We start from the raw sequence: 273589 nt of genomic DNA on the forward strand, positions 1-273589 counted from the left end.
ACACTTAAATCTATAATCGATATTAACAAATTTCTCTTCTTCAGAAACGCTTTCCTTGCCATTGCCAGTCTTCATTTTATATCCTCTCTACTTCCACCATCATCAGTTAATTTGCTCCCCAAGTAGCAAAACTCCTTTACTGTTTTAAGTGTCTCATTTCCTAATTCCGGCGGCAACACCCAATTTAATTCGACTACATTCCATTATCCTCGTTTTGCTTTTGTTGATGTTCATCTTATATCCTCCTTTCAAGACACTATCCTTTCCTTTCAGCTGCTCTTCCAGGTCCTTTGCTGTCTCTGACAGAATTACAATGTCATCGGCGAACCTCAAAGTTTTTATTTCTTCTCCATGGATTTTAATTCCTAATATGAATTTTTCTTTTGTTTCCTTTACTGGTTGCTCAATTTACAGATTTAATAACATTGGGGATAGGTTACAACCCTGTCTCACTGCCTTCCCAACCACTGCTTCCCTTTCATGCCTCTCGACTCTTATAACTGCCATCTGGTTTCTGTACAAATTGTAAACAGCTTCTGCTCCATGTATTTTACCCCTCCCACCCTCAGAATTTGAAAGAGAATATTCCAGTCAACATTGTCAAAAGCTTTCTCTAAGTCTACAAATGCTAGAAACGTAGGTTTGTCTTCCCTTAATCTATTTTCTAAGATAAGTCGTAGGGTCAGTATTGCCTCACGTTTCCCAATTTTTCTATGGAATCCAAACTGATCTTCCCCGAGGTCGGCTTCTACCAGTTTTTCCATTCGTCTGTAAAGAATTCGTGTTAGTATTTGGCAGCCATGGCTTGTTAAACTAATAGTTCGGTAATTTTCACATCTGTCAACACCTGTTTTCTTTGGGATTGGAATTATTATATTTTTCTTGAAGTCTGGGGACGTTTAGCCTGTCACATACATCTTGCTCACTACATGGTAGAGTTTTGTTAGGCCTTGCTCTCCCAAGGCTGTCATTAGTTCTAATGGGAAGTTGTCTGCTACCGGGGCCTTGTTTCAACTTAGGTCTTTCAGTTCTCTGTCAAACTCTTCACGTACCATCATATCTCCCATTTCATCTTCATCTACATTCTCTTCTATTTCAATAATATTGTCCTCAAGAACAACGCCCTTGTATAAACCCTCTATATACTCCTTCCACCTTTCTGCTTTCCCTTCTTTGCTTAGTACTGTGCTCTCGATATTCATGCAAGTCGTTCTCTTTTCTCCATAGGTCTGTTTAATTTTCCTGTAGGCAGTATCGCAGGCCTAGTGATACGCGCCTCTACATCCTAACATTTGTCCTTGAGCCATCCCTGCTTAGCCATTTTGCACTTCCTGTCGACCTCATTTCTGAGACGTTTGTATTTCTTTTTGCCAGCGTCATTTACTGCATTTTTGTATTTTCTCCTTTCATCAATTAAATTAAACATATATTCAATATATTTCTTCTACTTCAGATGTATATTCTCAGAAATTTCTTCCGCAATTTATATAGTTCAGTAGACATCTCTTGGCCAGGAATGCCTTTCTTGACCATATCTAGTCTGCTTTTGATGTCCTTGCTATGTCCATCATTTTTTTTCTGCCCAAGTAACAGAATTCCTTAACTTCATCTACTTCATGACCAACAATCCTGATATTAAGTTTCTCAGTGTTATCATTTCTACTACTTCTCATTACCTTCATCTCTCTTCGATTTACTCTCAGTCCATACTCTGTATTTATTGGATTGTTCATTCCATTCAGCAGATTATGTAATTCTTCTTCACTTTCACTCAAGATTGCTTCCATTATTAACCACAATGTCAGAATTGGCTCCCATGTGCCTTTACCTTTCCCAAAGCCAAACTGATCGTCATCTAGCGCATCCTCAATTTTGCATTCTTCTGTGTTTTACTCTTGTAAGCAACTTCGAAGCATGATCTGTTAAGCTGATTATGCAATACTTCTCCAACTTGTCAGCTCTTGCCATCCTCTGAATTATGTGGATGATGCTTTTTCGAAAATCAGATGGTACGTAGCCAGACTAATACAATCTACACACCGATGTGAAGAGTCATTTTGTTGCCACTTCCTTTCCCCAAATGATTTTAGAAATTCTGATGGAATGTCATCTATCCCTTCTGCCTTATTTGATCTTAGGTCCTCCAATGCTCTTTTAAATTTCCATTCTATTACTGGATCTCTTCTAAATCACATCACACTAAACTTCTCCATCAGATAGAGACTTTCAATATGTTCTTTCCACCTATCCACTCTCTCCTCTGCAATTAACAGTGGATTTCCCGTTCCACTCTTAATGTTACCACCCTTGTTTTTAATGTCACCATAGGTTGTTTTGACTTTCCTGTATGCTGAGTCTGTCCTTCCAACAGTCATTTCTTTTTCGATGCCTTCACAATTTTCCTGCTGCCGTTTCGTCTTACCTTCCCAGCACTTCCTATTTATTACATTCCTAAGGGACTTGGACTCGTATTTCTGAATACCTTAGTTTCCTGGAACATTTTTGTATTTCCTCTTTCCACCGATCAGTTGAAGTATTTCTTCTTCTACCCTTGGTTTCTTCGCAGTTACCTTCATTGTACCTATGTTTTCCTTCCCAATTTCTGTGATGGCCCTTTTTTAGAGAAGTGCATTCCTCTTCAACTGTACTGCCTACTGCCGGCCGCTGCGACCGAGCGGTTTTAGGCGCTTCAGTCCGGAAGCGCGGGACTGCTACAGTCCCAGGTTGGAATGCTGCTTCGAGCATGGATGTGTGTGATAGTACTATGGTGTAGAGGACTTCTGACCTCAGATGTTAAGTCCCATAGTGCTCAGAGCCATTTGAACCATTTTGTACTGCCTACTGAGCTCTTCCTTATTGCTGTATCTATAGCCTTAGAAAACTTCAATCTTATCTCATCATTCCTTAGTACTTCCGTATCCACTTCTTCACGTATCGATTCTTCCTCACTAATGTCTTAAGCTTCAGTCTACTCTTCATCTCTACTATATTGTGATCTCAGTCTACATCTGGTCCTAGGTACGTCTTACAATCCAGTATCTGATTTCAGCATCTTTGTCTGACAGTGGTGTAATCTACCTGAAATCTCCCTGTATCACCTGGCCTTTTCCAAGTATATCTCTTCCTCTTGTGATTCTTGGACAGAGTATTCGCTATTACTAACTGAAGCTTGTTACAGAACTCAATTGGTCTTTCTCCTCTCTCATTCCTTTTTCCAAACCCACATTCTCCTGTTACCTTTTCTTCTACTCCATCCCCTACAACTGCATTCCAGTCCCCCATGACCATTAGATTTTCGTCCCCTTTACATACTGTGTTACCCTTTCAAAATCCTTTTTCTATCTCTTCGTCTTCATCTTCATCTTGCGACGTCGGCTTGTATGCCTGAACTATCGTCGTTGGTGCTGGTTTGCTGTCGATTCTGGTAAGAACAACATAGTCACTGAATTGTTCACAGTAACACACTCCCTGCCCTACCTTCCTATTCATAACGAGTCCTACTATCGTTATACCATTTTCTTTTGCTGTTGATATTACCCTATACTCATCTGACCAGAAAGCCTTGTATTCTTTCCATTTCACTTCACTGACGCCTACTATATCTAGATGAAGCCTTTGCATTTCCATTTCCATATTTTCTAGTTTCCCTACCACGTTCGAGCTTCTAACATTCGACGCCCCGTCTCGTAGACCGTTATCCTTTCGTTGATTATTCAATATTTTTCTTGTTTTAACTTCCCCCTTGGCAGTCCCCTCCTGGAGATCCAAATGGAGGACTATTCCACTATTCCTTAACCTTTTGCCAATGGAGAGATCATCATAACACTTCTATTACAGGCCACATATCCTGTGAATACAAGTTACATGTCTTTAATGAAGTGGTTTCCATTGACTTCTGCATCCTCATACGGTTGATCATTGCTGATTCTTCCACCTTTCGGGGCAGTTTCCCACCCGTAGGACAAGAGAGTGCCCTGGACCTCTGTCCTTCCTTCGCCCTCTTTGACAACGCCGTTGGCTGAATGAGGGTGACTTCTTATGCCGGAAGGCTTCGGCCACCAATTATGATTATTAATCAAGATTTAAGCAGCGGTGGGATTCGAACCTAGAACCGAAGATGTTTTCATAATGAATCAAAGACGCTACCCTCAGACCATGCGTGAAACATATTGAAGTTGCTCAATATGAGTAATAAGCTGTAGTTTTTCTTTAATGGTTTTCAGCAACGCCTACCACACCTAGCCAGATGAGGTCAAATTATAGGCAGGATCTAGTTTGTTAAGACAGTGTGTACGGATGTTTTCATATACTCCAACGAGGAGCAAAATATCACTTTTTAAATATACACTGATGAGACAAAACACTATGACCATTCCCCACTGTGACACTAGTTGTGGGAAGATTACATTCGCTTACATTGTATATGAAGAATACTTTCACATTACAGCTCATGTTAAGACCTTCAGGCTAAACTACACATACTTATCTCAATATTCAGCACAGTTAAGCTTCTACTTTCATGAGTATTTTCCACAACATTACTTATCAATCCAGGTCTCTGAGGGTGCTAATATCTATTGGGCTGTAAACACGACAGATTTTGTTTCATCGTATAAATATTTCAGAAAAGTTCTATACACGTGTTAACTTATCATTTAATTTTTATAGCTGATGGAAGATTGATTCATTGGTTCGTTCCTAGGTTCCATTGTCCTTATCAAACTACGTTTAACTATCTATTAGGACCGTGGCAATCGCCACCATTTCCGCTCCATAGCTGTAATCTGATATTACAGTGGTCATTACACATTTCTTATCTCACTGTAACAAGTGCATTTATATTGTAATATGTATAGGAACTAGTTACTCGTTTATCCTAGTTACTTATGAATAATTTACGAATAATTGTATGTAACATGTTCATCTTTCTCTTTTAACGACATGGCCCCTTCTGGGCCACTACTTTTCAGGATGGGTGACAGAAATGATGTGGGAGAGGCAGGTTTACGAAGGGCATACTGTCAGACCGTGGTAATATTGGCAGGTATCTATTCAAACAGCCTTTTACAATATTGCAGCCGTCCTCACGGCCGCACTGTGTGCTTGTAAGAGCAGCCGATCACAGGATGTGCTGGCACTCTGATCCGCCTATGACGTCCATTCTGCTGAGTGATGGGTGGCACTTACCGCGAGCAGGTCACATAGCAGGCGACGCCGAGCGTGCCTTCAACGGTGAAAAACGAACGTGGCTCGCCAAGGTCCTCCAGAGACCTGCTGGCAACACATCGTCATTCTTACTCGCACTGTTGTGCGCTTGAATACAGTAGCTCACACCAGAAATCCGTTGCCGTACGGCATTGCTCCAGTCTCCTCCCCCATGGATCGAACAGGCAACAAGACAATGGTTGATGACGTCTAGGTAACTAGGAGTCCGCGTGGGCGCACCTCCCCCAGCCGGATCGTAGATAGCTTACAGTTAGTCGATGTCCCTCAGAGGACGGAAGTACGCGCTGCTCTGGCTCCCTGCATCAGGGAAGTCTCCCAAGTCCTGCTACTGCTACCCCTCAGGTAGGCATGCCTTGCCGGAACTGTGAGAGTGAATCTTCAATACCAAGTGTCGGCAGTGAATTCTCTGAAACATTGTAAGCCTGTCATTCTGTCCACTTCAGGAAGCAGACAGAATGGCGGCACGACTGAACGCTTTGAACCGCAAAATTGGATTATTTATAGCCTTCTATGCCCCCATGAACCATGGACCTTGCCCTTGGTGGGGAGGCTTGCGTGACTCAGCGATAGAGATGGCCGTACCGTAGGTGCAACCACAACGGAGGGGTATCTGTTGAGAGGCCAGAGAAACATGTGGTTCCTGGAGAGGGGCAGCAGCCTTTTCAGTAGTTGCAGGGGCAACAGTCTGGATGATTGACTGATCTGGCCTTGTAACATTAACCAAAACGGCCTTGCTGTGCTGGTACTGCGAACGGCTGAAAGCAAGGGGAAACTATAGCCGTAATTTTTCCCGAGGACATGCAGCTCTACATGCAGCTCCACTGTATGATTAAATGATGATGGCGTCCTCTTGGGTAAAATATTCCGGAGGTGAAATAGTCCCCCATTCGGATCTCCGGGCGGGGACTACTCAGGAGGACGTCGTTATCAGGAGAAAGAAAACTGGCGTTCTACGGATCGGAGCGTGGAATGTCAGATCCCTTAATCGGGCAGGTAGGTTAGAAAATTTAAAAAGGGAAATGGATAGGTTAAAGTTAGATATAGTGGGAATTAGTGAAGTTCGGTGGCAGGAGGAACAAGACTTTTGGTCAGATGATTACAGGGTTATAAATACAAAATCAAATAGGGGTAATGCAGGAGTAGGTTTAATAATGAATAAAAAAATAGGAGTGTGGGTTAGCTACTACAAACAGCATAGTGAACGCATTATTGTGGCCAAGATAGACACAAAGCCCATGCCTACTACAGTAGTACAAGTTTATATGCCAACTACCTCTGCAGATGATGAAGAAATAGGTGAAATTATTGACGAGATAAAAGAAATTATTCAGGTAGTGAAGGGAGACGAAAATTTAATAGTCATGGGTGACTGGAATTCGTCAGTAGGAAAAGGAAGAGAAGGAAACATAGTAGGTGAATATGGATTGGGGGGAAGGAATGAAAGAGGAAGCCGCCTTGTAGAATTTTGCACAGAGCATAACTTAATCATAGCTAACACTTGGTTCAAGAATCATAAAAGAAGGTTGTATACCTGGAAGAATCCTGGAGATACTAAAAGGTATCAGATAGATTATATAATGGTAAGACAGAGATTTAGGAACCAGGTTTTAAATTGTAAGACATTTCCTGGGGCAGATGTGGATTCTGACCACAATCTATTGGTTATGAACTGCAGATTGAAACTGAAGAAACTGCAAAAGGTGAGAATTTAAGGAGATGGGACCTGGATAAACTGAAAGAACCAGAGGTTGTAGAGAGTTTCAGGGAGAGCATAAGGGAACAATTGACAGGAAGGGGGGAAAGAAATACAGTAGAAGAAGAATGGGTAGCTTTGAGGGATGAAGTAGTGAAGACAGCAGAGGATCAAGTAGGTAGAAAGTCGAGGGCTAATAGAAATCCTTGGGTAACAGAAGAAATATTGAATTTAATTGATGAAAGGAGAAAATATAAAAATGCAGTAAATGAAGCAGGCAAAAAGGAATACAAACGTCTCAAAAATGATATCGACAGGAAGTGCAAAATGGCTAAGCAGGGATGGCTAGAGGACAAATGTAAGGATGTAGAGGCTTGTCTCACTAGGGGTAAGATAGATACTGCCTACAGGAAAATTAAAGAGACCTTTGGAGAGAAGAGAACCACTTGTATGAATATCAAGAGCTCAGATGGCAACCCAGTTCTAAGCAAAGAAGGGAAGGCAGAAAGGTGGAAGGAGTATATAGAGGGTTTATACAAGGGCGATGTACTTGAGGACAATATTATGGAAATGGAAGAGGATGTAGATGAAGACGAAATGGGAGATAAGATACTGCGTGAAGAGTTTGACAGAGCACTGAAAGACCTGAGTCGAAACAAGGCCCCGGGAGTAGACAACATTCCATTTGAACTACTGATGGCTTCGGGAGAGCCAGTCATGACAAAACTCTACCATCTGGTGAGTACGATGTATGAGACAGGCGAAATACCCTCAGACTTCAAGAAGAATATAATAATTCAAATCCCAAAGAAAGCAGGTGTTGACAGATGTGAAAATTACCGAACAATCAGTTTAATAAGTCACAGCTGCAAAATACTAACGCGAATTCTTTGCAGACGAATGGAAAAACTGGTAGAAGCCGACCTCGGGGAAGATCAGTTTGAATTCCGTAGAAATGTTGGAACACGTGAGGCAATACTGACCTTACGACTTATCTTAGAAGAAAGATTAAGAAAAGGAAAACCTACGTTTCTAGCATTGGTAGACTTAGAGAAAGCTTTTGACAATGTTAACTGGAATACTCTCTTTCAAATTCTGAAGGTGGCAGGGGTAAAATACAGGGAGCGAAAGGCTATTTACTGTTTGTACAGAAACCAGATGGCAGTTATAAGAGTCGAGGGGCATGAAAGGGAAGCAGTGGTTGGGAAAGGAGTAAGACAGGGTTGTAGCCTCTCCCCGATGTTATTCAATCTGTATATTGAGCAAGCAGTAAAGGAAACAAAAGAAAAATTCGGAGTAGGTATTAAAATTCATGGAGAAGGAGTAAAAACTTTGAGGTTCGCCGATGACATTGCAATTCTGTCAGAGTCAGCAAAGGACTTGGAAGAGCAGTTGAACGGAATGGACAGTGTCTTGAAAGGAGGATATAAGATGAACATCAACAAAAGCAAAACGAGGATAATGGAATGTAGTCAAATTAAGTCGGGTGATGCTGAGGGAATTAGATTAGGAAATGAGACACTTAAAGTAGTAAAGGAGTTTTGCTATTTAGGGAGTAAAATAACCGATGATGGTCGAAGTAGAGAGGATATAAAATGTAGACTGGCAATGGCAAGGAAAGCGTTTCTGAAGAAGAGAAATGTGTTAACATCGAGTATAGATTTAAGTGTCAGGAAGTCGTTTCTGAAAGTATTTGTATGGAGTGTAGCCATGTATGGAAGTGAAACATGGACGATAACTAGTTTGGACAAGAAGAGAATAGAAGCTTTCGAAATGTGGTGCTACAGAAGAATGCTGAAGATAAGGTGGGTAGATCATGTAACTAATGAGAAGGTATTGAATTGGAATGGGGAGAAGAGAAGTTTGTGGCACAACTTGACTAGAAGAAGGGATCGGTTGGTAGGACATGTTTTGAGGCATCAAGGGATCACAAATTTAGCATTGGAGGGCAGTGTGGAGGGTAAAAATCGTAGAGGGAGACCAAGAGATGAATACACTAAGCAGATTCAGAAGGATGTAGGTTGCAGTAGATACTGGGAGATGAAGAAGCTTGCACAGGATAGAGTTGCATGGAGAGCTGCATCAAACCAGTCTCTGGACTGAAGACCACAACAACATGCTTCTGACATAGTTCTAATGGAGCAGAATGAGTGATTTTGATCCTATTACTTGCCTTGTCTGCTTGTCCCAGCTCGCTCTGTCCCGCGCTCGGATAGCTAAGTCAATTTCAATTTGCGAAGTGTGAGTTTCTCAGTAGCATGCAAGTGCCCGAGCTACAAAATATTAATTCACCCCTGGTCACATCGTGTTAGCTGGTTAGCTGATCCATGAGCTCAACCATTGACTGGTGTCTGAAATTCCTGTCTCCTCCAAGTGAAAATTAATTCACCCCTGGTCACATCGTGTTAGCTGTTTAGCTGATCCATGAGCTCATCCATTGACTGGTGTCTGAAATTCCTGTCTCCTCCAAGTGTTTTGGTGTAATGTCAATAATACCATCCTACAGCTTACTCAACTAGCACAGCAGTGGGGCTAGCTTCTACTACCTGGTGATGGTAGCAACAAAATTATAAAAATTCGCAATTCTTGCAAAAACTATTCAGGGGTGTAGGACGCCTCCCCCCTTCGAGAGATTCGTGTCGAAACTTCTAGATTACTCTAAACCCAGAAATAAACGCCACACCATGCCGATGGCAACACCCAGCCCCAACCATGACCTGTCCCATACCGAGTTCTCCCTTATCCACTTCTAACATGATCTAAGTGTGGTCTCTAGGGACATATTACAATAAAGTCCCATGCTTATACTACTTACGCTTGTACTACTTAATACAGAGGTTTTAATGTCATCAACTGTTCCCTCAGCCTATGTCGGCTAACCACTCGATTAGAAACTGATGAATCGCTGGATCTAAATGTTGTGCACGTCTGGGTTCATTACACAAATAAAATATAAAAATTCCCAGTAGGAACACGTCACAAGTGATAGCTAACAGGCTTATCAAAATAATCTAGTGCTGACGACTATCTTTAGAATTTTGAACACGTTGTAACATCTACTCCATTGAAATTTTTCCATGCCGTGACTAAAGAAATTTGTCTAATGGACGAATGAGGTCAGCGTTGTGGGTGGCATGTGGAATACCCACAGTGACCCTTTGGGCTAACAAAACATATTCCGCTTCAATGTCATGACAATTGTACCAACGACTGTACCCTGTTGGCAGAAGTTCTTCCAGACTATCTGACAAGCTGTACTACTAATGATAATATCACTTTCCTGCAACTCTATTTTCTCAGCCCCTCAAGTTTCGTTTTTTTCATAGGAATTTGCCAACACAATTTCTGGCGAGAAGTCCAAGTACACCCTCTGGAAGTAAGATTGCGTGGGCAAGATTCCCTTTCCACAACTCATACCATTTTTTCCCTAAAAACATACTTGCCTCAACGTTTGTATATAAATATTTACTAGTCTGACTGACAAGAGAGCAATATCCACTTGAGTTCACTTCTCCAGGGCCACTAACGACATAACTACATGAGCTTCCTTACTACCAGAATCAACAATATCCCCTACATCCTTATTCGTATCCATTTGCTCATTACCTCCCCCCCCCCCCCCTCATTTCACTGGATGTGGGTGAATAGTGTAACACTGTAAATTCGAACCAAACTCTGCTGTAGGTAAGTGAACCGTTATATACTAGTATGCCCTTGCTCCATCCGTTCTTACACTTACCCTAGCAATACGAAAAAAAATAATGCTAAATTACGTCTTGGGACTTTAACTATGTGCCTTAATTCTGCTAGGAACTGCTTCTCTGCCAGGTATAATCACAAGGTAAAGTTTCGTGTTGGATTCAACACCGGACTGAGCCTTGAGTTTATCGTATGCTATATTAGTCACCTCACTCCTTGCATTAGTCCCAGGCGATCTGCCAATGCATGGAGTAACCTGACAATGGCCAACTTGTTATCCAAGAAACTTAACTGCCCCTCTATCTTCCACACATCATTATTCAACACATATTTTTGTGTCACTGGTATAGCAAGGTAGTTCCATAGTTAGCTCCTGCACTAACCTCGTACTGTTTGACACACCCCACTCGTAACAGTCGGGCTGAATGTCTTTCTATGGCATCTTTTGTAGAACTCGCTATTTGTTGGATCTGCCCAAGTATATAATTTAATTTCCGAACATGCCCCTCATTCACTGTCCCAAACACCATTGTTAGGAATTTACCTCTCACATTAACCAATCACTTTTCCTCTGAACTACCGTTCGTGGTAGAAGCCACAAGTAGTGATAATTGTGCCCTTAAGCTGCATTTCATGGTACTCCTCTTGCACATCTGTAAAAGCGTTACTTCCCTCTGCCTCTTTATACAGTTCCGAAAAAACATCCATCTCCGAAATTCACTCATAATTTCTTAGCTCACTACCGTTGATTCTAGTGTCCACTGATGTCTCGTACACAAGACATCCGATTTCCTAGAGAGCAACCCACTTGATTCCAACGGTTGAAAGACAGTTAAGCGTTGTGCTTCACTCAAGATGGACTGTGGCCAACCCAGGATGTCCTCCGAAATCGCTATCTGAGAAAAGGAATCGTCCATCATTCCTCCCTCCTTTCGAAACGAGTAACTAACGACAAGTAGAAACAAGAAACAACAGCAAAAAAACCTGACAATAACCCTACAAAAATAAAATGTTTGGAAAAAGCGTATTTGTTCCATCAGCTGTAGAATGTTATATTTATTCTCTACCGATTTCTATTGGTATATTTATCTTGAAGGAGAAAACCATAAGCTACAAAAAATAACTATGGAATATACACTAGTATCATTGCAAATGAAGGAATTGAGAGGTCATTTTTAACCAAAATACTTACACACTGTGCCTCAAAGGAACAGCCATACATTTCCATCCTATATGACCGTACAAATTTATAAATGTTGACAGTTACATATCAATTATAATAATACTTTGTCTTAACACAGTCTATATGGACACTCTATGCCTTATCACAATTACATCTGTGCACATTTGGCGGTAAGTCCACTCATTGATGCATTATGTATGTTAAAGGTACAAATACCATGTGACCGTCAAAGAGATGAAGTTGAAACCCATACAAAGTATGAATACCTAAAAAATTACAAATGTTCTTTGCTCTATCCGAACACTACAGCAACAGGAATAGAGAAATAACATGATGTCTTTCCTCTTAACATCAAAGTAAATATATACTTTGTTATGATGTGGTATATCGAATTTAGAGTTACAGACGTTAAAAAGAAGATATTAATCTGCATTCAACATTGTGAAAGAAGTCAAAACAAAGGACTGTAACTGAGCAAGGCATTAAAAACTATTACTCCATGTGATATTTTCAGATGAGGTTATTACGACTGTAAATCAAAAAAGGCAATGAAACTATGGGATCGAATTTTCTTATTTTGAGAGAACTGAAGGCCCATCTGTTGTTAAAAACCATTCAGCAGCCAAGGCCACAGAAAATATTTTTTACTATACTTTAAGACAACCGGTTTCAGCAGACTATGTTCATCTTCATATCTGTAAGAAATTGCATATAATATGTCTCATAAATTAAGATGTAACAATTTCCACTTCCGGTTTTTGTAATAACAGTTTTAAACTTTTACATCAAAAGTTACATCTTAACTTATGAGACATATTCCATGTCTATGTACTGTCTTATAGACTTGAAGATGACATCTTAGTTTCTCTTAGGTTGTCTTAATTTAAAAAAAAAATTAATGCAATCTTGGCTGTAGAATGGCTTTTAAAACATGAGAAGCTTTAAGACCAGGCGTAGAAGCTAGTTGTTCAACCTATCCAACCTTAAAATTACGTTAGACATCCAAAACTTGGTAAGTACTAATTAACCCTAATGGAAACCGTTACCTGACAGTTAAAGCTTCTAGTATGAAGTCCCATGAAGTCTTCCTTGAAGAAGGCGACAACTTCACCTGCCAATAGCTACTTCGAAGGTCGATGGAGGTTAGAAATTTGATACCATAAAACCTTTGCAGTTGCTCCTTCAATGCTTCCGGTCGGGTACACACAGGAACAATAATTTTGTTGATGTTCCTAGCGTCTAGAACAAGCCTAACACTTCCGTCCTGTTTAAATATAGACAATAATGGGCTCGAATATGGAGAGTCAGAGGGCTCAATTATTTTCCAGTTTAACATTTTGCGGATTTCCTGTCGTACTGCTTCCTTGCGGGAATGCGGAACTGCATAGGTGGTTTTACAGCAGATGCTGTGGGGCTTAACCTTCATGTCGAATACATAGTTGGCTATGATTCCCGGTTTCTTAGAAAACACATTGGTAAATTGTGTCAACAGGTCGTATAGTTCCTTTCTTTGTCGGTCACCTAATCCTTCAGATTCATTAGCCTTCGTCAGTAATTCTTCATGTGTCGGTAATAAGTCAAAGTCTTCGTCTGAATCTACTGACTCGTCTAAATAATTGAAATATTGTTGCCGACATGTGAGCTTGCGGAGCTTTACTTTATGTTCTTGGCTGGACAACTTAACTTTGGTCCTCATAAGTCGAATCACTATACTCTTATCACTGCGTCTGAGAGTACATGTACCTTCATACAAATCTATGATAACACGATTCTTACGTAGAAACTCCATTCCTAGGAGGCAAGGTACTGACAGATTTTTAACAACTAGAAAAGTACATGATACGGTGCCTGATGCAAATCTCACTGGTACATGAATTTGTAGCGTCATCTTTTGAACTAGAGAGCCTACAGCTCCGGAGACGGTACACCCTTGTACTGGCAATGACAGAACTTTTGCTACAGAACACACTTTCTTATATACACATAAAGACAAAACATTGATATTGGCACCAGTATCTATTATAGCGACAAGTGGTACATCATGAATATGAATCATAGTGGATGCCTGAACCTGGTTTTCCCATAAATCCTCACCATTCAAAACGTCATTCTCCTTCAGCAAGTCATCTCGTAAGTCACAGTCATTGTCATATCGTATAAGGTTGATTTGCCCTCTAATGAAATCGCCCCCAACATGTTCCGCAGCTTCCCCAAGGAGGCAAGAAAAAGAAGCTGCTTTTAGTTTTCCGCATGTTCATTAGATTGAATTTCGCTCACAATTACTTTTGAAGTGCCGGGCGGTACGTTCGGTACGAAGTTTGCTTCCGTATTCCACCTAAGTTGCGAGCTATTTGCCGGAATTTCAGTCGAGATGGTGTGTGTTGGCGGGTTTGCTCGGGCATAATAGATGCGAGAATTTTGAGGTTCATGATTTTGACTTTGATAGTTGGTAAAAGGTGGAGGACTATTCCTAAAGTTTGGAGCATACTGTTGTTTGTATTGCTTGGAAGGATCTGGAGGATTTCTCCCTTGAGAACAGTGCTGGAATCTAGGCTGGTTACCATACTGCTGTTGACTGTTGTTGTTAATCCAACGTCCTTTTCCATTGAAATTATTATTACTTTGGCGATCGTTATTGTAGTGATAGCGATCATTGTAATTAACTGGTGAATTACCGTATTGCTGTTGTCTTGTCTGGTATATGGGGTGGTACCTGTTTTGATCCTGGAATTTATGTTTCTGCTTCCCTTTACGGCGATAGTAGTTGTTATTATCGCACGGAACGTCGTGTCCTTTACTGTTGTTGGGTTGGTATGACATACCTGAGTCTGCGCCTACACCGTGCGGCTGTGTAGTGTGCGGGGCAAGATTACAATTACTCCGCGCACTAGCACGCACGTCTTCTTGAATCATGTCAAGGTTGTCAAGTACTGACAGAAAAGCCTCCGTGTCGTCGTCACTGACATTTACTAACTTCTCCCTGATTGATACCGGTAGCTTTGACTTAAGGATCATAATTACGTCCTAGCCCGCATCTCGTGGTCGTGCGGTAGCGTTCTCGCTTCCCACGCTCGGGTTCCCGGGTTCGATTCCCGGCGGGGTCAGGGATTTTCTCTGCCTCGTGATGGCTGGGTGTTGTGTGCTGTCCTTAGGTTAGTTAGGTTTAAGTAGTTCTAAGTTCTAGGGGACTGATGGCCATAGATGTTAAGTCCCATAGTGCTCAGAGCCATTTGAACCATTTGAACCAATTACGTCCTTCGTGGAAATGGGCGTGTCCCAATATTGTATTTTTCGCAGGTATTTCTCGAAGTACCAACGGAGACCAGCACTTCTCGTATTAAACGTTTCAGAATTATATACCTCCTTTCTAAGGCGTTGTTGTATGCCTGAACTCCAGAATTTGTTCAGAAATTGCTTTTCGAAGTCAGCGTAATTATTACACCTGTCTATTACTTCTGTTCTCCAGACAGAACCCTCTCCTTGAATGTAACCTACTATAAAGCGCATACGTTGCTTGTCATCCCAGCTCTCAGCAAAACACCATTAAATGACTTCAGAAAAACCATTGGGTGGATATTGTGTTTCTCTGGCAGAAAAGGCTGGAATACGTGGTGCTTGAGAACGGTTTCTTCTTTCATGAGCTCGACAAGAGTTACTTGATCATTCTGGTTGCGTACTAACGGATTCTTACTGCTGTGTCCATGTACAAGTGGAGAGAATTCTACACGAGACATGGGATCATTATTGTATTCATGTTCTGAAGAAAGCAAGTGTGAATGCTCACTTCTATTGTCATTAGGAAAATCATTGACTTGTTGTTTCAACTGCTCGATTTCCTCAGTGAGGTGTCGTTTCCACTCGGGAAGATCTCGGCGAAAACTCTACGAATCTCCCCTAATTCAGTGAGAATCGTCTCTCCTGATGTACCTGGAGCAGCTAAAACTTCAACTGTGGCTGGCTTAACGGCTTCTTTTAAGTCGTGTTGAACCTTGTTTTCTATGTACTGTTCCTTAGTCTCGACCCATTCTACAAATTCTTTTTCTATCGTGGAACGTACGTTGGCTGCAGCATCTTTCACCCTCTTTTCAATGTTTATTTCGGATAGCGCCTGTGTCAGGTCATTGACCTGGCCTTCCAGAGTGACGACATTGTCTGCAAGCTTGTTTACTTTAGCTCCGACCTCAGCGGACTTTTTTGAAACTTCTGTTGTAACTGCCTGGCAACTTTCGATTTGTACTTCGATGTCTTTGTGCACGTTACCTACTGTGCTCTCACATGCATCTACCTTCTGCAGAATACCTTCTATCCTTTCATTAACTTTAGTACTTAATTCCGAGATATATTCCACCGTGACTGTCCTTATTCTTGCCTCTAAGTTGGCATCAATATCATCTAACCTATTTTTCATTGTACCAATCATGGTATTCAAGTCAAACCATTTTCGCTCTGTGTCCCGTTCCTTTTCCCTTTCTTTTTGTTCCCTTTCTTGTCTATCTCGTTGTTTTTGTAATTTATAAGCTTCCCTCTCCCGTTTCTCCTGTTCTCTTTCTTGAAAAAAAAAAATTTCATCATTTCAACCATCGAATTTTCTCCCGCTTGCTGTGACGATGATTGCTGTGACGATACGTCACGCACACCATCATCGTCTGCCGTTCTCTCCATTCGCGAATCGGGTCTGCCTGTTCCCGTTCGCGAACGTAGTGGGTATGACTTGACAACAGTGTCATCACCGTCATCAACACTGTTTGTCGGCTTTCCTTTGTCATCTGCCATGTTTATTTTCAAGTTTGTGACGTAACTGCTCAAAGAAATATTTCGCGGCACGCCGATCGTCAACTCTCAGATGCGCGCGCTGATAGTCAAACGTCACACCGCGGTAGGTGACAATTGCAGAGCTATACCGGGTAGAAGACAAGATGGCACCTAACTTTGAAAATAAGTGACAAACACCTACTAGACACTTAATCCAGCTATTATGGCATCCATCTTGTGTTCTTAACCGTAGCAACAATGAAGATGCTAATAATGCTAACAAATAAACTTTGCATGAAGAGATGATCAGAAACGAATTCTAACTACGTAAATAAGCAACTCTGCAAGGAAATAACAGCGATAGGATAAAATGAAGCAGTAAGGAAACAAATTCCGGAAATCAGTTTTTTTTATACAAGACGCGAGATTTTATGCGTAATTAAAACCGTACTTACATCAGTCGTTTTGCGCACTGCTGTTATTTTTCGAAATTTTTTTTAAATACTTCCTCGGTTTCGTTCAGTACTTCCTTTACGGCTTCCCGATGACCACCGGATGATGTCATGAAACAATAACAGAACATATTAAAATTTTTTATCAGGTCCCTGTTCGGGGGCCAGATCTAGTATGATAAAAAAATTATTATTATTATTATGTTAAATATATTTCAATTCTATCAATTTAAATCTGTATTTCATAGTAGAATGTCGTGTTTCCAGTCTGGCACAGCTTTGCCACAGGAGACACGAAAGCGGTCGAAGACGTCCGTCTTCTGGTCGGCTCCTGATCGCTGTCAGAAGGAGGCTAGTTTCTGATTACGCAAAGACTTCTATTATTTGGAAAAGAACAACCCGGATTTCTTTACGTAATCAGTATGAATTTTATAATTACCTAAGGGATCTTTAACAATGAATAGCAAAAAAAATTGCATTTGCAAATGAAATCATTAATAAATGGGGCAGCTATGAATTGTATAGAAGACAAGGAGCGGCCTTCTGTCTACGACCAGGATGCCGCAGTATTCTCTGCTGTAGTAAAGGCTGTTTGACATTTATAAAAATAATATGGCATGGAGGATAAAAAAGTATAAAGGAAAAGAACAGAATAAGAAGTCTGGTAAACACTAAATATATTCAAACAATTCTCACTAGCAAGTTAGGGCTTATTTATAAACAATATAACTTACATGAGTACTGCGATCAGATTTCAGCCTGTCCTGTGCTGTCTCCTTGGTTCACGTTTTTTTTTTTTTTTTTTTTTTTTACAAATTACAGTCACTACTTTTCTCCTTTCGTTGAAGATAATTCTTGCACTGTTCAACACCTCCGATAACAATAACTTGCTGATTTACAGTTTCGAACATGAATTACCTTAATTTTATTAATTAATAATGTTGTCTGCACGCTAGCAAGACCGCTCACTTTTTTAACTTAAAGTCGACCTCCTTTACGTTTTCACATAACAAGCAGAAGTATATTAAAATCTGAAGATCTACAAAAGTTTGCTACCGTCATCTTTTATTTAGATCGAAGCGGAACGTCAGTTCAGCTTCTGTTAAAATGTCTCTTTGACTGCGCAATCGATGTATTAGCGTCCGCGCTAGATGCGCATCTTTACAGTTATGTAAATTATACAAAACAAATGTCTTTCAAAGGGTACTCAAAGCTTTCATAGGACGGAAATACCAATAATATTACATCGCTTCCCGCGTGAGGAGTAATGAGTCTGAAAGATCGTTACGACTCACGCGCAGTCGTAATATTATTGGATTCACGTACTTAGTGAATGAAGTATTTAAGGATCTCACCTTATAGGGAGCAAAACAAACATAACATAAGGCACATAGAATTATATACGTTTCATACTAAGTCGTCAAAGCTACTCACAGTTGCTTGATCATTAACAAACTTGGTTGTGGCATGATGCCATCATAAGTGTTCAAGGATTTAACATAGGTTCTCAAGAATTACTCTCATTCAGTCAATTGAAACATTGAAAAACTAACATAGATACAAGTACAAATTAAATACACATACAGATAAAAATATACATAAACATTGACAATAAGAAAAAAAAACTCTTACAGTATTTGTGCATTTCCGCCAATTGTGAACAGAACATAAAACTTTTATCAGTCTTTCTCGTAGCGACATCACTCTTCACTTTGTAGTTGGTAGTATTTCCCATGAACTCGGATGATTTTCACAGGGGAATTCTTTCATTACCTGTCACTTTTCACTGCACTAAAACTGGGGATCACCTTTTCACATTCTGGTGGAAAAACACTGGGAATTTCACTATGTGAAAGGGGAAAGTGATATTTCTTGACTCGACGATCCATCGGGTCATGTCGGGAATCAGGAAAGTTGATGACTGGTTCAATGACGAATGGGTCAGCTTGGTGGCTGTCTTAATCTCATTCCAATTCATGTTTCAGCACATGAAAATACAGAAAAAAAATCTGTATTAGGACTTGCTCATTAACTAGCATCTTAATCTAAGGGAATATAGAGTAAGAGTTTAAGACAGTAAAAATTACTACATAGACTATGTACATATACATTGTATATTATTCATATTTTGTGTCTAGGTTTTATATTATTTCGTTAGCAAATATTAGCAAAACACGTTTCGTCTTGTACAGGTCTTTCTTAAGCAATATATTGCCGTAGCAATTTTCGTAGTTAAGGAAAAGTCATCATTAGTGTCCTTTTAATGTAAATATAGTAAAATCGTGCGTAGTTTATCAACGTTTTATTATTTTTATGTCCATTTTCATCTCAAATCTGGAGCACGCTTGCGCCCGTTACGGAGAGGAATGCTTATTGTTGAGTGCGGGCCGGCGAGCAGTCATTGAATGTTGCCAGAGTGCTTCACAGTCACGTGGTAACGAACTGGCGGTTTGACAGCGTTGGCAGTCCGCGTCCTGCACGAGGCAGATAGTTCTGTGGCTGCCAACCTTTTTTTTTTTTTTAACTTGTGCATTTTGTTGAATCGTGGGTACTGAAGCAGCTCGTCAAGGCGACATGGTCAACCTGGACGGTAAATTGACTGCACCAGCGACGAAGAACAGTCATCGATGAAAATGACTACTGTCACCTATTGCAGTGAGTACAATAGCTTGTCTATCCTTTGACTGATAGTCACTGTATCGTCGTTGCAACGTGAGAATACTTGTAATGCTACTTCACACGCGGAACATCACACGCGTCCACAAGTTTATTACAGTTTTGATTCACACAAGAGGTAACTAGTTTTCCGTGTCCATACATGTGTCAAATTACGATGTACACACGTGTCCATTATTTTGTCACTGAGTCACACGCAACAATCCATACGTGTCCATATAGGTGTCTCTATACCACAGAGTAGCACAGGTAATGCTAAAATTACTTATCATAAAAGGATCATTTACAAAACAAACATAGTTTTTTTTAATTACTGTCCAAGACCTAACGAAAAACGTGTTTGCTATTCTGAATGGTGCTTCTGAAGCACGTTAGATTTTACATGTATTTTAAATCTGATTCTTTTCCTTTTCTTATTGTTCTATAACAGCCCCTTTTTTTTCTCGGTTACATCAATAATCAGTAAAATATACCCACTTTGGCGTGCCGAACAGTTCACGTTCAAAACTTCATCTAACAGAAATCGGGAAAATTATTCCTATTTCCTAGGATGCTTTTGCTCACAGCAAATCAGATTTACATCACGTTTCGATAAGTAACTGCAGATACGCATTAACCAACGAGCCACGATCGTCAATACACACAACATACACACGTCAAGTCTTTTGAACCAATTTCCAAATTTCTTCCTCTACCGGGTAGGGTAGAAAGGTGAGAATGCTAAAGAAGAAAACTACAATAGGATAGTGGAAGGAAATGAAAGATACGAAGATAAATAATAGGTGAAATAATCAGTTTAGCAAATTCATTCTTCGGCTCCACCGTTTTTAATGTCATCCACGTGGCATAACTTGACTTCAGTATTAAAATGTCGCACAAATCCGCTTCCAAAGCATCTTCAAATATATTTCAAAATCACGGCATGCGGACATAGCAGAAGAATATAAGCAGACTATCTCAGTTCTCAACTAGGTGTCTTAATATCGAAGGTTTCTGTATAATACTCGTGACATAGTAATAGTCTCTCTAAGTTTCTCCAATACAGGACCTAATTCTTATTATAAATGCAAATTTCTTAACTGGTTGACTCATAGTAATAAATAAATTAAAGTTGCCCTCCAGTTGCGGTTACCATTATTAATTTCTTTGTACATTAACTATATGTTGCTGCTTATAGTCGGTGTAATCTACAGATTACAATGTATCAGTTTTGCATCGTACATGATTCTAGCGACTTAAAATATCAACCCTTTGAAAGCTTAACTTAGGTTAATACTTCACATATACGGACATTCTGGTCTGAATGAGGGATTTAAAGAAAACCTTCGTATAGGTGTTGCCACTTAACGATTTTTACATAAGATGAGAGATGGTTTGAAGTGTGTTCTCAGAAGAACACGCTCGTTCAGGCGATACGACAGAACTTTATTGACATGCTTGTCAAATGCCTTTTTTCTTAAATTGGCATGAGTTGTGAGAGAGATCAGGGCTTTGCCATAACTTAAAACTAAAGCAGCAGGTGGCACTTTGGCACATCCCTTACTTAATTCAACAACTGCAGTCTTCTCGTGCTCAATCAACTTAAAACTACCTTAAAACTAAAGCAAATCTTATTTTCCAAATCCGTAGAGTACCTTCTGGAGATTAGTTCTGAAGGTGTGAAACCGGTCGAAGTGTGCGGAAGATTATTTACAATCTCTTCAAATGGAGTAATGTAATCGACCCACCGTGTTTGCTGGTTCGGTACATAGGTGCGAATAAAACGATTAAATTCTTTGAAGACTCGTTCTGTCGGGTTACTTTGCGGTCTAAATCTTGAGATTAGAATCTGTCTAATACCATTATTGGCAAGAAACTGTCTCCACTCTTTTCCAACGAAGTTTGAAGCCTTATCAGACAACATGGTTTCCGGCTTACCAAAACGAGGAAAATAATCCTTTTCTATTCGTCTTATTAAAGATTTTGCACTGGAAGACTTCATCGCGTATAAACGCACGTGCTTAGTGAAGAGGTCTAGCAAAACAGCAAGGTACTTAGCACCTCCTCTTCCTCTAGGAAGTGGACCTGCATAGTCGAGACTGACTATTTGGTTAGGACGCTCAGTGTAGATAGGATTCAAAGGTATGACATTCGAAAGATTGAAGGGTTTTGCCTTCTGACAGATTAAACAAGTGCTTAGCAGTTTATGAATTCTCTTATGCAGATTGGCTACGTAGCAATAGGCAGAAATCTTTCTTTTACACTTCTCGGGGCCATAATGTCCCCAGGATAGGTGAGTGTACCATATGAGATATTCAACGTACTCCTCAGGAATACAAACACACCATTGCTCCGTCAACATAGATGTACGATGAAATAAAACACCATTGTGTGATTTATAAAATTTCGACAAAAGATGATTGGGGTTGTCTTGTAGAAGCTGTTTGACTCTCTTCCATTTTCGGTCACTTTCTTGCAGAGTACCCATCTGTCGGCAAAGACTTAGAAAATAACTACGATTCAAGAGATCTTTCATAAGGAGTATCTTGTGATTGGAAATATGTTCTACAAGTTCCGTAGGCTCCGGCATACCTTCCGGCAAGCGTGACAGTGCATCTGCATCGATGTTGTTCTCGCCTTTCACGTAAACAATTTCGAAATTGTACTCCTGTAGAAATAGGCACCAGCGAGTAAGCCTCGGATGATAGAGCTTACACGAAAGGAGAAAGCTAAGAGCTTGATGGTCGGAATACACTTTGATTGGATGGCCATAAATGTAATAATTAAAACGGCGGAACGCCCATGCAACTGCCAATCCTTCTAACTCTGTAACAGAGTACGATCTCTCGCACTCCGTCAGCACACGACTGGCGAAACTAACTATCCTAATCTCTTCTTTATCTCTAGTTTTCTTTAGCTGGAACAAACAAGCGCCCAAGCCTTGAAATGAGGCGTCACAAGAAATGCAGAATTCAGAGTTCATATCCGGATGACTGAGGATATTGCTATTCAGAAGAGCTTGTTTGATTTTGTCAAAGGCTTGCTGACATTCAGAGGTCCATACCCAATGAACGTTTTTCTTTAATAGATTGTGCAACACTGGACTGTTCATGGATTGATTTGGTATAAAGCGACGAAAGAAAGACGTTAACCCTAGAAACCCTTTAAATTGTCTTGTGGTGCAGGGCACAGGGAAGTTCCTTATTGCAGACAGTTTGTTAGGATCGGGAGAGATTCCCTCAGAAGAGATAATATGACCAAGGAATTTTACTTCCTTTTTTACAAACTTTGATTTCTGTAAATTGGCAGTAACGCAAAGTTAGCAAACCTCACGAAGATTTTCCGAATCAACTCAAGATGTTCCTCCCATGAAGTCGAGGCTACTAAGATATCATTGACATAGACAGTTATTTTGTCCAGTAACTCGTGACCTAAGACATGGTCAAGTGCGGCAATAAAGACACCTGAACTAATATTCAAGCCAAAGGGTACGACACGAAATTGATATGACCAACCCGCAAAGATAAAGGCCGTGTACTTCCTTGAAGAAGGCGACAACTTCACCTGCCAATAGCTACTTCGAAGGTCGATGGAGGTTAGAAATTTGATACCATAAAACCTTTGCAGTTGCTCCTCCAATGCTTCCGGTCGGGTACACACAGGAACAATAATTTTGTTGATGTTCCTAGCGTCTAGAACAAGCCTAACACTTCCGTCCTGCTTAAATATAGACAATAATGGGCTCGAATATTGAGAGTCAGAAGGCTCAATTATTTTCCAGTTTAACATTTTGCGGATTTCCTGTCGTACTGCTTCCTTGCGGGAATGCGGAACTGCATAGGTGGTTTTACAGTAGGTGCTGTGGGGCTTAACCTTCATGTCGAATACATAGTTGGCTATGATTCCCGGTTTCTGAGAAAACACATTGGTAAATTGTGTCAACAGGTCGTATAGTTCCTTTCTTTGTCGGTCACCTAATCCTTCAGATTCATTAGCCTTCGTCAGTAATTCTTCATGTGTCGGTAATAAGTCAAAGTCTTCGTCTGAATCTACTGACTCGTCTAAATAATTGAAATATTGTTGCCGACTTGTGAGCTTGCGGAGCTTTACTTTATGTTCTTGGCTGGACAGCTTAACTTTGGTCCTCATAAGTCGAATCACTATACTCTTATCACTGCGTCTGAGAGTACATGTACCTTCATACAAATCTATGATGACACGATTCTTACGTAGAAACTCCATTCCTAGGAGGCAAGGTACTGACAGATTTTTAACAACTAGAAAAGTACATGGTACGGTGCCTGATGCAAATCTCACTGGTACATGAATTTGTAGCGTCACCTTTTGAACTAGAGAGCCTACAGCTCCGGAGACGGTACACCCTTGTACTGGCAATGACAGAACTTTTGCTACAGAACACACTTTCTTATATACACATAAAGACAAAACATTGATATTGGCACCAGTATCTATTATAGCGACAAGTGGTACATTATGAATATGAATCATAGTGGATGCCTGAACCTGGTTTTCCCATAAATCCTCACCATTCAAAACGTCATTCTCCTTCAGCAAGTCATCTCGTAAGTCACAGTCATTGACATATCGTATAAGGTTGATTTGCCCTCTAATGAAATCGCCCCCAACATGTTCCGCAGCTTCCCCAAGGAGGCAAGAAAAAGAAGCTGCTTTTAGTTTTCCGCATGTTCATTAGATTGAATTTCGCTCACAATTACTTTTGAAGTACCGGGCGGTACGCTCGGTACGAAGTTTTCTTCCGTATTCCACCTAAGTTGCGAGCTATTTGCCGGAATTTCAGTCGAGATGGTGTGTGTTGGCGGGTTTGCTCGGGCATAATAGATGCGAGAATTTTGAGGTTCATGATTTTGACTTTGATAGTTGGTAAAAGGTGGAGGACTATTCCTAAAGTTTGGAGCATACTGTTGTTTGTATTGCTTGGAAGGATCTGGAGGATTTCTCCCTTGAGAACAGTGGTGGAATCTAGGCTGGTTACCATACTGCTGTTGACTGTTGTTGTTAATCCAACGTCCTTTTCCATTGAAATTATTATTACTTTGGCGATCGTTATTGTAGTGATAGCGATCATTGTAATTATCTGGTGAATTACCGTATTGCTGTTGTTTTGTCTGGTATATGGGGTGGTACCTGTTTTGATCCTGGAATTTATGTTTCTGCTTCCCGTTACGGCGATAGTAGTTGTTATTATCGCACGGAACGTCGTGTCCTTTACTGTTTTTGGGTTGGTATGACATACCTGAGTCTGCGCCTACACCGTGCGGCTGTGTAGTGTGCGGGGCAAGATTACAATTACTCCGCGCACTAGCACGCACGTCTTCTTGAATCATGTCAAGGTTGTCAAGTACTGACAGAAAAGCCTCCGTGTCGTCGTCACTGACATTTACTAACTTCTCCCTGATTGATACCGGTAGCTTTGACTTAAGGATCATAATTACGTCCTTCGTGGAAATGGGCGTGTCCCAATATTGTATTTTTCGCAGGTATTTCTCGAAGTACCTACGGAGACCAGCACTTCTCGTATTAAACGGTTCAGCATTATATACCTCCTTTCTAAGGCGTTGTTGTATGCCTGAACTCCAGAATTTGTTCAGAAATTGCTTTTCGAAGTCAGCGTAATTATTACATCTGTCAATTACTTCTGTTCTCCAGACAGAACCCTCTCCTTGAATGTAACCTACTATAAAGCGCATACGTTGCTTGTCATCCCAGCTCTCAGGAAAAACACCATTAAATTACTTCAGAAAAACCATTGGGTGGATGTTGCGTTTCTCTGGCAGAAAAGGCTGGAATACGCGGTGCTTGAGAACGCTTTCTTCTTTCATGAGCTCGACAAGAGTTACTTGATCATTCTGGTTGCGTACTAACGGATTCTTACTGCTGTGTCCATGTACAAGTGGAGAGAATTCTACACGAGACATGGGATCATTATTGTATTCATGTTCTGAAGAAAGCAAGTGTGAATGCTCACTTCTATTGTTATTAGGAAAATCATTGACTTGTTGTTTCAAGTGCTCGACTTCCTCAGTGAGGTGTCATTTCCACTCGGGAAGATCTCGGTGAAAAACTCTACGAATCTCCCCTAATTCAGTGAGAATCGTAACTCCTGATGTACCTGGAGCAGCTAAAACTTCAACTGTGGCTGACTTAACGGCTTCTTTTAAGTCGTGTTGAACCTTGTTTTCTATGTACTGTTCCTTAGTCTCGACCCATTCTACAAATTCTTTTCCTATCGTGGAACGTACGTTGGCTGCAGCATCTTTCACCCTCTTTTCAATGTTTATTTCGGATAGCGCCTGTGTCAGGTCATTGACCTGGCCTTGCAGAGTGACGACATTGTCTGCAAGCTTGTTTACTTTAGCTCCGACCTCAGCGGACTTTTTTGAAACTTCTGTTGTAACTGCCTGGCAACTTTCGATTTGTACTTCGATGTCTTTGTGCACGTTACCTACTGTGCTCTCACATGCATCTACCTTCTGCAGAATACCTTCTATCCTTTCATTAACTTTAGTACTTAATTCCGAGATATATTCCACCGTGACTGTCCTTATTCTTGCCTCTAAGTTGGCATCAATATTATCTAACCTATTTTTCATTGTACCAATCATGGTATTCAGGTCAAACCATTTTCGCTCTGTCTCTCGTTCCTTTTCCCTTTCTTTTTGTTCCCTTTCTTGTCTATCTCGTTGTTTTTGTAATTTATAAGCTTCCCTTTCCCGTTTCTCCTGTTCTCTTTCTTGAAAAAAAATTTTCATCATTTCAACCATCGAATTTTCTCCCGCTTGCTGTGACGATGATTGCTGTGACGATACGTCACGCACACCATCATCGTCTGCCGTTCTCTCCATTCGCGAATCGGGTCTGCCTGTTCCCGTTCGCGAACGTAGTGGGTATGACTTGACAACAGTGTCATCACCGTCATCCACACTGTTTGTCGGCTTTCCTTTGTCATCTGCCATGTTTATTTTCAAGTTTGTGACGTAACTGCTCAAAGAAATATTTCGCGGCACGCCGATCGTCAACTCTCAGTTGGGCGCGCTGATAGTCAAACGTCACACCGCGGTAGGTGACAATTGCAGAGCTATACCGGGTAGAAGACAAGGTGACACCTAACTTTGAAAATAAGTGACAAACACCTACTAGACACTTAATCCAGCTATTATGGCATCCATCTTGTGTTCTTAACCGTAGCAACAATGAAGATGCTAATAATGTTAACAGATAAACTTTGCATGAAGAGATGATCAGAAACGAATTCTAACTACGTAAATAAGCAACTCTGCAAGGAAATAACAGCGATAGATGCGCATCTTTACAGCTATGTAAATTATACAAAACAAATGTCTTTCAAAGGGTACTCAAAGCTTTCATAGGACGGAAATACCAATAATACTACAAGCTCCACAGAACGATTTCAGTTTAGCACAAGTCATACTTCCAGACATACGATGTAGCCATTATGGGTATTAATTTACATATAAGGCAGAGAAATTACTATATGCAATTTATACATTGTTCAATAATGCATTTCAGTAAAAAGGCCACAAATAAATGTAATTCCAAAGAATGTAAATCATAGACACTGCCATACAACATTTAATTAACAATGCTAACTGGTAGGTTTCATAAATCCCAAAAATCAGATGACATAAGCATGAAACGTAGACTTCTGGTGACAGATGGTACAAAACCTAGATCTCAAGTAATGGATAGTGTAATCCAAAGTACAGTATGATTTATACCTTACATCATATGCTTACTTTGGCTGTTTTCATCATATCTGGACTTTTGAAGATAGTTAATGTCTCATTACTTGGATGGCCGATAAGTCGTTGTTTACATCTTATCTGGACTTTGATACATAGTCAATATCTCATTTCCTTGATGGCCACATCTTGTGTAGTCACGGCCACAATATATATAACCGAATAGTAATAAATGACCTGGACCTTGACCTTGGCCTTAAATGACCAGTTGATAACTGTAGTACATAGGTAGTAAAGTTACTTGTATTTCCACTTTTACTGTCATTTATTTCAGCAGACATAACTGTCTACTTAAATTTTTATCATTATTCAACAAATTTTTGGGTAAAACTAGTGATGTCACATTAATCTGAGGTTTGTACAACCAAAGATAAAAACTTGTTCCTAAAATATCTCCTATTGATGGTCAGCTACACTACTAGGTAAACCAGTGTTACATCAAATCACAAAATATCCCACCAGGACTTATGACCGCTACGGTCGCAGCTTCGAATCCTGCCTCGGGCATGGATGTGTGTGATGTCCTTAGGTTAGTTAGGTTTAATTAGTTCTAAGTTCTAGGCGACTGATGACCTCAGAAGTCAAGTCGCATAGTGATCAGAGCCGTCTGAACCATTTGAACCACCAGGACTTACAAAAATATACAGTTATAAATGAATCATCAATTGTATATAAGGGTAGGAGCATAGTATTTATTTTGAAATGTGTACAAAACAGTAAATATATTGGAGGAAAAGGAAACACTGAGGATATCTCAGTAGCAAAAATCATATTACATTAAAGTGCTTCATGACTGATGAGTATTGTGAAGTATATCTAAAATAAATAAATCAGTCGTTATGAATGTTATACGACAATAATAAAAATTATCATTTCTAAAAATTGAAAGGAGAACCATTTTCAAACCCATTACCTTCAAAAGCGTGTGAGCAATAATTCAAAATATTATTACACATCTTAGTGCTATTGACACATACAGCAACTAACTGTAAGTACATAATGGCACGCTTATCCCAATATGTAATTTTATATCTTTAATGCAAGTAGATGACGTAAATTTAAAGAAAAACAGTTAATGGCGAGGGTTACTGATAGGTACCTGGAGAAGGAAAACATTTGAAAATGAGCTTTATGAATACCTGTACAGAGTAAATGAAAAATAATGTAGTATGCATGTGAAATAAGATTATGTACCGTCATACCCTGCATCTGGTAACAAACAGTGGCGTGTTTATGCTATCTCTTTCTATCCCTGTAGGTCTTCCTACAGGTCTCTATCATTTTATAGTTGCAACTGATATTTATACAACAGTGTCATCCGTGAAATCACACATGCAACTGCCGTCTTATCCAGTGGTCATTTAGATGTATTGTGGAAAATAATGGTCCTATCACACCCCCTTCGAATACACGAGAACTAACTTCAACGTTTGATGACTTCTCTCCGTTAAGGAACATCAAGCTTCCATGTACATGAGTGGTGAGCTATTTTTATGTTAGATCGTGATACTGCGACGTTCAGTGATATACAGGGGTGGACAAAAGAATGGAAACACCGCGAGAAATTCAAGCTGGAACATACAGTACATACAGATACCAACCAAATCTGCAAGTAGCACTGTTGTAATGTCCTCAGTAAAATGTATGTGTCAGTCTTGGTCAGGACACTGTTCACTGTTGCGAGAGGAAGAGGGGTTCAAGAGTTTTCGTAGGGCAGACTTAAATCATGTAGAAGGAAACCGGAAAAATATCATCTGGTAAGTCACAACATGGATGAAAGTGTATATTGAGTGACCGTGATAGATAGAAATTGAAGAGGATTGTGACGAAAAATAAGATATTCAGAAAACGTATATTACTCGTAACAATGTATATTAAGGTCAACTAAAAACCAAAAACGTGGAAGGAGCTCCATAACCAGGGCGAGCTTAAATTTCTAAAGCCGTTCATCAGTGATGGAGATGGCTCCAACAGGAAATCGTAGGTCCAAAGTCACAAAACCTGGACTATGGAGAAATGGAAAAATGCCATTTCGTGGGATGAGTCCTGTTTCACACGGTTTCCAACTTGCGGTCGAGTTTACGTTCCAATAACAACGCATGACGAGGTTTCGGTGACGATTTGGGCAGCCATATAGTGGTATTCAATGGTCTCCGTGGTTACTCTACAAGGTCACACTACTACTAAGGGTTATGTAGCCAGTTTGGCTGATCAGGTCGATGTATCATACAATGTTTATTCATCAAAAGTGATGACCTGTTCCAAAACGACTAGGCCCCTGTTCACACAACTCGCATAATCCAGGACGTATTTTGGAGTGATTATGAATTGTCGCATATCCCCTGGCCACCACAGTACCCAGATCTGAATATTATTAGACTATTATGGTCCGCTTGAGAGACAAAAGTCCCTGATCGCTATCTACCTCCATCACCATTACCTGATACTGCCACAGTTTTACAGGAAGAATGGTATAGGTTCCTCTTGAGAAACACAGAGCACCTGCATTTATCCATTCTGAGACGACTGGAAATGGTTCCTACACGTGTTCCTACACGTTATGGGGCAATTTAATGTGTTATATTTTTTGTGTTTCCATATTTTCGTCCACCCCTGTACGTGCCGTATCTTGAGTGCACCGGTATCTGTTGATTTTGCCGTGTGCTATCATTTTGATTGTTTTATTTTGTGTCACCACTCCATCCGCTAGATACTGATAATTGATCTGTGTTCTTCTAGAAGTGTTCCCAAGGCCTTCATCCAGGTCGATCACCATGGCACTAACGTTCGTTACACACCTTGGCTTCTGTTGGTGTTACATACACCGGTAAGGTGCAGAAGTTAAGACAATTGAGGTAGATGTACTGCTGTGGCCGTGGTTATCGTTCGGTGTTGCATCAGTGCTTCATATGATCGAACCTTGCCCTCGTTCGATCTATCTGTATGATATTTGCCAGACGGATATTTCAGAACTTTTTATCGCAGCCAAATTACGTACAAGGAGAACACTCCCAAATCTTGCGTGAAGTGTCGCTGCCTAGAGACCCACAGCGTTATCTCTCTCTCTGTATAAAGCCAACGTTTCGAGTGGCAACGGACGCGATACATTGCTGTACGTAGTTGGCCTTTCATTCCAACTCATTTTCTAGTGACCGCTTGACTACTTAGAACACTACGAAATGTAAGTGTTCCTTGTCCAGTCAGTACCTCCATTTTGTGATCAAACAGTAGAAATATGGAGGTGTATGATACACATAGAAATTTCACTGTACTAATATAAACCATTAATCCACATGTCAATCCACACTGATAAGCTGAAACATTTTGAGCAATCCCTAAAGCGAGATTTAAAGCCACTTACATTAGCAGAACATTCTTTTTACTAAAACAGATCACCCTGACATTTTCCAGTAAATGTATACGAAGTATATTGCATTTATCCACCAGCACTAAGTGTTACTGCGAACGTAGCCAACAGAAACAGTAGAATGCATATAACGAATAGCACGGAATGACTCACCTGACCAGTTTATAACTTTCCCCAACAGAGTGTACTTGGCAAGTGCAAACTATTGATAAGAATTACCACTCCATTGAAATCTCAAAGTACAACCAAGTGCTCACAAATGTACTGTAGATTCCTACAGACATTATTGTATGTCCCCACATAAAATATGTAATTCTCCATTCCCAAAATTAAAAATAACTAAAGAAACGAAACTGGGGTTAGACAAATAACGTAATATATCCACTTCCTTTCATGTAACTTAAGATGTTGAACACAATTCACGTAAGATTACAATGCACACACACCTCAGTATATTAGAGAATTTTGAAGTTTTCTTTCTAAATAGTTCATCACAAATACCCATTACAATTCTTCAGTCGCGAATGATTACTAAGAAAATAATAATATTTTCAGAAATAATGTCAAGATGGCTGAATAAATAGCGTGATAATTGTGAGGCAAGGTGTTGTGGTGTTGTAAGATCTATAAAACACCCGCACAGGTAGCAAAAGTATGCAACATGGAGTTATCACATTACCATGCCTTCAAGAAAGTTTACAACTGAATAATGGAAGAATAATATCTTGCGGCAAGTGCCTCACAAGTATTGGCAAGAGGAAACAATAACATTCTTTACCAAAACTGATAAACGTAAGAAAAAAAAGAAATTTTGATTGACAAACGAGGCAAAAAAATTTTAATCAGTATGAAACCGGATATATACTGACAGGCATAGCGAAATGTAAGTAGCATATTCTGTGTTCAGAGCACATCTACTTGTAGTCTTCTGTAGTGACATGTCTGAATAAAATCTCCTCGGTTTTCGAGCTGTGTCAGTTCGAAAGAAATTCTCACGTATTCGATGCCTACCTCCGCTATATTCGTCAGGCGTAAAAGCGACTTACTGCAGGGGCTGGCCAATTGCCTCTCTATTGTTATTTCCATTCCTCCAAAAGGGATCGGGTTGACAGTGGATAAAAACGCTCTTCAGCTAAATGTTAAATAAACCCTACGTAAAAGTTGGTTAAAATACATAGAAAGGTGACAATAACAGATTATTTTGTAAAAACGCATTGGTAAACTATATTTAGGATTTTTACATAAAAACAAGTGACAATAAACGAGGTTTTCGTAAAATACACATAGATGGAAAATATTGATTGTTGTCAAAACTAGTTTGGCGACTTTATATCACAGTTAAATTATAATCACTGGTGACTCTGAATGTTGCAGTGGTAAATGGTGATGCTAATTGATACATGGAATAAACTGTAATGATTGTGACTGTGTCTCCCTGCATAACTACATTTAGCGACTAGAAGTCAACAGGATGGATGAAGGGAAAGGGAAAGAATGGAAGGATGGTATGAGGTGGGGCATTGTTTTTAGGTTAAAAATCTGACAGGAGAGGATGCTTAAGGCATGAAAGTGCGTGGAAGCTGGAATATGGATGTAGCTGGCGCAACAAGGCCCTTGGATTGCTTATTAGTGGGTGCAAAACTGGATGCTGGGACTGGGTTCTGCAATTAAAGTATTGGAGTCGAGGGTGCTCTAGGAAGAAAATAAGGTGTGAAAAGTGGATAGGAATTGAGGAAGTTTAGCGGATATGGAAGGCGAGGCCCTGTGCATGTCTTTTCAAGATACCATGGGACATACAGAAATTAGGCGAGAGAGAGGTCCAGGTAAGGTTGTTGTAGGTTAGGAGGTGGCAGATGACGGAGTTATAGGTGAGGATAAATGGTAGAAAAATGTAGACTCCTGGTGTGGCTTGTCGGTAGCTTTAGTAGTTTTACTGAGTTTTAGTCTACATCTACATCTACATCTACATCCATACTCCGCAAGCCACCTGACGGTGTGTGGCGGAGGGTACCTTCAGTACCTCTATCGGTTCTCCCTTCTATTCCAGTCTCGTATTGTTCGTGGAAAGAAGGATTGTCGGCATGCCTTTGTGTGGGCTCTAATCTCTCTGATTTTATCCTCATGGTCTCTTCTCGAGATATACGTAGGAGGGAGCAATATACTGCTTGACTCTTCGGTGAAGGTATGTTCTCGAAACTTTGACAAAAGCCCGTACCGAGCTACTGAGCGTCTCTTCTGCAGAGTCTTCCACTGGAGTCTATCTATCATCTCCGTAACGCTTTCGCGATTACTAAATGATCCTGTAACGAAGCGCGCTGCTCTCCGTTGGATCTTCTCTATGTCTTGTATCAACCCTATCTGGTACGGATCCCACACTGCTGAGCAGTATTCAAGCAGTGGGCGAACAAGCGTACTGTAACCTACTTCCTTTGTTTTCGGATTGCATTTCCTTAGGATTCTTCCAATGAATCTCAGTCTGGCATCTGCTTTACCGACAATCAACATTATATGATCATTCCATTTTAAATCACTCCTAATGCGTACTCCCAGATAATTTATGGTATTAACTGCTTCCAGTTGCTGACCTGCTATTTTGTAGCTAAATGATAAAGGATCTATCTTTCTGTGTATTCGCAGCACATTACACTTGTCTACATTGAGATTCAGTTGCCATTCCCTGCAGCATGCGTCAATTCGCTGCAGATCCTCCTGCATTTCAGTACAATTTTCCATTGTTACAACCTCTCGATACACCACAGCATCATCTGCAAAAAGCCTCAGTGAACTTCCGATGTCATCCACCAGGTCATTTATGTATATTGTGAATAGCAACGGTCCTATGACACTCCCCTGCGGCACACCTGAAATTACTCTTACTTCGGAAGACTTCTCTCCATTGAGAATAACATGCTGCGTCCTGTTATCTAGGAACTCCTCAATCCAATCACACAATTGGTCTGATAGTCCATATGCTCTTACTTTGTTCAATAAACGACTGTGGGGAACTGTATCGAACGCCTTGCGGAAGTCAAGAAACACGGCATCTACCTGTGAACCCGTGTCTATGGCCCTCTGAGTCTCGTGGACGAATAGCGCGAGCTGGGTTTCACATGACCGTCTTTTTCGAAACCCATGCTGATTCCTACAGAGTAGATTTCTAGTCTCCAGAAAAGCCATTATACTCGAACACAATACGTGTTCCAAAATTCTACAACTGATCGACGTTAGAGATATAGGTCTATAGTTCTGCACATCTGTTCGACGTCCCTTCTTGAAAACGGGGATGACCTGTGCCCTTTTCCAATCCTTTGGAACGCTACGCTCTTCTAGAGACCTACGGTACACCGCTGCAAGAAGGGGGGCAAGTTCCTTCGCGTACTCTGTGTAAAATTGAACTGGTTTCCCATCAGGTCCAGAGGCCTTTCCTCTTTTGAGCGATTTTAATTGTTTCTCTATCCCTCTGTCGTCTATTTCGATATCTACCATTTTGTCATCTGTGCGACAATCTAGAGAAGGAACTACAGTGCAATCTTCCTCTGTGAAACAACTTTGGAAAAAGACATTTAGTATTTCGGCCTTTAGTCTGTCATCCTCTGTTTCAGTACCATTTTGGTCACAGAGTGTCGGGACATTTTGTTTTGATCCACCTACCGCTTTGACATAAGACCAAAATTTCTTAGGATTTTCTGCCAAGTCAGTACATAGAACTTTACTTTCTAATTCATTGAACGCCTCTCGCATAGCTCTCTTCACACTACATTTCGCTTCGCGTAATTTTTGTTTGTCTGCAAGGCTTTGGCTATGTTTATGTTTGCTGTGAAGTTCCCTTTGCTTCCGCAGCAGTTTTCTATCTCGGTTGTTGAACCACGGTGGCTCTTTTCCATCTCTTACGATCTTGCTTGGCACATACTCATCTAACGCATATTGTACGATGGTTTTGAACTTTGTCCACTGATCCTCAACACTATCAGTACTTGAGACAAAACTTTTGTGTTGAGCCAACAGGTACTCTGAAATCTGCTTTTTGTCACTTTTTCTAAACAGAAAAATCTTCCTACCCTTTTTAATATTCCTATTTACGGCTGAAATCATCGATGCCGTAACCGCTTTATGATCACTGATTCCCTGTTCTGCGTTAACTTTTTCAAATAGTTCGGGTCTGTTTGTCACCAGAAGGTCTAATATGTTATCGCCACGAGTCGGTTCTCTGTTTAACTGCTCAAGGTAGTTTTCAGATAAAGCACTTAAAAAAATTTCACTGGATTCTTTGTCCCTGCCACCCGTTATGAACGTCTGAGTCTCCCAGTCTATATCCGGCAAATTAAAATCTCCACCCAGAACTATAACATGGTGGGGAAATCTACTCGAAATATTTTCCAAATTATCCTTCAGGTGCTCAGCCACAACAGCTGCTGAGCCAGGGGACCTATAGAGACATCCAATTACCATGTCTGAGCCTGCTTTAACCGCGACCTTCACCCAAATCATTTCACATTTCGGATCTCCGTCAATTTCCTTCGATACTATTGCACTTCTTACCGCTATAAACACGCCTCCCCCTTCACTGTTCAGCCTGTCTCTGCGGTATACATTCCAATCTGAGTTTAGGATTTCGTTACTGTTTACGTCTGGTTTCAGCCAACTTTCTGTCCCTAGTACTATATGGGCGTTGTGATCGTTTATTAATGAGAGCAGTTCTGGGACCTTTCTATAGACGCTCCTGCAGTTTACTATTAGCACATTAATATTGTTATTCCCTGTTGCATTTTGCCTACTCTTATCTTGCCGCGTCTCAGGAGGCGTCTTGTCGGGCCTAGGTGATGTGCATTCCTTATTAGTTTCCAATCGAGAGATAGTCCTGAATATTTTACTGTGTTAATCAGAGAGACTGGTTGATTGTCGATGGAGAGATGGAAATCTGGACGACGGAAATGCTGAGAGGTGAGACCAAAGACGCAGGTTGGCTTTCCTGTGGATTATTTGAAGTTTCCATGTATTACAAAACTCGACCAGGAGATTCATGTGGCGTTGAACGAAGGCTTGAAAGAGTTGAAGGATGTCTTCAGTGGGTAAATAGGGAGTATCATCAGCATATTGAAGGAGGAATGTTCGGAGTGCGGTTTGGCAATGTCTACTATGTACAGGATGTAATGGGGAAGGGGGGGGGGGGGAAGAACAGAGACTTGAGGCACACCTGCTGTGGGGTGATGATATGGGACCAGGGGTGGTTGATTGTGACATGTACAGCACAGTGGTGAAGGAAGATGCTATAAGGCAGATAAAGTTGACGGTAGTGCTTAGATTTGTAGCTTGAAGAGCAATCCAGAATGCAATACCTGGTCAGTCTTTTTAGCTATCAAGAGAGACAAATATAGTGTATTTCCGTTTATTAAGTTAAGGAGAGATTATGTGGGTGGGATGAAGATGCTGTTCGTCGAAAGAATAGTTGTGACGAAAATCGCACTTGGTATTAAGGATGGGTGCGTGGGTTGCAGGTGCTGATGTGTTCTTCAAGTACGAATACTCTCAAAGATTTTGATGAAAACTGTCAGGAGGTTAATGATATGATGGGATCTGTGAGGATGTTTTATCAGGTTTCAGAAAGAGGAGGTCTTTGGACGTTTCTCGCCACACTGGGTAATAACATGTGTACAGGATAGTACTCTAAAGAATGGCATTAGTTTTTTGATATGCTCTAGAACGTTTCTTGAGGCAGGGTGGGTAATATTGTATCATGCCTGGGTGTAGTGTTTCGCTTTGTTGCGATCGTTTATACAACGTCGTCAGCTGTTAATGGCGTACTTAGTTCTGTTCACTGACTGAGAGAGGTGGGGTAGTTGTGTTGATACGTTCATACATATAAGGGTCCATCAGATAATTAAAGCTGGCATCATGTGGGGTGGTGAATATGTCTTCCAGGTAGGATGCAAAATGGTAAACTTTCGTGAGGTTTGTCTGGATATGGATGCAGGATGGATAGATGGGAGTGGAATTGTTTGTAGCTCCAGGCATGTCGCTGGAGCTGTTGGTGGCTTGTGAGTGTGTCCCAGTCATTATTACGAAGGATTTCTCTTTTTAAACAACAGGATTTTAGAGCAGGACAAGAGAATGTGGAGGGAGAGCAGACCGGTCCTGGTAGATAGTTTAGAGTGAGATATGATTGGAATTTGCATCCAAGATTGTGTGTTGTCGGAAGTTAGCCTCACTTTGTATGACATCAAGATTTTGAAGTCACGGTTTCCGTTCATGGTATGCATTGGGCCACATTATGCGTTCCAGAGTGTACAGTAGTAATCCAGGATGTGTTGAGGTCAATTATTAGATGTCGGGCGGGTTTGGTACATGGTATGAGATCTGGAGGACAGCTGGGTGATCACACCCAGTTGTATGTAGGACTTCTAATGTGGTGCTTCTCAAGAGGTTAGAAGAAATAATAGTGGCATCTGCGTCAGGATGGCTGTGGACAGGGATATGGTTATTGTGGCCATTGAGGATGTTTTATGGCCGGTGTGCGAGAGTGAAATTAAGGTAGTCTGTGATTATGTACTTGGTAAAAGTTTGGTCTACATGGTTTAGCAAATTGTACAGGATGTAGATGGTAGCAAGGGTTAATGTGATTTTGGGAGAAAGATGATAAGGATGGGGTGCTCAGTTGGATCATTTAGGAGTGGGTGCGGGGTAGAAGTAATATTTCGGAGATGAGAGATGGCTGCTCGATCATGGACAATAGGACTGTGATTATCAGCGCAATGTAGGCAGTAAAGAGATATGCATATGGAATGGTGAGCTTGGAGAAAAGCAGCGTTGAGGAGGAGGACATGGACTTAGTGTAGTTGGATATTTAGTGTAGTGCAGTGGATGGATATTTTGTTATAGGATGTTGTACATCTGTTGTGTCATTTTTAGTAAAACAAGGAGGTGCTTGAACAGCAGGTTTAGACTAGCACTTCGAGGCAATAAAAAATGAAATAGGCTTGATTTTTGGAGTATGTAACGTAGATATTGAGATAGGAGATGGTGCATGTGGGTGTCGTAGGATATCATGTCTTTCAAAATTCTGCATGCTGTGCAGAATTAATGTTACGAAACGGATTACACCCTCAACGGTGGGTGAAGGATGGAGGAAATTGTTCGTGTGGATTGGTGCATCAACTGTGCATATTGGAACAGTGGGTTCAGTCTTTATGGCGGAGGATCTGGATTTGCATTAGTGGGAACAGACCGGGTGAGGTAGGTCGCAGGTGGTGCAGGTGAGTGGGGAGTTTACGTTTAGGCGTTGTCTGTAAAGGTGATTTTACAAGCAGTGAGGAAAGTGTCTGTCTTCCTGGAATTTTGCGTCAGGTGTCAGTGTACTGGCGTCATCGCTGATGTTTCCACGTTTATGTAGGGGATAGAGATGCTGCTACAAGAAGTGAGGATCATTATCACATTCAATGCGCTAGCGTTGCGCACATGGTTTTCTGATTTAGGAGTTTAGTTCATCTTCGATCTCTTCGTTTGTGTAAGTTAACCATCTGGATCACTGCTGTGAACATTGTGGTTGCATGGTAGACTGGTGTTGTGTAGGCGGATGATTTCTAAGAGTCTTAATAGTATTATTTCCTCAGAAACAGGATATAATTATGAAGAGGTATGAATCGAAATGAGGATCGTTAGTTTTAATGATCATGGTGTCTCTCCTAGGGATTTGTAAAAGTTTTCGTATGAAAACAAAAGTTTCAATTTTTTTCGAAAATCCTTAAATTTATTTTGAAATGCTTGCAACAGATCGAGAAGTATGGCTGCGTATGCCATTCCGTCTTTAGTATTGTGTTTCAGTTTACCATGATTTTACAAAAGCAGATTTTTATGGAACTTTTTTCCTGAAAGGTGCTCACTTTTTGAGCCGCATTGGTACTTGCTTCAAGCCGCATGCGGCCCGCAAGCCACTGGTCGTAAACTCCTGATTCTAAAGACTCACTGCCTCTCAGCTATTTGCTAGTTACTGCGTCACGTCGTTCAGTGGTCTTCTTTAAAAGACGTACTCGCCGTGATACTCCCTAAAGTTCATAAATACACCACATGGAGTTGTTAATCAAACAGAAATTTCGCCGGCCGGAGTGGCCGTGCGGTTCTAGGCGCTGCAGTCTGGAACCGAGTGACCGCTACGGTCGCAGGTTTGAATCCTGCCTCGGGCATGGATGTGTGTGATGTCCTTAGGTTAGTTAGGTTTAATTAGTTCTGAGTTCTAGGCGACTGATGACCTGAGAAGTCGCATAGTGCTCAGAGCCATTTGAACCAAACAAAAATTTCACGTGCAAATAACTTCCCAACTAATTCACTGAGAAACTTCACTGGGTGTTTTAATACTGCAGTCGCTTCAGAATCACGGTAAAGGAACTGGAATTTGTTTGGCGATGTTCCACATGTTCTCCTCAGTAAGAAGTCTATTGAGCGGCTCCTCGACTCAAATGCAGCTCACATCCTCTCACTATTTGCTGAAAATGCTTAATTCTTATTAGCTGATGATATGAACGACCAATCAGAAAACATTCTGATCTCAAATATCGGCGGTAATCCCTAACACATACAATATGATTACGAAAGTAAACATGAAAGAGCTTCTAAATTTACGAAACGAAATATCAACAAAAGCCAAACGAGGTCCGAACTATTACTAGAAATTAAACATTAATTCCTTAAACTCCAAATCTTCATTGTGACTGCTTTTATACAAATGCACACTCGACGTGTGTCACATGCCTCACGGTTGCACGATACTTACCCACACATACTTCTATACTGTTTTTAATAAAGTAAAACATGCAGACATCACGTATGTCCTCCAACAATGAGAAGTTATTGTAATTTTTAGGAAACTTTTATATCTCCTCAAGTACTGTATATAATAGTCTGCCATTTTAATTTACAGCTTTTGTAGCAACACCAGACTGTACAAGAGGTGTGAAATAAATTGGATAAAAATAAAAATATTTCCTTTACGTTGACTGGAAGCGTATACATACGTTTCGACCGTATGAGATGCTGGTTCGGTGCTCAAGTGCACAGCGTCTGCTTTACGTATGCTAGACCAAAAAGTTTACCGATAATCGAGATAATAACAAAATATTAAACTCTGTGACAGTACAATATAAAAATTCTAATATCTTTAATTAATGGCGATAGATCGTAATCATTTTACAACTTCTTACCAAAATCATTTTTTCTACAAAATTCCCATTTGTTCTTCTCAAAAATGAAACTAGTTTTAGCAAACAGATTGCCTTTAAATTCTTAAAAACTTTATCCTACTACAAGCATCCCACTGTACTGACATGTACCAATTACATCACTATTTTACATAAAGGTACTAATGGTGGGTACTTATATTCTTCATAATCAGTACTGGCTACAAAGACAATTCGATAGTTAGTTATTACTATTCAATTACTATGCAGAAAACAATTTCATTAGCAAGTATTTTATATCCAGCAATGACGTTACTCGACAAATGTTTGATTCAGTTTTAATGTTATACATCTGCAGTATCGTCAGCTGTGATGCCACAGCCACACACTTTGCTGATAGCGGCATTCGAGTGACACCATGCCTGGCCACACTCTTTGCACTGTCAGCAATGCTGGATGCCTATTTTTTACATGAGAGGTCACTGCATGCTTTCCACTTTCTGTCATCTTGGCATCTCATTTCACTCTCCTGGGGTGACAATCCATGGGTCATTTAAGGCCACAAACACATCCATGAATCTTGAGAGAGAGATATGTAAATGTGGGGGGTGTTCCAGAATATATCAGTGGCAAAGATAATGTAATATAACATGCTGCTGTATATTCAGTTCTAACTTCTGAGAGCAGATGCAATGATGTTCTGAGAAACAAGAATTGTCAATTCACAATGTGTAAAGAAATGGTAAATAGAAGAAGCTAAAAATATTTGGTATTTTGTTTTTATTGAAAACTAAAGAAGCTATCTTAAATATTTCAATATTGTTACATTAATTGTGGATGAATGCACGTTATATGAAGCACAAGGAGCAATTTGACTTGCGACTGTTAAATCTCCACCCTGTTGTAACGATTGCGATTCCACCAACCCATGCAGTATTATCTGCTGTTAATTGTGCTACCTTTTCTAACAATTTGCATACTGCTTTCAACTGTAACACACCCTCTGTTTCTGGTTCTGCCATAGCTTTGTCCTTGACAACACTCATTTTCGCAACTAATATTCATAAGACACGAAAAAAATACGTTAACTTAATTAATTATTAATCTAATCATGAGTCATCTCGACTCCCGACATTGCCTAGCCGTACATCAAAAACAGTTACATGTAATAACATTTTACTGTAACTCATTCTGTAAATGGTGCTGAGTGCCTCTCAAGGTTACACGGTGCACATCTAACGGGTAGTAACTAATCGTGACTTCCATTACCTCTAACATTAGACATATCCACTGGTTCTCTACTAACAATAAAATCTACTTTACAAAATGCTTCACTGTCAAACATTTTCTCCATGACTAAAAAAACACCGTTAAAATTTTTTGCACTCACAATACCATACGCTGTAGGTTCAGACATTTCTCTAAGAAAGCAATGTCAGTGATCTGCCACCATAGCAGAGTGAAATGAGATGCCAGAACGACAGTAGATTTGTTCAGCTGACTTTTTTTATTCTGGCCTTCGTCCACAGAACATCAGGAACAGCTCGGTGGAGGTGTCCAGTTGCCTCTCATGCAAAACAATAGACGTCTGGCATTTGTGACAGTGAGAAGAGCAAGGTCAAGCATAGAATCACTCGAATGCTGCTGTCAGTAATGTCTCCATCTCGGATTGTAATGAAAGCATGGCAGTGCAGCTGAAGATACTGTGGAGGCGGGCCCACCCTCCAGCGAATGGGCGACTCTTTGCTCCAGCAGCTGCTGCTCTCAAGGCAGGCTGCTAAAACCCTTGGTTGAACGATGGACCAGTTATCGCATTCTGTGATGTCGCTCCTAGTGTCAAAGGCCCGTGGTGTAGGCTAAAATACTGAGAAGAAAATATTTTAGTAGACAAATCGCTGAGTACTTATTTGCTCCACACTATATTTACTTAGGGTTTAAGGCACATACTCTGACACTTATGTGGTGGTAAGTGGAAAAAGTTTCCATGCTTTTGGTAACATGTATCAGCATCGGTGGTTGCTGTACTGCACTCAGCTGGATCTGCTTTGAAATGCCTGTCGACCATGCTTAGTTTTGCTATGCATAACCCTCTTGGCTGTCTACAGCTGGCTTTGTTGGAACTCACCCCCATTTTGGCATACATTCTGACCAAATACAGTCGATGCACTACAATAGTTAATTAAACACATATGTACTTAACTCCACAAAATATTACTCTCCTTATGTGCCCTGTCTGTGATTTACATTTTATTGGAAACAGTTTCCATTAACTATTATATATTTTAAACATTATCTACACTAGCTACACAACAGAGGCAAGAACGAAAGACAACAGTGGAAAATTCTGAATGAAGAAATAGGTCGACAATATGAAAATAAGACCGAATAACCATTAAGGGGCCTGATGCTTATCAAACACGGGATGATGCGAAGAGTGTCAGTCCCTGAGGTGTGTTAGTTCCTAATATAGCCATATTCACTACACGCCACTACACCCTCTTTCTTTCTGCAGTAGCATATAGGGTTGTCTCATTGCTCCTCAGAAGTATAACGATTTCTTCCTGGAAAAGAAAATCTTATAAAATCCTATTCCACTGCAATGACAGCCTCATTAAGTCCAAAGTCATTTCCTTAGTGCTTTTTCAAAAAAATTCGCATCTACTAATATTTCCGTACTCAAAACTGGCATTATAAGCAAAATCTAGGACACCTGTGGATCCTGAATCTTCATAGGTATCGTAACTTCTTGCACTGTTGCTTTCTTACTTTCTACTACGGCTACAGCGATGTTTATTCCAGGAACTGGCATGGTAAACATTTTTTTTCTATAAGGAATAGCAGTAAATTAAAACTGAAGAAACTGCAAAAAGGTGGGAATTTAAGAGGATGGGATCTGGGTAAACTGACTAAACCAGAGGTTGTACAGGGTTTCAGGGAGAGCATAAGGGAACAATTGACAGGAATGGGGGAAAGAAATACAGTAGAAGAAGAATGGGTAGCTTTAAGGGATGAAATAGTGAAAGCAGCAGAGTATCAAATAGGTAAAAAGACGAGGACGAATAGAAACCCTTAGGTAACAGAAGAAATATTGAATTTAATTGATGAAAGGAGAAAATACAAAAATGCAGTAAATGAAGCAGGCAAAAGGGCATACAAACGTCTCAAAAATGAGATCGACAGGAAGTGCAAAATGGCTAAGCAGGCATGGCTAGAAGACAAATGTCAGGATGTAGACGCTTATCTCACTAGGAGTAAAATAGATACTGCCTACAGGAAAATTAAAGAGATCTTTGGAGAAAAGAGAACCACTTGTATGAATATCAAGAGCTCAGATGGAAACCCGGTTCTAAGAAAACAAGGGAAAGCAGAAAGGTGGAAGGGGTATATAGAGGGACTATACAAGGTCGATGTACTTGAGGGCAATGTTATAGAAAGGGAAGAGAATGTAGATGAAGATGAAATGGGAGATACGATACTGCGTGAAGAGTTTGACAGAGCACTGAAAGACCTGAGTCGAAACAAGGCCCCAGGAGTAGACAGCAATCCATTAGACCTACTAACGGCCTTGGGAGAGCCAGTCATAACAAAACTCTACCATCTAGTGAGCAAAATGTATGAGACAGGCGAAATACTCTCAGACTTCAAGAAGAATATAATAATTCTAATCCCAAAGAAAGGAGGCGTTGACAGACATGAAAATTACCGAACTATCAGTTTAATAAGTCACGGCTGCAAAATACTAACGCGAATTCTTTACAGACGAATTGAAAAACTTGTAGAAACCGACTTCGGGGAAGATCAGTTTGGATTCTGTAGGAATATGGGAACACGTGAGGCAATACTGACTGTACGACTTATCTTAGAAGCTAAAGTAAGAAAAGGCAAACCTACGTTTCTAGAATTTGTAGACTTGGAGAAAGCTTTTGACAATGTTGATTGGAATACTCTCTTTCAAATTCTAAAGCTGGCAGGGGTAAAATACAGGGAGCGAATGGCTATTTAAAATTTGTACAGAAACCAGATGGCAGTTATAAGAGTCGAGGTACATGAAAGGGAAGCAGTGGTTGGGAAGGGAGTGAGAGAGGGTTGTAGCCTCTCCCCAATGCTATTCAATTTGTATATTGAGCAAGCAGTAAAGGAAACAAAAGAAAAGTTCGGAGTAGGTGTTAAAATTTATAGAGAAGAAATAAAAATTTTGAGGTTCGCCGATGACATTGTAATTCTGTCAGAGACAGCAAAGGACTTGGAAGAGCAGTTGAACGGAATGGACAGTGTCTTGAAGGGAGGTTATAAGATGAACATCAACAAAAGGAAAACGAGGATAATGGAATGTAGTCAAATTAAGTCGAGTGATGCTGAGGGAATTAGATTAGGAAATGAGACACTTAAAGTAGTAAAGGAGTTTTGCTATTTGGGGAGAAAAATAACTGATAATGGTCGAAGTAGAGAGGATATCAAATGTAGACTGCCAATGGCAAGGAAAGCGTTTCTGAAGAAGAGAAATTTGTTAACATCGAGTATAGATTTAAGAGTCAGGAAGTCGTTTCGTTTCTGAAAGTATTTGTATGGAGTGTAGCCTTGTATGGAAGTGTAACATGGACGATAAATAGTTTGGACAAGAAGAGAATAGAAGCTTTCGAAATGTGGTTCTACAGAAGAATGCTGAAGATTAGATGGGTAGATCACATAACTAATGAGGAGGTATTGAATAGAATTGGGGAGAAGAGGAATTTGTGGCATAACTTGACAAGAAGAAGGGACCAGTTGGTAGGACATGTTCTGAGGCATCAAGGGATCACAAATTTAGCATTGGAGGGCAGCTTGGAGGGTAAAAATCGTACAGGGAGACCAAGAGATGAATACACTAAGCAGATTCAGAAGCATGTAGGTTGTAGTAAGTACTGGGAGATGAAGAAGCTTGCATGGGATAGAGTAGCATGGAGAGCTGCATCAAACCAGTCTCAGGACTGAAGACCACGACAGCAACAACAAGAAATAGCATTCAAGAAAATTTGTAACACCATATATAATCCAAACTACTATCAAGTAAGAACCTTTTCATCAAAAATAGTAGCTACACTTGTAGGCTGTCCTCCTATCTCTTGTCTAGTTTCAGGATCAAGTCAATCTAGCAAGTCTTCCGCTATTTAAAGCCCGTCGAATCCAACCCATTTTTGGGAAGTAGCACACATATTTATGGTACATTCTTCCTTCTTCACTGCCAGCATTAGTTAATCATCTGTTAGTGACAAGTCGAAACATCTCTCCAAACACGCTCTCTCTCTCTCTCTCTCTCTCTAATACTGTCAGATTCAGTCACTGTTTCTTCTAAGTTGACAAAATTTTCAAAATAACTCCCAGCCTCTTTGACTTCCATGGCTGCTTTGCTAGTATTAGAAAAACATTTTTTACATTCTATGTAAAGCCTCCTCTGCCTGTCTATCTTACTCTTCCCCATTAACAGTGCTTTCTCCGCAATTCCATACGGGATTCTCATTAGCACTGCACTGTTAATTTAAACTATAAACTTGCTCTAAAACTTCATTATATAACTTTTGTTCATTCTCATCTTGGTTCCTAAAATTAGTGTTATTATTTTTTCCTCTCACTAAATTATACGACGTTTCTGTGAAAGTACATACCCTGATCTAATCCTTCTCTTCTTTTACATTTCTTATTACAGTATCAGATTATAATTGTTTGCTCGTTGTCCATTCACAAATGATTTTGACACTGGACTTAACCTGTATGTGTGCAGGATGCAAATGCTAACTGACTTACAGATCGATAATAATTTTTTTCTTCTTCTACCCTGTCTTTAACACTGATGATTTGTTCTACACGCTGTCTAGAAGGTTATTCTTCCATTCAACTGATTGCTGTTGTCGGTAATCGGCATTCCTTAATTCTCTCTATCTCCAGATAAAGAATGAACTTATTGACATCATACTTGGGTATAGAAATTATTTGGTTTCACCAATACAAAGACAACCTATATCCCATTTCCATAAAAATCTAGTAAGTCTCTATTTTATTCCTCGATTAGGACCAAAGTTGTTACACAGTTTTGCACAAACCTCTTTATAGAATCCTCTTCTGTGTGTCATTTTGCACCTGAACAAAAATTATTGAGCTCGTCCACTTGCTTCTTCTTCCCTAAAAGAAAAGCCTGTTTTAAACTTCTTATATAATCATATTTATTTGTTGTTAAATGTTTTGATATGCAAGTGTGTGCCATGAAGTGTTACGCTAGAAAACGAGTTTTCTGTTTGTTGTTTCATGATTTGGGCAATATATTCTCGGAAATCACTCATAATTGCTTTGGGTGCAAACTTTGACTGGTTTCAAATGTAAAAAAATGTCTATGCATAAAAAATTCGGTGTCAGATGATCCTGCAACACCTCTATGTATCACATGCCCATTACCATTAGTTAAATTTTGCTTTAATATTTTTGGTCTACAATCATCCTCATGCAGGTTCTTGGATACATTTGTACTACACTGTATTATGTTAGTTTCCAAGTTCTTGATTCTGGGAGACACTTGTAAACCAGTCTGTTCACAGTTATCCTCCAATACCATAATTTCACAATCCAAAATATTATACACATTCTCACATGGTTTTTCAAAGTTATTTACTCGTTTCTGTGCTTTAGTCAGTACTTAACTATACAAACACACTTTTATTTCACTTCATCGACTTTCTGCATACGATCTGTTAAGAAACTTTTCACTATTACAGCTGCATCACTTCATTCCTGCTTTATTTGAAAAACTTGTCCTATCAAGCTATCATTAAGAAATAACATAACATTCTTCAATGATTCCCTTAAGCTAGAAGCTGTTTTTCACTTCCTGCAGTAATTTAACTTTAAATCGTTAATTTAGCCTCAAATTATGCACATAATTTATTAAACACTTGGTTGAATTCAGAAACCATCCATTCATTTTAATACTAATATCAAAAGCATTACATTCATTTTTCTATCAATATCAGAACTCAGTCCAATCATTGTGCCATTAATACCAGAACCCAATCTATTCTCTAGGCTTGCAGTCCAGAACCGCGCGACTGCTACAGTCGCAGGTTCGAATCCTGCCTCGGGCATGGATGTGTTGATGTCCTTAGGTTAGTTAGGTTTAAGTAGTTCTAAGTTCTAGGGGACTGATGACCACAGCTGTTAAGTCCCATAGTGCTCAGAGCCATTTAAACCATTTGAACCCAATCTATTCATTTTAGTATTAATGCCTCAAATGTACTTAACACTCATAAATATTATTGAAATACTATCTTTGTTGTCATGTAACTCTCAAACTGACTAATTTTTTGTTTCTGTCACAATAGAGGATACAAATTTTTCAACATTCTCAAATATCGCCTCTCTTTTTATCTCTAGAACAGGATTTCATGTAAACTTAACATCAACTTCGAACTTTGGCTCCCTCTCTATCTATCTAACTTGAAATGGTGTAAATTTATCATTAACTTCGAATACCAGCTCCCCTTTTATTTACTTCATAAGCAATAATACAAACACATCAGCTTCCACCATGTCTTGTTCATTTATTGATCCATTACTAGACGACTTCGAATTTAGATAGCAAATATTATTTGATTATGACAAATCAGACTTAAATCCATCGCCTATACTATCATTTACAAGTATTGTCTCTTCCATATCTACCCCCACATTCTCTTCAGATATTACAGAATTACTGTTTCCCTCCATGTTTACATTTCTTTACACACTCACATACCCTACGAAATAAAACACTACTTAGCTCCTTCTTTCCGGCGACAGCACGGAGAGATGATACTGCGAATCCGGCCGCCTAGCTCTCACAGTTCTCAAAGTGTTGTTACAGTTTAAAGGTCCACGCGCCTTCCACTGCTGCCAACTGCACTTGGCTTCCAACCTCCTCACAACTCGCCACTGCATGCTGATGGCTCTAAGACTTATTTCATTTTACTGCAAAGAATTATAACTCGATTAGTCTGCTACATCACAAAGCCTTTTAGGAAATCCAGAAATACGGAATCAGTTTGAGATCCAATGTCGACAGCACTCATTATTTCATGTGGGTTAAGACCTAATTGTGCTACACAATAACGATAATTTCTGAGTTCATGATATTTATCGATAGATTATCTCCTTCAAGGTAATTCATAATGTTCAAGCACAGTATATGTTCCAAAAACCAACCGAAAATAGAAGTCATTGATATAGGTTCGTAATTCGGCGGATAACTGCTATTTCTCTTTTTTTGAGTATTGGTGTGACCTGAGAAACTTCCCAGTCTTTAGGCACGGATCTTTTGTCGAAAGAGCGACTGGAGATGGTTGCCAAGTATATAGCAATTGTGTCAGCATACTCTGAAATGAATGAAACCTTCCGGACAACAAAGCCGTACGATCATTTCATTTCCTATTACGTCCGCCCGATACATTTTTTTTTATCTCATTTTGTTCTACATTGTTCGTTGAATATGTTCGTGGCGGACGTCTGATGAGACCCGTTCAGGTTGTTCGTTGATCCGTTCACTCAGATTTTTTTATTACAGAGGGTAGCTAAACCCTCTGGCCGAACACGCTGAGCTACCGTGCCGGCATAGCTGAGTGGTCAGCGTGAAGGACTGCCGTCCTATGGGCCCGGGTTCGATTCCCGGCTGAGTAGGGGATTTTCTCCGCTCAGGGACTGGGTGTTGTGCTGTCTTCATCATCATTTCATCCCCATCTGGCGCGCAGGTCGCCCAGTGTTGCGTTGAATGTAATAAGACCTGCACCAAGGCGGCCGGTCCTGCCCCGCAAGGGGCCTCCCGGTCAATGACGCCAAACGCTCACATCCTTTTCCCATTACAATATGAACCCAATAGAGTTGACTGGAGCCGAGTTGCGGGATTGGGCCCGAGAAATAAGAAGACTGAAGCTGCCAGACATACTGAAACTAAAGCACGCAGCTTTTTCACATGTCGCTGCCGAACGCTGGCGATGTTTAGAACGGCTCGTCATAAAAGAAGAGAAAATGCTGCGCCTGGTAGGCTTCGTGGATTCTGTTGTTGATAGGCTCGTTATCAACGTAGCAGGTGACACTTCCAGAACTGAAACGGATTTCACGGATTCGGGCAAGGAAGGATTACCAGACGACTCACTGTAATTAATACCTTCAGTGGCATCAGTATTCAACAGTACGATGAAATCGCTGCAGTATGCTTTTGGATTACACACAGCACACTCAGAAAAATTACCCTATTTTTAAGTTCGAAATTTTCGTCACTCTTATCTGTAGTTAGAATACTATGTCAGGTGTGAACGAGTGCATGTTATGCTTTGTGTCTGGTCACCTAAGAAGCGCGGTAGTGCTGGAATTTCTCCGAATATTATTTCATTGCAGGTTAGTTGACCGCTGGCTGGCCAGTGTGGACCAAGTTTAATGCGCCAGTAAAGCTCCTGTTCCACATTATCGCTCAGTCTATGTGCGTGTTACACAGAATAAAACGTATCCTTATGACCGTACTGGATTTTACTCGTCACAGCTGGGCTTCCGCTCCATGTAAAACCAAATCCAATGAGATTCAAGCAAACGCAGAAGAATACATGGCGTAATGTTCATACCAGGTTTATTCTTATGATGAACAGAAAACAGCGTTTCGTGTTCGGTGGAGGTACGTCATTGTTTGTGGATCGGTGATTTGCACGAGGTGACTGACACCGTGCATTCCGCGATCACTTACTGTTGTAGTTCTGTAGAAAATGTTGTCAGTGCCCGTTCGAATTCCCGTTCCGGTTAGCTTGATATTCTGGATCATACCGGTTGTTATTACGACGCGGTCGCTGATAAAATGGTTTTCAGTTTTGTGGACTTCCATTATAGATCTGTTGTGCTTGTCCGGCTTGCAGCGTCACTGTTGCCTCGTGAACCGCCGTTGCGGCTTGTATTGTTGCCGTGTCCGGTTTGGTTTATGGAAGGCGGTGCAGCATTGTCGGCAGTACTTTTCGCATCTTTCTATATCAGGTCGGTCGTATCCAGTACCTACAGGAAATCCTCCAAATCATTGTCGGGTACGGTAATTAATTTTTCTCATCTGTTCACAGGCAACTTTGCCTTCAGTTAGAGACGCACGTCTTTGTGTGCTACGGGCTCCTCCCAGTAGCGAATATGCTAACGTACTTTTCAAACTACTTGCGTAATCCACCGTGTTCAGGATTGTACATCTCGAAGCTGAATACTTGTTTGTGCAAGCGCTGTTGTATTCCTACGTACCAATATTTGGCTAGGAATGTTCTTTCTAATTAGTTGTAGATCGTGCAATTTTCCACTACCTCTGTCATCCATGTGCCGTCGTTTCCTTAATGTGTCATCCCACAAACTGAAAGCTGTGTACCTTGTTCCACGATAGTAGCAACGCATTTCTAAATGGATAAACACTGCCGGGTGGACGTGCTTTTTCTTCGGAGTGAATGCCTAAAACTGGTGGTGTTTTAACATACTCTCATCCAACAAAATTCCGTTTGAGATTGGAGGTGCCCCCAGCGATTCATTCGGATGCTTTACTTCGGGGCTGCCATGGTTAAACTCACTGTAATATGGTCCGGGACAAGGCGCAACTCTTTCGTATACATCGTGCTTGCGTGTAACCAGTGACGGGGCATCGCGCTGTGGCTGCGGAATTGTTTCGACAATGCAATGCACTTCTTTGACCCATATCGTAACCTCATTGCGCCATTCTGAAAGTACGTTTTCTAAAACATGTTTTATGCCATCTATTCCTGCACGGATGGTTTACCCTGCAGTGCCGAGTTCAGCAACTCTTCCTCCTCCTGCGGTTTGTACCACGTCCTTCCATTCGAAATTTATTTTGTTATTCAAATTCGTTATCAGCCATTTTGTAAATTTGTTAGCTATTCCCTTTCCGTGTTTGTCTAATCGCTCTTGCAAAACTCTTTCGGGTTCTATGGTTAAATTTTCGACTCTTTGGGTTAACTGCAACGCCGTGGCCTCAGTAGTTTCTTTGCAGTCTGCAGGGATTGCACATCTTTGGATAATGGGGCAACAGCTTCCGAAATGCCGTTGTACGTCTCTCTCAGACTCGAAATTTCTGTGGCCATTGTAGACAAACTATTGTTTATCCTATTGGGTAATTACTCGTCCTTCTGAACAAGAATATTATTTACTTGAGCGACAACCTCTTTATCACGCTCATTAAGCCGATCAGTTAATTGCTGACACTGTGCGCCTATCAAAACAGAAATTTTATTTTACAGATAAGCAAAAGGATCTACTGCCTGAGGGATCTGATAAGCGCTCTCATCAAATTGTAATTGCACATTCGAATCCTTTAGCGAAATGGGTGTGCGAACATTCGCCATTGTCGGATCGGCGTTGCTGCCGTCAACGACATTTGTCTCAGCACTATCATTAGTCACTGAATCCGTATTTTCCTATTTTCCTTTGTCATGATACCCAAAGGAATTACATTTTGAAATGACTTAATTTTGCAGTATATAATAAATGACCTACATAATTTAAATAGAGTAAAACTATTGCAGGATGACCACAAGATGGGCGCTCAATTTCAAAACAGCACACAAGCATTATTTTCCGTCTTGTGTGACCATAGCACGAAGGCGGCCATATTGCTACAACTTTGTAAAACAGGTAAAACTAAATTCCATGAATCAGCGAAACTACGCTTTGTTGTGTGTCAGCTTTCTCGTGCATCTCCCGATGCAGCAATTATTTTGTTACAGCTGGCGTTTCGTTTAGTGGTGGCAAGCATCAGTTTGCCTTTCCACTCCAGTAATGATGTCGATTCATGAAACAGAAAAATACAAACATTAGCTACAAACAAGCAAATTTTGTGCGTGCTCCACGTTGGGCGCCAAATATAGTGTTCTTTTTACTGATTTAATGGAAATTGTATTATCTTTTGAAAATACTAGTATGAACTAGAAATGGTTGAACAAGAAACGTCCTAACTTAATGTAATGCTTCGCTGGAGGCTCTACTTCTGCAGAATAAAAGATGAAAAAGGTAAATTTTCGTGATTGTCTTGCTGCTTTATTTAATTTTGACGGTTTCTACAGTCCAGCAGTATCATTGCATCACACCAACGAACTTTGTTCCATGGCTACGTTGTTAGGTGGCTAAGTCCAATCTGAAGCATTACGCCATTCACGTGTAAACGTAGCCAGGATAGCGAAAATAAAAGATCCAAAAAATTATCTCAGGTACGTGTGGGTTTGAAATGATGGAGTAAGCTATCAATGAAGTCTATCAGTGTTGTTCGTCCATGGCCATCAAGAAATGTTCCCGTAACGTCTCTCCAATGAGGCCTGAAACATTAGTTTAAGAAATACATGACAAGAATCCAGTTTTAGAAGAATGGGCTAGGAAGCGGCTTCGAATGGGTGACAAGGCTACTCAGCATAATACCACCGTAATTATAGTTTAAAATACAAGGAAATGAGTGACACTTACGAGATACATGAGATACAACTGCTACGACGGTTAGAAAGAGACAGTGAATAACATTCACTTTTCACTTCACTCTTGTTCCGTAGAGTGCAAAAATTAGTTACACATCATTGCTTTTCAAAGATGAATCGTTAACATACAGTTAAATCTTTCGCTTACAAGAACTTTCATATCATTTTACACATTTATGGAAACAGAGAAAAATAAATTATTTATCATACTCAAAGAATATCCACTAAGTTGGCGCTATTTTCGTTCGTTGTCTTTACATGAGTAATACTTCATCAGCTATCTTGCACTGAGCTGATAATCAGTTTGTTACTTGTTTTAAATCTGTCTTATTCGAGTTCAGCATTAACATAATACATTAACTAACAAATATCAGCCATAAATCCACAATCTTTTCGTCGCATCTGTTAATACATTGTGGTTAAACATGTGGATGCGTATCGACTTTCGATTTCCTGGCCACGTACCTTGCCTAAAGGAGACCTGGACGTTATCAACCAAACTGATATCGACTACCTTATCAACGAACTAATCGCCAACGGAATTCGGTCTTTGGTAATTAAGATGTGATAATATTGCATTTACAAACACCTAAAAATAACACGGAGGGTTCTCGGAGCGGCGCCAATAAGAAACTAACGAACAAATAACATTGTTTTTTTAGTATATTTCTGACACAGGCTGACAACATGCTAATTTTTCCATTACATCACATAGGTGTTAAGACAGAAAACCAACCCAGTGTATCCATCATTTCTGAATAAAAGAAAACGTTCGCACATGGAAATCAGATAGGCAACAATAAGGCTTGGATGGTACTATTGGCTGATTACTTGTCTTATATAGTCATTTACTGTTTCAGATAATTTTGACGAGAATGTGAATGTGTAACGAAGTGTTTGTGAAAACATGAAGGCCATGGGAGATGGCGGGGGTTAAAAAAATGGCCCCAGCACGAAGCCTCATCGTCTGACTTAGTATCACGGAGGCCACAGAGCTTCATGTTGCTATCCAAACGAAAGATCATCTCTGTTGTGCACACTACCATACTCAGCTGTGGAAAGGAAATTCTACCCAAGACAATAATATATGGTCCTATCAGCGGGAAAGTTCTCTCCCGTTCCAGGTAGCCATATGTGACACACATTTTTTCCGTTCACTAAGTTCGAACAGAAAGCCCAACTAGACTAAACCATATTCTAGTCAGTTCTCAGTCTCGTCTACAACAGCGACAGGTGTTTTTTGTATCAATAGTTCTCGGCACGTGTTGACCGTTCTTCACTATGTGTAAAAAATACAGTAATATTGGGCGAAATAGAGCAAAGTTTACGTATTGTAGACATATCACGCAAAATCAGTCGTTAAATACTTTGACCCCGAAATACATTTCGAACTGTCATGGCTTTCTCTTCAAACTCCATTGTAAGTTGACAACGGAATATCCAACTTGGAAATGAAAATATTTAAGTAGAACTCCCATTCTGTCAAACAGTTTTATTGTTAAGAAGACAAAGAAATAATATCGTTAAATCTTTTTCGGTAGAAACATTTTAAATCATCACGCTTCAATTCAAGTTGCAAGGTTTCTGAAGATACCACGGCCGCCTACGCAGCCGACTTTCATTTCCAAGTTGGATATTCCGTTGTCAACTTACGATGGAGTTTGATGAGAAGGCCATGACAGTTCGATATGTAGCAGGAAGATAGACAACATTTTATGTTCATTTATGGACAGTTGCGCAGAATGGCAGTAGTTTATAGATTAGCAAATAGACTGCTACGCTAAAACCATGGAGATGTCATTCTGATACACTTATTACGTAGATCCTGTTGTCCACAACCAGTTAGAGAGTGGTCATTCTTTATATTATATTGCAGTTCACTGGTAGCCATCTCGCGAACGATACAAAAAGTAATCGACAACGGAGATTGCCAGCACCTAGTTATGATCACTTTACAGTTACAACGCACAAACGGATTCTTTCCGCGTGTGGTGGTCTATGCTACATAATGACCAGGCAAATCACAAAGCGATGTAGGTATTGACGTAACTAAGCAGTCCTACTGACGTAGATAACTCCCGATCTCAAGCACACGTGGCATCTCTGCGGTTATGTCTGGTCGTTGATAACTACTTTGCCCTATGTGTATTTTGGATGTGGTAATTTTCTTCTATTGTTAAAAACTGGTTCAGTTGGTTACTGTGTTTTAGGATTTGAAGGTCTGTTTTTATGCCATTAGTAGGGTGGTTGTTTTCGATGAGGTGGTCTGCAAATGTGGTACCTGCACTGCCATTTTCCAGTGTTCTTAAATGTTCTGAGTATCCTGTCTTGAAATTTTTACTTGTCTGTCTGATGCTTATTGAGCCACAATCTTGGCAGGTTATCTCGTTTATACCTGTTCTGTTGAATTTATCTAGAGCAGTCTTGAATGTTTTGAATCTCCCCTGCAGTGTTGTTTGTTTCATATGCGAAATGTATACATAGTTTTCTCATAATATTTCTATTTTATGAGTTATTTTGTTGTCAAATGTCAGGGTGCACCATGTTTTCTTGTTTATGGTTTCTTTGCCTTCTGTGTCTTGTGTGTTCTCTGTTGTGGCTGTTGTTGGTGTGTTATGTTGTGATAATGTTCTGTGTGTTATGTGTCATTTGTGTTTTTATGGTCTAGTTTGTCAACAATGCTTATTTTGTAACCATTTTCTGCAGTAGTCTGTCTGATTATATTTATCTTGTGTGTAGCGATAGAAAACAAGCAAACAAACACACACACCCAAACACACACACACACACACACACACACACACACACAAACACACACACACGCACAAACACACACACAAACACAGAAGTAAAACAAATGAAACAGATTCGAAGTTTGCAGATGTCGAACCACGCAAAACAGCAAAAAACGATAGCACATCACAAAAACGGTTTAACAAAATAGGCTTATCTAACAATGTTATTCCTAAACATGCCAAGGTTAATGCAAAAAACATATAATTTGCTTCACAATATTCAAAAAGAAACACAAACTTTGCATTATTTAGGAAGGAAATACAAGAACTGAATTCGAAGAAACGACTGCTCACCATCGAACTATATAAAATACACTTCCAACTAGCTAATCACATTAAACAATCTGCAATACTTAATTACAATCGATCTGATGAAATTTCACATACAAACGAAAATAGAAAGGAAGCTTGAGAAGTCAGATGAGGAACTAAACAAAGTTTTGAACACGAACCCACATAATAGAAACAACAAACATCGCACACAAAACATACAGACTGTGAAAGAGTTGCTAATTAAACTAAATAAAGTTCTTAATGTGAGGACAAGGATTTACTCCAGATGGGACCAGAACTCAATCCACATATATATGTCTCCCAAAGAACATTAAAAAAACCATTACAGAAAGTGAATATATAATAGAGCATGAAGAAAGGAAAGATACAGGCAGTTTCAATGCAGAGCAAACCAGATACTTAATAGCAATAGGAATCAGGCAGATTAGCAGAATAGAAATATCATCAGTGATAAGAAGGTAACCACAGAGGACAAAACAGTCAAAGGCATACATAAATAGTGAAATCACACAATGTAATGGTCACAAGGACAAGGGAAAAACCTTGAAATCAAGGTCAAACTTGCAGCTGCAGCTTTGCCAGAGTGCATGCTGCCCTACAGCAGGGTTAAATAATGATTGCATCCTCTTGGGTAATACGCTGAAGAGCCAGAGAAACTGGTACATCTCCCCAATATCGTGTAGGCCCTCCAAGAAGACGCAGAAGTTCCGCAACACGACGTGGAACGGATTCGACTAATAACTGAAGTAGTGCAAGAGGGAACTGACACCGTGAGTCCTTTAGGGCTGTCCTTAAATCCGTAAGAGTACGAGGGGGTGGAAATCTCTTCTGAACAGCATGTTGTAAGGCACCCCAGATATGCACAGGATGTTCATGTATGAGGATTTTAGTGGCCAGCGGAAGTGTTTAAACCCAGAAGAGTGTTCCTGTAGCCACTCTGTACCAATCCTGGACGTGTGGGATATCGCATTGTGCTGCTGGAATTGCCCAAGTCCGTCGGAATGCACAATGGACATGAATGGATTCAAGCTGATCAGACCGGATGCTTATGCACGTGTCACTTATCAGTGTTGTATCTAGACGTATCAGAGGTCTCATATCTCTCGAGCTGCATGCGCGCAACACCATTACAGAGCCTCCGCCAGCTTGAACAGCCCGCTGCTCACATGCAGGGTCCATGGATTCATTACGTTGTTTCCATACGCATACAAGCCCATCCGCTCGCGACAATTTTAAACAAGACTCGTCCTACAAGGCAACATGATTCCAGGCATCAAGAGTCAAATATCAGTATGATGGTCCCAGGCGAAGAATAAAGTTTTCTGTCGTGCAGTCATTAAGGGTACATGAGTGGGCCTTCGGCTACGAAAGCCCATATCGATGATGTGTCCTCGAATGGTTCGCACGTAGACACTTGTTGATGGCTCATCATTGAAATCTGCAGGGATCTGAAGGGTTTTATTTCTGAAACTTCCTGGCAGATTAAAACTGTGTGCCCGACCGAGACTCGAACTCGGGACCTTTGCCTTTCGCGGGCAAGTGCTCTACCAACTGAGCTACCGAAGCACGACTCACGCCCGGTACTCACAGCTTTACTTCTGCCAGTACCTCGTCTCCTACCTTCCAAACTTTACAGAAGCTCTCCTGCAAACCTTGCAGAACTAGCACTCCTGAAAGAAAGGATATTGCGGAGACATGGCTTAGCCACAGCCTGGGGGATGTTTCCAGAATGAGATTTTCACTCTGCAGCGGAGTGTGCGCTGATATGAAACTTCCTGGCAGATTAAAACTGTGTGCCCGACCGAGACTCGAACTCGGGACCTTTGCCTTTCGCGGGCAAGTGCTCTACCAACTGAGCTACCGAAGCACGACTCACGCCCGGTACTCACAGCTTTACTTCTGCCAGTACCTCGTCTCCTACCTTCCAAACTTTACAGAAGCTCTCCTGCAAACCTTGCAGAACTAGCACTCCTGAAAGAAAGGATATTGCGGAGACATGGCTTAGCCACAGCCTGGGGGATGTTTCCAGAATGAGATTTTCACTCTGCAGCGGAGTGTGCGCTGATATGAAACTTCCTGGCAGATTAAAACTGTGTGCCCGACCGAGACTCGAACTCGGGACCTTTGCCTTTCGCGGGCAAGTGCTCTACCAACTGAGCTACCGAAGCACGACTCACGCCCGGTACTCACAGCTGTGGCTGTGGCTAAGCCATGTCTCCGCAATATCCTTTCTTTCAGGAGTGCTAGTTCTGCAAGGTTTGCAGGAGAGCTTCTGTAAAGTTTGGAAGGTAGGAGACGAGGTACTGGCAGAAGTAAAGCTGTGAGTACCGGGCGTGAGTCGTGCTTCGGTAGCTCAGTTGGTAGAGCCCTTGCCCGCGAAAGGCAAAGGTCCCGAGTTCGAGTCTCGGTCGGGCACACAGTTTTAATCTGCCAGGAAGTTTCATATCAGCGCACACTCCGCTGCAGAGTGAAAATCTCATTCTGGTTTTATTTCTGTCATGTTGAACGATTCTCTTGAGTTGTCATTGGTCCCGTTCTTGTAGGATCATTTTCCGGCCGCTGCGATGTTGGAGATTTGGTGCTTTACCGGAGTCCTGATATTCATTCTACACACATGAAATGGTCGTACGGGAAAATCCCCACTTCATCGATACCTTGGAGATGCTGTGTCCCATCGCACGTGCGCCGACTGTAACATCACGTTCAAACTCACTTAAATCTTGATAAACTGCCATTGTGGCAGCAGTAGCCGATCTAACAACTGCGCCAGACACTTGTTATACAGGCATTGCCTACCGTAGCGCCGTATTCTGCCCATATACACATCTCTGTATTTGAATAGGAATACCTACACCAGTTTCTTTGGCGTTTCCGTGTACATTCCAGAGATAAAATAGTCCCCCATTCACATTCCCGGTTGGGGACTGCTTAGGACGATGTCGACACCAGGAGAAACAAAACTGTCATTCTACAGATCAGAGCATGTAATGTGGGATCTCTTCATCGGACAGATATTGTAAAAAGTGAAATCGATGGGATAATATTGTATATTGTGGGAATTATTTGAGCTCGACAGTCAGAGGAACAGGATTTTTGTCATATGAATACAAGATTACAAATACAAAATCAAATCGAGATAATGGAAGAGGAGGTTTAATAGTGAATAAGAAAGTAGCAATGCAGGTAAGCTACAGTGAACAACATAGCCATATACACACTACACCAGTACCCATCACAACAGTACAAGATTATATGCCAACTATCTCCGACGATGATAAACAGAGTGATGAAATTTATGATGAGATAAAATAATTTTATTCAGATGGTTAAGGGAGACAAGAATTTTATTGTGAGTGGGGACTGGAATTCGAAAGTACCAACTGGAAGAGCAGGAAAAATTGTAGATGACTACACACTGGGGAAAGGAATTGAGGACAAAGCTGCCTGGGAGAAATTTGCACAGAGCCTAATGTAATCGTCTCTAACATTTGGTTTAAGAATCGTATAAGAATTTTGTACGTAATGGAACAGACCTGTAGACACCGAAAGATTTCAGATTCATTGTACAATAGTGAGACAGAGATTTAGGAACTACATTTTTAAATTGTAAGACTTATCCAGGAGCAGTTGTGTATCCTGACCGCAATTTATTGGTTGTGAACTGAGGATTAAAACTAAAGACATCGCAGAAAGATAGGAAATTAAGGAGAAGGGAACCAGATGAGGTGGAAGGACCAGAGGTTCTTGAGGGTTTCAGAGGCAGCGTTAGGAGACTAGAACTGACATGTGATTACATTTTCACGCAATTTGGGTGCATAGATAATGAGAAATCAGTACCCAAAACAACCACCTCTGGCCGTAATAACGGCCTTGATATTCCTGGGCATTGAGTCAAACAGAGCTTGGATGGCGTGTACAGGTACAGCTGCCATGCGGCTTCAGCACGATACCACAGTTAATGAAGAGTAGTGACTGGCGTATTGTGACGAGCCAGTTGCTTGGCCAACATTGACCAGATATTTTCAATTGGTGAGAGATCTGGAGATTGTGCTGGCCAGGGCAGCAGTCGAACAAATTCTTTATCCTGAAAGGCCGGTACAGGACCTGCAAAATGCGGTCGTGCATTATCATGCTGAAATGTAGGGTTTCGCAGGGATCGAATGAAGGGTAGAGCCACGGGTCGTAACACATTTGAAATGTAACGTCCATTGTTCAAAGTGCCGTCAATGCGAACAAGAGGTGACCGAAACGTTTAACCAATGGCACCCCATACCATTACGCCGGGTGATACGCCAGTATGGCGATGACGAATACACGCTTCCAATGTGCGCTCACCGCGATGTCGCCAAACACGGATGCGACCATCATGATGCTGTAAACCGAACCTGGATTCATCCGAAAAAATGACGTTTTGCCATTCGTGCACCCAGGTTCGTCGTTGAGTACACCATCGCAACCGCTCCTGTCTGTGATGCAGCGTCAAGGGTAACCGCAGCCATGGTCTCCGAGCTGCAAACGTCGTCGAACTGTTCGTGCAGATAGTTGTTGTTTTGCAAACGTCCCCATCTGTTGACTCAGGGATCGAGACGTGGCTGCACGATCCGTTACAGCCATGCGGATAAGATGCCTGTCATCTCGACTGGTAGTGATACGAGGCCGTTGGGATCCAGCACGGCGTTCCGTATTACCCTCCTGAATCCACCGATTCCATATTCTTCTGCTAACAGTCATTGGATCTCGACCAACGTGGGCAGCAATGTCGCGATACCACAAACCGCAATCGGGATAGGCTACAATCCGACCTTAATCAAAGTCGGAAACGTGATGGTACGCATTTCTCCTCCTTACACGACGCATCACAACATCGTTTCACCAGGCAATGCCGGTCAAATACTGTTTGTGTATGAGACATCGGTTGGAAACTTTCCTAATGTCATCACATTGTACGTGTTGCCACCGGTGCCAACCTTGTGTGAATGCTCTGAAAAGCTAATCATTTGCATATCACAGCATCTTCTTCGTGTCGGTTAAATTTCGCGTCTGCAGCACGTCTTCTTCGTGGTGTAGCAATTTTAATGTCCAGTAGTGTAGTAAAGGTAGCTGAGGATCAAATAGGTGAGAAGACAAGCCGTAGTAGATAACCTTGCATAACAGAGGAGATATTGCATTTAACTGATGAAAGAAAAAAGTATAAAAATGCAGTAAATGGAGAAAATGGGAGAGAATTCAAAAGTCTAAAAATGACACTGACAGGAGGTGCAAGATGACAAAACAGGAATGGCTGGAGGATAAATGCGAAGATTTAGAAGCATACTTCATGAGATTTCAAGATTGCTGGCATGTCGCGAAAACAGTCAAACGCCGACGTCACATGGCAACCCACCACTGTCGGGTTGCCTGTCAGCTCAGCCCCTGCAACTACATAACGCACCCACTCCGTCACTTGCAGCGCGACCTGCAGAGGGCATCCGCGTTTACCGGACCACAGCACTGAGGGCGTGTAAATCAGCAAGAGAGGTCGCTCATACCACGAACCTTGGCTATATGAGCCAATGTCACGGGCAGCCAATCAGGAAGTAGTGTACCTCTGCCGTGCGGGTCCTTAGGACCGCGTCCGTAACGATAACGGCAGTTACGACACAGCCAGCCAAGACAGAAAGTCTGCTCCTGATCCAGCGCCACCGACTGCACACCTCCGTTGCTGCCAAGGAACCTCGGAAACAGCTCGAGGGCCTGTGTATTCTGCCAGACTCTGTTGGAAAGAGTGTAGAAACTGTGAACTCAGACAGACCATAACTATCGTGTTAATCTGTTCCAATATGTTTCGCTCAAGGAGAGCGAGGGCTTAAACATTTAGTAGTCAAATAGTAGAGCACGAATTCTGTGATATTCTTCCTTTTATCGTTCAAGTACTTGCGTTTGGTTGTGAATTTATTTCCCTGTTAGGTTGTAGTTAAAAATTTGGTTACTAGTTTCCTCTGACGGTCAACTAAGACCATTTTTGTTGAATTCATTGTGTTTCTAAATATAGAAGATGAAGTATATGCTCTCATGTCTCTTGTAGAAGTTTTCAAAGTCGGGATACTTCAGCTGTAGACGAGGATTTAAACGAACTTTCTATGCAACAGTTGCAGGTAGTGCCTGTGTCCATACACTTTCGCCATGGCAACTGGCGCGGGACCTGTGGACATGATCCACCCAGTATCATTCTGCTGCAAAATATGCAACACACCAACGAACTACTGGAGTACTAACTCGTTGCTCTCGTCCAGTCGATACCTGAGGTTTCTGGACAGTCAGCGCAACTTAACGCCTCCATCAACAACGACTCGCCGCTGTCATCGCCTTTCTGGGAATTCGATCGTAGGGTAGAACCTTGGTCGCCCTACACTGCACGGGTGGGACAGAATTTTCTGATGCATAGCATCACCGGGGAGACACAACAACGTACTTTCCTCCCGCCCAACTCCGTTCCATCAATTTATCAACTGATACAGCAGCTTTACCCTGAGGTAGAGCCCCATACCCCCCCCCCCCCCCCTCTTACGCCCCGTTACGTTCCAGGCCCCTTGACTACTTCGATTCCCAGGTACACGTACCAACGTACCGGCAGCATGCCACAAACTTTTGGTCGTCATAAACTGAGTCATATTGACGCCGCGACCTTGCAAGATCCGCCATTGGTATTTGCCTCCCGCCTATCTGGTGGTACACCGTCTACTTCTCACCTCTCCTGGAAGTCAGACACGATGCCGTCGGGGTCGCATCGATCTAGACAGATTGCTGCAGCCAGTACCTTGTCAGCCACCAGTGCCAACAGTGTCTCTACCGAGGGAAATGCACCACCTGTGGAAAGTCGGGCCACAAAGAGGAAGTTTGAGCGTCTTAAGGATGATGCACATAGACTGAATGCAGGTTGAGTCACCCACAATTAGCAATGGACAGACGATGCTGCCGCGCCCATTGCGGTCTCTTCGGTACTGTCCAGTATTACACCTACCAAATAGCTGATGTCTATTTCTGTCTTTATTATTGAAGTACAGGTGGACCTGCAGATAGACGCCAGTTCCTCCACAACAGTTATGGACTGGCCTATATACCGAAACCTGGGATCAGCCCCATTGCCAAAATTTTGGCACTCCTCCTGGGGTTGGACTTCTTTCATGCCTCGGACTTACATATCTGCAACCCAGACTCCTCCATTAGTGTTGTGGATTATGTACAAAGGGTTTTCTGAGAACCCTTCTCTAGGGTAAACAGTTTCGAAGCCCTTTTGCCCTCGGCGGTTCCAAAGTTCTACACGACCTGTTCCATACCATTTGCTCTGTGAGACAGGCTCCGCCAGGAATTGCAATGGCTTCAGGGCGAGGAAATACTTACACTGGTTTCCAACAGCAGATAAGTTATACACATAGTGGTTGTGGAGAAGCTGAGTGGTTCTGTCCAGGTCTATGGTGATTTTAGTGCAACAGTCAATTCCCAAGCAGTGATAGACTCATACCGTATATTGGATGACATCCTATACTTGGTGGTGGTAACGTGTTTCCCAAGATTGATCTACAGGAGGCCTACCTACAGCCTCCACTGGACACAGCTTCTCAGGAAGTGCTTGTACTCAACATGCCTTTGCGGTTATTTCAGTATAATCAGCTGCCATTTGGCATCATGAACGCACCCACCATTTTTTACACCTACCTTGAACAGCTAATCCATGATGTGAGAGGTACTACCAATTACCTGGATGACATCCTGGTCTCTGGCACATCTCTTGACGATCTGGCATCCAACGTGGATGATTTTCTTCCCTCTTTGATAAAGTTCAGTTGCAGTGTAATGAGGACAAATGTATCTTTCTTGTTCGACAAGTGTAATATTTGGGATATCAGCTTAGTGCTTCTGAAATTCGCCCTACTCGTCAGTACATAGAGGATATTCAATCGTTGCCCACAGATAAATCTCAATATAAGTCACTGCTAGGAAAACTCAGTTATTACAGGCGGTTTATACTACATGCTGCAGCACTTGCCGATGCCCTACATCAGCTGCTCCACGGAAACGTGCTGTAGATCTGGTCACCACCGTGTGACAGAGCGTTTTGCACACCACAGCATGCACTCCTGCAACCCACCACCTGCCTGACCCCATACAACCCAGCCCAACCTCTCATCTTGGTGAATGATGCATCGGATTGTGTTGTGGGGGCAGTCCTTTCATACCATGGACCGTTCTACTGTTTTTGTTTTGGAGAGCTTGAATTCTGTGCAGTGAAACTACAGCCAGATTGGTAAGGAGGCTGTAGCGATTGTCTTTGGAACTAAGACGTTTCAGATCTACATTGATAGTCGACAGGTCACGCTTCTCATTGACTATAAGCCACTGATTACACTGCTCCAATCCACTGACCCAGTCCCAACCAAGACATCATGATACGTACAATGCAGGACCCTATTTCTATCGAGCTACACTTATGAGATACGGTTCCACTCAATGGCACATGACGCTAATGCAGACTTACTCTACAGGTTTCCCATTGGATAAGACCCAACATTTGCATGGATCTAGAGGTGTGTTTCCACATTTCCACACTGATGTGGCTGCAGAGGCGGCAGTCACCCAACCTCCACTGGGTGTCAGACTTGTCAGACAAGAAACAGCCAGAGTTCCAATCCTCTGAGAAGTTCTCCACTACATCAACCTGCTCTGGCATTCAGACCATAAGATGCTGCCACATCCAGACTTCCAGGCGTTCTGTCTGCGGTGCAAGGTGTCATTCTCTTCCAGGGCTACACATGTGCGTCCTTAACCTTCTTCCTTCTCCACGAAGGCCACTGGGTGGGCGGGGGGGGGGGGGGGGGGTCGCAGCAGCAACACATCTAATGGAGGGGCAAGGATGCTGTAGTCATCAACACAGTCGCTGCCTGCCACACATGCCAGAGCATGCAAGCTGCCCCAGCTTTGATACTACTCCTAGCCCACTACGATCACACCCTGGTCCTACAGCCATCTCGATTATGCGAGTCCCTTCCTCGGAGCATCCTGGCTCGCCATCGTTGATACTGGTATACGGTTTCCCTTTCTAATTAAGATGACCTCCTCCTCTGCCACAGAGACAAGTTCTCACACCCACGTTTGCCTTAGAATTTCTCCCTGAAATCATTGTCATAGACAATGGACCACAGTATACCTCCACAGAGTTCTCTTTCTTTTCTGCCATGTATCTCCACTCTTATGGCTTCATTCCATCCAGCATTCAGTGGCGTAACTGAATGGTTTACCCGCACATTTAAGACCCAAATGGCAAAACTATGCCTTCACCACTCCTTCAATGATGCACTCGTTCAGTTTTTGGTATCATGTAGGGCCACTCAGCAGGAGAGGACCTCCCCAGTGAAACACTTACATGAACATATTGCTCCACTCTTTCCGTCCTTCACAACCAAGAACAGCAGAGCCACCCAGAGAGCACTGCTCCTCCTTGCAGGACCCAGTGTGGATCAAGCACTTTGCTTGCGGTCAACGCTGCCGGCTCCCTGCTAAAGTGTCCAGCATCATTGGCCATGCAGTGCATGTTACACTCCAAGATGGCTCCTGTGGTTACATACACATCAGTCAGGTCCGACCATGGTGTAGCTCCCTTCCACTGCCTGAAAACTCATCTCAAAGTTCTGTTCCAAACACTCAGCATGACGACAGATTCCCTGGACATGCCGACCTCGATGCTTCTCTTGAGTGGGATGGAGGCAACCAATGTTAGAGCCTGACACCCTGATGGAAGTCAATCCTACTGTGCCTGCACCTCCCCCACCAACCCATGATGTCACAAGTGATCTCGTCAAGGGCTTCAACACCTATCTTCGCCTCGCCTCTGTCATGCTGGGAGGGGGAAGAGGAACGTTGTGTCACAAAAGCCGCCAAGTGCCGACGCCACACGGCAACACACCACCGTCGGGTTGGTTGCCAACTCAAAGCCTGTGACTACACGATGTGCCGACTCCGTCATTTGCATCGCGACCTGTAGATGGCCTTCGCATACGCCGGATCATAGTACAGAGGGCGTGTAAATCAGCAAGAGAGGTCGCTCGTACTCGAACCGTTTTCTGCATCTGCCAATGTCAACTGCAGCGAATCAGGAAGAAGTGGACCTCCGCTGTGTGGGTATTTAGGACCGTGTCCGCGATGGTCACGGCAGTCACAACGCAGCCAGCCAAGACAGGAAGGCTGCTCCGGATCCAGCACCGCCGACCGCACACCGCCGTCGCCGCCAGGGGATCTCGGAACCAGCTCGATGGCCTGTTGATATTTTGTCATACTCAGTTGGAAAGACTGTAGAAACTGTAAATTAGTACAGACCGTAATTATAGTGTTAATCTGTTCCAATGTGCTCCGCTCAAGGAGAACAAGGACTTAAACATTTGATAGTCAAATAGTAGAGCATGAACTCTGGATGTGAAAGCCTTTCTTTTGTTGTTCTCAGCGGCCAGTAAACCTTTGGCCGCCGAATTGGAAAAAATTCTGTGTCCCACACTATGCAATCGAGCTGCGACTCAGAGAGAGACACAGGGGTGCTTCACACAGGGAGCATCCCAGTGTGCCCCTGAGAGGCAGTTTCTTTTGTTTTTTGGTGGAAAGGGGGGGGGGAGGGGAGGAGTCAGGATTCTGTATTTATGATAATATGCAGTAAAATCACCAGTGAGTTTTACATTTTCACGTACACCAGATCCTTTACACCAAGCATAAACAGCGCCATCTTGATCAGCCTTACGATGTTCACGGATCCTCGCTACAAAAGGCATCGTCGAATAATAATAAGGCATAACAGTGTCCTTACTAAAAGCTTCACCAACACTGAAAGTACGGTATGCAATGATATCAAGTGTAATAAGACTTTCAAGCCCACCAACACACTCAGAATCCAGTAAGACACTCACTTACATCTTAAATATAATACAACAAAAAGCCTGAGGTATTTTTTAAACGAAAATTTTCGCAGCAGGTCACGCAAAGAATATAATATGATTATTAAAGTACTGATTGTAGTGTAATTCAGCGACGACTGAGAGAAACGTCCAAAGACGGCGAACCTGATCCAAAGATTCTATATAAATGTCACTAATGATCGCTATTAAAAGATGACAGTTACGCATTCACATAGCATTTCAGATTGCCATCTGTTGATTCTGATGAGGCACGATACATCAAGCCAGTAAAGCAACTGCCTACCCCAATGTTCTAAGATAATTGGCCGATCAAATTGAGAAAAATTCTCACGTAAGGAGCCGAGAGAGATAAACAGCAACTCGACCTCAGAGAGGTTCTGTTTAGCGTCACAGCATGAATAACGAAAGAACACTAGAAGCTTTTTTTCGTTATACCTTCGAAAAATTCGTCACCAAAATTTTCATTAGAGCCTCTGTAAAAAAATTTTAGAAAAACCTTAGAAAACAGACCAAACTGCGATTATTAACATGGAGTTTATCGGGTTGAATATTACTGAACAAATTAAACATGAACTGTTGCAACAATACTCTCTACTTACATCGAAAGGAGAGTACATGAAACATATGAGTTAACTTGTAAATTGTAGATTGCAGCAATCAGTTGTCCTTTTTAAATTTTATTATGCAGATCTGGATTTCGGCTAGAAGCTAGCCATTCTCAGTGCTAAGAATACAAGAAATACATAGTCAGATTTTGTCATAATGTGTTACAAATAATGGCTTAACTCATATGGTTTGTATGTTACATACCACTATTAATTCGCTCAAAGCATGTAAGTCCCTGTTGATCGGGCTTCACCCACAGTTCACTGAATGCTACTGTTTGCGGAAGGCAGACTATATGGAAACACATCGGTTGGCTGTATGGTGCCATCTACATGAACTACGTATACAAAATTCAAGGGAAGTAAACCACTTCTAATCTGCATGAGAATTACATAAAATGAAACATAAGTAAAATTCTTTCCATTATAGTCCCACTTATTTCATATTTTCCGGCAGATAATAAAATTTCCATGTTCACTCTTTGTGAGTTCGTTATTATTGTTAAAACATCTGAATTAAGTCAGATGGGTAAACTTTTTAAATTCTTTAAAATTTTTAAGGCACAAGAAGACACGTGCTGTATACTCCTGTTAGTTTATATGGCTTAAATATTTTTATCTTTATATTATATCTCCCTTTATTTAAACATAATAAGTATATTGTTCATCATATTTACTAAATAGTTCATAAATGGCGCAAAATGTCAGGGGGAACGAGATAACACCTGCCGTGTTGCCAATATGGAGCAACCACTTGCATAATGCTGTACGAGTATGATGATTATAATTCCAAACCAACAGAACTTTGTCCATGATACGTTAGCGCAGATGCATATACAGTATTATTAGCAGCAATTCAGTATATTGGTTGTTTTGCATTTACAAGGAAAATCCGTTGTAAGGGATAATGAGGTTATTGCCCTCTATATCTATTGCGGAATAGCCAAATTGCACCAACCATGCATCTGACTGACATTTAGCGCCATATATGAACTATTTAGTAAATATGATGAACAATATACTTTTTATGTTTTAATAAAGTGAGATATAATATAAATATAACAATATTTAAGCCATATAAACTAATAGGTGTATAGAGCACGTGTCTTATTGTGTTTTATAAATTTTTGAAAATTTAAAAACTTTTACCCATCTCACGTAGTGTACATGTTTTAATAATAATAACGGACTCACAAGAAGTTAGCATTAAGATTTCATTATTTGCCGATAAATATGAAATAAGCCGGTCTACAATGTAAAGAATTTTACTTGCGTTTCATTTTATGTAATTCTCATGCAATTTTCTTCCCCCCCTCCCCCCATGAACCATGGACCTGGCCGGTGGTGGGGAGGCTTGCGTGCCTCAGAGATACAGATAGCCGTACCGTACGTGCAAACACAAAGGAGGGGTATCTCTTGAGAGGCCAGACAGAAGTGTGGTCCCTGAAGAAGAGCAGCAGCCTTTTAAGTAGTTGCAGGGGCAACAGTCTGGATGATTGACAGATCTGACCTTGTAATACTAACCAAAACGTCCTTGCTGTGCTGGTAATGCGAACGGCTGAAAGCAAGGGGAAACTACAGCTGTAATTTTTCCCGAGGGCATGCAGCTCTACTGTATGGTTACATGATGATGGGGTCCTCTTGGGTAAAATATTCCGGAGGTAAAAGAGTCCCCCATTCGGATCTCCGGGCGTGGACTACTCAGGAGGCCGTCGTTATCAGGAGAAAGAAATCTGGCGTTCTACGAATCGGAGCGTGGAATGTCAGATCCCTTAATTGGGCAGATAGGTTAGAAAATTTAAAAATGGCGATGGATAGTTTAAGTTAGAAATAGTGGGGATTAGTGAAGTTGTGAGGCAGGAGGAACAAGAATTCTGGTCAGGTGACTACAGGGTTATAAATACAAAATCAAATAGGGGTAATGCAGTATTTGGTTTAATAATGAATAAAAAAAATTGGAGTGCGGGTAAGCATAGTGAACGCATTATTGTGGCCAAGATAGACACGAAGCCCACGCTTACCACAGTAGTAAAAGTTTATATGCCAACTAGCTCTGCATATGACGAAGAGATTGGTGAAATGTATGATAAGGTAAAAGAAATTATTCGGATAGTGAAGGGAGACGAAAATTTAATAGTCATTGGTGACTGGAATTCGATAGTAAAAAAGGAAGTGAAGGAAACGTAGTAGGTGAATATGGAATGGGGGTAAGGAATGAAAGAAGAAGCCGCCTGGTAGAATTTTGCACGGAGCATTAACTTAATCATAGCTAACACTTGGTTCAAGAATCATGAAAGAAGGTTGTATACGAGGAAGAGACCTGGAGATACTGGAAGGTTTCAAATAGATTATATAGTCTTAAGACAGAGATTTAGGAACCAGGTTTTAAATTATAAGACATTTCCAGGGGCAGATGTAGACTCTGACCACAATCTATTGGTTATGAACTGTAGATTAAAACTGAAGAAACCGCAAAAAGGTGGGAATTTAAGGAGATGGGACCTGAAAAAACTGACAGAACCAGAGGTTGTGGAGAGTTTCAGGGAGAGTATTAAGGAACGATTGACAAGAATGGGGGAAAGAAATACAGTAGATGAAGAATGGGTAGCTTTGAGAGATGAAATAATGAAGGCAGCAGAGGATCAAGTAGGTAAAAAGACGAGGGCTAGTAGAAATCCTTGAGTAACTCAACAAATACTGAATTTAATTGATCAAAGGGGAAAATATAAAAATGCAGTAAGTGAAGCAGGCAAAAAGAAATACAAACGTCCAAAGAATGAAATCGATAGGAAGGGCAAAATGACTAAGGAGAGATGGCTACAGGACAAATGTAAGGATGTAGAAGCATATATCACTAGGTGTAAGATAGATATTGCCTACAGGAAAATTAAAGAGAATTTTGGAGAAAAAAGATCCACTTGTATGAATATCAAGAGCTCAGATGGAAACCCAGTTCTAAGCAAAAAAGGGAAAGCAAAAAGGTGGACGGAGTATATAGAGAGTCTATACAAGGGCGATGTATTTGAGGACAATATTATTGAAATGGAAGAGCATATAGTTGAAGATGAAATGGGAGATACGATACTGCGTGAAGAGTTTGACAGAGCACTGAAAGATGTAAGTCGAAACAAGGCTCCGGGAATAGACAACATTCCACTAGAACTACTGATAGCCTTGGGAGAGCCAGCCCTGACAAAACTCTACCATCTGATGAACAAGATATATAAGACAGGCGAAATACCCTCAGACTTCAAGAAGAATATAATAATTCCAATCGCAAAGAAAGCAGGTGTTGACAGATGTGAAAATTACCGAACTATCAGTTTAAAATACTAACACGAATTCTTTACTGGCGAATGGAAAAACTGGTAGAAACCGACCTCGGGGAAGGTCAGTCTGGATGCTGTAGAAAAAACTCGAGGCAATACTGACCCTACGACTTATCTTCAAAGACTGATTAAGGAAAAGAGAACTTACGTTTCTAGCATTTGTAGACTTAGAGAAACCTTTTGACAATGTTGACGGGAATACTCTCTTTCAAATTCTGAAGGTGGCGGGGGTAAAATACAGGGAGCGAAAGGCTATTTACAATTTGTACAGAAACCAGATGGCAGTTATAAGAGTCGAGGGGCATGAAAGGGAAGCACAGGTTGGGAAGGGAGTGAGACAGGGTTTTAACCTATCCCCGATGTTACTCAATCTGTATGTTGAGCAAGCAGTAAAGGAAACAAAAGAAAAATTCGGAGTAGGAATTAAAATCCATGGAGAAGTAATAAATACTTTGAGGTTTGCCGATGACATTTTAATTCAGTCAGAGACAGCAAAAGACCTGGAAGAGCAGTTGAACGGAATCGACAGTGTCTTAAAAGGAGATTATAAAATGAACATCAACAAAAGCAAAACGAGGCTAATGGAATATAGGGGAATTAAATCAGGTGATGCTGTGCGAATTAGGTTAGGAAATGAGACAAAGTAGGAAATCAATTTTGCTATTTGGGGAGCAAAATAACTGATGATGGTCGAAGCAGAGAGGATATAAAATGTAGACTGGCAAAGAAATCATTTCTGAAGAACTGGAATTTGTTAACATCGAGTATAGGTTTAAATGACAGGAAGTCGTTTCTGAAAGTATGTGTGTGGAGTGTAGCCATGTATGGAAGAGAAACATTGACGATAAATAGTTGAGACAAGAAGAGAATAGAAGCTTTCGAAATGCAGTGCTGCAGAAGAATGCCGAAGATTAGGTGGGTAGACCACATAACTAATGAGGAGGTATTTAACAGAATTGGGGAGAAGAGAAATTTGTGGCACAACTTGACTAGAAGATGGGATCGGTTGGTAAGACATGTTCTGAGGCATCAAGGGATCACCAATTTAGAATTGGAGGGACACGTGGAGGGTAAAAATCGTAGAGGGAGACTAAGAAATGTATGCACTAAGCAGATTCAGAAGGATGTAGGTTGCAGTAGGTACTGGGAGATGAAGGAGCTAGCACAGGATAGAGTAGCATGAGGAGCTGCATCAAACCAGTCTCTGGACTGAAGACCACAACAACAACAAGCAAATTTGAAGTGGTTTACTTTCCTTGTAGGTGGCACCATGTAACCAACCGATGTGTTCCCCATACAGCCTTCCTTCCGCAAACAGTAGTATTCAATGAACTGTGGGTGAAGTCCGATCAACAGGGACTTACATGCTTTGAGTGAAAATAATAGTGGAATGTAATATACGAACCATATGAGTTAAGCCATTATTTGTAACGATTTATGACATAGTCTGATTATTTATTTCTTGTATTCTTAGCATTGAGAATGGCTAGCTTCTAGCCGAAATCTAGATCTGCATAATAAAATTTAAAAAGGACGACTGATTGCTGCAATCTACAATTTACAAGTCAATGTAACAGTCGCTGAGTGCAACGGCATTCCGAATGGAACGTAACCTAATATATGTTCACGCTAAACAGCTAGACGACATAACAGCAGCTTATTATGGCGAGAATAACTGAAGTAAGCTTTTCGCTTATTTGTAATATAGCTTGCATAGACTTGCGTCATATCAGTAATTTTGGCTCTTTTGTAAAGTCTCTAGGCACGTTTGGTGTTAAAGACACAAAGACTTTCACACATAAAATGAGACGGAAATTTGCATTCATTACAGCAGTAACATTCTTATCGATATACAATTATTTTATGATTTATACTTTACGTGACTTCCTGGGGGTTTCAGAAATATATCTCGTGAATGACATATGTATTGTTATAGTTCATGGTTATAAGGAACTAATGGTGTACGGTATTTTTACACTATTGATTTAAAAACATTCCTCTTGTAATAACGCAAGCCCATTGCTAGTGCGCTCAGTAACGCTCGTCTCTCAACAATTGCAACACTGGAACACATCACTTAATCTTCAGTTTATACTAGAGTTTCATTCAAAAACAAGTTCATGCAGCCAGTGACGAAAAACACGACCGCAAACACAATACACAAATCACAACGTCTGTGCAGAACCGTGTAAATCAGGTGCATTATTCATTCAAGCTCTCACTGTATACTGAAACACTGAAAAATATGACAGTTTACCTTAACTTAATATTATGGGGACGTTAAGTATCTCATGTGGTAGCATAGCATCAAGAACAAAATATTGTTAAGTGCCAAATAATGCTATAATGCTGTCCTTGGGCACTAAGCAAACAAATCACGTTAAATGCTTGATACTTATGTAGGGAGGTTATAACTAATGTGGAGATACTGAGAGGTTACTACCGTTGTATTTTCCGGTCGCAACTCTCTCACCTGTTGAATCTAGCAGTCAGGCGTACTAGATGTGTGGCCTGCCAAGCAAGTGCTTTTAATATTTGTGCATCGGAAATGTTAATATGACTTATCGTAGCCGCTGTTACTGTACCTTGATAGCAAAGCCATATCGTCCAACTATTTTGCTATAATCTTTTCTTTTTAACTATCTCAGCAGAATGGAATTAAATGCTGACTAATAAACTTTAAATATGGCCCCGTCTGTAACCATTTCCGCCGGACTCACTCCACCTCGGCAAGGCCACATTCCCATTCTATTGCATTCATTTTAATCAGAGGTTGGCTATTCCAGTAATACGGAGCCTATGGCAAAAATGTCTGATCAAAATGGCTACCCTGTACTGAATGATCATGACCAACATTTTGTTTCATTTCTCCTCTTTTATTTTCTGAGATTCTACCACCGCAGTGATACAAAATTTCCTCCAATACATTTAAACATAAAAGAAAACAACGAATTCACTGCCCAGTGAGCATGATATTATGCACACATTTCAATATCCTATGGTCTCTTAACGTTTTTCCTTATTACTATAGTGCACTTGCTTTATTGGTACAGATATCCACTACCACTACTCTCTCTTTCTCTCTCTCTCTCTCTCTCTCTCTCTCTCTCTCTCTCTCTCTCTCTCTTAAGCTCATTCATTAATAACCTAGAGAATTTACTAACGGTCTGGCTATCACAAGAAAATTCTTGCTTTTTGGTACAGTACTTGTAACTAAGTCACCACAATCAAATTACACAGATTATACCTGTAAGATAAAACAGTACAACCGAATTTCGCCAGTACGCATCGCATCTTCCCCACGACGTAATTTCAACCCAGCTTAACAAGTCACAGACCTTAGGATTAAATTTGACACGTAACCTTTCCTACAGATCTACCACATACTCTGGAGCATTTATGCTCGTCTCCCACTCCAATGTGTTGCTAACTCACCTTTTTCTCTCCCAGGGTATCAAAATTTCTAACTTGCTTCACAAGAATGTAATTAATAACGGTGATTTTGGTATCACGATTACTTAATTATCTCACACACGGATCCTCAACTGAAAGTTTGCACAAGCACTTCTGTTTTCTGTTGTCTCTTGGTCAGATTGAAACAGAGTCAATACTCATCATGTGGAAGTGCTTATACCTAATTCAAATTCTGCGCCCGCAATTCTTAGCATAAATTTACACACGCGAGTACCTCAGCTTAAAATTATCACACGTGGATTCATTGTGACCGTTGGTCACTTCCAAAGAATCCCAAGTTCCCCATGAGTTTTACCTGCCTACCTTTAAATGAATTTCCCACCAAAAAGTTTTGTTTCCGTCGATATTCCGAAAAGGGAAATCATTATTTCTAGCTACTCTTAAATATTCCACATGCATACCATCCCTACATTCTTTAGTTTTACGGAGCACACTGAAAATAGGTGTTTCAACTGCAGGAACCAGCGACAGAGTGTCGAAACATGCCCGTTCACCAGGCCACCCCACGCTTCTTCAGAAGTGGGGGAGGATACTGTTACCGTATTGGTCAGCCACACTCCAGGCCCTCTAGTGCTCTGGAATACTTCCTTTCCTTCTTTCTACGCAGCTTTACTGTATGGTTGATGATGATGGCGTCCTCTTGGGTAAGATAAGGAAACAAAAGAAAAATTCAGAGTAGGTATTAATCCACGGAGAAGAAATAAAAACTTTGAGGTTCGCCGATGACATTATAATTCTGTCAGAGACAGCAAAAGACTTGGAAGAGCAGTTGAATGGAATGGATAGTGTCTTGAAGGGAGGATATAAGATGAACATCAACAAAAGCAAAACGAGGATAATGGAATGTAGTCGAATTAAGTCGGGTGATGCTGAGGGAATTAGATTAGGAAATTAGACACTTAAAGTAGTAAAGGAGTTTTGCTATTTGGGGAGCAAAATAACTGATGATGGTCGTAGTAGAGAGGATATAAAATGTAGACTGGTAACGGGAAGGAAAGCGTTTCTGAAGAAGAGAAATTTGTTAACATTGCGTATAGATTTAAGTGTCAGGAAGTCGTTTCTGAAAGTATTTGTATGGAGTGTAGCCATGTATGGAAGTGAAACATGGACGATAAATAGTTTAGACAAGAAGAGAATAGAAGCTTTCGAAATGTGGTGCTACAGCAGTGTGCTGAAGATTAGATGGGTAGATCACGTAACTAATGAGGAGGTGTTGAATAGGATTGGGGAGAAGAGAAGTTTGTGGCACAACTTGACTAGAAGAATCGATCGGCTGGTAGGACATGTTCTGAGGCATCAAGGGATCACCAATTTAGTATTCGAGGGCAGCGTGGAGGGTAAAAATCGTAGAGGGAGACCAAGAGATGAATACACCTAGCAGATTCAGAAGGATGTAGGTTGCACTAGGTACTGGGAGATGAAGAAGCTTGCGCAGGATAGAGTAGCATGGAGAGCTGCATCAAACCAGTCTCAAGACTGAAGACCACAACAACAAACCAAAGGTGACCAGAGAACTGTCTCAAAGATAATTACAGATTCTACATCCACTATCTGTAGTCAGCAGACAACAAACCATTCAGTCATTTCTCAAACATCGCAAAACTGTATATGGGGATCTATTTTTGAAGGAAGTGCACATACTAATAATTAAAAATAGGAATTTCCCCTCTTTTCTACATCAGTATCCAGTTACAGTGCATTGAATAAAATTCTGTTACCATTAAACCGCTGTTCTGACAAGACCAACGAAGTATGTTGTTCTACAACAGGTATTCCCGTACCCAACGAGGAAAAATTTTTGTATGTCGGGTAGTACTGTACTCTTTCAATACCTATTCAGGTCCAGTGGGGGCTCCAGTTACCGTATGGCATCGAAACTTGGTAGATGTTTTAATGTATTAATTTGAAACTGATTTACATTGGAAAACAAATTGGTTCCATTTGTGGCCACCAGGTGCAAATCTGGCGCTGTGCACTGTTTGCATGAAGATATGACATCCGTACTGTACTTTGACAAACCGTAATGCCAGTGAACAGTATTGCTATAGAGAAGAGAGACCGTGAGATCTTGGTGAAAGGGTTGTATGTAAACGGCAGCAATTACAGTGCTGCATTGAGGGAGCACTGCCAACTGAAACGTCTGAGAAGACGCCCGATGTCATTAAAAGCTCTAATGGGTTAGCGTGGTGTGGCACCTAGAAGAGGAAGTGGTTCTGCCCCGGAACACGGTGGCCTTTGCATCTGGAGTGGTGACTACTTAGATCATGCAAATATTTTATCCTTTGGACTGCTGTTACAATACTATGTTGAGCGTGTACCAGTGAGCGAACACTTTTGTGAGTCTATTCTGACGTTCGCCGAATGTAATCTTAAGCCATGGCATGTGAAGTTTATGGCTTTTATATCAAATTTATGTATGAAGAGAACCGCTAGGCTTCAGTTAATCTCATTTACCACTTTGTGATGTAACAAGGACCACTCCCTCTGAAGAAGATATTTTTAGAAATACCGAAAACTAGGTCAAGGGCTAAATAAACCTATGATTTGCAAGTGGTTGGCTGATCTTTTTCAGCCTCTTCAAACTCGTACAGTTGCTGATTCGCAGCCATTTTTAAAAATTTCAAGTAAGGAATATTTTGTAGTCTGTTTTACCTTAGTACCCATACAAGATCCAGACGGTGCAACAACTGAAACCTCTATCTCTTCATCTTCATCTTGCGATGTCGGCACTTGTACCTGAACCGTCGTTGTCGGTGTTGGTCTGCGGTCGATCCCGATAAGAACAGCCCTGTCACTCAGCTGTTCATAGTTCCTTACACTCTGCCCTACCTTTCTATTCATAACGAATCCGACTGCCGTTATACCATTTTCTTCTTCCCTTGATATTACCGTATACTCAACCGACTACAAATCCTTGTATTCTCTCCATTTCACTTCACTGAGCCCTACTGTATCTAGATTGAGCCTTTGCAGTTCCATTTTCCGATTTTCTAGCATCCCTACCTCGTTCAAGCTTCTGACACTCCTTGCCGCGACTCCTAGAACGTTATCCTGTCGTTGGCTATTCACTCTTTTTTATCATGGTCACCTCCCCCTTGGCAGTCCTCCCCCGGAGATCCGAGTGGAGGACTATTCCGGAATTTTTAGCCAATGGAGAGTTCATCACGACACTTTCAATTACAGGCCACATGTCCTGTGGATACACGTTATGTGTCGTTCATGTGGTTTTCATTGCCTTCTGCATCCTCTTGCCGTTGATCATTGCTGATTCTTCCGCCTTTAGGGTTAGTTTCCCACCGCACGGAGAAGAGAGTGATCTGGACCTCTGTCCGCTCTTCCGTCCTCTTTGACAAAGCCTTGGCAGAATGATGGTGACGTCTTACGCCGGATCTTCGGCCGCAGATACTGATTATTAATCAAAATTTAATCTGTGACCGGTTTCGAACCAGGGAGCGAGGACGTTTTGATTACTTATCAAAGACGCTACCCTCCCCCCCCCCCTTTTTTCGTTGCATTTGTTCGGTGCGGATGTCCCATGACATCCGTTCAACTACAGTGTTGAGCCGCTGACTCAGTTTTTTTTATTACAGAGGGCAGATAACCCTCTGACCGAACAAGCTGAGCTACCGTGCCGGCACCCCTAGAACGGGAATATGTCCAGAGAAAGAAAACAATCTTTTTCTGGGGAAGGTGAGGATGTTCGTATTCGCCATACTTCGGATACTCTCTGATCTTGGATGAAATTTCCTAACATGGGTCCTCAGTTTCTTTGCCCAGCAATTGGCCGCAGGTTTTTCTGCACCATGCTGAAACATTTCAAAAGATACGATGTATATTTATAATCCGAAACATTTCTTCTACTATAAATTACAGTTTTTCTGTGTGTAGCGGTCTGTTAGCTGGTACAGTACTTAAGGTGTAAAAATTACACACTTTAAGAGACATACAATCATACAAATTGCTGGTAGGAGGTGAAATGTCATACTGGCTACATATTACCACAGCAATGCACGTAAGTCGCCTATGAACGGGTGGAGGAACAGCTTAACTTAAATAATTTTGTTACTGTGATGTTTGACTGTAACACAAAAGTTTCCTTTGAAGAGGAAATTACAGTTACGCTGAAGTGCCGAATGTGTAAGGAATGATTCTTTATTCTATGAGAAACTGCCTCTTCGTAGAATTTCATCAATATGTAGATTGTCCCAAAGTACTTAAATCATTATTGTGTTTTTAATTTATAATTTCTATTTAGCTAACCTGAGCAACATGTTCCCTTGTAAGGATTGACGACTGTACTTTTCTCGGTAATCAGTGTCGCTAATCATCGGACTCAAGGGTTTCAAGCACCATCGAGGTGGGGCACTGGAGAGTATCCATACGGTACTGATAATAAAGCTTGTAATGATACCACTGAATGACACACAGCTTCTCGCAGAAGTTTTCCTCCATACCTCTCCGATAATATCAGTGAGAAACACTTGTGCGTTACAACAGAGGTAATCCCAAAAGAAATCTGCTGATTAATGGTGATAAGAGAAAACTGACTAATGTATTTGCGGTTTTGTGATGATGTTACGAAACCACACTGTAACTACATTATATATATGTAAACCTGCAGTAGCTCACAGAAAGACGCTGGACACTGAGGATCATGAGGTTACTGATTGCGTTCACGGCTGTGCTCGTCGTTGCTTCGGCACAGACAGCCACTAACCAGTTCCCAGATGGCTTCATGTTTGGAGCTGCGACAGCCGCATATCAGATCGAAGGAGCCTGGAATGAAGATGGTGAGTTTAGAAGCATTAGCTGTATTCCGCAGGAAAGTAATAAGGAACAAAAGAAAACTCGGTACTAGAAAAAGCTCCGTTATTATTTCCTTCATAAACGGGTCCTCATTCTCAACGTAATTCTTGAGAGCAAAGACCATTTTTAATATATCCGTACAATGTCAAATTGTTTATACAAGATGGCCTTCATTGTATAATGTGTTATATCAAATTACGGGCAGTTTCGGCCAGTGGCCACATCCAGATCCCCATTAGAAAATTATTTGTGGGAGAGAGGACAAGTTTTGGTGTCCCCGTAGAACTAAATAGCTTTTAAGTATCATCGACGCAACTGCTCTTGAAAATTGCCACAGGCATAAATTGGCTAGTAATGTGATGTGGCATTGATGCGATGGAGATCATCTTGTATAAACAATTTGACAAAGTTACAGTGTTTATTTAGAATGGTTTTAACATTCAACCGTTCCCTTACGTTCAGTATTTACAACAGCGTGAGTCTTCAATACGTTCCATGTTGTTGCTTGTACAAAACAAACCCATTTACAAATTTCTATGGAAATACTTATATTACGTATTGCAATGTTCTGGCATGTCTGTACAGGAAAGGGAGAGAGTATTCAGGACTACTTCTTCCACAACTATCCTGAATACACCAGTGGAGACACCGGAGACGTCGCCTGCGATTCTTACCACAAGTACCAGGAGGACGTGCAGATGCTGAAGGCTCTCAACGTAAGTACATTTTTCAAAGCGAAGAGGACTTTCCCTGTTTTTTCTCGTGACTGCGACACTATGTTTCTCCTCATTTTATCTTCCATTCATTCGACATAACAAAACGCTAGTGACGTACTTATTAATTTTATGTGTGTATGAAGTGTTCTGCATCTACAGAAAACGGGGCGTAGGTTCGTTTACAGGTATAAGTTGCTTTGGATATACACTTAAAAGTGAACTAAATGTTGCACCTGAATTACGTGCTTCTGTGAAAAAATTTCTTATCAGTTACTAACGAATGACATGTTATTACGCATATAGTACTATGTAAATTGTGTGTGTAGTTCTTAATTTTCAGTGTTCACTATCGCATCCATCCGTCTATTGAATAACTGCAAGGTAGTCTTGTTGTGTGTTATAAAAGTTTCCCTCTCACGTTCATGTCTATCACTGCACATTTCTAAATTTATTTATAAGTAACTTGTTGCTCTTGAGAATGACAAACAATTTTTGACCTTCATTTCATCGAATTTTATGTTATATATCGCAAAGACAAGGAAGATTTACATTAAAGAATCTCAGCCTTTTTTAGTTTACTAGATAAAGCATAAAATATTGTCCACAAATAACGATCTCTTGAGACATATTTCGCTCTTCTGTGTACCTGTCTTGTACTGTATTGGTTAATTAGGTGGTTACCATTTCAATGTGTCTTATTTGTTGAGCTCAGTAAATTAATGATCACGTATCAGCTATCTATCAACAATATTTAGCCGCAACTTTTAATACACTGTGATTGAACAGGCGGACGTATACCGATTTTCGATTTCCTGGGCACGAGTGTTGCCTACCGGGGACGTGGACGTTATCAACCAGGCTGGAATCGATTATTACAACAACCTCATCAACGAGCTACTCGCCAATGGAATACAGCCCCTGGTAAGTAAGAAGTGACAGAATTCACGCAGGTAGTAAACTCTCTTGCATTTAAAAGCACCTAATATTAATAAAATATAGCACCTCTGTAACCGATTCCAATACGGAACTACAGCTATGGCAAAATTACCAGAGTACTTCTGACACAGGCAGACAATATGTGAATTTTTTCCCTGATATATAAATATTAAGGCTGAAACATCTTATCATTTCGGGCTACCTAACTAGGCACAGACCACATGAAACACATCAATTTTAAAAAGAACTGACGAACGATAATTTTGATTGTAACACTTTCGGCACTTCGGATCATGCGTTATGAACATTTCACATAAATATGAATGGGATTTTGATATAAATTAACAGCGATTGTTCCCAGACCTGCTCTGAGAAACGAGTTAGTTCTACATGTCTTTCAGTAAGGAGGTCATAGTGTGCAGGGAGAGCTGGAAGGACATTACAAGAGATTCAGCCATACAGCTACATGTTTCCTTCCCCGTGAGCGCAATATCCCATTCGGTTCAGTAGAAAGTAATTGAGGTTGGCGAACGACGGAATCCTTAAACTAGAATGGAAGGAGCGAGATTGAACTTCATCCTTCTGAATTTGAATCCAATATGTTAACTACTTTGCCGCTTTCAACAGCGATAATAAAAGCAATGTTAATAGTAAAACAAATCTTAGCAGCTGTATAGTGGTGTCAGAGGCCTATAGAAATTTCACGGTAGTAGTATATACAACAATAGCGTCTAACAAGCAATAATAATGAACACCTAAAATTGCTTTGCTTATGTAAGTAATAGGCCAATTGTGTAAAAATAAATAGGTGAACCTAGATTTACAACTAACATTTTTCAATAAATGTGGTATTTATTTTAATCTAGTACAATTTACGAAGATTGTGTATGGATATCTTCAGAATTAAAGAAAGTGTTCCCATGTGGAAAGTAGCTGGCGTAAGTCTCGGCCTAGGTTAACACTGTTATAACCGACTGCATGAGTGGCACTGGGCAGTTACATTTCAGGGAGCGTTGTGACTGAGGGGTGAGAGAGAATGGCAGGCTGTTTCCACGGCATGATGAGGTGGCGATCATGTCCCTGTCCCGCAGGAGTGGATTAGTATTTGGTCAGCTGGTAGCCATCGTTTGATGAACTGGCTGAAACACGTGCTGGCACCTTGCTTAGCTGATGTCTGTACTCAGCGCTGGGCCTGAAACAATACCAGTGGTGCGTACTGGGATCTTGCGTAGGAAGCCCGTCTTCGAAGAACGACTGCACCCAGGCGGCCAAGGCGAATGGCAAGAGGTCCTTCCAACAAACCATCAGAAGGCTGCAGCTGTTTCCGGGCTGCAACCCGCTACCTCCTAGCACGAGTCCAACTGCTACTGGTGTGGACCAGCAAACCAATTGTGCTGTGGCATCAAGTCAAGAGGGTGCATTTACTACAGGAAGCAGGGTCGCGAACACACAGCTGCTGCTAGTGGCTCCATCTCTTCTCTTCATCTGCCATAGCCCCTGCGTCCTGCTGGTAGTGCAGCAAAGCAAGTGCATCGGCTACAGAATCAACAGTTATTTATTATAGATGGCTGTGCATTTGTGGTGCCTATGTGACAGACAGTCCTAGTCATGTACTCAGCAATACCCCTGAAATTCACATAATGGAGACATCAACTTGCTTCTGCATTTATTACCACTGGCATGTTACATCTACCAGGGCTAATTCATGGCGCAACAATGTCACAAGTTTGGTGTGTTAACCCAAACATCGGCATGCCAAACTCATTAGCCATTAGTGGGTAGTGCAATGTTACACTCAACTTCTCACAAATTTTACTCTTAATCTGGTAGTGGTGCTACGTACCCGCCCTTCCTCCCTGGAGAAGATACCCTATCGTACGTCTTATATACAACATAAGTTCCTCTTAAAAACATCTGGCAGTGCAATTTTCAGTATTCAATGACTAGATTTGATTTCGAACCCTACATGTTCAAAAAATGGCTCTGAGCACTATGCGGCTTAACTTCTGAGGTCATCAGTCGCCTAGAACTTAGAACTAATTAAACCTAACTAACCTAAGGACATCACACACATCCATGCCCGAGGCAGGATTCGAACCTGCGACCGTAGCGGTCGCTCGGTTCCAGGCTGTAGCGCCTAGAACCACACGGCCACTCCGGCCGGCCCTACATGTTGAATGTCTCTTGATGCTCTTTTGTTTTCTACCCTTACCCCATGTAACAGATCATTAACTCCTAAGAACCTTTCATAACTTTGTGCTTTTATGCTTCTGTAAAGTTGGCCAACGGAAAGTTGCTCAGGATCTAATAGGGATTCAGTTAAGATAATGGTTGGAATAAGAACAAAGTATTCTCATCGTAAATTTGATCAGTCCTTCAGCTTTATTTCTAATCAGTTGGTGGACTTCTTCTACCGACTCTATTCTGGAAGTGTTACCTCATCAACGTTATCTTGTAAGTATTACTGTGTGAGTGGAGTTTGCCCAGCAACTTGATAATGGGCATGGACTGATGTCGGCATCCAGCTAGTATCCAGTAGCAGCTAGACCAGGTCAAGCCATGGTCCATAAGCACACTTCGTTACCCCGAATGATGAGTAAATATTTGCTTAAAATAAAGTATTTTCAATGTTTGTTGGCCCACTCGTACACTTGCCACATTCTGTCAAAACATAAGCTCTTGACAATTTGCAAACATTCCCTTTTATTCCATGGCCTTATATCTTCTTATATTCTATCAGATACCATTTTTTTTAATTCACTATATTCCCTGTCTAGGCATCCAGCCTACTGCGATCTGTAATACAACTGGATCAGTCAGCTGGAAGCCTTCCTCCTCAGATAAATGAAGGCTAGGCAAAGCAGAGTTAGAGTCAGTATGGCTCTAGATAACTCAAGGTCACAGTTAGTCATTGTTGCCCTTCCTGACGTTGTTCAACATGCTGCGTTAATTTCTGCACAGGGACTACCTCCACTTGAGTGGTTATTAATTGTTTCAGGTAGTGGATGAGGTCTTAGGGTTCAGCAAGGTTAGGTTCTGCCTGGGGAGTATCTCCAGTAGCTCGTCCATCCTGTCCAGTGCGAGCTGTGATATGTGCAAGTGAATATAAATTGTCATTGTGGCTCGTATGTGGGAAGTTAGCGATCTTATGTCACATGCTGTCCCATTAATCAACTACCCACTAAATTTTATTTCCCACTGTCTTCCTCCTGCGGGCATTCCTTGTTCATAGCAAGTCTCTGCTTTTACTAATACACTACCATATGCTGAATTAATCCAATTCAGACCTCGTTTTTGGAAATAAAGCGTCTCTTGGACCACGCCGACCCCTGTTCTTCGCATCAGTAACTGTGCTGTACATTTTTTGTGCATATGAATCACATGAGCTGAGCATACTGTAACTTTTCACTCACAGACATGGTTGCAACTTTTCCTTTGTCATTACTGCGTGACTGTCTCTCTCTACTCAGACATCAGCACCACACCACCTGTGTTCACCTGCGCCAACTACCCTATGACATCCTATTTCATCGTATACGAGTATTTGGTGTAGGATGTGCGTAACTGCTCAACTCTGGGATCATAAACAATGTGTACAATAATACCTGCACTATCTTCACTTCCACCTGGTCTATCTTCACTTCCACCAATGCCATATGATAATCAAAAGGGAGATTTTGCCCTCTAAGCTCCACGTCAGTCCCAGCTTTCTCACCCCAGACAGATACCGTTCTTGTCACAACAAGATAAGACTCAACTGTCCATGTAACATATGATGAACAGCTTCTGAAAAGCTCGTCATCTCAACTCTCACGTCCCACATGCGGCTAGCGTTTATGGTCTTGTCATGGTGACTGTGCCTCCACGACTTCTACCTATATGTGCCCAACCTCTAGTTCACATACCTCATCACCTGCCATGTCAGCTTCCAGAGCACATGCATGTTGTTCATCACTCTACTCTCTAAGCTCGCTAACTGCATGATATGCCAACTTACCCAACGCCTTCACTGCCTTCATTGTCCTGTTCAGTTCCTTTATGTCACCAGCATCTGCTGTTCCACATACAGGCTTCAAAATCCTTTTCCTGATGTCTGCTAAAGCATTGTTCTGCCGTCCTAATGAATGTGCAACCATCTCCACTGCTTTCAATCTTTTCTCGCAACTGCTGATACGCTTTATGCAATTTCTCACTCTCTCCTGACATTTCCCCAAGTACTCACTGTTCTTTGTTAACTGTCACAAACCAAAAAACACCCCCTCCAGTCTCCTTATTTCGTTCTGGAATTCCCATACATTAAATATTAAACTCAGTGTCCATTGACGACTAGTAATCACGAGATCATCACACATGGAAAACAGAACTCTTCCCCCCAGGAGTGGATTCCGCAGTGCCTCAGAGTACCCCAGGCGAAGACTTACAGCAATACCATGAGCAGCATCTTCCCCATACTTGTTGTCAGTGTATATCAACATGCGGTCAGGGACTGTCCTTCCACCTTAAAACAGACTGCAGTCACCAGTCACCATCTGTTATCAAAGTAAAACAAAAGAAGCATATTCTAAAACAGGACTGCTCCCGGTACCCCAAACACAATATCTTAAGCAATTATTAAGACACACAATAAAACTACGTCTCCCGCTTGCTTGATCTCAGTGTATATTGCACTCCCTGCACTCGTTCATTTACACTTTAACGTGTGCTCCTCCACTACCTCATGTTTGCTTCTCCTCTGTTTCCACCCTTACTATCCTTGAGATCGCCTCCAGACTCGTGATCATAGACATCCAATACTCTATTGTCGGCCTCAACAACAACGGTAGCCTAAATCTGACTGAATATGTGGTTACTATTAGCTGATAAGAAGCTTGGTGTCTCGTCCCGAATATTTTAGTCTCGTCTTTTGATATATAAGCACTAGAGAGTATCACCCACCTCGCACTTTTTGTTGTGGTAAGCCTCATATGCATTTGACAGCTGCCCCAGTCTCTCAAATGCCTTGGTGTCCCACTCAGTACGCGCTTCTATGTACATGTGTTAAAACAATGAGGTGAGAAAGAGGAAGGCTGATAAAAATCAACACTAATAAAACTCACCTCACTCTGTAGCCAATCGACATAAACAAACTTGCGCACCACGTTGCGGCGGCGCCCCAGTTACCAGCACATAATAAAAATACCAACAGACCTCCCGCTCGCTGCAGTATAACCACGCGAGGGCCCGGCATTCAGGAATACAAGTAGCAAAAGCTGTCGACAAGAATACTACAGTCCAAGAACAAATAAGTTAAGCCAACATGACTCCAGCTTCTTATAACGTTACTCGCCAAACGGCGCCTTTAGGAGCTAATGCTAACAAGCCAGCAAATTATTCATCAGCTACGCGTTTAGAAACTCCTTAACATGTTTAAGTAGTTTAAAACAAGAAAAATTTACAGCACTACTCGTCAACGAATCTCAAGGACAAAAACTAACTCGAAACAGATAAAACGAAGAGAACAACTTAAGATCCAGTTACTTTAAATGTAAGGCCTTACCAAAACAGATCCGTTAACGCAATCATTATCTTGAAGGATGCATAAGCCTTACCTCTATAACTTACGGTAATTAGTATAACCTTTTAGCCACCAAGAGATATACCAAGGTCTTCAGCTTGTACAATAGGGTCTAAAACTATTCAAACACATATTAACAACAGCCTCCAAAATAAAATAAAATAGATATTTAAGAAAAACACAAATCTCTAAAAAAATAATAAATGAGATGCAAAAAATTTTAAAGATGTATCTAAGTCTAATTAATCTTCCAATTTTACGCCACAACTTGACCCATAATAACCTCATAATTCCTAAAATCACACAAGTTAAATACACATCAATTCTCTCTGAATAAATAGAATTGTACCTCCTCCATCAAATTAAACTACAACAAATCTCAGAGAGACATGCGAGGCAGGAACTGAGCAGACAGGTAAATAATACAGTCTGTTGCACAAGAAGTGCTGTACAGTCCCAACACTTAAAATATCAGTCAACGAACGGACGGGCAAATCCGTAGTCACTGCAATCCAATCCAATCGCAGACTCACAATACCAACAACGACGACGATTTCTCCAAGTCAAATACTGTCTTCCTCAACGCGCAGGTCTGATTTTCCAATGATCTGGCCGCCATCAGGCAGCGTCGTACTCCAGGACTCGAGTCTTAACCAACTCCCCGGCGGGCACGCTGGGCCTTTTTTTTTCCCCTTCACGTCGCCACGGCACCCGTAAGTCCAGGGTCACTGTACTACAATCGCACCACCTATCGAGATGCATGTAAACCAGACAAATTATTGAGCGAATGATTCGATTCGAGCTATCACTGCTCATTAATAGCTGGCGTGGTTTCAACCCATTCAGAAATCCATCCAACAAATGCTGACACATCGTAATAGCATCTTTTCAGCCTGGCGGCATCCTCTGCAGGGTAAAAATGCTGCCTTTGGTCAGTCATTCAGAACCATCTACAACTTATGATATCCGCTTCTAAAAATCCATGATAGAAACATACGTTCACTAGCTCAAGTTGCCAAAGGTCTCTGTGGTGTTGTGTATGAGGTATGCATTTATTACAGTCTTCCTATTAAGATGGTGGTAACCTGAGAGTAATCTATATTTCTTGGAATCTTCTGTAGACGTTTGGGCGCAAGGATAATTCCTGCTCTGCATGGACTATTACTTGTTTGTATTATCCAATCAGACAACTGCTGGTTAATAAACTCCTCCAAAACTGGTTACAAATACTGGAGTATTGGATATGGTTTCCTGAAGAATGGTGCTTCGTTCCCTGTCAAAGCTGTGTATGAGTAACTGGTGTCATAGGCAACGGACCCCACGGAATGAATATATCCTCATATTCCACCAAGACCTCCTCCCTTTAGGTGTTTCACCTTCTTACATAATACAGACATAGTGGTGTCGTATGGCTGCTTATGGCATACCCCTCTGTGGAGCTATCCTCCTTTCAGATAAGCCCAATCTAATTATCAAGATCCTTTATAAACTTTACATCTTCAGCCCAAAACTGTCAATACTGATGGGTACTACTTTCCTGTCATCTCTCTCTTACATGTCTATAATACATTTTCTCCTTTTATAAAAAATATTTCTGAATTTAATACATAGTTAATTTTTAATGGTTATATTATGTATAACGTATCGAATGGTATGTCTGGCTTCAGCCCCGCCCAAATCGACGTCCCAGTGCCCTTTAGGATACAAACCTGCGATCAAGCCTTAATGTATTTGTACGCGGTTTGATCGGACTGGCCACTATGATTGACCCAATTCGCTACAGATCAACGTTGGGTATGGCTTCCACTAGTTCTAATGTCTACCTAATCCGCCACACGTCGCCTATTTTCAATATTGTCATGATGTTCATGAAAAAAGTCCAACCCCAGGATATTGCTGTAAGCCTCGCTTACATAAGACACTACTTCCACACACTGCTTAAACTTAAATGCCCCCACTAGAAAATCTATTTCCACCGACCCCAAAGGCTAGCATTATAACCCACCCTAAGCATTCTAGGGTGGTTAATTCCATCGTCTCTAACCTCCTAGATCCCTACTAACTACTGGCACATGCGCCCCTGTGTCTGTTAAAATATGATGTTTCCCACAACATCTAATATGTATTCTGTCTCTGTATACTTACGTTTTACATCTAATTTTAATGGGAACCTTCTTTATTCCTCCCTGACCACCCCTACTTTTTTTAAAAAGTCATCAGTCTTCTGACTGGTTTGGTGTGGCCAGCCAAAAATTCCCTCCTGAGATAATCCTACGCCTCCAATTATTTGGTGGATGAATTCCAATCTCTTTCTTCCTCTACAGATTTTACCCTCTGCAGCTCCTTGTAGTACCATGGAAGTCATTCGCTGATATCTTAACAGATGTCCTATATTCCTGTCCCTTATCTTTGTCAGTGTTTTTCACATACTCTTTTTCTCTCCGATTCTGTGCATAACTTCCTCATTCCTTACCTTATTAGTGTACCTAATTTTCTACATTCGTCTGTAGCACCACATCTCAAATGCTTCGATGCTCTTCTGTTCCGATTTTCTCACAGTCCATGTTTCACTACTATACAATTCTGTGCGCCATACACACATTCTCATAAATTTCAATTAATGCCCATGTTTGATAATAGTAGACTTCGCTTGGCCAGGAATGCCCCTTTGGCCAGTGCTAGTCTGCTTTCGATGTCCTCCTTGCTCCGTCCATCATTGGTTATTTTGCTGCCTAGGTAGCAGAATTCCTTAACTTCATCTACTTCGTCACCATCATCTTGACGTTAAGTTTCTCGCTGTTCTCATTTCTGCTGATTCCCACTGCTTTCGTCTTTCTTCGATTTACTCTCAGTCCGTGTTCTGCAAACATTAGGCTGTTCATCCCATTCAGTATATCATGCGATTCTTCTTCATTTTCACTCAAGATAGCAATGTTATCTTCGAATCGTATCATTAATATCCTTTCACCTTGAATTTTAATCCAACTCTTGAAACTTTCATTTATTTTCACCATTGCTTCTTCGAAGTACAGATTGAACAGTAGGGGTGAAAGACTACATCCTTCTCTTACACCTATTTAATACGAGCATTTCGTTCTTGGTCGTCCACAATTATTATTTCCTCTTGGCTCTGAGCACTATGGGACTTAACATCTGAGGTCATCAGTCCCCTAGAACTTAGAACTACTTAAACGTAACTAACCTAAGGACATCACACACATCTATGCCCGAGGCAGGATTCGAACCTGCGACCGTAGCGGTAGCACGGGTCCAGACTGAAGCGTCTAGAACCGCTCGGCCACCACGGCCGGCCTCTCTCCCTGTGTCTTACCCCAACTTCTCTCAGAATTTCGAACATCTTGCACCATTTTACGTTGTCGAACGCTTTTTCCAGGTCGACAAATCCTATGAACGTGTCTTGATTTTTCTTTAGTCTTGGTTACATTATCAAACGAAACGTCAGGAATGCCTGCCTGGTGCCTTTACCTCTCCTATAACGAAACTGATCGTCATCTAACACATCCTCAATTTTCTTTTCGCCGGGCGGAGTGGCCGAGCGGTTCTAGGCGCTACAGTCTGGAACCGCGTGTGTGATGTACTTATGTTACTTACGTTTAAGCGGTTCTAGGTTTCTAGGGGTCTGATGACCTCAGAAGTTAAGTCCCGTAGTGCTCAGAGCCATTTGAACCATTTTGAATTTTCTTTTCCTTCTTCTCTATATTCTTCTTCTCGGCAACTTGGATGCATGAGCTGTTAAGCAGATTGTGCGGAAATTCTCGCACGAGTTAGCTGTTACAGTATTCGGAACAGTGTGGACGATATTTTTTCGAACGTCAGATGGTATGTCGCCGGATTCATACATTGTAGACACTAACGCGAATAGTCGTTTTGTTGCCACTTTCCCCAGTGATTTTAGATAGTCTTCTGAAATGTTATCCATCGCTTCTCCCCGGCTACTGGCAGATAATGGCATGTTCCACAGCACGTTCCCACAAATCTTACTCCTAATTTGGTAGCAGCCCTACAGTATCGTGTGGATGGCACTATTGACTTGTTGGATGTCACGTATCGTCATTCACTATTTCAAATAAGAAATTTAACGAGATCGTGATTGCTTAATGAATGACTTGTGTTGTTAAAGGGATTGAGGGAGAAGGGTGAGTGAAACATGGGTCCAACACGAAATCTAATCAGGTCCCCTACCACCAAGGTGGCAACCGAGCTTAACGCTCCTATCCAAATGACGAATCCTCTGTGTAGTGCCCCATAACCGTATTAAACTATGGAAAAGAGACTGAACTCAAGTCAATAGTACATACTCCATTCGACAAGAAACTGTACATCACAGTTCCTTTCCCGTTGCAGTTTTCCCTAGTGACATTGATTTTTCCCACGGACTACATCCGAACAGTCACACCAATTCGACTGCACTGCATATTAGTTCATTCTCTATCTCTGACGGCACGTTTTGAATGCTCTTCACAATTTGAAACATACGCAAAAAATTTCAGTAAAAATAGTAGAAATAGGGGAAATGTTACGTATTTCAGACACATCACTTAAAGTTAGTCATTGAATACTTGGACGCTGAAATAAATTGTATACTGTCATGACCTTCTTGTCAATATACATTATAGGTCCTGGTTGCGACAGTAAACAGACGAAATACAAAGATCTAATCCCAGTCAAGCAAACGATTTTATTGCTACGAAAATAAAAAAAATTGTAACGTTAAATCGTTTTCTGACAGAAACATTTCACACTGTCATGCTTGCGTTCAAATTGTGGACGTCCTTAGGCATAAGGAACGTAGCAGACTGTCTTGGATATTGTAAAGGAAGACACACAACATTTTATCATAATTTTTGTCAGTTACACTGTGTGGAACTTATAATTCAGCAGACATTTTTTTTTCTATCGAGGAGACCTACACAGCTATAAATAAAAACATGCAAATTTAATTCCGATTCACTTACTTTGTACACCTTTTTTTTCCACAACCGATTCGAAGGCCGTCATATTTTATTTTAACTTCCAGTGCACTTCTATCCTTTTCGCCAACAACGCAATAAAAATCAATCGCACAGGTTGCCAGCGCCCATTTAATATCAGCTCATAGGTACAATGCACAAGCTAGTACCTTGCACGTGGGGTGCTTCATGCTACATGCTCACCATTTCTAATGTGGTGTAATTGTAGGCCACATATTGGTAAGATTGGCAGTCACAATGAGGTTGATAGCTTCCGTATGTTTTACATAATTCGTAATGGATTTGACGGTTGGATACTTCGCGGGAGAAAGGTCAGAATTTGCTGTTCATACTTCATTGGTTACATTTCCTTTTGTTCCCCTCAAGGATTTGTTTGGTAAGACCCCGGCCGATATCTATCTCTATTCTAGTGCTAAATGGGCAAATGCTCCCCTCTCGCACTGTTGTTCGGACATTGCTTTTCTATTTGCATTAGTCCCAGCAGTTTAGTGCTTGAAAGTCTCGAGGAAACCTATTTTTCCACCGCATTAAACAACGAAGTCAGCGTACAAATTTTTATTGACATAGGTTCATAGTGTTAAAGTACGGATAGCTGTAATTTACATGTCAAGCCAAAATTGGCGCAGTGAAGTGAAAAACTGTCATTCCTGTAGTGAGAGTGGCTTGTACAAACATGCTCATCATACAAATATGTATTGCTGCACTGCTATAATCCTTCCATAATTATTGCTACTTGTTCCCACCTGCATAAAAGTATACACGCTGTATCGGTAGTTAGGTTCCGAGAAATTCCAAATAAGGTAAGGTTCGCGTTTTCTAAATTTGTACAGCCCCGTTTCTTATCGAAGACAGTACTATAGATGTTACAATAATATTAGGTTGGAATCATCATACATTACCAAAACACTGGTTACAAAAAAAGTTACAGACATCATTAAGCAACTACCATCCTGAACCTCTGCTTCAGAATCCCGTAACAACTACAGGTATAATTAAATGAATATGATTACTTGAGCAAAGTTTTGTAAGGTTTCACACTGTATTGTGCCCTCTGCAGGTAACAATGTACCACTGGGACCTGCCTCAAGCACTGCAGTACATCGGAGGCTGGTCCAACGAGTTGATGGCCGACTACTTCGTTGAATACGCCAGAGTACTCTTCGAAAACTACGGTGACAGGGTAATCAAAATTTTAATATACTTACAGGCTTCACTCACACCTAATTTACCTGATAGCATATTGACAGGGTATGGTTTCACAGGTGAAATGGTGGATCACATTCAACGAGCCAGCCGTCTTCGTGAATGGTTACGCGACGGAGGGTTTCGCCCCCTCTCAACCTGCATCGGGCATTGGCGACTACCTAGCGACACATACCATCGTCAAAGCCCACGCACGGGTCTGGCACCTGTATGATGAGCAGTTCAGAGCCTCGCAGAACGGTCAGTACCTCATGAATATATGGAGGGCCCTCCTGATGCTCTTAAAATTTACGATAGACAAATACACTGATGAACCAAAACATGATGTCCAAAGCCAAGTTCGATACTGAATGCCACCAAGTGACTTTGCGACAAATGTATAAAGTGAGATGATTGATAAATTATTATAACGGCGATATTGGTCGCAAAGGGAGAAATCCACTGAGATAAGTGTAGTTCATGAAGGACATACTGTTATGAAATCCACTGAGATAAGTGATGTTCATGAAGGACATACTGTTATGAGCGAGCAGCTGAAGCAAGCGTCGCGGAAACAGCTAGAATGGTTGGCTATTTGTGTTCTGTTGTCGTGAGCATCTATGGAAAGTGGTAGATAGATGTTAAAACCACGAGTGAGCGAAAAGGAGTTTGGTATCCATGCATCATCATGGAACGTGGATGTCAAAGAGTTCCTCGCTTTGTCGATCATGAATCATGACAGGCGGCTGTCTGTGCCAGAGCTGACGACAGAATACAACGCTAGTGGAGGCACAATTGTTTCGTAGCGTACCAATGAGCGCACATTGATAAAAATTGGGTTCGTAACAGAGCACCACTATGTGTCCCCATATTGACACAACAAAATGGCTCTGAGCACTATGGGATTGAACATGTCAGGTCATCAGTCCACGATATGAAAGTCACGCTGAGCAGTTCCGCTTGCTCTCGAGCAGGGGAAGTTATTCTCCAACACAAAGGCTATATGTAACTGAATTGTTAGTCAGAGTATTGTGCTTTATAGTTGTAGCCACTTGTTCTGGTAACACAAAGAAAGAAATGAACAGCACGAAGATATTATAACTGAACTAGTGGATGGGCATATGGCAACAAGCGGAAAGCTTACTTTCGAAGTAAAATGTAACTATAATGGCGAGGAATATTATCCCTCCGTGAAGAACTTCAAGTCAGTCAAGTGTATTCCCCACTTAGAACAAAATGCATCTACTTGAGATTTTTTTGTAGTCCTCCTAATGTACTCTCCCATTCCTCCATTCGCGAACTTTACTGATTTCTTTCGAACACAGATTGTTTCATCCTCTGCAAAGGAATGATGACATACCAAGTATACTTGTGAAGACAAGAGTACCATATTTTAGTGCGTTCAGACACATACAGATGAAATAATCGTTTGTGAAACCACTGCTTCAAGAGACAGTTACAAGACACATTTCTTTCTATCAGTATTATCTAACAGTTTGACTGGACAATCTTAAGGCATATAATTCGTGTCAGGTGAAATAATTTCATGGTTGAACGACAGACAGGGGCAAGTAAATATCTTATATGATATAACGATACCCATAATACAATTTGTAAAAGCCGAATATTTTGGAAAATTTGGAAATTCGTGGTAAGGTCTTACGGGACCAAACTGCTGAGGTCATCGGTTCCTAAGCCTACACACTACTTAATTTAACTGCAACTAAATTACGCTGTGGACAACACACACACCCATGCCCGAGGGAGGACTCGAACCTACCACGGGGGGAGCCGCACGGAGCGTAACAAGGCGCCCTAGACCGCGAGACTACCCGCGCGACGGAATATTTTCAAATTACGAATAACGTTCCAAGTGTATCATTAAGTATCTAGTTAACTCGAAATGGAAGGCTGTTCTCAACAAGTATCGAATAAGTTTGAATCTGACTAGAATGTTGTATACTCTACAGTAGCACAGTGTCATGCGCAAAGTCCTCCACTTACTAAATAGGAGAGCTGGACAGTTTCTTCTTTTGTCCATGAAAAATGTTTCATTATCAGAGAAATGAAAGGCAGTGTAAAAGTTTCATCAAATACCCTATAGTAGGTTTCAGAGACTGCATTGTTGCCTAACTGCAGTAGAGCTTATTGCTTACAGTTGCAGTCACAGAATTCTAGAAAAAGTGAATTCTCGTTATATTTTCCTTGTTACAAATGAAAATGAACATTTTTAAAGCCCCTTAATTTTTAATTAAATTTTTTATCAGGTTCTTTAGAATTACCCAGTGACAGGCGTAAGTACCGAAGGCAGAATGATGTGCTCTTCTGACTTATGAATCGAATGTTTGTAAATAGACTCTCCTGAATTTGCGAATCAAAAATCAGAACCTTGATTATATTAGTTAGGATTAAATCTATACAAAGTTTGCAGAAATTTTGGTAACTGCATGAAGAAATACTCAAGACCACATTATTTCCATGTCAGAAATGTAGATAAAAAACTATTCCGATACCCCGGCACTTTGAATAAATTTAAACCATTGTTTCCAGTCTATCAATATTATTTTGTTCAACATTTCAACGAATAAACTGATGTGTGTATGTAAGTGGTTATTTTCATATGTTTTGCAGGTAGTGTGGGTATTACTCTTAATATGGATTGGCCGGCAGCACTGACTAACTCGACAGAGGATGAAGAGGCTGGTGAGAGAGCACGGCAATTTCAGGTGAGTGTCATAATACTGCCGTCAACCAGCTGGACCTTCTATAACTATCCAGTATATTGCTATTTATTTAGAGTGTTCAACGAACAATAATCACGGTACCCACAAGGCCTAGATACAGCACACTGAACACTGTGAGGGAGACTAATGTGTCACTCTCCTTTTCAGATGGGCATCTTTGCACACCCTATCTACACTCAGGATGGGGATTACCCAGCTGTAGTGCGCCAGTTAGTGGATGCCAACAGCGAGGCTGAGGGGCGGCCCCGATCAAGGCTGCCAACTTTCACACAGGAAGAGATCGAATACATTAGGGGTAAGTATATAAATACACTTGAGTATATAAAAACAGAACAACAGGGGTTCAACAACTTAGGACATAACTTCATCCAGTACAAGACAGGACCTGGTTGCGATACAAATTGTCCATCTTAAGTCAGTAGTTCTAATGATATTTTGTGAGTGAGTCATGTCGTCACCCGAAAATGAAGGGCAGTGGATGTTGAGTTCCATCCCAATAGACCTTTTCTGCACTAGTAGGCAAGTCTTGATACCGATGTATTGATGCAGAAGCAGAGAACAATGAAAACTAACTCACGAGGAAAACTTCTGAATAAAAATAAACTACATCAATTCGTTTCAGTGTTATACTATGAGCAACAAAGTGTCTTCGATTAAATATGTAGCGTCAAGTAAAATTATGAGACAAACATTTAATACATCTGACTATTATGATCCTGTAATCGTTCAACAACAAGGATGATACCATAGTTTTTTGTGCCTACAACACTACTGATTGTAAAGACTATACATTCCCAACTTTACCATTCTCCTCGGGACGTTAAGCACATTTCATACGCAGATCTTTCTGAATTCTCTCGCTTGTCAAAACAATATTATTTGCATCCAACCTCTCTGCGTAGAGTCAACTGTTGTACTTATAATGAGCTTCTGTACGGATAGTGTACTCTTATAGCATGTGCATTTTTCAATTGTCTGTAGGTAAGAAAATAACAATTCCCGAGCGAACATTACCTTCAAGAGGAGAATATAAGGATACAATACCTGAAGCAGATGCTAATCTTGAGACTGTATGTAACTGTTAATGTTCTGCTCATTCTAACTGCAAATAAAGTAGTTTCGAAAAAACTGATAATCGTTGAAGCTCTGTCATCATATGACTAATACACACATACCCTTCATTTTTGTTGCTGTCAGTCTCACAGGTACTAACAAACTTAAATTTCAGTTATCCTCTCATATTTCGGTATTTACAGTTCATTGGAAAGCATATTCTTTCCCACTATAAATGTAAGTCAGAACCTAACGTTTCGATGTACTCTTCCTGTGCTACATATGTATATCTTCCAATGGTACTGTTTCACACGATTTCGCATGACTTTTGTAGTATTTCTTCAACTCAACATGAATTGATTCAGATTTGTTGCCCTGTGGATGCAGGAAAGCTATCGCCGCACGAGACTCCACTTTATTTCTGGTTGCGACATTTTCTCATGTCATCTGTAGCGGCTTGCTGCCCTATTGTGAGAAGGGGATATAAATGAGTACCTGGATTGTGCAAACCAATACAGAATTAATATCATAACTTGTTTTTTCTAAGCCGGTAACTGAAGTTTGAGAATAACCCAATATGGGTAGCAAACATTTTATGTTATACAATTTGACCACAGATGATGTATCCTCCCACTCTCCATCGCCCGTTGGGAAATCGAAGCAACTTCCTCCCACTGGGCGACCTGGTACATATTTGCTCACTTGTGGCCCCTCAGACCGCTCTTACTTGCCGTTCTGCTTTGGTCACTATGCTGCAACTCACTAGCAATCTATCGCTCAGTTATACGTACCATTCAGTCTTTTTTTTTTTTTTTGGGTCATCGGTCTTCTGACTGGTTTTATGTAGGCTGCCACGAATTCCTCTCCTTCACTAACTTCTTCATCTCAGAGAAGCATTGCACCCTACATCATCATTTATTTGTTGGATGTTTTCCAATCTCTGTCTCCTCCTACAGTTTTTACCCTCTGCGTCTCCCTCTATTGCCATGGGCGTTATTCCCTGATGTCGTAAAACGTGTGCTATCATCCAATCACTTCTTGTTGTCAGTGATTTCCATATATTTCTTTCTTTGCTGACTCTGCGTAGAACCTCATTACATATCTTATCAGTGCCTCTGCTTTTCAACATTCTTCTGCAGCACATCTCTAACATTCGATTATCTTCTGTTCTGGTTTTACCACTGTCAGTGATTCACTAGCATATGATGTTGTGCTTCCAACGATCAGTTTCAGATATTTCTTGCTCAAACTGAGGCCTGGGTTTGATGCCACTAGACTTCCCTCTGCCAGAAATGCCATCTTTGGCTGTCCTAGTCCGATTTTTACGTTCTTGTTTCATCCATCGTGGATTATTTTGCTTCAAATTTAGAAGAATTCCTTAATATCACTTACTTCGCGATTACCAGTTCTGATGTTAAAAATTCTCGCTACTCTCATTTCTCCTATTCCTCATTAGTTTTATCTTTTTCTGGTATACTCTCAGTCCTTATTCTGTAATCGCTAGACTGTTCACTCCATTCAACAGATCCTGAGATTGTTCTTCGCTTTCACTGGTGACATAAATGTCATCAGGGTACCTATCATATATATCATTTCAGCCTGCATCTTATTCCCACTTTGGAAACTTACTTTTGCCTCCATTATTCCTCCTTCGATGTATCGATTGAAAGTTAGAATCGAAAGACTACATCCCTGTCATATATCCTTCCTAATACGAGTACTTCGTTTTTGATCCTCCAGTCTTATTGTTCGTCCTTGGTTCATGAACCTAATGTATTACCCGTCTTTTCCTATAGCTCACTCCTATTTCTCACAGAATTCCGATCAATTTGCAACATTTTATACTGTCGAACGCTTTTTCTAGGCTGTCTAATCCTATGAGTGTGTTTTGATTTTTCGTCAATTTTGCTTCTGTGCTTCAGACATTTTGTCTGGTGTCTTTACCTTCCACACCATGCCCAATATATTCATAAGGCGAACTCCTTGTAACATCGCAAACACAGATTTGGAGTTAACTTGTGATCGGATGTAGTCAATGGTAGGTTAACAAGTCCATATCAGAGTCCTCTCCGATTAATAGCACCAGTGTGTAGCATTTCTGAGAGACGTACTCACTTGGTTCTTGTAAGATATAACACCTAACCTTTGTGCAACATCCGTTACGGGACGCATCATTATCACGGCAGCACTCTGTACAAAATGCTTGAACAGCTCTGTATAAGGAGCTACACAGAGCTGTTCCGTATGGCCGGTTACCCTCGGTATATGATGTGGCAATCACATTCGCGCGTGAAAGGCGACTATAAAATTCAATGAATATTGTGATGTGGCTGATTTGCCTTGTATTCTCTTACACTAGAAGTATTATCGGTGGGAAATCAACACAACCGTTTATGGAAATATTGTAAAAATTACTTGTTTCACTCAAGTAGTACCGGCTGAAAATTGAACAGTTTTTATATTGGTGAGAGAATATTTTGCGCACAAAGCAACGACCATTGCACCGTACTTCCGAGATAATCAGCTGCATTACGTGGAATGGATTTCTGAAGTTTCGACCTGGACTCCTTTAGAATGAACTATACTGTCCGTCGCGCTGCACATATGTTTGTTAAAAACAGCGCAAATACTTTCCACGTTTCATCACGAAGAACGATATAAAAGTCCATATTCAGCGTATTAGTGCCTCTGAAAGATATTCTGGAAGATTAGACGGTGCACTAGTGTTCTTCTAGATACATACGCTGCTATGTACACTACTGGCCATTAAAATTGCTACACCAAAAAGAAATGCAGATGATAAACGGGTATTCATTGGACAAATATATTATACTAGAACTGACATGTGATTACATTTTCACGCGATTTTGGTGCATAGATCCTGAGAAATCAGTACCCAGAACAACCACCTCTTGCCGTAATAACGGCCTTGATACGCCTGGGCATTGAGTCAAACAGAGCTTGGATGGCGTGTACAGGTACAGCTGCCCATGCAGCTTCAACAAGATACCATAGTTCATCAAAGTAGTGACTGGCGTATTGTGACGAGACAGTTGCTCGGCCACCATTGACCAGACGTTTTCAATTGGTGAGAGATCTGGAGAATGTGCTGACCAGGGCAGCAGTCGAACATTTTCTGTATCCAGAAAGGCACGTACAGGACGTGCAACATGCGGTCGTGCATTATCCTGCTGAAATGTATGTTTTTCGCAGGTATCGAATGAAGGGTAGAGCCACGGGTCGTAACACATCTGAAATGTAACGTCCACCGTTCAAACTGCCGTCAATGCGAACAAGAGGTGACTGAAACGTGTAACCAATGGCACCCCATACCATCTCGCCGGGTGATACGCCAGTAAAGCGATGACGAATACACTCATCCAATGTGCGACCATCAGAACAGAACCTGGATTCATCGGAAAAAATGACGTTTTGCCACTCGTGCATCCAGGTTCGTCGTTGAGTACACCATCGCTGGCGCCCCTGTGTGTGATGCAGCGTGAAGGGGAACCGCAGCCATGGTCTCCGAGCTGGTAGTCCATGCTGCTGCAAACGTCGTCGAACTGTTCGTGCAGATAGTTGTTCTCTTGCAAACGTCCCCATCTGTTGACTCAGGGATCTAGACGTGGCTGCCCGATCCGTTACAGCCATGCGGATAAGATGCCTGTCATCTCAACTGCTAGTGATACGAGGCCGTTGGGATCCAGCACGGCGTTCCGAATACCCCTCCTGAACCCACCGATTCCATATGCTGCTAACAATCATTGGATCTCGACCAAGGCGAGCAACAATGTCGCGATACGAGAAAACCGCAATCGCGATAGGCTACAATCCGACGTTTATCAAAGTCGGAAACGTGATGGTACGCATTTCTCCTCCTTACACGAGGCATCACAACAACGTTTCACCAGGCAACGCCGGTCAACTGCTGTTTTTGTATGAGAAATCGGTTGGAAACGTTGCTCATATCAGCACGTTGTTGGTGTCGCCACCGGCGCCAACCTTGTGTGAATGCTCTGAAAATCTAATCATTTGCTTATCACAGCGTCTTTTTCCTGTCGGTTAAATTTCGCGTCTGTAGCACATCAACTTTGTGGTGTAGCAATTTTAATGGCCAGTAGTGTATGTATGTACATCAATACCTGTCAATTTTTTTGGAATTTCTGGTTCTGAAACTAATAACGGTGGCTGCACAGAAACTGAAGTGATGCAATTCCAAAAAGTTCCTGGCAACGCTGAACCGTTACAACTCTATTCTGTACTTCACATTATTCAGTCTTGTAGCAACATACAACTATTGATCGTTGCAATAGGAGTGAGCTGTAGCACTTTATACTTGTCGTTTACTAACCATTTCTTCTGACATACGAAGTGAGCTTTATGTGCCACAAAGTGTAGTGACAGTTAATTTGCTCCGTTTGAATTTAGTGATCAATTTTTTAAATTGGTGGTTTCTAGAATTTTTTTCTACACCCTTTACAATCGTCCGAAATATAAATATTACGTACTTACAATAATATTGCTTTTTATTCATTGGTTATGGATGGAGGGATATAGATGTTAATATAATATTTATTGGTTGAACAAAAACTAAATTTTATATGATTATAGTGGTTAAAAATATCATAATTTGTTTGTGACATTTTGAAATCGTGAACCAGCCTAGTACCTTTTCCCTAATCACGTTCTATAGCGTATAGTCATCTACCAAACACGCTCTTAGAGTCAGTGTCAGGGATTGACTGAAAACCTTTACTCGGCTGTCGTTCCTTGAGAATATATTTGTCTTCTTAAAGCACTTTCACGTGAATCATTGCTCGTACATAATTTCCACATCGTTGCCATTGTTTAGTGACACAAAGCATCACTTCAGAGACAGACAGACAAAGCTTTATAAATTTGTTCGTGAAATTAGAGCAGTTGTATCGTTTTATCAGATGGCTGAAATAGCAGAATAAACTTTGTTACAGGATCGGCAGACTTCTTTGGGATGAACCACTACACAACGAACTACGTGACGTCTGGCGTGACAGGCGAATCACCTTCCAAAACAAGGGACTCTGCTGTAATTACATCTTCTTACCAGGTGAGCTCAAACTGCTACTTGTACAGAGCTACAAGGGGCCGCAGTGCGTTAGTGAAAAGAATTCTGGTGGCACCAACCTTTTTATAAATTGGTGATTACAAAGATAATAAATTTGTTACTGTGTATTTCCTATAGCTCACGTTCCCATCCACTTTTAGAAATACATTCTACTTCTTCCTTTCGGCTGTTTGTACATACTACTGGTAACAACTTCTGAAATGCGGTCGGAGGCTCTTGAATTGAAATATTGCATAACACCTTACAAATGCATTGGTTATAAAATGGAACACATCAGATCTTTATCCCTGTAGCTCGTGACCATGATAAAGTATTGTAGCTACGTTCTTTTTAATCAAGACTATTTTTCGCCAAGCAGTTTTCCAAATTTTGCTAATAGTCTTTCGTAACGGGATACCATTCGAATTTTGTTTCCAAGTATATAACACCACACAGCTCACATCATGTGATACAAGATCAGACTCAGCGTTTTGACCCAGCTTTAAATTATTTATTTTCACATTTTTACTTCCCTTTCAACTCACTGTGATAGGTAAGAAAATGAAATGCAGCCTGCAGTCATAAATGTGTTAGGGAAAACAACACTACTTTTATAATTATTATCATCTTACTGCCAACTTACAAACATGTTTACTTGTATATGTTGTCCTCTTATATTAAGTATACTTCGACAACATTAACAATATATTCATCCACTGACTTGATAATGGAAACGTATATTTACTGACAACTGATTAGATCTCTTCATTCATGTAAATTCTGATACACACATCAAAAAATTTTTGCATCTCCTTAGTTGCAAGAGTTCCGGAACCTGTACAAAAAATTTGAGTAGAGATCAACATAATCATCATATCTGCCCTTTTTATTGCTCATAAAAACCACGCATTGCATGTTGTATCCCCATGCAGTTAGACCTTCAGAGGTGGTGGTCCAGATTGCTGTACACACAGGTAACTCTGATACCCAGTAGCAGGTCCTCTGGCATTGATGGATGACTTTATTCGTCGTGGCATACTATCCACGAGTTCATCAAGGCACTGTTGATCCAGATTGTCTCACTCTTCAACGGCGATTCGTCGTAGATCCCTCAGAGTGGTTGGTGGGTCATGTCTATAAACTGCCCTTTGCAATCTATGCAGGCATGTTCGATAGGGTTCACGTCTGGAGAACTTGCTGGCCGCTCTAGTCGATCGATGTCGTTATTCTGAAGGAAGTCATTCACAAGATGTGCACGATGGGGGCGCGGATTGTTGTCCATGATGACGAATGCCTCACCAATATGCTGCCGATATGGTTGCACTATCAGTTGGAGGATGGCATTCACGTATCATACAGCCGTTACGGCGCCTTAGACGACCCCCAGCGGCGTACGTCGAACCCACATAATGCCACCCCAAAACAACAGGGAACCTCCACCTTGTTGCACTCGCTGCACTGTGTGCCTAAGGCGCTCAGCCTGTCCGGGTTGCCTCCAAACACGTCTCCGACGATTGTCTGGCTGAAGGCATATGCGACACTCATCGTTGAAGGAAACGTGATACCAATCCTGAGCGGTCCATTCGGCAGGTTGTTGGGTCCGTCTGTGTCGCGCTGTGTGGTGCGTGGTTGGACCTCGCCATGTACGTCGGGAGTGAAGTTGCGCATCATGCAGCCTTTTGCGCACAGTTTGAGTCCTAACATGACGACTTGTGTCTGCACTAAAAGCATTGTTCAACACAGTGGCATTGCTGTCAGTGTTCCCCTGAGTCATAATCTGTAGGTAGCAGTAATACACTGCAGTAGTAGCCCTAGGGTGGGCTGAGTGCGGCATGTCATCGACAGTTCCTCCATTTCTGGACAACATCGCTTTGGTTCACTCCGAGACGACTGCACACTTCCCTTGTCGAGAGCCCTTCCTGGCGTAAAGTAACAATGCGGACACGATAGAACCGCGATATTGACCTTTTAGCCATGGTTGAACTACAGACAACACGAGCCATGTACCTCCTTCCTGGTAGAATGTCTGGAACTGATCGGCTGTCGGACCCCCTCCATCTAATAGGTACTGCTCATACATGGTTGCTTACATATTTGGGCGGGTTTAGTGACATCCCTGAACAGTAAAAGGGCGTATGTCTGTGATACAATATCCACAGTCAACGTCTATCTTCAGGAGTTCTGGGAACCGGGGTGATGCAAAACTTTTTTTGATGTGTGTCTGAACGTACATTGTCAATGGATATTGATTTCTGTACCCCTGTTGCTGTATAAATCAAAATTTACCTCATGTGCATTTAACCACAATATCTTTTTGGATGCTGATATTTCAGGTTAGAATGTAATGGGCAGTTGAATGAAACCGAGACAGTTGTGTTGTTGTGGTCTTCAGTCCTGAGACTGGTTTGATGCAGCTATCCATGCTACTCTATCCTGTGCAAGCTGCTTCATCTCCCAGTACCTACTGCAACCTACATCCTTTCGAATCTGCTTAGTGTGTTCAACTCTCTCATCATACGATTTTTACCCTCCACGCTGCCCTCCAATACTAAATTGGTGATCCCTTGATGCCTCAGAACATGTCCTACCAACCGATCCCTTCTTCTAGTCAAGTTGTGCCACAAACTTCTCTTCTCCCCAATCCTATTCAATACCTCCTCATTAGTTATGTGATCTACCCATCTAATCTTCTGTGGCACCACATTTCGAAAGCTTCTATTCTCTTCTTGTCCAAACTATTTGTCGTCCAACCGAGACAGATGGAAAACAAATAAGTAAACTCTTGGCTATTTCAAAAGTAATCGCTATAACTGTCAGTGCATTTATCGCATTCTGAGGCAAGATGGTCAATGCCTCCATGGAAAAGTCGTGGTTGTACTGAGGAGAGCACCTCTTCGTCAGAAGCCAATCGACAGCAGTGAAAATCTTCTCCAGGACTCCAAACATTTGGAAATCTCATGGGGAGATGGGGACTGTAGGGGGGATGTGTAACGACTAAGGACTAACGCTGCCCAGGTCTCATTTTGTTAGTATATGAGTAACTCTTTTAGTTTGAGAAATCCCCCCTGAGTACAAGCATAGTATACAGTGTAATAGAGAATCGGAGGAATGAAAAGAGAAAGATGTAATTAGTACGCCCGCATCTCGTGGTCGTGCGGTAGTGTTCTCGCTTCCCACGCCCGGGTTCCCGGGTTCGATTCCCGGGGGGGTCAGGGATTCTCTCTGCCTCGTGATGGCTGGGTGTTGTGTGCTGTCCTTAGGTTAGTTAGGTTTAAGTAGTTCTAAGTTCTAGGGGACTTATGACCACAGCAGTTGAGTCCCATAGTGCTCAGAGCCATTTGAACCATTTGTAATTAGTACAGTGTACTAACTGGCCAACTAGCATAGGAATGAAACTTCCTAAAAAGTAAATATTATAGCTGCACATCCATTTTTAAGAAAATAACAGAAATAACATCTGTAATTCATATCTTAACTTTCAGCGAAATCCTTCGGGACTGCGGAATCAACTGAACTGGGTTGCCAATCAGTATCCTGGATACCCAATCATCATTTCAGAGAACGGTTACTCGAATTCTGGAGGACTGAACGATACTGATCGCATCGAATATTTTACTGTAAGTAGAAATTTGCACACAGATATTGAAAACAATTTTTATCTTTCTAAAGGCATACCATTACCAAGAATGAGCTCTCTTATTTCTAGGCATACCTCGGAGCTGTCCTGGAGGCGATACAGACTGACGGTGTTCCGGTTATCGGATACACAGCGTGGAGTCTCATGGACAACCTGGAATGGAACTCGGGGTTCACGTGAGTAACTGTCATTTTTTCACGCGTTAAATGAAATAATTTGGGTAAAAAGTGGATATATTCACTTATCAATAAGCCACTGAGCCATTCATAGAGTTTAATACAACATAATGTCAAGCTGACTATTCTGCCATATTAACAAAATTGTTTCACACATTACCGGGACTTGATGGAGAATTTAAAACGCAGGGAGGAGAGAAGGAGGTCTGGTCTGGAATCTGCTCAACATGATCGTATAAACTGCCATGTGTCAGTGGATTCATTAATCAACAAATTTCATACGCATTTGCAGGTGTAAAAATCGATTTTAGTATGCCTAATAGCTAAAAAAAACTCGTTATGTGTATTAGGACGATTGAGCAATATCATATACATACTGGTGTGCATTACTTCTGGATGATGATAACTGTTTCATGGTGTGTCACTACTAAGTGACATATTTCGATAAACCTTTGACCATACATACAACAACAGTGAAGTAACCGCGATATATAATGGTCCCCTGGACATAGCAAAAGGCGGGACATCTTTGTTAAGAGGGCGAAAGATCACCATGGACAGCACAGAATGTCCTGCAGCGTCCTCTCATGCTGTTTACAGGGCTGGTAAGGAGTTCTTGGGATATTATGTTCCATTCCTCCTCCAGCGCTGATGACAACTGCTGAGTGGTCGTTTGTGCATGTGGACATTCTGCAAGAAATCTCCTCAACGCATCCCAAGCGTGCTCGATCGGATTCAAGTTGGGGGGAAGCGGGCAAGCTTGTCCACTCGCCGACTTTCCTCTCATTCTAAGAGGTCCTCCACCTGCTCCCATCGATGAAGCAGTCACTGTCATCCACAAAAATGAAGCTAGGGCCCAATGCATTGCTGAAAAGTCGCTCATCAGGAAGGAGTAAAGCGTCACCATAATGTTGACACGTTAGTGTACCGTGTTAGAAGATTTGGAGGTCAGTAACTCATAAAACGTTATGCCTCCCCACACCTTAACGCGTGGACGAAGATAACGATCATGTTCAGCAATGTTCCTGGGTGCATTATGTGTTCCCAACTCTCACACGTGACGATACGTCCAGAAACACCGCTCAGACTGAATTCGCTCTCATTCGAAAGGATCAAGCGTCGTAAGTACCTTATGGTTCAGTCTCACAGTCTCAGGTTCCCTCGGACGAACGAAAAAGAAGCTGACATCGAAATAACTGTCCAAGGAATAGAAAAGCAACTGAAATCACTCAACAGAGGAAGTCCACTGGACCTGACGGGATACCAATTCGATGCTACACAGAGTACGCAAAAGAACTTGCCCCCCCCCCCTCCCCTTCTAACAGCCGTGCACCGCAAGTCTCTAGAGGAACGGAAGGTTCCAAATGATTGGAGAAAAGCACAGGTAGTCCCTGTCTTCAAGAAGGGTCGTCGAGCAGATGCGCAAAACTATAGACCTATATCTCTGACATTGATCTGTTGTAGAATTTTAGAACATGTTTTTTGCTCGCGTATCATGTCATTTCTGGAAACCCAGAATCTACTCTGTAGGAATCAACATGGACTCCATAAACAGCGATAGTATGAGACCCAACTCGTTTTATTTGTTCATGAGACCCAGAAAATATTAGATACAGGCTCCCAGGTAGATGCCATTGACTTGCGGAAGGCGTTCGATATAGTCCCGCACTGTCGCCTGATCAACAAAGTAAGAGCCTACGGTATATCAAACCAGCTGTGTAGCTGGATTGAACAGTTTTTAGCAAACAGAACACAGCATGTTGTTCTCAATGGAGAGACGTCTACAGACGTTAAAGTAACCTCTGGCGTGCCACAGGGGAGTGTAATGGGATCATTGCTATTCACAATATATATAAATAACCTAGTAGATAGTATTGGAAGTTCCATGCGGCTTTTCGCGGATGATGCTGTAGTATACAAAGAAGTTGCAGCATTAGAAATTTGCAGCGAAATTCTGGAAGATCTGCAGCGGATAGGCACTTGATGCAGGGAGTGGCAACTGACCCTTAACATAAAATGTTGATGTATTGCGAATACACAGAAAGAAGGATCCTTTATTGTATGATTATATGATTGCGGAACAAACAATGGTAGCAGTTACTTCTGTAACATATCTGGAAGTATGCGTACGGAACGATTTGAAGTGGAATGATCATATAAAATTAATTGTTGGTAAGGCGGGTGCCAGGTTGAGATTCATTGGAAGAGTCCTTAGAAAATGTAGTCCATCAACAAAGGAGGTGGCTTACAAAACACTCGTTCGACCTATACTTGAGTATTGCTCATCAGTGTAGGATCCGTACCAGGTCGGGCTGATAGAGGAGATAGAGAAGATCGAAAGAAGAGCGGCGCGTTTCGTCACAGGGTTATTTGGTAAGCGTGATAGCGTTACGGAGATGTTTAGCAAACTCAAGTGGCAGACTCTACAAGAGAGACGCTCTGCATCGCGGTGTAGCATGCTGTCCAGGTTTCGAGAGGGTGCGTTTCTGGATGAGATATCGAATATATTGCTTCCCCCTACTTGTACCTCCCGAGGAGATGACGAATGTAGAATTAGAGGGATTCGAGCTCGCATGGAGGCTTTCCGGCAGTCATTCTTCCCGCGAACCATACGCAACTGGAACAGGAATGGGAGGCAATGACAGTGGCACGTAAAGTGCCCTCCGCCACACACCGTTGGGTGGATTGCGGAGTATAAATGTAGATGTAGATGTATGTGACACCTGATGTCTAGGCAAAGGATACGCAACTCTTGTAACCCAGGTGCTGGCGATTTGTAGACGTGGAGTTGGCACCCGTCAAGGTCCCAGATGTGTTCCATCCGGTTCATATCAGGCTGATTTAGTGGCCGAGACATCAGCTTGAGTGAGCCATTATGCGTCTCAAACCTCTGTAGCACGATTTTGGCTTTCTAACGCGGACAGTTAGCCATCTGAAAGATGCCGTCGCCATCAGCTAAAGATGCAGGTAGTTCTCAATAATATTCATGTAGTCCACAACTGTCATGGTGCCTTCAGTTACTGCCACAAGTGTCATTTGACACCAGGTAATTGCCCTCCGTACTATAATACTGCCCAAACCGTCCTGCACCCATGGCGTAGTGAATTTTTTGGAGCAGAAGCTCGCCTGGATGACAGACTGCCAAGACACGAATCATTGTCCATTTATAGCAAGAAAATGCTTCATCTGACCACCCGACACTTTCCCATTGATTCAGGGTCCAATCTCAATTATCCGGTACCCATTGCAACTTCTTCTTTTTTTTCCCTCCACATACTTTCATTACCAAATGTACTACTCTTTTCATTCCTTCGGATTACAACATTCCATAGCGCTATTAAAGATCGAAACGGCGCTGTTGTTACTACTCTTGGTTCGCATCCCTTAGAAGAGCAGTTATGGTCTCCATCTAGCCATGAATATTTAGGTTACGAGTAGCTTCCCTGAGCTGTTTAAGCCAAGCGCCGGGATGATTCCTTTCTGGAGGCCACGTACACTGGCCTTCCTATCCTACCACAGACGGAGCTTCTTTTCCTTTTGTAATGACTCCGTCATCAACAAACATTAAATCCTTATTATCCTTCTTCTCTTTCCATGTGTGTAATACACCTTCAGTCCGTACAGTATCTACACTTTAAGGGACGTTAAATATCCATTGAGTAACACTGCGGTTGAAGTATCTGATGATTCTCATTTATTAGTACTGCCACTGTTTAGGTTATTGTTCTACCAAAAACCGTGATCTTCAGAACTAGATTCCGCGCAAAGGACGACAACAGCAGATTTCTTATGACGAAGATTGCATCACTGCTGTCAGGATGCTCTGGTTCAAATGGCTCTGCGCACTATGGGACTTAACATCTGCGGTCGTCAGTCCCCTACAACTTAGAACTACTGAAACCTAACTAACTTAAGGACATCACACACATTTATGCCCGAGGCAGGATTCTAACCTGCGACCGTAGCGGTCGCGCGGTTCCAGACTGAAGTGCCTAGAACCGCTCGGTCACAAAGGCCGGCTCAGGATGCTCTATTTTATCATTGTCCATCTATAGTAGGAGACATGCCCTCACCGATCTCAGATAGTGTTCACCTCTCCTGCTGTCTCTTTATCAGCTGTGGTATCCTAATCCTACGATCTAAGCGAGTCCTTTATTCCGTTCTTACTTTTCACTTAAAACTAAAAATGGCTGCGAAACTTATAATCCCCTTCAGGTTGAACCCTTCTTAGATGCTCTTTTGGTACAAGACACTGCATCATAATGGAGGGAGCGTATCATACATATTGGATACGACTTGCAAATGTCTAGAATTATAATGCATTATCGTGTGCGTGTTGTGAAGAAGGGCTCGACCAGATCATGTGGGCACCCACGATAGATACTGCAGCTTCACTTTGGCCCCAGGGCTTACACATTCAAGGAACAGGAAATACAAATTCTAATGCAGTAGTGGCTCAGCACATGCACATTCAGGGAATCGGAAATACAGCCTCAGATTCATGTATCACTACTACATCTGTAACCTACATACATTGACTGGTATTGTCGTAATAATTACAATTCTCCAATGAAAATTGATTGCTGCTGCCTAATTCCCCAGCGAACAAGAAGCAGCCGTGAGGGTTTGTCATCCCAGAAGACAAGATAAGATACACATTCATAAAAGTTTGGCGGACCACTTCTTATACTTCCATTATGTTGAGCTCCAACCTGCTGTGACAGTGAGCTGGTAATATTGACACTAAATTCTGCCTAGTCAGGGTGTTTCAGGACGATTGTCCAGTATTCAGTACTATACCAGAACGTTCACATGAAAAAAAAGGAACCTGAAACTTCACGTGGACGTAAGCCCTACTGCGAATAGTTTTCGGAGTAGTACACGTTTTATGTACACTGTTATTTGTTTTCTGTATTATTCAATACAATATTTTGTTTAGAAATGTAGACATTTGCAACAGCTAGTCAACATTACAACATGCGTTTTACAAAGTGTCAATCCAAAAATATATATTTTTAACACATTCACCACTAAGCATTATCGTACATATCACAATAGAGATGGGTACAGTTCACAATAAATGTTCGAATATCCCACAGACAATTTCAAGGCATTTGCGCACTCTTGGGAGAATATGTTATGTTGCTTGCCTGAGTGCCTCTGCAGGCAGCAGTGGGCATGATGCGAGCAAGCAGTTCTTCTACCGTATGCAACTGTCGTTTATATGCCTTAGACTTCGTCCAGCTCCATAAACAAACATCTAAAGGCGTAAGGTCTGGCGATCTTTGTGGTGAGTTAACTATGTTACCACGACCAACACAGCAATTGGGGTAAATTTCACGAATTTTCATATGTACAAGGTATTTTACAGGATTAAATCTGTGATACATGAGTACGCTTTGTCATTCAGTTGCTTGAAGGCACATTCTATAACAGAATCATGAATAATCAGACATTTTCTATCGGTATTGTGGATGACACGTTTGTGCTGTGCCCACATGGAGCAGAAAAACTTCAAGACTTCTTGGAACATCTAAGCTCTATCCAACGTAACATAATATTTAATACAGAACTTGATAAAGAGGGCAAGCCACTTTTTCTCGCCTTGTCATTTAAGAGGAAACCTGACAGGTCCATAGGTCACAGTGTACATCGGAAACCTAAACACACTAATCCCTATGTCCACCCCTTGAACCATTCTCATCCGTCACAAAGAAATTCAGTGCTGAGGATCTATGGATCTCAAACACTAAGATACAGATAGCCTCGCTATAGCATTACAACGCCGACGACTGGTGTTCCGAAGGAATGGATACGCAGAGCATCGAAATGAACGGATGATGTACTCAAAATCAAGAACGTCTGGGAAAGAAGTTGAGACTGAGACCGAGGAAGAGAAGCCAAACGTCACTTATGTGCCTTACGCTGGTCCAATATCCGGAATGATCGGTAGACTTCTAAGGGGACATGGCATCCAGTGTATTGTATTTTGCTTCCTTCAACTAAGATAAAAAGTAGTCTTTCTAATATTAAAAGCAATCTTGGTCTTCAAAAGCTGGGAGTTCCATGTAAAATGTGTCATGTCTTACGTTGGACAGAGTATCAGAGCAGCCGATGAGACATGAAATATCAGCGACACAACTCACGAAAACAAATAATCGAATCAACTGTCGCCAAGCACTGCCTTCAATATAATCATGAAATGCAACATGTGAGGACCAGTGTTGTGGCGCAAACGCCAAGTTTTTGGGACAGCATAGTTAAAGATTCTTCGGAATGAAATTGTCAGGAAACCTAATAAACAGCAATGAAGGTTTCAATTTAAATAATGTATGAATCCGCCACTCAATTTATTAAAGTCGCGCTTACTGTCGCATCCATCAGAGTTGAAAAACGCTGAGGGAATTGCATTTCATTGAATAGAAGTGCACACACTATTACAGAAAAGAGAGAGAGCAACAAAGAGTGTAGTGGACATCGGGAAACGAACTCAGCTGTAAATGGTGGCGTGAAGCCAACAATATTTCACAATCCGGTTGGAGTCTAGGTAGCGAGTATACGTAGCAGCAAACCTTGCAGCACGGTTAGGTCGGCCGGCGAAATATTGTGCAGAAAAAAGAAACTATAGCACAGATAGCCTAACTATACTAGCACAGTCGTACTGCCTGCGGATAAGGGTAACGCCACAGTTCTTCTGACAAGAGAAGCCTACAACGAGAAGATATATTGTCAGATAAATGATTCTACGTACCGTAGAATTGAAAAGGACCCAACAAGCCGAATATCAAGGAAAACTACTACCCTTTTGAACGACTGTTCTCTACCTGAAGAAGTTATCAAGAGATTGAGACCACACAATGCAGTACCACCAAGACTCTACGGTCTTCCGAAGATACACAAGGATGGTGCCCCACTACGATTAATAGTGAGTAATATTGGTGCTGCGACCTATTCTACAGCAAAATATCTGGCCTCGTTACTAAAGCCGTATGTGGGTAAGTGTTGCCACCATATACGTAATTCCGAGGATTTTGTCAGTCGCTTGAAGGAAGTTAAGCTTAGCAGCTCGGATTTATTAGTCAGCTTTGATGTGGTCTCACTTTTTACCAAAGTGCCTTTAATGGAATCATTACATCTTATTGGTAACTTATTCAGTGCGGAAATGACGGCCTTGTTTGAACATATACTCTCCTCAACGTACTTTTTATTCAATGACGAATTCTTTGAACAAACAGACGGCGTCGCCATGGGAAGCCCTTTGTCGCCTGTGGTAGCTAATCTCTTTATGGAGGACTTTGAGGAGAAAGCACTTGAGTCTGCTGTTTTAAAGCCTACGGTCTTCTGGCGGTACGTAGATGATACTTTTGCTGTATGGCCTCATGGCAGACAGGAACTGGAGAAATTCCTTCATCACTTAAACTCATTACATGAGAACATCAAATTTACGATGGAGATTGAAAAAGAGGGCACTTTACCATTTCTAGACGTGCTAGTACGCCGTAAAAATGATGGGTCATTAGGACATTCTGTGTACAGGAAAGCGACTCACACAGATCTGTATCTCCAGGCGTCAAGCTGCCATCACCCAGCACAAACAGCCGGTGTTCTCAGTACCTTAATACATCGAGCGCATATAATATCGGATGATGAAAACCTCCACGCAGAATTAGAATACTTGGAGAAGGTTTTCAAAGAGAATGGCTACACTTCTCGCCAAATATGGAAGGCCATGCGCAACTATCATAACAAGAAGCAACGCACTGAGGACGCAGATGATGACTTTAAATCAACTGCGTTCCTTCCATACGCCGGGAATGTGTCGTCGAAAATAGGCCGATTACTGAAGAAAAATAAAATCAAGGTTATCTTTCGTCCACCAGCAAAGAACCGGGCCCTGGTTGGATCCGTTAAAGACGATTTACAACTGAAGAAGGCAGGCGTCTACAAAATTCCCTGTGAATGTGGCGCTGCATATATTGGCCAGACGACAAGAACTGTCCATGAACGATGTATAGAACATGAAAGATACACCCGTCTGCGGCAACCGTCACAATCGGCAGTAGCAGAGCACTGTATTTCCTTGGGACATTCAATGGAATACAATGTAACAAAATTTTATCCCCGGTTTCCGGTTTTTGGGATTCCGTAATCAAGGAATCAGTGGAAATACGTCTTGCCAGTAATCTTATAAATCGTGACAACGGCTTTCAGCTGGATAAAAATTGGAATCCTGTTATTAAAATTATACAATCACAGCGGAATCGACAGTGTCATTCGATACTCAATGACTAGATGAACCTTTATTTCCACCACCGAGGGCAGCACGTACAACTCGGCTATGCTGCGCATGTCAACACCTGACGCATGCGCTGTAGGATGCCAGTACATTTCACATGCGCGAGATTCGGCATAAATACCGCGACTGCACCTGGGCTCTTCAGTAGTTGTGTACTCACCTGATGATGGCCGGACGTCTCTGGGCCGAAATATCGTGGCAGAATGTCGACGGGATCCGGCTGCATACTCGGAAATTATTAGAAGAAAAAAAAAAACTATAGCTCGTCTAAACAACCGGAAGCTTGCTATTAATCAGCAAAATGGTTAATGTAAAATCACCAACGTTACGTTAATGGCTCAGCATGTCACTGCAAAGGACGCTGAATGATTTATGCTGACTTATACCGCTGAAGCCTCCTGTTTCTGTGAAGGGTTTGGAGAAAGTGGAGTTAATGACATGTTGCCAGAACATGACGTGCATGATAATGAGGCATCCAAATCAAAATACGTGTTGATGAATATGAACGAGTTATTGATAAGTTAAAAAAACATTTTTAGATCGAAGGTGGCACGATTGTCACGTGTGTGATTCCCCATTCGATGGCAATCAGTGGAACGGACATTCGTGTTGCGTAATGGAATAAATGTAATGTTTCTTGACACCAATGACTGGAACAAACCGTGTTGTTGAGTAATGAAGGAACTGTTATTTTTCTCGTAACAAAATTAATGTCTAGAAATTTTAGTCTGTTTTTTTTCTCTCTTCCTTTGCAACATGTTACATAAAGAAATATTTGGTTGTTGATACTTTGGCGCAATGTGAACATGTTGTTCTTGCTGACTTCTCTGTAATCAGCATGCAGACTGAAATAGCTGAAGAACTGCATTGCCCAGAACAGGAAGTCTATCTGAGGAAAGTGGCTATCAGAAAAGCAAATCTTGATTATCATCAAGCTGATATGTTAGATTTAGTCCTATTTTCCAGATAAAATTCAGGCTATGAAAACCTATTAATAGTAATGTATAGCAAACATGCATGAATCGCTGTTCTAAGGACAGGCTGCAGATGAGCTTAGAAAGACGTGCGGGAGATGTAATAGGAACCTGAAACATTTACAAATAGTCTTAGGTAAGGAATTTTACAATACTCATTTCAAGGAGCTAATTCAAAACGTAAGATTAATCTCTTGGCACTCATTGCTTTCAGCTTGAAAGCTACAGTCGAGGAGCAGTTCAGTAGAATTCATAAGGGTAAAATGTTTAAACATTAAACTGCTCAGGGCATTTGTCAGTTGGTTTGATATGGTGCAAGAGCTAGTAAATTTGTATAATCACAAAAACATCCATCAGTTAATGTGGGACTTATGATGTGAAATATGATATATAATAGATTCTTTTGTCTGGTGTGTATAGCAATATTAAGATGATAGATCCACAAAAAGCTGAATGATATGTCACCAGCTTTGTCGCAATTAGCAAATATAATATAATTTCCGGGAAAGGCTTCATACCACACCGCCTTGATGTCATATTCAGAAATCGAGCTATTCAAGTATCCATCCCATAATGGCAGAAGACGAATTGCTTTTAACGTCCCGTCAACATCGAGGTCATTAGGGACGGAGCACAAGCTCGGATTATATCAAGAAAGGGTAAGGAAATTGGCCGTGCTCTTTGAAAGGAACTATTCTGACATTTGCTGGAGCTGTTTAGGGAAATCACAGAAAACCTAAATCTGAACGGCCAGACGCGGGTTTCAACCGTAGTCCTGCCGAATGCGGATCCAGTGAGCTAACCACTGTGCCGTCTCAAAAATGTTCAAATGTGTGTGAAATCTTGTGGGACTTAACTGCTAAGGTCATCAGTCCCTAAGCTTACGCGCTACTTAACCTAAATTATCCTAAGGACGAACACACACACCCATGCCCGAGGGAGGACTCGAACCTATGCCGGGACCAGGCGCACAGTCCATGACTGCAGCGCCTAAGACCGCTCGGATAATCCCGCGCGGCTGTGCCATCTCACTCGACTATCCCATAATGTATGTGCTGGAAGATTACAGACCACAATCCCTAACAGGAAGTTTCTTCAGCAAGGACATACAGAAAACGACATACGGTTTCCTAAAATGGATGAGTTTGGATAGAACTTACAAATTCTGGATTACCTTATAACAGAGTACATGTGTATACAGGCATCTCATTGCAGGGTGGAAATCTCTAACAAGAGGCACTTCTTATCATGTGTTGTCTGAAGCTTTGCCATGAAAACAAACAGTTCATTGTTGACTTCAAAGGATGCCAGTTGTTTAACACTGATATGGCGTACGCCCGATCTCTTATTCTAGCAGCCAGCAGGAGTATTCTTGTCTGGAGATGTGTGCATAAAGTTTTCTCAGGTGTGTGTGTGTGTGTGTGTTTGTGTGAGAGAGAGAGAGAGAGAGAGAGAGAGAGAGAGAGAGAGAGAGGGACAGGGATAGGGGGAGAAAGAGAGAGACAGGGAGGGAGAGGGAGAGAGACAGAAATTAGGATCTTTGTGGTATGGTCCTATGGACCAGACTGCTGAGGTCATCGGTCCCTAGGCTTACACACTAATTAAACTGACTTAAACTAACTTTCGCTAAGGACAACACACGCACACACACCCATGCCCGAGCGAGGACTCGAACCTCCGCTGGGGGGAGCAACGTGAACCTTGACAAGGGGCCTCACACCCCTCGGCTACCCAGATCGGCGGAGAGAGACAGAGAGAGAGAGATCTGAATTTGTTGGATGATGGCACCTTACACATTACAGGTGAAGCTTATATTTATATACTAATGCTGTGTGTGCACAAGGAGAATGATGATTATCTTAACTGTAACGTCAGAGGGGCGTGAGGTGTTACAAAGCACAATTACGCTATTTTATTCATTTTGATTTCATTAATTTACCTATCAACGCCACCTTGCATTTTTTTTTAATTTCGCGAAAATGTGACATCATTTAGAGGTTATGTGGCTTTTGACGTCATGATTATGACATCATTCATAAGATAACCTGGCTTGCGTTTTCACGCCTAGGTCGCTGACCTCCTGTGAAAGTGATGTCATAAAAGTAAATAAAGCGTTTCAGGTTCCCAACAGCCATTCTACTATCACAGCATATACAACATACACTCCTGGAAATGGAAAAAAGAACACATTGACACCGGTGTGTCAGACCCACCATACTTACTCCGGACACTGCGAGAGGGCTGTACAAGCAATGATCACACGCACGGCACAGCGGACACACCAGGAACCGCGGTGTTGGCCGTCGAATGGCGCTAGCTGCGCAGCATTTGTGCACCGCCGCCGTCAGTGTCAGCCAGTTTGCCGTGGCATACGGAGCTCCATCGCAGTCTTTAACACTGGTAGCATGCCGCGACAGCGTGGACGTGAACCGTATGTGCAGTTGACGGACTTTGAGCGAGGGCGTATAGTGGGCATGCGGGAGGCCGGGTGGACGTACCGCCGAATTGCTCAACACGTGGGGCGTGAGGTCTCCACAGTACATCGATGTTGTCGCCAGTGGTCGGCGGAAGGTGCACGCGCCCGTCGACCTGGGACCGGACCGCAGCGACGCACGGATGCACGCCAAGACCGTAGCATCCTACGCAGTGCCGTAGGGGACCGCACCGCCACTTCCCAGCAAATTAGGGACACTGTTGCTCCTGGGGTATCGGCGAGGACCATTCGCAACCGTCTCCATGAAGCTGGGCTACGGTCCCGCACACCGTTAGGCCGTCTTCCGCTCACGCCACAACATCGTGCAGCCCGCCTCCAGTGGTGTCGTGACAGGCGTGAATGGAGGGACGAATGGAGACGTGTCGTCTTCAGCGATGAGAGTCGCTTCTGCCTTGGTGCCAATGATGGTCGTATGCGTGTTTGGCGCCTTGCAGGTGAGCGCCACAATCAGGACTGCATACGACCGAGGCACACAGGGCCAACACCCGGCATCATGGTGTGGGGAGCGATCTCCTACACTGGCCGTACACCACTGGTGATCGTCGAGGGGACACTGAATAGTGCACGGTACATCCAAACCGTCATCGAACCCATCGTTCTACCATTCCTAGACCGGCAAGGGAACTTGCTGTTCCAACAGAACAATGCACGTCCGCATGTATCCCGTGCCACCCAACGTGCTCTAGAAGGTGTAAGTCAACTACCCTGGCCAGCAAGATCTCCGGATCTGTCCCCCATTGAGCATGTTTGGGACTGGATGAAGCGTCGTCTCACGCGGTCTGCACGTCCAGCACGAACGCTGGTCCAACTGAGGCGCCAGGTGGAAATGGCATGGCAAGCCGTTCCACAGGACTACATCCAGCATCTCTACGATTGTCTCCATGGGAGAATAGCAGCCTGCATTGCTGCGAAAGGTGGATATACACTGTACTAGTGCCGACATTGTGCATGCTCTGTTGCCTGTGTCTATGTGCCTGTGGTTCTGTCAGTGTGATCATGTGATGTATCTGACCCCAGGAATGTGTCAATAAAGTTTCCCCTTCCTGGGATGATGAATTCACGGTGTTCTTATTTCAATTTCCAGGAGTGTATAAAACTTCTCTTTTTCTTAGCTATGGAAGAAATAACACTTATCAACTAACTAATCAATTTAATGTAAGACACGTGAATTGTATATACTGACTTCCACTATACTCAGAACTCCACCAGTATACATGAAACCAATAGCACAGACACTTTGTAATAGATGTCAAACGAGTAACAGTACTACAATAATGTACCAGTGATATTAATGGTACACAATGCCACATATCAAGAAGGCAGAATCTTTGATGATATGGTTGAAGGCTCTATACCACTATGGATTGTTTTAGGGATTGAATAAATAAATTATTTAAGCTATACTGTACTCAGATATGCCGTTATCATAAGGTGTTTTGTGATATTAAACACCGATAGTGCAGTAAAATATTGGGCATGGCCTTTAAATTTAAGGTTACTGTTTCCACACCTCCTTAATGTGACCCATCTTATCATATACAAGGTTATTACAAATGATTTAAGCGATTTCACAGCTCTACAATAACTTTATTATTTGAGATATTTTCACAATGCTTTGCACACACATACAAAAACTCAAAAAGTTTTTTTAGGCATTCACAAATGTTCGATATGTGCCCCTTTAGTGATTCGGCAGACATCAAGCCGATAATCAAGTTCCTCCCACACTCGGCGCAGCATGTCCCCATCAATGAGTTCGAAAGCATCGTTGATGCGAGCTCGCAGTTCTGGCACGTTTCTTGGTAGAGGAGGTTTAAACACTGAATCTTTCACATAACCCCACAGAAAGAAATCGCATGGGGTTAAGTCGGGAGAGCGTGGAGGCCATGACATGAATTGCTGATCATGATCTCCACCACGACCGATCCATCGGTTTTCCGATCTCCTGTTTAAGAAATGCCGAACATCATGATGGAAGTGCGGTGGAGCACCATCCTGTTCAAGTAGGCGCTGTCGGTCTCCAGTTGTGGCATGAGCCAATTTTCCAGCATGTCCAGATACACGTGTCCTGTAGCGTTTATATCGCAGAAGAAAAAGCGGCCGTAAACTTTAAACCGTGAGATTGCACAAAACACGTTAACTTTTGGTGAATTGCGAATTTGCTGCACGAATGCGTGAGGATTCTCTACCGCCCAGATTCGCACATTGTGTCTGTTCACTTCACCATTAAGAAAAAATGTTGCTTCATCACTGAAAACAAGTTTCGCACTGAACGCATCCTCTTCCATGAGCTGTTGCAACCGCGCCGAAAATTCAAAGCGTTTGACTTTGTCATCGGGTGTCAGGGCTTGTAGCAATTGTAAACGGTAAGGCTTCTGCTTTAGCCTTTTCCGTAAGATTTTCCAAACCGTCGGCTGTGGTACGTTTAGCTGCCTACTTGCTTTATTCGTCGACTTCCGTGGGCTACGCGTGAAACTTGCCCGCACGCGTTCAACCGTTTCTTCGCTCACTGCAGGCCGACCCGTTGATTTCCCCTTACAGAGGCATCCAGAAGCTTTAAACTGCGCATACCATCGCCGAATGGAGTTAGCAGTTGGTGGATCTTTGTTGAACATCGTCCTGAAGTGTCGTTGCACTGTTATGACTGATTGATGTGAGAGCATTTCAAGCACGACATGCGCTTTCTCGGCTCCTGTCGCCATTTTGTCTCACTGCGCTCTCGAGCGCTCTGGCGGCAGAAACCTGAAGTGCGACTTCAGCCGAACAAAACTTTATGAGTTTTTCTACGTATCTGTAGTGTGTCGTGACCATATGTCAATGAATGGAGCTACAGTGAATTTATGAAGTCGCTTCAATCATTTGTAATAACCCTGTATTTTATTTTCTCAATATAAACATTTTGTGGTCATTAGAAAGAGTCTCGATCATTATAAATAAACCTGCATATGTTCACGATAGTATGAGATTCAGTGATGAACTATACAGGGTGGTCCATTGAACGTGACTGGGCCAAATATCTCACGAAATAAGCGTCATACGAAAAAACTACTACGTCTAAAATTGTGAGCCATATGTTTGTGACTCTTACAGCGCCATCTGTCACAAAGCTAAAAAAGTGGTCCACCTGAAACATTCATATTTCTTTACGTAATACACGAATATGTAATAAAAAATTAGGGTTCCCATTTTAAAAAAAAAATGCAGTTGATATCCGTTTGACCTATGGTAGCGCCATCTAGCGGGCCAACCATAGCGCCATTTGGTTTCCCCCTTCAAGTTAGACTAGTTTCGTTCTTTGTAGTATTTTCGTTTGATGCTTCTTTCGTGAGATATTTGGTCTGGTCGCTATCAATGGACCACCCTGTATATGTTGGTACAAAATACTTTAATAAGCTGCCTGCTAAAGGACAATAAGAAATCTGAAACCCAACATGTCACTGAAATTAACTGAAAACACTGGTTATTAGCCATTAACCTTTTAATATGTAAAATACGGAAACGCAGATCTGAGAGTGGCACTGAGTGGAATAATGTTCGTAGTTACTGTAAGTCATTCAGTACAACACAGTCAATTATGATACTTGCTTCTCTCTGTTAATGTACTCACTGTCTCGTCCGACGTTAGTGATGGTCCCTTTTTCATGTATGTATCACTGCACCACGACATTTGTCTGAATTGACATGCTCATATTTCTGTACACAGGGTTAAGTTTGGTCTGTACGAGGTGGATTTCAATAGTCCAAACAGGACCAGGACGCCCAAGGAATCGGCCGGCTTCATGGCGGAACTCTTCAGTAGTAAGCAGCTGCCAGACCAGTACAACTAGTACGAGCTTCTGCGCTCCCCGCAGGAGAACTGCACATCATTATGTGAATGAAGTGATTAAATGGATCACTTGACAAATTCACTACAATTACATGAGGCAATAAATGTATCGTATGCAACTACTGTATGTAGATGTCTCCACGCACTTCCTATGTTAATAAATTTCTAAAAAGAAAGTCTGCACTTCGACCAATGTCTTTTTTTCTGGTACAAAAAGAGTATCAAAAGCAAATGCAAGCGGCACTGATGGCTTCATGGCATAAGTATTCAGCAGTAAGCAGCTGCCAAACCATCACAAAAGGCGACGAGAAGCTGTCGGCGTTGAGTGGCTGTAGGAGGATACAAGATGACCTACACAAAATTTCTAGTTTCTTTGATGAACTGCAGCTAGCTCCATATCTAAAAAAGTATAACTTAATGCAAATGAGTAGGAAGGTAGCCTCCCTTCGAGCATAAAACAGAAAAATTGGAAGATTAGATGAAACCAGTCAGAAAATGAACGACCTATTGAGAATCCCCACACGCATTTTATTCTCCAAGTGTTTCCTTTAGTTTTTCGCAAAAGTAGAAATACATTGAATAATTTAGAACCATTTCGCCTTTTTACGGCTATAACAAGTGGATAGGGAGAATAGGGACATTTCTTTTTCAAAATTTTACCAATTAATATTATGTAATATAAACTCGAAAAGGTTGAGCTTCAATATGGAAACACTGCGGGAAATACATGCTTGAACATAAATGATGATGTTAGCCAAGCTTGCAGGTTGCACTGTTTTATTCGCTCACCAACGACACTTCCGCAGTATCGTCAATGCGTTGCAAGTATCGACAAATTTACCCTAATCCTCAGGCACACATTCCTGTAAGGTTTCAGTCTTGTTGGCTCGATCTTTAGCCATTCAAGCATTTCTCCCCCTTCCTCTCTTTCTCCTTCCTCTTTGGAGGAGGTAGTACCAGCACAAAAGGCGACGAGAAGGTGTCGGTGTTGAGTGACTGTAGGAGGATACAAGATGACTTACACAAAATCTCTAGTTGCTTTGATGAACTGCAGCCAGCTCCAAATCTAGAAAAATATAACTTAATGCAAATGAGTAGGAAGAATGAACCTTTTGTTTCACGTATCGATACCACTCCACAGGTGTCAAAGTTGGCAGCGGAATTCCCCGTTGCTGTCAGACGCTGATGGCAGACATGGGGTATCCAGCGGACCCAGTGGTGCACACCGGCTGAGCCACGCAAGGGGGGAGGGGGGGGGGCTTACATTTACTTTACCGGAATAATCGAATAGCAGTTTGGAACAGAAATTCACCTAGTTACGAAGATGTCGTACGGAACAACTGCCTGGTGCAAGTATTTCTCGTTGATACTGCATGTGCCGGCCACGGTGGCCACGCGGTTCTAGGCGCTGCAGTCCGGAACCGCGCGACTGCTACGGTCGCAGGTTCGAATCCTGCCTCGGGCATGGATGTTTGTGATGTCCTTAGGTTAGTTAGGTTTCAGTAGTTCTAAGTTCTAGGGGACTGATGACCTCAGATGTTAAGTCCCATAGGGCTCAGAGCCATTTGAACCATTTTTGATAATGCATGTCCGACAAAAGAACTGAAAACGAATATAAAATACTTTGCAAGCAACAAAGTAACTTACGAAACGATGAAAATGTTAAGGAAATAAATAGTCGATTGACCCTAGCATAGTTTTTGTAAGACTTCTATATTGTTCCAAATAGTTACCAAGATTACCAACTTTAACTTAACTCAGTGCTACAGTTCTAAAGAAATAAAACGTTCTTCCCTTCCAAATAATGGACAGACGTGTGAGCAATAATCGGCCAAGACGCTGGAGTGTTTCATTTCTCTTACAAGAAGTTAAGCTCCAGCTAATCATCTTGCTGTTCTGTAACCAACATGATTGCAGCACTTTTTAGAAATTGTGGACCTAGCAACTTTAACCTTACACTGCCTCAGAAATGTTACATCTGCGGCGATACACGATGGTCCATTGATAGTGACCGGGCCAAATATCTCACGAAATAAGCAGCAAACGAAAAAACCACAAAGAACGAAACTCGTCTAGCTTGAAGGGGAAAACTAGATGGCGCTTGGTTGGTCCGCTACATGGTGCTGCCATAGGTCAAACGGATATCAACTGCGTTTTTTATAATAGGAGCCCCCATTTTTATTACATATTCGTGTAGTTCGTAAACAAATATGAATGTTTTACATGGATCACTTTTTTCGCTTTTTGATAGATGGTGCTGTAATACTCACAAACATATAAGTACGTCGTATCACGTAACATTCCGCCAATGCGGACGGTATTTGCTTCGTGATACATTACCCGTGTTAAAATTACCGTTTACCAATTGCGAAAGAGCTCTATATCGTGTTGATGTATGGCTATTGTGATCAAAATGCCCAACGGGCGTGTGCAATGTATGCTGCCCGGTATCGTGGACGACATCATCCAAGTGTCCGCACCGTTCGCCGGATAGTTACGTTCTTTAAGGAATCAGGAAGTGTTCACCCACATGTGAAACGTCACCCACGACCTGCAACAAATGATGATGCCCAAGTAGGTGTTTTAGCTGCTGTCGCGTCTAATCCGCACATCAGTAGGAGACAAATTGCGCGAGAATCGGGAACCTCAAAAACGTCGGTGTTGAGAATGCTACATCAACATCGATTGCACCCGTACCATATTTCTATGCACCAGGAATTGCATGGCGACGACTTTGAACGTCATGTACCGTTCTGCCACTGGGCACAGGAGAAACTACGGGACGATGACAGATTTTTTGCACGCGTTCTATTTAGCGACGAAGCGTCATTCACCAACAGCGGTAACGTAAACCGGCATAATATGCATTATTGGGCAACGGAAAATCCACGATGGCTGCGACAAGTGGAACATCAGCGACCTTGCCGGGTAAATTTACGGTGCGGCATTATGGGAGGAAGGATAATTGTCCTCCATTTTATCGATGGCAATCTAATTGGTGGAATGTATGCTGGTTTCCTACGTAATGTTCTACCGATGTTACTACAAGATGTTTCACTGCATGACAGAATGGCGATGTATTTCCAACATCATGGATGTCCGGCACATAGCTCGCGTGTGGTTGAAGCGGTACTGAATAGCATATTTCATGACAGGTGGATTGGTCGTCGAAGCACCATACCATGGCCCGCACGTTCACCGGATCTAACGTTCCCGCATTTCTTTCTGTGGAGAAAGTTGAAGGATATTTGCTATCGTGATACACAGACAACGCCTGGCAACATGCGTCAGCGCATTGTCAATGCATGTGCGAACATTACGGAAGGCGAACTACTCGCTGTTGAGAGGAATGTCGTTACACGTATTGCCAAATGCATTGAGGTTGACGGACATCATTTTGAGCATTTATTGCATTAATGTGGTATTTACAGGTAATCACGCTGTAACAGCATGCATTTTGGGAAATGATAAGTTCACAAAGATACACGTATCACATTGGAACAACTGAAATAAAATGTTCAAACGTACCTAAGTACTGTATTTTAATTTAAAAAAACCTACCTGTTACGAACTGTTCGTCTAAAACTGTGGTCCATACGTTTGTGACTATTACAGCGCCATTTATCACAAAGCGGAAAAAGTGGTCCAACTAAAACATTCTTATTTCTTTACGTACTACACGAATATGTAATAAAAAAGGGGATCCTATTTTAAAAAACGCAGTTGATACCCGTTTGAGCTATGGCAGCACCATCTAGCGGGCCAACCATAGCGCCATCTGGTTTCCCCCTTCAAGCTAGACAAGTTTCGTTCTTTGTAGTTTTCTCGTTTGACGCTTATTTCGTGAGATATTTGGCCATGTCACGATCAATGGACCACCCTGTATAAGAGAAACAACTCATTACTGCAACTGAACAGATCAGTACGCGCCGTCTGACAATGTTCCAAGCTGCCCGTTACCCAACACATTCGCTCGTCAGTAGCTTCCTCCAGCGGCTCTCCTCCAGTAAAATTCGGTGTACTTCCCCTACTGAAGTAATGGAAGGCTACCTTCAGAAACAGGTAAGCATAAATTGATTACATTGGGTATTAATATTTTCGGCAAAGCTAACGTATACTTTACTACACTAAAGTGCCATAGAGTCTGGTATGGCCATGCTTATTCAAACACAGAGATATGTAAACAGATAGAATACCGTGCTGCGTTCGGCAACGCCGATATAAGGAAACAAGTGTCTGGCGCACATGTTAGATCGGTTACTGATGCTATTATGTCAGGTTATTAAGATTTAAGTAAGTTTGAATGTGGTGTTATAGTCAGCGCACGATGAGGCACGGCATCTCCAAGGTAGCGATGAAGTGGGGATTTTCCTGTACGACCATTTCACGAGTTTAGCGTTAATATCAGGAATCCGGTAGAACATCAAATCTCTTACATCGCCGCAGCCAGAAAAAGATTCTGCAATAACAGGAACAACAACGACTGAAGAGAATCGTTCAGCGTGACAGAAGTGCAACCCTTCCCCAATTTGGTGCAGATTTCAATGCTGGGCCATCAACAAGCGTCAGCGCGCGAACCGTTCAACAAAATATCATCGATATGGGCATTCGGAGCCGTAGGTCCACTGGTGCACCATCGATGACTGCACGATACAAAGCCTTAGGCCTCGCCTGGGACCGTGAATACCGACATTGTGCTGCTAATGACTGGAAATATGTTGCTATGTTGCCTTGTTGGACGAGTCTCGTATCGAGCGGACGGACGTGTAGTGAACCCATCGAAGCTGCATGTCATAAGGTGACTGTTCAAACTCGTGGAGGCTCTTTAATAGTGTGGGGCGTGTGTAGTTGGAGTGATAAGGGATCCTCTATAGTCTAGATACTACTCTCTAAATATGACTCTAACAGGTAACACGTACGTAGTAAGCATCCTGCCTGATCACCTGCATCAATTCGTGTCTATTGTGCATTCCGACGGACTTGGGCGATTCCAACAGGACACTGCGACACCCCACACGAGTAGAATCGTTACAGAGTGACTACAGGGACATGCTTCTATGTTTAAGTACTTCCGATGGCCGCCAAACTCCCCAGACACGAACATTATTGAGCACATTTGGGATGCCTAGCAATGCGCTGTTCAGAAGAGATCTCCATTCCCTCGTAATATTACGGATTTATGGAAAGCCCTGGAGGATTCTTGGTGTCAGTTTCCTTCAATACTACTTCAGACATTAGTCGAGTCCTTGCCACATGCTGTGGGACATCTGCGTGCTCGCTGGGGCCCTACACGATATTGGGGAGGTACACCAGTTTATTTGGCTCTTCAGTGTATAAAGATATGAACACTAGTTTGACATCTAACATACCTTACAATTACATAATATATACATTATGGGCCATGTTTTCTCTACATTTTGTGGAATGTTTTTAGACATCTCATAATAGTTATGAAAATATAATTGCAAATAATGTAGGGAACGCAAATATCGTATTTTTACGTCAAGATCTATAACGCGTCGAGTTAAAGGAGTGACGGGAAAACACCTTGCAATGCTTCTCGATATTTTGCCAAAGAAATGTCTTTCTCACTTGTTGGAAGAGCTCCCACACTAACTATTATGTACGAGACTGCTAGACGTATCCTCATATGGCGAGAGGTAGGAACACTTAACTCACCCAGGAAAACTGTTTGATAAGATCGTTTTGGTGGTCCGAGTTCTTATGTTGTGGGAGGCACAACGTTGTGTGGGCACACTGACCTCCAAACCTTCGAACACGGTAAACTCGCCGGTCAACTAGTCCTTCCCCATGTGCTTCTTTTAAGGAGTGCATTCGGTCTTGCTTTCATTTTTATTTATGACAATGTGTGACCGCATCGAACAGTGCAGGGTGGGGAACTCGTGAATCGAGAGGCTGTTCGCCGAATGGACTGGTCTGTCCGTTGCACTCACATGAATCCCATCGAGCGCGTGTGGGATGTGTTCGGGGCTGGAGGAGCAGTGGTACATCCTAACAATAGAACTCTGTATCAACCTTGTGTTCAGAATGGGGGAGCTTTGCATATCATGTACTGCTCTCTGTGATGATCATAGATAATATTAAGGGCCATTTCCCGCCTTTTGCAAATGTCCAGTGGAACTTCATATCTCGGTGACTTCATGGTAATTATTGTGCTTGAATAAAAATCAAATTCGTGTTCCTCCCACTGCGTATTTATTTCAGTTACTTAATGCACAATACAGCAGTTCCCTCCATTGATGCTCCAAGTTTCATATGTATGTGCTATTTGGCAGTGATCCATCATGCGAAACTTTCTTTGGTCCTTACGTTTTACGCTCTAGTCTGCCAAAGCATTCAGAATAATACAAAAGGAACAAAGGTGGTTCATATACAACATTTCGCAACTGAAAATATCTGGAATCTTACAGTCGATTTACTCTTCCGTGAGACTGACTCCGCCTTCTCAGCGCTGTTTTCACCTCTGTTCGCACGAGTAGGTCGTGGACAGATACGTCCTCCACCTCGTACGAAATTTTGCTATTCATTTTTCTCCATACATTGTCGTGAATTAATGCAGCCCCACTACGCAGCAGGCATCGAGAGCACCAAAGCGGCCACTCCGGTATCTGGAGACTTCATCGGCACGTCATCAGAGGCATGAGTGTGTCATTTGATAGCTGCACAATGACTTACTGTCACAGTTGTGGGAGTATTGTCTTTAATAGAAGTGGCGCTAGCGTTCGTGCTACACCAATGTTTTTATACAGCTCAGACAATTCACTGGAGGCGCAGATACTATATGTAATAAATTTGTGCAGCGAGTGTCAGCAGAAATTTTCCCAGACGACTGTTTTCCCCATTGTAAGTGTTTAACAAACGCCATCTCTATGTGGTTTACAATGAAAGAAAGAATTTCGGTGAGTATAAAAACATATAGGATTCTAGGCGTAAAATAAAAAAAATATCCAAAGATTCCCTTAAAACATACGTATGAAACATACTTACGCAAAAACCTGTGAAAAATGAGCATTGCTTCATAGTGCATGAACAAACACTATCGACGATTTGTAAAAATACTCATATGTTTAGGGAAACTGTGGTGATAGTTGCAAAACAATAAAAGAACTGGTACTCTATAGTGTAATCTCTGTTTTATCTCCGGCAAGAAAACGAATTCATTCCTGTCTTTTGCCATGAACGACAAGTGATGCACTTGCTAGCAACACATTTCTTACTGAATGTTGTTGGCATTTATTCGTAAAGTTTCAGTAACCGGAAAGCAAGGAACTACTACAAAAATGTGTAGATGCTTATTCCAAGAAATGAAATCTGAAGCAGAGCAATGCATAGTCACACACAGCATGTTCCGAAGCTACCTCAGCACGATAAGATTCTGATTTGAGTTTGAAACGTATTTCGTTGATTAACTAGAGAATACTGCATAGAACTTATACTGGTGGTGGTGGTGTGTTGGGGCTTATAGGCGCTCAACATCGAGGTCATCAGCGTCCTGACACACATTAAAAGGAGCAAATGTGGACAGACCTAAGAAAACTAAAGCGCACACTCAAAGAAAGCAGGAAAAGAAGGAAAATGCTACATAAGAAAGTAAAACCTAAGGAATGGGGAAACATAGCAACAAAAATGTCACAGGAAATTGTTATTGGCTGGCCACTTACATAAAATATGGGCGAGCTTGTCACACAGTGAGCAAATTAAAATCCTCTCCCTAAAATCTTTGTAAAAACATTTGACAGGGCACAGAACTTTAAAACTTTAACCACATTCGTCCGAGTGTTGCCTAAAAGAGATGGCAGGTCCGCTGGCAAGTCAGCCGCCACCCGCTGGTCAGAAAATAAAACGCAATCCAATAAAACGTGGCGCACAGTGACCTGGACGCCACAAGCACCACACATTGGAGGGTCCTCTCGCCGGAGAAGGAAGCCATGCGTCATAGGGCTGTGGCCTATTCGAAGCCGAGTGAGGAGAACTTCGTCCCATCGATGGGGCTGAAAGGAAGTACACCACACACGCGTTGTGGGCTTGACTATACGGAGCTTATTGTCAGTCACTTCCAGCCACTCATCCTCCCACTGTCGCATGAAGCGTGAGCTCAACAGCGAGGTGAGTGCGTGCAAGGGGATAGCACACTGAGATACTTGTGGATCGAGACACGCCTCCTTGGCTGCGAGATCCGCCCTTTCATTCCCAGCAATGCCGAAATGCCCCGGAACCCAGCAAAAAGCTTCAACCTTCCCCAGTCGCTGTATTCGGAGGAGGGCATCCTGGATGGTCTGGACTATTTTGTCTGCCGGATACAAACGTTGCAATGAGTGAAGGGCACTGAGTGAATCGGAACAGACAAGACATTTAGGAGAGTAAGAATGTCTCATGTGCTCCAGTGCCCGCAAGATCGCAGACAATTCTGCATCAAAGACAGTAAAAGTCTGAGGCAGTCGGACCTTGAGGACACGATATGGAAAAACAACTGAGCAACCAACAGAATCCCCTTGTTTCGACCCATCCGTAAAAACAGCTACATAGTCGTGGTCCTCAGATAAAATGGCAGAAAATGCTGCATTAAAAACGGTGGCAGGAGTGCAATCTCTCTTGTACTGCAATAAATCTAATATCACTCTGGGCCTTATACTAACGAATGATCCAATGAGATACTTTATCGTGTACTTATTTTGCTCTCCTAATTTGAAAATGTTTGGGACATTATATGACGTCATCTTGACCATAGCTCAAAAATTCGCTTGCTATTACCCTATTAGAAAAAGAAGAAATCAAATAAGATTAGAAATTCACTAGAAAGTCGTAATCGATTTAGAAGGACTAACAGTGCAACTCCAACGGTAATGTCTTTTATTTGTCACAAAGACGTTCGTAGTTTGGAATATGAAGTCGATTTAAAACCTTAAGTTAAGGGAACATGAGATTTCTCTTGACAGTTGGCTATTATTATCCGTTTCAAATAAAATTTTTATACATTATGTGATCAAAATTATCCAGACACCTGGTAGAAAATGACTTACAAGTTCGTGGCGCCCTCCGTCGGTAATGCTGGAAAATATGGTGTGGATCCACCCTTAGCCTTGATGACAGCTTCCACTCCCGCAGGCATACGTTCAGTCAGGTGCTGGAAGGTTTCTTGGGGAATGGCAGCCCATTCTTCACGCAGTGCTGCACTGAGGAGTGGTATCGATGTCGGTCAATGAGGCGTGGTACGAAGTCGGCGTTCCAAAACATCCCAAGGGTGTTCTACAGAATTCAACGGCGTTCCAAAACATCCCAAGGGTGTTCTACAGAATTCAAGTGGGGACTCTGTGCAGGCCAGTCCATTACAGGGATGTTACTGTCATGTAACCACTCCGCCACAAACCCGTTCATTATAAGCAGGTGCTCCATCGACTGGAAAGATGCAATCGCCATCCCCGAATTGCTCTTCAATAGTCGGAAGCAAGAAGGTGTTAGAACAGTACTGTAGGCTTGTGCTGTGATAGTGCCATGTGAAACAACAATGGGTGCAAACCCCTTCCATGAAAAACACGACCACACCATAATACCACCGCCTCCGAATTTTATTGTTGGCACTACAAACACTCGATGGCAGATGACGTTCACTGGGCATTCGCCATACCCACAAACTGAAATCGGATCGTCACATTGTGTACCGTGATTCGTCACTCCACACAACGTTTTTCCACTGTTCAATCGTTCATTGTCTACCCCCCCCCCCCCCATATACCAAGCGAGGCGTCGTTTGACATTTACCGAGATGATGTGTGGCTTATGAGCAGCCGCTCGACCACGAAATCCAAGTTTTCTCATCTCCCACCTAACTGTCATAGTACTTGCAGTGGATCCTGATGCAGTCTGGACTTCCTATGTGACGGTCTGGATAGATGTGTGCCTATCACACATTACGACCCTCTTCAACTGTCAGTGGTCACTGTCAGTCAACAGACGAGGGCGGCCTGTACGCTTTTGTGCTGTACGCGACCCTTCACGTTTCCACTTCACTATTACATCGGAAACAGTTAACCTAGGAGTGTGGAAATCTCGCGTACAGACGTATGACACAAGTGACACCCAATCACCTGACCACATTCGAAGTCCGTGAGTTCCACGGAGCGCCCCATTCTGCTCTCTCAAAATGTTTAATGACTACTGAGGTCGCTGATATGGAGTACCTGGCGGTAGATGGCAGCACAGTGCACCTAATATGAGAAACGTATGTTTTTGGGGGTGTCAGGATACTTTTGGTCACGTAGTGCGGGTCGTATTTGATCTGCTTAAACCTATCTCAAAAGCAACCGTTTGAACTCTCAATCGAAATATAAATAACGCTATATGAAGTTAGCCAACAGTATACAGCACGACATTCACGGATCAAAATAAAGTCTGTAAGTGAGCACTGAGGCCATGTCTGTCTGTGGCAATGAAGTGCTGGTGCTGATTTTCCATTGCTGTCCTGCGACCTGCTACAAAACATCTACTACTTTACTCCGCAAGGCCAACTGATGATGTGTGGTTCAAGCTGTCACGTGTTCCACGATCACTTCCTCGATTTCCTACCCCAGTCGTGAATGGTTCTCGCGAACCATGACTGATGGTAAGTGCACATGCGAACTCCAGTCTCTACTGTTTTACTTTCATTGCCCTTTAACTTGATACACGTAGGAGCGAGAAATACATTGGCTGATTCTCCTCGGAGCGTACGCTTCCTAATCTGTCAGAATAAAGCATGCCGTGAAGCACAACACCTCTCTTGCAACATATAACACAGGAGTCAGATGAGCATCTCAGTCACTTATTGGCACTTGCTAAGTGAACCTGTAGCGGACCGATTTGCTCGTCTCGAACTTATAAGTGCTCTACATTGGTCAAACGAGGGTTTTGTAAAATACCTCCTTTGTATGTGGATCTTCCAGTGAATCTGTCTGACATCTACTTTGCCCACGATTTGTTTTATGTGGTTGTTACTTTTAAAATCTCTCTGTAATAATACATTCAGATATTTAATGACCTTCTTGTATGTCATTACAGTTACCAAGTGCTGCGGCTTCTCTGTATGAAATAACTTCATCCGCAAAAACTCTCATGGACATTCCGTAGGTATCCACTTGACCATTTGTAGATATTCGGTACAGTAATGGGACTACTGTACTTCTTTTTGGTGCTCTCGCAGTTATTTCGGCGGCTGACAATTTCTCTCCGTTTAATTACATCACGCTTGCATTTTCTTGAACGATGCACTACGTTGACAATTTTTCCTCAGCCATGATGACGTTTGAGGGTATATATAGTGAATCTTGCGTGCACCGTTAATTATTGATTTTGGGGAGTATTATGCAAATTTCATTGTGTCCGCCATATGGGCAAGATATTTAGGATGAGACTCTCTTTTACTAAAAGTAAGCTAACAAGTTTCGTACAGGTTAGCGCCATCGCTCTAACGCCCATTACAGGCTTTGGTTACAGTGGGAATTACGTACTCCGATAAAAAACAGAATTAGACTTAACTGAGGAAAAAGTTCACTTATGCTTCTTCTTATCGCTCGATGCTACGTGGGTCTTTGATATTATCAAACCCTGCCCTCACACACTTGAGTTCTTCATAAGAGCCCGACGGATATCTCTGCTCACTTTATCACGGTCAAATTATCTAGAAGAATGTACACACTGTCTCGATGGCCAACTTGTTATTTCTCTTTATGTAAAAGCAACGTATCCAGTGTCAGTGGAAGAGGTAAGTAACAGTCCATGGTAGGATGTTCACTCAAGTTCTACGCTTTCCTTTGGAGTATAGAGGCCGCAATTTTTCTTTACATATCAGTTCCCTAGACTTTCACTGCTACCTGAAAGACTATGGAATGTCAATGCACCTTCTCTAATCAACGCCTCTAGTTTGCACTGATAACCCAGACCTTTAGGACCACTGTCCAACGCGAGATTCATTGGTGTTTGGCGGTGTTGCAGGCTCTTGACTCGGTATGGATATTATATAACCGGAGCAGAGAGGAATAGAGAACCATTCAAGCGACGAACAGGTCAAAGTCGGGAAATATGATGACGAGAGAATTTGATGGAAAATTATTATGACCTAGCACCTGGAAACGCACACCTAGGAAGTGGCGAAGCTGGTTAGCACTCTGCGTGCTACATCTGGAACATCTACTGAAGGTGGTAGGAGGGCGTTAGGCGTCAAGGTGTTGCGCGTCCACGCCAGAAACGTGGAGAACGGAGGCTTTTCTTCTCCATAAAGGTGAACAGACGGCGACCTGTGAAAGATCTGCCGATAGAGTACAGTGCTGTTTCTGGTACCGCCCGCCGCGGAATTTGAATCGGCGCCAGACGTCATGGACGTCGAAGGGCCCTAGAGGTCTGTGCTCCATCGCGCCTTAAGCTGTGGCGGCGCGCGCCTCCTGGGCCTGCTTTTAGTGTGAGGGCGCCACAGTGGAACACGTGGTTCCAGCGGCCAATAGCGGCGCCCCCGATAGAGTACTTAAGCGTGTGCCTCTCGCTCATGCAACATCCAAGGGTTGGATTCCCTCACTTCTTCATCGAAGAGTTTCACTGCCTGGGCTACTCTCAGGGTGCACCTTCGACGTGGAAGATCCCCACCGTTTTCTTGCCTTGCCGTCTGTTCGCCATCACTGCTGCTCGCTGCCGCCGCCGCCTGGTCGCCGCCTGCCGGTCCTCGCCGTCGCCGCCTGCCGGTCCTCGCCGTCGCCGCCTGCCGGTGCTCGCCGCCGCCTGGTCGCCGCCTGCCGGTCCTCGCCGCCGTTTGGTCGCCGCCTGCCAGTGCTCGCCGCCGTTTGGTCGCCGCCTGCCGGTCCTCGCCGTCGCCGTCGCCGCCTGCCGGTCCTCGCCGTCGCCGTCGCCGCCTGCCGGTCCTCGCCGCCGTTTGGTCGCCGCCTGCCGGTCCTCGCCGCCGCCTGGTCGCCGCCTGCCGGTCCTCGCCGCTGCCTGGTCGCCGCCTGCCGGTCCTCGCCGCCGCCTGGTCGCCGCCTGCCGGTCCTCGCCGCCGCCTGGTCGCCGCCTGCCGGTCCTCGCCGCCGCCTGGTCGCCGCCTGCCGGTCCTCGCCGCCGCCTGGTCGCCGCCTGCCGGTCCTCGCCGCCGCCTGGTCGCCGCCTGCCGGTCCTCGCCGCCGCCTGGTCGCCGCCTGCCGGTCCTCGCCGCCGCCTGGTCGCCGCCTGCCGGTCCTCGCCGCCGCCTGGTCGCCACCTGCCGGTCCTCGCCGCCGCCTGGTCGCCGCCTGCCGGTCCTCGCCGCCGCCTGGTCGCCGCCTGCCGGTCCTCGCCGCCGCCTGGTCGCCGCCTGCCGGTCCTCGCCGCCGCCTGGTCGCCGCCTGCCGGTCCTCGCCGCCGCCTGGTCGCCGCCTGCCGGTCCTCGCCGCCGCCTGGTCGCCGCCTGCCGGTCCTCGCCGCCGCCTGGTCGCCGCCTGCCGGTCCTCGCCGCCGCCTGGTCGCCGCCTGCCGGTCCTCGCCGCCGCCTGGTCGCCACCTGCCGGTCCTCGCCGCCGCCTGGTCGCCGCCTGCCGGTCCTCGCCGCCGCCTGGTCGCCGCCTGCCGGTCCTCGCCGCCGCCTGGTCGCCGCCTGCCGGTCCTCGCCGCCGCCTGGTCGCCGCCTGCCGGTCCTTGCCGTCGCCGTCGCCGCCTGCCGGTGCTCGCCGCCGCCTGCCGGTGCTCGCCGCCGCCTGCCGGTGCTCGCCGCCGCCTGCCGCTGCCGCCTGCTGTCCGTCCGTCTGTTCGCCGCCGTTCGTCTGCAATGAGTACTCCCACCTCTACCGTCATCTACACCTCCCCCTCCCCCTCTCCCACAGTCACTTCCTGGAGTGCCGCCCCTGGCCTCCCTCCTTTCACCTCCCCTTCCCTTCCCCCACTTACCCATCCCCCTATCTCCTCCCCTGCTGTATACCCGCACCTCTACACCCTTCCTCCAGCCTCTACACCCTCAACAGCTCCCACTCCTACCCCCACCCTCACGTATGCCTCTGTTGCCGCCTCTACTGCCGCCCCTCAGGTGGTTGGCTTCCCGTCTCTAGCCGACCCCGTCGCTTCGTCTTCTGCGTCTCCCGCACGCATCATGTCGTGCCGAGCCACCATCGCCACCACTGAACCAGCTGCTTCTCCCAGTGCCTCCACTACGCCACTGGGATCTGCCACCCGCCACCTCCCTCTCCTCCCCATCCCTCTCCCCTCCTCCCAGCCTCCTGTCTCCAAAAAACCCCAAAAGCGCGTCCTTCCCGACTCTGCTCCCGCCACTTCCCACAAAAAATCAACACCACCTCCCCCTCCCCCTGCCGTCACCATGGACACCACCCCTCCTCCTGCCAACCATCCCTTGGCCCCCACCCTCCACACCTTTGTCCTGTCAACTCCCGATCCTAAGTTCCTCGACGCTCGTACCCTCAGCAAGGAAATACGAAAGTACTTGCCTGGTGCTCCCATCTCCCAACTCATTCCCCGCAGGGACTCAGTCCTTATCAAGTCCCCGTCCCCATCCTTTCACACAGACCTCCTGCAAAAACTCCCACGAGTTATGTTTGGCCCCCACGCCTCTCTGACACCCTTCCTTTCCGCTTCCACTCCTCGTCAGCCCCAGCCTCCCCATCGCCCCCCCACCTACACCGCTGTGATCACCAAGCTCAGCCCGGTGATCACAGAGGATGAGGTGTTGGTCGAACTGAACTCCCACCCGGACTTGGAAATCCGCTCGGCCCGCCGTATCCACAATGCCTCTGGCCCTGCCTACCTCATGCGGGTATTCTCTGAGTCCGCCCCGTCCATAGACCATCTCCTCACCCAGGGTGCCCTGATATACCACCGTCACCACCCTGTTGAATCCTCCAAATCCCCTCCCCAATCCTACCATTGCCAGCGGTGCCTGATGTACAATGACCACCTGACTCCCAACTGCAGAAACCCCCCCACCTGTCCCCATTGCAAGGCCTCCCACTTTCTTAAGAACTGCCCCAACCTCGATGCTCCTCCTTCCTGTAATAACTGCAATGGCCCCCATCCGACTTACTCCCACAAGTGTAAAGCTAAACCCCCTCCAGCCACCCCTGAACTTACAGTCCCAGTTCGTCCCGTCGATCCCCCTGTCCATCCCAACAATTCCCTCCGTCCACCCCCCACGGCCGAGGACGTCATCCGGTTCATTACCGTTGTCCTCCAAAACATTCACCCTTTTCAGCGCCCCCACACCTTCCACCAAATATCCCTTGCTGCTCGCTCCATTTTCCACCTGAACACCTTCGCCACTTACTCCCACAACCAAGCCCACTTCACCTTCACCCGCCTCGACACCCTAGTTTAAGTCTCTTCCCTTCCCTCTCTTCCCCCACTCCTTCCCGTCATGGCCTCGCATCCTCTTCCAGAACATTCGCTCCTTCGCTCCAACAAATACCTCCTCATGCACACCCTCTCCCACCACCAGGTCGACACCTTCCTCTTGAACGAAACCTTTCTCCAGCCTCACCATTCTATCCGCACCTCCCCCTATATCCTCCACCGCACTGACGCTCCTGGTCCTCGTGCGCAGGGTGGAGTTGCGATTGGCCACCTTAAGCATATCCCCGTCCGGCCACAACCTCTCCTCAATGACCCCACTGAACACCTTATCCTTAGCGTCTTCTTCCCCTCCCTCACCATTACCTGTGCCACGATCTATGTCCGCTCCACTGCTCCTCTTCCTTATGACTTCCTCTCACACATTGACCGCACCTTCTCCACCTATGTGATTGCCGCCGACCTCAACATCCATAGCCGCACTCCTGCTGCCCTTCGGCAGTGGCATCAGTTCCTCTCCACGATCCAAGGTGACCTTGTTCCCCTTCCCCAGCACACCCGACCCGAAAGTAACACCACCCCCGATGTTGTCATTGCCTCCGCCAACCTCCTTGGGCGTATCACTGTCGCCGTCCTTGACCCCACAGGTAGCGATCACCTTCCTGTCCTTCTCACCATAACGTCTGCTCACCGCCCCCCTCCGGCTCCGCACCCTGCACCCCCTCCCAAGGTCGTCCATGACTATCGCCATGCCAACTGGGATGCCTACCGGGATTTCATCTCCACCCAGGTCGAAAGCCACCCTCTTACCTATCCAACCTTATTACAGCAACGAAACGCCGAGACTGGCGCCAGACCTGCACACGACTCAACGCCACTCTCCCTATCAACTCCTCCAAGTACTGGTCCGCCTTCCATCGTCTTACTGGTTCCCTTTCTGCTCCCAGCTACCCCCTTCTCCATAACGATCGCCCCCTTCCTGACAACCTCAGTAAGGCCAACCACTTCGCTTCCCACCTTTCCGAGGTCTTCTACATCCCCGATGATCCCCACTTTGATTATTCTCTTTTTCCCACCGTCATGGAACGTGCCAATACCTCGGTCGCTCCACTTGCTCCTAGTCTCCAGTACTTGGGGCAGTTGCCCCCCTCCAACATAAACACTCCCATCACGGCACAAGACATTAAACTTATTCTCCGGTCCAAACGCAACACAGCCCTTGGTCACGACTGTGTCACCTACCGTCACTTTCGAGAAAGCCCCTATTCCTTCCTGACTGTCCTCGTCCATCTCTATAATGTCGTCCTCTCTACTGGCTTCTACCCTGACCTGTGGAAGACCTCCCGCATCCTATTATTCCTCAAACCCAACAAACCCCCTTCTGCCGCCTTTTCCTATCGTCCCATCTGCCTCACCTCCGTCTTCAGTAAGGTCTTTGAATCCATCCTCTCCCGCCGTATCCATCAGCACCTTTCTCAACACCACCTCCTCCCCCTTACCCAGTGTGGCTTCCGACCCTCCTTCTCTGCTGACGACCAACTCCTCAACCTTGTTCACCTTCTGTCCCTCCAGCTCAACTCCCGCCGCTCCGCCATTTTTGTTTCCCTTGACCTCCAAAATGCCTATGACCGTGTATGGCATCCTGGTCTCCTCTTTAAACACCAAACCTACGCCCTGCCTATCAATTTTGTCCGTCTGGTCGCTTCCTTCCTCTCGCACCGTCCTTCCTATGTCACCCTCCACAACACCAATTCCCGTATCTTTTATCCCACGGCTGGCGTCCCCCAGGGTTCAGTCCTCTCCCCTCTCCTTTATATCTTGTATACAGCTGATATGCCCAAGCCACCCCCACCAGTCCACCTTCTCCAGTATGCTGATGACACCGCCTTCCTTGCTCTCTATCCTACCCTTCAACGGTCTCAACGTACCCTCCAAACCCACCTTAACCAGTTCACCACTTGGTGTAACCAGTGGTTCCTCCGTCTCAACCCCTCCAAAACCCAGGCAATCATCATAGGCCGCACCACTTGCTCCTTTCGCCTCCATGATTTCTACCTCACCCTTTATGGTCGTCCTAACCAACTCACCCCCACCCTGAAATACCTTGGCCTCACCCTTGACCGACACCTCACCTGGACCCCTCATCTCCTGACCATCCAGCAGAAAGCCCATTCCCGCCTCCGCCTTCCGAAACTCCTGTCTGGCCGGACCTGGGGATTGCATCCTTCTACCATCCTCCACACCTACAAATCCCTCATCCGTCCTATCCTCTGTTATGCCAGCGTTGCCTGGATTTCCGCCCCCACCCGCTTTTACACGGCCCTCCAAATCCTTGAACGCCATGCGCTCCGCCTTGCCTTCCGTATCCGCCTTCCTTCCCCCACACGGCTCCTGTATGAACTGATCCCCTTCCCCCACCTCCTCCTGTTCCTCCAACATCTCCGCATCCTGTACATTGTTCGCAGACTTGATCCCCCCCACCCTCTGGTTTCCTCCTTCCTCTCCACCCCCCGCCCGTTGCCGCGCCTCTATCGCTGTATCCCTCCCTCTCTCCACCTCCACACCCCCCATCTCCTTCATCAGGGCAATTTCCAACGCCTCCCCCTCCCGGATGACGAACTTCGCCGTGACATCTACCCTTCCTTCCAACTATAACCTGGCCTTGTTCCCCCCCCCCCTCCCCAGGACCCCCTTTCCTCTTTCCTTCTTCTCCCCGAGCGGATTTCCCTCCGTCCCCCCTCCCCTGAGACCCTGCACCCCATACCTGCCTCTCTCCTTCCCACCCTACCTGGCCCTCTCCCGTGCGCCCCCTGCTCACCTCCCCCATCTCTTCCACCCCCTCCCTTCTTCAGATCTCCCTCATCTCCTAGCGCCTGGCAGATCCAATGTATTACTCATCATCAGTGTGCCACATCAGTGTTGTGTTTAGTGCTGTTACTCGTGTGCGTCAAGAGATGTGGTTTTAATTGTGTCCTGCCTTGAGGTTCGCCGTCAGTGTTACGTTATGTGCTATGCCATCAATCGCTACTTTTATGCTCCAGTCATACTGTGCCTTGTGTTCTTTTAACCGTCACCGTGTGTGGATTTTTATATGTGCTACTTTTAAACAGTTTTTTGTTATCTCCATTTTACAGTCACCCCGTTTTGTTTTGTTTTGTCTTCCATGCTGTTCCCCCTTTTTTTATATCTATGTTCACCTTATTCTCTCCTATGCTGTTTTTTAATGCCTTCTATTGTTTTGTACTGTCTTTCGGCTGAAGAGCAGCGCCTATGCTGCTGCCAGCCCGCCCCGATGGGGAATTGAAACACAATAAAGGAAAAAAAAAAAAAGCTCATGCAATCAACTCTGATCCTCCCTCCCCCTCCTTTCCTCTGTCCTTTCCCTGGGCTCCCTCTTCCTCCCCCCCTTCCGTCCTGTTTCCTCCCCACTAAACATCTCCCTACCTCTCTTCTCCCCCCCCCAGTCCTTTTGTATTCCCCTCCTCTGCCTACCCCCCTCCCTGCCGCGTCTGTCCCCAACCCCTCTTGTGGGTCCTCATCCTCCATCAGCTCCTTTCCCGGTTCCCCCCCCTGCGCTTTTACTCTCCTTTCCCCCCTTTTTGTTTTCCCCTCTTCTGTCCAGTTTCCCCCCACCTGCTCTCGACTGTGGTGTCACATTTGCCAACTTTTTCGTGCAGTGTTCCAGTGACTATTCAGTGTTGTTTGTCTTTCTCGTGTTGCGAACAGAAACCATGCCGTCGCTGGGTGTGAATTTTATGTCTTTTGCGAACAGAATCCAGACTGTCGCCGTGTTTTTTTTAATTGTCTATTGTTTTCCCTGTCTGCTCCGTATGTATTTTTATTAGCATCATCATCCCTCTGTTGTTTGTTTTAAGTTCCACGATTTCTTTTCACCTTGTTACTCTCTAAGGCCCCGATTTTATCGCCTGTTTTTTATTATTATTTGTTCTCCTGATCTTTGTCATACAATCTGCAGGCTGAAGAGCGGTGTACTAAGCTGCTGCCAGCCCGCCCCCTTCGGGGCGCATTAAAATTCAATAAAGGAAAAAAAAAAGCTCAGGCGGCCTCCTTACTCTCTCCCAAGGTGGCTTCCACCAGCTCCCCCTCCCTGATGATGTGCTCCTCCCCTCCATCTACCCCTCCTATCAACTTTGATCCTGCCCCCCCCCCACTTCTGGTGTCCTTTCCCGTAGGCACCCTCCCTCCCTTCTCCTTCTCTTCCCTCCCCTTCTCTTTCCTTTTCCCCCATCCCCTCCCTCCACCCCTCTTCCCTCGGGCTTCCCCTCCCCCTTCCTCTCTCCCCCCTCTCTCCCCTGCCCGTGGCGTCTCTGCTCTCCCCTCTCGCTCTCCCACTCCCCCTCCTCCTCCTCCTCCTCCTCCTCTCTTGGCAGGTCCCTGGACTCGCACACGCCTAGTGAACATTCGCGCGCCGGAGATCATCACACTTGGTATAGTGTCTGTGCCGTCGTGTTTGTGCATCAGTGTTTTTCGCCGTCCACGCTCCTTCGTTCACATGTGTCGTCTAACTTGTCAGTGTTTGTGCACAGTGCCGACAGTTTTCTTGTTTGTTTCGTTGAGTGTGAACGGCTTCATGTTTTTTAATTATTGTATCTACTGTTTTTTAAACCGCCAGTCTGTTACTTTTCTGTCTCCCTTTCTCTTTTATTGTACTGCTTATGGCTGAAGAGCGGAGTAAACTTTTCCGCTGCCAGCCCACCTTGTATGGGGTGTTCAAATTACAATAAAGAAAAAAAAAAAAAGCTCAGGCAGCTCCCGTCCCCCACGCGGATCCTCTATGATCTCATTCCTTTCCTCCATCTGCTCCTATTCCTCGAACATATCCGCATCCTCTACACCTCCCGTCGTCTTGAACCCCCTCAACCCCTGGTTGCTCCTCTCCCCTCCCATCCCCGCCCCCTGCCACGTCTGCACCGTTGTGTCCCCCCTACCCTCCATCTCTACACCCTACATCTCCTTTCCCAAGGTGGCTTCCATCAACTCCCCCTCCTAGACGATGCCCTCTCTCCCTCCATTTATCCTTCCTATCAACTCTGATCCTCACTCCCCCTCCTTTCCTCTGTCCTTTCCCTGGGCTCCCTCTTCCCCCCTTCCGTCCTGTTTTCTCCCCACTAAACCTCTCCCTACCTCCCTTCTCCCCCCAATTCCTTTTGTATTCCCCTCCTCTGCCTACCCCACTCCCTGTCGTGTCTGCCCCCCACCCCTCTTATGGGTCTTCATCCTCCATCAGCTCCTTTCCCGGTTCCCCCCTTCGCTCTTACTCTCCTTTCCTCCCTTTTTTGTTTTCCCATCATCTGTCCAGTTTCCCCCCACCTGCTCTCGACTGTGGTATGTCACATTTGCCAACTTTTTAGTGCAGTGTTCCAGTGACTATTCAGTATTGTTCGTCTTTCTCGTGTTGCGAACAGAAACCATGCTGTCGCTAGGTGTGAATTTTATGTCTTTTGCGAACAGAATCCAGACTGTCGCCGTGTTTTTTTAATTGTCTGTTTATTGTTTTACCTGTCTGCTTCGTATGTATTTTATTAGCATCATCATCCCTCTGTTGTTTGTTTTATGTTCCACGATTTCTTTTCGCCATGTTCCTCTTTAAGTCTCCGATTTTATCGCCTGTTTTTTATTATTTATTCTCTTGATCTTTCTCACAAAGTCTGTAGGCTGAACTGATCCTCAACCCCCCTCCCTCCTTTCCTCCGTCCTTTCCCTGGGCTTCCTCTTCGTCCCCCCTTCCATCCTGTGTTTTCTCCCCGCCTATCATCTCCTTTCTCCCCCCCCCCCACCGAGTCCCTTTGTACTCTCCTCCTCTGGCTTCCCCAATCCCTGGCCCGTCTGCTAAGCACCCCCCACCCCTCTTCTGGATCCTCCTCTTCCATTGGCTCCTTTCCCCCCTCCCCCTTCACTTTTCCTCTCCTTCCCCCCCCCCTTTTTTTCGTCATATGACCAGTTTCCCCCCACCTGCTGTTGGGTGTGGTATGTCGTATTTGTGCCAACTTTTAGCGCAGTGTTTAAGTGAGTGTTCGGTGTTGTGCGTCCTTCCACAGTGTTGCGAACAGAAATCATGCTGTCGCTGGGCGTGCTTTTTATATGTCTTGCGAACAGAACCCAGACTGTCGCCGTGTTTTTTTAATTGTCTGCCTATTGTTTTTCTGCTTCCTGTGTGTTTTATTAGCTTCATCGACCCTGTGTTTTATGTTTTATGCTCCAGAATTTTCTGCCATTTTTACCTTTAAGTCACCGATTTTATCGCCAACTGTTATTATTTTTTATTATCTTCATCTTTTTAAAACAAATTCTGTAGGCTGAAGAGCGGCGTAATAAGCTGCTGCCAGCCCGCCCCATTTAGGGGGAATCGAAACCCAATAAAGGAAAAAAAAAGCTCAGGCAGCTCCCGTCCCCCACGCGGATCCTCTATGGTCTCATTCCTTTCCCCCATCTGCTACTATTCCTCAAACATATCCGCATCCTCTACACCTCCCGCCGTCTTGAACCCCCTCACCCCCTGGTTGCTCCTCTCCTCTCCCATCCTCGCCCCCTGCCACGGCTTCACCGTTGTGTGCCCCCTACCCTCCATCTCAACACCCTATATCTCCTTTCCCAAGGTGGCTTCCATCAACTCCCCCTCCCGGATGATGCCCTCTCTCCCTCCATTTATCCTTCCTATCAACTCTGATCCTCACACCCCTCCTTTCCTCCGTCCTTTCCCTGGGCTCCCTCTTCCTCCCCCATTCCAGCCTGTGTTTTCTCCCTGCCTACCCTCTCCCTATGTCCTTTCTCCCCCCCCCCCGAGTCCTTTTGTACTCCCCTCCTCTGCCTTCCCCACTCCCTGGCACGTCTGCTCAGAACCCCCCGTCTTATGTATCCTCATCTTCCATTGGCTCCTTTCCCCCTCCCCCTTCACCTTTCCTCTCTTTCTCCTCCCCCCCCCCCCGTTTTTTCCCGTCATCTGACCAGTTTCCCCCCACCTGCTCTCGGGTGTGGTATGTCATATTTGTGCCAATTTTTTAGTGCAGTGTTTAAGTGAGCGTTCAGTGTTGTGCGTCTTTCCACAGTGTTGCGTACAGAAATCATGCTGTCGCTGGGATGCTTTTTATATCTCTTGCGAACAGAACCCAGACTGTCTCCGTGTTTTTTAATTGTCTGTCTATTATTTTTCTGCTTCCTGTGTATTTTATTAGCATCATCCACCCTGTGTTTTATGTTTTAAGCTCCAGAATTTTCTGCCATTTTACCTTTAAGTCACCGATTTTATCGCCAACTGTTATTATTTTTTTATTATCTTCATCTTTTTAAAACAAATTCTGTAGGCTGAAGAGCGGGGTAATCAGCTGCTGCCAGCCCGCCCCCTTTAGGGGGAATCGAAACTCAATAAAGGAAAAAAAAAACAGCTCAGGCAGCCAGTCTAATCTCGCGTACGTCTGCGCACACGTCGCCTCGCGTTAAACAGCTTACTTACTTTCTTGTTCTGTGTACGAGTGGACGTGTTCGTTAGGTTTTCTTGTGACTCCGATGTTCGATCTTGTTGTTGTTCGTTCTGTCCTTCGTTGGTCATGTCCGTCCTCTCCTGCTGTTTTGTTGTTCGCGGGCCTCTCTGCGGGTCCCGCTGCGGCTTCCGTCATTTCAACACCGCGACGTCCCGGTCGCAATTACAACACTGTTCAGTGCTGTCGCACGCCTAAGTGTTTTAGAGCGCTCCGCTGAGCGCTCTTAGTTGGATATGAAGCTCCACAACAGACAACCCCAATGTAATCCCAGGTTGACCCAACGACTTCACCGATTATGAGTGCAGTGAACACGTGACCATTCAGAAATGATCATGGATCAACAGAAACGTGTTTCTGTTCTACCATGTCGTCGGTCGCGTCCACATACGTTGTCATCCAGCCGGACGGATGTTCGAAAGATACACAAAGCCAAAGACACAGGCCGTGGCGGGAGTATTATTATACGGGGAACATTTACCTACGGGACATATATCACTATTCGAAGCGACCATGGCAGCTTCGGTCTACGTGAACAATACTGCAGAATATCTGCACCTTACCTTGCTAAACGCTTCCACCTGGATAACTGTCTGTGTCAGCACGTAAAAATGGCGCTACAGTGGTTTTATGAGCACAACTGTGAACGCTTGTTAATGTCTCCTGCACTAATCTGAACCGATCAGAGAGACTACCCGGCGTCTGAGCTCACAGACTACCGCCCCATAATCTGCGAGACCTGCGCATAACCACAAACGACGGGAAACTTCCCAAGGAGTTGGTGGATCCGTGCCACACTGAATCGCTGCAGCGTTATGTTCCAAAGATGGACCAACACGTTATTCCGCAGGTCATAAGTTTTTGCTCATCAGTGTATGTCGCACTTAAGTAGACCAGGTATGATTATTGACTACGAGAATCAGACCAATAGCTGTAATCGATAAAATTTGTGAAATTATTGACATTGCTGTTCCTTTTCTAAACAATACAAACAGACCAAAAGCTGTAAAATTGAAGATTTTTAAGGGCGCAACCATTTAGCCCCGATGTCACCTCACACTTTTGCTAATTCCTCATGTTTAAAACTATGGTGTAGGTAGGTTAATCCACTCTGAACACATCCCAGTTTTGATTTAGAACTCTGATAATACAAAGCACCTGAAAGATTAAGTTATGGTTGAGAGAAACATTAAAGTCACTGGAATGTAATATGAAGCCTTGTGGTGCATTTAAAGATATCATACTAGTGACATAAGAAGCTATAGCGTCGTAGCAGCACAACAGAGCTGGAAGAGGCCACGCAAAGCGAAAGTGTTCGACATGAAAATGAAGACGGCAAATAGTATGAGAGTACTGGAGAAATATTGATATAGTTAACGGTTTTAGTCAGAATACTGAGGGCATAACAAAGAAGTGGCTATTGAATAAAGAAAGTATCACACCACTTTCGTTGTTACAAGGTGGTGAACAGAGTGAAGTAGTGTGGTTAAGGTGTATAGTAACAGTGATACCGAATACACAGCTTGGAAATAATGAGTGGAAACTAAAAATAAAAAATCATAGGTCAATTATTACTTTTAATCACGTAACATACGAAATAACTCCAAGGAAATGTCCATGCACTGAAACTGAGCTCACAGCCATTTTAAAGATAGACCAGGGCAGATGTGTAGCAGTGTAATACTTGCAGGTCAAGTCTCGGGAATTTTTGTGACCAGAATTAAAATTTACCTGTAGCGGATTCTTTCAATAACACTTTGTAACTGTCAGATGACAGCATTAGAGCAGAAGATATAAAGACCTGCAGCTCAGATAATCATTTAAATATTAGCACTCACAAGTCAGCAAACAATTTATTAAAGCAACTTGATGCAATATCTTCCTTCCCATTCCTGTACAAGTAAAACATCTACTTTTTACATGATGCCCTACGGCCAAATGAGGAACGTGGGGGGATACGATTCCGACAGTACCTAATTTTTTTATGTAACAACTTGTAGCCGTGATTCTACAGTCAAATTGTCTATGCATTGGTTACAATTAATAAATTACACAGAAATATAAAATAAAAGGCAAATAGTTAATTTAACGACAAGAGTCCTATTCTAATGCATGCAATTGATATAGACGACAGAGAATTATGCTGAATAAAGTTTATTCACGAAAGGACTTCTGGGATTGACGGGAAGTGGTCCTACGATATTCAGTTAAAATGCTGACGGAAAATACCCTTATCAGATGCAGTAAAATTCCGTTGAGAGCGATACAAGAATAGTAGCAAATTCCCCAAGTAAATAGTCATCAAAGGCTCGCTAAAACTAAGTGCATTTCGTGCTCACAATTCATGAAATATTCACCAGCTGAAAATAATTCAGAGTGCAACATGATGATTCACAAACTGACACACGCTATAAAAAAAAGTACCTCTCTCTCTCTCTCTCTCTCTCTCTGTCTCTATCATTAGTACCATAAACGGCAAAAGTGACTACCCTGGAGCAAGCACATTCGGACCTCTCCCACTACAAAATCCCTTCAAAAATTAAAGTATGGTAGCGGCCTTTCACTGCCCACAATCAATCAGCTATACAGCCGAATCATACGCGTAACCCACATATAGTGATGCAGTCGCCCTCTTGAGTTCTTCACTCGAAAATTCCCAGTTTCCAGTTGACTCCCGTAGGCTCCGACACGGTCCAGCTCTCATTGGCTGAAGGCCATTCACACCAAAAGTATACCGTTTTCTAATTATAGAGGTGATTTGACTCACTTGTCCACTTTTCCGCACTAAAATAATGTATTATAACAGTAATTAAATAAAAGAAATGTTACGAACACTCGTTTATATTCAGATCATTTACAATAAATAAAGGTAATAGCTGCTTCGGAAACAAATAAGCCGGAATTCTTGCGCAACGGTGCTCACATTGCATGACAACAAGTTTTTGTTAGTTGTAGTTTAAACAGTTATTGAAGCCCTCTTGTCAGAAGTGTCTTTTGGCATTCTTCTACAACGGTGGTGTCAGCTAGCATATGTGATTAACCACTTTCAAGTTAGCACAGTTTTTGTCATAGCACTTGCAATCAACCTTTAAAATAAGTCACTGGGGAAACAGTTACAATCTGGAACCGCGCGACCGCAACGGTCGCAGGTTCGAATCCTGCCTCGGGCATGGATGTGTGTGATGTCCTTAGGTTAGTTAGGTTTAAGTAGTTCTAAGTTCTAGGGGAATGATGACCACAGCAGTTAAGTCCCATAGTGCTCAGAGCCATTTGAACCATTTTAAAAACCGTAAACTATTAATTAAATAAAAACACAAATATGACAAAATACGAGGTATTCATGTTGTATTCATTTGCTGTGGAGAATACGATGTTCTGACAATCATTTGCCTTATGAAAGATGTACAATCAATAAATAAAATAGATGCTGATACGTAGATTTCAGGGATGATAGTTATAATGCAGTGCTGTCATCTGAGATACCGTTTGTTGAAATCGCATGAAGTGATAATTCAGAGGGTCACTGTGAAAATGTTTATTCACTGGGGGGTTATCAACTTCTCTAGCTTTAAAGAGATTGAGATATTATTGTGTCACCGGATGCAACTCATTTTTTTGTGATCGCAAATGTATTCAGATTTGCATTAATATTTGCTGACAGTTATTGTCGAGTCTCAAAGAGCTTTAAAGGTATCTGACAATCCACTGTTTTCTAGAGCATATTCAGCACAAAGGTAATGCGAGCATGAGCCATCCAAATTCCCAGCTCTGGGACTTACCCGTTTCCGGCGACGCGCACATTGTTGCTGCATCTGAGCTCGCATGCGGTGGAAACGGGTAGTTAGCTAACATGGCCAATGCACATCCAAAGCCCTTGGCTCGCTAGCTTTGAGCAGTGCAACAAATTCATGAGTGTAGGGTAATATCAACAGCAGCATAAAGTGGTGTAATGGAGTAGGATTCGTTATGAATAGGAAGGTAGGGCACAGTGTGTACTACTGTGAAAAGTTCAATGATAGGGTAGTTCTTATCAGAATCGACAGCAAACCGACACTAACAACGATAATTCACGTATACATGCCGACGTCTCAAGCTGAAGATGAGGAGAAAAAGAAAGTATATGAGGATACTGAAAGGGAATACAGTACACAAAGGGAGATGAAGATCTAATAGTCGTGGGGGACTGGAAAGAAGTTGTAGGGGAAGGAGTAGCAGAAAAGGTTACCGGAGAATAAGGGATTGGAAAAAGGAACGTGAGGGGGGAAAGATTAATAGCGAATACACTGTTCATGAATCAAAAGAGGAGGACGTATACTGGGAAAGGGCCTGGAGATATGGGTAGATTTCAGTTTGATTACATCTTCGACAGAGACTCCGTAATCAGATACTGAATTGTAAGGCATACCCATGATTAGATATCGACTCAGATCCTAATGTAGTAATGATGAAAAGTAGGCTGAAGTTTAAGAGATTAGTCAGGAGGAATCATTACGCAAAGAAGTGGGATGCAGAAGTACTAAGGAATGACGAGATACCCCAGAAGTTCTGTAAGGCTATAGATACAGCAATAAGGAATGGCTCAATAGACAGTACAGTTGAAGAGGACTGGACTTCTCCAAAGAGGGCAGTCACAGAAGGTGTAAAGAAAAACAGGTACAAAGAAGATAACAGCGAAGAATCCATAGATAGCGGAAGAAATGTCAGTTGATCGATGAAAGAGGGAAGTATAAAAATTTCCGGGAAATTCAGGAATACAGAAGTAAAAGTCGTTAAGGAATGAAATAAATAGGAAGTGCAGGGAAGCTAAGACGAAATGGCTGCATGAAAAATGTGTAGAAACCGAAAAAGGGATGACTGTTGGAAGGACTGACTCAGCATATAGGAAATTCAAAATAAACTTCGCTGGCATTAAAAACAAGAATGGTAACCTTAAGAGAGCAACGGGAATTCCTCTGTTAAATGCAGAAGAGAGAGGAGATACGTGGAAAAAGTACAATTAAAGCCTCTATGAGGGAGAAGATTTGTCTGATGTTATTGAAGAATAAACAGGAGTCAGTTTAGAAGAGATTGTGGATCCAGTATTAGAATCAGAGTTTAGGAGTGCTGTGGAGGACTTAAGATCCAATAAGGCAGAAGGGATAGATAACATTCCACCAGAATTTCTAAAAGCACTGGGAAAGTGGCAGCAAAACGACTATTCTCGTTGGTGTTTAGAGTGTATGAGCCAGTCGACATACTATCTTACTTTCGGAAAAAACGTCATCCACACAGTTTCTATGATTGCAAGATCTGACAAGTGCGAGAATTATCACACAGTCAGCTTAACAGCTCATGCATCTAAGTTGCAGATAAGATTAATATACGGACGAATGGAAATGAAAATGGAGGATGTGTTTGATGACGATCAGTTTGGCTTTCGGAAAAGTAAAGGCTGCAGAGAGGCAATTCTGACGTTGCAGTTGTTAATGGAAGCAAGACTACAGAAAAATCAAGAATAGTTGCTAGTATTTGTCGACCTGGAAAAGGGGTTCGACAGTATAAAATGGTGCAAGATGTTCGAAATCCCGAGAAAAACAGGTGTAAGCTATAGGGAAAAATGTACAATACGTACAAGAGCCAAGAGGGAATAATAGGTGTTGACGACCAAGAACTAGGTGCTCGGATTAAAAAGGGCGAAAGACAGGGAAGTAGTCTCTCGCCTCTACTGTTCAATCTGAAAATCGAAGAAGCGATGATGGAAATAAAAGAAAGGTCCAGAAGTGGAATTAGGATTCAAGGTTAAAGGGTATCAATGAAACGATTCACTGATGACATTGCTATCCTGAGTGAAAGGTTTACTGAATGAACAGTCTAGTGAGTACAGAATATGGACTGAGAGTAAACCGAAGAAAGACGAAAGTAAGGAGTAGAAGCAGAAATGAAAACAACGAAAAACTTAAGATCAAGATTGATGGTCACGAAGTAGATATAATTAAAGAGTTCTGCTACCTAGGCAGTAAAATAACCAATGACGGACGGGGCAAGGGGGACACCAAAAGCAGACTAGCACTGGAAAAAGGGCATTACTGGCCAAGAGAAGTCTACTAGTATCAAATATAGGCCTTAATTTGAGGAAAGAATTTCTGAGAATGTACGGTGTCTGGTAGTGAAACATGGACTGTTGGAAAACCGGAACAGAAGAGAATCGAAACATTTGAGATTTTATGCTACAGATGAATGTCGAAAATTGGATAGACTGATAAGGTAAGGAATGATAAGGTTCTGCGCGGAATCAGAGAGGAAAGAAATATGTGGAAAACACTGACACGAAGAAGGGTTGATAGGACATCTGTGAAGACATGAGTTAATCACTTCCATGGTACGAGATGGAGCTGCAGAGGGCAAAAACTATGGAGGGAGACGGAGACTGGAATACATCCAGCAGATAATTGAGGGCGTAGGTTGCAAGTGCTGCTCTGAGATGTAGAGATTGGTATAGGAGAGAAATTTCTGTGGGTGGGGCATGAAACCACTCAGAAGATAGATGAGTAAAAAAAATCTAGCCTTATAACTTCTAGTTTTGACTCAGTCAACATTTCTGTATGTAATTCAGCTTTCTTCACGCCAGCGTTTACTGTTTCTGTTACATTTGTCTCGACTGAACATATCTCGGTTTTTACTGAAGCTATCTCCGTGGCCAATACCCTTGTTTTGGAGTTCAAATTTGTCAGAATTTCCCTCAACCACGCCGAGGAATCATTTGCAATAATATCTCCCTTCTCTGGTTTCGGACGTTTTAACGCACTACTATCGTCCCCATCAAGTTACGTATCACCACAATTCGATTTTGGACTACATGGACCGCTAATATATGTGAACGATTCATGCTGGGTGTTGTTTAATCGTCGGAATCTCAATTACTGCCAATAATCTTGTGGATTCACACTTATCAGGGTTATCAGCGGCATTACTTATCTTATCAGCCATGCTGGCTGCTTCTGCGGTACTGCTGCTGCCCGAAATGTCGTTGCTGATGAACTTGGAGTCGCCGCCGGTGGCTCGCTTCGCCTTGGTCACCACTGCAGCTATGCCGGCGTCAAGCTCTCCGCTGCTGCTGGTCGCTGCAGACTCGAGCTCAACAGTCCCTTGGGTAGCCTTCTTCTTATTTGTTGAAGTTCTGCGGCGAGCTTCCCCACACCTAGCTTTTGCTACCGATTCTCACGAACGCAACTGCTGCAAAATCTTATGAACACAGTCCCCACTGTAACTACCTATCATAGAATAGATTTGAAAATGGATCGCAGAGTATTGTAACGTGTTACAATTGCATCTCAGATTCTGAAGGGTCTAGATTCTATACCGGATGAGCCTTCCTAAGAGAGAGTCTCCGTTCTTCAAAGCTAATTATGTAAGTGTAGGCCAAATATGGCTCAAATTCAAAGATACAGTATCGACAGTAATAGATAGATTCATACCGCATAAGTTAAAAACAGACGGGATTGATCCACCACGGTACACAAAACACGTCAGATCACTGTTGCAGAAGCAACGAAAACAAGCATGACAAATTCAGAAACACGTAAAATCCCCAAGGCTGGCTAAGTTTCACGGAAGCTCGTGCGGACGTCAATGCGAGATGTATTTAATAGTTTCCACAATGAAACATTTTCTCAAAATATGGTAGAAAACCAAAAAAGATCCTGGTCGTATGTAAAGTACACCAGTGGTAAAAAACAGTCAATACCGTGATGGAAATGTTACCGATGATGGTGCACTAAAGCGCAGTTACTAAATACAGTTTTCCGTAGTTCCTTCACGAAATAGGACGAAGTAAATATTCCAGTATTCGAAACCAGAACAGCTGTTAGCATGAATGACATAAAAGTAGATATCTTAGGTGTTGCGGAACATCACAAATCATTTAAGGTAGGCAAGTCTTCCGGTCCAGATGGTACACCAGTCAGGTTCCTTTCAGAATATGCTGACACAATAGCGCCTTTCTTAGCAATCATATACAACCGTTCACTTGACGAAAGGTCTGTTCCTAAAGACTGGAAAGTAGGACAGGTCACACCAATATTCAATAAAGGTAATAGGAGTAACCCATTGAATTACAGACCCATATAACTGACCTCAATTTGCAGTAGGATTTTGCATCATATACTGTACTCGCACATTATGAATCACCTTGAAGAAAATGACTTATTGATACATAACCAACACGGATTCAGGAAATATCGTTCCTGTGCAACAAAGCTAGCTCTTTATTCCCATGTAGTACTGAGTGCTGTCGACAAAGGATCTCATATCGATTCCATATTCCTAGATTTCCAGAAGGCTTTTGATACCGTTGCTCACAAGCGACTTTTAATCAAATTGCGTGCATATAGAGTATCGTCTCAGTTATGTGACTGGATTCGTGATTTCCTCTCAGAGAGGTCACAGTTCGTAGTGATAGACGGTAAATCATCGAGTAGAACAGAAGTGATATCTGGCATTACGCAAGGTAGTGTCATAGGCCCTCTGCTGTTCCTGATTTACATAAATGGTCTAGGTGATAATCTGAGCAGCCCCTTAGATTATCTGCAGATCACGCTGTAATTTACATTCTAGTAAAATCATCAGACGATCAATTGCAATTCTCTAGAGAGAATTTCTGTATGGTGCGAAAAGTGGCAATTGGCACTAAACAAAGAAAAGTGCGGGGTCATCCACATGGGTACTAACAGAAATCCGATAAATTTTGGGTATACGATAAATCGCACAAATCTAAGGGCTGTCAATTCGACTAAATACCTATGAATTATAATTATGAGCAACTTAAATTGGAAAGACCACACAGATAATATTGCAGGGAAGGCGAAACAAAGACTGCGCTTTGTTGGCAGAGCACTTGAAGATGCGACAAACCCACTAAAGGGACAGCCTACATTACACTTGTCCGTCACCTGCTGGAATATTGCTGCGTGGTGTGGGATCCTTACCTGGTAGGGTTGACGGAGGACATCGAAAAAATGCAAAGAAGGGCAGCTCGTTTCGTGTTATCGCGCAATAGGGGATGAGACTGACATGATACGGGAGTCGGGGTGGCAGTCACTGAAACACAGACGGTTTTCTTGGCGGCGAAATTTATTTACGAAATTTCAATCACCAATTCTCCTACGAAGTCGAAAATATTTTTTGACACCCTCCTACGTAGGGAGAAATGATCATCATAATAAAATAAGAGAAATCAGAGCTCGAACGGAAAAATTTAGGTGTTCCTTTCTCTCACACGCCATTCGAGAGTGGAATGGTAGAGAATTAGTATGAAAATGTTTCGAAGAACGATCTGTCAGGCTCTTACGTGTGAATTTTAGAGTAACCATGTAGCTGTAGACGTAGGAAACAATTGTGACCGTGCGTAACAGTTACTGTTGAGTTTAGTTGCTCTTTTAAGCGGCAGTCCACACGAAAAAACCAGTTGCCTCTTTACCTCTTGTTACTCATACTTTAGGTACTTAGGTTACGCACTGCTCTGCTTAAAAAGAATGACGTAGTCATATGGTCGAGAATCACATGTTTGCTTTCGTACCCCGCATTTAATTCGCTGCAAGTGATAACTTGTAGCTGTGATCCTGCAATCAAATAGTTTATGCATTGGGTACAATTGCGTATTAATATATTACGCGGAAATATAAAATAAAATATACATAAAAAATTTAATAACAAGGGTCTTATTCTAGTGTCTGCAATTTATTTAAACTACAGAAAATTATGTTCAATACTGTTTTTTCTAGAAAGGACATCTCAAATAAACGGGAAGTGGTCCTACGATATTTAGGTAAAATGCATACAGAAAATGCCCTTATCAAATGCAGTAAAGTTATGTTGAGACCAATGCAAGGCTGGTAAAAAAGTCCTGAAACCAAACAGTCATCAAATACTCGTTAAAAGTAAGTCCATTTCGTGATCAAAATTAACGAAATATCCGTCAGCTCAAAACGGTTGAGAGTTCAACATGATGATTCACAAACTGACTCATGCTATAAAAAAAAAAAAACAGTAAATTTTACTCTCTCTATTCTCAGTTTCGTAAATCAGGTGACAAAAGTTACTACTCTGGAGCAAATTCGGACCTATCGAAATATATAACCCCCTTAAAAATTAAAGTATGGTATGGGCCGTTCACCGCCCACAATAAGTCACCAATATGACCAAATCACACACATGATAGCAAGCAGATTTGCCTTCTACAAGAACTCGACATAAAGTAATGCAGTCGTTCTCTTGAGCTCTTCACTCGAAACCTCCCTGTCTCCACTTGACTCCCGAAGTGTTCCACCACTGTGCAACTATCATTAGGTGAAGGCCATTCTCATCAAAAGTAAAAAATAAAAATGGAAATTTGTCGTAAGTTCTTATGGGATCAAACTACTAAGGTCATCGGTCCCTAGGCTTACACACTACTGAATCTAACTTAAACTAACTCAGGCTAAGAACAACACACATCCCCTTGCCCGAGGGAGGACTCGAACCTCCGGCGGGGGTATCTGTGCGAACCTTGGCGGATGCGGATTTGGAGGGGCATGTGATCAGCACACCGCTCTCCCACCGTCGGTCAGTTTCAGAGACCGAAGCAGATGCAGAATAGTGTTCAATGAATTTAGACAGACTGGGAAGCACTAAGAAAGACATATCAGGTCAAATAAGTAGTGAGCAGCTAGTTGCTAAAAACGATAGATTCCGAGAAGAGAGTGTATTAAAGGAATGTGTTAAAGTGGCATTTATGGAGTCTCAAACAATGTAGCGAAAGGAGAATAACTCTTTATATACGCAACAGATAGGAAATACATTTTGTGAGACTTGTTGAAGGAACACCAACTTTCAAAGAAACCTGTACTCTGTCTGGAGGTATGTGCAAATGGTGATGATTGTGGCACTAGGATTGAGGCTACTGCAATTTCAAATGATGCTTTGAAATAGTCTTAAGTTGTGCGCAACAATATCCTTCCAAAAATGAAACTGAAAGGTTCATTCCTGGAGAAGTGTGCAAGTAACTGACCAGGCCAATATAATTGTTGAACGTGAAGGGATAGTATTGAAATGAATATTTTTGATAGTAAAGTTCTTAATGCAGATCTATTGGACATTGACTATTTCAAGAAGATTAAGAGAAAAAATAGATTTGATTCATGGGAGTGTGGATTTTGGGATCACCAATCGAAAATTTATTCTATCTTTTTGAGAAGAATGGAGAAGGAAAGTGTAATCGGTGTGATTGGGATTTGTGGAAGTAGACCTCGAAAGCCTACGAGAGAATATGAATAGCTCATCGGTTTATAACAAAATAATTTTTCATGGACAAGATGCAGGGCTGAAAGCTGTTGAATGGACAGGAGGAGGATTATTAGTAGAAGATAATTGGAAATATAGAGAGTTTAAAGCAGAAAAAGCGAAAATGGTGAGAGATGGCTGCAATGAACATGAAGAACTACTAATCCCCAGGATGAATGTAATAGTTTGAAAATCGATTTATAGCAGATGCTGAAGAAATATGGAAGGAGAATAACGGATTCAGTGAAATGATACAAAGAAAATACATTTTTTAACTACAAATGTTCCGCCATGTAAAAAACATTACAAGCTGTGAAGGTGACTACAGCAAGTGGGACACATGTAAATATTTTAACTAAAAAATGGTGTGTAAGGATCCGAGTGACATTACTGGAGAAGTAGTTTGTTTTCTTATTCAAGATTATTAAGGATGTGTAAAATTATATAAATCACAATCAAACATGCACAGAAAGCAGTAGACTCAAGAAACAGAAAATGTATATAGAAATGTTTGTCACAGTATAAAAGCTTCAATGAGGACTCACTATCTTTCCGGTAAGCTAAAACAGAAACGTTAAAAGTTCTTAAGAATATTTAGAGATCCACTAGAATGCTCAATATTCCTCATTCTAATGTTATGGGAGTGGAAGTATGCCGCAAAAGAAAACGTCGAGGAAGACACCTAATCTTGTAAGTAATTCCAATTAGAGAATAATACGAAGCGATATAGCTTTTGGAGTCAATGAAGAACGACGAGGTGTAGATAAAATTCTTCGAGAATGGAGAGCCACGATATCAATACTTATACACCTCTCCTGAATATAAAAAGTCTCATTTTCAGCCCCGTCGCCCGAATGTAGGATATTTATTATTATCATTAAAAGTAATAATACCTTAGTTAGATGTATACTTGTTGAGAACAACTATTGCTAGATTTTTTCTTTTCTACATATAAGAAATTTGTAAAGTACAGATACTGGTTTAATTGGTTCAAATGGTCCTAACACTATGGGACTTGACATGTGATGTCATCAGTCCCCTAGACTTAGAACTACATAAACCTAATTAACCTAAGGACATCACACACATCCATGCCCGAGGCAGGATTAGAACCTGCGACCGTAGCAGAAGCGCAGTTCCGGACTATAGCGCCTAGAACCGCTCGGCCACAGGGGCCGACACTGGTTTGAAAATTTAGGATACTTTTATTGGCAGAACACTTAGAAGACGGAACGGATCTACTAAATTAACTGCGTACCAGATAGAATGAAAGGAGTACATCGAGAAAGTTCAAAGAAGGGTAGCACGTTTTATAGACAAAAAGGGGAGATAGTGTCACAGACATGATGCAGGATATGGCTTGGACATCTCTAAAACAAAGGCGTTTCTCGTTGAGGCGAGATCTTCTCCGAATACGAAACTATTTTCTTAACGCCGACCTACATAAGGCGAAACGATCATCATACTAAAATTAGGGAAATCAAAGCTCGCACGAAAAGATATAGGTGTTCGTTTTTCCCGCGCATTGATCGACGCTTGAATATCAGAGAATGTGAATGTAGTTTGATGCACCCCCTGCCAGGCACTTAAGTATGATTTGCAGAGTATCCATGTAGATGTAAATCTAAATAACAATTTGCAGTATTAGATATCTTTCTAATTGGTTTTTTGTTCGATTTACATGCAGTGGATGCTCGATTTAACTACATGCCCATATATATAAAATGGTATTGAGACAAATATGGCAAATCAAGAGCTATAGACAAAGATCGTCTGGAAAGTACTGGTCAATCAACAAGTAATACGCCTCAACACATAATATCAGTTTCAAGATGAAGATATAAACACTAATATAAGAGGAGAAAATTTTTAAGCATTGTTCATTTAGCTAGTCAACAAGAGTCACTGTATATTTGTATATTCATAGTTATAAAGGTATTATTGTGAAGTGGACCAGTTGTTTTTGTTAGAATGAGTCAGAATTCTCTTCCTAATTAATATTATTCAAAGGTCATGCTCTTTATTATGTTATGAAAATGAAGAGAATAAACACATTCTTTCAATATTTTAAGGGGAAGGGAAAGTAAGGTGACCAAATCATTGGAAACCTGATGTCACCTCCCAGTTTCATCAACTGTCGAATAATCACCACTGTTGTACAGATAAGTAAATTCGCTCTGATCTCTATCCCATTTTCATGTAGAATCTTGGTAAGAAGAAGCACCTGTAAGACAAGAATATCATTTAGAAGAACAATGAGCTCATTGGGACATCACATGAAGCCATGAGGTGCAGTGGGTGGATATCAGAGTTCTGATATAAGGAGCTAAAACGCAGACATTACAGTACCGTCAGTAGCGGGAAACCAGAGCTATAAGAGACCATGGACTTCGAAATTGTTGGGCGTGAAAATGAAGACTGCAAACGAGTGTCGTAGAAGTTTTGAAATGGTTAACAGCTTTTGACAAAATGCTGAAGGCATAAGAATTGAGTCGCTACTGAATAAATAACGTATCGAACTACTTCTATTTTTGCACTGGGGGAACGGAATGAACTAATGTAGTGAAATCAATGGCAATAGTGTGTAATAACATCTGGTGCCCAATACAACAACTTGAAAATAATAAGTGACAATTCGAAGGAACCAGTTACTTTGTGGGCCGGCCGCGGTGGTCTAGCGGTTCTGGCGCTGCAGTCCGGAACCGCGGGACTGCTACGGTCGCAGGTTCGAATCCTGCCTCGGGCATGGGTGTGTGTGATGTCCTTAGGTTAGTTAGGTTTAAGTAGTTCTAAGTTCTAGGGGACTTATGACCTAAGATGTTGAGTCCCATAGTGCTCAGAGCCATTTGAAACATTTTTTTAGTTACTTTGTGGAATCACTTAGATACGAAATAGCTTTAAGTATATGATCATGCACTAAAGCTAATCTGACCATCACCTTATAGATAAACCAATGTACATTGTAAGCATTAGTAGCTGAGTAAATCTACTAAGATTAAGACCCATGAATTTCAGTAGGCTGAATCGAATATTTATGGGTAGCAGATCCTTTCAATAACATGGCATAAGAGACAGATGACATTAACAAACAATTTAAAAGTCCGTTGTGCAAACATACATTTAAAAATTAAAACTTAAATATTAACAAACAGACAAATAAAGCAAAATCAAGTTACACCTGGCTTCTCATACGAGGACAAACAAAATCCATACAATGTACTTGGTTTAATATGCCAGGATTGTAATACACAGAAAACGCATTAACAGACTGTAAGCAAATGGCACATTATAACCTGACAAGTAATTTCATCAAGGGAAAAATTCGATGGTAGACTGACACGTAACATGAAGAATTTTGAAGTTGGGCTTTTTCCTGTAAGCGTTATGAACTTGTACTGCATATCGACATAATTCGAGCCTATTAACTCTATGGGCAGATGCAAGTGGATACAAGAATAGTGAGGAAAGTGAAATAATAATAACTAATGTCAGTATACAAATCGCATAAGAGATTTTTACTGTCATGATTATGGTCAAGGATGTAAAATTTGTCTTGATTGACCAGAAAATTGTTGAAACCCATGTCCGAAACAAATACACATGCTACAAGAAGACCACTTACATTTTCAAGGGAAATGCTGGACTGAGATGAGTCAGACATAAAGTGTTTCAAAGGAATACCTAAAAACTTCGGGCTATGAAGGGGGTAGCCACACGGTGTAGCCGCACGGTCTTGGGCGCCTTGCCACGGTTCACGCGGCTCCCCCCCCCCCCCCGTGCTGTGTCACCTGTGCAACTATGCTGTTATCAGTCTCTCACATCCACAGCCAATATTCTTGACGCCCAGGCAGCACAGACGCCCACCAGGATCGCCAGGGCAGCAGTGGCATTTCGTACAGTTATCACAGTACAGGTAGGAGGGTTTGTGAAGCTAGACATGTCAACACGAAGTTTTTCGAACCGGTTACGAGCACAGCTGTAGGCAGTCTTCCACTCACGCAACAGCATCGACGTGCAGGGCTCGTCTGGTGCCGTCAGAGGATCACTTGGAAGACGGTACGGCGCGCAGAGGTCTTCAGTGATTAAAGCAGACTCTGCCTGCACGCAAGTGATGATAGCTTGCGCGTGTGATGTAGACCTGGTCAGCACTGTCTCGCAAACTGCGTTCGTCCAAGACACATTAGGCCAACCAGAGCCCTTATGAAGGGGGGGGGGGGGGTGATAACCTACGACTCTCGTCCACCTTTGGTGTTTCTGGAGAGGAAGCTAACCAGCACTCGGTGTGTGCAGAATGCTGTTGCCTCGTTTTTTTTTTTTTTTTTTTGCCGTTCTTGCAACAGAAACGTGATGTGTTGTTTCAGAACGATAATGCTCGCCGATACACTGCCCGTGAAGCTCAACATGCTCTGCAAGACGTTTAGCAACTTCACTAGCCAACATTATCACCAGGCTGCTCTCCAATAGAACACCTGTGTGATATGATTGGACGAGAAATGACTAGTGCTACTCGTCAAGCAACATTACTTACATAACCACATGAACACCTGGACAGGTCGAGCAGGCGTGGCATAACATATACACGGGCAGTATTCACCATGAGTAGGATCGACTGGATGCCGGAGTCAGCGGCCCCATTGCAGCCTGTGGATGCTGAACCACATACTAATATGAGTGTTTCAGCAAGAGTCGATACCACAGAATTGCTTGTGCTACTTATCTGTAAATGTATTTATTTTATTTACTTTCTCTGCACCGTTGCAACAATAAATCTTGAGTGAGTTGCAAAACTAAAATGTGCACTATTTTTTTCTGGCAGTATATTTCTGGGGAACAAAAGAAAAAGCAAACAACTCAAAAGTGTAATGACTTCATAATCTAAAAATGTGGAAATATACGAAAAATATGGAAATATAAGCCGGTCGTTGTGGCCGAGCGGTTCTAGGCGCTCCAGTCTGGAACCGTGCTGCTGCTACGGACGCAAGTTCGAATCCTGCCTCGGGCATGGATGTGTGTGATGTCCTTAGGTTCGTTAGGTTTAACTAGTTCTAAGTCTAGAGGACTGATGACCTCAGATGTTAAGTTTTTTTTTATTGGAAATATACGAATTTAATGCACAATCTATAGCATCCTCCTCACTTTTTATAACGTTGTGTACTGCATACAGTGGTTTCTTGCAATTTGAGTAGATGTTTCGAATAATTCCAATAGACAACTTAGATTTCACTGCTGTGTCTACAAAGAAATACTGACGTGGTTTGCATCGCTGTCCTATTTAACGCAGAACGTCTCTGTAGAGTCTTTATCGAAACGATACTCAGTGGCAATTTGTGGACGACTGTGTACATTGTGAATAACTTTAAAGTAGTTATCTACCAACTTCTTATAGTGCAACAGAGTTCTGTGTAGTAAATACGCTCGTACTTGTCACATGCCTAAAGTCTCCCTCTACGATTTTTACCCTCCATGCTGCCCTCCAATACTAAATTGGTGATCCCTTGATGCCTCAGAACATGTCCTACCAACTGATCCCTTCTTCTAGTCAAGTTGTGCCGCAAACTCCTCTTCTCCCCAATCCTATTCAATACCTCGGCATTAGTTATGTGATCTACCCATCTAATCTTCAACATTCTTCTGTAGCACCACATTTCGAAAGCTTCTATTCTCTTCTTGTCCAAACTATTTATCGTCCATGTTTCACTTCCATACATGGCTACACTGAATACAAATATTCTCAGAAACGACTTCCTGACACTTAAATCAATACTCGATGTTAACAAATTTCTCTTCTTCAGAAACGCTTGCCTAGCCATTGCCAGTCTACATTTTATATCCTCTTTATTTCGACAGTCATCAGTTATTTTGCTCCCCAAATAGCAAAACTCCTTTACTACTTTAAGTGTCTCATTTCCTAATCTAATTCCCTCAGCATCACCCGATTAGATTCGACTACATTCCATTATCCTCGTTTTGCTTTTGTTGATGTTCATCTTATATCCTCCTTTCAAGACACTATCCATTCCATTCAACTGCTCTTCCAACTCCTTTGCTGTCTCTGACAGAATTAAAATGTCATAGGCGAACCTCAAAGTTTTTATTTCTTCTCCATGGATTTTAATACCTACTCCGAATTTTTCTTTCGTTTCCTTCACTGCTTGCTCAATATACAGATTGAATAACATCGGGGATAGGCTACAGCCCTGTCTCACTCCCTTCCCAACCACTGCTTCCTTTTCGTGCCCCTCGACTTTTATAACTGCCATCTGGTTTCTGTACAAATTGTAAATAGCCTTTCGCTCCCTGTATTTTACCCCTGCCACCTTCAGAATTTGAAAGAGAGTACTCCAGTCAAAATTGTCAAAAGCTTTCTCTAAGAATACAAATGCTAGTAACGTAGGTTTGCCTTTCCTTAATCTAGCTTCTAAGATAAGTCGTAGGGTCAGTATTGCCTCGCATGTTCCACTATTTCTACGGAATCCAAACTGATCTTCCCCGAGGTCGGCTTCTACTAGTTTTGTCTGTAAAGAATGCGCTTTAGTATTTTGCAGCTGTGACTTATTAAACTGATAGTTCGGTAATTTTCACATCTGTCAGCACCTGCTTTCTTTGCAATTGGAATTATTATATTCTCCCTGAAGTCTGAGGGTATTTCGCCTGTCTTACTTCTCTCTCACCAGATGGTAGAGTTTTGTTAGGCCTGGCTCTCCCAAGGCTGTCAGTAGTGTTAATGCAATGTTGTCTACTCCTGGGGCCTTGTTTCGACTCAGGTCTTTCAGTGCTCTGTCAAACTCTTTACGCAGTATCATATCTCCCATTTCATCTTCATCTACATCCTCTTCCATTTCCATAATATTGTCCTCAAGTACATTTGGATTTGGTGTATCACATACATTTTTCCAGAAAGTGTTTGGCTCTCTAAAATTGTAGCCTCAACTGAAAGCTTCCTTCCTCGGAACAACGTTTGCTACAAATACCAAACATGATGAAAGATATATACCTGATCAGTATGAGACACCTGCTTTTTCCAATATAAAGACAAGAAGGAAAACGTTTTGAAACTTAAAAAGACTTTTTAGGAGTTGCTAGCGCAGCACGTACCACAGGCGTCGATAGGTCGACAACCTATTCCAGAGAAGGCGCACAGTTCCGTGATTGCTGCACCAAGAAGTCACAGGAGTGGGGCCGCAAGAGAAGTGATTTGCCCCGGCGCCACAGCTGAGCGGGAAAGTTCCAAGTCAGTTCGATTGCTGAGAAGACTGCCCTTCACCTGTGTAATTGCGCTCCGTCGTCTGCTTCTACAGAGTCCGCATCGTCCCGTTTTCAGCGAATATTCTGTTGGGACAAGAACTGTTTACTGCCCAGCCTTAGCTCCTGGATTAGTAGTTGAGCTTTAGGACTTGCTGCCTGAGCCGATAAAGTTGAGCACTCGTCAATAAATGTGCGTGTTCTTGTCAGAAATCATTACCAGAATTTCAGCATTCTCCTCGTTCTCCTCTCATAAAGACGAGTAAAATTTAATTCTGTGGTTATATCAAAGGTACGATACAAAACTTATCCCACTCAGTTTCTCATTCGCCCTACTGTAAGGATCTGGAGCGACGAACTGCATTAAAAAATAACAGTCATGCAAACCACATCATTACTTATTTATACTATCGAGAAATATTTCTTCAATTCATAATGATTCTACACGCTTCCTCTTGTCTCAACAGTGACAGTAGACATGGCAGTGTCCCAGTAAGTCATAAGGTAATGCGTTTCTGTTATCTTACAGATTGTCAACTAAAACATGTTTGTTTCTTTTCGTGGCGCCATACACTCCGTAATATTTACTTTAATATTTCTTTAAATTCCGCCATGGAATTCTATAACCCAGTGTATACTCTTCGTATCAAAAAACCAGTAAGTACCAGCACTGTTTCGTAATCTAGTGTTTCCGTCAGGCATCGTAAACGTTTTTGGATGTATTCAGTGCTTCTTGAAGCTCTTCTTAGACATACATCATGTCATTATCGTATGAATTATTACCCGCTGCTTTCGAAGCCAACAAGGAAATTACTAACTTTAGAGATTCATTAGGATTATCCCAGCGAACCATGTCGATATGTGCTGGTGATTCGGTGGAGATTGTCTTGCAGCCGCTAACTTGAAGTGCATTTACACAGCATATCTTCATCTCAAACAACTGATCCACCAGTTTTGTTTATTGGACGCTTAACGATTTGAGTGTAGTTATAATTCCGGTTTGAATTTAATGATTTAAGAAAGGTGGCGTCGCCTATGGGCATTCCAAGCCTTGAGAATGTTGCTACACTACTGAAGATCTTAGCTACTTTTAGGAGATATAATTTCAAACAATAGTTTACATAATCCTCTCATTTTCGGGCACATTGCAGTGCGAATTTTGAAATCATCACCTTCAGCACCTATTGGTGTATCACCAATCATCCACACTCTTGCTATTCGTTAAACTCTAATGCCATATACAGTAACACACTTTCTGTCTAATGATATACTAAAAGATGATGTTGCCAGTCTAACCTCTGTTTTCGGCATTACTTTCCTCCTGGATCTACTTCATCATCATGTTTCAGGTTGTATTCATCATCTTCTTCTGATTTTATAAATTCTTTAAACCCATTTTCTTTGACAGGTTAAGTAGTATTCTTCTGTGGGCACAACTCTCCCAACCTCTCTAGCAGTTGAGAAATATGTTTAGATGCTCTTTCCAATATCGAGTCAGCTTCAGCTTGTCCGTTTTGCATCATGGCCAATTTCCTGCGAATGTTTCGTCTAGACTTCATCATCTGACTTTCAAGACTCACCCTTCGTTCAGTCGAATTAAAAGACATGTTGACCGCCTCATATCTCAGTTACAACTGAACCAATTACAAGTAAATGTCTCAATGTACACCACTGCTCACGTGTAACACACGATCTCGGATAAAAATATATTTATCGAAATTAATACGGTATCATCCCTTATTTAAATCATCATTTTTGCTTATAACCAAAAAATTATATGCATTCATACTCCACGCTAGTTTACATATTTCGAAAAATTCATCAAAAGCCATATCTGGGCTAAGATTAAAGCTGAAGACATGCTTCAAATTACGTTCGTCTTGCTTGAAGAGAACAGTTAAAAAAATGGCTCTGAGCACTATGGGACTTAACATCTATGATCATCAGTCCCCTAGAACTTAGAACTACTTAAACCTAACTAACCTAAGGACATCACACAACACCCAGTCATCACGAGGCAGAGAAAATACCTAACCCCGCCGGGAATCGAACCCGGGAACCCGGGCGTGGGAAGCGAGAACGCTACCGCACGACCACGAGCTGCGGACAGAGAATAGTTAGATTAGCATTGGTTCTAAGTAACTACTTTCGAATTTTCAATACGTTTTCTTTCTTAAGACACCCCATAGAGAAGTATGCTTTCATATGATCATGCTTATAACAAGAAAATATCATTGAAAATAAAAATCGGAAGCGCAAGCTCTTCGTCAGGCGATATGACAAACTCATTACTTGATAATGTGAGCAGTTAATATCATTCAAGCTTTGAAACACTTGTGCTATAAATTTATGCTTACATTGCAGAAGCTATTTGGAGTACGCGTACACATGCTCAAATTTGAGAACATTTTCATGAGGTAGAAGATTAATAATCACATTCGTTTTCCCAAGGTTGAAAGGACCAGTTGTAATGCAACTAATTGTATCTGGAAACAGTTCGCCATATTTGTGATCCTGTGGTTGCAACGGACTCTTGTCAATAATACACTGAGATTTCTTCTGCGATGCAGAAACTATATATATATATATATCACAGTATTCCATACATTCCCAATGAGTAGGTCGTGATTTGTCATTCGAGCAATACACAACCAGAAGAAGAAGAAGAAGAGTCAAGATGGATCACTTCTGGGTCGCGTCACTAATAATTTGCCCAAGGCACTCCATATAGCTGGATACTCATACTGTAGGCTGTAGGCTGAAAACCGAGATGATGTTGGTATAAACCCATTAGGTGCGGTGTGCATGGTACATGGCAGCGCTAATGCAATGCAGTCAAATCGTTTGTCAGACATGATATAGACCGCATTCTGGCAGGAAAAGCTTGGTGTAGAAAGAAAGCAAAAGATGCTAGGCTCTGTGAGATATTAGCTGGTTTAGCAGACACTGGTGCGATGAAAATGAAGTAAAAGTGTGTTTGAGCATGAACAAAAGTAAGAGAAGATGGCGAAGAAGAAGATTAAGAATATTGTGGAAAATACGATGAAGAGCATAATTAAAACATTACAAAATAGTGTGAAGTGTCTGACAGTCTGTAATGGCATTACAGACGCTCGTAAAATAGCTTCAAAAACAAAATAGCTCTGAGAGAGTATATAATACTCATTACCTAAACAGGCGGAGTATTACCTCTCATTGTCATATTTGCTGCATTATCATAACTTCAAGGAATAGCTTTTGGAGCGGCAGGCATTACTAAGGCAGTTAATCACGCAAAGGCGGCTCTCAAACAATTGGGAGAGAAACAAAGACATTAACATGCAATGGAAGCGTTAGCACTCTTTCATGGGAAGGGCTTGTACTTAGGCACATATAGAAAAGAATTACTTTATCTGCATTTAATGAAAAAAATTTTCCTTAAACAGCATTCCGACAAAGGCAATCACTAATACAGATTTAGAACATAATGCTAAAATATTCGGAAATATCACATCTTAGTTTGTCTGTGATATATTCTTTATCCGAAACGCCTAAGAGACCTGAGAGCGAGATAGTTAACCTCCAAATGGAAAGTGAACCATGTTCACACTGAGTGTGTTACAAGAAGAAGGCTAATGTTGTTCCCTACTTTGATAACCTTCGCAAATGGTTAGGTATTTCAAAAATTACACAATAAATTATAACTACAACACGTTACCATAGCCTAACGTCAAAGGGGTGGTCATAAAGAAAGAGCAGGAAAAATATCAGTGTCAAACCGAATATCTGTTGCAATAACACTCTCGAACGATGTGGAGTAATGTATGTGTTGGTTTTAAGGTTGTTAATAATATAGGCTCAGGATCTGAGAGAAATTTAATTGAGAAATAAACCTGAAAGGAGGTAGATAATCAAGTAAATATTCAGAATGTTAATATCCTAACACCGTCTGTAATGTAGTATTTCTAGGGCTTCAGTCGGCAATGTTAATTCTGCACATCTTTTACATTAGTTCTGGCATGCATTACCGACTGGACAGGATATGGTGGAATTACTATATACGCTCATTTACTTGCCAGTCACGGCAAGGTACGTTTCAGAGATGAGTATGTTAATTTCAGGTCAAGGAGGAAATTTTGTGGATTGCGAAGTAACTGTTTGATTACGCTTAAGAAAACGCAATGGGTATCGTATTCAAACAACGTGTTGTGTCCGACTTGATAAAAATGGATGTGAAGAAGTGGAAAATGTCTTACAATCGACAGATACTGTCACCATTATGATACACAGTGCTGCAAGCAGGACCATCATTCTCTGCGAACTCCCATCTGACATGCTGGGCGAGGGAGAGGACAAAGAAGAAGAAGATGATGACGATGAGTTACCTACTGAATGTGAGAGAATGACGGCATTACTCGATCCGAATGTCATAAGAACAAGTCGTTTGGTCACACGTTTTCGCTACCAACGATTCCATATCGATTGTACTACAAAATGAAAATACTTAGCTGCTACCATGTGAAAGTCGTATGTGTATTAAAGGAAAACTTGTCAACGAGTCAGGACTGCAGAAAACTAGTGACATCGACTTAAGTATACATTGCACACTTCAATTGTTTTATGAAATACAGTATCTTCTGAATAACCAAATTATTGATCATGTGCTCAATTCGGGAATTGCAATGCTAAAGAATGGATAAGCATCTTTCAGCCACATAACACAATCGCATGCAGATTACTGGTTGCGAACGACAAATGACCTATTGGAATTCATGGCTTTCCAGCAAACTAAAGGAATTTGTTGCTAATAGTGGTCATTTTGGTTTCCGTGCCCCACTCAATGTGATACTTGGGTTCGCAGAGGATTACAAGAAGATAATTTTGAACGCTTGCTATGAACATGTACTCATTCGCATCAGAGATAGCATTACATCTTTTATCTCAGAAATGCTGACACCAACTCGAAAATCGTGAATGAACAAATTTGGTGGAGAATGCCAGAAACATGAGTTGAAACTTCTTTGTGTGTGTCCACTAAAATAACTGAGTAGGTGAAACTTCTTAGTCTTTTCTTATTTTTGTCATTTCAACACTGACCTACGGAATTTTCCCTGACGAATACAACTCAGATTTACCATATTCATTTATTACCCACAATATACTAGCCCAACACAATTTCACTTCTATCCAGTGACAACATGACTTAAAATAATTAACACAAAAAGAATAGCCCTGAATTGTAAGAAATCCTAACAATAATCCATACTTTTTCATAAGTTACTTACAGAAAATCTTCATAACACGAGCTACAGCAATTACAGCAAGTAGTAACAACAACCAGCTAAAGAAAAAGATTCTAACTACTGTAGGCTCTAGTTACTAGAATGCTTATGGTTAGCAAAAGAAAGATTTTGTTGAAGAGCTAACAATGTATTTAGAAGATTTTACCTAATTCATGTGATATTCAGTTCCAAAAATTCTGTAATTGTCAATAATTCCACCCATCCAACGACAGAATCTCTTGCCAAGGGTGGAGAGCCCTGTCAGTGATATTAAAATAGACTACAGCGCTGCCAAAATACGAACAGGCTACTTACATAGCCCCCAGCTCCCCGTAAAAAAATTTACAAAGTGTTTTGGGAAGTGGCCAAAACTAAGTTGTTCAAAACTTTTTATATTAACAACATTAAATGGATCAGATGCAGTTAAAGGTTAAGTAACATGGTGTTGGTCAATTAAGTAAAAATTCTCCTCACAATGCCTAAAGACATATCTAATAATTTAACAGAATAGTATGCCAGTTTATGCACAAATGCTGAGCAGCATATGAAAATGCACAAGTAAGTAGTGGACAACCACGCAGTCTTGAAGAAGTAGTTTTGTCCTCCCCACGTAAAGACAGTGCTACTCTTGACATAAAGATTTCAGTTGATATCGTAAGAAGCCAGAACAGAGCAGACCCATAGCAGTAGTATTGGAAGTCTTGAAGAACATTGGTAGAATTGATGGGTCACCACAGAGCAGACCCACAGTAGTCCTTCTAGAGATTATGACAGCAGTGGGGTACTAAAGGTACAGACCGACTGTAGTTCTTGTAGAGATGGCCAGATCTGTTGGGACTGTGTGGGTGCACAATCACAATTGACGAGTCTCGAGGATAATGTAGCAAGTCCATGAGCCACTACCGTGTAGTCAGTATTGATTCATATTACAAGTCCATAAACCAACACGTGTGCACTACCTAATTTTTTCTGCAGTATCCTTACAACCGGCATTGCTGTTAACCAGTCCCTAGCTGAATTATCAACACATGTGCAAGCACTAATACAGTCATATAATCTCTGAGACTTGATAGATGTAGTATGACCAACAGACAAATGTGTGCAGTAAAATGTATCCCTACTATCTACCTAACTTGAACAACTGATATCTATACAATTACAAATTAATAGCATACGAATACAAGTACAAATGTAAAGAAAACATCATCACAGTAAAGAACATGAAAATTCAAACAACATTTGTAGTAATACAGGCTCTACAAAAAAGAATAAAAATAAGCATATACACGATTATTGCACGAATTGTGACGTACGTAAATGAGTTAAAAACGAGAAATCAGTTGAAGCATAACAGAACATCTTCCAAACATTGTACAGAAACAGAGATTAGCTCTGAGGATAACAGTACTCCTCAGCATCGTTTTTTTTTTTTTGGTTTGTGGTTTTAGGGCGCAAAACTTCTATGGTCATTAGCGCCCAAGACTCAGCATCGTGAATGAAGCTCAGTATTAGAAGGAAAAAAATTCTACCAAATTTATCTTAACATGTAAACACAAAGAGATAGGAAGAACACAGAGACACAAGGATACACCGCTATAGTCGCAGGTTCGAATTTTGTGTGAGACTGCTCATTGCTGTGATTCCTTTTGTTTTTTTTTCCAGAATCATGTACGATGCATTCTTCAACTGCTAAGGATTCCGCACAACAGGCTATCGATTTGTTCCGAAGGAACTGGGTGGTCCTTGAAGTAGCATGGTCACTTCTGGTCATTCCACTTTGCATTAGAACCTACTAGGAGTTTGATGTAGCTTCTGCAGTGTAGCTGATTAAACATATCATCGTACCATGGGCTAACTAGTGTACCACTGGCAGATTCACTGAGTAGTATATGCATAGTTATTCCACCTGTCTACGTAAATAGGCTGGAGAGAGTGAAATAGATTAAAGATTTATTGCTGAAATATGATATACATAATACTGAGAACAAAAGTTCTCCCTCGCTTCCTGTGTTCCAGTCTAAAATATGTGTCGACAAATGCAATGTAGTGTCTGGAGAATTAAGTGTGAAACTATTGGAACAATGGTGGCCTGCTTTTCACTTGCAAGATTTCCCATATGTCGCCAGTGAGAGGAATGGACATTGTTGTTGAATTCATGAAAGAAATGTACAGCAACAAATTTTATACCTTGATACTGAACAGCGAAAGAAATTAATATTTTATCAATGAAAGAAATTTAATGATTTTTACAAGTAAATTTTATCTACAAAATTTTTGGTTCGTGTTTTGATTTTTCACCCTCTGTAAGAATATACACTCCTGGAAATTGAAATAAGAACACCGTGAATTCATTGTCCCAGGAAGGGGAAACTTTATTGACACATTCCTGGGGTCAGATACATCACATGATCACACTGACAGAACCACAGGCACATAGACACAGGCAACAGAGCATGCACAATGTCGGCACTAGTACAGTGTATATCCACCTTTCGCAGCAATGCAGGCTGCTATTCTCCCATGGAGACGATCGTAGAGATGCTGGATGTAGTCCTGTGGAACGGCTTGCCATGCCATTTCCACCTGGCGCCTCAGTTGGACCAGCGTTCGTGCTGGACGTGCAGAGCGCGTGAGACGACGCTTCATCCAGTCCCAAACATGCTCAATGGGGGACAGATCCGGAGATCTTGCTGGCCAAGGTAGTTGACTTACACCTTCTAGAGCACGTTGGGTGGCACGGGATACATGCGGACGTGCATTGTCCTGTTGGAACAGCAAGTTTCCTTGCCGGTCTAGGAATGGTAGAACGATGGGTTCGATGACGGTTTGGATGTACCGTGCACTATTCAGTGTCCCCTCGACGATCACCAGTGGTGTACGGCCAGTGTAGGAGATCGCTCCCCACACCATGATGCCGGGTGTTGGCCCTGTGTGCCTCGGTCGTATGCAGTCCTGATTGTGGCGCTCACCTGCACGGCGCCAAACACGCATACGACCATCATTGGCACCAAGGCAGAAGCGACTCTCATCGCTGAAGACGACACGTCTCCATTCGTCCCTCCATTCACGCCTGTCGCGACACCACTGGAGGCGGGCTGCACGATGTTGGGGCGTGAGCGGAAGACGGCCTAACGGTGTGCGGGACCGTAGCCCAGCTTCATGGAGACGGTTGCGAATAGTCCTCGCCGATACCCCAGGAGCAACAGTGTCCCTAATTTGCTGGGAAGTGGCGGTGCGGTCCCCTACGGCACTGCGTAGGATCCTACGGTCTTGGCGTGCATCCGTGCGTCGCTGCGGTCCGGTCCCAGGTCGACGGGCACGTGCACCTTCCGCCGACCACTGGCGACAACATCGATGTACTGTGGAGACCTCACGCCCCACGTGTTGAGCAATTCGGCGGTACGTCCACCCGGCCTCCCGCATGCCCACTATACGCCCTCGCTCAAAGTCCGTCAACTGCACATACGGTTCACGTCCACGCTGTCGCGGCATGCTACCAGTGTTAAAGACTGCGATGGAGCTCCGTATGCCACGGCAAACTGGCTGACACTGAGGGCGGCGGTGCACAAATGCTGCGCAGCTAGCGCCATTCGACGGCCAACACCGCGGTTTCTGGTGTGTCCGCTGTGCCGTGCGTGTGATCATTGCTTGTACAGCCCTCTCGCAGTGTCCGGAGCAAGTATGGTGGGTCTGACACACCGGTGTCAATGTGTTCTTTTTTCCATTTCCAGGAGTGTATATAAAGAAACAACTCATTTTTGATACATTATACTCGCGAGAGAACTTGTTCCTTTTAATGACTGACGTAGTAATCAGAATGAAAACTGAACAGCTGAAGAACTGCATCCCTCAGCACATAAAGTTGATCTGAGGAGAGCAGTATATTAGTGTTTAACGTCCCGTCGACAACGAGGTCATTAGAGACGAAGCGCAAGCTCGGGTGAGGGAAGGATGGGGAAGGAAATCGGCCGTGCCCTTTTCATAGGAACCATCCCGGCATTTGCCTGAAGCGATTTAGGGAAATCACGGAAAACCTAAATCAGGATGGCCTGAGACGGGATTGAACCGTCGTCCTCACGAATGCGAGGCCAGTGACACAATAGGAATAGGAACTGATGAACATCGAACAATTGGTTGACCTGATTGCATATTCCAAATACAATTCAAATTGTAAATTTTTATTATCGGTAATTGATTTTTGCTTCAAATGTGGAAGGGTCGCGGCTCTAAAGACAAAAACTGGAACTGAAGTTGTAGATGCCTACAGAAAGATTTCAAATCATTTACAAAGAGACTTAAGTAAAGAAATTTACACTAGCCATTTGTATTGTGATTGGGGGGGGGGGGGGAAGAGATAGTTTCTTTTTAATTTTCGCTAACACATTTGGACTATTTCCGCGATATTGGATTTATAAAACTGTGCTATGATTAGCTGGAGATAAAGAAAGGGTTGGAGAGGTTCAGGGCTGTGCGGTGTGGACTCCCACTGATAATACCACTCTACAATAGGCTGTAGATGAGGGAAAAGGGAGGGAAAGAAGGGACCACTAATCTTTGATTTTTTTTTAATTTCCGGTCATATTTTTTGACTTCCTATCAGAATAATTAGCCTGTTTTTTAATTCCTGCCAGTTTTTGAATTTGTAATTCCTGCCAATTTTCTTAATTTCCCACTGACCGCCATCTTGTAACAGTACAAAAAAAGTCAATGGACAATTCAAGGAAGCATCAATTCTGCTGCGACTACTGCCATTTGAACAGTAATAAAGAAACAGGTGATTTTCCCCTTTCCAAACATCACATCCCTCGGCAGTGACGGTATTTCTCCGTGATAGATTTGAGGAGTAGGTACCACTTTAAAGTGACTCCATAGCACAAATCAAAGAGGTTATTTCCAGTACCTTGGGACGTTACATAAACAGAAAAATGTCGTTTGGTTTGAATGATTCACCAGATACACGCCAGCATTTGTTAGACATAGGGCTGAAGAGATGTGAACTACATCAATGTTTTATGTATTTGGCCAACAGAATCGTTTTAAAAGAGATATGAAAGAGAATAGTCAGCGGCTCTAGGAAGTGTTACAAGTTACATTTGTGACATTTGCCGCTGAGTACCTAAAAGGGTAGTTTTGCGTTGGAAGAAATAAGTTATTTAAGTGGTGTAATTAGTAAGGCTGATATGTGAACTGATAAAGATCGATATAGCTGGTGTGAGATTTTACAGTACCAAGGACAAGCAAAGGATCAATGTCTTTCCTGGGCCTCACAAATTTTTACAGAAAAATCGTGATAGGGTTCATGAATACAGCACAACCACTTGCTCATTTATTAAGAAAAGGTGTTAGATTTGTGTAATCTGAAGAGTGGCACAAAGCATTCGATGATTTAATGAAGTATTGATGTCGAGTCTGTTGTTGGTATTCCCGGATGTTCAGAAGGAATTTATTTTATTGTGCGGTGAATCGAACCTGGGTTCATTTTGACCTAGGAGGTCAATAAAGAAGGAAACTCTATTGCTTTTGTTTACAGTGAGTTGAACGGAGCTGGTGTAGGAATATCGTGGATCCGGTTTTACCTATATGGGCAGGTTTCCACTATTTGCTGACCATCCTTCTTTGAAGTGGTTTCTACGTTTGAAGCACCCATCCATTTAGTCAAGAATGTCATTAAAACTCAGTGAATCCACAAACCACGGAAGAAAGAAGAAAACTGAGACGCGTGAAGTATAAATATAGCGGTGGTACAAGCACTGTGCCGGGAGCCTACTGAGTGGCAAGCAGCGCAGAGCACTGACAGAGAATTAAAGCGGTACAGTTAGCAGCATCCATTCACTTTGTGTGTCGGGCTAGACTAGATTACGAACATGAGTGGTTGTACCAGCAAAGTTAAGGGGAGCGGTGCTGAGAGAAATGCATGATTACGTTTTGTCCGGCAATAGGGGTGTGTGGAGCGACAAATCAGAGGGTGGCAGAGGAGCACTGTCTCATAGGAAGGGAAGGTGATGGCGATCAGTACATCAGGATTTGTGTACAGTGTGCGCCAATGTTCAGATCTTAGTTGGAAACAAGGCTGATGGGATAATTTTAGTTTATTGGGGTGGATGCATTAGACACTTTAACCTAACTGAAGCAGCGAATCTATAGTAGACGAACTTTCTCGTTATATCGAGATGGTGCCGATGCTGGACCAGCAGTCTGTGACTGACTTGTTGGGATAGGCAAACAGATGGACGTCAAAGTTTGGGGTGCGGCTCCTGCTGTCCTGTTCAGCTCACTTAAGTCATTTGGATACGCCATTCCAAACATTCTTGAGTAGCCATTCTCCAATATCTACCATCCCTTTTTCTTCCTCCACAACCCACTCCAACTATCTTGTATCTGCTCCTTCAAACGCAAGTATGCTATTGGCAGCTTCTTGTGCTCACTTGACAACTTCCTCAGTATTAGATTACTTCTTGTAACGGGTGGAAACCCGAAAGTGCCTGTTACAACCTCCTTATTTCGTTCTGTAGTTGGGAATATCAGAAAGATTTGAATAAAATGCAGAAATAATTACCACTGGTACCATAGTTAGTAGCAAAGCCTAAGAGTCAGAACCTGCCTTCCTACTACTATGGAGCAACTATGGAAGTAAAACCAAGGTACCAGTGCTGCAGAGAAAAACACCCCTCCAATGGGGTTAGGAGCAGTGGGGAAGTTAGTGCAGATAAAAAGAGGATTTTATGTAACTGATAGGAGATAACTGGGATCCGCATGTGACAATGACCAAGTAAGAGCTATACCAATGCCAGACCAGGGTGGTCACTGTACGTCATATTTGCGAAATCCAGATGGGAAGAAATGCTTGGACCATGCATTTCTCCAGCGGTAAGGCAGAGAGTCACTCTTACCAAATTGAGGTGATGGAACTGAAGAGGGTATGTATTATAAATAGGTTTACGTAATATAATATTGGTGGCAAGTTGTCTTGAACCAGGGAAGCACATGGAAGCAATGTGCTTGGAATTAACAGGCAGTGAGTTATTAACTAATGGAACCATCTGTAATATTATGTGTTGTGTTGTTGTTGTCTTCAGTCCAGAGACTGGTTTGATGCAGCTCTCCATGCTACTCTATCCGGTGCAAGCTTCTTCATCTTCCGGTACCTACTGCAACCTACATCCTTCAGAAGCTGCTTAATTTCACCTCTTGGTCTCCCTCTACGATTTTTACCCTCCACGCTCCCGTCCAATACCAAATTGGGTATCCCTGGATGCCTTAGAACATGTTCTACCAACCGATCCCTTCTTCTAATCAAGTTGTGCCACAAATTTCTATTCTCTCCAGTTCTATTCAATACCACCTCATTAGTTATGTGGTCTACCCATGTAATCTTCAGCATTCTTCTGTAGCACCACATTTCGAAAGCTTCTATTCTCTTCTTGTCCGAACTATCTATCGTCCGTGTTTCACTTCCATACATGGATACACTCCATACAAATACTTTCAGAAACCACTTCCTGTCACTTAAATCTATACTCGATGTTAACAAATTTCTCTTCTTCAGAAACGCTTTCCTTGCCATTGCCAGTCTACATTTTATATCCTCTCTACTTCCATCATCATCAGTTATTTTGCTCCCCAAATAGCAAAACGCATTTACTACTTTAATGCTCATTTCCTAATCTAATTCCCTCAACATCACCCGACTTAATTCGACTACATTCCACTATCCTCGTTTTGTGAGGAACGTTTAAATTACCATCTATGACGACAGGAATGATTATTTTAAATGTAATACAACTGCAGCTTTGTTGTTCGGAGGAACCCCCGAAGATATTGCCGAAACAAAACCTTATCTTCTTGAACGATACGTGGGAGCCAAGTCTAGTCCACTCTCTAAGCCGGATGATAAAATGGTTCAAATGGCTCTGAGCACTATGGGACTCAACATCTTAGGTCATAAGTCCCCTAGAACTTAGAACTACTTAAACCTAACTAACCTAAGGACATCACACACACCCATGCCCGAGGCAGGATTCGAACCTGCGACCGTAGCAGTCCCGCGGTTCCGGACTGCAGCGCCAGAACCGCACGGCCACCGCGGCCGGCGAAGTCGGATGATAGCTGCGCATGAGGCACAGCTCATGCAGAACTTTGAGCAGTTTTGGGATGTTAGGCAACAGTAACCATGCACCTCGGTGACGCAGTTCCTTGAGGCATAGTGACTCTGATTCTCTTTTGCGTAGTTCTTGTTACCTGAGGAGACGATATGTTCAGAAACCCAATCAGTCCGTAATCTGGCTCCAGTGGAATTGATCCCCAACACAAGGCATGGAGAATGAATTTGCTGGGGCTTGAGGAGGATTAGAAGTGTGGATGATAACATGTAGGGACAAGGATGTGCCCAGCATGCAGATAGGGCTGGTGATAAATGTGGCGAAGGATTTTCAAGGGAGCTGCACCATTAAATTTAATGTAGAAATGTATAGTGCTCGAGATTTCCAGGCTGCTACAAATTTGGGAGTACTTAACTTACGTTGTAAACCGACACTGGATGAAGTCTCAAAGAGGGGGGAGGGGAAGTGGGGAGGGGAAGGGGGAGGGGAAGGGGGGGGTGGAAGGTCCTGAGCAAAACCCGAAGCACTTGGTCTTCCCAAAGGAGGCAGACAGTGTAGTGTCACTAGCTAGTTTTAAGTGAAACTCTACCGCTGGACGTAAGAACGGTGTGGTCACATACAGGTCATAACAAAATCTACGCAAAAGTATTTCTAGTCGGTCTAGCCATTTTTGTTGAAATTTGCACTGTACAGCAGCAATGGTCAGGCCAAGAACAATGTTACGAGCTACATGACCGAGGGCTGGGTAATACTGTTACAAATGCTCGCCAGAGCCATATAAAGAACAGTGAGATTTGAGACAGATACATTCAGAATCCAGCAGCACCACCATGATGCCAGAACTATGTTGAAGACAAGACAGCTAGATGCCACCAGCTGCGGCCATCCATTGGAGACCAGAACAGGCCAGCCGCCTCCTGCACTGAGTGCACACTGTGGTACTTTGTTCCAAAGCATGCCAACCTGCCATCTGTGCCTGCCGCCGACAGACTCCTGTCAGGGGGCAGCGGGTTGTATTCGATGCACGGCAGTCTTGACTCATCTCTGCGGTGGACAGAATCTGGGCCTGAGTAGCCTAAGTGCAGGCGTTCTATAGTGAACGCAGTCGCAACCCAAGGGGAGTGCCTCTGAGGCTTTGGCCTACTGACGGACCACTCTATTGCCGCCCGCCTGACGTCAGCATTATAGGGCACTGACACATGTATCACTTTGCTAGGGTGGATTCAAGCCGTCTACTGGCCATCACTGGTCTGCCACACCAGAGTGGGGCGTGTCTGCTTCGTACTGTCAGTGATGAAATGTATAAGCTAAGTGTAATGAAAGATTCTCTCCGCCACCAGATTGTCACTGCGCCCCACCGACGTCACTCCCCTTCTAACGGATTGGCTCCTGAAATCGTTCTCACCCGTACGTAGTGCTGTCAGGGCACAACGAGGTGGTGCCAGTGGTCGGCACCCTCAGCAATGGAATTTTATTGATTTACACTATTCTTCCAAAAAATTTATGTAATTACTGTATCTGTGATTGGGAATTAGCATTTAACGAAGGAATGAGTCACTTGTTTCCTTGTAATTGTTGACTATTACCTTTTCTTCAGGACTAGCGTTTCCAAACATCAGACTGACGCTACACTAGAGTAATTCTTGAGAACATTTCTCCTCGAAAAAATCAGCAGTCTAGGTAAAATAAAAAAATGGATCGATAAAAGTATTGGCCACAATGAAACATTTATTAGCAATGGTAACTGGTTTCAGTCAGAACGTGACCATTTTCAGAACGTTTATACCGGATGGTAGCCTGTGGCGACGAACGGGGTAGATGTCGTGGCTCCACGAATGTCAGCTGCAGTTCGTGCAACGACACCCGCTTCGTTGCCCACCACCCCTACCCTCACGGTATAAATGGTCAGATGATGGTCATAGTCTGACCGAAACCGGTTACCATCAAAAGTGAATATTTGATTGTGGTCAGGTCTGTAGTAATCCATTTTTGAAATACACCAGAGTATCCAAACGCAGTTGATAAGAAAACTTCTATTGATATCATTGTGTCACACGCAACTCCTTAAGATCCCCCCCCCCCCCCAACATATGTGATAGTATCAGCGAGAAGCACTTGTACTTCACAACAGCGCTACGGCAATTTTCTGATTAACTGATGATAACAGAAAAAATGGTTTAGTTATTGCTGATTATGAAAACATCTCACTAAACTGCAAGGTAACTACATTATATATACGTAGTCCTTGCAGTGACACGAAGTCACTGAACGACGGCAATGATGAAGTTCCTCATTGCCTTTACGGCTGTTTTCGTCGGTACTTCTGCACAGAATGCCACTAACCGATTCCCAGATAACTTCATGTTTGGAGCTGCGACAGCCGCATATCAGATCGAAGGAGCTTGGAATGAAGACGGTGAGTTTAGAAGCATTATTGTCATTTCGTAGCAAAGTAACAAAGAATAAAAAAAGCTGTGTGTTAGAAGACGTTACATTACGTTTAGTGCTTACTCGTACAATGATATATTTCTATGATCTTCATTGAGACTGGGTCCTCAGCTGCAATGATTTAGTTTAGTCTGCAATTGTCGGTTCTCCTTTTTGGTTGTACGATTTTACAATTTCGGCGTTAGACTATTATCAACTAGTTTCCAAAAATTTCATAGCTGTGACCTTATGCAATACAAATCACTCAACCTGTGTATATTTAAAGAGCGTCCAGTGTTATAGTGTCTATGAGAGAAGGTGTTGTTCAAATTGTTCAAATGCCTCTGAGCACTATGCGACTTAACTTCTGAGGTCATCAGTCCCCTAGAACTTAGAACTACTTAAACCTAACTAACCTAAGGACATCACACACATCCATGCCCGAGGCAGGATTCGAACCTGCGACCGTAGCGGTCCCGCAGTTCCAGACTGTAGCGCCTAGAACCTCTCGGCCACCACGGCCGGTAGCTGGTGTTGTAATTGTAATAACACAGAAAACGCTTAAATGTACATACATTTTAATTCCCATCCCACTCAACATACACGTTAAGACCACGTGTTTACGGAACAGTTATTGAGAAGATCCTGTGCTGAAGTATACACAGAAATACTAAATGTAAACAGATGATGCACACAGGGCTATTCCTCCTTCATGTGTACTTAAAAGAGGTAATGAAGATTTACTTAAAATAAATTCCAGGGATATATTTCATTATTTTATTATTTAAAATATCATAAATTGTGATGTCGAAGAAATGGATATAAATCACTTGATAATGGACTAAGACCGAAACTCTATGATCGAACAACCATTAAAGAAGAATGGCACCAGCAGAAGGTACTAAATCATCTATATCATGTATGCTTTCATTATGTTCCATGTTGTTGCTAGTCTTACACAAAGCCAATAATAAACTTGGATGACATATCATATACTGCAATGTTTTTGCATACTTGTACAGGCAAAGGAGAGAGCATTCAGGACTACTTCTTCCACAACTATCCGGAATACACCACAGGAGACACCGGCGACGTCGCCTGCGATTCCTACCACAGGTACCAGGAGGACGTGCAGATGCTGAAGACGCTCAACGTAAGTATATTTTCCAAAGCAAAGAAGACTAACTTCTGTTCTTGTAGATCGCAGCACGACGTGTGTCTTCATGGTCCCTTCAACTCCTTTGAGATAGCAAAAATCTGGTGATTTACCTACCCAATTCGCTAGCCGTAAAATGTGTTCTGTTAATTCAGAGACAGTGCTTTTTTTTTCGCAAACGGTACGTCAGCTCATTTTCAGAAATAATATGGTTTGGCTAAATGTCCGATATCGATCTAAATGGTGAACCTTAATCACGCCGAAATCCTTTAACCTAGGAAAGTCAAATATCTGGGGAATCTACAGTTTTGATTTGATATAGCCTTCCTTCGACCGATACATGGACCCATACATGAAAGAATACGCCTGTTTTCGTCAGTAATTAGAATGATTGCAGGGACCATTTTAGCAGTAATTTCCGCTTCTACACTGCAATAGACAATGAAGAACAAAGAACGAGGGGCGTTCAATAACTGATGCAATACATTTTTTCCTCAGCCGATTTCAGTAGAAGAAATACGGAATTGATTTTCGGACATCGTGGAACATTCCAGCTTCAGTCTTTATAGTTTTGTGAAGTTGCGATAGGTGACGTCTGTAATGTAGGTGCGTTTCAAGCAGCGAGAGGTAACTGAGTTGCTTTGGTGGAAAACCAGAGCGTGCAGATAGTCATAGACCGGTGCAGAATGTCTAATGAGACTTGGCAGTGAACAAAAGCATGGTGAGTCGTTGGGCAAGGCGTCTGTCATCAATGCAAGAAGGTCGCGCAAGCCTTTCTGATCTCCCGCGTGCCGGCCGGCCGCACACAGTTGTGACTCCTACAGTGCTGGAAAGTGCGGACACTCTCATTCGAGGTGATGCAAACGAACTTCTCCCTCGTCACTATAACGCACGGCCTCACACTAGTCTAAGGACCCGAGTGGAGCTCACAAAACTTCACTGGACTATTCTCCCTTATCCACCCTACAGTCCAAATCTCGCATCTGCAGACTTCCATCCGTTTGGCCCAATGTAGGAGGCACTCCGCGGGAAGCAGTATGTGGATCATGGGGAAGTTGTTGTTGCAGTAAGACGTTGGCTCCGACCGCGACGAGTGGGATGGTACCATGTGGGCATAAATGTCCTCCCAGTAAGTTGACGTAAGACCCACGCATTGAGATTATTTTGAAAAGTAGTGTTTTGTAGGTATAAGAGTGGAGAATAACACTATGTATAGGAATCCTGAATAAAACCGACCTTGTTCCAGAGAAAAAAGTGCTGCATTAAACACCCCTCGTAAATGAATCTCGATAGTAGGTCTACAGAAACGAAAGGGAGGATGATCATGGAACAATGTTCCGTCAACGACGAAGTTATTATACATACAGCTAAGCTACAAAAGGGATAAACATGGTGGCATCATTCTAGAATTCGAGTTAATCGATTTAGAGAATGTGTGGAAAAAGTAATTCCGATCAGGAGAGTATCTGAACCACACTCCCCGAATACGCGAGTCGGTGCTACAACCAGTGCGCCAGATTCTCTTTCTTCCGAAGCCTGCGCGCCATTTTCACATAATCTTCACATAAAGCCCATAAAAATGAAAGTACAGTGTTTCTCCATTCCTCAGTGGTTTACATGTGTCTTTGCGCCATCTTTGTGAGAGTGGTCAATGCGGGTATATCATCATGGTGTCATAGTGTTATTACGGACCATTATGGAAACAGGGAACACATAATCGAGTAAAGCCTGTGCTGCCGCATAACCAACTCTTACTGCAGTCCAGAGAGCCTATAAGCTCTAACGTGTGTTTGCTAAGGTCTTGGGGAACAAGTATTCTACCAGCAGAAAGACATTAAAGAAAAGAATTCCAGTTAGCTATTTATATTAGAATGTTTTCGAACACAGAATCTCGTTGCCGGGATAGGGGCTGCTGAGGGGGGAGGTGGGGGAGGTTAAGGGGTGGTTGAAGTGGGGGGGGGGGGAGTACAGAGAGGGAAATAAAATTTACAGTAGAAACGTAGCTTCCACGAAGAGGTAAATGACTAAATCCAGTGATACATGAGAAGCAATTATGTTCGACAAATTTTAACGATGTTCCTCAAGCGGATCAAGAAACTGAGGATTGTAGATTATCAGGAATAAAGTAAAACAAGTGCGAATCTTGGAGTGACATCAGCGAAAATTGGAACCGCATAGATGTATTTCTCTGATTCTCTACGTTGACATCAACAAATCAAATATCAGCTGTCATCACAATTTTTTTTTCTATTAATCAGTACAGTACCAGATGAAAAAATGCAAAGGAATGCCAATTAGTATTACACGCAGGACCGGCTCCAGGGACTTTGACGACCTGTACTAAAATTTCGCGTATTGCCTGCTATCTCCGCCGCCTCCTTGCGTTCCCAGACATAGTCAACATTTCTGACAATGGCATTCACCCATGACGTTTTATTTTCACATATCGCTCTGACTCGTATGTCTTTTTGATTTGAAGACCAGAGGCAGATATGGAGCACCAGCGAGTGAAACAAAAATGAAACTTTTACATTGTAATACATCTGGAATGATAACTTCAAATTTACAAGATTTAAATTATACCATCTTAGATTTTTCTTCTCTGTACTGCAGACAGATAAAAACGTACCGTTTGTTTCAAAATAAGCGTGCACCAATTGTGAATGTGTGACAGAGATGGCAGCACAATACGGCACACACAACTCTAGCGCCAGTGGCGGGAATGAGCACTGTTCTTGATACTTAAAATGGCAAAATACACTGATAAGCCAGAACATTATGACCACTGCTTACCGCGACATTGTATGTCGGTTGTTGGCGTTGTGGACAAATGAGGCGGTAACAAAAGTGTGTAAGCGGTGCAGGCACGAATGGATGATCACCCTAGAGAAAATACCGGCTGCAAATGAGGAAATCCATTGAAGTAAGGAGATTATTATAACGGAGAGCCTGTGAACGATTAACTGTGTAGCTGTTAGAATGTTCGTTTGCAACTGTTGTGCGCATCTATGGAAAGAGGTAGAAGAATAATGAAACTACCTCTAGGATGGATCGTGATCCGTGGCATCTCTGCCGAAAGAGCACAGTGCTGGTGCACGCACGTGTGTTTCGGAGCACACTGTTCAGCGTACATTGTTGGACACGGAGCTCCGCAGCAGACCACTCCTTCGTGTTCACATGTCGACCCAACGAACTTGTCAATTACGACTGCAGTGGGCATGGGACCATAGGAATTCGACCGTAGATCGATGGGAACGTCTCGGCTCTTCGGGTGAATCATATTTTTTCCTACACTAGGTCGATGGTCGTCTCCTTAAGCGACGGAGACTAGAAAACGAGCAGCACACCACGGACGAAGGCTGGAGGGAGCAGTATTATGTAATGAACGACTTTCTCCTACGCTTGCATGGGATCTGTGCTAGTAATCAAAGACAGCTGCGGACCACATGCATCTCTTCATGCTTGGAGTTTATCCCGACGGCGACGTAATCTTCAGCAGTATAATTGTCTGTGTCTCTGAGCCAAAACCGTGCTACGGTGGTTTGAGGAGATGATAGTGAAATCATGCTGATGTCTCGGCCACAAGATTCGCCCGACGTAAATCATATGGAACACATATGGTTGCCATCACTAAGTGCGCAAATCACAGGCCAGTTATTCACGCGAATTACATGACCTGTGCGCAGACATCTAATGCCACATACCGCAACAAATCTACCAATGAACTACCGGATCCCTGATACACTGACCGAGTGATGCATTTCATTCCAAAGAGTGACAAACAATATGTTAAGCAGATGCTCATAATGAAACTTCCTAGCAGATTAAAACTGTGTGCCCGACCGAGACTCGAACTCTGGCAGAAGTAAAGCTGTGAGTACCGGGCGGAGTCGTGCTTCGGTAGCTCCGATGGTAGAACACTTGCCCGCAAAAGGCAAAGATCCCGAGTTCGAGTCTCGGTCGGGCACACAGTTTTAATCTGCCAGGAAGTTTCATATCAGCGCACACTTCGCTGCAGAGTGAAAATCTCATTCTAGATGCTCATAATGTTTTGCTCATGAGTGTACACCTTCCAGGTGGGTGCCACAAATTCCGAGCGCGTGGCATGTTGCTAGACAAATCTGACGCTTGATGACAGCCTGAATGGGGATTTCTTTACAGTGACTGTAACAATGGATGCGACGTGGATGCGATATTCCGGTGGTCAAACCAGACTCCTAAGGAAGCGTCGATGTTGTGAAATATTAGTACGGCTGCAGGGAGATAACGTCGAGAGGTGACACATGTTCCACGGTTTCCACGCGATCAATTTGTGAGAAAGGAAAATAGTGGGAAGTGGTATAACTTGTATGCACCTCGTAAGTATGTCAACCAAAATTAGTTTTTATCACTCGCCAGCTTATAGTTACGTTCACTTTCTGTCGTTCCCTGGGCACAAGTGAATGCGTGGTGCGAGTCCCGTAGCAACCAGCCCAACTGTGTACTGCATTGTCGGCGCCATCATAGTGGCTTCTACTGTAACGTCATAGGTGAGCAAGTGACTTACACTTAAATGATTTATTTGTTCAGAAAATGTAAATCGCCCTTGACACTTTAGTGTGTCCGTAGTACACAAAGGAAAACGCCTCTGGTAAGTTATCGAGAAGGCGTGGTCTCCGCAATGCCACAATCACTATTTATGGCTTAAAACAACCAGTGTGGGAAGTGTTAAGGGTACAAAATTTGTGTAGTGCCGTTCAGCTGCTTCAGCTCTAAAACAAGATTTGATCTTAATATTAATATCTATTGATCATGGCCTCTTCAGCACGAAGAAGGAAATGAAATGAGTCGAAGTTTACAAGAAGAGCAGTGTAAATGGTATTAAATGGCAGATCCGAAGTGGAGGGAATGGTAGGGAAAACATGCCATTCATCTTTCCGCATGTAAACTCAGTTTAATAACAATGTCTGGAGTCAAAAGATTATAGCATGTGACGGGCAGTGTAATTATTTATTCTTCTATATTATTTAATACGAAGTGTTTTTCTCAGTGATTCCACTACGGGTGGTTAAGGCTCTTGTATAGAAACAGTCAAGCCATCGTATTTATTTTTCGCTTCTATAGGAGCTTTCAAGCTGGGGTAGATATATTTCCTGTGTTGTGTGGAAATATATTGAGTTGGCAACAGTGCCGCTACCAAGCTCTGTTATTCTCGAAGACGCACCCAAGACGACCAACTCTAGCACATCAATTTTCATCTTTTTACGAGACCATAGATAATTTCCAGAAAGACATTAGACTATATGAATGATTTGTATTTCCTACCTGTTCTCGAACATAGTCATTTATGGAAAGCTATTATTGTGTGTTTAATCAATTATCTTGGAATTACGTTAATATTAAGATTTTGGCGCCCTCAGAAACCTACCACAATGGGCGGAGACACGTTTCGTCCTCCTGTCCCCCTCCCCTTGATCTCGGTCCTGATTATACACCGTTATTATCAAATATATTTACTACGTCTGTGAGATAGAAGTGTAACCTACAACCATTATCCACTAAACTAGTGCTTAATTCTTCTCCTCTCTAACGACATCTTCCCTGTAAGGGTGTGACATTTTTTTCTTGTTCATCCATTCTAAAGGTGTTCATTCCCTTGGATGATATGTATGTGTCTTCACAGACAGGTAACGACAGCGGTTTATTACACATAAATAATGTACTCTTTTTTCTTCCGTTGTTTAGGATGTGTACCATCACGCCTGTGACTCGAAGCCAGTCGTTTCTATATTTTTTTCGCCACTCACACCTTCTTTTGTCTTTTCTTACAACCCGTACCTAAATTCCGCACAGCATGAGAGGAATAGTGTGATCAATTTCGTAACAATCACCTTTTTCCCTAATTTTTCAAATTATGTAATTGACTCACCCTATTTTATTTCAGATTGTAGAAAAATTAATCATAGTCCAGTAAATCAATGAATCTACGGTTTCTACACGATTATTTCCCTTCACTACGTTTCGCCCAAAATAGTTCTGATACTCTGTGATGGGTTTGGTTTTGTTGTTGTTGTTGTTGTGGTCTTCAGTCCTGAGACTGGTTTGATGCAGCTCTCCATGCTACTCTATCCTGTGCAAGCCTCTTCATCTCCCAGTACCTACCGCAACCTACATCCCTCTGAAGCTGCTTAGTGTATTCATCTCTTGGTCTCAATCTACGATTTTTACCCTCCACGCTGCCCTCCAATACTAAACTGGTGATCCCTTGATGCCTCAGAACATGTCCTGCCAACCGATCCCTTCTTCTAGTCAAGTTGTGCCACAAACTCCTCTTCTCCCCAATTCTATTTAATACCTCCTCGTTAGTTATGTGATCCACCCATCTAATCTTCAGCATTCTTCTGTAGCACCACATTTCGAAAGCTTCTATTCTCTTCTTGTCCAAACTATTTATCGTCCATGTTTCACTTCCATACATGGCTACACTCCTTACAAATACTTTCAGAAATGACTTCCTGACACTTAAATCTATACTCTATGTTAACAAATTTCTCTTCTTCAGAAACGCTTTCCTTGCCATTGCCAGTCTACATTTTATATCCTCTCAACTTCGACCATCATCAGTTATTTTGCTCCCCAAATAGCAAAACTCCTTTACTACTTTAAGTGTCTCATTTCCTAATCTAATTCCCTCAGCATCACCTGACTTAATTCGACCACATTCCATTATCCCCGTTTCGTTTTTGTTGATGTTCATCTTATACCCTCCTTTCAAGACACTGTCCATTCCCTTCAGCTGTTCTTCCAAGTCCTTTGCTGTCTCTGACAGAATTACAATGTCATCGGCGAACCTCAAAGTTTTTATTTCTTCTCCATGGATTTTAATACCTACTCCGAAATTTTCTTTTGTTTCCTTCACTGCTTGCTCAATATACAGATTGAATAACATCGGGGATGGGCTACAGCCCTGTCTCACTCCCTTCCCAACCACTGCTTCCCTTTCATGCCCCTCGACTCCTATAACTGCCATCTGGTTTCTGTACAAATTGTAAATAGCCTTTCGCTCCCTGTATTTTACCCCTGCCACCTTCAGAATTTGAAAGAGAGTATTGCAGTCAAAATTGTCAAAAGCTTTCTCTAAGAATACAAATGCTAGTAACGTAGGTTTGCCTTTCCTTAATCTAGCTTCTAAGATAAATCGTAGGGCCAGTATTGCCTCGCATGTTCCACTATTTCTACGGAATCAAAACTGATCTTCTCCGAGGTCGGCTTCTACGAGTTTTGTCTGTAAAGAATTCGCGTTAGTATTTTGCAGCTGTGAGTTATTAAACTGATAGTTCGGTAATTTTTACATCTGTCAACACCTGCTTTCTTTGCAATTGGAATTATTGTATTCTTCCTGAAGTCTGAGGGTATTTCGCCTGTCTCGTACTTCTTGCTCACCAGATGGTAGAGATTTGTCAGGACTGGCTCTCCCAACACTGTCAGTAGTTCTAATGCAATGTTGTCTACTCCTGGGGGATTGTTTCGACTCAGGTCTTTCAGTGCTCTGTCAAACTCTTCACGCAGTATCGTATCTCCCATTTCGTATTCATCTACACCCTCTTCCATTTCCATAATATTGTCCTCAAGTACATCGCCTTTGTATAGACCCTCAATATACTCCTTCCACCTTTCTGCTTTCCCTTCTTTGCTTAGAACTGGGTTTTCATCTGAGCTCTTGATGTTCATGCAAGTGGTTCTCTTATCTCCAAAGGTCTCTTTAATTTTCCTGTAGGCAGTATCTATCTTACCCTTAGTGAGATAAGCCTCTACGTCCTTACATTTATCCTCTAGCCATCTCTGCTTAGCCAGTTTGTACTTCCTGTCGATCTAATTTTTGAGACGTTTGTATTCCTTTTTGCCTGCTTCATTTACTGCATTTTTATATTTTCTCCTTTCATCAATGAAATTCAATACATCTTCTGTTACCCAACGATTTCTACTAGCCCTTGATCCTCTGCTGCCTTCACTACTTCATCCCTCAGAGCTACCCATTATTCTCCTACTGTATTTCTTTCCCCCATTCCTGTCAATTGTTCCCTTATGCTCTCCCTGAAACTCTGTACAACCACTGGTTCCGTCAGTTTATCCAAGGACCATCTCCTTAAATTCCCATCTTTTGTAGTTTCTTCAGTTTTAATCTACAGGTCATAACCAATAGATTGTGGTCAGAGTCCACATCTGCCCCTGGAAATGTCTTACAATTTAAAACCTGGTTCCTAAATCTCTGTCTCACCATTAGATAATCTATCAGAAACCTGTCAGTATCTCCAGGCTTCTTCCATGTATACAGCCTTCTTTTATGATTCTTGAAGCAAGTGTTAGCTATGATTAAGTTAAGCTCTGTGCAAAATTCTACCAGTCGGCTTCCTCTTTCATTTCTTCCCTCCAATCCATATTCACCTACTGCGTTTCCTTCTCTCCCTTTCCCTACTACCGAATTCCAGTCACACATGACTATTAAATTTTCGTTACCCTTCACTATCTGAATAATTTATTTTATTTCATCATACATTTCTTCAATTTCTTCGTCATCTGCAGAGCTAGTTGGCATATAAACTTGTACTACTGTAGTAGGCGTGGGCTTCGTATCTATCTTGACCTCAATAGTGGGTTCACTATGCTGTCCGTAGTAGCTTACCCGCATTCCTATTTTCCTATTCATTATTAAACCTACTCCTGCATTACCCCTATTTGATTTTGTGTTTATAACCCTGTAGTCACCTTACCAGACGTCTTGTTCCTCCTGCCACCGATCTTCACTAATTCCCACTATATCTAACTTTAACCTATCCGTTTCCCTTTTTAAATTTTCTAACCCACCTGCCCGATTAAGGGATCTGACATTCCACGCTCCGATCCGTAGAACGCCAGTTTTCTTTCTCCTGATAACCATAACCTCTTGAGTAGTCCCCGCCCGGAGATCCGATTTGGGAACTATTTTACCTCCGGAATATTTTACCCAAGAGGACACCATCATCATTTAACCATACAGTAAAGCTGCATGCCTTCGGGAAAAATTACGACCGCAGTTTCCCCTTGCTTTCAGCCGTTCGCAGTACCAGCACAGCAAGGCCGTTTTGGTTAGTGTTACAAGGCCAGATCAGTCAATCATCCAGACTGTTGCCCTTACAACTACTGAAAAGGCTGCTGCCCCTCTTCAGGAACCACACGTTTGTCTGGCCTCTCAACAGATACCCCTCCGTTGTGGTAGCACCTACGGTACGGCGATCTGTATCGCTGAGGCACGCAAGCCTCCCCACCAACGGCAAGGTCCATGGTTCATGGGGGGGGTTTGATATTATTAAAGGTAATAAGTGATTTCCTGAAAAAAATTCTCTTCAGTTAGTAGCGAGTGACGACCTTTTACGCGTACAGTACCTCGTAACCTATGTACTAAGCTCCCCTCAATTTTCAATGTTCACTTTCGTAGCTAATTATCTATTTAAGAACTACAAGATACCATAGTAATATATTACATAAATTTCTTTCTCATATTATTCGTTTCTATCGCTGTCTATTTATTTCAAGTACTTGGTTAATGGTCATTACAGGTTCTTAGGAAGATAAACTACATTTCAGGGTCATTTCCTGAAATATTATCTTAGATTCTAAAGAGTCTGGGTAGTTTTATCAGAAATATTCTGAACTTTTTTGGTTTGTTTGTTAGATAATGTATATACATCGTTACCAAGCATAACTGTTCTTTGGCGAATAGTTTATTCTTCTACCTATCTAAGCCCAACAGTGTTAGTTAATTAGATAGTTATAATTTTTGATGTGTCTTATTCTATGAGTTCAGCGCCACTATATAAATGAACAGCGAAATTTCAGCAATCAGGCCCCAATGTTTTTGTCACAACCATTAAGACACTTTTATTGAACAGGCAGACGTATATCGATTTTCGATTTCCTGGCCACGTGTATTGCCTACCGGGGACGTGGACGTTATCAATCAGCCTGGTATCGACTATTACAACAACCTCATCAACGAGCTGCTTGCCAATGGAATTCAGCCTGTGGTGAGTAACAACTGACAGTATCCACTAGCCTCATCTCGTACAGTACCCCTTTCTTGCATTTACAGACATCTACGTGCAGTAGACTTATGATTACAATATGTAAAAAATAAACGATTCAAATTTTTTACAGTTATAACAGAATTTTTGAGCCTCTAGTGAAAAAGGCACAAAAAAAATTTGAATTTTTCCATAACATCATATAGGTACTGAGACATAACCCCTTCGTGTCGGGTTGTTCGTTTCACTGCCTTAATGAGTGTAGCACATATGCAACTCTTTTGTATTCAGTAGAAAGAATGGCAAAATGTAGTTCTGATTGTGGCGCTTGGTACTTCGGACCATGAGTTGCGAACGGCGAGAAAGGCAAGTATGCACTGGGGCAAGGTCAAAATTAAGGGAAATTGTTTCCAAAACTACTGTGAGAAACAATTAGTTCTCCGCGTCTTTGACAGTGCGACAATCATAAGATTAACGGTAAGCAGAAGAGATATTACAAGAGATTCAACTATACGACTGTTTCTAACTTTCCCCGTTAGTCAACAGCCTATGCAGATGCAGAAGGCAACTGACCTCGGTAACCAATGAAGAAAACGGTAACGAGTATTCCATTGAGTTAGTGAGAGTGGTATCAGAAACATAATTTCTGCGGCGGTGTATAAGTTCTTACCCTTCAATGGAACGGCATTCCCGTTCTGTGTTCAGGCAATACAACTGAGCACTGCTGTTGTCTGGATTAGTCCCAGGACCATTACAACGGGAAAAAGAAAACCGTCCGCAATTTGATCACATTAGTTCTACAAGGAAACGGTGGGCACATTTGGTGAAATCATGAGACCAAGTGAAACTGAAGGAAGATTATAATGTGAGAACCGTACACGGCGATGTTTACGCAGACAGGGCACAACAGAGAAAACTAGGAAAGATTTATGAGGAAATCCGCCATTGGCTCCTTAGCGAAAACAATTCCTTAATTGATTTAGGGAAACACAGGGAAACTTCATTATGAATGATTAGACCGAGATTTAAATCTTTGTTTACCAAACCTGAACCCAGTATTTTAACCACGTGCCAAATCTCACGGCGAGAATAGTAGTAATGTTAATAGTAACACAAGTATTAGAATTTGGGTAATGGGGTGAGGGAACAATAGCAGTTTTGTAACAGGTAGGTTTCTGTAATGATAGCATATAATAAGCAATAATAATAAACATAAGCAAAAATATGGGATTATATCACCTTTATAATTTATATATATGTAATAAGCCAGTTATGTAAGAAAAAATAAGTAATCCTATATACTCGTCGTATATCTATACATATTATAAAAATGGATGTACTTATGTATGTGTATATGAATCTGTGTCTGTATGTATGTTACACATTTCGTTCTAAAGTGCAGGAGCGATTTCTACCATACTCTCTACACACATCACTCACTGTGTGCAGCCTATCAAAGGGGTGAGGGAGGGGGAGGGGGCGGAGGGAGGAGATGAAAAATTAGTGTTGCTCACAACGCTTGAAAGCGCAGATTTCATTTATCCAGTATTTGAGGATGAGAGCGCTTAGTGATTTGCAACAAACTTTGCATATAATTTCAAAACTTTATGAAACTTTTTCTCGATGACAATCCCCAAAACTAATGAAAGGACAAAAGTTTCTCACTTAATAAATTTTCGCTCTTCATGCAGCAGAACTGCCGCAACAGGCCTGAGGTTTTAATTTATTACTGATTACTGTTTTCAGGACACATTCTGCAGACAGTATTTAGACATACCGCTGAATGTGCATGCAAAATTATATTTTCGTATCACACATTGTTTGGGAGATATGACGGTACAAACACTGAGATGCGTCAACAACTGCCGCAGCATGCTTGACGTTTAAATGTATTATTTATCTGACACTAACTCTATTCGCAAAATATTTAACGTACTCCATAATAATATACCACTGAATGCGCCTGCAAACTTACATCATTATACGATACAGTATTCAGGAGCTGTAATGTCATAGACGCCGAGCTGCGTGAAATCGAAACTGCAGGACGAAATTCGCTACAGATACAGATGAAATATGTGTAGAGATATGTGAGATATATGTTAAATCTGTGTGGTATATGTGCACTCTGGCAAAGCTCCGGGTAAAAAACACCTAAATTCCTGTATCTCCTTCAGCCAAATGTCTTACGCAAATTACTATCTGGGAAGAAATACTGCTAGAGCGAGGTTGATAACCTGAAAAGAGAATGCAGAGGAAGAGGTGGGGAGACACAGAGGGAGAGGAGGGTATGGACACAGATATGATGGAATATCAAATGGGAACAATGAGGGGGTGGGGGCAGAGAAGGGGAAGAGCAGCAGATGGGCAGAGAGAAGAGACAGGAAGATATGGACAGAATAAAGAAAGAGGGGGCGTTGGGCAGGGACAGGGGGAGTAGGACAGAGAGAAGGGAGGAGGAGATGTGCAGACAGAAAGGGGAGGAGGAGATAAAGGGAGGAGGTAGACAGGCAGGGGGAGATGGATTAAGAGAGGGCACTGGAGGAGACGAACAAAAGGTTCAGGTGAAGATGGACAGAGAGAGAAAATAGGTTCAAAAATGGTTCAAATGGCTCTGAGCACTATAGGACTTAACATCTATGGTCATCAGTCCCCTAGAACTTAGAACTACTTAAACCTAACTAACCTAAGGACAGCACACAACACCCAGCCATCACGAGTCAGAGAAAATCCCTGACCCCGCCGGGAATCGAACCAGGGAACCCGGGCGTGGGAAGCGAGAACGCTACCGCACGACCACGAGATGCGGGCAGAAAATAGGTGGAGACAGATAGTGGGGGGAGGGGGCGGGGCGGGAAGGGTGGACGAATTGGACAGAGACAGGGGTGAGACGGAGATCGTAAGAGAAGAGGGCGGAGGAGAATAAGAGGAAACGGCGTCATGTGGAAATCAGCTCGTGCCGATCGCGGTCTAGACCAACAGCGTGGTCATGTATCGTCAGTCACTGTTTCAGATAAAGTTTCCTTGTTGATAACGTATTTGTTTAGTGCAAGGATTGTGCTGTTGAAAGCAATAAGAAAAAATTGGGTGTGTTGCTACATTTCTCCAACAAGTCACCTAATCGTCTTGCATAGTTCCGTGGAGGCTAGTGAACTTAACTGTTCTATCCAACTGACGTATAGACTCAGGAGTGCAACATATCCATACTCCAGTGTGGAAAGAAGACTCAACCGTAGACAGTAACACAGAGCCTAGTCAACGGAAACTGTACACCAAAACTACTTCTTCTGTGACGGTTAGCCATAGGTGGCACAAATTTCATCCACAGGGAAAGTTCGATGAGGCCTGCCAGTTCGACTAATACACATACTGGTTCGTTCTCTACTACTTCTGTGGATGCGACAGACTATTTCCGTACCAAGAGTTCTCGGCACGTATAATGATGACTTCATTGGTCCTCAGGGTGTGCAACACACACAGTAAGAAATAGTAGCAATAGAAGAAAGTTTGTGTATTTCTCACACGTCCTTAAAGTCAACTACTGAATATTTTGATCTTGAAACAATTCCGTAGTGTAAAGACCTTCTTGTCGAGCTACACTGTAGGTTCATAACTTCAAGTCCAACTGAGAAGTAAAAGATCAAGTATGGCTCCCAGTTCACCACACACTTTTAATCTTAGGAAGTTATATAACGGCATCGTTAAACCTTTTTCTGCTACAGTCAGTTTTGACTGCTATAACTGAGTTCCCGTTGTGAAACTTTTGATGTTACCAGACGTCCCTCTGTAGGCAGGAGAAACGGAGCTATCTTTGATATATAGGCTGTTTCAAAAAGAGTGACCTGAATTTAAACTCTATAGTATTTGATAAAAATATACTACAAATATTGGATGAATTGCAAAACACTCACAAAATCTTAAACTGTTAACTGTGGTATTATAAATACTCCATGTGTCCACCAGCAGCCGAAGGAACAGCGGCTGGACGATAGCTAAATCTGTCATAAACTTTCCACAATGTATCTGGTTTTACAGAAGATGTGGCGGCTGTTATTCTGCTCTTCACTTCTTCTGTATCACGAGTAGGGGGAAGGAGAACACACTTTCCTTCACAGATCTCCACACTAAAAATCGCATGGGGTCCAGTATGGAGATCAGTGTCTCGATGTCCCTTGTGCCGCATCCAGCGTTGGGGCAGAGAGTAATTAGAAAGTGACGTACGTTGTTGACCCAGCAAGGCGGAGTTGTAACCTATTTGAAAATGAACTTACCAGAATTCTCCTGAAGTTTCAGAGAAAGCTAATTCTGCAGCAGTTGAAGATAGCTCATTCCCATCTGTGTATTTTCCTTAAAAAAGAAGGGACCGCATACTTCTTCACGAGAAATGGCACAAAAAAGGTTCACTTTAGATGAATATCTCTCGTGCTCATAAATGTCATGACGGTCCTGGAGTACCAACATGCGCACGTTATGTCGGTTTCCTTCGCCGCTAACATGAAATGTTGCTTCATCACTGAATATTAATCGTGGTACAAATGTATCGCATTCCATGTCCTCTAGCAGAGCGTTGTTGAAGTTAATCGGATTCTTTCATCAGCAACCCGAAGAACTTTCACCAATTGTAGTCTCTGTGTTTCACAAACCAAACGATGCTTTAACATTCGCCAGAGGGTCGTATGAGGCATTACCAGATCTCTGCTTGCGCAGCGACTAGACTTTCGTTTACTCCGCTTAAATGTTTGACGAATTCATTCCACCATGTCATGAGAAGTTCAAGGTCGACCTGGTCACTGACCTTCTCACAAGAATCCTGTCTCTTCAGATTACCGATACCAACAACGAATGGTTTTGTGTGCAGGCGGATCAATGTCAAAACGCCGACAGAAAACACGCTGGAGCGAAATCTCTGACTTACTCTTCTCAGACTGCAGCATGCAAAACTCCCTCTGTTGAGCGGACGCCATCTCACTTCTGGCTGACTGAAAAATGAGAAGACTGACATCCAACGGTGATTTTCTGAAACTCTAAGCCATTCAAACAACGCACATTTCCTTGCCGGCACGTCCCATGTTTTGTAACTATCAGGTCGTTCTTTTTGAAACATCTTGGACTGGAGGAAGATCTACAGGCTTTTATGTTCATTTATGGACAGTTGCACCGACTGTGTGCTCTTTAGGGATGCGCAGAAGTTTCTTTCTGTACAGGTGACATCATGGAAACGGCGTCGGGACGTAACTACTTCTTACATCTATTTTCCACAGGTAGTTGTAAAGCGGTTAATTTAATATTCAATTCCAACGTACTCTTGGCCTTTGCGAGAACAACAAAAGAAAAAATCAGCCATGGTGGTTGCCGACGCCCATTTAACATCAGCTCACTGGTATCCGTCCCAAACGAGCGGTGTTCCATGATATGCATTCACAAAGTAAATTATAAAATGGTATTATTACTGGACAGGTATATGTGGTACAAGCAGTCTCAGTGAGGTAAATAGCAAAGTAACTTTACTAACTCTAGTACATTTGACATTATTGCAGATTGTTGTGATTGTTTGAAGCATAACGGGAGAGAGATCTCAAATTCCTTTTGGTATTTCCGTAGTTACAAAATGTTCAAATGTGTGTGAAATCTTATCGAACTTAACTGCTAACGTCATGAGTCCCTAAGCTGACACTTAACCTAAATTATCCTAAGGAGAAACACACACACCCATGCCCGAGGGAGGACTCGAACCTCCGCCGGGACCAGCCGCACAGTCCACGACTGCAGCGCCTGAGACCGCTCGGCTAATCCCGCGCGGCTCCTTAGTTACATTCCGCTTAGTTACACTGAAACAGTTCTTGCGAATGGTTCATGAATTCCCTCGGTAAGACAATGGCTTTTGTCCGTCTTTACCCTTGGTGAACATAACCAAGCGTTCCCCTCTCGAGCTGTTGCTGGGACGTTGCTTTCCTTTTTGTATCAGTGCCACTTTACAGATATCCAGCAGTTTAGTGTATGGAAGTTCCAATGAATCCATTGCACACAAAAGAAATCAAGAAAACGACACAGTAAGAGAGTGTACATTTTCGTTATTAACTTAGACCTAAAGCTGCTAGCGTAAGGACAGCTATAGTTAACATAATAAGCCATATTTCAACTAGCGCAGTTCAAATCTGTCATACCTTCCGCACGTTGAAGCAGAGTTTGTCCGTCATTTATTGCACTGCTATTATCTTTGGATCGTTCTTGCAACCTGTTCATTTCTGCACCCATTCTTATATTCGGCATCCATCACGAAGCTAGATTTGGAGTAATTCTTATGAAGATATTAACCTCACATTAAAAACGATTACATCCTCGTTTCTTAACGGAAGCAATATTCTTGATGTAGCATAACACAAGGGCTATTTTCGTTCCAACTTCCGATTGGTCACTAAATGGAAAGCACGATGATTATCAAAAATGTTTTATTAGAGACATTTAGTCACACCTTGCAGCTACTTCGCCAACTTTCCAATAACCTCTTCGTAGAAGGCACCCACCTGTGCTTTCCTACAATTGCTTACGTTGGTCTGCAGCTCGTTGTCCTCAAAGCCAACGGTTCACGTGAGCGAAGATACGGAAGTCAGAGGGAGCAAGTCCAGGCTGTATGGTGGGCGATCACTTCCCACCGAAATCGCTGCAGATGCGTCGTTGCTGCACCTGGAGTATGCGGCAGAGCTGTGTCATGAGGAATGAAACTCATGACATTTACGTTATGTTGGCTACATGAAATCAAACCGGACGCCTCGACAGGCACTTTACACCCGACAGGAACTCTATTGTTCTAAGCAGCTTTGTATGCTCACTATGCGCTCAGAACTGAAAAACACGCTGTGGCGCGATCGGCAGGTATACTAGAGCAACATATCTGTGCAACGTTTCATCGGCTTTTCACTGTAGTTTTAACTTGGCGACCAATCGGAGGTTGATAAAAGAATTGGTCTCGTGTCAGGTCATCACCTTGTGTCCTAAAAACTTCAGTTACTAGAAAAGATTACAGGCATCATAAGAAAACTATAAGCCTACATCGCTGTTCCAGCATCCCTCAACACCACTAGGCCTAATTTGATTACTTGACCGAAAACTTCATCAAGTTTTACACTACACTACACTGTCTGCAGGTTACAATGTACCACTTCGATCTCCCTCAAGCACTGCAGTACATCGGAGGCTGGCCCAACGAGATGCTGGCAGACTACTTCGTTCAATATGCAAGGATACTCTTCCAAAACTTCGGTGATAGGGTGAGTAAAACTTTAAAAGCTCTTAGAGGCTTGAACCACGTTCACTTTACCGAGCGTAATGACGCGGTTTGGTTACACAGGTGAAGTGGTGGATCACATTTAACGAGCCTGCTGTCTTCGTGAACGGCTACGCGGCGGAAGGTATCGCCCCTTCTCAGCCAGCGTCGGGCATTGGTGACTACCTGGCGACACACACCGTCATCAAAGCACACGCACGGGTCTGGCATCTGTATGATGAAGAGTTCAGAGCATCACAGAATGGTCAGTGCCTCAAGAGAACAGAACAATATAACTACTGTCCACCGTGACACTGGCGACAAAGGAAGTACAGCATAGATGGTTGGGGAATGCTTACAGTAATGACAAGGGCTATCGATCGTGAAATCAACCTACTTAAGTGACTCTGACAATGGGCAGATTGCTATCTCCCAAAGCCAGGGAACAATCACTTAGGAAACGGCGAAGTTAGTCGGGTGTTCTTCGTGCAATAATGCATCTTTGTAAAGCAATACAACGCTATTATACGCTTAACATCTTCCATAAAAATAAAACTTATTTGTTTCATGAGAACATTAGAAGGTCAAAAACAAGATAAATGAGCTTGCTTTATGCCTAGAAGATGTGGAAAATACTGATAGGATATAACCACAGGGGTAGAGAAGTTAAATATCAGAGATTAAAGACTTCCAACATTTTAATCTAGAGTTAATATGGAAAAAGGAGGAATTGCAGTATATGTAAAAATGGGACACACAGTCAAAAAATATTTAAACAAATAGTTTTTATGTTGATCAAAACCCAGAAGTATGTGCTTGTGAGTTGTTACTCGAGAATACTTCTTTGATAATTGTTAAATTCAACAGATACCTTCTACAAAACTTACAGTTATTTGTGAGATATCCAGATGCATTATTTATCTGCCTACCAGACAAGAAGAAAAAGTTAGTAGTTGTGGAGATTACACTAAAGATTTCTTAAAAGGTACAGACTAGAATTACAATTTGGATGTTTCAATCTAATTTCAGCAGTCAATTCTCAACTCATGTGCAGCAATAAAGTAGAACATTGAATGATAACTTTTTTGTGGACAGTGCTCAGGATGAAACAATTATGTCTACCCAGTTACTAAAAGACTATATAATCGTAATGGACAATTAATAGAAATAAATAGTATGGCACTTCACAACCTTTCTATAAACAGTGCTCATGGTGAAATAATTGTGTCCACCCAGTTGCTAATAGACTATTTGTTCATAATGGACAATAAATAGAAATAATCTCTATGGCACCTCACAAGTGGGAGACAGTTTCGTATAAAGCAGTGAGGCTTACTTATGTGTTACGTAACAGGGGTGCAATGGGATTAGGTACATCTCAGAAGAGATGCAAATATCCAGTTCAATTTATTCCATAGTAAATTTGTGTCAATATTTGAAAGTTACTTTCCTGAATAATTATCCAAAAGATTCATTAAAAAAGAAGTAAATCATGAATAACTAACAGATATAAAATCTCATGGAAGAGGAAGGGAAAAGTTTATGCAAGGGCCAGGGTAAACAGAGATTCCGCATTACTTGCATACTGCATAAAACGCTGTAGAACTTAAAAGGAAATTCATTAAAGTATCCAGACATATGCATGTCCTGAGCCACATAAATGATTTAGACAATAAGATTAAAGCTATATGGGACATTGTGAAATGGAAGACAAGAAAGCCAGTCAGTGTACACGATTACATAACAGTTAACCTAAATGACAAGGTTTTGATTGCTAATTCACAAGTTTCAGCACCTTTAAACATCACTTTCTAAATATAGCAGCAAATAGAGGATTAAATTGTTCAGTTGAAGAAGCAAGAAAATATATTAAAAATATCATTCCACAAACCTTTAAGCAACTAGAAGTAGCATTAATATGGTTCACTGAGGTTAATACAATTATAGAAATTCTAATCGACAGATGCTCTTATGGAGTTGATGGTATTTCATACAGAATTCTGACAAATTGTTCCAATTTAATCAATAATGTCCTTAATATAATCAGTAATAAGCGTTGCATCTGTGGCACAGGCAATTTTTCCAGACAGATCATAGAATTATTAAACTACTTCATTACAAACATGATAAGACAGACTTAAACAATTATCGTCCAGTTTCCTTACTGACTTCTTTTTCTCAAATATTCGAAAACGTAATGTACTGAAATGTAGTCACACATTTAGTAAACAATTTATTTAGAAATATTGCAGTCTGGATTTCAGAAAGGCTGCTCAGCTGAGAATGTTATTTATACACTGCCTTATCTGATACCACAAGCCTTAAATAATAATATATCGCCTATGGATATTTTCTCCCCAAGGCCTTCGAACGTTTAGATCATTATTCTCTCTCTAAAAAAAAACAGATTTTATGGAATTGATGGCTTTAAACTCAGCTGGTTTCACTCATGCTTGACTAACAGAATCCAATACATTGTGCTGAATAATGCAGACGTCGGAAAGGTAGAAAATTTTTGCGACTGGAAAAAAAAATCACAAATGGAGTCCTGCAAGGTTCAATTTTGGGTCCAGTCCTACTTCTTATATATCTGAATGACTTTCACTTAACATTCAACAAGAAAAATTGTTATTTTCTGCAGATGGTCCTAGTGTTAGAATGAATCCCATTAGAGAGAACACAAAATAAAAGTTAGTAAATGATATTTTCCAAAGAATTATTAAGTTGTCTGCAAATCAGTTATCACTAAATTTTGAAAAAACACACTACATTCAGTTCTGTACAACAAACAGAATCGTATCAATAATTCATATCGCACTTTAGCAGGAGTCAGTAAGTAGGACAGAATGCTTCAAATTTTTGGTGGTTCATACTGATGAACAGGTGAATTGGAAGGAGTGTATTACCGAGATTTTCCACCAATCAAGTTCAGCTACTTTTACTCTTCATATAATTCCTAATCTTAGAAAAAGTGTGTCAACCTCTTTACTTATTTTGCATATCTCCATTCTATTATTGCTGTACAGAATAATTTACTGGTGTAACTCATCACATAGGAAGAAAGCATTGATTCAAAAAAGGTAGCACAAAAAATAACACGTGGTATTCACTCACGAACATCAGTACGTATCTTTTAAAGGAGCTAAATATTTTAACTGTGCCATGGCAATACATATTTTCGCTAATGAAGTAACTCATAAAACGTCCATCACAATTTAAGAAGAACAGTGATGTACATACTCACAACACTAGAGGGAAAATGACCTTTATTACTCATTGTTAAAGCTGCCAGTGGCTCAGAGACGAGTTCAGTAAACAGTAATAAAAATTTTTCCTCATTTTCACACTAACAAAAACTGTCTGACAGTAGCGGAGCAAATCTTAAATTTAATTTTCAGTCATTTTTCCCAGACAACTCTTTCTGTTCCATTGATAAATTTCTACTTCAAAACTGGTAGCTAATAAACATATTTTAAAAATGTTTTTAAGTGTAATTGCATAGTAGTAATAAAACGTTAATGTGTTCATTAATATTAACACTAATCATGTATGCAAGCATACATACACTATAAACTGACTCGTTCCATATCATTTCGATAAAAGAATCGTTCAAATGATCTATGAAACATGTAACTAACCTACTAACTGAAGTGGTTGAAGGACGATGAAATAACGTCTAGACGGCAAGCCACCTGATGCAACACGAGGGTGTCCTGAAAAGTAGTGACTCAGAATTTTTTATTCTCTTCCCATAATCAGATGAGGTATTACATTTTACGTGTATTACTCACATGAGTTCCAGATTTGCTGACACACCTTGCAACCCTCTGCCGCTATACGGTTCCAAACTGTACCGTGTATCAACAGGGTGTCAAACGTAACTTTATAGGTGCATACGAAACGGCCCAACAAACTCAAAGGATGTACTTCAAGAACTCGTCCAGACAAGCAGCATTCTCTTCTTCAGCATGACAATTTCATATAATTTATATATATATATATATATATATATATATATATATATATATATATATATGGTTTGGTATACTTTACAGGTAGTGTGGGAATCACACTTAATATGGATGGGCTTGAACCGGCGAGTAACACAGAAGGGGAAAACGATGCCAGTGAACGAGCACGACAGTTTCAGGTGGGTGTTTCAGCCCTGCTGTCAACCAGTTGGAGGTCCTCTAAATTTTCCGTGTATTGCTAGTACCTTAGAGTGTTCAACGGATAGCAATCACACGAGTTATGAAGCATACATATGAGAATTTTTTGACAGTGAGGAAAACTAATGTTCATTCTGTTCTGCAGATGGGTATCTTCGCACACCCAATCTACACTGAGGAAGGGGATTACCCACTTGTGGTGCAACAGTTAGTGGATGACAATAGTGCTCGTGAGGGACGAAACCACTCAAGGCTACCAAAATTCACACAGGAAGAAATCGAATACATTAGGGGTGAGTCTCCAAATACAGAGCAGTGGAGGATACTTTGGATTCAACAACTGACGATATAACATTTCTAGTACTGTCAGGATATGACTGTGATATAAATTTTTCCTATCACATTTTCGTTCAGCTTATGTCATTATTTCTAATGAAATTTTCTGACTGAATCATGTCACCATCCCAGTGTTAACAACAGTAGATATTGAGTCACTCGCCGCTGGAATTCGTTTCATCGGCAAGTTTCGTTGCCTGTATGATGAGCAGAACCAGAGAGCTTGCTGAGTCATACACCCGAAAGGAATTTAAACAGATTCTCCGTGAAAACTTTCGAAAAAACAGCACTGTTTGTTTCACAGTGTGATGCTGGAGGATTAGAAAACATTCTTGACGTAATATGGTCAGCTAAGATTCAAGAGGCAAAGCGGCAAAATAGCTGACTATTTTGATCCTGAAATCCGTCAGCCACAAGGGTGATACCACAGGCTTTGAAACCAACAACACTGCTATGTTTAATAGTCAAATATCTCCTACATGTTCGTTCTCCTTTATACAGAGTAACAGAAACGCTTTGAAAAGCTCGTTAGGGCATTGCAAGGTAGGTTGTACTGAGAAGTATTTGTTAAGTAAAAAGATTCGACACGTTGCCCCATTTCCAAGTTAATTAACCTTGAAGTTAACCGATCAGGCCGCTGCGCGCGCAAACTCAAGCTGCCCGCCAGAGACGGTGTCGCCAAAAGTGTTCTTCGTTTGGTTTCCTAAAACCGAATCAGGGAGTGATACAAAAATTGGACATGGAATGATAGTAAGAATGGAACCCGAACAAAGGATAAACAGTCTTATGCGCCATAACCTATGCTTTGAGAACAAGTATCTGGCGGGCCGCTTGAATTTGCGGGCGCCACGGCCCGAATGGCTAACGTCAATGATAATTAACTCGGTAATGGCACAACGTGTAGAAATTCTTCTGAACAATTATTTTCAAGCACAACCTGCACTACAAAACCCTTCTATAATTTCCCGACTCTTTGTGGCATCGGTTGCGCTGCACATCCATTCGCTCAGATCAGAATAACCACCTTTACGTCATGAAGAACGGAAACAAATTCCGAAGTCGGTGTATAAGAACTTAATGGAAGGACGTCTCCAAATTATATAATGTAATAGATACAAACGCTACTTTATACATGACTTGTGTCTTTAGGCCGACCGGTGTGGTCGAGCGGTTCTAGGCGCTTCAGTCTCGAACCGCGCGACCGCTACGGCCGCAGGTTCGAATCCTGCCTCGGGCGTGAATGTGTGTGATGTCCTTAGGTTAGTTAGGTTTAAGTAGTTCTAAGTTCTAGGGTACTGATGACCTCAGATGTTAAGTCCCATGGTGCTCAGAGCCATTTGAACCATTTGTGTCTTTAGGAATAATAGAAATGACTGTCCAGAGCCTGAGGCAATACGATTCCAAAAAATTCCAGGAAACACTGAACCAGTACAGGTCTGTTCTCCACATTACGTTATTGAGTCTTGTAACACGTAACTATCAATGTATGCAGTAGAAGTGCCAGCAGCACTTTATGCATGAAGATTTCAAAGTGTTTCTTGTAACATAGAAAATGATTTTTGTCACAGAACCTTTCAAAAACATATGAAATGCAAATATTGTCAGCAACTAGTGACAGTCATATTTTATACAGGGTGTTACAAAAAGGTACGGCCAAACTTTCAGGAAACATTTCTCACACACAAAGAAAGAAAATATGTTATGAGGACATGTGTCCGGAAACGCTTACTTTCCATGTTAGAGCTCATTTTATTACTTCTCTTCAAATCACATTAATCATGGAATGGAAACACACAGCAACAGAACTTACCAGCGTGACATCACACACTTTGTTACAGGAAATGTTCAAAATGTCCTCCGTTAGCGAGGATACATGCATCCACCTTCCGTCGCATGGAATCCCTGATGCGCTGATGCAGCCCTGGAGAATAGCGTATTGTATCACAGTCGTCCACAATACGAGCACGAAGAGTCTCTACTTTTGGTACCGGGGTTGCGTAGACAAGAGCTTTCAAATGCCCCCATAAATGAAAGTGAAGAGGGTTGAGGTCAGGAGAGCGTGGAGGCCATGGAATTGGTCCGCCTCTACCAATCCATCGGTCACCGAATCTCTTGTTGAGAAGCGTACGAACACTTCGACTGAAATGTGCAGGAGCTCCATCGTGCATGAACCACACGTTGTGTCGTACTTGTAAAGGCACATGTTGTAGCAGCACAGATAGAGTACACCGTATGAAATCATGGCGGTGAATCGAGGAAGTACAGTACATACTGACGAAACTAAAATGAGCTCTAACATGGAAATTAAGCGTTTACGGACACATGTCCACATAACATCTTTTCTTTATTTGTGTGTCAGGAATGTTTCCTGAAAGCTTGGCCGTACGTTTTTGTAACACCCTGTATAAAAATTCATGTTTTATGGCTGAATCGAAATAGATGCTAATTTAATAATTATTGAAGACACAAAAATAAATTTTATACGATTTTTGTCGTTAAGTGTTTGGTAATTTGTTTGTGGCCTCGTAAAACTTTGAAGCTGGCCAAGACTCTTACTCTGATGCCAGCCTTTCGTACTTAGTTAACTTACAAACGATCAGACTCCAGCTCAGTTGTCGACTGAAAGGTTTAACTGGGCACTGATTCCTTCCTGGTGTCTCTAACTCTCTAATGGTACACATTCATGTGGATCATTACCTGTATTCAGATTCCACAGCATCGCCGTGACGTAATGGAAAAAAAGCTTTATAAAATCTTTAGCAAGGTTAAAGCTGTCGTTTCGGTTTATCAGTCAACACCTTGTTACAGGGTCGGCAGACTTTCTCGGAATGAACCACTACTCAACCAACTTCGTGACGCCAGGCCTCATAGGTGAATCGCCTTCCAAATCGCGGGACTCTGGAGTGTATACAATGCCTGGTGGGGTAAGTTCATATTACTGCTTATACAGAAATACAAGGGACAAAAGCATGTGAGTGGAAAGACCCTTGAAGTTTCTCAAGTTTTTAAAAATTGCGACCACAAAGGTGAGAAAATTGTGATACCACATATGCAATTTGTCACGACTCCATCCAGGATCAGTTGCTATTTCTTACTCTCGACTGTTGGTACACACTAATGCTGGTAAGTTTTGAAACATGGCAGGTGGCTGTTGCATTGAATCATTGCAGGACATTTGAGAAAAGCATGAGTTATAAGCTGGAACAGAACAAACGATCCATGATGACATATTAGAATTTTATTCTTTTTAAACAAGCTATTTTTTGTAGGCAGTTTTTCAATTTTGATAATAGCATTTCATAACCGGATTTCATAGCCAGTTTGTTTCCAAATACGTAATTACAATCTGCTCATAGTGCGCGATACAAGATCAATCTCAACATGTTGACGTAGGATTGATTTATTTATTATAATTTTTTTACTGCTTTGTGAAAGCAGAGTGATGAAGAAGAAATTGAATGGCAGCCTGCAGTTATAACTCTTGTGGGGGATAAGTTACTTTTCCACAATTACCGTCTCAAGTATATATTATAAACACATACGTTAGTACTATTGTAAACCTGAATACTTCTGTCGAATTTAAATGCCTGTTAAATCTGAAAAAAACTGATATACATTACATTACAACCATGTAAACAATCGATTTTATAAACTAAATATTTCACTACAACACAATATCCACTCCACGAAGTGCTGTAGAGCAAAGAATTTTCTGAGTATTGTAATTTTAATATAAAATTTAACACAAACCTTAATTTACAGTTGACTCTAAACGTTTTTAGCAACAGATTACGCAACGCACTTAATGAAACAGACAAATACAACAACCAAAACCGAGCGAGGGAGCGCAGTGGTTATCAAACTGGACTCGAATTTGGGAGGACGACGTTTCAGATCCGCGTCCTGTGGACCTGATGTAGGTTTTTCAGCAAATTTTGGATTGGTTCCTGTGGAAGGCGACGGCCGGTTTCCTTCCCCATCCTTCCCTAATCCTATGGGACCGATGACCTCGAAGTTTGCCGGCAGGAGTGGCCGAGCGGTTCTAGGTGCTACAGTCTAGAACCGCACGACCGCTACGGTCGCAGGGTCGAATCCTGCCTCCTGCATGGATGTGTGTGTTGGTGTGATGTCCTTAGGTTAGTTAGATGTAAGTAGTTCTAAGTTCTACGGGACTGATGACCTCAGAAGTTAAGTCCCATAGAGCTCAGAGCGATTTGAACCATTTGAACCTTGCTGTTTGGTCCCCTCACTCAAATCAATCAGTCGACAACTGTAGATCGTGCTTCAGTGTGTATTAAGTGCTTGGAAGCGCAGTCTCACAGAAAGAACAAACCTTACGTAGCGTACGTTGTAGAAGTAGTATCATACGAAAGTATCGTGAAGACAGCAACAACTGTAGCGAATTAATCCTATAAAACCACAGCAAATAGGCCCAGAGCAATGTAATAACCTCATAAAGCCTAGATGGTTAGTAAGCAGTGTACATAAGGGAGGTATAAATGTTACCCAATACGGTACCAGCAATAATTTTAATGCGAAACCTAGGAATTTTAGAGTCTTACATAGTGAGATGGAAATTGTAAATATAACAAAATAACAATTTCTATCTGCAATGATATATTTGAAGAGAAGAATAGATGTGTGTTTCCTGGGACACGGCAGCAACAATTCGGTCCAACTTTTGTACACGGGTTGTGCCTAAATAATTTTTCACATGTTCCTCTAAGGATGAGGAGGGATGGAAATAGAAGAATTTTCGAAATTACAATGAAATATCTTGAACCGACAGCTTTCAGATTTTATGGGTATATTAGTGATGCAATAGTCTGTGATTCGAAATTTAATCAAACAGCAGAAGCGTAATGCAGAATCCTCTTCAAACTGGTCGTTAAAAATGGAACTTTGCAGAATTTTGAGAAAAAGGCTGCCAAGAGGAAGAGAGGTGGTGGCGTAAAATTCCTGTTCAGCCATCAGATGTTGCGCTAGTCAGAAGGATTACATTCCAACTCACGCCCCAGAGCTACGTGGAGTGAGAAAGTGAGACACTGCTGATGGTGATTCGTCCGTCGGATGAAGAAGTGAAAACCGCGAAAATACCACTCTAAACTGTCCACAACCTCTCATCACAGCCATACACGCGATGATTGATACTTCGGCAGAAGGCAACGGCAAATGGCCTCCACTAGCAACTTCTTCAGAACAGTACGACGAGATTCTCTGATCTTCTACCAAATCTTATTTCCTTAGCCCAGGACTAACTTATTTCTATTCTGCGAAATTCCCCTCAGCAAATAGGTAGTATGTACTATTTAAGTTCGATGGTTGCGAAAAGAAACCTGTAATTGTTACACTGTATTAATACTTTCACGAATAAGCCAGAGGATTTCTTGGATTTTACACTATGGTCTTTTTTCTTTCAAACACAGGATTGGAATAAGTGAATGTAAGTAAATGGTCAATGGCAGACTTTTAACTAATGTGGAGATGAAATTTCCAACAAACTAATTATTATATTTGTGCATGCATCTTGATTAAGTAGAGTGCGATAGAAATAATATCTAAACTAAGTATTTAAATTTTCAGCACTATGCTTGGGGACTAAGAAATCAACTGAATTGGGTTGCCACCGAATACCCAGGATATCCAATCTTTATAACAGAGAACGGTCTCTCCAACTCTGGAGGGCTAAACGACACAGATCGCATCGATTACTTTACAGTAAGTAGATGTTTTCACACGAATCTAGTAATCGCTTTTACTCTCCGAATGTCATTTCATTACCAGCAATCTGCGGTATTATTTTTAGGAATACCTCGGAGCTGTCCTAGAAGCGATAAACACTGATGGTGTTCCAGTAATCGGTTACACGGCGTGGAGTCTCATGGACAACTTTGAATGGAACTCGGGATACACGTGAGTACCTGTCGTACTTGCTTCTGTTAAATGAAATAATACAGATAAAACATGAATATATTTAGTTATCAATAAATAACGGAGCCCTCCTTGGAGTTGGTACAACATAGTATCAAGTTGAGGAATGTATCGTATTTCCTAATGGCTTCAGTTCGTCTTCGGGAGTTAACAGATGATTAGAAACGGAGAGAGGTGGGACGAGGACAGCGGCGATATATTCTCAATACGATGTTCTAAGTTGCCCTGTGTTGGTACATTAATTTTTCAAACAATGTCACATATCTTTATGTCACCACAAAGTTAATGAAATATCTCTAGTAGTTTAAATAAAATCCTTTTGAGTTCTAGGACGTCTCAAAATAAAACGCTAAAGCAATTATATTACCCTCAGTTCTGGCGTCTGTACAGGGATATTAATCAGGGCGAGCAGTTTATTCCCTCTGAAGAGAATCAAAACAAAGGCGGTCGAAACGTCGGTAATATAATACTCAAAATGATTTTACCCAAATTGACACCGGTAATGGAAGCTTACGAACTTATATATCTAGTAGTGTTTACAGAAACTAATTCAATATTTGGAGCATTGGAACAACTCCAATGCAAGCCAAACTTAATAATTTAGAAGATTTCGGTAGTGTTTACTTCTTTCCAAATGAATTTCAGAAGACATTATATACCCTCTGTACTAGTCTGAATGTCCTATAGTCACAACCATTCAGCAATCTCACACATTCTGAGACCCCAAAACATTACGATCACCCACTTAACTGCGTGCTGATTCACCTCTGGAACGCAATACGACACTGGTTCTGCATGCATGGATTTGGCAAGTCATTGGCAGGTTTCCCAGTGTATGTGACACGAGACGTTTACGCACAGATCACGCAATTCCCATAAAATACTTGCCGGTGGCTCGTGGCTGCTGAGTTGGCACCCAGCAGGGTAGTACATGTGTTCTATCGGCGAACTGAATGGCCAAGATATGAGTGTCAGCTCACTATCAAGCTTCTCGAACCACTGTTCACGACTTTGACGTTGTGACACCATCATCATCAAGGAATATAATGGGTTCTCAATAATGTCCTGTTGGTTCGTAGCAGCCATTCATGTCCTCGATTACTGTCATAGGTCCCATGTAGGACTAAGTGAATGTCCTCATCTAATTTACATGTTCATTCGCCAAATTTTACAATTAGTTCCATGGGTCATTTTGTACGATAGCCGTAATGGGTCATTTTGCACGGTAAATGGTTCACATGACTCTGAGCGGTATGGGACTTAACATCTGACGTCATCAGTCCCCTAGAACTTAGAACTGGTTAAACCTAACTAACGTAAGGACATCACACACATCCTTGCCCGAGGCAGGATTAGAACCTGCGACCGTAGCGGTCGCGTGTTTCCAGACTGTAGCGCCTAGAACAGCTCGGCCACATCGGCCAGCATTTTACACGATAGATCGTAATGATGTGAAACGAGTCATTTTACAACATCGCTTATTAATTTGTGCATATGCTTATTTATTGAAAAAAAAGAAGAAAAATATACAGGTGCTAGTTACTAATCATTAAATAATAAAATAGTGCCGGCTGACATTTTCTGCAACCCATCTAAGGCATTAGACTCTGTAAATCACAGTATTCTATTAGTTAAATTCAAGTTTTATGACAAAGCAAGTTGGCACCATGGTTAGCACACTGGACTCGCATTCGGAAGGACAACTGTTCAAACCCGCGTCCGCCCATCCTGATCTAGGCTTTCCGTGATTTACCCTTAATCGCTTCAGTAAAATGGTGGGATGGTGTCCTTGAAGAGGCGAGGCCAAATTCCTTCCCATGCTTCCTTAATCCGATAGGACCGATGACCTCGCTGTTTGGTCTCCTCCCGCAAATCAACCAACCAACAAATCAGGTTTTATGGGATTTGTGTTATAGCCAACCAATGGATAACGTCATGTCTCAGCAAGAGAATGCAGAATGTTGTACTTAGTAACACAACCAATACACTCCGTGGACGTAATTCTGACTTCGAGGGAATCACTTATGGGATTCTGCAAGGCTTCATCTCAGATCCACCAATGCTTCTCATACATGTAAACGATCTTCCGTCTAATATACAGCAAGCAGAATTAGTTCTTCTTGTATATGGCACTGCTACTGTAATCAATTCAAGCATGCACACAGAAACAAAAGAAATGGTAAACAATGTTCTTAAAAGTATCATTGATTGGTTTTCTGTGAATAGTTTTGCCCTCAATTAAAAAAAAATGACATTCAGTTCTGCACATCTTGGGGAACAACACTAATGACAAATGTAATACAGGCTGAGAAAATAATAAGTATGGTTGAAACTTCAAAATTCTTAAATGTCTATATTGATGGGAATTTAAACTGAACAAAGCACGTTTTGTTACTTCTAAAACAACAGTTCAGCCACATTTCCACTTGGAATCATCCCAAATGTTGGGGAGAGACAACTGAGTAAGTTGACATACTTTGAATATTTCCATTAATTACTGTCATTTGGAATAATGTTCTGGGGTAGCTCGTCTTTATGAAAGAAAGTCTCCGTTACTCGAAAACGTCCTGTAAGAATAAAATGTGGTGCTTACCCACGATCATTTTGCAGACATCTGTTTAAGGAGTTAGGCATTAAATCTCCTTATTCAGAGTATATTCTTTCCCTGATGAAGTCTTTTGTAAATGATCCACTGTAGTTCAAACGAAACAATGCTGTACATAATTACAAACCAGAAGGTAAAATGAGAGTCATTACACCACATTAAATTTGTCTTTAGTTCAAAAAGGGGTGCACAATGCTGCGACAAAAAGATTTAATCACTTGTCCGACAGAAAGCAAAGCAAAATTTCGAAACAGACAGCAAAGAAATATTTGAAAACAAACTAAAGAAGTTTCTGTATCACAACTCGTTCCATTCCGTAGAAGAATTTCTATTATCATAATGTGTAAAAAGTCGTGGGTAGGAATTACTACCCAACATCTGTATATGAAAAAAAATTCAGCATGAAGCCATATTCACAAATTAATTTTTAATGGACAAATCATTAGGATTTATCATACATAATCATCCAAAGAACATGAAACTAACTTATAGCACAGTATTGCACCCATCGGGTCATGTTTGCATCCCTTAGACAAATCATTTTTCGAGCAGTCGTCCGCCTCTATGATGCGATTTCCAGACACTACTATCGACCCTGTGTCATATGAAAAGTAAATCATCCACCCAGGCGACATGTGTCCATCGATGCGCAGTCGAGTCTCGATGATTCCGTGTTCAGTCCAGTCTCAGTTGACGATATCGTTTGTTCAACATGAGAAGACGTATCGGTTTTGTTGCTGCGGAACTCCGTGTTGAACAGTGTGCACTGGATAATGTGCTCAGAAACACTTTTGCTTGGACAGCCACTGTACTCGACGCCAGATGTATCATACACCGCCACCTTCCCGTCTCTACAGAGGGAGTATTCTTCACACCGACGAGTTCTGCGATGAGGTATGACCGTCCAATACCTTGCCACATTCCCCTGATTCCGCTGTCCTTCGACCACTCTCCATAGACTCTCACTTCACTAACACGTGAACAGGCGACCAGTTGCTTGTTCTCAGGTGACCGGTCGTAACAACATGCCCTTCGTGAAAGACGCTTGTCTCAGTAAATTTCACCAACTGCGACCTCTATCGTCACTAGAGCGAGTCCCCACTCGTCTCTGATCAGCTTTTATACTCGCGTTGGGCAGTGGTCACAACGTTGTTGTAGTATGTAATCCGATCCTGGACATCTCGTTTAGTACCACCTTCACCTCCCTGCATTTCCAAACAGACTACTCTTCTCTTGTCGTGTTCGCCACATAATTATTCTTCTTTCAGTTTACAATTTTCCATAGGCCTTTTAATGAACGTAATCGTGCAGTTGTTACGACATTTGTTTCGCGTTCTTGAGAAGGGCATTTCAAATCTTCGTCCAGCTATCAAGATGTAGCTTCTAGTAGCTTCCAGAACTTATCTTTGAAAAGGCCACATCCAACTTTCTTCTCACCCTTCCCCAGATGGAGCCTGTTCGCAGTTTTTAATGATCTCGGCATGAACGGAACATTTAATGCTTGTCTGCTTCCTTTATTTCTTTCCATGGGTACGCTATCTATCTACAGTTCTCACAATGACAAAGGGAACAGTATATACCCATTGAATAACATTACTTTCAAAATATCGCTTTCTTATTTTCTAGTATTGCCATCGTTTAGGTTTTAGTACCAATGGAGACTGTGAGTTTCAGTACTATACTCCTACATTCTACATTAAGTTTGACAGCAGAAGACATCTTTTTACGAAGGCAGTTTACATCAGTCGTGTCAGGAAGCTCTTTGCATTCATTTTATTATCAACGGTACGAGACATGGGTTCGCTGATCCATTAGCAGCGCTTATGTCTCCTAGTATCTCGTATCAGTTTTGATAGCCTAATGCAGTGAGTTAGGTGTGTGTATTTTGTACTGTTGCTATTGTTCACTTAAAAATAATGCAGCCTGCAAACGGATTACCTCCTGGTTGTTCGAACGCTCTATTTTCACTTTCTTAGGTGCTGTATTGAGCCAGAAAGCTGCCTCTTAATGCAGAAGACGGTTTGTGTACTCCTATTAAATTCAGCAGTTACTTTCTTGACTACTATTATCTTATTAGAGCCTCCAATCTACGTCAGTATCCTTCTTTCATAACCAGTAAGTTTAACCTTTTCCTAAAGATAAATTATTCACTGAAATCCACATACAATGTATTTAGTTACGTCTGCGTGATTAGTAGCTATGATAAGGGATGCACAGCTATGTGACTACGGCAGTTCAGAGACAATTACAAATGTTGAACAATTGTTCTGTAGTCTCCGACGAAATCTAGCCAGTTGTAGTGTACCATTTAGTGTACAGGGTAATTTTTTCCACCGTATACAAACTCTAGGGATTGATCGATGAGAGGATACGGAACAAAAAGGTCTAATGAGCGCGTGTCCGGAAATGCATGGTTTCCAAGCTATAGACCATTTATTCAGTCATACTTTTACGGAGACTGCGGTCTAATACGCACTGTACCATGCAGCCACGGTTACAGTATGCGTGGTTTCCTCTTAAAGGGCGGTACTGTTCCTCATACCTCATACGTCGTGCCATAGTACCCTCTCCGGCCATAGTAATTGGTAACTTCTGTTGCTGACTCACTTTTTAGTGGATGTGGTACAGCGTTGTACACAATGGTTCCGTATTCACATGGAGAGCTTGCAACATGGTGTTCACTTACGGAAAAGCAAATGGCAACGGGCGGCGGGCAGCGTGATTGTACCAAGAGATCTATCACCGCGGACGTCACAGCATTCACTCTTTGCAATAGTGTTTTGCTGTTTGTCTGAGACAGTCGTTTCAGGAAGCAGGAAATCATGAAGCGCGTACCCGAAAAGTTCGGACAAATGTGTGTTCAAATGTGTGTGAAATCTTATACGACTTAACTGCTAAGGTCTTCAGACCCTAAGCTTACACACTACTTAACCTAAATTATCCTAAGGACAAACACACACACACCCATGCCCGAGGGAGGACTCGAACCTCCGCCGGGACCAGCCGCACAGTCCATGACTGCAGCGCCCAAGACCGCTCGGCTAATCCAACGCGGCGAAAAGTTCGGACACCGTACTTGGAGGAAAATGTGATAAACACTGGACGCCGACCGCCATGTCAGTGCCAGACAGCTGGCCCGCCAGTATTGGATAAACCAGACGACCGTGTGGAACTTTCAAATGGTTCAAATGGCTCTGAGCACTATGGGACTCAACATCTTAGGTCATAAGTCCCCTAGAACTTAGAACTACTTAAACCTAACTAACCTAAGGACATCACACACACCCATGCCCGAGGCAGGATTTGAACCTGCGACCGTAGCAGTCCCGCGGTTCCGGACTGCAGCGCCAGAACCGCTAGACCACCGCGGCCGGCCGTGTGGAACTTTCTCCATGACAATTGTTACTACCCTTATCACTTATTTTGCTACCTAGCCAGGTAAAAGGAACAATGAACAAATACAGGAAGTGCAAAGTGAAACTAATGAAAACTATTCTTGCCATCAAATTTAATAAGCAATGTATCTTAGAGAATGTAACTCCTAATTACATAAGAGTTGTAGTTAAAGACCAGAGTGAATCTGCACAAGCAACCAAGAGAAAATGTGAAATTGTATGGATCAAAAATGAAATTAGATCACATTACAAACGAAAAGACTTGTTAAACAGGGACATCTACATGCTGCACTTAGAGTTAAGCAACTATCTCACTCTAAGTCAAATCATGAATTTCTTAGATCTAACCCAACTAAATGTGAATAAAGAGATGCTGAAAATTGCACATAAACAAAAAGAAAAGCTATCACTCCTGATTGCCAAAAAATCCCCCATTCCACCTAATGAATGCCCTCCCGTGCAACATAAATTCTTTGAGAGAGTAGTTAACACAACAAGCATTAATTTCAATAGCACAGAATTAAATTTGTTAAATAAGGGACTTAAACATAATATTGCCACAAAACTTGATTACAACAGTGTTAAAGACCTAATAACTAACACCAAAATAGCATGTATAGCATCAAAACTAGATCAGAATGATCAAAATGCTCTAGCCCATGATGCAAACAAAATAATAAAGAAAACCATAGATGTACAAAGGCTCCATAGTAATAAACATGATGAATCTGCAACACTGAAACAAATTAACAAAAAGCTAACAAATAGTAGTGCCCTTGTTGTTAAATCTGACAAAGGCAGCACAGCCGTGATAATGTACGAGTCTGATTACATTAAGAAAACCCTAGAATTTTTCAAGAATAACAACATAACTGAGTTGAAATCTGACCCCACTCCCAAATACCAAGCTAAAATAAAAGACATGTTAAAAAATTGTAACTTTCTGCTGACATCCATTGAAGCCAAACAATGTGTTATAATGAACCCTACAGCACCAAAGCTTAGATCACAACCTAAAATTCATAAAGATGGACACCCGATACGCCCGATTGTGAATTCCATAAATAGCCCAGGGTACAAAGTGACTAAAAAACTGCATGAAATACTCAAGAAATATTATACATTCCCAACCAATTATTCCATAAAAAACACCTATGATTTGATTGACAGTATCAGAGAAATTTCCATTCCCAATGCAGCTAACTTTGCATCCCTTGATATTGTCAACCTGTACACAAACATACCTATAATAGACACACTTCGAATAATAAAAAATAACTTATTACAACATAAAAAGTTAAGTGACATGGAAATCTGTGAGCTGATGGATTTACTTGAATTAGTGCTGTCCCACAATTACTTCACCTTCAACAACAAAATATATATTCAACATGATGGTCTAGCAATGGGCAGTAGTCTAGCTGGCCTTCTTGCTGACATCTACATTAATGATCTCGAAATTAAATTCTTTAAAGCAAACCCAATAGAAACAGACAAAATCATTTATTATAAACGATATGTTGATGACACCCTGTTGTTATATGATGGGACAGCCACTGAAATTGAGGCCTTAGCTGGTAAACTTAATAATGTTCACCCCAAAATACAGTTCACAGTAGAACACCAAACCCAAAAAGGTATCTATTTTCTTGACCTAAACATAACACATCACAACAACAAACATAAATTTCAGATATATAGGAAACCCACCACTTCAGATGTCATAATAAACAATACATCATGCCACCCAAATCAGCATAAACTAGCTTTTTTCAAATCAGCACTTAACCGTATCAACAAGATTCAAGCTGATCCTACTGCAAAAATTAATGAAATCAATATATTAAAAACAATAGCATCAAACAATGCTTATGACCCAAGCATAATTGAAAAATTAGATAAAAACATTATATCTAACAAAGCAAAACCAGCAAGCCAGACCTCAGTAGCAGAAGAAACCAAATTCGTTTGTATGCCGTTTCTCGGCAATATCTCATACAAACTTGCTAAGCTATTCAAACCACATAATGTCAAAATAAGTTTTCACACTAACAACAAAATACAGAACAAAATAGTCCACAACACCAAAATAGCCAGCACACCCTACCAAAAATCTGGTATATATAAATTAAAATGTGACAGCTGCTCCTGCTACTACATAGGGCAAACAGGTAGAAATTTTGAGATCCGATACAAAGAGCACACTGATGCACTTCGCCTAAACAACTTAAATAGATCCACTTTTGCTACCCATCTAGCAGATAATAAACATTCCATAACAGACATTAAAACTAACCTTCAAATCCTACACACTGTAGACAAGGGATTCAAGATGGATCTTCTCGAACAATTAGAGATTTTCACCCACAAACATAATTCCCCACATACCATTTTAAATGAGCAGACAGAATTGGCGAATAACTCCTTCTTTCAGAATTTTAAGGATTCTTTGAACTTAAAAAACTAAACAGTCATTCAGAAACAAAATGCCCCCTCCCCCCCCCTCTCCTTTTTCCTATACCCCCCCCCCCCACCGCCAACTCCTTTTCCACACCCTTTCAAGTACCAGCATTACTTATTATTTCAAGTTAACCATCAATCTCTCATCCCTGACATCATATGCCAAGATCAGCCAATGGAAGGAGCAAGAAATTAGCTGTCATAATACTCTCAATACCAATAATCTTAAATGTAACTGAAATATTATGTAAAAAATTTAGTTTAATATACCTGTTAAAATTGCACAGTCAATTTATAAATAAATATTTTAATAGTTTAAGCTAATTTACATTTATTTTCTATGTAATAAAGACAAATCTCTTGTCAGTGTGTGCGATGACTAATAATGCCTCTGGTCAACTTGAAATCTTTGATACTGTAGTTATATTGCAATCTTTGGCTTGTTTATAATGTGTAAATCCTGTATTCGTATCTGTGGCTAAGTGTGCTCAGCGATGTTTACGAAAAACAAGATATATGTTTCCAACAGTGCCTCATAAAAGTAATATACATTTAGTGAAAGTTTTAACTTGTGTAATTGTGAAAAACAAGACACAATGGTTTCAAAAATACGTCCTAAAAGAGATATATATACCTGCAGAAAGATTTATCTGTAAGTAACACCTCAAAACGTAAATTAAACTGTAAATATTTCATGTAACTGTACCACATGTAGTGATTATTTGCTCTTATACGTTAAACATAAATTATTCTGTAAATATTTCGTGTTACTGTACCACATGTAGCGATTATTTGTTCTCGTTTCTGTTTAGCCACAGATACTCAACCACCCACACAATGGGTACAAAAAAGCACTAAATGTATATACCATCTGATGATGAGTTGCTAGGCAGCTCGAAACCGGTCATGGTTAAATAAAATACATCTACATAAAAGGCGACTGGTTGCAGTAATTTCTGAAAACCTTTAAAACAATTTCAATTTTATTTAAGACCAGAGCAATCTATTAGCAATGGTGACTTCACAAATGGCTAATAATATTCCAAATAATTAAACTGATATTTTAATAAGTTATGCCAGTGACATTGTCCAGAGCACTGATTCGTTTATCAGAGCTAATCTTCCACTTCTAATCAGTTCTCTGAAGACTATTGAGTACCTCATGAGCAAAATACTCTTCAATGCAATTTGTCCATACTACAGATACAATGATGAAGTAATTGACAAGCTGATGCATTGTAATAGCTAACACAATCGGCTCAATGGCCGCACACCTCTTCGCCCCACATGAGAGCGTGACAAAAGACACTGGAAACCGCTCTGCATTGCTTTCCTCAAGTACGTCACATGACCATCCTATCTAGTCAAAGGGATTACTACATGCATGAGCACCATTCCAAATAAACTTGTATACAGATTTTTCTAATCACAGCAACTACGTACCAGGGTTGCCCAGAAAGTAATGCACCGATTTTTTTCTTCAAGAATTCTTTATTGAACATAATGAGGATTACACAAACGGAAGAATGATGTTTTATCTACACACCCTATTTTTCCACGAAATCTCCATCCCGTTCTAGGGCCTTCATGCAGCGCGAAACAAGGGCGTGTATGCCCTGTCAGTACCCATCCTTGTCCTGCTGGCGGAGCCAGTGCTTCACTGTGTGAATCAACTCCTCATCGTCCTCAAAATGTCGTCCACGAATGGGATGTTTTAATGGCCCAAACTAGTGTAAGTCCGAGAGGGCTAGGTCAAGGTGTAACACTACCGCCCTGCCGGACGTGCGTTAGCTCAATAAAGCCTGTACTGTAATAAGTTCACGGGCTTCACCTTGTAAACAAGGATTTAGTACATAAGTTGACCGCGTGTACCTAATGGAAGCAATTCGGACTTATATTCAGTCAGTAACTACAGTGATGCGTCAAGCAAATGTAAAGTATAATTACGCGTTCGCATGGACAAGAAGTACACACAGTAGATACTACCAATGATTAATAATACGGTCGCCAGCCTAATTAGGCATTGAGTGAGTTTTTCCCTGTACAAGTATGTGCATGTACAAGCATAACAACACGTAGTAATGTTGCGTTTTATAGCAAAATTTAGAACCAGGAAGAATCTACTGAACTAAGGTTTTCTTCTTTTGTATTAATTCGTACGAGCTAAAATTACACAACACCACACAGCAATGATTACTACGAGCTGCACTTTGTATATTGATCAGAATGAAATCGGGCATAGATTACCTTAGAATCAGCAATTTTGAAAACACACATACAATGTCACTATTAAAATTGGAAAAAACACTGATATACTTAGGTTTAATATAGAAATTAATTTTACTGTTCAATTCTGATCAGTACGCTTCAAAATGTGCAAGAATAAGCAAGAGAATGGGGGGGGGGGGGGGCCCTGAAACTGTTACGGTCGTTATGCTGAAACTAGTAAGTCCTGAAGGTACATTAACACTCAAAATTATCAATCTGTGGATAACTACTTTTCTTTTCTTAATTTTTGAATTACTTAGTTATCATTATTTCAGTCACAAATCAATTAACTAACATTGCTAGCTCAATTCAGATTTTATCTTTCAATTTAATCATACTGATCTTCTTTACTAACATTTACATTTGCACTCCTATCCTTGAACGTCTTTATAGAATAGATTGGTCTGCAGATGATTTAGTACTAACTGTAACTTTCAGTTCGGGATACTCGGGTTGCACAATATGCGGTAAGGACCCTGTCTAGGTCAATGATAAGGATAAGTGATGGCTAAGGCAATTCTGGTAAAAGTCACGTTATTATTGAACAGTCAGAACAGTTTCAACACTGGTCCACACAGATACACTTCTAAAGATGAAATAAATGTTTGACCTGTGCACGTCGTTGCGGCGGATGGCGGGCAGCGAGATAGCGGGCAGCACAGCACACATACAAGCACGGCTAAGGCTCTCACAGTATCGGCACTTTCATTCTTCTTGGCGTCGTAATCTTTCCAGTTTTGTGCCTGAGAATATAGCTATGCCAAGTAGTCGTCGGAATCGGCCCGTCCGAGGCTCAATGGAATCCACTTTTCCTAGATAGCCTCCTCGGTACAGTACATGTTCCTCTGACCGATACTCAACTCCGACTGTAAGACTGAGCCCGTTGTGCCGATCCGCGCCAGTGTGCGTTTTCCCGCGCTCGCCTGCATCCACCTTTTCCCGCGCCCCTACAGGTAGGGTATTCACCACAGGTTTTCTACTACACATATTCTAATGCATTACCTACGTATGGACCAAGTGTTTAAATTACAATTTACACATTTTACAATAGTTTTAACATTAAATACATTTTCCTTTGGTTATCAAATTGCTTGAAATCTAACATAAATAATAACATTCATTTCAAAAGTTGTGTACAGTTTCTTTAACATGACACGAAAAGGAAAAAAATCAAAAATAATATTTACATTATTTCACATAAATTCAGAAAGAAACATTTATCTAAATGCATAAAGAAAAAAATTATTATAGGTACATTATTGTTACAAAGGCTGAAGGGTGGATGGGCCAACATTGTCCAACTCTGTTTTGCCATGTGTTCAGCACACCTCAGACTTGTGTGTTGCAGCAAAACGTCCCCTGGATTGCTGTATCTCCGAAGTCGACGGAAGCTCGCCTTGAGTTTTGTTAATGTGTTGAAATACGCGGATAATTGCATCCACACTTTCTTTGCTGATTGACAGATGCAGCCTCAACTGTCGAATTGCAAAGCAGCTGTCCTCGCGAATGACATCAGCTCGCTGCAACATGTCAGGTGTGACAACCGTGGACGTTCTCACCGCCTTCTGATGACCTCACCCTCCGTGCCCAGCGACTAACTGTATTTGTGTCGACAGCAGATCCTCCATAGACTTTCCATAAGTGGTTTTGAATATTCCCCACAGTTTATTTCTCTGCAGTGAGAAATTCAACGACGGCACGTTGCTTGTAAGGTAAAAGACGCCATTTTGAAACTGTGCTGCAGCTACCCTGTGACGGAAACTTGGTGTGCTCACTCAGGAGACTTCCAATAATACATACACAACGTTTAGCATTCGTAGCATTGGTTTCAGCTCTGAAGAAAAATGCTGTGCAGTACTTTCTGGGCAACAGTCGTATACTATCCATCTGCAAACATTCGTGATTGAATATTAATTCTCTTTTGTTATTTATTTTCAAAATTACAGACCAATACCCCTAACTTTGGTTTGCAGCAGAATCCTTGAACGTATTCTCAGTTCGAACAAAGTAAACTTTCTTGAGACTGAGAAGCTTATGTCCACGAATCTTCATAGTTTTAGAAAGCTTCGCTCCTGCGAAACTCAGCTTGCCCTTTTCTCACATGATACACTGCCAACTATGGATGAAGGGCAACAGGCAGATTCCATAATTCTAGATTTCCGGAAGCATTTGACACGGTGCACCATTGCAAGCTGTTAACAAAGTTAGGAACATATGGTATAAGTTCACAAATATGTGAGTGTCTCGAATACTTCTTAAGTAATAGAAACCATTATGTTGTCCTCCACGGCGAGTGTTCATTAGAAACAAGGGTATCCTCAGTAGTGTCCCAGGGCAATAAGATAGGACTGCAGCTGTTCTCTGTATACATAAATGATTTGGCGGACAGGGTGGGCAACAATCTGCGATTGCTTGATAATGGTCCCGTTATGTGTGGAAGTTGAGTGATTGTAGAATATACGACTTACACGAAATTTCCAGTTGGTTTCTGAATGGCAGTCAGTACTAAAAGTGGAAAAATGTAAGCTAATGTGGATAAGTAGGAAGGTCAAACTTACAATGTTCGGATACAGTGTTGGTAGTGTCCTACATCACGCAGAGAAGCCGTTTAAATATGTGGGCGTAACGATCGGATGCGATATGAAATGGAACGAGCTCGTCAGAACTGTGGTAGGGAAGGCGAATGGTCGACTTTGCTTTATTGGGAGAATTTTAGGAAAGTGTGGTTCAGCTGTAAGGGAGACCGCATATAGGACGCTGGTACCACTTGTTCTTGAGTTTTGCTCGAGTGTTTGGGATCCGTGCCAGGTCAGACTGAAGAAAGACATCGAAGCAGTTCAGAGGTGGGCTGCTACATTTGTGACCTGTAGATTCAGATAACACATGTTACGGAGTTGCTTCGAGAAGTCAAATGGGAATCCCTGGAGGGAAGGCGACGTTCTTTTCGAGAAACACTACTGAGAAAATTTAGAGAACCGGTGTCTGCAGCTGACTGCCAAACGATTGTACTGTCGTAACATACATTGCGTGTAAGAGCCATAACAGCAAAACACGAGAAATTAGGGCTCATACTCAGACATATAGCCAGTTGTTTTTCCCTGGCGCTATTTGCGAGAGGAACAGGAAAGGAAATGACTAATCGTGGTACGACCCTCCGCCCGCCCCGTACGTTGGCCTGCAAAGTATCTATGTAGACGTTGATGTAGAATGTTAACACAAACGGAGTTATGTGTACTGCGTTCTTTAAATATCGTCTATTAGACGTATTCCACAAATATCTTATAAAACAAACATGACAGTAATAGACAACAGTATAAACAGACCATGCCATGGCTAACCTAGCTTATGTATCTGTGGAGGATTCTGATTTGGCAAATCACTACAGTAAGAGAATAGTTTTCCTTATAACAAATTCCTCTTTTTCTAAACATAATGTTTGACAGGTTCATCCTATAGGTAATTTCATTTCCTTTCAGATGACATATCACATGTTTATTAATTGTGTCAGAAGTACTGAAAAATTTTCTATAAATAATTCGATACATCGACGTAATAATATTGTTCATTATCGTTTTACATAGGTGGTTTAAGTTTGCTGGGATCTTCTTTTTATTATCGATTCAAAGATGTTACCCAGAATTGTTGTAGCTACTTTGTAATAGTTATTACTGTTCTTGGTCGACATTTAAGGAAGCATGTCCCACCACCGACATTCTTTCGTGATGCTGGCGTTGTTTACTAGCAGACAGGTAGAGCAGGTGCGTAACAAAGGGAATTCTGGGAAAGAAGTACCATCACTCACCTGTCTCTTGATCCAACTCAGTACAGGCCTAACTTATCTGATATGCCCAAGACATTCTGTCCTCCAATAAAATATACGACTAATGTATGTCGCCTATTTCTTATAGTCTCACAACGTATCGTTGTTTCAAGAAGTTACAGATACGTTACAGTTCAAGGGAGAAAAGGGTCCCGAATGTCATAATTAACGAAACGGACTTCAGAGAAATGGAGCTCACGTTATTTCATCCATTTGCTGTGTATGTATACTGAAACCTGCCAACGATAAGTACTTCAATAATTAATCCAATCAATTGAGTGCAAATCCACCTATAAGCTTCTCATGTAGCTCTTACAGGACTCGATGAAACTCCTTTATCAGTGTGGCTTGTCGCCGGCCGTTGTGGCCGAGCGGTTCTAGGCGCTTCAGTCTGGAACCGCGCGACAACTACCGTCGCAGGTTCGAATCCTGCCTTGGGCTTAAATGTGTGTGATGTCCTTAGGTTAGTTAGGTTTACGTAGTTCTGAGTTCTAGGGCACTGACGACCTCAGATGTTAATAATTCCTCCGGGTTATATGGCCGTGGTCCATGGAATTCTTCTATTCCTAACGTTTCGTCCAATACTACGTTGGACATCCTCAGAGGTATGGCTGGTCCTGCTGAGTCATACCGACTGACGAGTCAAGCGTCGGAGAGCGGCCTGATTACCGAGGAAAGAGGGCGTGGTCTAGCTTGCACATAGTAGCAGAGAGAAAACTAGTCAAAGATAAAATGTACCCATCGATAATAGTACGACATAGATAAAAATCACTTATCGATTCTGTAACGCCACTGTCCATATTTCGCTTAATTTCAAGGCCTCTTCTTTTCTATTAAAATTATCTTCATGTTTATAAATTTCAATGGCCTCCCTATACAGTCGTGGATAATAGTTCGTGGTAGCATTTGAAACTGTAGTTTCAGAAAACTTAACTACATGGTCACCTGACTGAAGTGCGTGTTCCGCAATGGCCGATTTATCTATTTTTCCCAGTCGGCAAGGACTTTTATGCTCCTTTACCCTCGTATTCACACTTCTTTTCGTAGTACCAATATAGACCTTGCCACAAGTACACGGAATTTTATACGCACCGCTAGATGTTAATGGTGGCTTTCTTTCTTTAACAGAACGAAGTACTTGTCCTATTTTTCTGGTAGGTTTGAATACCGGTTTCACTTTATGTTTCAGCAAAATTTTGCCTATTCGATCTGTAACCTTACTAATGAAAGGTAAAGACACCGTGTTCTTCCATTGCTGTGTACCATCCTCGTACTTTGGCCTGCTGTAGTTAGGTCTTAAAACTCTATTAGTTTCTTTGTTAGAGTACCCATTCTTTTCGAAGACCTGTTTCAGATGATTCAGTTCCGTATTCTGATGTTCCGGCGTACGAATCCGTTTTGCCCTGTCCACTAGACTTTTGATTACACCTCTTTTTTGTTGTGGGTGATGATTGGAGTTCTTATGTAAGTATCTATCAGTATGTGTGCTCTTCCGAAACACGTTATGTTTTAGACAGCCATCGGTCTGTCTCATGACGGAGACTGTTATTAACAAATCGTCGAGAGCATTGTCTCAGGACATAGAAAAGAAGAGGCATTGAAATTAATTGAGATATGGAGAATGGCGTTACAGAATCGGTAAGTGATTTTTATCTATGACGGACTATTATCGATAGGTACATTTTATCTTTGAATAGTTTTCTCTCTGCTACTATGTGCAAGCTAGACCACGCCCTCTATCCTCGGTAATTAGGCCGCTCTCCGACGCCCGACTCGTCAGTCGGTAGGACTCAGCAGGAACACCCATACCTCTGAGGATGTCCAACGTAGTATTGGACGAAACGTTAGGAATAGAAGAAATCCATGGACCACGGCCATATAACACGGAAGAATTATCAACAACAGTACCATCCGGTCCTGAAAGCCTTCATTGTATGCTCAGATGTTAAGTTCCATAGTGTTCAGAGCCATTTGAACCATTTCTAGCTTGTCATAACATAAAAATATGAATGCTGTATATGCAAAGGCCGTAAAAGTGATACGCATTGCACACCGGTTACCAAGTATTAGTGAAACTACCTTGTAACGTGCAGCGTCCTCTTCTCATCATGATGAGAGCGGTGAAGCTTTACGTCATGGACACCAGAACACTACGAATGCACTGGGGAGTCATCCCGACCCGTGCACGTCCGATCACCACCGACAACTCACAGGGTTTCCTTTGAGTTGGGTCTGTGGTGTGCACATTTCACCTCATATTGTGTTAGGTTAATGACCTAGAGGACCGCACAAGCATCCTCGCGTCCGTACTTTGTGCCTCAAACTATTATTACAAAATTTGGATCCTCTGCTGTGGTGAAATAACTTGGTAAAGGTACAGGTCGCCTGCAGTCTTCTGTAGATCCATAAAAGGTTGATTGTTTTCGGTCAGTAGATTATTATACAGTTTATGAAAACATGATATTATGTCAAGCGGAGGTAAATCACAGGAAATTTAACCATTATGCTAATATTTTTACTACAATTGGCGTTGTATTGGTGTTTACAGCGATTACTACTTTTGATCACACTCCGAACATCTTCAGATCTCTGATATATATAAAAGTAATGCTAAGATTGTTCTTAAATAACTAATCTGAAACACAAACATGATAAATATAATAACGCCTACTTGCAGTTGCAGTTATATTTCCCAGTAATTACGTTAAAACAAAACAGCTACCAATGAAGTTTTATCTTACTTCTATAAGTGTTTTTTATTTCAACTAAATGATTGTATAATAGTTACGCCGACTATCACTTAGACACATAAAAAATATTCGCATTATTGGTTTCGGCAAAAAATGTCATTCTTCCGGTGTCCTTAATTCACAAAAAACCTCATACTTTGAGCGTCATCAAGTCGTTTAACAATTCAATTAATATACGTATCGCCACATGGTGTAAGACTGAAATAACAGTAGCGTCCTGCATGGCGACATATGGATATGGAAGAGGTGGAAGGAGGAAAGGAGTTATGAGGGGGAAAACTTAATCGACGTGCAAGAATATCAGCGTGTTTCCTGTGGTCAATGAAGTGAAACTAGTATTGTTCAAGAATGACGCCACGAACGGAAATTAGAGTTAAAGTAAAATTTTCTAATTGTTTTGAAGTACTGAAGAAAGCTAAAAAATCACAAACGTAGTCTGCAAACGTCAACGACAGTCACATTTGAAAATCACTTGAAATTTATAGGATTTGCTCGTCTCATTTAGGATTCAAAGGCAAATTTGTAAAATTTGTACTGGTTAAAACATTTACAAGTGTATAACTGAGAGATTAATAGAGCCACCATGAAGTATATTTTGTATAACCCTATGTGATTAACCAAGTAAATAAAGACGCGAAGGTCATTCATAAATGTTGTCCTTATGACAAAAAGAGTGTACACAAATGTTATTCAAAACCGTTAAAATGAAATTACAATAACGATATAAGTCGTTCGAGAGTGTATCATCGCTGATGCTGTTGCTGTCCCTGTGTTTACTTCTGTGTTTTCAGTGGTATGCTGTAGGCTCGTCCCACATAGTCACTGTGTCCGTTAGCTGCCACTCCTATCCAAGTCTGGCATTGTACGATTCACTAGAGCATCAGATCACCCAAAACGCTGGAAAAAGAACTCTTAGAGATACCACTGTGATCAACAGGATCCAGCATATTGTGTATGCTGATTTAAGTTTCTTTCAAAATATTTAGTGTCCATCCCTTATTTACCGTATGTAAATTTTTAAGATTTCTTTGTGGGCATTCAATTTCTTTGGATCTTGTCCCTTCTGCCCTATGTCATGCATATAACTTCAAACACAATGGTAAGGAGAGGAGTGCTACAGAGTGATACCGCAGCTGTCGTTGTAGTAAAACTAGACAGGAGTAGAAATGATTTGCGATGAAGTTAACATAGTAAATGAAAGATTTAGTTAACTTATAATTCTCCAGACTTGCGAAGACTCGTTACAAACGATGCAACAAGAAATAGATCCCAGTTATCAGCGTCATAGGGAAGAAGCAGAAATGAAGGTGTAATAGTGTAGTGTCTCCAAGCTCAAGTGGACCGAACACCTGCCGCTGGTCGTCTTTATGGGGATGACAGAGAGCGTTCGTAGTACAGATCTGCTGGATGTAAGGCTCAGTTGACACGCACCATAGGGCCTGCCAGATCCAGCGCTACCACTATAGGTGTCAGACACAAATTTGCCACTCGGTCACCAACTGTGAGGTGATATCGATAAGTCTTACCACAGTATATACATTTTTTCGCTTATTAATGGGAATTTATTGAACAACTGCAGTCTAACTCATTTACAAATTTATGTATCTGTGTTTCACACTGGTAGCATACTTCCAGTTTTTAATACTTCCATTTTTTAAAAATTAACACAGTGCCTTTCACCTTCATATACCACATATAGAGAGCAACACCATGTAAAATATGTGCCCAAACTCCTTTATCATGCTTGATATTAAGATTTATTGGTAAATTTCAAGCTTTTCTTCCTCTGTTGCTACTTCAATTACGTTGATCGTGTAGATACACACAAACAGGTCTTTTTGAGTTTGATGTTTATTTTGTTTGTAATCAAACGTGTTCCACCAATTCGTTATAGAAATGGTCTACAAAATAAAGAAAATTATTTAATTTTACCTATTTTGTTTTAAGGTCTGAAGTGTTTCCTTTTACCACATTTAAATTATCTATTTACATTTACATTGTTTACATTTTCTATTATATTTTTGTGTCCATTAGTTTCACTACAGGCACTATAATTTTGTTTTTCTCCTTTTTTTAAAAAAATGTTTCATTTTAACCTGTGAATTAGTAGTAAAATGTATTTTTGTTATTGCTTTTTGCTGTTGAGAACATTCATTTTTATTTATGGCCCTCTGCATGATGTACGCTGATCATGTAGATACACACAAACAGGTCTTTTTCAGTTTGATGTTTATTTTGTTTGTAACCAAACGTGTTCCACCAATTCGTTATAGAAATGGTCTACAAAATAAAGAAAATTATTTAATTTTACCTATTTTTTTAAGGTCTGAAGTGTTTCCTTGCATCACATTTAAATTATCTATTTACATTTATATTGTTTACATTTTCTATTATATTTTTGTGTCCATTAGTTTTACTATAAGCACTATAATTTTGTTTTTCTCCTTTTTTAAAAAATTTTTCATTTAACCTGTGAATTAGTAGTAAAATGTATTTTTGTTATTGCTTTTTGCTGTTGAGAACATTCATTTTTATTTATGGCTCTCTGCATGATGTGCTCTTTCAGCAGTTTGTCATTCCCTTTCTCTTGTTAGTATGAGTTATGACTGTCACATCTACTTCATCCCACTGTTGTGCTGATTTTATCCTATAATTTATGTACATTATTGACTTCTCGAGCTGCACACGTAACATAAAATTGACTGATAACTCCGCAGCCACAGTTGCTACCACACAATCTGTTGTACCTATCACATGTAAGTTTGCGGCTAGTTGTGTAAGATCAAACTTCACGTGTCGTTTGATTGCTTTGAAAGTTTTAGAGATGTCCAGAATATGAAGTAAATCAATAATCTTTATACAGACACAACAAGAGACTGCAATAAAAGCTGTTACAATCCTATATAGTTCTCCTGTGAGAGGAAATCGAAGACCTGCCAGGTGACACATATAAGACCACGTATATAAATACCTTACCTCTGCCACATATTTAAATGGTGTTTATTTAGATGCGATCAACGACTCACACAATTTTCGATGTGCACATACTCTGCCATCGGCGTTTACCAACATATGACGCAACGCTACATCTACATCTCTACCCTGCGAGAGACCTTACGGCGTGTGGTGGAGGGTACTTAAGGTACTTCCGACATTTCTCCGCTTCTCATTCCCAGTCATGAATTATACGTCCAGAGAGCGATTGTTGATGAATCGGTATATGAATTGTCACTTATATGATTTTCCTGACATGGTAATTACGGGAGACGATTGTGGGAGGAGGAATATGTTGCACAACTCTTCTTGAAACGTACGTTCTAGAAATTTCAGTCGTAAAATTCTTGGTGAGGCACAATATAGAGAATGAGTGGAGAAGAAAAAAGGATCCACACAGTTCCGAAAATCGCAAGAGCTGGCATGTGCGAGAATTATCGCACATTCAGGTTAATAACTTTGCATCAAAGTTGCTGACAAGAATAACATACAGAAGAACCGAAATGAAATTTGAAAATGTGTTAGACGACAATCAGTTTGGCTTTGGGAAAGATAATGCACGTGAGAGACACTTTTGACATTTCGGTTGATAAGGGAAGCAAAAGTAAACAAAAATCAAGACGTGTTCACAGGATTTGTGTACCTGGGAAAATCGTTCGACAGCGTAAAATGGTGCAAGAGATTCGATATTCTGAGAAACATTTGGCCACTATGTACAAGAGCCAACAGGGAATAATAACAGTGCAAGACCAATACCAAAGTGCTGGGATTAGAAAGCGTATAAGACAGGCATGTACTTTTCGCCCCTTCTCTTCCATGTATACATCTAAGCAGCAATGACGGAAATAAAAGAAAGGTTCAAGTGCGAGATTAAAATTAAAGGCGAAAGGATATCAGTGATAAAATACGCTGATGACATTGCTATTCTCAATGAAAGTGAAGAAGAATTACAGGAACCACTCAATGGAATGACTAGTACAGAATAAGGACAGAGAAGAAATATGAAAGTAACGAGAATTAATGGAAATGAGAAAACCGAGAAACTTAACATCAGGATCCGGTAATCACGAATTAGACGAAGTTAAGCAATTCTGCTACCTAGGCATAAGCAGAACCCACGACGGACGGAGCAAAGACATAAGAAGCAAACTAGCGCTGACCACAAAGACATTTCTGGTCATGAGAAGTCCGCTGATATCAAACAAACACGTTAATTTCAGGAAGAAATTTCTGAGAATGTACGTTTGGAGTACCCCATTGTATGGAAATGAAACAAGGACTGTGCAGAAACCACGGTAGCCGAGAATCGAATCATTTGAGATGTGGTACAACAGAATAATGTTGAAAATAGGGTGGACTGATAAGGTAAGGAGTGAGAGGGTTTTCCGCAGAATTGGTGAGGGAAGGAATACATGGAAAACACAGGCAAGAAGAAGGGACACGATAGTAGGACATCTGTTAAGACATCACTAAATAACTCCCTTGGTACTAGAGGGAGCCGCATAGGGTAAATACTGTAGAGGAAAACAGAGATTGGAAAACATGCACCAAATAACTGAGGACGTAGGTTGCAACTGCTACAGTACGTCTGACTCGCCTCAAACTGGTCAGAAGAGTGACGACAAAAAAAGGCTTTCTTTTTCCAACATGCAACGCCAGCAAATTGTGCCTCAGAACACCCGTTTTTGAGTCCACACCAATATAAGTTCTTCGACCAGGAGATCGTACAATAGCTGTCTCATAAACTTCCGTTACGAAATTCTGCAACTCCGTTAACGATGTTTACAACACCTGAATAAATGTAATGTTTAAAATTGGGATGTCAGGCATCTTCAAATGTAATCGCGGAAAAATAAACATCCATAAAAGCAATTGGTTGCAGCTAATTTATAATAAATCCCCTTTAGTTTTAGAATGGTTTAGTAATGTTAATATGGTAATATAATAATATATCCTAGACGCGCACAACGCGTCTCTCTCTCTCTCTCTCTCTCTCTCTCTCCCTCTGCCTCTCCCAGTCCCCCCATGAATTTTTCTGCGGGTCGGAAAGACACCAAACGCGGGCCGTATCCAGCCCGCGGACCGCTGTTTGTCCACCTGTGGTGTAACCAGCATACGGCCCCTCGTCCCTGGCCGTTGTTGCACCTGCCACTACAACGAAAGAATGTTATGTGAAGATGTAAAAACATAAAAATTGCTGCATCAGTCCCACGAAGTAATTAAAGACTTTGTTATATTCATCATCATCCATGTCTAGAGTCACTTCTGACGAGCTGTATGGTGGAGTCGAGTGTAATGGAGAGAGTTGTTTTATATTAAGCAAAGGTTGGCCTCCATCTTCCCCACACGCCAAATCTGTCTCCAAAACTACCTTAGAACCCCACAGTGCCCTAGGAAGGTTCGCGCACATCCTGACAAACAAGAACTGTTTTATGTTTCACTCATGTGTACGTGTTGCCACTCCAATTGCCTCTGAAATAGAAGCTCCATCGCCATACAGTTAAGAAGAAAGGGTGAAACTGTATGTGAGATATTTTCTCCAGAATACCATAGAATCTTGAAGATGTTTAATAGAAAAGAGAGTTTACACTGAGGTGTTAGAAGTCATTGGATATCTTCTAATATCGAGTCGGACCTCCTTTTGGCCGGTGTAGTGCAGCAACTCGAGATAGTATTAACTCAACAAGTCGCTGGAAGTTCCTTGCAGAGTTGTTGAGCGATGCTGCCTCTATAGCCGTCCATAATTGCGGAACTGTTGCTGGTGCAGGATTTTGTGCATGAATTGACTTCCCGATTATGTCCCATAATGGTCAATGCGATTCATGTCAGGCAATTTGGGTGTCTAGAAAATTCGATCGAATTGTCCAAAATGTTCTTCAAACCAACTGCGAGCGACTGTGGCCAGGTAAGATAGAAATTCCATCCTTATTTGGGAACATGAAGTCCATGAATGGCTGCAAATAGCCTCCAGGTAGCCAAGCATTACCATTTTCAGTCAATAAAAATCGATTCAGCTGGACCAGAGAACTCAGACCATTCCATATAAACATAACCAACAACCTTACTGAGTCAGCACCAGCTTGAACAGTGCATTGTTGACAACATGGGTCAATGTCTTCATCGATCTGCGCTATACTTTAACCTTACCATCAGCTCTTACCAACTGAAACAGGGACTCACCTGACCACGCTACGGTCATCCAGTCGTCTAGAGTCCAACTGATATGGTCACGAGTCCAGGAGAGGCGCTGCAGGCGATGTCGTGCTGTTAGCAAAGGCGCTCGCGTCGGTCGTCTGTAACGACAAATTTCGCAGCTCTGTCCTAACGGATAGGTTCGTCGTGTGTCCCACATTGATTTCAGCTGGTATTTCGAGCAGTGTTGCTTGTCTATTATCACTGACAACTCTACGCTAACGCCGCTGCTCTAGGTCGTTAAGTGAAGGCTGTCAGCCACTGCATAGTCCTTGGTGAGAGGTAATGCCTGTAGTTTTGTATTCTCGGCGCACTCTCGAAAATGTGGATCAAGGAATATTAAATTCCTTAACGATTTCCGAGGTGGAATGTCCCACGTGTCTAGCTCCACTATCAATCCGTATTCAAAGTCTATTAATTACCGTCGTGCGGCCGTAATAACGTCTGAGAACCTTCCACATGACTCACGTGAGTATGTGTGACAGTTCCGCCAGTCCAGTGCCCATTTAAACCTTGTGTACGCGATACCGCCGCCACCGGTGTATGTGCATTTAGCTGTCCCATGACTCTCGTCACCTCAGCATAATGCTTTCATAAGAGCAATAATTGTGTTGCATTTTGCTCTTTACGAAAAGCTGATGATAAAAGTGCAATGGCTCTTGCTTATTTATCGTGGCACTGAGGAATAGTGATTGTCATGTTCGCCGAGGGCACCCATTCCGATTTCGGTACTTAACAGTTTCTCTATATTAACTGAAGCGAAGGTCGCGATGGTACCATGAATAAGCCCAGGATGGCTGCAAGCCCCTACTTGCGCAGTCTCATCTTTCACATGAGCACACTATCCTACTGTGATTTTATCATTTTCACATGATAAATCATCCACTTCATCTCTTATCTACGCATTCAAGGTATCATATTTACAAACATCAAAATATATTCTTCGCACGTTATAATGAGATTCAGACCAGAAATGTATACGGTTGTACAAAACACTTTAATAAGCTACCTGCTGTAGAAAAGTAAGAAATTTGAACCCAACATGTTATTAAAAATGAACTGAAAAGCCAGGTTAGCCGAGAGCGCTAGTGCACTGCTTCCTGGACTCCAGTAGATGCGCTGTCCCCGGATCGAACCCCCCCCCCCCCCCGGGTGGATTATCGACTTCGGTCGGTGCGCCAGCCAGCCTGGATGTGGTTTTTAGGCGATTTTCCACATCCCACTAGGTGAATACAGGGCTGGTCCCCACGTTCCACCTCAGTTACACGACTTGCAGACATCTGAACACATTCGCACTATTCCATGACTGACACTGGATGCAGACAGCTGGGGTACACTCATTCCATCCAAGGTGGGGGGGGGGGTATGGGGTGGTGGCAGGAAGGGAATCTGACCACCTATTAAAATTCACCTTGCCAGTTCTGACCTATCCGTGCCGACTCTGCGAAACTGCGGGACATGGCACCAGTAACAGAAAGAAAGGATGTTTTAAAATGAATTGTAACCACTCGTGGGCGATCACCCCCATCTAGTTTTTGAGTACCCAGAATACACAATTGCAGAGCACATTTTGGTAGACATGAAATAATGCTTGGAGGTACTGTCTTTTTTTGTATAACAGAGCCAATATTAACAGATACTGCTGTGTATTAGTGTACCCATTGTGTCATTACACTTTGCTGATATGCGCCAGTGAGTAATGACATTTCATTAATTTTCTGTGCAGGGTTAAGTTTGGACTGTACGAGGTGGATTTCAACAGTACAAACAGGACGAGGACGCCCAAAGACTCGGCCAGCTTCATGGCAGAAGTCTTCAGCAGCAAGCAGCTGCCCGACCAGTACAGCCTGTAGGAGGTACATCAGTATGTCAACGCCGCGTTGACTGCCAGATACAAAATGCATTACTGTACCCGAAGCAATAAATGTATTGTCTGCAACTACTTAATGTTGGGGCACTGCCTATGCAATTAAAGTTCTGAAAACAGATGTTTACACTGTAATCTCTTATTTCTCTTCACTTCAGCAGGAGCAACATCGAGCAGCAGGAGCAAGCTGAAGCAGCATAGTGTTCCACTCGTGGCCTCGCTTGAAGCATAAAATAGGAAAAATACAGGATAGCATCAAGCCAATCGGATGACTGATAACGTGAGCAGATCTACAAACACATTCTATTCCGTAAATATTTTCTTGAAATTTTTATAAAAATCGAAATACATACTAAGACTTAGGTCCATTTGTCCTATTAAAGACTAAAATAAATATAAAGAAATAGTAGGAACATTATTTTTTCGATAATTTTACGAATAAAGTTACGCTGTCTAAATATATATGGATTCTACATGAATCAATATCTACATCAATACTCTGAAATTCAAACTCAACTGCCTGGCAGAGGGTTCGTCGGACCACCTTTAGACAATTTCTCAACCGTACCTTCTGGAACAATGAGCGGGAGAAATGTACACATATTTTCGTGCAAGCTCTGATTTGTCTTAATTTATTACGACGGTCATTTCTCCCCACGAAGCGGTTGTCGATAAAATATTTTCCCATTGGGTGGGGGAAGCTGCTGATTGCAATCTCGTGAAAAGATTTCTGCGCCACGGAAAACACATTTCTTTTAATGATGTCACCTTGACTCGCTTATCATATCTGTGGCACTCTCTCCTCTACTTCGGAATAATACAGCTTGATCTACCCTTACTTTTACAGTACTGCCGTCAGTCCTATTTGGTAAGGATCCCACACGGCATAGCAGTGCTTAAAAAAGAAAAAGGCGGACGCGACTAGTGTACGCAGCTTATTTACCGGATGTATTGCATCTTGTTAGTGTGTGGCCAATACAACACAGTCTTTAGTTCGCCTTCCCCATAACATTTTCTATACTATCGTTTCAATCTAAATTGATCTTCATTCCAATTCCTAGATATTTAGCTGTATTGGCAGCCTCTAAATTTGAGAGGTTTATTGTGTAACCGTAATGAAACGGTTTCCTTTTAGTACTCATGTACACGATCTCACACTTTTTTTCATTAAGAGTTAATTATCACTTTTCATACCATACAGATGTCTAGTTTAAATTATTTTGCAATTGGATTTAACACTATGTTGACTATACTATACAGAAAATGACAGTATCACCTGCAGACAGCCTAAGCTGCTCAGATTGTTTCCTAAATCGTTTATATATATATCAGTAACAGTAGAGGACTTATAACACTTTCTTGGGGACCGCCGGATATAACTTCTGTTTCACTCGATGGCTTTCCGTCAGTTACTACAAACTGTGACACTCCTGTAGCGCGGACTGGCCGCGCGGTTAGAAACGCCATGTCACTGACTGCGGGGCCCCTTCCGCCGGGGTCCGCAGCTCGTGGTCGTGCGGTAGCGTTCTCGCTTCCCGCGCCCGGGTTCCCGGGTTCGATTCCCGGCGGGGTCAGGAATTTTCTCTGCCTCGTGATGACTGGTTGTTGTGTGATGTCCTTAGGTTAGTTAGGTTTAAGTAGTTCTAAGTTCTAGGGGACTGATGACCATAGATGTTAAGTCCCATAGTGCTCAGAGCCATTTGAACCTTCCGCCGGACGTTCGAGTCCTCCCTCGGGCATGGGTGTGTGTGTTGTTCTTAGCATAGGTTAGATCAAGTTAGTTTAAGTAGTGTTTAAGTCTAAGGTCCGATGACCTCTGCAGTTTGGTTCCTTAAGATCTCATACACATTTAAACTTTTTTTTTGTGACAGTTCTGACAGGAAATCACGAATCCAATTGCAAAACTGAGATGATACGCCGCAAGCGCGCAATTTGATTAGAAGCTACTTGTGAGGCACAGTGTCAAAAGCCGTCTGGAAATCTAGAAATAATGAATCGTTTTGAGATCCCCTGTCAATAGCACTCATTATTTCGTGTGAATGAAAAGCTAGTTTTGTTCCACAAGAAAAATATTTCCCTATACAGTGCACATATCAACAGATGGTTTTCTTCTGGGGGTAATTCACCACGTTTGAGCACATTGTATGTTCCCGCACTCTACTAAATATCGGCGTTAATTATATGTGCCTGTGATTCATCGGAATATTTCTATTTCCTTTCTTGTGTATTGGTGTGGCCTATGTCACTTCTCACTCGTTCGGTACGGATCTTTCGCTGAGAGAGCGTTTGTATATGACTACTGAACATGGAGCTATTACATGAGCGTGGGGGACTGATGACCTTAGCTGTTTGGTCCCCCTTAAACATCCTAACAACCACCACCACCATGAGCGTACTCGGAAAGAACGAATGAAAATTTGGACCAAGGCTAGAGTTCGACGCTGAATCTCTAGCTCGCTAGGCGTATGTGCTAACCACTACGTCGCCACGGCACAGTGTCTTTGCACAATTAGACGGACTACCCTACCACACCTCCTTCTTCAGTCCAAATTCCCATTCAGTGTCAGTCCATTGAGTGTTCCTCCTAAGGTCAAACAGCACTGTAGAGGCTCCTCAGCTGTATTGTATTAGCACCTCAAAGTTGAATCTTACCTGAAACGCAGGCTAATTGCCTTAATCAAGTGAAAGTATATTGTTTCAGGGACCTTTTCCTGTGTCAAATATATGTGATATATTTATGTAAACCGAAGCGGTTTCTGGAGCTTATTAGGCAGACATGCTAACCATTACGCCACCATGACACAATTGATGTACAAAAGTGCACAAAATACTCTACCTCCTCGGTCGAAATTCCCATTCACGCTTCAGCTCGAATACCGGTCTTGGTACAAATTTGCAATCGTCGCTTCAGTTTGCATTTACAGGGTATTTGGAAAATTCTATGAATCGTACAGAAGAGTGAGCACATAATATTTTCATAGGTACACATATCTGGAAACATAGCGTTACAGATATGTAACGCATCTACGTCTGCTGAGGGAAAGAGAAAAGTCTCCGATCTGCTTGTACTGGTATGCAACAGAGCAGATAGGATGCGTTTACTACGTCAGACGGTTACGTAACGTCACCTAACGTTTGCAAAGTTAAATTTACGACAATTCTGTAGGGACACAGGAATATCTGCTGGCAATACTTCTGGCTGCCGTACTAGAAACTGAAGTGACAGCAGGTGGGATGGAGAATGTATACCAGAAATGCTTCGTAGGTACACTGCCTGCAACAACGTTGGACGTTGCCACATTTAGTGGCTGCTGTAATGCATCAGTACTGTTCTGTACGTACAGTATGCTGTGTTCTTTTTTTGTTTTGGAATAATGTAAAAACGTCTTGTTCAGGTGTTAGTAAAAAGAAATGTCCTTAAGTGATAAAAGGATATTGCGTTATGACTCCTTTCTAAATTTTTCCTGGTAACTGTACAGCGTCAAACCTAATTCTGTTCCTCAAGCAGAAGTGGATGAGGTAAATATGTAAATTGGAATCGTCGTAGGACGGAGACGGTAGGTTTCCGGACATGGGTTCGTATGCAAAATATTAAGTACTCACTCTCCTCTACAAGTCCTACAACTTTGTAGCTGAAATTTACGAACACCTTGTATATATCATAAACGTGTGACTACAACCATTTGTTTTCATTTGATTAGAGCACCTATGCCTGCGTTTCAGGCTGGCTATCTCGTTTCATTCAATGCTTACGTGCTATTGCAGTACAACTGGAGAACCTCTGATATGCTGTTTGAGTTGATGGGTACTACCAAGTGGGCAGAGACGTGAATAGGAATTTGGTTTGAGCAGCGAGGCGTGATAGGACAGTCGGTGCAGTTATGAAAAGCCACTCCGCCAGGGTGCTGTGGTAATTGGAGCATCAGTCTCGTGTGCAGGACATTTGGCTTGCTACAAATTTTCACTCTCCGCTTCACTCTGCATATATATGTCATAAATGTCTGAGACTTGAAAAGGCCTCTGGAACCATATAGTTCCATTTCGAAACATCTCCACTGAGGACTCCTACGTGGAATGCGAAGACGATGTATAAGAAAGAAAAGCTTGAAAACGTGAAGAGAGACCAAATTCCAGTCTTTTAGGCCTGAGTGAGATTCGATGGGAAGGAGAATTTTAATCTGGAGAATACAAGGTAATTTACAAATGGGTCGGTATGAACAGAAAATGTAGTCGGTGTTACACACAAGAAAAATCTGGACAAGAACATAATGAGGGTTATTCCACTTATTGAAGGAGTGTTAACAGTGAAATTAAACAGTAACCTTGCGGATACAAAGATGATTCAAGCATATATGGCAATAACACACGCGGCCAGAGAGGAGGTGAGCTAAATATATGAGGAGACTGAGGAAGTCTTTGACGAAAGTGGGAAAAGGTAAATAAGAACCGTACTGGAGAGGGACTGGAAAAGCGTAGGGAGAAAGAGAGAAGAAACAATGTAGTTGGAGATTACGGCTAGGAAAGACCAACGAAAACGTACTGCCTTGTGTGAACGATTTGATCTCTGGATATCTAATACTTGGTTTAAGGACCATCATCGAAGATTAAATACATGAAAAGCTCCAGGTGATACTGCTAAAAATCGAATAGACTTCGTTACAGCCAATCAGAGATTAAAATAACCCTTCCAGATTCAGATGCCGATAGACATAACAATTTATTCGTCACCAAGATTAGAGCATATTGATAAAACCAACAGATAAAGTAATATTATGTTGAGAAATTGAATAATGTGAGCTTTAAGAATGATTATAGTCACTGTGTGTAAAACAAATGGGAACACGTTAGGAGAAGGTGTCACTGGAGAGTGGAATACGACTAGAAACACAGTGTTCGATGGAGTAAAAGTGGAAATTGTAGAAGTAAAAAGAACTAGAATTAAAAATGGCTGGACGACACGAAGTTCGTTGAACAAAATGGTGGAGCACAGGAAACAGAGAAATGATGACAGTACAGAAACCTGAACAGTTGACTATGAATCTAAACTGAGCCGCCTAGAGAGCACTGGATGAGAAAACAATGTGAGGAAATAGAACAATAGGAAAAATGATAACTGAAGATTTGTACAAAGCAGTAAAATCCTTAGCAAGTAGAGAAGTAGGGAGAAGCAAACAAGGAACGTTAAACAAACAAGGGAAGAAGACAGGCTATATAGATGAGGAGACGGAAGTTGGGATGGATAATGTAGGAAGATGAAGGGAAAAAATAAGTAAGACCGAGGTCTTAATGTTTTAAAACCGGAGAAAGCAAATCAGGAACTTAGGGAAAAGAAAGCATTGGGCAGTGACATAATACCGTCCGAAGCAATGAAAGTCTTAGGTCTGAATTCAACAGTTAGACTGACTGATGTAGCAAGTAGAATTTATGAATCAGGAATTTAGTCTCAAGATCTACTTACGACCAGTCTAGTACCGCTATCTAAAAAATGCCATGCAAAAACTGCAAAGACTATATTACGATTAGTTTTAACATTCATGTTGTAAAATGTGTTTCCCTTTATTCTTAATTAACTGGACAACCCACTGACCCACAGAGGGAACGATGCACGGTAGTAAAACATTTATGTTAAAGTAATCTGTGAATAGTCAAATGTGAATGAATTGATCTTGAAAGAACTTCGGTAGGGAGGTGTTTTGCCTCCCTCACTCACTCTCCTTTGTGTTAGTCTTCCGACGCAGACTTACGCTTTGGTTAAGAGGTGCAGTATTTTTAATACAAGAGTATTTTGTGACAATACAGGGTGAACATTGATAAAACCGACAAACTATACGGTCGGATTCCTGACTGGAAATGGAGGAAAAAAGGTCCCATGAACATGTATCGGAAAGTGCATCATCGCCACTGAAGATGGTACAGACGAATGACAGATACTCTGACCACGTGCCGTGTGTTTCTTGTGTGTTACAGGCTGTGTGACTGAAGCAGCATACCGTACTCAGCAAAATGGTCTGGTATTCATGTTGGGTACAAGCCGAGACGATGTTTGTGTACGGCCAAGCACATGGAAAAAGTCTAGAGGCAGCACGATTACATCAAAGCAACTACCCTCAAAGACGCAAACCACATCACACAAAATTTTAAGCACGATTTGGGCTTTTGTGTGATCATGGGTCTTTTCAGAGATTTGGAGGACAGGGTTGAACAGGATATTGAGACGAGCTTTGGTATAAGCACCAGGAAAGTTAACTGCTAACATGGTATAACACAAAGCATTATTAAGTGTATGCTGCATGACAACTACTATTATCCCTAACACCTGCAAACCCATGGAGGCCACTTTGAGCGTCTGTTGTGTGGTGGATACGATGCAGCTCTGTACTGTGTTCCGGGACGATTCGTTAATGTTGCACGCACACTGTCCAAGTCCCGTCACATGTTCACAGGACCTTTATTCCTCCGTTTCCAATCAGGAATCCGTCCCTACATTTTGTGGGTTTTATTAATGTTCACCTTGTATATCAGTTAAGATATGGAATGTCTTATCTAAAATGACCCGTATTTATCTGTTTCAGTGCCAGTTTGAGACGAGGCAAAGTGGAAGTCTTGATAAGGTGATGCAATTGATCGGCCTTCATAATAGCAGCTTACGTGTAAATTTGTACGAACAGTCATCGAGCCTCCCTTCATTAACTTTTCACGAATTACGAAATCCGATTACAATTCGTTGAACCCATTTTTATGCACCCCAGCACTGGTGATTTAAACACTCAATAAACGGTCTAGCATCACCCTACTAATGACTGACCACGAAAACCAGCTGGCTCATGTTTCAACACAGGTTATTAATAATTTCTTTTCTTTATCGGAATGGCTCGTCTTCCTTATAATATTGCTGCTTTCATAAATTCCATTAGTAGCTATTTTATTGATTAACTCATACCTGGAGTGGAAATATTATATAAGGTAAATTCTAAACATATACTATTGGCCATTAAAATTGCTACATCCAGAAGAAATGCAAGTGATAAACGGGTATTCATTGGACAAATATGTTATAATAGAACTGACGTGTGATTACATTTTCACGCAATTTGGGTGCATAGATCCTGAGAAATCAGTACCCAGAACAACCACCTCCGCCCGTAATAACGGCCTTGATACGCCTGGGCATTAAGTCAAACAGAGCCTGGATGACGTATACAGGTACAGCTGCCCATACAGCTTCAACACGATACCACAGTTCATCAAGAGTAGTGACTGGCGTATTGTGACGAGCCAGTTGCTCGGGCACCATTAACCAGACGTTTTCAAGTAGTGAGAGATCTGTAGAATGTGCTGGCCAGGGCAGCAGTCGAACATTTTCTGTATCTAGAAAGGCCCGTTCAGGACCTGCAACATGCAGTCGTGCATTATCCTGCTGAACTGTAGTGTTTCGCAGGGATCGAATGAAGGGTAGAGCCACGGGTCGTAACACATCTGAAATGTAACGTCCACTGTTCAAAGTGCCGTCAATGCCAATAAGAGGTGACAGAGACGTGTAACCAATGGCACCCCATACCATCACGCCGGGTGATACGCCAGTATGGCGATGACGAATACACGCTTCCAATGTGCGTTCACCGCGATGTCGCCAAACACGGATGCGACCATCATGATGCTGTAAACAGAACCTGGATTCATCCGAAAAAATGACGTTTATCCATTCGTCCACTCAACTTCGTCTTTGAGTACACCATGCCAGGCGCTCCTGTCTGTGATGCAGCGTCAAGGTTAACCGCAGCCATGGTCTCCATGCTGCTGCAAACGTCGTCGAACTGTTCGTGCAGATGGTCGTTGTCTTACAAACGTCCCCATCTGTTGACTCATATGCCCGCATCTCGTGGTCGTGCGGTAGTGTTCTCGCTTCCCACGCCCGGGTTCCCGGGTTCGATTCCCGGCGGGGTCAGGGATTTTCTCTGCCTCGTGATGGCTGGGTGTTGTGTGCTGTCCTTAGGTTAGTTAGGTTTAAGTGGTTCTCAGTTCTAGGGGACTGATGACCATAGATGTTAAGTCCCATAGTGCTCAGAGCCATTTTTTTGTTGACTCATGGATCGAGATGTGGCTGCACGATCCGTTACTGCCATGCGGATAAGATGCCTGTCATCTCGACTGCTAGTGATACGAGGCCGTTGGGATCCAGCACGGCGTTCCGTATTACGCTAATGAACCCACCGATTCCATATTCTGCTAGCAGTCATTGGTTCTTGACCAACGCGAGCAGCAATGTCGCCATACGATAAACCGCAGTCGCGATAGGCTACAATCCGACCTTTATCAATGTCGGAAACGTGATGGTACTCATTTCTCCTCCTTACACGAGGCATCACAACAACGTTTCACCAGGCAACGCCGGTCAACTACTGTTTGTGTATGAGAAATCGGTTGGAAACTTTCCTTTTGTGAATGCTCTAAAAAGCTAATCATTTGCATTTCACAGTATCTTCTTCTTGTCGGTTAAATTTCGCGTCTGTAGCACGTCATCTTCGTGGTGTAGCAATTTTAATGGCCAGTAGCGTATTTGAGGAAAATACCGGGGAAGACCAGTTTGGGTTCATAAGGGATAAAGAAAGAAAACATGTTACTGGTGAAGATGATTGGAGAAACAATAGTGGAAATTGATAAGGAGGATTGTATTTGTTTTATCGACTGGAAGAATGCTTTGACAGAATCATCTGGAGTAAAAGAGGTGGAAATAGACTGCAAAGATACAACTTTAATAAAGGAGAGGTAGATAAAGCAAAAAGTGACGTTTAGGTTAGGTTGGGTTAGGTTAGTGTTTAACGTCCCGTCGACAACGAGGTCATTAGAGACGGAGCGCAAGGTCGGGTTAGGGAAGGATTGGGAAGGAAATCGGTCGTGCCCTTTTGAAAGGAACCATCCCGGCATTTGCCTGAAACGATTTAGGGAAATCACAAAGTGACGTTTAGAGTAGGATATGAGGAGACTGGAGAGATTACCGATGGAAGAGCTGTAAGGCAAGAATGCTCACCATCACTATTCAACATGTATGGAGAAGAACTTATAGGTAAAACGGAGACGATCCAAGAGGACTTGTAATTACAAGAGAAAAGTCGAGGGGCAAGAAGTGTGCAATGAACATAGATGTAGTAAATACAAAAGTAATGACAATAAGCAAGAAGGAAGTTCCAGTAAACATATTCCTAGACGGGAAGAATGTAACATGTAAAACTCTTTCTCCACCAGGTGAACCAGTTACTAACATCTAGAAGAATACAATCCGAAGAAATATTTCATATCGCATTTAATCCGCGATACCATGCAGTGACATTTAATTAAAATTGTCCTCACCTCTACGTGAATTAAATAATGTGTGTACGAGTACATGTTGTGACGCAGCAGTGGTTAGGGTACCTATCTGAAATAAGACTTAAGCGAGCGAGGCGAAGAGCCTAAACCAGTTTTTGAGTTTAGCAGGGTGCAGCAGACTCGTAGGAACAATTTTAAGGCTACTTCACTAGAAATGTCACGCAGAAAGAAATGTTTTACTACTAGGAAGCAGTCACATTAGAGATGTAAGCCAACTGCTGCAGGAAAAGATATAGTATACCAGGTTCCAAGCATCGTGAAACTTAGCGTCAAGCTTAGCCAGGGGTCTTGGGTAGAGATTTTGATGGCAAGTATAAGTTACTTATTGCACGAGCAGCAGGAAACACCCTGACTAACAACTTAGAAGATAGAATTAAAGATGACCTGGAGAAAACAAGATTAGCAACAGCACATACTAGTGTAGGGTTCGTCGAAGTTCTGCAGCGCCATGACCAGCTCTGGGTTAAAACTGCTGTAGGCCGTGTGAACAAAGAGCTGACCGAGTTACTTTTGACTTCAACAAAGTCTCATTCTCTGCCGTCCCTGTTTCTCCAATAGGGAGATGGTGACATACTAATCATGGCCTGTACCTAGAATAACTGAGGAAAGATTAGCTGAGCACCTTGCAGAAAGTGTAAGAGGGTCACTAGCACACAAAACAAAATCCCTGTGATTACTGGAATGAAAAGGACATTTTTTTTTTTTTAGTTTAGAGTCACGTTACAGACAGAAAGTATTGAAAGAAATTAGAGCAGTACAATACCGTAATATGTGTAACAACGTCCAGAAAAATAAAATTAATTTGTTTCATCAGAACATTAGACAGTTGAAAGACAAAGTAGATAAGCTTATTGTATGTCCAGATGCGGAAAATTCTGAAGGGATAGATGTTTGCTGCCTCTCTGAAAACCATGCAACCATAGGGATGGAGAACTTAAACATCAGGGATTGTTGACCTGTATCATTTTCATGTAGTGTTAACACAGAAAAAGAAAGAATTCCAGCATATGTGAAACTTGGACAGAGAGTCAAAATTATTGAAACAAATAACTTTTATACTGATCAGAACCAAGAAGCATGTGATTAGGAGTTGTTTCTGCAGAATACTTCTCTGCTAATCGTAACGCTTTACAGATCCCCTTTAGGAAACGTTCATCTGTTTATGCAAAATCGAGATGCGTTATTGAGCTACCTATCAGGCAAGAAGAAACAGTTGGCAGTTTGTGGAGATTTCAGTGCAGATTTCTTAAAATATACGGACTCGAAAAATTTAAAATTATTATGTGGCTGTTCGAATCTAATTTCAGTGGTTAGTTTTTCAACTCATGTACAGAAAAATAGTAGGAGACTGATTGACAGTATTTTTATAGACAGCGCTCAGGCTGAAACATTTAATGTGCACCAAATTGCTAATGGACTATCTGATCATTATGCACAATTAATGGAAATAAAGAATGTGACACCTTGCAATCCAGAGGCAAGTTCTTAAAAAGCAGAAGGATTTATTAATGAGGACAGAATACCATGTATTAAGAGTAAGCTAAAATAGTTAGTATGGGATGAAGTATATACAGACGAAGATGCTAATGTCAAAATCAATTTATTCCGTTGTAATTTTGTGTTAGTACTTGGAAGTTGCTTTCCTAAAAATTTATCCAAAAGATTCATTAAAAAATTAGTAAGCTGTGGGTAATTATGGGAATTAAAATGTCATATAAGAGGGAGAGGAATATTTATTTAAAGGCCAGACTAAGCCAAGACGTGACATGACTTAGATAATATGAAAAAATGCTGTAGTTTTTTAAGGAAAATTATTAAAATGTCCAGAGCTATACATATCCTGACGGAAATAAATAATGTAACAAGATTAAAACTATGTAGGACACTGTCAAATGGGAGACAGGACAAACAGTCGGTGTAAAAGATTCCATAACAATGAATCTAAATGGCAGTATTGTGACTGACAATTCACAAATCACAAATACCTTTAACATGCACTTTCTAAACGTACTGGCAAATATAGGATTAAATGGTTCAGTTAAAGATGCAAAAGAATATATTAAACATGCCATTTTGCAAAACTTTAAGCAATTAGTAATATCACCGACATCCTTCACTGAAATTTATACAGTTACAAAAATTTTAGAAAACGAAAGCTACTATGGGGTTAATCGCATTTCAGATAGAATTCTGAAAATTTGTTCCAACTTAATAATTAATCTCCTTAGTGATATATGCAGTGCATCACTGACTTAAAGTACTTTCCCAAACAGATTAAAATACACAGCTGTTAAGCTTTCTCAGAACCAAAGTGACAAGACAGACTTAAGCAATTATCGCCGAAATTCCTTACTGACTTCTTTTTCCAAAATATTTGGAAAAGTGATGTACTCAAGAACAACAAATTAAAGTGGAAGCAATTTACTTAACATATCATAGTTTCGTTTCCAGAAAGGTTGCTCAGATGAGATTCCTATTTATACATTCGCTCATCAAACACTACAAGACTTAGATAATAATATATCACTTGCTGTTTTTTTCTAATCTGTCCAAGGCCTACATCTGTGTAGACCATGATACTCTTTTAGAAAAGCTCAAGTTCTATGGAATTGATGGCTTTTATACATACTGCTGGTTTGAATCACATTTGCCAAACAGAATGAAAAAGGTTGTACTTCATAATTCAGACAACGTCATAAAGCTAGAAAATTTTAGTGACTGAGGAAAAATATTAATACAAAGGAGGTCCCACAAGGTTCAACTTTCAGTCCACTCCTATTCGTTATATATGTGAATGAACTTCCACTTAATGTTCAACAAGCGTAACTGATACTAGGGGTGTAATAAATCTCATTAGAGAGAAAGCTACATAAGAGCTAGATAATACTTTCCAACTAACTATTAAGTCGTTCTCTGAAAATGAAGTCTCCCTAAATTTTGAAACAGAAACACACCGTTAAGTTCTGTACATCAAATAGAGTCATACCAACAACTGATGGAGTACACCACCTGGAATCAGTAAGTAGATAGAATGCTCCAAGTTTCTGGGTGAACATACTGATGAGAACAAGCGCTGGAAGAAGCTTATTGCTGAGCTTCTCAAACAGTTAAGCTTAGCTAATTTTGATAAACTTGGAAACAAGCATATCAACCTATTGACATATTGTGCATATTTGACTCAATAATGTCGTACACAATAATTTTCTTCAGTAACTCATGACTTAGGAGAAAAGTATTGACTGCACAAAAGGGAGCAGTAAGAATGACATGTGGTGTTCAACCACAGACGTCATACAGGCAACTCTTCAAGGGACTAGGCAGTTTAACTGTGATGTCACAATAAGTATTTTCGCTAATGAAACTCATCAGCAAAAATCCATCACAATTTGAGAAGAAGAGTGATGTACATACTTACAACGCTAGAGGTAAAAGTGACGATTATAATCCACTGTTAAAGCTGCCATGTCTGAGAGAGGAGTACAATGTACAAAAATAAAAAGTTTTAATCATTTGCCCAATAACGTAAAATGTCTGACAGACAGCGAAAGAAAGATTAAATCTAACGTAAAATTATTTCTTCTGGTCAGCCCCTTCTATTCCATTTTCGAATTTCTATTTGAAAACTTGTAGCCAATATTAAAAAAACAAGAACTTGTATTTAGGTGTATTTTCATGTGTATGAATAAAATGATAATGTGTCCATTAATGTTAACGCTACTCAGTGTACATCTTCTGTGTACTGGCTCACTGCATATCAATTCAAAAAAAGAATGGTTCAAAGTATCTTTGAAAGACGTAGCTCACTATCTAAGTAACTAACTAACTTCTCACGTTTCGTAAACTGTTTCCTCCGAGTCAGTTTGGTAAAGGAAACCTATGTTCGGTAAAGGAAACCTATTATTCATTTCATCCAGTTATCAAGTATAAGCTCTACAATACTAACCAACCAGAACTATCTACTATAATGTCACCATAAGATAATCTACCTGCCACCACGAACTGTATTTCATCCAGCATTTCCAAACACCGTTTGTTTCTTTTAAAAATTTCGGCTCATTTCCGGCTTTAGTCATCTTTCAGTACCTACAACGATATAAGCTTCAGTACTCTGTGGTAGCACTTGGAGCACTGGTTCTCTCCCAACACAGCTACAACAATTCACAATATCGATGGTACGAAGGTCTGCCCTCATCTGTGTTCGACCTCCACCCTTCGACACCTGCGCCCTTTTCTTCTTTCTCGAGTTCCTCTAGCCCTACAGCCTTCGCTACCGGTGCAGCCGCCACCTGTGTGTAATGGACCGCTGACTTATTAAACGGCACGTAATGCCTCCCCACCCAACGGCAAAAATCACGGAATCTGAAGCCTGGACGGTCACAGAACAGTCTGAGCCTCTGATTACGTGTGATTACGTAAATGAAGTTTATTACGTTTTCATCGGAAACATGTGAAAAACACTTCCTTCGGTAACCACTCCCTGAGAAGATCTTTATGTGCCGTCGCTGCCCGCGGAAATCCACCTGCGCCATTGTTCTGGCCTTCAGGGTGGTCGTTTCCTACAATCCGGCGTGACTCTGATCTAAAAATTGCACAGCTAGACGTTCGCGGTCTTCGTTCTGCCCAGTACAGAAAAACCAATGTACAAAGTCAACACTCTTACCATCTTATGTTACTTTATTAACAGCTGGACGGGAGGACTGTATCGTTACAATAGGCACTACACACATTTTTAAATATAGTAGAGCTACTTGGAGTATTCAAATTTAATTATGATTATACAAGAGCGATGCAGAGTCACACATCTATTGGATACTTTTGAAAACTGTAAAAGCACAAACGCATAACACCATAAAAAATTGCGGTGATTGCTTGTTATAAAAGGGACGATCAAAAATGTTCCGTTGGAAGGCCTTACAGTCCAGAATCTGCATGCCAATCTGGTAAAATTGCCGTCGGCATTGAGGCATTCACTCCATCGACGTACCCTGATGTAGATACTTGTTTGGAAAAATACCGTGTTCTGCTGTCTCAAGAAGCCCGTAACTGCATGCTTGCACCTTGCACCTCCTCGACCGACAAGAGCTGTCGGCCATTCAAGCCTTTTTTAAACAGACCAAGGGAGTGATACTCGCAGGGGAGGAGGGGGGAGGAGAGACGGACTATAGGGCGGATGCTCGAGTCTCGCCTACTTGACATGATATAACTTTTGCGCCACGACATTTGCGATATGGAGATGTGCGTTTCCAGACGCAGTCGCACAGGACTTGGTGCACCAGTCCCCAACGTTGGTTCACAACAGACATGCTGCCCCATACACATTCTTGACTGTCCTTCGGCAGCCAAAGAAAAAATAACAGCACGTTGGTGCTATATGGACACATTTGGTAATGCCGTCGCCATGGTTACGTTCATGCATTTACAGCATGCATTTCGGAAAGATATGGAAGCCACACTTAACCCTTGACTACATGTCGGTGCTTATATACCCACATCGGAGTCGTACCACGTTGCACTTACGCTTCAGCAAGGCTCTCAGAAGGAACCTTTTTGACAGCCCGTTGTATTAGGCTATCGATGTCTGTATAAAACGTTTTAACATTTGTTTGGCTGGATTTTCTTCAACATATAGGCATAATGAAAAGTTGCAATAAGCGTCTTGAGAGAAACTAGGAAAGACATTCTTACAGCCATAGGTTTATCGAAAACTTTGTTAAACAAATATAATATTAAAATTGTTCACAAAAGTAACCCGTTAAGTCTGCTCAGTCCAGTAGCAACCAAATTATCATTAAATACCGCATTGCTCTTGAAATTCTCTCTTGTAGTCAGAGTGGCCCCTCCATATTTATATTCCCATCTCGTTACTAGCTTTACATCAGTCAATTTCTGTTTGTTCTTCGTTCATAGCTGCTTGGCCAGACCAAATTTTGTGTATTCAATTTTATAACAAGGACATCGTCCGTGTTATTAAATAAATTTTGGGAAATAATTCGATTAATCCTTCGTCTGACTGAGAGTCTTGAGATTCTCCTTATTCTACATAAATATTCTCAGAAGGATTCATGTTTCATTGCTTATTTCCTTTTACAGTATCTTCAAAATTAGAGCAATAAAATTAAAATTCTTTATTTAACAAATAGAATATAAATATAACATCTTACTACTATTTTATGTAACCGCCAACAATAAAAACTCAGTCCTAATAACTAAACACAAATAATCTAGCAGCACCTGTTCATGTTTTTCATTCTGCTTGTTCAGCGTGAAAATTCCAATGTACTGGATGCACAAAGGTCACTAATAACTGCTTTACTGCAAAGGGAGTGAATGAAGATTAGAATTTAACGTCCTGTCAACAGACAAAGGGTAGAAGTTCGGGATAATCAAAGACGAGGAAGGAAATCGGCCACGCCATTTAAAAGAAACCGTCTCGGAATTTACATTAACACATTGAGTGTCAACAATATAAAACAAACATAATTTTAAAAATTTCCACGAAAATAATCTTCATCGTGGTAATCAACTAATACAATAATAAATTGACAAAAAGTAAACTTTCGATTGTATAAAGAGGTGGTTTCATTTCGGCTTATAAGTTTAACATTTTTCACAAAACTGTACAGTTGTTATCACAATAAACAATGAGTACAATAAGAAATTGGGTAAAAGAAAATAATCAATTTTTAAGGAGCTGGTGTCACTTGGGAACCACTACTACATGCAGTTTTCAACGACTCAAGTGATAAATTTGAAAACAAATTGGCCGTTTTGCTAGACACAGTCCCGTATCACGAAACATCCATGACCTCATAATGCGTAAACAAACGTTTAGTCCTAAAGAGCAAGCAAACGTAGGAGTAACACTTAATAACTTTGGAATTCATTTCGAAACCACTCATAAGTGCAGTACCACATATTCAAATATACGCTACAATAACATATATATATATATATATATATATATATATATATATATATATATATATATATATATATATATATACTTAATTTCACTGACAATGAATTCCTCAATATGGCCACTGTCAAGAAACAGTATGTCACTATGTCATACAACTACGTAGCTCCATGTCTGGGCCGACTGTTGCTCAGTGAATGAGTTGCTATATGACCGCTACAAATCTGTACGTTCCAGATGCGATGGGTGTCTCTGTCTTGCAGGCAGAAACCACTAGTACTTAAAGGGTTACACCATTTAGGGAAACCTCGGTAAACGTTAATCTGGATGGTCGGACAGAGATTTCACTTGTGGTCCACGTGAATTTGACTTCAGTTTGCTAATATTTTAGTGCGGAAATATCCTGAAAATACAAAGCTCAATTTACAATTACTGCAAGAGCAACTTGGTAGCAAGCAACATTGCACAAGTAAGATTTTTCCAACTTAAATTCACGCACCATTGTTGCAAGTTTATTCTTCTCGGCGTACATATTTTTAATTTGGTTAGTTCTCCTTAGGATTACAATTATTTCTGGGGTAATCGTTGTGAAATCATTTCATCCAAATGATTTTGCACGAAGCAGAAGGAACAACAGTTGTAATAACTGTTACTTTCCTTAAATTCTTAGAACTATTATTTCAACTTATTTTCTATAACTTATAACACGTCCTTGCACAGATGGTAGTATTTCTGTGAACTTTCTGAGGAACGTAAAAATGAAATATAAATAATTGTGTCGTGAGTTAAACCTGAAATAAGCTTTGGAAAAGCTCACCAGTTTGTAGTTGCTTCAATATAATTTGATGGATAATCAATATCCAGCGTCTCGATTATCTTCATTGTAACACAGACACAAATGTTACACGGCACAACCTCGACCATGAAACATAAAATAAATGCAATTCTCAATACGATATGGCGTACACAGGAGCTAGTCGTATGTATATCTTTCCCTTTTTACTGGTAGAAGACGACGGTTTCTCTCTAATTTATTATACTTTTATTTCATTTTATTTCATAATGGAATGAGGGAAAAATAATACTGACAAATAGGCGAAAGTCAGGCTCAGAGCGTCTTTGGATTATTACGATCGTTATGGCACGGATTATTACTATTTCAATGTTCCAATATTCAACTGAAGTGATATTACAACAACCCGATTCACCTCCTCCTCTTCAATCATCTGATCCAGCCACCTGAGATCTTCCAAGTACTTCTAACGTTCGCCGTTCGACCATATCCCGACCGAGTTTCAATACGCAAAACAATATGAAGCAAAACAGGAATTAAAGTTGTAAGCTGCAGACTTTGGTGACTTACAAAGATACAAAGATGGACTACATACGAAGCATCCGACTTAATTTGAGAAGTGCTGCATGCTACATTAAGACAAATAGGGAACAATAATACAGTGTAGACGATAGGCCAAAATTCAACATAAAATTTTTCTATAAAGCAAACTTTTTTAATATCAAGCATCGCCAATTTTGTTTTGAAAATTTGTTATAACTATGTTAGCACTGGTTACAGGAAACATCAAAATTTCTCTCAAGCACTGAAATCCGAAGCTATCGACGAGAGAGAAACGTCAGCGGCAGGAGCACAGCCTTTCGAAACAGCGCGCAAGCATTTTCTTTCTTTTTTTTTTTTTTTTTTTTTCGTGCATGACAGGACACTCGACAACCGCTCTTTGGTGATAGACGCCATCTGTTCGCAGTTTTTACCAGTTGTCTCCGTACTTCTATCGTGATTTTTAATTCATAAGTTTTAAATACGGTTTACTTAAAGTCTTACTTGTGAGTGGGCCTTGGAGAGAAATTTGGTACGCAATTACATCATAAATAAACAACGTGGTCCGAAATACAGTACAAATCTGACGCAAACGACCACTGTCGAGCCCAAGACCTTCAGGTTTCAGAGGAATAACTGAGTCTTTATTATTTGTGTATTATGGAGAAATGAAAGTGTTTCAAGATTACTGACCCAACACACAATTAATGATAAACAACAGCAAAGCATACTGTAGCAGATGTACCTGTTTGACCCTCATATTATCCCATCTTTGTTGACAACTGCCAGACATAGGCAAAAAATAGTTTTTTTCTGTTTATGAAAGATAATCTGGAATACACTCCTTTGATTTCTGGAGTAACCTCCTCCCACAACGGTTGTGCTGCACTCACGTTTGGTAAAACTTCTTTGCTTTGCGTTACTGACAAATTCACCAGCAGAAACACTTTTAAAACAATCAAATAATACACGATCCTTGTTTATGTTTATGGTTGCCTTTTCCCGCAATCACGAACAAGCTCAAGCGTGTCATCTTTCAAAACCTATTCTTAAATATATTTGTAGATGAACTGAAAAAACACAAAACACACTGAACACTCCACATTAGACAGATTATTAAAAATGTATTGTGCAGCACTTAAGCTTCCAGGTTACTGTCGAGGAAGAGGTGTTAGCACTTCATGCAACGAATTTCTATTGGTGAAATTACCCTCTCCCGGTCTCCCACAAACTCCCCTCCCCCCCCCCCCTCTCACAGTTTCATTTCACTTCTCGCTCCTCAACTTCTCCTCTAACTCACACTCCATCACACTGCTATATACCTATTTCCTCTCATCATAGTTTCCTCTTCCCCTAAAACAAAAAAAAGAAATATCCCTCCGTCGCTATTCCTACTCTAGCCTACTCTTACACAGTACATAAGTACACAGTAACTTAATTAAATAAAATTACACACATACTATAATCTAATTTAAATTTAAAAAAAGTGTTGCAGGTGCAAGACAAAATAGTGGAAAGCTTATATTGGCAACACTACAAAACACAAACAACAACACATACTTGAAGTACAAATATAAACAGAATTCAGTGCTGTACATTAGAGTGTGTTCTGAAAAACATAACAAACGCATACTGTTGCAGAACACCTAAAAATTAGACCTGAAATTACGAGTGTCTAACACAGAAAAACGACGATGTGCTAACAGACGGCATTTCCCGATGTAAGCGAGAAATCAGTCAAAAAACACCGTAAGTACAAATCAACCTATTCTTAACGAACTGTTTTTCGATCTAAAAGCAAACCAAAATGTAAATAACTCAATTACAGAACACTTATGATGCTTTACCTCAATAAAGCGAGACGCGTCTGGTGAGAAAAATGACGCATTTTTGTAGTTGCAAGGACAAAACAAAAACACCCTCAAGAAACTCATTATCGTTTTAAAAGTACTCGCCTTAACTCTTAATACATTTATCGCACTGACAACACGGTCAGTTTGTTCAGGGAAAACGTGCGCGGCTGCATACGGAATCATGTGTAGCCCCATGTGTGCACCTCTTCGAAGCAAATCCACGGCCAAGAATGTCTTACTTTGCAGTACTAAAAACATGGAAATCTCATGGGGAGACATCTGAACTGTATGGAGGATGTGTAAGGACATGCCAGCGAATCTTCTGCAGCGTAGTCGACACAAACTTGGCAATATGTGGGCGCAGCACAGGAGATTGAAAATGGAGAAACCCTACGGCAGACGCTCTCAGGAGAATTCCGCCAATCTTATACATAATTAACAACCTAGTAATCTTTCCTTAGTGCCAACATACTCTTAAGTTAAGTGAAACATCGAAAGTTTTGGTAGTTCTTGGAAAGATACAAATCAAATCTCTTCGTGATTTTTCCACAATAAGAACGGGCTACATTACCTGGAGCTAGGAAAAAGCAATGCAACAAATCAGACAATAGCTTGGAAATAGAAAAGTGTTGGTGTCAATTCATGAAACTATGGGAAGATGTGTTGCGAATATCATTGTGGGAACTTTGGGAATAGAAAGTTCAGGCGAAAAGTTGTAGCAGTTTTACTTTATTATTATTAGTGTTGCCGTTGAGTATGTAAACTTGTTTCGTATTCTTAAACTTCGATGTATGTCTGTTTTGTAATGTGAACCTAAAGAATGCAAGTGGTGTGCTTCCGTAAAGGCTAATAAAAAGAGTCTCCAAATCCATCTGAAACTGTGTAACTGTATTGCAATTAATTTTTACCAAAAATAATTAAAAAACTGAAAGCTGTATACTAAATAAGCTATTCCGTGACATTTTATGTTCTGCAGCACAGAGAAGTGTGCTAAAATGTGTGACGTCACTGTGCTTGTCTTACAGTTTCAACACACAAAACTAACAGAACAAAAATTCTACATAAAAGCCGGCCGCGGTAGGCGAGCTGTTCTAGGCGCTTCAGTCCGGAACCGCGCAAGTGTTACGGTCGCAGGTTCGAATCCTGCCTCGGGCATGGATGTGTGTGATGTACTTAGGTTAGTTAGGTTTACGTAGTTCTAAGATCTAGGGGACTGATGACCTCAGACGTTAAGTCCATAGTGCTTAGAGCCATTTGAACCATTTGAATCTAAATAAAATTAAAAATCCAATTTTGAATGAATAAATTTCATAAACTATTCTATAAATATGTGCTATAAATTTGTGCATGCAAACCAACTAAATAAAATCCCGAACACTATATGACACACGCAAATGCAACACTGCACTGTAAGAATAAGACTGTCTGACAAAGTAAATGAGAACTGAACAAAACTTCCTGAACGTGATGATAAATTTGAAATGCAAAGCCTATCTGTAAATGGTCTAGGGCCAGGGAGGGGGGGGGGGGGATGCATACTGATTGTAATGCTAAACTGACTACTGCTCGAAAGTGCTACAAATTAAAATGCAGCGCAGAAGTAAACTAGCTGAACAAAAACCTTGCTAGGTGGAATGCTAGGAGAAGTAACTATCCCATAAACATTATGTTTTGCTTGGAGTGAGGGTGTTCTGTTTAGTGCAATGCAGGGACACACAACTACAAAACAAAATTTTTTACCGAAGGCGGTGCAAGAAACTAAACTTACCGAATGACTGGAAAAAGACTAACATTCAGGAATGTATTTCGAACCTCATTCCGTAACAATTAATATCTTTCGAAAAATCACTCATTATAAAAAATATGAATCTGCCACGAAATTAATTAATGGAATGGTAAAGGAAAGGTGAGTCTATACGTCATACTGCAAGAAACTGAGCAGATAACTTTGTATAATCACGTCTTGACAATCCAACTAACTAATCCGAATCAATAAAGAAAGGTTATGTAAATAGTTTGTCTTCCTTAAAATCAAGATAAATTATGCACGAGTAAGCAACGGCGCGACAGAATTAACTGAATGTCTTCACTCTTTTCAAACCACTCTTTATAAAATCTAGATTCGAATAAGCAACATCCTCTGCATTTGCCTCTCTCTATTCTGATAGTTATTTCCGGACCGCTTAGTAGCATGACCAACACCTGACTCCCTCTCTTACTTCTCACTGAATGTTCTATTCGCAATGACAATGCGTTTGACAACACACTGAACTCGTATACGGGAGGCCTACGGTTCCAATCAGCGTATGGCGGTCCCGATTTAGAGCTTTGTCCCACCGTAGCCCTCAGTGGTTCACAACCCCACAACATGCCACAGCAGTCGACCCACCCCCACGTCCGAACTCCGGGTTATTGTGTGGTTCGGCTCCCAGTCGATCTACCCCCCCCCCCCCCCCTCTACTTGAACGTCTCGTACTAGACGAGTGTAACCCCAGATGTTTGCGGTAGAGTAAGTATGGTGTACGCTTACTTATTGACAGTGTTTGTGAAGCAATCGCCGACATAGTGCAACAGAGGCGGAATAAATGGAACCAGCCCGCATTCGCCGAGGCAGATGGAAAACCGCCTTAAAAACTATCCACAGGCTGGCCGCACACTGGACCTCGATACTAATCAGCCGAGAGGATTCGAGCCAGCTACCGTAGCGGTTCCAGACTGTAGCGCCTAGGACCGCTCGGCCACCCCCGCCGGCTTTCTCGGCAGTAGCTAGATGAACCTAAATGACCAGACGAAACATTAATTTTTTTCTTCCCAGTAATTCAACCCGGCTCCTATCGCTGTTATACTATAGAGAAAACGAACGTTAAATATGGGTTTGTTGCACCAGCAGAGACATGTGAGCATGTTTGAACTAGAAATAATATGACGAAGAGTTCAGTGCTGACTGGGAATAGAGCTCCACGCATATCGTTGTTGAATACACACAAAGAGACGTCAGCCACCGCATTTTTCTCCACCAGGAGTACGGAATAACATTTTGAACTTACATTGATCTCGCAAATAGTTCTGTGTCTCACTGGGATTCAAAAACGTCAAATATCGTTAGTGTTGACAACGAATGAAAATACATTAAAAATCGAAATTATTATCCACTAGCAGATAGGTGTTCACATGTTAGATCTTGATAATACATTATGAAATCTTTAGTGCCGTGCCAGGATTCGAACCCATTCTCGCGCAATATGTGGAGATGTTGAGGAATCTGCAGTTTTGAACAAACAACAAATTGTGGCCGAACTGTATTGTCACGAAGGGAACAAATTCCGCGTTAATGGCGGTCTGAGTTGCATTCCCAGTTCAAAATCAATTTTATCGACATACAGAAGCTCAGATAAAAGATGGAATAAGTGTCCTGTGATCCTACGTAGCGTTTGTTTCGTCACTAGAAATAAATAACTAGTATAAGGAAGCTTACTGGTGATAGAGTTTCTACATGTCGCCACTCCTGACTTTATTGTGGCTCAACCTAACGTCTACTTGGTAAAGAAGGAATATCATTTTTAATGTGAATTTCAGGCCACAATGCCATTATATCTTCTTCACTTGGTACAGCCAGAACAGATGGAATCTGTCTCTCCCTATCTAAAATCACTGACCGAAGTTGGAACAGAACCCAGACCATAGATATATTAACCTATCATCAGCCCAACAGACCACCAAATCCTATTTTCAGTGGCTCATTTTTCTATCTTAACACCGTTGTGCCACACTGGCTGAGAATTCTGACACACAGGCTTCCTGTATCAATTTGCAGCATGTTCAGTAAATTCATTTACTTGGTTGACTGAATCACCATGAACTAGCTACCTCGGTTACCCAGTGCATACATTCAACTTTGTTTTGTAATCACCAAATTAAATCACGTAACAGGCACCAACACAGAACTGCCAACGGTGTAGGATGCAGAAATTTAAATAGGAAGTGTTCCTTTCCACTTGAGCTACTCTATTGCGCTCTCTGTTTGTTGAAAACGTCGTGCAGTGCAAAAGAAAAGGTACAACTGTTTGTCTCTCATAAGTACTGACCTGGCCATATGCATTATCCCACAGTGCTGTGGAATGCAGAAGTTCTGGAGGAATTGTTATCGACTTCTGGAGCTGTTATAGCTACGTCTCAGCTAGTAGCGTAATGGTAAGTATCGCGCACGGCAGGTAAGATGTCGCGAGTTCGAGTACATTCACCGCTAAATTTTTAAAAAAGGCAATTCTCCAGTCTGCTTAAGTTATCAATCTAATGGAACTTGTAACATAATTCCCTTCACTTCTCAACTCAAAATAGTCTTATGTGGAAAAAGGAGTAACTACTGCGAAATTTTGTTCATTTCAGGTTTAACAGACAGCCAGACAGTAGATGCATCTCGAAACTTTTGTATTATGCATGGGTAGAGCGCATCGTGCCAAAATACGTCGGAAAAGTATTTTCTACTTTAGCTTCCGTCTGGTAGTGGCATTTTATTCTTCTTCAAACCTCGTTTGAGAGCTTTAACTCAGAACAAGTTTTCTACATGCATGTAATCAATAAACTGCATGTGCATTTTCAGACTGTTATAGATAACATCAGAGAATTCGCATGTATCGTTGATGATTAATTTCGCTCTCATGTTTACTATTGTTTTAACAACATTAAAGGAAACCTTAGAAAATTGTAGACTGTATTATAAAAAATGAAATAAAACTACCCACGATAACCTAACGACGAAAGTCTGTTTTAATAAAACCGAGTATCTGTACACAAGCGTGCCTCTATCGTCACTAATTGGTAAAATACTACTCACTTGGATTTTGATTGGGTCTGTGTTTAATTGGTATGCTGTGTCATACTCTAGAGGTATGCAAATGTGGCATTTCATAAATAAAGTTATGTATTCCTAGAAACCCAAAATTTGTTTGTCAGCAGCGGAATGAGGTGTTACCTGTTGTGCAGCATTATGAGTTTTTCACCATTGCACTATGAGCCGAAAGTATTTACTGGCGATTTCCTTAGCGATGTTTGATCTGACTGTTCGCAGCTCTTTCACAGAAGGGCTAAAAACGCTACACTCAGTGTGACTGGAACTGCGAACCATAACAGACGCTTCTTCACAGGTCAGCACGTTATCACAGAACTGGCGAAGAAGTATGTGTGTTTGCTTCCTCTTACGAGACCAATAGTGGCTAGAACTCGTTAACCGCTATTTTAAGGACGAGATTAGTAGCGATTTCCACGTTCAACGACTTTCCTGGGCTGAAAACCGTAAGTTTACAATCTTTTGTTACACCTCAAGAGATAATAACTCAGATTATTCAATGAAAATGACAGGTAAAATTAAGTGAATTTTGAGGCTTAATTCCGTGCATACGAGGAAGTAACTCGTCGATCACAGAGTTACCAAACATACATTGCCTTGTTGCCAAATCTCTGTTACAATACCAGCAGGAAGAAGAAGAACCGCTGCGATCATACAGCGGGCTGGGAAGTGGCCATAGCTGGTGTCTACAAGTCGCAGCTACAACGGCTTGGAATACGTAATACGTCTGATTCGCATTTCTGTAACTAGGTTTAGGGACTGGAGCGTAGCTACTAATAATACTCAGAACTGACTTCAAACGAAGCATCATAAATCAGTAACTGTCATAGTTGTTTTTATATTTCTTTCGTAAGTGTACTCAAAACTAAGAAACTCATTCACAGACGTTTTCGTGCCTCTCCGATAGTCGAGCACAACAAACAATTAAAAATAAAAAAAAGAATGTATAATGTGTATGTGTGTGTGTGTGTGTGTGTGACAGAGACAGAGAGAGAGAGAGAGAGAGAGAGAGAGACAGAGATATAATCAAAAAGACAGACAGAGAGAGAGAGAGAGAGAGAGAGTGAAAAATTGTAAAGAAATTGAATCATGGTATGTAAAGAAATCTTTCATTAAAATGACACGTTCCACATCATTACGAAATATCGTATTCATGATCTATGAAACAACAATTAATGTAATATAATCTAATCTAATCATATCATATCATATTGATGACTAGCCATGAAGAGTCATGAGTTATCGAAGTTTTTGCCAATACCAGAAACCAAATCTAAACTTGAAAAAAAGACGACAACTTTTGCAATAAACCGGGACTTCTGTCAAGACCCTTTCGTCCCTGTTAATTAACCACGAAAGATGTCTGATATACCTCTATTCTGAAGTAACAAAGTGTGCATGCATTTAAAGGTGAAGTGCATGAAGTGAAGTTCTGTGACAGATATACGAACCCATCACGGTTCCTTCCCTGTCTACGGAATCCTTTTCAGGTTAATATCAAACATCAGCAATTACTCGTAAACTAAAGTAATTGATGAAGACGTTACTTGATAACAAAAACGCGATGCCTTTCTTCATTTACTTGCGCCTAGAAATGGCTATCGAGTACTGCCAAACCCAAAGGCAAGAGATATTACTGCCTTCCGATATACGTCGCTGTCAGATCTTACATATGATTTGGTCGACTTGACCTGTTTCAAGTTGTGTATGACAGACATTGTTTTAGAAAATCAATTGTTTTCCTTTGCAATAAACAGAAAGATTTTCATTCTAAGTATCCAAGTACAAAATTTTCGCAATATTAGTTCAAATTTAATATTCGCTTCTATAATGTAAAAAAGTATTTCACAGTTGCAAAACTCACATCCGACCCATTGACCTTACACTTACTCGCTGACCATAAATTCTAGCTCAGAGTTACACCAAAGTTTGCCAGTGCTCTTTCTCACAGGAAAATACGCAATTCACTCATTGGGCTCCATAAGTACTCTGTAATAGTAATTTCTGTGTGTATGCAATGCATACGGATTAGAATTTAGTGGTGCTCTCTCTTCCACTTCTGTATACAATATGCCTGGCGTAAACGGGCCCTTTATCATTACAAGCCCAGGACAGTGCAACAGTAATGTGCTTATACTGACAACCTGACTGTTCCTTTTACCTGATTTTGTACACATTTAAATAAAACAACATGACCTTCCAGTCAGAGACATTTCGTCCCTCTTTTCCTTCTGTGAAATTTGTCAGTAAGGTTTTTGCCTTCCAGCCAGCGAAATGCGGCAGAGTACGGCCGGTAAACGATTCACAAACCACGATTTAGTGCCATTAGGACGATTTCTTTAAACATTGTCGTAGCTGAAGGAATTTAGTTTCGTCTTAAATCGTTTCAAGCCGGCCGCGGTGGTCTAGCGGTTCTGGCGCTGCAGTCCGGAACCGCGGGACTGCTACGGTCGCAGGTTCGAATCCTGCCTCGGGCATGGGTGTGTGTGATGTCCTTAGGTTAGTTAGGTTTAAGTAGTTCTAAGTTCTAGGGGACTTATGACCTAAGATGTTGAGCCCCATAGTGCTCAGAGCCATTTGAACCATTTTTTTAAGTCGTTTCAAGCAGCTATGTTCACAGACATCTCAAAGAGGAAAAAGCTCATTATCCAGGTACGAAGGTTGTACACAAACTTCCCACAGTTTGTGTCAGGTTGATCTTTATGTGTGATAGCACTGCGTAAGTATTTTGTCTATGAAGTATCACAAGTAGTGTTCCTGTAGCTGTGGGAATCATTGGTTGAAACGAGTTTAACACCAATGGGTACAGTACTGCTAAATATTCTAAATGATTATCAACCTAAGTCTGAGTTCATCCGCAAACTGAGGCGAATTTATAATATTGAAGCTAGACTGTGTATCCTTGTCTTCCTGTAGTGGGCACTGGAAGGCGTTTACACACACGTATACAATATTATGAATACTTCGAACGCTATAGTTAACGTTGTTCTCATAAACTACGTTTATTCTTTAATTCTTCTGGGTCTTCAGCGTACAATATGTGTTGTAGATACAGTCTTAGAGCAAAAAATTGACCGCCGAGTCGTTCACGTAAGGGGTGGGCAATACAGTCGTTCTCCTCTCAGAATCCTATGTCCGCCAATATGCTCGATCTGGCAACATTGTAGACTGCTGCACTTCCCAGAGGAAGTCTTGACTTCAGTCTTAGTACTTTATTCTTGACTAAGACCGTAGTCTTGAGGTAAAACGTGAGAATAGCTAATACGACGTCTGGTAACTAAAAGCATACGACGACAAAGTTTTTATCGCCCCTTTCCTCTCGGTGCCGAAGGTATCAGTGTAATTCAAGCGAATCTACAATAGATTTTGCTTTCTGTCACACTGATAATAATAGTTAGGTCCAACAATGTTTTAGCAAAAGATTTCTTTGCCGACCATCTGCCTCTGATCACCGCATGCATTTGAGTTCTCTGGGACCTGATTACTGCCTATCGGCGGGGGCTGAAGCACTGCATTGTCTCGCCTTGTGCCGACAACGTCTGCTCCACTCCGCACTGTCGACCATGTAAAATGCTTTAATGTTGTTGAGTGGCGACCCATAAAATCTGTCTACGATTTGTGTTTGACTCTTGATAGCAAAGGAGGCACAAAACCGTTTTTATTTGATGATTATTTTGTTACACTAGAATGCAATACATCAATGTGGCACAGAATTAATTTCATTTTTTCTGATCCAGTGCACTACAATTAAAGTGTCACATTCTGTTCTTTTTCCTTTCACGGGAGGTTCCTCAAATAATTTATTATTGTCATGGATTCATATGTGTTAGTCAAGGCACAGAGAGTAAATGCAATATAATGTGTTTGATTTCTTTCTTTGATTCTCTATGGTAAATGGATGCAAAAGATTGTGTCAATACCTATTAGAACCTGCTCTATAGCTACTCAGGGAATTGCTTGTTTTGAGGTCTATACCTTAAATAATGGAGAAGTTAACACTGTTTACAAGTGATATTTAAAATATTCAATTGGATTTAAGGCGACAAAATTGCTCATATTTGTAGCTACCCAGAGAAAAAGTAAGTTGCTAGAGCCGCTGTTAGCAAATTGTGTGCAGGGAGTTCCTAATTGCTACTGTGGAAATTTAGCATAGATGCCCTATAGCAATCAAGAGGTTCATTTCCTTCGTACTTATCACCCTGGCATGTGAGTCTTAAGTGAAGAACAATATTGAAATTCGTATCGCTGATGGTCGATTCGAATTTCTTCAGAGACGCTGGTGTTGCGAAGCAGCTTGGCAGTCAGAAAGCCAAGATCTGTGACCATTAACACAACTTACTGAGTCTAGCTACCAAGAGGATTTGATGTGTAAAGGTTTTCTTCCGATTTCGATACAGCTCCATAAAATATATCAGAAAAAAAAGCTCGCATACGCTGGCCCCCAACACGGTTAGAACTGACGACTGATCGAGCCGTTGTGACCCGAGACACGGGCGGTACCATCGGACTACGGACACACTGCTGCCTGTACGCCACTCTCATCATCGTATTTGTCACTCAGCTCATAACGCATCGTGAAAGATAATAAAAGTTGTCACTTATGTGAAGAATAGCATTTCTTTAGGCAAAAAAATTGAATTTTCTGTCTCACTGTCTTACTTTACATGAGGATTATGTAGCACGAGTCATTCCAAGGGAAAGGGAATATCAAGTGAATTTAGCGAGTCAATTCAGTACCATACGCGGAAGTGATTGCGCTGTCACAGTGTTGCCTAATGTTTGTGACGATGTTGCCAATTCTCAGGTGTGCTAGGAACAGCTCTGTAGCGGCATGCGAGGTGAATCCCGTGCTCGGGTCATAGGAGGATATGGAGAGGAGGCGCGGGGTTTGGTTAATATGCAGTGTTTTCTCCTACCAGTTGTGTCAAACTTTCAGGTGTATAATCTTCCATCACGATTACAGTTTCCTACAAAACATATACGGATAAAACACTTGCCTTGTTACTTTGTGACAAAAGATTATTTCAGTACAATAAAAAGTCTTTGGAAATCACTTACGCCCACCTGTCACAAAAGTAAGATAACTAACACTTTGCACCTCGAAATCAATTGCACCTATGTGCATTCTTGTGACGTTTAAATAAATCATCTTAACGGCACTAAATCGTGGTTTGTGAATCGTTTACCGGCCATACTCTGCCGCATTTCTCTGGTTGGAAGGCAAAAAGCTTACTGACAAATTTCACAGAAGGAAAAGAGGGACGAAATGTCTCCCACTGGAAGGTCATGTTGTTTTACTTAAATGATTACAAAATCAGGTAAAAGGAACAGTCAGGTTGTCAGTATAAGCACATTACTGTTGCACTGCCCAGGGCCTGTAACGATAAAGGGCCCGTTTACACCAGGCATATTGTATACAGGAGTGGAAGAGAAAGCACCACTAAATTCTAATCCGTATGCATTGCATACACACAGAAATTACTGTTACAGTGTACTTACGGAGTCCAATGAGTGAATTGCGTATTTTCCGGTGAGAAAGAGCAGTGGCAAACTCTGGTGTCACTCTGAGCTAGAATTTATGGTCATCGAGTAAGTGTAAGGTCAATGGTTCGGATGCGAGTTTTGCAACTGTGAAATACTTTCCTACATTATAGAAGCGAATATTAAATTTGAACTAATATTGTGAAAATTTTGTACTTGGATAGCTTAGAATGAAAATCTTTCTGTTTATTGCAAAGACAAACAACTGATTTTCTAAAACATTGTCTGTCATACACAACTTGAAACAGGTCATGTCGTCCAAATCATATGGAAGAACTGACAGCGACGTATATCGGAAGGCAGTAAGATCTCTTACCTTTTGGTTTGGCAGTATTCGATAGCCATTTCTAGGCGCAAGTAAATGAAGAAAGGCATCGCGTTTTTTGTTATCAAGTAACGTCTTCATCAATTACTTTAGTCTTAATGTAATCTACGAGTAATTACTGATGTTTGATATTAACATGAAAAAAAAGTTTCCGTAGACAGGGAAAGAACCTGTTCTTGGGAAACTACTTCTATAGTGACCAAAAGACATCAAATGATGTTCAAGTACAGTGTTCCAGCAGCGGTATGAAGAAAATGATAGTAATAATGATGGTGATAATCGATTATCCCGTAACTTCACACTTCCAAGTGGATTTTCTCGAATTAAGAAATTTGCTGAATTATTGAAAATTTGAAAATGGCTTCACATCGAGCCTATGATGCCTAGAAGAGTCTTTACATCCTGGTGACGTGAGAATAGCGTAATCTCCGCTTCAGAAGCTTGCTTCTACTTAATCACTTAATAGACTCGCGTTTTTTTCCCCCGTGACTAATTTTGTATGCTAAGCACATCATCTGTTTCAGCACACTCCTGGGGCTGGGAAATGTGGCCACAATGGTCTCGCGGAACGAACTACCACAGCTGCAATGCGTGGGTTCAGGCATTTACTTTTAAGAGGCACAAACAGATTTACTTTACCCCTGGTAACATCAAGAGAAAGACGTTATAATCCATAATCCGCATTAAACATCACGTTCCTTCATTACCAACTAGGCAGAGCCGGCTTACGTTGGGAAATGACATAGCGGAAGTCATGGTAAACATAAATACAGGCGCCAGTAAACTTACTTACATTAGAAAATTTTATTTTATTTGATGAATGGGTAGCCATTTAAAGGAAAAGGGCTCTTACTTTACTTGTACTTCATTGAACTAGAGACGTTGAAAATTTGGGCTGTGATTCGAATTCGTATCTCCTCTTTCGAGGATCTGAATCTCTCGGAACAGTATAGTTAAATCATTTCGTTCCTTTTCTCAAAACTACAATCTTCTCTAGAAATCCTCCAAAGGTAAGTATGTGGGTCCTAAACCTGATCCAGTACAAAAATATTCATAATTTCATTTCAAGCCTTACTACGTGAACACCGCCCTGTTAGTGAAAATAAACGTACATTTTTAATGCCTGTTTATGTGTTTCCAACAATCGCAATAGGTGTCGTTATTTTTGGTCAAACACGCACACATCTTACTATTGGTGAGTAAGCAACTGATACTTAAGCTGTATTCGTGGATGCACGGTAGGTGTGCAGTTCGATTGTGGCTTAGCCACAAAATTTTGTTTCCTTGTTTTAGATTCAAACACCTAGCAGCTGGTAAGAAAAACCGAAACAAAATATTTGATTTTACTTAGTTAACAATCCGATTACGTGTTGGGTTCGTATTTCCATCACAGAACTTCACATCATGCACTTCTTCTTTAAATGCATGCACACTTTGTTACTTCAGAATAGAGGTATATCAGACATCTTCCGTGGTTAGTTAGCAGGGACGAAAGGGTCTTGATAGAAGTCCCAGTTTATTACAAAAACTGTCGTCTTTTATTTTCAAGTTTAGATTTGGTTACTGGTATGAGGAAAAATTTTGGTAATTCATGACTCTTCATGGCTAGTCATCAATATGATATGATTAGATTAGATTATATTACATTAATTGTTGTTTCATAGATCATGAATACGATATTTCGTAATGATGTGGAACGTGTCATTTTAATGAAGGATTTCTTTACATACCATGATTCAATTTCTTTACAATTTTTTACTCTCTCTCTCTCTCTCTCTCTCTCTCTCTCTCTCTCTCTCTCTCTGTCACACACACACACACAAACATACTTTTTTTATTTTTATTTGTTTGTTGTGCTCGACTATCGGAGAGGCACGAAAACGTCTGTGAATGAGATTCTTAGTTTTGAGTACACTTACGAAAGAAATATAAAAACAACTATGACAGTTACTGATTTATGATGCTTAGTTTGCAGTCAGTTCGGAGTATTATTAGTAACTACGCTCCAGTCCTTAAACCTAGTTACAGAAATGCGAATCAGACGCATTACGTATTCCAAGCCGTTGCAGCCACGACTTGGAGACACCAGCTATGGTCACTTCCCAGCCCGTTGTAGGATCACATCGGTTCGTCTTCTTCCTGCTCGTATTGTAACAGAGATTTGGCAACAAGGCAATGTATGTTGTGATCGACGAGTTACTTCCTCGTGTGCACGGAATTAAGCCTCAAAATTCACTTGGTTTTACCTGTAATTTCCATTGAATAATCTGAGTTATTATCGCTTGAGGGGTAACAAAAGATTGTAAATTTACGGTTTTCAGCCCAGAAAAGTCATTGAACGTGGAAATCGCTACTAATCTCGACCTTCAAATAGCGGTTAAGGAATTATAGCCACTATTGGTCTCGTAAGAGGAGGAAAAGACACATACTTCTTCGCCAGTTCTGTGATAACGTGCTGACCTGTGCAGAAGCGTCTGTTATGGTTCGCAGTTCCAGTCACACTGAGTGTAGCGTTTTTATCCGTTCTGTGAAAGAGCTACAAACAGTCAGATCAAACATCGCTAAGGAAATCGCCAGTAAATACTTTCGGCTCATAGTGCAATGGTGAAAAACTCATAATGCTGCACAACAGGTAACACCTCATTCCGCTGCTGACAAGCAAATTTTGGGTTTCTAGGAATACATAACTTTATTTATGAAATGCCACATTTGCGTACCTCTAGAGTATGACACAGCATACCAATTAAACACAGACCCAATCAAAATCCAAGTGAGTAGTATGTTACCAATTCGTGACAGTAGAGGCACGCTTGTGTACAGTTACTCACTTTTATAAAAACAGACTTTCGTCGTTAGGCTATCGTGGATAATGCATATGGCCAGGGCAATACTTATGAGAGACAAACAGTTATACCTTTTCTTTTGCACTGCACGACGTTTTCAACAAACAGAGAGCGCAATAGAGTAGCTCAAGTGGAAAGGAACACTTCCTATTTAAATTTCTGCATCCTACACTGTTGGCAGTTCTGTGTTGGTGGCAGTTACGTGTTTTTATTTTGGTGATTACAAAATAAAGTTGAATGTATGCACTAGGTAACCGAAGCAGCTAGTTCATGGTGATTCAGTCAACCAAGTAAATGAATTTACTGAACACGCTGCAAATTGATACAGGGAGCCTGTGTGTCAGAATTCTCAGCCAGTGTGGCACAACGGTGTTATGATAGAAAAATGAGCCACTGAAAAGAGGATTTGGTGGTCTGTTGGGCTGATGATAGCTTAATATATCTATGGTCTGGGTTCTGTTCCAACTTCAGTCAGTGATTTTAGATAGGGAGAGACAGATTCCATTTTCTTCTGTCTATACCAAGTGAAGAGGATATATTGGCATTGTGGCGTGAAATTCACATTAAAATTGATATCCCTTCTCTACCAAGTAGACGTTAGGTTGCGCCACAATAAAGTCAGGAGTGGCGAAATTTAGAAACTCTATCACCAGTAACCTTTCTTATACTAGTTATTTATTTCTGGTGACGAAACAAACGCTATGTAGGATCACAGGACACTTATTCCATCTTTTATCTGAGCTTCTGTATGACGATAAAATTGGTTCTGTACTGGGAACGCAACTCAGACCGCCCTTAACGCGGAATTTGTTCCCTTCGTGACAATACAGCTCGGCTACAATTTGTTCAAATCTGCAGATTCCTCAACATCTCAACATATTGCGCGTGAATCGGTTCGAATCCTGGCCCGGCACTAAAGATTTCATAATGCATTATCAAGATCTAGCATGCGAACACCTATCTGCTGGTGGATAATAATTTCGATTTTTAATTTATTTTCATTCGTTGTCAACACTAACGATATTTGTCGTTTTTGAATCCCAGTGAGACACAGAACTATTTGCGAGATCACTGTAAGTTCAAAATGTCATTCCGTGCTCCTGGTGGAGAAAATGCGGTAGCTGACGTCTCTTTCTGTGTAGTCAACAAAGATATCTGTGGAGCTCTATTCCCAGTCAGCACTGAACTCTTCGTCATATTATTTCTAGTTCAAACATGCTCACATGTCTCTGCTGGTGCAACAAACCCATATTTAACGTTCGTTTTCTCTATAGTATAACAGCGATAGGAGTCGGGTTGAGGTCCTGGGAAGGAAAAAATTAATATTTCGTCTCGTCATTTAGGTTAAAACATCTAGCTACTGCCGAGAAAATGCGATATGTCACAGTTGATTGTGTTTCTATATCTATCTTATTAGGTTCTGGGTTCGAGTCCCTGTCCAACACAAAGCTTTACCTCATGACATTTCACGTAACTTACTTGTTAAGAATCAATATTTAACATCTCTCTTAGTTCGTTAACAGGGACAATAGGTGTTGGGTAGGAATTCGCGTCCGTTAAAAATGTTGGCGTTATGTAATTTAAAGTTGGTATTTGCTAATTGATACTGTCTAAAATCGAGGTATATCACTTTCTGTATGCCTAATCAGGAATGACTTAGTTTCCGTCAGTCACGAAATCTTTGCTTTGTCTGCATGACCTGGGTTTGAATCTATATGCAGAACGAGACGGTTCGTCGTGTCATTTGAAGTTCATACATATTCTCAGCTAGCTGCTCGTGAATAACTTACATTTTTAATGTCATTTTGTGTTAAATAATACGTACGGTATGTTACTTTGAAGAGGATATCATGAATACGACGAATTGAACTACGTGCATTACCTATCTGACGTAATAATGAGAGAGGTATCATTTCAGGTATGTCATTTATTGTAATAAATGTGAGCTTACAAGCCTTAAGGACAGTCTTACCTGTGATAAGGTGTTCCCTGATATTTGTAGTATCTTAGTATTACCTTACCACTTGAGTTATTGCGATCAGGAGCAGTGTTTTCTAGTGGTGACTTGTTGGAACCATTTTCAATAGTCAAACGACTGTACCACGGAGCGATTAGAGGACCTGCTAGACAGCTGCGCTATGTGGGTTGCATGCGAATCAGGCGAAATGCAATTCATGTCGTTCGGATACTTTTGAGGACGACTGTACATTCGGAAACGTTTCTTACTGAAGAACAGAATGGGTTTCGGATTGTAAGATATTGGTTAGATAGTGTTTTTGCAGTCTGACAAGTTACTGAAAAACACAGAATATACAATCAACTCACATAATCTACTACTATTTACTATGAGAAAGCTTTTGATGAAGTTCAAAGAGTTATGTTATGGAAAATTTTAGAAAAGAATGGTATACTGTAGCATCTAATAAGCTTAATACAATGTATGTATATACACAACAAAATCAAAGCACAGAAAGAAAGCCCGTTTGCGAGAAAAATCTGTAATGGAGTGAGGCAAGGATGAAGTTTATCACTCACCTTCATTAATATAAATAAGGACGACGACATAAAGACAAGACAGAATAAAGCACTGCAGCATTATTACCTTATCAATAAAATTATAAATACACTCATGTTTGCAGATGATCAGTTAATGTTAGCGGACGTAGAAGATAAACCACACAGGGCTATTAGGTCCTAGCACAAGGCAGAAAATGTTTATAATAATTATGACATTATCTAAAGGTAAAACTAAGATACGGAATTCCATGGCAAGTAGCATTTAAAATAAAAAATAATAATTGATGATAAGCCTTTAGAGCAAATGAATACTTTTAAAAACCTTGCATAGGTGGCCTCATATAATCAAACATATTGTTGAAGAACACAAGCTGCAAGAATTCCAGCAGTTGCTAGGTACTCTAAAGCACACTTTCCCCAAAAATGTTACGGAAGGATAGTAAAATTTTATAATGTTTTGACAGCACCAGTTCTAACGCATGAGTCAAAGGAGGAGGATTGAAGCGGCAGAGATGAGACTCCTAAGACCTCTAGCTGGTTCAAACTCATAGGTCAGTTAGAAGATAGTGAAATATGGATTGAACTGGGTTTCAAAAGTATACTTCAGAAAATAGAGGAGCACAGAAAAAAAATAAACACAGGAAAACGAATACCTAAAGTAATATACAAGTGTACACCTAAAAGGAGCGGTTCTAGGTGCTACAATCTGGAACCGCGTGACCGCTACGGTAACAGGCTCGAATCCTGCCTCGGGCATGGATGTGTGTGATGTCCTTAGGTTGGTTAGGTTTAAGTAGTTTTTAAGTTCTATGGGACTGATGACCTCAGAAGTTGAGTCCCATAGTGCTCAGAGCCATTTGAACCTAAAAGGAAAAGGAATGTTGGGTGCACTAAGAAGAGATGGGAAGATCAGCTTCAGTCTACTTGAAATTGGAACAGGCAAGGATGCCTAAACCAAAACTTAATATAATGATGTTGATGTCCAGTCGCAAATTCAAACTCTACCCCTCTCTGTGGAGTACAATGAACGCACTTTTTATTGGTCTCTCAGCTCCCAAAGCCAAAATTATTACTAATCAGATGATAAAGGTGCTTCAGTGCACTTTTCGGAGTCAGTGCCTCCATTTCGCATTCAGCCTACATCTTAATGAACACTGATAAGCCGGCGTATTATGACAGCTGCTCAACACGAAAATCATTACCACCTGGTGAGATTACTGACGCGTGCTGCACTATAGAAACTGTGCTATATAAACGGACTACAGAAGAAAGGGTAAGTAGTCTAGAAACAGTAGGAGCCGAAAATCAGAAATCTACTGGCGAAGCGTGCGGGAATAGCCGAGCGGTCTGAGGTGCTGCAATCGTGGACTGTGTGGCTGGTCCCGGTGGAGGTTCGAGTCCTCCCTCGGGCATGGGTGTGTGTGTTTGTCCTTAGGATAATTTAGGTGGAGTAGTGTGTAAGTTTAGGGACTGATGACCTTAGCAGTTAAGTCCCATAAGATTTAAAACACATTTGAACATTTTCTACTGGCGAAGCAATTTTGGCGAACGGGAAACTGTTATGACCTAGCACCTGGCAACGAACAGCTCGGAAACAGCGAAGCTGGTCTGCTGTTCGAATACTGCTGTCGTGCGCATCTGTAGAAAGTTGGTGATGGGCGATGAAGCCACGAGTAGACGACAAGGTGTGGGACATCCACCTTCCATCACAGTATGTGGAGGATGGAGGCTTGGCTGCTGTGTTATGTAGAACAGGCGGCGATACAGTTTACAATGCTACTGTAAGTACAAGGGTTTCGAAGCACACGGTTCAGCGAATGTTGATGAGCACTCGACTCGGCAGCAGACGACACCTGTGGATTCCCATGTCTGTCCAAGACCACCGTCACGTATGATTGCACTGAGCATGGGATGATTCAGATTGAACCGTGAATCAGTAGCAACGTGTCACCCCGTTGAGTTAATAAAGTTTCGTGATGCACTATGTCGATGATCATTTCCATATGCGCCGTCAAACAGACACATGGATGTTATATATACGCACAGCGCCAAAGGCATATGTCAGTAGGGGCAGTATAATGCTACTAGCGACAGGTGAAAGCCTGTGTTAGTAATGGAAGGTATAACAGCAGCTGTGGACTACGTGTGCAGTATTACTAACCACCTGCATCCCTAGTTGCTAGATGTCTTCCCCGACGACGATAGCATTTTCCGGCAAGATAACTGTCCGTGTCACGAGTCCAGTGGCCTGTGTAGAATGACGATGAACTCGCGTTAATGTCTGGCCACCAAATTCGGGTGATGCATCACTTACGCTACATCTACATCTACATCCATACTCCGCAAGCCACCTGACGGTGTGTGGTGGAGGGTACCTTGAGTACTTCTATCGGTTCTCCCTTCTATTCCAGTCTCGTATTGTTCGTATAAAGAAGGATTGTCGGTATGCCTCTGTGTGGGCTCTAATCTCTCTGATTTTTTCCTCCTGGTCTCTTCGCGAGATATACGTAGGAGGGAGCAATATACTGTCGGTGAAGGTATGTTCGCGAAACTTTGACAAAAGCCCGTACCGAGCTACTGAGCGTCTCTCCTGCAGAGTCTTCCACTGGAGTTTATCTATCATCTCCGTAACGCTTTCGCGATTACTAAATGATCCTGTAACGAAGCGCGCTGCTCTCCGTTGGATCTTCTCTATATCTTCTATCAACCCTATCTGGTACGGATCCCACACTGCTGAGCAGTATTCAAGCAGTGGACGAACAAGCGTACTGTAACCTACTTCCTTTGTTTTCGGATTGCATTTCCTTAGGATTCTTCCAATGAATCTCAGGCTGGCATCTGCTTTACCGACGATCAACATTATATGATCATTCCATTTTAAATCACTCCTAATGCGTACTCCCACATAATTTATGGTATTAACTGCTTCCAGTTGCTGACCTGTTATTTTCTAGCTAAATGATAAAGGATCTATCTTTCTGTATGTTCGCAGCACATTACACTTGTCTACATTGAGATTCAATTGCCATTCCCTGCACCATGCGTCAATTCGTTGCAGATCCTCCTGCATTTCAGTACAATTTTCCATCGTTACAACCTCTCGATACACCACAGCATCATCTGCAAAAAGCCTCAGTGAACCTCCGATGTCATCCACCAGGTCATGCTATCGGGCGCCGGCTCCGCGCCCGCAAAATACCAGCTCGTAATTTATGTGAACTGCGTGAGGCATTAACAATGTAACAATACAAATAGTATGCTGGTGATAGCCTGGATCCGCCCGGTGTTTATTCACGTGACTGAGGCCAGTATAGCGCACTATGCGCAGTGTACATGAGTAACCAGTATCGCAAATTCAGTAACTAAATTGCAATACGCGTAGTCATTATTAAAATTACTTCATATGGTAACATGTCGGTCTGCCAGAAAATGCTGAACTGACACACAATATGTGGAATTAAATCCATTCTTGAAATAGACATAAGCGGTAACAGAAAAACTACAAGTCTGGTGAAGTAGATAACACATAACTGTGTAAAAGTCAGAATATAAAGTTTAAATGTAACATCACATCTATAAATCGAAACCTTTCAATATGACAAAATAATTACACATCACTGCATGTTAATTAACAAAATTAATTAAAATCTCTATAGTCGATGACACATTCGGAGTGGGATCTCAGTGGCGCCGCCTCGTGGCTTCTCCGTAAGAAGTTTTAGTTTTCCTGTGGCGGAGTCTGAGTAAAAAGGCCCAGTCTCTTCGTTATTGTTGGCCGGCGCACATGGCCACACGTTAAACTGCTCAAACAAGTAGGTTTCTGAGTGCTTCAAATGAAGCATCCACTTTCTGTACACGTAAACTTCCCTTTTCTACCAGCAGATTCAATAATCTTCCTTTTGGTGCGATGGGCAAGACTTTCATATTAACTTCTATATTTCCTGTCACATGTTTTCCTTTATCCAAATGTGTACCAAATGCTCTCTAGTTTTGTCTGTATATATGCTCTGTAAAAGGGGTCGTTTGAAGTTAGGTCACGAATTTCGTAAGTCAAACGCGGAAAATATGTGCGAAATAGTGGAAAAGGTGAACAGTGTAAACGTACAATATAATTCAATTTTTTGGTAAGTTTACACTGTTCATCTTTTCCACTATTTCGCACATTTTCCGCGATTGACTTACGAAATTCATAACCCAAAGTCAAACCTTTTGCCTGACAGGAATATGCATTTCAGCACATTCAAGAGAAAAAAATAATGCATGTGTTAAGAATAATTACATCTGAAGATGGACCCACAGGGTCCGAAATGCATCGTGTACTGAATAAAACACGAAAAGTTGTGGCTGAAGGCGTTTTTCAATTCATACCTCGAGTTTATTGAGTATAGTCACGTTTTAAGCTGCAAAATATGGATAAAATAAAAGAAATACATCAATTAATCTGTGTCACATTTCTGCATGAACACGTTGATTACTGGTAGAAAGATTAATTGTGGAGATCCTGATTCGTCATACCTGAAAAATTGTAAACCATTTTAAGATAGGAAACTAAGGTCAGTAATATTTAGTCATTAAGATTTTAACCAAAAGGCCTCCTCCAGGAATAACTTAAAAGCAACTGTTCATTTTGACGAACATCTGTGTTAACGCATACGTTACCGGGATGCACAAAATTTTGGCACACTGCTGTAGCCTTTTTTACCATGAGACACGCATCTGGGAACCCTAAGAGGCAGTTTATTTATAATTCTTACTCGGGGTTTCATTCACCATCTAGTTCGTGTAGCCCCTCCGACGTACGCACCTTCGGATTCTGTAAAGCATGTATAATTTTTACCATAAATGTTAGGAACACTCATTATAAGACAAATCGCTAATTCGTACATCACGTAATTGGCATCTGTCTCTGACTCCAATATTGTGAAATGACTTGTATCAAAGTACAAATAGAGTAGATTAGAGGAACGTTTGACACGCCTTTGAATTATGCACGAAATTACTCACAGTAAATTAGGTCCAGTCTGAGAATTTACACTTGCTTTCCAGTTGGTTGAAGGATTCTGTACTGAAATATTTTTGGCTCTGAAAAATTGGTGAAACTGTTTAACAACTTTGGGCATAGATGGTAGAAATATGCCAAGGTCACATAACTGCTGACTGCACAGTCTACATAACCCAACACACGAAAATCTCCCAGTACCCTTTAGAACTGTAATTCAAAATAAAACGTTGAACTTTAAGTTCTCATTGCACCAATTAGTGTGCAAATTTTTGAATATCTTTCAAAATCACATAAAAATTTCCCTTAATATTTTAATTCTATCTTCCAGACAAATTCTTTTTTTTCACTTTTCCCTTTTACTTCTAAGTTTTCCTTGTGTACTGTGTAACTTTTCTGTATTTCACTCTGTTTCGTACTGTTTTCTTGCATAAGACGATTTCAGTTTCCTCTTTTTGTGCTGCCTTCACCCCTCCCTCCACTGTTTCACACCCCGTGTCGGTCTAAGTGGGATCCAAGATTGCTTTCCCCACTCCCTGTAGCAATCCCCTCTGGCAGTGGGACAACTTCCCATCAACAAGCCGTGTAGTGGATTGTCACACTCACATCAAGATGTCTGCTGTCATAAAAAGAATATCCCCCTCTAGACGTATCCTGCCCAGTGAGACTTGGGACACACTTCCGACACGTCTCCTCGGAGACAAGGCTAGCAATTCTGGGACAGGTCGTATTTAGTATGCCCTGCGATGTTCTTAGATGAAATTTCCTGACACGTATCCTAAGATTCGCTGGGCAGTGAATACCTCAAGGTTTTACTACACACTTTTGAATCAGTTCGAATGACGCAGCATACAGCCGTAACCCGAAACAGTTCTTCGAACAGGAGTTCTAATATGCCTGAGTGCAGCAGAATCTTTCGGCGACTGCAGTACCTAATGAATCGAAACCGGGTACAATGGAGGACAGAAGATAATGCACAAAATGCTGGTACGATGTCAAATGTCTCGCACTGCCTTCGAATTACCTAATTCGCACGTGAATGGGTGGAGCAAACGAATAAATCCTACAGTTTTGTTACCCTGAGTGTATACATTGTAACACTCAAGATTCCTGCAGACTGCAGTACCTAATGAATCGAAACCGGGTACAATGGAGGACAGAAGATAATACACAAAATGCTGGTACGATGTCAAATGTCTCGCACTGCCTTCGAATTACCTAATTCGCACGTGAATGGGTAGAGCAAACGAATAAATCCTACAGTTTTGTTACCCTGAGTGTATACATTGTA

At 41.7% G+C, this 273589-nt stretch overlaps 3 protein-coding genes across 3 annotated transcripts; 2 read left to right on the forward strand and 1 right to left on the reverse strand.

The window, feature by feature from the left end:
- The first annotated feature begins 78564 nt into the window (after positions 1–78564).
- LOC126094867 (myrosinase 1-like) lies at positions 78565–120563 on the forward strand. Its single transcript, XM_049909499.1, has 11 exons — positions 78565–78708; positions 79310–79440; positions 80227–80361; positions 91979–92101; positions 92184–92364; positions 94735–94829; positions 94995–95142; positions 100871–100986; positions 104466–104600; positions 104690–104796; positions 120264–120563. The coding sequence occupies exons 1-11, from the start codon at positions 78573–78575 to the stop codon at positions 120385–120387; spliced, it is 1431 nt and encodes a 476-aa protein (XP_049765456.1). The 5' UTR covers positions 78565–78572; the 3' UTR covers positions 120388–120563.
- Positions 120564–121280: 717 nt separating this feature from the next.
- On the reverse strand, positions 121281–162578 carry LOC126095487 (translation initiation factor IF-2-like). Its single transcript, XM_049910277.1, has 3 exons — positions 162509–162578; positions 133458–133933; positions 121281–121382 (listed from the first exon to the last, which is right to left on the reverse strand). The coding sequence occupies exons 1-3, from the start codon at positions 162576–162578 to the stop codon at positions 121281–121283; spliced, it is 648 nt and encodes a 215-aa protein (XP_049766234.1).
- Positions 162579–177362: 14784 nt separating this feature from the next.
- On the forward strand, positions 177363–231745 carry LOC126095488 (myrosinase 1-like). Its single transcript, XM_049910278.1, has 11 exons — positions 177363–177501; positions 178535–178665; positions 188577–188711; positions 195854–195976; positions 196057–196237; positions 200028–200122; positions 200287–200434; positions 203286–203401; positions 206061–206195; positions 206284–206390; positions 231619–231745. Exons 1-11 carry the CDS (start codon positions 177363–177365, stop codon positions 231743–231745), a joined length of 1437 nt encoding a protein of 478 aa, XP_049766235.1.
- Positions 231746–273589: the final 41844 nt, after the last annotated feature.

This window comes from Schistocerca cancellata, chromosome 8, assembly GCF_023864275.1.
Source record: "Schistocerca cancellata isolate TAMUIC-IGC-003103 chromosome 8, iqSchCanc2.1, whole genome shotgun sequence".
In the NCBI taxonomy this organism is placed as follows: Eukaryota; Metazoa; Arthropoda; class Insecta; order Orthoptera; family Acrididae; genus Schistocerca; species Schistocerca cancellata.

Coding starts and splice junctions, on each gene's coding strand:
- LOC126094867 (XM_049909499.1), top strand. CDS start 78,573: ATGAGGTTACTGATTGCGTTCACGGCTGTGCTCGTCGTTGCTTCGGCA. Junction 95,143..100,870: donor AGAGATCGAATACATTAGGG/GTAAGTATATAA, acceptor ACTTTGTTACAG/GATCGGCAGACTTCTTTGGG. Junction 100,987..104,465: donor TAATTACATCTTCTTACCAG/GTGAGCTCAAAC, acceptor CTTAACTTTCAG/CGAAATCCTTCGGGACTGCG.
- LOC126095487 (XM_049910277.1), bottom strand. CDS start 162,578: ATGGTTCGCTGGGATAATCCTAATGAATCTCTAAAGTTAGTAATTTCC. Junction 133,934..162,508: donor GTTGGCTTCGAAAGCAGCGG/GTAATAATTCAT, acceptor GAGGACCGGCAG/GCGGCGACCAGGCGGCGGCG. Junction 121,383..133,457: donor GACCGGCAGGCGGCGACCAG/GCGGCGGCGAGG, acceptor ATCCTCCTACAG/TCACTCAACACCGACACCTT.
- LOC126095488 (XM_049910278.1), top strand. CDS start 177,363: ATGATGAAGTTCCTCATTGCCTTTACGGCTGTTTTCGTCGGTACTTCT. Junction 177,502..178,534: donor AGGAGCTTGGAATGAAGACG/GTGAGTTTAGAA, acceptor ATACTTGTACAG/GCAAAGGAGAGAGCATTCAG. Junction 200,435..203,285: donor AGAAATCGAATACATTAGGG/GTGAGTCTCCAA, acceptor ACCTTGTTACAG/GGTCGGCAGACTTTCTCGGA.